At 38.9% G+C, this 288358-nt stretch overlaps 4 protein-coding genes and 1 long non-coding RNA gene across 10 annotated transcripts; 3 read left to right on the top strand and 2 right to left on the bottom strand.

Annotated features, from left to right (window-relative positions):
- The first annotated feature begins 8266 nt into the window (after nucleotides 1-8266).
- On the top strand, nucleotides 8267-48211 carry ZBTB41 (zinc finger and BTB domain containing 41). Its single transcript, XM_004578798.4, has 11 exons — nucleotides 8267-8360; nucleotides 8996-10234; nucleotides 19079-19286; nucleotides 20107-20176; nucleotides 22736-22883; nucleotides 24570-24699; nucleotides 29278-29373; nucleotides 31140-31246; nucleotides 33438-33543; nucleotides 37878-37966; nucleotides 42047-48211. The coding sequence occupies exons 2-11, from the start codon at nucleotides 9112-9114 to the stop codon at nucleotides 42700-42702; spliced, it is 2733 nt and encodes a 910-aa protein (XP_004578855.2). The 5' UTR covers nucleotides 8267-8360; nucleotides 8996-9111; the 3' UTR covers nucleotides 42703-48211.
- Nucleotides 48212-51605: 3394 nt separating this feature from the next.
- LOC131481220 (uncharacterized) lies at nucleotides 51606-52563 on the bottom strand. Its single transcript, XR_009246133.1, has 2 exons — nucleotides 52534-52563; nucleotides 51606-51862 (listed from the first exon to the last, which is right to left on the bottom strand). It is a non-coding gene; the product is annotated as an uncharacterized LOC131481220 (long non-coding RNA).
- Nucleotides 52564-52567: 4 nt separating this feature from the next.
- Nucleotides 52568-96991, top strand: ASPM (assembly factor for spindle microtubules). Its single transcript, XM_058668966.1, is given in 29 exon segments — nucleotides 52568-53289; nucleotides 54677-54820; nucleotides 54975-56454; nucleotides 58808-58903; nucleotides 59303-59449; nucleotides 60646-60891; nucleotides 62079-62146; nucleotides 63548-63689; nucleotides 64236-64366; nucleotides 64931-65106; nucleotides 66099-66244; nucleotides 66327-66412; nucleotides 66904-67122; nucleotides 68759-68966; nucleotides 69060-69202; nucleotides 69313-69441; nucleotides 73540-73734; nucleotides 79364-83200; nucleotides 83685-83698; nucleotides 83786-84593; nucleotides 86533-86699; nucleotides 87325-87418; nucleotides 88238-88444; nucleotides 89447-89596; nucleotides 91012-91204; nucleotides 91328-91482; nucleotides 92817-92993; nucleotides 93845-94014; nucleotides 96749-96991. Coding segments are annotated over 29 exon segments (10113 nt in total). The 5' UTR covers nucleotides 52568-53007; the 3' UTR covers nucleotides 96852-96991.
- A 16015-nt stretch (nucleotides 96992-113006) lies between these two features.
- On the top strand, nucleotides 113007-132334 carry F13B (coagulation factor XIII B chain). The gene is made up of 10 exons (XM_058669687.1): nucleotides 113007-113075; nucleotides 113887-114072; nucleotides 114819-114995; nucleotides 115344-115520; nucleotides 116847-117026; nucleotides 117556-117738; nucleotides 120171-120353; nucleotides 122940-123140; nucleotides 127866-128048; nucleotides 132123-132334. Exons 1-10 carry the CDS (start codon nucleotides 113021-113023, stop codon nucleotides 132332-132334), a joined length of 1737 nt encoding a protein of 578 aa, XP_058525670.1. The 5' UTR covers nucleotides 113007-113020.
- A 6512-nt stretch (nucleotides 132335-138846) lies between these two features.
- On the bottom strand, nucleotides 138847-284722 carry LOC101518037 (complement factor H). Of its 6 annotated transcripts, XM_058668965.1 has the most exons (23): nucleotides 284601-284722; nucleotides 271076-271261; nucleotides 270632-270737; nucleotides 268405-268481; nucleotides 266851-267039; nucleotides 256135-256305; nucleotides 252355-252528; nucleotides 241399-241593; nucleotides 240137-240313; nucleotides 232084-232266; nucleotides 230860-231036; nucleotides 229906-230082; nucleotides 229010-229192; nucleotides 228735-228914; nucleotides 227601-227771; nucleotides 225241-225249; nucleotides 220803-220982; nucleotides 220131-220340; nucleotides 215850-216023; nucleotides 215054-215230; nucleotides 212892-213068; nucleotides 205772-205954; nucleotides 204496-204856 (listed from the first exon to the last, which is right to left on the bottom strand). In XM_058668965.1, exons 1-23 carry the CDS (start codon nucleotides 284656-284658, stop codon nucleotides 204642-204644), a joined length of 3729 nt encoding a protein of 1242 aa, XP_058524948.1. In that variant the 5' UTR covers nucleotides 284659-284722; the 3' UTR covers nucleotides 204496-204641. The 6 variants fall into 6 exon arrangements, with proteins under 6 accessions (XP_012786544.2, XP_058524946.1, XP_058524945.1 ...); XM_058668960.1 differs by lacking the exons at nucleotides 225241-225249; nucleotides 227601-227771; XM_058668961.1 differs by lacking the exons at nucleotides 204496-204856; nucleotides 205772-205954; nucleotides 212892-213068; ... (3 more) ...; nucleotides 220803-220982; nucleotides 225241-225249 and having other exon boundaries at nucleotides 227514-227771.
- Between the last annotated feature and the right edge of the window lie 3636 nt (nucleotides 284723-288358).

Genomic DNA, 288358 nt, shown 5'->3' with positions numbered 1-288358 from the left:
TCTTTACAAAAGTTAATAGTCAAGAAAATCACATGTGGTATCCAAAAATAGAGAGTAAATTACCATTTATGTTGTTTATGAGTCCCCTGTTCTAATCAAATCCTAAATATATTGTGGAATAAAACCCAGACTTCTATTGGTCAAATTTCACTTATTTAAAAGTTTCATGAGTGCTGTTCCACATTCTATGCTAGTATCTGGGAAATAAACAGCTCTCTGATTTTACTAACATTCATTAAGAGAGCCATGAAAATCTTGATACATTGACAAATTGCACCCTCCAGTGGAAAAAAATTTATATATCCTTAAAAGTTGTGTGCCATAGCATTTCACCTTTGTTATACTCAAATCCTTTTGGCTTAAATGTTATTATATTTTATAACTTCAACTAATGGTTATCTATCCCTACTAGATACACATTATTCTTTCTAGGTTTCAGATTCTGTATTATAAATGGGACATTAAATATCAGAAAAGTAAAAGAGTTTCAAAGTGACAGTTTAAAGTAAAAGATAAAAATGGATCATATGGGGCCAGCACAGTGACTTATCCAGGCTTAATCCTCTGTGATGCTAGCTCCCATATGGGAGATGGTTTCTATCCCGACTGCTCCACAACTAATCTAGCTTCCTGCTTATGGCCCGAGAAAGCAGAAGAGGATGGCGCAAGTCCTTGGACCACTGCACCTATGTGAGAGACCTGGAAGAAGCTCCTGGTTCCTGGCTTCAGACAGGCTTAGCTCCAGCCTTTGCGGCCACTGGGGAGTGAGCCAGTGTATGGAAAAATCTCTGTGTCTCTCTCCTATCTGTAAATCTGCCTTTCATGTAAAAATAAAATAAAACTCAAAAAATTATTTTTCCTTTAAAACGTACTGATATATATAAGCTGAATCAGTGAGCAAAGGGAAAGCATGTATTAAAAATGAGCCATATTATTACACAAGTATTATTTTCTAAAGCAATACATCCTCAATTACAAATTTAGTATAGAAATATGTTAGATATACAACTTTGTTAAGCGCTAGAAAGAAGTGGTGGCTGCATTTATGAGAGCTCATGACTAGGTGACTAGCCTAGTCAGAAAAGTTAACAAATTTTCTATAAAGAATAGATGAGTTGACATCTCATAAAAGGATGAAAGTGCATGAGTGAGTGCTATGCACAGAGGGGATGCCACACCAAATTCTTGTGAGCAAAGAGTTGCAATAGGCGAATGCAGGCATTGTCTCTGACCAACAGAGAGAAAAGCATGTTGCGTGATTTGGAAACCACTGGGGTTTGGATGGTATAGGTTGTGTTCAGAATTTTTGTGTACATTTTAAAACTAAATGGAAATAGTGAAGATATCATATTAAGAGTGACAACTAGGAGGCTGACATTTGAAATCTTACTGCAGTACCTGCTAGCTATAACACATGTATATGGCAAGTTCTCCAAACTCTTTTTTGATTATCTGTGAAAAGGTAGTAAAATTAGATGTTTACAACAGCACTTGTGTTGGAAACGATCATGACGATGGAAGGCCACGTTATTCACATCAGGGAAATGGGGTATAGAAGTCTAGTGAGATAACCACAACAGCTAATAAATGATGAATTACCTATTTCATAGCACTTTGTGAGGATTGAAAGAATTGCTGGACCACAGAATTCGATAAATAATGGCTAACATTAGCTGTATTGGACGTTCTGGGTTCAAATGAAATTGTGTATCAGAGTTAAAGCAGTATTTATTGATTGAATAACTGATTGATTTTTAAAAGAAAGTAGATTAAGGAGCTGAGGGGAAAGAGCTCCTATCTCTTATTCACTCCCCAAAGACCTATAATGGCTGGAGCTGGACCAGTCCAAAGCTGGAAGCCAGAGACTCAGTCCAGGTCTCCCACATGAGTGGCAGACACCAACTATTAGAGTCACTGCACACTGCCTCCCAGTGTGTGTAATGGCAGGAGTAGAGCCAAGACTTGAACTCCAAAAAGGAATGTGGGCATACTCATCTGCTTGTCAGCCAGTGGGTCAAATATTCGCCTGTCAGTCAGATATTTTATGAAACACGAATTCAAGTTTAAGTTTTAATCGATTGTAACTTTCTTTTGGCCAGGTTCATCATATTACCTTTCTATACTTAAACAGAACATGAGTCTTTTCAGTGGCCATAACAAATCACTAAGTCCTTTTATTTCAGTCTGGTGTCTGTATTAACTTATTACCAACACAGGCTCTACTCTCTGCTTACTGTTTATTCCACAATGACCCTGTTTTCCTAAGGTCTAACTTTCTGTTAAAGGTCTTTTTCACCAAATGCACTCTTTAATTTCTTGCTTAGGTATATAATAGCGACACTTCTGCAGTAGCTCAAGTGGTTATTTCCTACCACGTACTCCACCTCCTTGGTCTCCCACATCTCTTTCTATTTATTACACCTTCACATTAACATAAAAATTATCAGTTCCTTTAAGGTCTAGGTATCTGTCTATGCTTCTTGTCCATGCTGTCCATAGACCTTTATCATCCACATCCTAGAGATGTCTACATTCACACAATTAGCCCAAATGGCATGGTTGTCTTTTAGGGCTGTGGTTCCGACTTCACCAACTGTCATATTCACTCCACTTGAAATGAACATTGGCATAAAAAAGCATGTGGGCCAAATCCAGCCTAGGCACAGTTTTATTTGGCTTATGAAACTTTTTTAAGATTTTATTGTGAAAGTCAGATATACAGACAGGAGGAGAGACAGAAAGATCTCCCAAGGGGCCCGGTGTGATAGCCTAGTGGCTAAATTCTCACCTTGCATTCGTTGGGATTCCACATGGGTGTGCATTTGTGTCCACTTCCCATCCAGCTCCCTGCTTGTGCCCTGGGAAAGCAATAGAGCATAGCCCAAAGCCTTGGGATCCTGCACCCATGTGGGAGACCCAGAAGAAGCTCCTCACTCCTGGCTTCAGATCAATTTAGCTCTGGCTGTTGCAGCCACTTGAGTAGTGCCCTGCAGACCAAAGATCTTTCTGTCTGCTTCTCTCTTTAAATGTGCCTTTCCAATAAAAAAATATATTTATTTTGAAAAGTGTTTGCTCTAATTGGCCTTGGATCACAATAAATCCAAACTCATCCATGAGAAACTCTAGGACCAGGGTATTTTCTATCCTACTAAAACAAATGAGTTCCAGGTATCAACATGTGTCATTCTTATGTCCCTGATGCACAAATCACTATCTTAAGCTTTTTTTGTACAACTCAGCTATCTTTTCATATAAGTATTATATAAGCACTAATCTGTTGCTGCAGTTTCCCACAGCAGATACTTCTATTGAGATCAGATTGATATATCTTAAAATTCACCTTTCAATGTGTACAATTCAGTATATTTCAATGTTTGCACAGTTGTATAACCATTACTAAATCATCATCCCTAAGAAACATGTACCTAGCTGCTATCATATTTTCTCTGCCCCTACCAACTATTACTCTATTTTCCATGATTTATTTATATAAACAGAATTATACAGTTTGCTATCTTTTATTTTACTTATATTTTTAAGTTTCATTTATACTGTATCATGTATCAGTACTTTAATGACTGACTACCCAATTTGTGCATCTACCACGTTTTCTATAACCGTTAATCAGCTGACATTTGAGTTATTTCAAATTTAAGCTATTGTGATGATGCTGCTATGACTATTCATGTACAAGCTTTGTGTAAACTTGTGTTTTCACATCTCTCATACGTAAGAGGAATTTTCAAATTTCTCATATGTAAGAGGAATTGGTAAAAAGCTCTTTGACTTATTATCTTATTGAATGTGTTGATATTTGTGCTTATGCACAAAAAATGATCATCCATGATTTTCCTGTGTTAGTATCTCTGTTAGGTTTATTTTCAAGATCACATTTTTTAAAGCCATATGGGAGATATTATCATCTTTAATAACTTGTGGAATAGCTTTTTGTAAGATTATTGATTTTTTTCTTCCTTATACATTTTAGGAGGATTTACATGTAAAGCCATCTGGATCTGACATTTTTCCAGGAGAGTTTTTAATTGTAGGTTCATTTTTTACAACATATATATATATATAATAGCCAATTATCTTTTATGTCTCTATTTGGGTTAATTTGAGAAAATCTTAATTTTTTGAAGAGTCTGTCAAATTGAAAACATTTGTCACTATCTTGGCAAGACTTTCTTTGAAAAATATTACTTTATTATCTTCTTGATGTTTATAGCTTCCATAAGAAGATCTTATTTCTGATTTGCAATGGTAATTTTTTTCCTGGTTAGTATTGTAAGGTATTTCAACCATGAACCAGTTGAGAAAAATCTTATTAATTACACAGATTTGTTAATATACGTGCTTAGTGACTAACTTTCAAAGAACTGAAAGGGAAAAAACAACTAAAATAAAATAAAGGGCCTCTGAGGGTTGAAACCCCAGACTTTGCTAGAGGACAACACTCAAAACACTCAGCTCATATTCATTTTCTGAACTTGGAGGAGAAGTCTGTTGGGTGGTGATTCAGATCTCTCAAAAATGGTGCAAAATGGAACTGCAGCTTCTGAGGGCGTAAGAATAGTACTGCAAAAATCGGAGACTGTGTAAATTGTGTTTAATTGAAGTTACTAGCAAAAAAAAAGTCTCTGCCAGGATGAAACAGTAAGGCTGAGACAATAGGAACAGAAAGCAAACAGGAAGGAACTTGCCTGCTGTTTTCCTTCTCCTTTCTTTCCATCTCCTCTATTGCTCTCGAGTGGCAGAATGTAACAGCCTGACCACAAAGATGAGTTCCAGCCGCAGCATCACATGGTGGGGTCAGGAAGGGTAGGCTGGAAGTTGATTGAAAAGAGTATAATGAATGGCATTTTAGAAGAGGATTTCTATGGGTTTATCAGTTTCATAATTTTATCTTTTTATAAGCACCTTTGACATTGTTGAATAGCTGGTCTCTAATTTTACTGATACCTATGCTTTATCATTTCAATTTTTCCATACTTCTTAGGTTTACCCCCCAGTGATCTCTTGAATGGATGCTTAGTTATTTTTGGCTTTCCTTCATTTCCATTACATATATTTCAAGTTAAAATTTTCCTTTAAACTTGGCTTTTTTTCCCTCTTGATAAACTTATATGAAAATCTTCATTCAGTTCAGAATATTTTCTTTATAGATTTATCTATAAGCTATTTACCTATGGGTTACCTTAGTATAAATATATTTCCAAACAAGCTAGAGTCCTTGATTTATGTCTTTGTCATTAATATGTGTATACAATAATGAGTATAAATATGTTTTATAACATTGTATATGTACACATTTTTATAAACATGGATATATACATATAATACATTATATTGTAGGCTATGGATTGGAATGTGGTTAGGAACCCAATTACCTGAGTCATCAGCACTGCCTCCTAGGTTCTGTATGGAACTCAAAGTCAGGTGCTCTGGTTTGTGAACCAGGTACCCTAAATATGAGGCTAACTATCCCTACATTTGCAGGTAAATCTTTTTTATGTACGTCCTGCATGATCTGTTTCTTTTTCTCTTCTGTCAAGTCGTTTGAATTAGTTTTTCAGTATTCTATTTCTCTCCTGCAGTAACAATTTATGAAACATTTTTCTACATGGTTATGTAACAAGTATTCCTAAATTACAGAAGTTGATTAAGTTAGCACTTTCCACACAGGAAACCTGACTCCATCTGATATTTCTTGCTTTCATGTTTTGTTAGCTGCATATGCATTGTTGTTTCCACCACAAATGCCAGAATCATCATTTCGTGCTTCTCAATTCTTGTAGATCATGGCATTCTAATTCCTAACACACAGCCTTCATAGTTCTCCCATGGTTTCAAAACAGAAGTTCTTGCTCAGAAACATTTTGTCCTAGCTGTTCTCAGCAGGAGATTGGCTTGAATCACTTAATACACCACTACTGACATTGGAACTCCTCCATGCAAAATTTTAAAAATTTATATGGTTGATTTAACAATTTTCCCCTTATTTGCTTCTGAATTCTGATTCACAGGGACACCCTATTTTACCGTTACTGAAAATTTGTGTCTTACTATGGTAGTTTTACAGCTTAATGTTTATATTAAAGTCTTTTTATCCATTTGGAATTTATATATTGAGATTTCAAACACTTGAAATTTCCTGTTGTATAGAAAACTCGTTACTTTCTATTTTTAATTTTTGTTTCATTGTTTTTATCTCTGTTATGTTGGCTTTATTTAGACCTGTTTTACAATATTCTGCATACACATAAGATTTATGATTTGATGTTATGATATATGCATGTCCTGGTGCAACCATAATCACAATTCGAACAACAAAAAATCTTGTGTCATTTTGTAATAATCTAGAATCCCTCATCACTTCTACCTCCAGCTATCACCAAACAACAAATTTGTCATTATCACTTGCAGTTTTGTAACCTGTAGAAAAATGTCTTCCAATTTGTGGCTTGCCTAATTTCATTAAGCTGGAAGCCTTCTTTAAAGCTACGAAGGCTCTGCTCAGTGTATAAATTCATGTCTTAACAATGAAGGCAATTAGTTTATATCCTTTTGTGTCCTTCCTCCATATTAGGTTTCTGCCTTGTGATGACATAGGCAGAAAAAGGACATAGAAAGCCAAGCCTTGACCTTGGGCTTCCAGGTTCTAGAACTCTGAAACATGTTTCTTTGGTTATAAATCACCTAGTCTGTGGTATTTTGTTATAGTAGACCAGATTTTTTCTGTCTGTGTTAATTTTTGTGACTATAGCAAAAATACCTCAAAATACAAAAGGATTATTTGGTTCACACAGAGATTCATTCCAAGATGAGGCAACCCCAATGACTTGGGAACTGAATAGTACCAGGGAAGGATCACCTAGTGAGTCACCCAGCAGACTGTCTGGATTCAGTTTAACTTCAACAATGCTCCCCAAAGAACTATTTTCCACCCTCTGTGACCCAATGACTCCTAAACACTCTACATCCACCTTCTGAACACTAATTGGATTATATTTCCACCCTGTTACAGTTACTTTGGGGTTTAAATTTCTACAGTTCAGTCAAGTCATGTTCAAATGACAGCAAGAGTGTATTTCTTCTTGTTCTATTATTTCTTATTTCACTATTTCATCATTTGCTCTTAATTTTTTTTCTATATCTTTGAATTTATTTCCAATATAATCGCAGTCTTTCTGTATTTAACAAATAACTTAGACTTGTAAACACACATCAACGTTCATTTTGAAACGATCCTTTTATCTTCTTGTTTGTGCTTTTTCAATTTCTTAAAATACAGTATTTTTTTCATTTTCGATAATCCCAATATGTGCAGACTTTGTGTATCCAAATACCAAAGATATTGTTTGAACCTCTACTCTTCTCAGTGTAGCTAGTTTGGGCTGGATGAGGCACATGAGAGATAGGAACTTGGCACCAAATCTCATTGTCATGACAAATTTGTACAATTTCCAATTCCCAGGAAATTCGGAGATGGTCAAGTTTCACCCATTTCTCCCTGCCGCTGTAGGAGAATACCGCTCCCTAGTCCTGGCCCACAGAGGAGAGCCCTTCCAGATGCTCAGCACCGCCTGAGGTGGGGTCTCCAATCAGGCCCCCGGTCCTATCTGGGCACAGCTTCTTTTTCCTCGGGTCTGTGAAGTCTACACGGTGTGGCCCTCGGACCTCAAGGGGCTGTGAGAAACGCCGTCGGGGTTTTCTGTTCATTTAGTTTAGGTGTCCTCTTCAATGCTAATGTACTTCTTCTGTTTTCTGCATTCACAAAAAACTAAAGAACAAAAACCATCTGGGGAGCAAATGCGCTTAAACCTGACTACATAGGGGGAAACAAGGAGGCCTATCTCAGCTCGTTGGTCGGGAGGCGGTCTTGACTACAAACTCCACGCTTCTGAGGAGGAAATCCCTGCACGCTGCCGCGCCCCAGTTTCCTCCCAGGCTCCCGAGTCTACCGCCCCTCCTTCAGACTCCCCCGCCCCGAAGCGCGGCCTCACCGGCGCGGTCACCGCCAGCCAGCCAGCCGCCCTGAAAACCCGGAGTAACGGACTGCGCCACAAGCGGCATCTCCACAGGACCAAGGAACCTGCGACGGCGCATGCGGCTGGGGCTGGCGGGGGTCGGGGTGTGGCGCAGGCGCACTGGCGGGCGCAGGGCCGCGCGCCGGGGCCGCTGGCGGCTGGGAGGCTGCGCGCGCGGCTGACGTGTGCGGCGGCTGAGGAGGCGGTGGGGCTCCGGGAGGGGAGGGGGCGAGGCGGGGGGCTGAACCCGGAAGTGGGGAGGCGCTCGAGTGAGCGCGCCCGGAGTGGAGCTCGGCGGCCGGCAGCCAGCGGGGGAGCCCTGTGTTCCCGGTAATGGACTTGCGGGGCTTTTGCCCACGGGTGACTGGGTGGGGTGGGTAGCGGGTTGGCTGCACCCAGGGCGTCCTCTGCCTGGCCGGGGCCTGGGAAGGCTCGTGGGCTGCCCACGGTCGTCCGTCAGGTTGACCCCGCGTGTCTTGCTCTGCGCCCCTCCTGGGGCCGTCTCCCGCGAGGCGGTGTGGACTCGGGGGGCTGGGGGGGAACCCCCTGTCCCTCCGGAGCTGTGCCTTGCTTGCCTGGGAAAGCCCTGCTCTTGGAGACTCGGTTTCGCGCGCCGCCACGGCCTTATTGTCGCCATCCCCGCGCCCCTCAACCCCGGCTGCAGCCCCCCTGAGCCTGCACGACCCACGACCGGGGAAGCTCTGCCTTGTCAGCCCGATCTTGTTCCCTCTCTCCGTCTGTCAGGCCTGGAAGGCGTGCCGGGACTTTCTTTAAGATTATTCTTTTGTTGGCTGTCTTTTTGTGACCTGGCCCTCCTTGTTCTTCCACCCCCCACTCACCAGGCGTGAGTGTGAGCTGTGATTTGATCGCCATGTACTTGTCACTTGGAGGCTCCGAATGCCGCCGACCTGCTTAGGGTTGCCTGGCCTCGGGTCTCTTACTTGGCTCTTGGACTCTTTTTGCAGACCATGAAACGCTCGGGCACGCCCCTCCAGAAGCTGTTATCCAAGACAATCTAGCGTTCACTTACAAATCCCTAAGACTCGTATGAAGTTTCTTGTTCTGGAACCGCAGTAGTGCAATGAAGAAGAGGAGAAAGGTTACTTCAGATCTTGACGAGAAGATCCACCTAGGCTATCATAAAGATTCTTCAGAAGGAAATGTTGCAGTGGGCTGCCAGCCAGTGAGCTACACGCATTCTCCAGAAAGACCAACTCCTGACGCTTTGCACTGCTACCAGGAGCTGCCTCCCTCCCCAGATCAGAGAAAGCTGCTGAGTTCCTTGCAGTATAATAAGAATTTGCTGAAGTATTTGAATGATGACAGGCAGAAGCAGCCCTCTTTCTGTGATTTGCTCATCATAGTGGAAGGGAAAGAATTCAGTGCACACAAAGTAGTGGTCGCTGTTGGCAGTAGCTATTTTCATGCCTGTTTGAGCAAAAATCCAAGCACTGATGTTGTCACCCTGGATCACGTAACACATTCAGTTTTTCAGCATTTGCTTGAATTCCTTTATACATCAGAATTTTTTGTGTACAAGTATGAAATACCTCTTGTTTTAGAGGCTGCAAAATTTTTGGACATTATAGATGCAGTGAAGCTACTGAATAATGAAAATGTTGCTGCTTTCCAGTCAGAGCTAACTGAGAAGTCATCACCTGAAGAAACACTAAATGAATTAACTGGACGACTGTCCAATAATCATCAGTGCAAATTCTGCAGTAGACACTTTTGTTATAAAAAGTCCTTAGAGAATCATTTGACTAAAACACATAGGTCTCTGTTATTAGGGAAAAAACATGGGTTAAAAATGCTGGAGAGAAGTTATTCCACAAGAAGATCAAAAAGAAGTCGAAAGTGCCCCGTGAAGTTTGATGACACCAGTGATGGTGAACAAGAAAGTGGGGATGGGTCAGACAATCTGAATCAGGAAACTTTTGATACAGAGAAGTCAGACAGAAATGATTCCGAGGACCCTGGAAGTGAATATAATGTTGAGGAGGATGAGCTAGAGGAGGAAATGTCCGATGAATACTCCGACATTGAGGACCAGAGTGAAAAAGAACATCAGGAGGCGGAAGAGGAACCCGAGGCTGGTGATTCTGGGGGAAATATTCGTGAGAGGTTAACGCCAGTCATCATTCAGAACAGTAACAAAAAAATACTGCAGTGTCCTAAATGTGATAAAACGTTTGACCGAATAGGTAAGAAAGAAAAAGAGCTTATTTTCTGTCAGTAATTTTGCTTTCCATGGATATTTTAAAGGTGATAATTAAAAACTAAACTCTGAGAGTAACTTTTGAAAGGAATGCTTAAGTATACTTTGGTTTTTAATACAAAGTTTATCCTGTTGTTTGAAATTTGCTGTGACTCAGTAACTCATTCTAAATATGTATGTTAATTTTTTTCTTTCTTGTGTTCTAAGAGTAGGTGACAGATCTTTTGTTCATGTGAGACACTCCAGAGTATCAATTATTATCATATAGAGCTTTGACTTATATGCCAATTAAATTTTGATGATAAGTGCTACATCTTTGAGTTATAAGACTGAATTAAATTGTAGTGTATTTAACTATTTGTATGCTGTTTCCCCTTGCTCAGGGTAATATGTGAGTTACAAAAGCTTGTGTCATAGCTTTTCTAGTATTTGATACAGTTTATAATTGGGTTGTTTTAGACTAGATTTATAGATAATTAAAAATTAAATTGAACTAAGCATAATCTAGTCCTGCAGTTCTAGTCTTTAGAAAGTGACCTAATTGCTAGTACCAATTACTAATTATCGTGAACAAATAAATTTTACCCTATCAGTTAAAAGTAGGTAGGAATGTGATTTGTAAGCTGAAGCTTTGTGTCCATGTATGTATAAGTTCAAGATGTCTAGTATTGCTAGTAAAATAGCTTTTGGAAATATCTTTGTGAACCATATTAAGGTGAACTGAACTGCAACAATTATGCTTTATCATATAATTTAAGTTATGAAAGTGAGAAATATGTTCTGCCACGTAACAATGATGAAAAGTACATAATGAATTTGACTTTGTAAAATTATTTATATACTTCACTATATCTCCATAGGTCTTGCAATATTGAGTTATTTATATCATAAATGGACATTTGTCTTATGTATTAATCATTTGCTGTCTAATTATGCTCGGTGCACATGGGTATACCAATGTTAGCTTTTTTTAAATAATGTCTTGAATATTTTTCTCTGAAAATATTTTTGATAATCCCATTTAATAGTTATTTTTTGTGAAGCTGTTTTGTTGTAAAGCTGTATAGAGTGGATGAAATAACTGGTTGAGTAACTGAGTCACTTAAAGCGTATGTAGGAGGAATATTCAACAAGTTCATGGGAAGTTCATGTAAAAAACTATGTATGGATCTCAAAACTTTTTTGCATCAAAATTATCTTTTAATTCTATATTTCCACAAACCAGGCTCTGTAAATTCTGCGGTAGAGTTACAAAAAAACATGATGAGGGTGTTTATAGAAGAGAGGAAAGAGTAACTTTTATGTGTTGAGGTGAGAGCATTTAATCTTTCCAATAGATTCAACATCTTAGACTTTGTTCCTAGTATATACTTCCTGTGTTCTCTTAATTGACCTAGTTTGATTTAGAGATAAGCAGGAATCAGTTAATAGATGACATTGTAGGTTCAGCACATAGATCTCAAACTGTCTTGTTGAATATGAAGAATGTGTGATGTTTCATGAAAGAGGAGTTTAACTTTGGGAAAACTATATAATTCTCAGCCTGTATTAACGCTGCCAAATTCTCTAGTCAAAAACAAAACAAAGCAAAACAAAACTACATTTTTCTTCACTCGGCATTTCCTTAAATCATTTCACCACAGGATACTAAATATCTCAGAAAACTAGAATTTTGTCCACACAATTTGGGGAGACACACCTTGAAATTAGGAGCTGATTACTAAAAGGAAGGCATTGTATGTACAGAGTTTTACCAAGTTCCATACAGATAATTGAGGGACTTAGCAGGCCACATTATGGATTTATTTTCAGCCCATCTTGGCAAATCTGTTTACATATGTTTTTTTTTTTTTAATCCCCTACACCTCATGTCACCCCCTTGCTTAGCCACTTTAGGACTGCTTAGTTTTCAATAATACTTTCTCATCTCATTACATGGACATGTCTGTGTGTCTATCCAGAATGTCCCTCTAGTTTTCCTTAGTACTGTTCTTAAGCCCATTGCATTATCATCTCTCTATATCTGTCCATGAGGATAAGCTTTAGTGATGTCAGACTTCTAGGATTTTTGAATCCAGTTCTTGGCTTAGTTGCTGAACCTATCTATATGTGCTTTTGAGTGTCATACGTAAAGTTAGATAATAAAGTAGTACTTCATTGTAAGGGAGAAAGATAATATATAAATGGCATAATTCTCTTAAAGGCCATGTAGAACAGAACCTGTGAGCTCTAAATGTCCTCTGTCCATCTCTTCTCATATCTCACACATTGCAGCCACTAGATAATTTGGTTATTTATTGGTCTTGGTAGAATGAAGCTAATACATCTTACTCTTGTGTAGTATTTTTTAATATCTCTTGGATACTGATCTTTTCAATATGAGAAGTTTTCGACAATTGCTTGTTTCTTTGGACCAGGATAGAAGGTTGGTGTGTGAGAGAGTGTACTTGGGAGCCTAGAAGTGGGCTTCTGAGAGGCGGAAAACTCCCAGGCCTGCCGGAGCCTTTAGCTCCACAATGTAAAATCTGTTGATTTGATTTCTACTAACCTGATCCTTTGGATTTTTTTTTTTTTTTTTACCTTTTTTGTATATTTCATACTTTAGTGAGATATCTGGTTTTACTACATTTTTTCTTAGGCTACCAGCTGTCCTTTTCACAGAGAATTCTCATGCAAATAAGAGGTCTTTGATCTTTCTCCCTATACTAGAAGCCTAATGGTTAGAAAGGCAAAATAGTGACATGACAGATGGGGTGAGAGAAAATTTGGATAACGCCTTTTTTATTGTTCCTACAGAGAACTAAAATTCTTCCTTGGGTTAAATTCATACTCTTTTTTAGAGGTAGAAAATGTTTCATACAGTTTTTTGCATGTGACTCACTAGTACATCCTGGTAGATCCCACCTGTCCTTTTTTCATAAGTAGTTATGATAATTATTGAAGGCCGAGTATTTTATTCATGTTCTCTTTAGGGTATGTTGTATAATCAGATTCCCAAAAGATTCCAAATAGAATTAAGATTTAGCAATATCAGATTTATAATAAACGCATTCATTGATGTTTCTCTTTGCACACAGAATTCAACGGTGATAATTTTGCTTGGTCCATATAATAAATTCTGAGGCGGGAGGTCTTTTTCTTCTTCTTTTTTTAATAATTTTTTTTTACAAATTAGGGAGAGTGGGAGAGATTTTCCATTCACTAGTTGAGTCCTCAAATGGCCACAATTAACAGACCTAAGCCAGGCTGAAACCAGGAGTCAGGAAGGGACTCAAGTCCCTAGGAACTAGGATGTCATCACCTGCCTTCCCAGGCACAATTAGGGGGGAATTGTGAATCCAGCTGCTTGCTGATGTACCTGGGAAAGAGGAGGCGGATGGTCCTAGACCTTGGGCCCTTTTGTCCATGTGAGAGACCAAGAAAAAACTCTTAGTTCCTGTCTTCAACCTTGCCCAACCCCAACTGTTGTGCCTGTTTGGGAAGTGAACTAGCAAATAGAAGATCTCTCTCTGTGTGCTTCACTGTGTAATTCTGCCTTTCAAATAAACAAAATAATCCTTTTTTAAAAAAAGCAGCAGCAGGGCCAGGCATGGTAGCCTCGTAGCTAAAGTCCTCACCTTGCATGTACTAGGATCTCATATGGGCACCAGTTCTAATCCTGACACACTGCTTCTCATCCAGCTTCCTACTTGTGGCCTGGGAAAGCAGTTGAAGATGACCCAAACCTTGGGACCCTGCACCCACATGGGAGACCCAGAAGAAGCTCCTAGCCCCTGGCTTCAGATCAGCATAGCTTTGGCAATTGAGGCCCCTTGGGGAGTGAATCAGTAGTTGGAAGATCATCCTCTCTGTCTCTCCTCCTCTTTGTATATCTGCCTTTTCAATAAAAATAAATAAATCTTAAAAAAAAAAAAAAAGCAGCAGAGCAGCCAGAGATTGGAACTCTGGTAGGGCACGCCACTGTTGAAGGCGATGGCTTAGTCGGCCGTGTGACAGCATGAGCCCCACAATGTCAGATTTGTTCACATGAAAGTATCTAGTTTGTGACTCTCGAGACACAGTTTGAGTTGGGATTCAGTTCAGAAAGAAGCTTGGATGAAGTGTCTTAATACTCTGTGCTACCTGTTGACAATTAGAAATTGAAACTTTGATAATTTTGAAATGAATATTTTGATTTATTCATTATTATTGAATACTCTAACCAATAACAGTGCAGAAATAGATATAGATGTTTAATTTTTTTGCTGGTTGGTAGACACACACACACACACACACACACACACACTCCCATCACAGGCTACTAATTGATTTAAACATGGAGTTAATTTGGATCTTAATCGTTTTGTTCTTACCAACCCCTAAAACGTCTGCCTGGTCTTTTGAGTTAAGAATTCCCTTTAAAATTGCGTCTTCTGTTATGCAGTAATTATTATCCATGCAAGTAACAGAGCCTATAATACATATTTGCATACAATATGAATTTAAAACTTAGTAAAAATTTATTTTGCCTTAGAGATTCTTGGTCTAAAAAGATTTTCAAAAATTTGGCGCTAGTTTTGGCTTTTTAGCTTTCATTTTTTTAAGATTTATTTTTATTTATTTTTGTTGGAAAGTCAAATACACATAGAGGGGGAGAGACAGAGAGGAAGATCTTCCGTCCAATGATTCACTCCCCAAGTGACAACAACGGCCAGTGCTGCGCTGATCCAAAGGCAGGAGCCAGGAACCTTCTTCAGGTCTCTCACGCGGGTGCAGGGTCCCAAGACTATGGGCCATCCTTGACTGCTTTCCCAGGCCACAAGCAGGGAGCTGGATGGGAAGTGGGGATGCCGGGATTAGAACAGGCACCCATGTGGGATTCTGGCGCATTCATGGCAAGGACTTTAGCTGCTAGGCTACGCCGTCGGGCTTGGCTTTTTAAATTTCTACTTTCTTTTTCTTGTTTAAATCAATAAGTCTGTTGGTTTGTAGGAAAACAAAAGTTTGAGTGTCAGAATGGTTGTGGTTTTTAATTTAACTACTATGTCAGTAACAATTTTGATTTGCAAACAAATACGTGAACTTCCTGACTTAAACACAGGGAAAATGCTAACAATTATTAATGTAACATGTTTGTATAAGATGTATTTACATAGAAGAAAAAATATTGTTGAACATTGTTCTTATATTTAAATATTTTTGTTAAGTTCCTGTTCCTGTTCATTTAGGAATAAAAATGAAGAGATTTAACATTGTGGGATCTTGGTGCATGCAAGGCAAGCTTTAGCTGCTAGGTTACCGCACCGGGCCCTATCTTTCATTCTTAAGATCCTTCATTCTTAAGATCTTTCTCTCTGTCTCTCCTCCTCTCTGTATATCTGACTTTGCAATAAAAATAAATAAATCTTTTTAAAAAAGAAATTATACATAACATGCACAGTTAATCTCCAATTAAGAACGGTCATGTTTCAGAAATTGCTGTTATTTAAAAATCCAATTGAATACTGTTAATGTTCACATGTTGTTTTTTTTTTTTTACTGTGTTTGCATTATTTGCAGGCTTTAAGCAATGATCAAGGGATTTTTTTTTTTTTTTAATTTCATGCAGTGACTTCTGTCTTTGCAGTGTTAGCTGGGATGCCTGGTACTGAACAGGGAAGTGGTGTTGGTGGGGTTGTGTATGTAGAACATTAATGGGGAAGCACACCCAAGTGGTGCAGGGAGAGAACTGTGGGACCAGTAGTGGCAAAGAGACAAAGTGAAATTCTTGGAGAGCTGACGCCTTAGTTTGACTTGTTACAAGGGCCATTCATAAGTCAGGTGAATCCAGGTGTATGTTTTTATGTGTGTGTACTTTATTTCCTTTTTCTTTGCAAAGCAGAAAGAGAGAGGAAGGCAAAGACGGAGAGCGGCACGTCATCCATCTCCTGTTTCCTGAATGCCTGCAGCAGCCAGGGAAAAGCCAGAGCCTGAAACAGTCAGGTCCCCCACGTGGGTAGCAGGGGCTCAGATACAGGGGCCATCGCCTGCGCCCCCCAGAGTGTAGGTTGGTAGGAAGCAGAAGGTGCTTGGGATAAGCTGGGGTGGGACTGATTCCCAGGTGCTGTGATAGGGGTGTGGGCATTTCCAGCAGCGTGTTCATTGCTGTACTAAATACCCACTCCTCCAGATTCATATTTGCCTGTGTGTCTGTACTGGGACTAGTAATACAAATGAAAATAATAACGACTAGTATTTGTCACTGCTAATTATATATTGATATGTTTTAAGTTTTTGCACATGAGTTTGTTTTTCAGAGCTACATAAAATGTTACTTAGATAGTTTACAAACATCTCCTGGGCGGTCTCCGTCCATGTAAAAATTGGCCTGAACTGTTACGTTTTTGGCCTATACTTAAATACCTAATTGACATTTTTATCAGACTTTTTCTTTGCTCATGGTTGATATTCTTCCATTTTTTTTTAGTTTTATTTAGTTTTTAATATTGTTTACATAGTTGAGAGGGATACAGGCCCACAGGGATCTCCTGTTTGGGTGGGGAGGGTGGAGGTTTGGAGGAAGGTGGGTGGAACACATCTTTCAGTTCTTTTTATTCTGGTCTGCTTGGGGGGCAGTGGGCGGGAAGCGGGTGGGTAGAAAAAGAAGGCCACTCCTTACCGGCAGACTACATCAGCACCTGGGGACGGAGAGCAGTCACTTGGGGATGCCTTAAAAAGCCCGATGTAGGGAAGGATGTTCCAAGGCCAGTAGACCTTGGACGTATTTCCTCAACCCTGGTGCAATAAAGCTGATAATTTCTCACAGCCGTCTTCTCTTTATCTAGGGAGAGTATCTTCATTTTCTTTCCTCAGTTCACAGAATAAGTACCGTGTTAATTTTTAAGTAACATAGCAGTAATTAAATTTAGTCATATATAGATATAACTAGTAAATCAGTGGCCATATATTGGTAGACAGTTGTGTTTATCACTTTTCCTTAGTGACCTTGGAATACTTTGAACTTTTCTTCCTAATTTTGATGCTAGAAGATTTATCTTCTTATTAAGTACCTAACTGAAATGATATACTCTGTGAGGGTTTTTTTTTTTTTAATTTTTTAGTTTAGTTTTGTTTTTTTAACTTTTTGTTTGAAAGGTCGGTTTAAAAAAGAGAGGAGACAGCTTGGAGGTCTTTAGTCCACTGGTTCACTCCCCAGATGGCCACAGCGACTAGAGCTGAGCTGAGCTGAAACTGAGAGCCAGGAGTTTCTTCCTAGCTTCCTCCGTGAGTACAGGAAGCCAAGGCCTTAGGCCATCTTCCACTGTTTTTCCAGGCCATAAGCAGAGAGTTGGATCAGAAGTGGAGCAGCCAGGGTAGGAACCGGTGCCCGTATGGGATGTCAGTGCTTGTCGGTGGAAGATTAACCTGATATACCACTGCACTGGCTCTAAATCTGAGCTTTTAATAGAAAACTGATCTTCATATTAGTAGTGTTTTTTCCTCATTTTTCTTAAGTTTCACATGAAGTTATTGCAGTTCCTGAATAAAGTTTACATGCCCAACATTGTCGCAAGTAGTTTGTGAATTAGTTTCTTCTTGCAAGTCTGCAAGGTAAATATTGTGTTCCCATTCATACTATAGTTTATTTATCCAAGGTCGTAGAGCCTGCTATTGAAAACTCAGGATTCTGGGCTGGTGCTGTGGAGTAACAGGTACAGCTGCGACCTGCAATACTGGAGTACCATATAGGTGCTAGCTCAAGTCCCCAGTGCCCCACTTCCATCCAGCCCTTTGTTAATGTCCCTGCAACGAAGCTCCTAACTCCTGGCCTTGGACAAGCCCAACTCCTGCTGTTGTAGCCATCTGAGGAATGAACAAAACACAACAACAAAAACAAAATCAGAATTTATAGCTAAGTGTGTTTATCCAGGATATGTGCTGTGTGTGATACCCTTTTGTTTCTGGGATGCGGAAATTTATATTCAACATAATGATGTAAATATTTTTATCCAAAATAGAAATGCAAACGAAAATTAAAATGTGTTCTTAGACTTTTTTTTTAATGGTAACACTTTTCTTTAAGGAATCTGTATTACAATTTCTTGAGTCTTACTTTTGGAAATACCTGCAACATTTGTATAGGACTGTTTCTACTGTAATCAGGTCCTACCTGGGATATGACTCTGGATATCATATCCATTAATCCTGTGCATCTTTTCTTGCTTTCTTGGATACTATTTATGTTATTTCCTAATTATAATTAATAATTAATAATAGAAGAAATAAAATAAAAGTTATTTACTTCTTCACTTTAAGTTGGAAAAGTCTTACATGAATGGGTTATAGTGAGATATAGGTTTTATGCGATATTCTAGATTTGTAGTACCCTTACCAGTTGAATTTCTCTGAGTTGAAAATATGTATTATAACATGCATAGGCAAATTAAAAAAATTTTTAATGACATTTTAAAAGAACTCTAAAATCTGAAATTTTCTTTCAGTTTGTGGGTGAATAAATTGAATTAAATGATAAATATGAAATAAAATATGAAAATAAGTCTTAAGTTTGAGTAGTCCTTTTGCTGAAGATTAATTTTACTTTAAACACATACATTTTAAAGTTTTAGGTTTAGAGAATTTGCCAGTTTTCAGAAAATTTCTGAGAAATCCCAGTTTGTTTTTTGAACAAGTATGCTTTGAGCAATAAACATAAAACAGTAAGTCTTTGAAAGTTAGCTGTTACAAATTCAGGTGTACTTTTTTCTAGGTTTGTGTATGTGTATTTTCTAAATTGTGAGATTTTGTTCTGTCAGTTTTTACTCACCATATTGCAAATGCTCAGAATTTAATTTTGCTTTCTCTCCTTCTGTAGGCAAATATGAAAGCCACACTCGTGTTCACACAGGGGAGAAGCCCTTTGAGTGTGATATTTGTCACCAGCGCTATTCAACAAAGTCTAACCTAACTGTTCACAGAAAGAAGCACAGTAATGAAACAGACTTTCATAAGAAGGAACACAAGTGCCCTTATTGTAACAAACTTCATGCAAGCAAGAAGACTTTAGCCAAGCATGTTAAGAGGCAAGTATTATCTTGCTTCCATAATGAAGTGTGTTGCACTTTCTATTTTAAATAACACAGTTAGCTGAAAACATCTGTGCGGTGCTTCTATCCAACCCTCCACTTGCTTAATATTTTGTAGAGACTACAGATTAAGAATGTTAAGTATTAGTTTGACTTTTTATTTATGTATGTAGAGCTTTTTTTGACATTGAGCAAGAAAATAAAAGTTTAAGATACAGGAGATTTTTTAAACGTTCATGGAAAATTCATGTTAAAAGAAAACTGTATGGATTTCAAGGGTTTTTTTTTTTTGCACCAGAATAAACTTGCCTTTCAATTCCTTATTTCCAGAGACACTTGGAGGCACTCTTAGGAAATTTTTGTTACCCAGTTTCCTGTGTTGAGTTTGGCAAGTGTATATTGTGAATATGTGTTTTGAGAAATCTTGGAAATTTTTCTTATTTATCCTTTTTATATATGTAAATATCTGTGAAAGAAAATATAATATTGCATATCTTATTCTAAAAAATTAGTGGTACATAAATTCTAAAAAATGTATTAAAGTCTGGGCTAAAAAATAATGAAGTAAATTACCTAGTATATTATCTGTCAATAGCTAGATTCTTGACTACATTGAAAGTATGACTAAAATTACAGTATAAATACAATAAATGTATTTAGGCGATAATGGTATCCATAGTCCTATGGAACTCATGTGCACCTATCATTTTAAGATAAGAACTGGTATCTGATTCTTATGACAACTGTTGACAGATTCATGTGGAAATCTGACTTATTAATAGTTATTTCTAATCAGTGTTTTTTTTTCCTTTGATAGATTTCATCCTGAAAATGCACAAGAATTTATTTCCATTAAGAAGACAAAGAGTGAAAGTTGGAAATGTGATGTAAGAGCTCTTAATTTGTGTTATAAGACCAAAGTAAATATAAGGTTGCCTTTTGGTAATTAACAAGTAAGATAATTGGAGTCTGTAGTAAAAGTTTAGCTCATTGCGCTGTTTACATGTTTTTTGTTTAAAATAAAGGCAGAGAGCAGGATCTTTCATCCTCTGCTTCACTCCTCAAATGTCCACAGCAGCTGATGCTGGACCAAGCCCAAGCCTGAATCCTGGAACTCAGTCTGAGTTTCTCCGATGGGTGACAGGGACCAAAGTGTTTGAGCCATCACCTGCTGCTTCCTGAGGTGCACCCTCTGTGGAAGCTGGAATCAAGGAGTGGAGCAGGGACATGAACCCAGCCACTCTAGCATGGTGTGTGGGCCTGCCACACAGTGTCATCACCGCCAGACACCATCCTATCAGTTGAGCTTTGAATAGGATAGTTTTTCGTGGAAATCCTAGTTCTTTTATTGAAATCACCATACCACAGGTTTATGGTTGTATCAACATATCAGGTTTTGGTTGCATTATGACAAATCATTTCAGAATTTAGTAGCTTTAAACAATGTTTTTATTCATCTCACCCTTTTTTTCTGGTCAGGAATCCAAATTTCAGCCAGGGCTTTGTTAGGTGGTTGTTTTGTTGTAGAGAGTGTAGTTTGAAGTCGTTTAGTTATTCTCTGCGGGTAAATGATCTCTTCTGGTTTGGTGCAGCTTCTCAGTGGCTGGCCCCTTGATGTTAGCTGATGACTAGACTCTTAGCAGGCCTGCCCCACTGTGAGGTTTCTTGAGTTTCCTTCTAGCATAGCAGATAGCTTCTGAGGGTGAGTGTGTCTTGCCAGAAGCCTATGCAAAGACTTTAAGGCTTTTTATCGCCCAGCCCGGAAGAGCCAGATCATAAGTCATTAGAAACAAAGCCAAATAAAGGAAGAAGAATTAGCTTTTATTTTTCATTGGGAGAAATAGCAAAGAATCTGTTGATATTCTTGCTCTATCATATCCTTAAACTATTTTTTTAATATTTAGTGAATATTGTTTAATTGTGGCACCAGCTGTTACTTGTCTTTATTGCAAAGTTTCAGTTAAGGCAGCAAAATTCTCACCATTGAAACTTCTTTGCAAGTTAATTATTAATTACCTTAATCCACATAAGAGGAAATCAAGATTCTAAAGTTTCACTATCTTGGTTATGAATGAAGATCATGGTGTCTGCCTAATGGACACAGTCCAACACCACTTCTTGCTAAAAGCTTTGAGCAAGGTTGACATAGAAGGAATATTTTATAATACAATCAAAGCAATATACAAAACACCCAATGCCAAAATTATATTAAATAGGGAAAGACTAGAAGCTTTCCGGCAAAGATCTGGACCTAGACACAGATATTCACTTTCATCACTGCTATTCAATATAGTATTTGAAGTCCCTGCTACAGCTATTAGGGAAGAAGAACAAATTAAAGGAATTCAAATTAAAATCAGATTTTTTTAAAAAATGTGTTTCTTCTTAGTATTTCAACAGGTAAATTTTGTAGTGATTTTTTATTGTTTCCTTATTCATATTCCTAAGAAAATATATAGTAGCAGTGATAAGACCCTCTATTCAAACATGTATTTGAAAGCCGTCATTTGGCACAGTATTTTAAGGCTGTGCTTGTGGGAGCACTTGGATATGAGACCTAGTTCTGCTTCTCATTCCAGCTTCTGCCGGCGCCTGCCCTAGGAGGCAGCAGGTAGTGAGTGAATCAAGTCCTTGCATATCTCTCACCCATGTGTGAGAGCTGGATTGGATTTTTGGCTCTTGGTTTCAGCCTGGCGCAGCCCCAGCTGTTGCAGATGGACGAATCTTTTTAAAAGTCTTTTTGTCTTAGCTTCTCTGTCTTTGGGGTAAACAATTTCTTTAAAAATATATATACACATATAGACATAAAACATGGATATTAGAATTATGGTGGAAAGAAGTATTCGGTTGGTCTGTTTGTAATGTTGTGGTTGGATTTGTAGTACAGCAGATTTAGCCTTTGCCGTTGATGCTGGCATTCTCTCTTAATTCTGGGCCAAGTCCTGGATGCTCCAGTTCTGATCCAGCTCCCTGCTAATGATGCCTCTGAGAAAGTGGCAGAATGTCACTCTAATGTTTGGTTCCATGACACCCATATGGGAGATGCGAATGGAATTGCAAACTCCTGGCTTCAGTCCTCTGTACTCCCTACCCGTGTTTCAGTCTGGAGAGTGAGGGAAGGTCTCTCTTTTTTCTTTCTCCCTCTGTAACTCCACTTTTTAAAAGGAGAAATAAATCTTAAGAAAAAAAGAAATAAAAGGTGTTGAAAATCGGTTACCTTTAATATTAATTTAAAATAATTCCTTAATGTACTTCCTTGAGGAATTACTTTCTTGCCCAACTAGAAGTTCATTATACTTTGGTTTTCTGTTTGATTACATTTCTTTTTGCTTGAATATATCTATATATATCTATATATATATATCTATATATATATATTTTAATGAGCTTTTTAATTTTAATGTTTAATCCGGGTTCTCTTGTATATTATATAAATTTTCATTTAGATTTGTAAGAAGTCTTTTACTAGAAGACCACACTTGGAGGAACATATGATCCTGCATTCCCAAGATAAACCTTTTAAGTGTACCTATTGTGAAGAACATTTCAAATCACGTTTTGCACGCCTGAAGCATCAAGAAAAGTTCCATCTGGGTAAGCAGACTCCTTTTTCTTAAAGTAGTCGTAGGAATTATTGATTATGACATCATGCTGGAAGAGCCTGCTACTGTTAGCACTCTATTAAAAGTTATCATTTTTAAAAAATAGTTTTGGTTCACAGAAAAATTGAGAAAGCACAGATAATTTGCTGCCTGTGTTCATGCATAGTACCTGTTACCAGCATCTAGCAGAGTTGTACGCTTTTTATAGTTGACCAACCTAGACCAACACATCTACGACACCCAAAGTCTCTAGTTTATATTGAGGTTCACTTGTGGTGTGTTATGTTCAATGTACAGTGTATGTTGTATGTTCTTTGGGTTTGGAAAAAAATATGTAATGACAGATCTTCATAATTGTACTGTCAAGCAGATTTCACCACCCTAAACAGTCTCTAGACTTCCCTGTTCATCCCCGTCTTTCGCTCCTACCACCAGCCTCAGGGGACTCGAAATCATTTTTACTCACTTCTTGGATTTATCCTTTCCAGAATCTCAGATGATTGTAATCATTAAGTATTTTTCAGATTGGCTCATTTTACATTGTCATATATGTTTAAGGTTCCTCTGTGTCTTTTCATGTCTTCAGAGCTCATTTATTTTAGTGGTAAATAATATTGGGTTGTCTGCATATATTAGCATTTGATTATACTTAAAATACTGCTGGACTGGAGTTAAGAATGAATACTTGTTGAATGAGTTAAATTGGTAAAAGATTCACATCTTATGGGAGAAGAAATCTTAAGACATTTTAAATAAGAAAATATTGAAGGTGCTTATTTGGAGGGCCTCTGGTTTCTGCTGTGCAGAATATGTTGCAGTTTCCCCTGTTGTGGCAAGTGGTTTTACCTAAGGATTACTGTGTTTCTGAATTCCAGTGCTCACATTTGATTGTCTTTTCTTTGTGCTATTGGGATTAATACTTCATGTCTTTGTACAGTTTATTCTTCCAAATTCAGAAACACTTTCTTCCAAATAGGCAGATTCCTGGAACTGCATGTGCTGTGTTTCTCACTCATCAATACCTCTCCCTTGTGACTTGCTAGTCAGTTAAACTCTGTCTTCAGTGGCTTGTTAAAACCATGGTCCAATTTGAATACTGCTAATGTCAGTTTTAGGATGAGACACATGGACTTCATTTTCTAATATTAAACAAAGATGCAATGGTATATTTGATCTACTCAGCATCACTAAACATTTATTATAATTAGCAATAGCAAAATATTGCCAAACAGTAGCTCAATATCCTCTTCTCAGATATTTACTATATAGTTATTTTTATTTTGTTTTAATCTGATTTCAAACTAGAAATTGGCCTTTTAATTAACTCGCATGTATGCTAAGTGCTGAGTAAGTTGATAAAGTGATGTTATATACGCACCATGCAGTTTTATTTAACTAAGCTACAAATACTTATACTTTTTATTAATTTACTAAGATATTAATTTAACTTACTCAAAATTTCTTGTATCCATCAGATGCCAGGCCTTACACTTGTCTCTAAAGATTCAGCAAATATTATAGTTCACTTTCTAGGATTCAAGAGTTTGGTAGGGAAGAGAAAACTGGAAACAAATTATACCTATGAACAAATAGTAGTAGGCATAACTCTGTGATACACCTAAAAATTTAATTTAGCATCTGTGTGTAAAATTTAACAGCACACTATTTTTTGTCTTAGGTCCTTTTCCATGTGATATATGTGGTCGCCAGTTTAATGACACTGGAAATTTGAAACGCCATATAGAATGTACTCATGGTGGAAAAAGAAAATGGACTTGCTTTATTTGTGGAAAATCAGTAAGAGAAAGGTAAAGGCCCTTTTGCATTATACAGAAATCATTAACAAATACAGGTCATAAGGATTAAAGTAATGCAAGATCTAAGATACCTGAATTGATCTTTAGTTTAAAATATAAAGAAAATGGATTTATATAAAATATTATAAAAATATAATATGGAATATAGGTAACATGTGGCAATTTGATTTTTCTGACATTCAACTAAAAATACCTGATAAGTTTTCTGTTTGTTTTTGAAGAGATGTTCTTCCTTTTTCCTTTTTTAAATTTTTTTTATAAGTTAATGACAGACAGATCTTCTATCCATTGGTTCAATACTTCACAAAATCCAGAAAATGGATGCATTTTGGAATAGTACCTTCAGAATTAACAGTATTAGATATATCTGGTTACTGGGGTGATGGAGAGACAGAACAGAAAGCATTAGAATAAAAGTCTGGAAAAGTTCCATCTTTGGATGGCCTTCCACTGCCCACATATGTCCTTGCTGCCGTGTGCCTGCCCTTCTCCCAGGGAGGGATTGCTGGACTGTTACATGGTTGGACGCATAGTGAGTGCTGACTGCAGTGAATCTAGGCCTTATCACTGCCATTGCTTTGGCTGTTAGATTTTTCTTTGCAGCTTACAGATTAGAAGATCTATTCCCTAGCAGGTGACACACCCAGATCACCTACAGCAAAGCACAGTCTGTCATCAAGACCCAGCTGTGTCCTTTGACCTTCCTGTCCACATGTTTCAGCCTAGGACCCTTAGAACTCAGAGAGGCAACAATTATGATAGGGGGAAAGCAAGAAGAAAACAAAGAGAGGTAAGTGATCACTATTTTTTCCCAGCTAATGATACATAATTCATCAAGCAAGGATTGGCTGCTGTATGAGAAAATCATTCAAATAAAAAAATAAGTATGAATTGCAGACATGTAGGAGTGATGACTAGAAATCATTAACAGTTGAAGGGCAGAAGTAGAGCAAAAAGGTGCGGGTTTGTAAAGATCAGAAAATTGGAGTACAAGACACATGAAACATCTGTATATCGGGCGTTTCAGAAAGGAAGGGCAGAGAAAGTGATGGGGAAGATGAGTACAGTAGTTGAGGACTTCCACAACTGAAATGAAGATTCACGTGCTGTCACATCACGTCAGTACAAATCAGCGCACTGGGTCAAGGAAGCAAACGTACTTCTAGGCAGACAGAAAAGTCGCATACCTCATGGAGAACCATCTGGATCTTCTCAGCAGTATTAGAAGTGAGATTAAATAGTGGTACTCTCAAAACGGAAAGAAAATAATCTCCAATGCAGAATTCTGTTCTCAATTTAACACAATCAGATCTGAGCATAATAATGCCATTTTCAAAAAGATTTATTTATTTGAAAGGCAGAGTTGCACATAGACACAGATCTTTTATCTGTTGGTTCACTCCCGCAACTGAGTTTCCTATAGAGGTGGTGGGCTGCCTTCCATGCTTTCCTAAGTGCAGTAGCAGGGGGCTGGATAGTAAGTGGAACATGCGGGGCCATGGCATGGCATTTATCAGATGGCAGCTTAATCCTCTGTACTCTGTAAGGCCCTGAAGCCAACAACATAAAAATGTGCTTGGCCAAATGAGAGAGAAACCATAGATGGGCTACAGGAAAGAGCGAGTTCATAGGAAGATGGTGAGTGAAGATCCCAAAATGTCAGAAGTGGAGTAAGTAGTCTGCTCTGGTAGTAAGCAGTGTGACTGTGTGTGCGCCAGCAGCACTCCACAGGGACTGCATCTTCTGGTGTGAAGCCCTCTGCCTGTTTGGTGTGTGTGTGTGTGTGTGTGTGTGTGTGTGTGTGCTGGGAGATTCCTGCTGTTGATACTCTGATTGATATAACTGAGGATGTTCGTTGCATTTTGTGAACATGTTCTTTCTTGAGCATTCTCTGATAAGTAAGTAACTTAGCAGCAAAGTATGACTGTATTTCTGCCAGACTTTCATTACCCAGTGTGTTTATCTCTGTCATGTGCTCCAACTGGGAGAACTCAATGGTTTGTAGCATTAATCATGACTTTACCCACTGACATGCCAGGAAAGTCTCTTGTTAACTCTTAGGAAGCTGCAGCTAGACCTTGACCCAGAGACCGTGTTTGTATTCTCTTCTAAGCTCTTAAACAGTGGTGATATGCTTAGTTTTATGCTTGCTTCTCAAAAGCATATGAACTTTGTACCTACATATAATATATAATACACGTGCGTGTGTGTGTGTGTGTGTGTGCACAGATGGAAATGCTGAACATGAACGAGTCCTTTTGAGAAGGGGTGAGAAGGACAAGATCAGAGAGGAGCCTGTGGAGGCAGTTTTAGCTGCGGTGATGCTCTCATCCTTAACCTATATTTAAATGATTAACACTATCATTTAAACAGGATGTATTTGTCAACTTTACACATTCCACTATATAAAACATTCATGATTAAAAATTATAAATGCTGTTTTCATAAAATAACATGGCTATGATGATAGGAGACTGCAAAATTTATATGAAAATGTATTTGCAGTTTGGTAAAATTGTATATGCATTATTATGTTAATATTTCCCCTGTCTTTGACAACAAAAAGCAAACAAATCAAAAAGCAAATAGAGATAACGTTCTGAATATTTACTGTAAAAGGGATCCAGAAGTATTTTTCCCAAGACTGAGTTGCCCCCCCACAAACTGCCACCTATTCCTGGTTGGTGGGCGTGTGGAAGATATGGAGGAGCGCCATCTACTGGCAAAGCTCTTGAGTGTAGGAGAAAAATAAACACCGAGTGGTAATAATGATAGCCAAAATTGGCTCTTAGGTTTTGTTTCCTTTTTCCACGAAATTACTTTTTCCATCTTACCTAAAGTTTGGATAATGAGGGAAAATTTGGATTTTGAAACTATAAGAACTGCTGCTGGTGTTGTGCTTGGAACAATTGTGTTCATGCAATAACCCTTCTAGGGTCACTGGGGCTAGAGGACGTAGAATACACCCTTTTTATAGGTTGCTTTTTTCATACCTTTTAAAAAAAAAGATTTGTGTATATTTATTTGGAATGAGAGTGATAAAGAGAAATCTTCCATCTGTTGGTTCACTCCCCTGGGGCCAGACTGAAGCCAGGAGCCACATTTTCTGTAGGTCTCCCACATGCATGGCAGGTACCCAAGGCAGGGACTTGAACAGTCATTTTGATTTGGGATCCAAGAGTTGCAGACGATGGCTGAACCACCTATACCACAATGCTGGCCCCAGATTAATTTTCCATATCAGCATCTGAAAGTTAAATATGCTGGTAACATTTTCTTTGCCTTGAAACACTTATTATTACTATTATTATTTTTATTATTATTATTAATTCATTTGAGAGCAAAAGGGGCAGAAAAGGATGCCATCCACCAATTGGATCCCCAGTGCTTTCAAGGGCTGTTGCTGGGCCATGTGGAAGCTGGGGACTGGGTGCTCAGGCCGGTTCTCTGCTGTGGGTGACGGGAACCATGAAGCCATTACTGCTGTTTCCCAGGTGGCACATTGGCCAGAATTATGAACCAGAGCGAGACACTATGCTATGTGACCCAGGAACCTACATCTCTAGACCCAATTCCTACTCCATCTTAAAACATTTGTTTCTAACGTATTCTGCACGTATTTGGAAAGAATTGTATTGATAAACTTGACTGCCTAATATTGACCTTGCCCTAATTCAGTAATAGGAGTTGAACATTTTAAAGTTATACTTCTTAAAATTTTGCTTAAACTGGATAATTAGATATCTGAGCAAACCATTGGTGAAAGAGGTTAAAGTTATCTTTGTTTTTGTAAGGAAATAGACCAAGCATTTTTGACACTGGTGAGAATAGCAAGTGTTGGGACTGGTGCAGTGGCACAGCAGGCTGATCTGCCCGAGGCACTGGCATCCCATGTGGGTATTTGTCCATGTCCTGGCTGCTCCACTTCCCATCCAGCTTCCTGCTTACGGCCTGGGAAAACAGTGGAGGATGGCTCAAGTCCTTGGGCCCATGCACCCACATGACCTAGAAGAAGCTCCTGACTTCGTATGGGCTCAGCTCCAGGGTGGTGAACCAGCTGATGGAAGGCCTCTTGTTCTGAATCTTCTTTCTCTGTAAAATCTGCCTTAAAAGCATTTTAAGAGAAAGATAATTGTAATATGTGTTAGCTTGAACTCCTTTCTAGTAAACTTCTTGAAAATTTGTTTAATCTGTACATTGACATTTTACTTACTTGTTTATTAATTCATTTGATATTTTTTGAAAGGCAGAGTTACAGAGAGAGGCAGAGACAGAAAGAGATCTCCACCCTCTGGCTGACTCCCTAGATGGCCACAACATCTGGGGATTGCTGAGGCCGAGCCAAGAGTAGGAGCTTTTTCTGGGGTTTAGGGATCCAGGCATTTGGGTCAAACTCTGCAGCTTCTCCAGGAGCAGGATGGCAAGTGGAGCTGTGGGGTCTTGAATAGTCTCCAATATGGAATGCTGACATCAGAAATGGTGGCTTTACCGGCAATGCCACGTTGACCCCTATCCATTGACATTTGTAAGAATCTTTTTAAGTGTATGGTATTTTGTTTTTGAACACAGAACTACTTTGAAAGAACATTTAAGAATCCACAGTGGAGAAAAACCTCATCTTTGTAGTATTTGTGGACAGAGTTTTCGCCATGGAAGTTCATACAGGTGCGTAAAGTCATTTCTTCCCCTAAACTGGATAAAATTATATCTCCATGTTAGTTCCAGATTATCATTTCTCTAATTTAGTATGTAGAATTAAACTTTAACATGCACAAAATTATTATTGAATAGACTTTTTCTTTCACAACAGTTTTTATTACCTTCCTTCTATGATATGGAGCGTTATTACGTATTTTCTTATTGCCAGGCCTACTAAAGTCTTCACTGTTAGCATTGTTTGTTTATTACTTTTCTTTGAAAGCACATTAAAACACACTGATTCCAAACTTACTGTATTTCTCCACTTTTTAGTAAATCACGCCTTACAGTGAGAATGTGTCAGTAGTCACAATTCTGCTGTCCTTAGTTTTAGAAAGTCTTCAGTACAATGAGTGTTTTTATAACTTATTTTGTTATTTTTCTGGATGGATTCCTGACTTTATTTGCAGGTTGTGAAAATTTTTTTCTAAGTAAATCATATGTAATTTCTTAATATCAAGTAAGTATGCAGTTTTAATTTTTCTTAGTCTCTTAATCCTACTATTTATACTTTCATTTATTATTTACCTCTGCTTAGGGAGTTAGTCTAGCTATTTACTGGGTTTTGTTACAGGTGAATCAATAGTTTTTAAAAACTTGAGTGGGAAAGCTTCTGCTTTCAATAGGAGCTAGATAGAGGATTGTGAAGGCAAAAAAAATTCAACTTAATGAGTTTTATCATCTGTCCTTGGGTGTCTGTAAAATGAGCACTTTTAAAATTGTTACTTCCTTATTTGAAAGACAGAATTGACAGAAAGGGAAAGACTGAGAAAGAGGTATATCTTCTATCTGCTAGTTCATTTCCCAGATGCTTAAAACAGCTAGGGTTAGGAACTTCCTCCAGGTGTCCCCATGGGTTGTTTGACAGAAAATAATTGGGTCACCGTTGGCTGCTTTTGCAGGGACATTAGCAGAAAGCTGAATCAGCAGAGCGGCCGAGACTTGGATAACCACCTTCAGTATGGGTGTCACAAGAGGGCAGGGCCTAACCCTGTGTACCACAGTGCTAGTCTGAAAATGAACCACATTTGACCAGTGTGAAGAAAAGTGGTGAAATGATGTTCTCATAAAGTTGAGTTATTAAGACAGTATGTTTTCAACTACACATATATAGTATTACTTCATTTACTTCAGGAACTTCAGTTACTTCATTTGTTTCATTTCTTTCTGTTGTCTTCCTGCTTTTGATATCTCTGAAACCTGGCTGGTCTCATGGAAGGCCCCTGCAGACTCTTGGTAGAATCAGTGAAGCAGATACAGGATCTAACAAGTCTAGAAAAATGCCACCCACAAGTGGTGTGAGCAGGAGCAAATGTTGGATTTTTTTTAAATGTTCTTATTTGTTTGGTAGAGATTGACAGTGATCTCTCATTTGCTGTTTCGTTCCCTAAATGTTCATGTTCTGGGCTGAGTTAGGTGAAACCCATGAGCCAGGGATGAAGGCTAGGTCTTCCATGTGAGTGGGCAGTCACCTGCTGCCTTTGGGTACCTGTTGTCAGGGAGCTGAGGAAGGGGAGCTGGAACTCCAGCTCGAGCACTACTACAAGATGTGGGCATCCCAAGCCACTACAAGTGCTGTCTTGTGAAATACATTTTTGAAACAAACAAGTATGAACCAGGAGTTAGGTCTTGAAAAACTGGGAAGGACTATGAAAATCAGAAAAAAATGTGAGAATAGTAATAAAGGTGTTTCTGTATTACCCATTTTAATCATCATATTTTTTCTGTTATAGACTTCACTTACGAGTACATCATGATGATAAAAGATACGAGTGTGATGAATGTGGTAAAACCTTTATTCGTCATGACCACCTTACGAAGCACAAAAAAATACATTCAGGTAAGCTGTATTTTGTCACTCTATTTCTAAAACCCCTTATAAAAAAGTATGTGATAAGTTCATACTATGACATCATGTTTTGACTGTAATTTTAATAATTTGGTATATGTTTTACTACTTTGTAAATGCTGGTTCAAAAATGTCTGGAAAAAAATGTGTGAAGAGAGTTTATGGCCTGTTCATTGTAATCCATTGTTTACCCTTTGTGTCTATAAAGTCGAAATGAAAGTGTGTGAAAGAATTTACGGCTTGTTCATTGTAATCCATTGTTTGCCTTTTGTGACTATAAAGCTGAAATAATTCTTTTTCATTTTAGCTAGTACGTAAATATGTGCTATGTACTGGCGCTTCCACAAAAGGAGAATACATGATAATATTTGTCATTTATATAGATTTGAGAAAAATGTGACAAAACTAATTAAAAAGGGAATTGTTGGGCTCGGCATGCTTCCATATAGGCTCCAGTTCTAAATCCTGGAGGCCCCGCTTCCCATCCAGCTCCCTGCTTGTGGCCTGGGAAAGCTGTCAAGGCTAGCCCAAAGCCTTGACACCCTGCACCTGCAGGGGAGACCTGGAATTGCTCCTGGCTGTTGGATCAGCGCAGCTCCAGCCGTTGCAGTCACTTGGGGAGTGAATCATCGAATGGAGGGTCTTCCTCTCTGTCTCTCCCCCTCCCTCCCTCTCTCTCTCTCTCTCTCTCTGTATATATATATATGTATAAATATATATGTGTATATATATATAAATATATATGTGTTATATATATAAATATATATGTATGTATATATATTTGACTTTGCAATAAAAATAAATAAATCTTTACAAAAAAAGGAATTGTTATCATAATTGGGTGTTAAAATTACCATTATGTTAAATTTTGAAACTGCCTGGAAGAGCTCCTGGCTGTTGGATCAGCGCAGCTCCAGCCGTTGCAGTCACTTGGGGAGTGAATCACAAATGGAGGGTCTTCCTTTCTGTTTCTCCTCCTCCTTCCCTTTCTCTCTCTCTCTCTATATATATGTATATATGTATGTATAAAAATATATATATATATATTTGACTTTGCAATAAAAATAAATAAATCTTTACAAAAAAGGAATTATCATAATTGGGTGTTAAAATTACTATTATGTTGAATTTTGAAACTGCCTTTGAAAAGAGTACATGATTATCTTAATCAATTCAGATCTTTGTATTTATAATACATATGCTTTGGGGGTTTCTTTCATATTCTTGTTGTCCATAAAGTGCTAAGGGAGTAAATGTGTAAGTGTAATAGGAAAGAACCATATCTAGGAAGAGTACAACAGGTGAAGGTTACTAGTGCTGTGTACCCTTAAAAGTCTCAGCAAGTCAGGCTGCATTTTTATCACCACTGAAAATGTTGATGAAGCGCTGATGACTTTCTTCATAGGAATGAATCATGTTTTCATTTACATATGAATTCCAAATTCTGCATCTAGAGGTCACTGGCTCCCGTTACATCCATATTGAGACCAGGTTTTTAAAGACCAAGAGCTTCTAAGTGAATGTAAGAATAGGGCTTAGGAATTGGACTCAGAGAATTTTCCACTATATTTGTGTTTTAACCCATTGCAAATGTTAAAAATCCCCACAGATGAAAGTCTTTTAAAACTAAAGTACTAAGATCTGAAAATCAGAAGGTATTTGTTATAAACAGTAACATGGCCTCATTTCTATTTAATATATGTTCACATTTGAAATGTTTGCTATCCAGACATATATGTTTGTGTGTGTGTATGTGTATATACCAATTGATACACACACATGTTGTTTTTCTTAGTAATATAAAAACATTTTGTATTTGTACATACTTAGGAATATTTATACTTAGAAATACTTAAACACATATATTTAGGAATGTAAGATATTTAATATAAGAATATTTTTAAAATTCTGACTTTTGAAGTTATTTACCTAGTTCTGTTACATTGAAGGGTGAGTTCTGAAATGTATAGCAAAAGGCTGCTTGTTTCTTCTCCACTTAGAAAGAGGAGTCAGCATGAGTTAAGCATGTGTGTGTAATGAAGTACGTTTGGGTAAGGAATGTGAAGGAAACTGTGAAATAAGGATGAGGTCACTTTAATGGTACATTTCACAAGTGGTTGTATTTTTTTTTTGCCAGTTGATATGCATATTTTAATAAAGATATGTGAATGTTTATTTTAAGGTGAAAAGGCTCATCAGTGTGAAGAATGTGGGAAATGTTTTGGTCGTAGGGATCATCTCACTGTTCATTACAAAAGTGTGCACCTGGGAGAAAAAGTGTGGCAAAAGTAAGTGAAAAGTCTAAACTTTGGCTAATTACAGGATTGGATGAGTTTGTTTTCGGCCATGCATAGTTTTTCCATGTCAGTTATTTGTTTTTGAAAGTACAGATTCACTGAGTTGTGCAGCTTTTCCAGTAGCTTGTCTGCAACTGAAACCGCCAGTTTTGTTCAGCTGGTGATCGGTTAACCAATGCTTTCCATAGCATCGTTGCTCCTTTGTAGACTTAAAAGAATTACATAAAGAATATTTTCTCCAGTTGTTTTTGCTTACTTCAAAGTCTACAGTTTGGTAGATCTTGAAGTCAATGACTAAGTTAAAATCTTGAAATTCTTTGGGATGTTATGTATCTTGTTTGCTGTTGCTCTATGTGAGCTAAGTAGCTGCCAATATACTATGCGTAAGAAGATAGCGACTACAAAATGTCAAGATTTATTTTATTTGAAAGGCAGAGTGATAGGGAGAGACAGAGACAAAGAGCTTGCAACTTATCTCCCCAAATGACTGTGAAGATGGGAGTTGAGCCAGGAACTAGGAACTCCAGTCTAATCCTCCATGTGGGTGGCACAATTTTGTGCTGCTCATTTTCTTGGAGCTGTATCAGAAGTAGAGCAACCAGTACTTAAATTGGTGCTGTGCCACCAAGCCAGCTCCCCATTGAATTCTTAATTCAGTATATGCTAGAAGTGTTGCTGAGTGCTAGGATGTGAAGACATTCATGAGAATGTTTAGAAAAACATGGGACGTTGCAAGAATGGATGGCAAAAAGACTTAAAAACTCACTTGCTGAAGGGGTTCTTTAACGTTCTATTTCCATTAACAATTATTCAAAAACAAAAAAAGCAAGGAGCTTTTTGATATAAACTGCATAATATAAAAACATACAAATTGTGTCAACTACATAACTCATATTAGAAATCAAAACTGAAGATTTTCAAGTATTCATTTAAAATGCCCGTATGTGTTAGCATAAGTAACATTTTATAAAAAAAATACACAACAACGTAGAAGAGCAGGATTATTTCGCATTTTTTATAAATGTCTTCAGTGTCTTAAGGCAGCTGGATTGTCATACCCTTTGCTATATGTGGTACTTTGGGTAAAGTTAATAAAGAAGATCTAGCCTCACACAGATATGTACTTGGAAACAAGAGGAGCATTGTAATGGCCTTCTAAGGTAATTGTGTATATTATTGTTATCCCATTAAAGTGAAGAAGTGGTTGTTCTATAAAGGTGGCTGCATAGTAGTTTGAAACAAGATCAGTGATTTATGGATCTGTTCCATTCAATTCATGGACTTTTTGAATGTATTTTGAATCTTGTATTTTGTATTTATTTGTATCTTGAATGGACTTTTTGGCTGTACATATTTTTTTCCACGTCGTGTATTTATTCTTGAAAGTACAGGTTCATCAAGTTAGGCAGTTTTTCCAAATGTTAGCATATTTCATGGTATGGTATCCACATATCACATTTGTTATATGGCCTCCTCTCTCTGAAAGGAGTATTGGGAAGCTGTCAAGATCACAATGACAGATTTCATGTTTTCCAGAATCTTTAATTAGCTTGAAAGCCGAAAGTTTATCATTTTTAGAAAGTGTTGTCAGTTGTTTACTTTGAAGGGACTGCTCACTTCATTAGATTTTTGAAGAATTGCTTTTTTTTTGATATAGCCGTCCTAGAATTGCTTCATTTCATCTCAAAAATATTAAAAAGACTGAGATCGGAAAGGTTAACATTCTCAGATTAATAATTGTGTTCGTTCATCACGTGTTTTTCTTTCTGTGAATACATGGAAAAGAAAGCAATGCCTCTTTAGTATATTGGGACATCTCCCTCCTAAGTGCTAAGACAACAGCACTTTTATTCACCATTTCTTTGCATCATAGTAGCTTCTAGGGTTTTTTGTTTTTTATTTTTTGTTTTTTTGAAAGATGTATTTGAAAGAATTAAAGAGAGTGAGATTTTCCATGTGCTGCTTCACTTCCCAGATGGCCATATGGCCGGGTCTGGGTCAAGCAAAAGCCAGGACCACGAGGTGCCTTGGGGTTTCTCATGGGTGGCAGGAATCCAAACACCTGGGCCATCCTCTGCTGCTTTTCCCAGGCCATTAGCAAGGAGCGGATCCAGCATTAGAGCACTAGGACACAAGTTAGGACCCATGTGGGATTCTGGCATTGCACGAGGCAGCTTTATCCATTAGGTCACAGTCCCGGCCCCAGGTACTATGTTGTTTCATGAAAGGCCAATAATGCCAGTTACGTTTACTTTCTATCCTCAGCTGTAAAAACCTGAGTGTCCACAGGTATTTCCATGCATTCCATGATGGCTCCTAGTTGGTTATCACATACTCTGTTTTTAGGGACATGTGGTGACCATTTGTATCTCTGTTTATATTGACTACAAAGTTTACTAGAATGAGACAACCAACTCTACCGGTTAGTTAAGGCAAGCAATTGTAAGATTCTTACGATGCCTCCAACTTGCCAAAACCAAATCACTATGAATGTCTGCTTCATCAACTAGAAGTTCTAGGAGACAGGGCTTTGCTTGCTGTCTTGTAAATATTAGTTGAGATGAGTTAAAAACTGTGAATACTATTTGAAACTATGTAAGTATACTTAATTGTATTGTATTTAGTTTTGGAAATAATTTGCTCAACATTCCAGTAAAACTTAGTGAATATGTTAAAACCAATCTTAAGGAATATTAAATAGCTTTTTAATGTAATTTACCATGTGTTTATTAGATTTGAATTGTTTCCCAATTGAAATAATAGCTTTAATAATAATTGTCACTTAAATACTAGAAGTTTGTTGTGGGTGTCGTGGCTCGGCGTGTTAGGCCACCACTTTGTATCTGAAGAGATGTCTGTTCTGCTGATGTCCCAGGGATGCAGCAGGTGACAGCAGAAGAAACCGGGTCCCTGACTTCCACATGCGAGAGCTGAGTGCAGTTCCTTGTTCCTGGCTTCCATCTGGCCTAGCCCCAGTTTTTCTGGCCTTTGGGGAATGAACCAAAGGCTGGAACATCTCTCTCTTTTTTCTCTTCATTGCACTAGGCCTCTCAAATAAGTAATTGAGGAAACTTCTGACAGCTATATAACTATTGAAATGTTCACTATTAAATTTTAATGTTTAAAATTGTTAGAGACTTTTCAGGATATACACTAGGTGCTGATTTCTAAGGTAAATTTAGGATGCTTTATAGCATTATTTATGTCTCTCTGCCATTCTCCATACCTGACAATGTCAGGATACGCTTAAAAAGCAGAATGATGGACTTACAACTGTTTTCTGAAGGACCATATTATTGTAATAAAAATAGAGGAAATCCCAGAGACTTTGGAACTGTATCATAAAATAAACTAATTTTAAAAAGACTAAAAGTTAGTATTTCATTATTTTTATTTAGATGTAAAGTTTATTTTTAAGTTCAAATTCATGATGTTTAATTGCAAGGAAGTCAACCTGTGAGAGCACTGTCACTTTTTTCATTAATGCAGATGTTATAATTGTTGCACTTCTTTTTAAATCAGTCTCACCATTTTTTTCTTACTCTTCTTAGTCTGCAATTTTTTTTTTTTGAAGATTTATTCACTATTTTTGTTAGAAAGATCTACAGAGAGGAAGAGAGAGAGAGAGGAAGATCTTCCATGTACTGGTTCACTCCCCCAGGGGCCACAACAACCAGAGCTGAGCCAATTCAAAATCAGGAGCTTCTTTGGGTCTCCCCTGTGGGTGGAGGGTCCCCAGCCTTTGGGCTGTCCTCCACTGCTTTCCCAGGCCACAAGCAGGGAGCTGGATGGGAAGTAGAATAGCCAAGACACGAACTGTTACCTATATGGGATCCTGGCACAGGGAAGGCGAGGATTTTAGACACTAGGCTATCATGTGGGGCCCTAGTCTGTGATTCTTAAGTCACATAATCAATCATCACTAAAGTTAGGATATAGAGTGGTTCTAGCTCCAAAAATTTCTACCATTTCTTTCTGTAAGCAGCTTTTCCTTCCTGCTTTAGTCCCCTTTTCAGTTTCCTTTGAGATATTTCCAATATTTTGTTGTTTATTTGATTACCTAAGAAAATTCGATGAGTTAAAGCAATTGAAAATTCTAGCTCATTTTTAAAAGTTTTATACTCATTAAAAAAAAGAAAGAAAAGCCAGAAACAAACTAAATGCCTAAAAATAATTTCCATGTGCCAGTGGAATCATGTGCTTTTTTGCCTTCTCTACTTTATTAATACAAAGATTTTTTTAATATACTTGTAAGTAAAGAAGTTTTAACTTATTTTCACTGTTATTAAGATTATACTGAAAAACACACCTTTTTATTTTCTTAGATATAAGGCAACGTTCCATCAATGTGATGTTTGTAAGAAAATTTTTAAAGGCAAGTCAAGCCTAGAAATGCATTTTCGAACACATTCAGGTAAAACATAATCAGTAGTTGTATGCATTTTTATATAGTTATTCAGACGTATAAGTGTACCTATTTAACTTTGTTGTTATAAGTTAAAATGTTTTCTGTGTTAAAGTATGTATTATATTGAAGCTCATATCATAAGTAAACAATGTTTTTGTCTTCTAATATGTAAACCTTAACATTTTTAATTTTTTTATACTTTGATAAAATCTTTTTGCATAGTGTGTTTACTCAACTTGTAGCTGTATCTTCCCCTTTTCTGGTTGTTTTATGGTTCTTACTGCAATTCTCTTTTAAAAAATAATGAAAATTTGACTGGATTGTTTTGTTTACCATGTGACCATTGTGCTATTTCCTATTACAAGGCTAGGCATCATTTCATGGATAGTTATAGTGACTACTGTGCTCCGGCTGATTTTTACTAATTATCACTTTCTAAATGTTTCTCTACTCTGCTTCAAAAAGTTTATTAGGTTCTTTCTTGTAGATTGTCATAACCTCCTTTGCCTTCTTGCATTAACAGTTTTTAAAATAAACAGCTTAATGGAACTCATGGTTTATAAGAGATGGTAAACTTATAAAAAATAAGTTTGTAACCATTGATGAATTAAGAATTTGCCAAATATAGGTAGTAAGTAAGTTGGGTAATGTATATGTGGAATTTGTCATCCAGGAAGTGGTGAAGAATTCTGAACTATGTTTATAACAGTGTACCCTCCGTGGCCACCTGAGTAACTTCATTTTCCTGATCCTTTCTCTTGAGTCAGAATGTCTCTGTGCACTGCTCAATTCTCACTTTTTGGAATCTTCTGAGCCATATTCCAAACAGACTTCTCTCCCTTTAGCATATCTTTTTCATCAGGAGACACAATCTAATGGATGTTTGAATTTGGCCTCTGTCAGTTCTGTTGATTCAAATGAAGAGTAGCTGTTTAAGGAGAGTAGCCTAGAGCTGCAGATAGTACTGACATGTGTATTGAAGGAATGGATTTCTCATGCTTTCCTGTGACTTTCTTTTAATCTCTTCATTGTTTTAAACCCCGTAGTTAGAGAAATTATTGGAAAATGATTTTTTACCTACAAATGACTTATTCTTATCAATGTGTGCTTTGCTTGTGTGAAGCACAAAGTGATGATTGTTCCTGTCCTTTGTAGTTGTCTAATTGAAATAGAGTGCATTAGTTAAAACAATATAAACAAAACCATAAATGTAGCTTTGGACTTTTATCTTACCTGATTTTTAAAATTTTTATTAGGGTGAATTCTTGGTAGGTTATTTTTAATTAACACATACTATCTAAAGATTTTATTTAATATTTTTACTAAATAGCACCCAAAGATCTTAATACACATGTACGACACCTAAAGGTCTTCATATTTTTGTTGAAGTGTAGCGCCTAAAGGTCTGAATCATAATAAGTAACCTGGTAAGTGTTTAGAAACTTAAAATCTTTAAAAATCAGGTCAATGAATGTTTATAAATGAGTCCATCAGTTTTATAGCCATTACTTAGATCAAGATGAAGAACTCTAGATGCAGCATCGACAGCTTTTCCCCATTAGCAACCTGCTTGGAAGTGAGAAGGACTACTTTTTGGGTTGTAGCACAAAAAATTTGTTTTTCCCCTTTGAGCCTCGTATAAATGGAGTCAGACATTTTTGTCTGACTTTCACTCAGTACTGTGATTTTTTTTGTTTGTTTTCATTATCATGAATATACACACTGTACCCACTGTCTTTTGATGTACACTGGATTTATATTTACTTGGTTCTGTCATGACAAAGTTGCCAGAAACAGTCTTGTCCATGTTGTTTCATGCAAGTGTGCGTTCATTTCTCTTGAGTACATGCATTACCCTGGGATCCCCAGCTCATACTAGCCAGTTTTTCATCATAACTGTCTGTTTACACTGGCATCTAATTATGCGGACATCAAGTTGCTCTACATTTTGACCGGTATTGTCGTTGTGTGTTTTTTCAGTCCCAGAGGGGTAGCACTGTCCGAAACAGCTCTACTAGGGATCCTTTGATGAATCCTGGTGTTGAACACCTTTCCATTTTGTTGGCCACTGGGAGATCTACTTTAAATTTCTGTTCATTTCCTCAAATGGAATTATCTGCCTTTTTCTAATTGATAAAGTTCTTTCTGTGTCCTGGATATGAAGATATATTTGTATCTTCCACTTGATGATTTGCCTTTTTATCCTAGTAGTGGTATCTTTCATTGAACTAAGATTCTGAATTTTAAAGAAGTTAATTTTGTTGTTGTTTTTCTTGTATGTCCTCTTTGAGAAACTTCTTTAGCTCTGGGTAACAAAGATTCTTTTTGCTTAGGTTTATGGTGATAGTTATTTCACTTTGATACTTAGATCTGTAAATCCTCTGTATTTTTGTGTCATTGTGTGTGAGTGGGGAGAATTTTATTTCTGTATGGGAGTGTCCAGTTGCTCAGCATTATTTACTGGACTCCATTTTAATCATTGTATTTGCTGGGCAAATTTGTTTTAAATTAAGTGATAATGTATGTGTGATTGATGTCTGAGCTTGATTTTGTTGGGTTGTGTTATACTAATGCCCTTGCACCAATACCTACTCCATTTTAATTACCGTGGTTTTATAATACACCTTGATATATAGTAGCATAAGTACTCCCCCCATATTCTTTATTATCATTCATTTTACATAAATTTGAATATAGATGATTAATTTTCACATACAGAAATATCTACTAGGTGTTGGAGTTTTATTGAATTTATGCCTAATTTTCTTTTTTGTATCTTTATAATATTCAGTCATCCACTTCATGGCCACTGAATGTACCTGTAATAGTTTGTCTTTTTCAAATTTTCCTCAATGATATATTCTGGTTTTTAGTGTACCCACCTTATACATCTATCATAAAATTTGTAACTAGAAATGTGATACTTAGGTATAAACTTTAAACTCTATTTTTAAAGATATTTATTTTTGTTGGGAAGGCAGACTTACGGAGAGAGAGGGAGAGGGAAAGATCTTCCATTCTCTGGTTCACTCCCCAAGTGGCCGCAATGGCCAGAGCTGAGCCAATCTGAAGCCAGGAGCCAGAAGCTTATTCCAGGTCTCCCACACGGGTGCAGGATACCAAGGCTTTGAGCCATCTACTATTGCTTTGCCAGACCACAGGCAGGTAGCTGGATGGAAAGTGCAGCAGCTGGCACGGAAACAGTGCCCATATGGATTCATGTGCTTGAAGGGGGAGAATTAGCCAGTTGACTCATTGCACTGGGCCCTAAACTCTATGTGTTTATTTATTATATGTAAAAATGTAGTTGCCATATGCTTTTTATGCTGACCTTGCTAAATTCTTTAGTTTTTGTAGTTTAGATGTTTTGATTTTTGTAAGCACAGGATGGGTTGTCTGAAAATGTGTCTAACTTTTCCTTTTTAAATCCTTTTAATTAGCATGCACATACACACACAGTCTTTTAGTTTTTACTTGTTTATGTGGAAGGCAGAAGGAAATAATATCCTCCATGTACTGGTTCACTCTCCGAATGCAGGCAAGGCTGAGCTGGATGGAAGCAAAGCCGAGAACTCTGCCTGGATCTCCCGTGTGGCAGCGGGGAACGAGGCTGAGTTATCACCTGTGGTGTTTTCTATTAAGATAAATTAAAAGCAGATTCAGTCCCACGGCACTCTGATCAGAATGCAGATGTCCTCGCCTCATAGGCTGGAGGAAATAAAGCCTTTTTATTTCACAGATTTTTTTTTTTTACATTGGGATAAAATTGATGACAATAATAATAGTTTGGGTTTTCCAAGCACTCACACGTGCTGGGTATAGTCAGCTTTGTCTTATTTAGTCTGTTCACTAGCTCTGACACAGGTACTATTACTACAATACAGATCAGCAAACAAGACTTGCCGTTGTCAAGCCGGCTCAAGGTTTGCCTGGTAAAAATCTATGTTTACTTTTTCTGTCTCCATTTTGTGATTGTATACTTTGTTATTGCTATTACTAAGTTCTTACATGTATTCAAGTGAAAAGAATGCTACTTAAAATCGTGTTATCAGGTGAGTAAATTTAATTTCATTTTTGTTTATACAGGTGAAAAACCATACAAGTGTCAAATTTGCAATCAGTCTTTTAGAATAAAGAAAACTTTAACCAAGCATCTGGTTATTCATTCTGATGCCCGACCATTCAACTGCCAGCACTGTAATGCAACATTTAAGCGCAAAGACAAACTGAAGTATCACATTGACCATGTTCATGGGATAAAGTCTCCTGATGACCCCCTTAGTACTTCTGAAGAAAAACTTGTATCCTTACCAGTGGAGTACTCATCTGATGATAAACTCTTTGAAGCAGAAACAAAACAATATATGGACCAGCCAAAAAGCTATCCATCCGAAGCCAAGACTATGTTACAGAATGTGTCTGCTGAAGTTTGTGTCCCAGTAACGTTGGTTCCAGTTCAGATGCCTGACGCACCCAGTGATCTGGTGCGACATACTACTACTCTGCCTCCATCTTCCCATGAGATCCTGCCGCCACCCCCACAATCAACTGATTATCCTCGAGCAGCTGATTTGGCCTTTTTGGAAAAGTATACCCTCACTCCTCAACCTGCAAATATAGTTCATCCAGTCCGACCTGAGCAAATGCTAGATCCTAGAGAACAGTCTTATCTTGGAACATTACTGGGTCTTGATAATACTACTGCTGTTCAAAATATTTCTACTAATGAACATCATTCATGAGTTAATCTAAACATTCCACAGACTTTGGATGGCTCTGTGCTAATGTAGCCAAGAGCTGATGTTTTATCAGTTAGTGGGCTGCTGTTTTTTTCATTTTCTTTGGTTTCCCAAGTCCTCGGAACAATTTCAAATCACGAAAACTATGTGTATTTGTTTACTGAACATATGAATATTTGGACATTTTCTGGTATAATATTTGAGGCATTTTTTGTGATTTTTTAAAAGATGATTTAGTGCTAATTTTTAATAGGTTCTCAAACTTTTTCACAGTTACTAGCTGCTGGCATTTTTTTTTTTTAATAATCGCTGGAAGGTTTTATTAGTCTCATTCCTGTTTTCTCCCTTTCGCAGATTCTAACAGCTTGAAGACCTTTAAGAAGGAAAGTAAGAACATGTGAATAATTGCAGCTGTTCTTTATCCTAAGTTAAGATTCATTATCAATCCATGCAGATGTTTAAAACAGAAATTAGGAACTTGAATTTATAAGAAAATCTTGGATATTTCTATGTTGTTTCCATTTCAATTTGTCCTTAATTTCAGGTTATCTTTATCTTTTGGACTTTTGACCAACTCACAACGAGGAAACTAAGATTAACTTATTAATATAGTTGAAATAATTATCCAGATAATTGATTTTTACCTATACTTCAATCATTATGAGTAAGAAATACAACCTTAGGTCTAGAAGTTGAATTTTGCAAGTTGAAAATGTTCTGAGAGAAATATGACAGTTTTAACTAGATGTTTTAGTAGTTCACCTTTTGTATTTTGCTATTTATTTTAGAAACATTAACAATATAGTACAGCATAAGTCTTCATCTCACTAAAGAGGGGGTGTACATTACAATTAATGACAGTTAATTGAATACACTACTTTTGATTTAATTTTCTTTGACAGAAACTGAGGAACACAATCTTGTTATCTTATGTCTAATTCTTAGAAGTGCCAAACAGTTTGTAAAATTTGTGTCTACTGTAGCTCAGTGTCACTTGAAAATGGAATCACTACTCACATCCTGATTTGCATGCAGTTCAAGTTTTTATATTTACTTTCACACTAATTATCCTTGATTTTTATTTTTGTGTCAGACAAAAGTTGAGGACTTATGAGAGGAAATAGCAATTACAATAAAACCTTACTGATTAAAACGAATTGAGGAAAAAGTCAAAATTATAACTTGCCTGTAAAGACATGCACTTTCCATATTTTTGATTCAATTTAAATTTAAACCAGGAAAATATTTCCTGGTAGAACTGCTTGAGCATTAGGTTAGACAGGGTTGATTTGTTATTAGCATGTCAGTTGTATGTGAACTACTGGGAAATAGTAGGTTTAAACATTTTCTGTTTCATTTGTGTTTACACTCCCAATTGCTTTAAGCACTTTTGTGTGTGTGTGTTTGTGTGTCAACTGTAAAAAGTCTGGCCTGGTCCTTGTGGGGAAAAACAAAATAATGAACTTTTAGTGAATAAAATTTAACCAGTTAGTACTAGTAAGTAAAGGGGGTGGGAGGGGCCTGTTTGCTGAAGCACTTAAGAAATGAAGGTACTTGACAGGAACATTTGCCATAGTAGTGATAAAACAGAAGAAAAAACAGATGTTTGAGAACAGAGGCACTTAACCAAAGTGGCTGATACAAATGAAAAAACAACCTGAGTTTTGCCTTATTTATCAAGGTTTGCTTGTAATTATATTAGGACCAGTAGACTCAATTACTGTATTTCTTTTTAAAACATTCTTACTCTTGGTGGAAATGTTATATCTGAGGTACTTATGTGGTTGAGTTTTACTATATGAGGTACTGTTGCTGTGTTAGGCTTTCAGATTGACCTAAAAATGCCTATCTTTATGATTTTTGTCATGAAGACTGGCAACTTCACTAAAAATCATACTATAATAAAAACAAATCTTACTTAAAAATATACCTGCCTTACATATACCTAATGTAGAACATTTGGACTCATAAAAAGGCAAATGGTATACATATAGATGTGTGTAAATCGTATATATATATTACGATATATATATATTTGGTGGCAGAAAAAAGAAAATGCTACATTTTCACATTGAAAAGAATACTTTGCTTTTTGAAGTATTTACGGTAGAATTCTTTCAATAATGATGTCCTAATACTTTAAATATATGATTTAATAATAGAATTGGTTTACACAGAACTGTTCTGGAATACATCTCTTATATGAAGTGAAATATTGTATAATTGTACTTAGCTATTACTGTAGATAACTGAAACTTGAATAGTGATTTACTGTTTTATAAAATGCTTTCACATATGTTATCTCATTTGAACCTCATAACCAGCTCTGAAATAGATAGGACATGCTGTATTCCTATGTTAGAGAAGAGTAATCAGGTTAAGATCAAAGAATTCGTGTTACTGCATTCATATGGTCAAGAAGTAGCAGAGCTGCTAGTAGCAAAAGGAGAAGCAAGCATTGATGAATGCTGCCTCGGTGCCTGGCACTATACGGTCTCTCTGACTTAGTCTGAACCCAGTCTCGGGGGCTGGTTGTGTGATTCTTACAAAGAAATGGTCTTAACAAACAACAGGACAACAAATTTACCTGCTGCCTCTAATTTCCAGAAATATAAGAAAATCCTTAAATTCTGACAACCTCATGCGTGGATTTGGGCAAACTGAATGTATATAACATTTTCAAGTTGGCACAAAAAATATATATATAAAATAGGCCTCTTTTAAGATGACCGTTCTGTAACTCTAAAATCTGCTTATTTTGTAAATATACATACAATTTAGAATCTGGCAACTAAGGGTAGCCTCATTCAGAATTTATTTTATGAGTATAATTTATTATTTTAAATTAATTTTAGCAGATAGCAGTTAGCACTTAATCTGTACATTGAATAATCTGTCATGTGCAGAAATTCGCTGACCTAATCGGTTTTGAACATAAATGCACCAAAGATTTTTAGTGGGTATTATATAGTTTTAAAAAAAATTTAATTCTTCATTGTGTGAATAAATATTTGTCCAAAGAAGCACATTTGAAGTCCTGGAAAATGGATTTTTAAAAAGTAGTTAGTTTGAATATTGAGATAAAATATTAAGTGTTTGTGTCAATATGTATAAAAGTAAAGACAGAAGAAAATACTCTGGGAATAGTCATACTGACAAACTGGTGACAAGTAATAATACTGTTTTCCACAGCTTAATTAATTAATTGAATGTTGTTTTTAGTGAACACTATCAAATGCTAAATAATAAGCTTATTTTTTACACTACACTATCTAAATAATTTTGGCCTTAAATTTTTTTAAGTCAAGTTGAGATTATTTTTCTAAGAGACCCCACCTGCTTTTTTTTGCAGCCTAAAATACTATCTGAGGTTGGGTTTGTCCCTCATTGCCAGCAAGATTTAACCAACACCTGTAAAGGCAGCGGTCTTTGCATACTTTTAATTTAAATACTTGTTGCTGGAAGAAGAGGAATAGCAAAAGATTTTAAATTGGTGCTTTATTAAGAGACTGCCTTTAAAGGGAAAGTAGATCGTGAAATACGTACACTAATACATTTTTTAAAATCAACTTTAAAGTGTCAGAACATCTTTCTAGAGTGAATATAAACAATTAGTTAAGGGCTAATAAAGTACTTAACTGTATAATTGCAAACACACAGTTGAACTGTTATGTTTATAAGTGCAAGTTTCTTCCCACCATATCATTATAAAACATCATTGATGTAAAGTCAGATCTGGAACATTAGATCTTTGACAGTGTCCTTTTATACCCATTATTTTCTGTGTTGAATACTTTGTGCCTTTTCTCTGTGTTGTGGTTACTTAAAATTGATCCTGCTGGCTAGATTGTATTGGTTAATAAATGGTGTGTTGTTTTTGGTTTGCTTTTTTTTTTTATTATCATTATTATTTTTATGAATCTTTCATTTGGTTGCCTGCTGGCTGGGCAACATTTTTTTCCCCTTAGATTGCTTTAAGCTTATATAGGAAACTTGGCACTAAGTACAAGGTGGACGTTTGTGTGTTTATGATTTTTGTATCTTTTTTTTTTTTTTAATTCTCTACTGTGGCCTTTATCATTACTTTGAAGTCACTCCTGGGCCTGTCTCCAGATGCTTATTAGAGGAATCTGACAAAATTGATAGCTCATTTTCTCTCTCTCTCTCTTTCTCTCTCTTTCCTAAATAACTAGTTATCATACAACTCTGCACTGATAAAACTTCTTATTTCTGTTTGCCTAAAACTGAACAAAAGTTTATAGTTTGAAATGAGTTTTTCTTTGGAGTGGCAACATCCCAAGTAACATATAGCTTGAGTTGATGAACTCAGGAAGACATGAGACTTAAACATCCTACTTTGAACATTTTAAAATTTGGTGCCAAATTTGAGATGACTGAAATGAGAGGAACTTTAATGAGGAACAAGTAGCATTTCTAATCTTGATAAATGTTACTTGCTGTTAGAGAAAGTAATAGATAACATGAGAATAATTTTCTAAGCCATTGTTTAAAACAAAACAATTTTTCCTTCCATCTTACCTTTCTCCTTCCTTTACATACTTCTAGTCTAGTGGTTTGGGGGTGGGTGGGTCCTGCCTAACAACATTTTTACTTCAGATGTATTTTCCCCAATTATATCAGCATGTTTTCTGCCTTTTCTCTTTGGAAATAGCATTAATACGATAGAGGTAGTAGGATTAGGTTACGTGGAAGATGGGAAAAAGCAAGTTTTTGTAGAGAGAGTGTGCCTGTTTTGCTTATTTATGTTTCAGCTTGCTGAGTGTGTTGGTCTTCAGTCTTTGACCCTTGAAAAATCCCAAAAGTAATATTTAGTCTGCAGTCATTTAAAGAAGAATTAAAGATCTTATTCACAGCATAGAGGTTATACAACAATGAAAGTAAACCCCTTTGTTCAACTTCTCAGACAAAAATAATTCAATCATTACATCTAAAATATTTCTTGATGAAGAGCATGTATACACCTCATTGTTTGTTGTGCCTCTGCTAGGTATTCCTGCTTTCATTAGAGTTAGACAGTATACTATAGTGTCATTATGAAATATTTATTCCTTACAACAATCAAGTTCTTATCCATCCTTCTTGCTAAAACTGTGTGACAGTTGATGAATGTGGCTGCCAAAAGATGACACAACACTGGGATTTTAGCTGCTCCGTATCATGGGAGATACTTTGATGAAGGGGATTTATGTTGTACATTAAAGTAGAAGTGTTTTTAAACTTGCTTTTCGTCTCAATAATTTTTGTCTTTTAATTAAGGATACTTTTAAATTCAATGACAAGGAGAAGTCTAAAATGTCAAAATTCATTGTTAACTGAGTGTAAAATACCTTGTGAGTTTTATAAATACCTTGGCTGTCTCATGTTTTTAAGTACAAATGTCTATAGAAAAATTGAGTTCTTTGTGACAAATAGGAAGTGTCTTGTATATTGAACTAGTCCTTTGTATTATTTTGATATTTAAAATAAATATAAAGTTCTTTGTTCCCGATAAGCACATCTAGGTTTTATTGAATTATATTTCTTAGCATGGAAACACTGTACTTTGTATGCCTCCAGAAAATGGATCATGAACATGTGAAAAAGAGAATCATTGGGCACATGTAAACGTTTTTTTATTTTTTATAAGCTACACATAACTTTGTGACATTTTTATACTTAATGTAAAATGTTAAACTACTTAATGATTTTTAGTTGCTAATATAAACTCATATGTTAGTGATAACTATTTGGTTTGAAATAGTCATGCTATTTTTTTTTAAAGAAGTCTGAAATACAGCAAAATCCCACTAATGAAGTGAGATGAACGATTAGGCTAGCCACTCTTCTGTCTAACTTACACAGTCCCACTGCTCCAGCCTTGGTTGCTGTCATCACCATCTCATGCCACATCAGCGTTTAGTAGGTTTTCTCTGTCAAGGAAGTTTCTCCATGTTGGAAGAGCAGCACAGTCCACAGGTAGCAAAATGGGTCTTCTGATATGGCAAGTGTTTTATGGTCCTTTAGATCTGAGGTCATCAAAATTCTTTGTAAAGAAAAAAAATAACATTAGGCCACATGATTTCTGTCATGACTATTCTGCCATTATAGTGGAAAAGCCATCCCAGATGACATGCAATGAGTGGGCATGACTGTGCTTCAATAAGACTTTGCAAAAATCAGTGAGATGGAGTTGGGTTGCAGGTCATAGTTGCTTGCTTCTGGATTACATAGTAGTTGATATGATAGTCAGTTTGGAACAAATAGCCATCACACTAGGCCTGGACATTCAGTCTCTACCACGCCAATAGCAAAACTAGAATCCGCTTTTCAAAAGGCATGGCCTTTTTCCTAAACCTGGAATCCTGTGCTGTGATTCCTCTCTGTAACTTGCCAGAGCTTCTACCCCATATCTCTATCATGCTTCTACCCCATATCTCTGTCATGCACAGTGGAGTCTTTCCAGCCACATGGCATAAGAAGCAAGGTGGCACACACTGCAACCTGGATCTGCCTCAGGTTTACCTGCTCCAGGTCTGACTTGAAAATGTGGATCTTAGTTTACCAGGTGAACAGATTGGTGACACATGCCTTAAAGCATTCACTGCATCAAAACAAGGCACAGCAAGTTGTGCTTTTAGAACAGATGTCATGGCATATCAGACCATTAGAACCCTAAACATTTTGTGATGTGGCAGAAATCTGAACTTTGTTATAATGCTATGATCTGGTCCCTAAAATTATGCGGGAAGTTTAGACACCAAAATGTTAGATTAGCAGGAGTAAGAAAATGAAATCTTAATTCAGTTACAGTGAAGCCTCTGGGAAATGCTAAGATGAAAAGATGGAATCACTGTTCCAACATCAAATCTTCATAATCTCTGAACTGGAGAGGTGGGGGATGGGATACTGCACTTGGCCTTTCCACCCTAATATCCCTCAGTCTTTTGCTCTGGGAACCGGTCTGAGAATATGCTCAGTGAGTATTCTTGTTTTGCATCTGGAATTGGATGGATCCAGAAGACACTGAGAAACTGATTCGGTCATCCTAGATGCCATCTGTTACTTTGTCTCTGAAATAGTCCCTCATGACTGGTGGTTTGCAGTGGTATTTTGGATTGCTTCCGTGCAGCAGAAAGGCAGAAACTGTTCTCTAATAACCTGCAGAAGTATTGTTATTTCCCTCCCTCAATCTAGTCACATTAGTCAATGGCTGTGCTTCCCTCTGTGGGAAGCTTAGTGAAGACTTGGGGTATGTACTTACATTCATGTAGCAGGGTCCTTTCTCACAACACAAGGCTTTAGGATACACTGGGAACCAGGTAAAAGACTTCAGTTAGGTTTCTCTACAGATGTAGTTATCCTTGTGCCTTTATGTCAAGCAACATGATAGTAAATTGCTCACCTTATTTCTGTGGTCCTTGATCAATTAATTATTGCCACAGCTCCCTGCCTTGAATTACTGTTCAGTCTTGGGCTTGTTCCTTGGGGATTCCATCATTTAAGTGGGGATCAGAGAAACTATTTTCATTGTAACATTTTCTGTCATCATTGTGGCCTATAAAAAGTCGCCATGAGTCCTTTTAGGGATGACTGAGTCATCATAGTTCCTGCATTTCTTTACCCTATGGGCAAAGACTTGGGGTGGTATAGTTAGATATTTATGCATGTTAATGGGTGAGTAGTTGAATAGAAGGCAGATAGGGATGTTCTCCGATGTTCCCACCTTCTGGAGCCGTTAGATATCTAACTCCACAGGGTGCCAAGTAGATCCTGGCATTTTCATTTAACAGATGCTAAAACACTATTGAGTGCAACTTTGAATTAGTGGATACAGGAGACTTTCAAAGCCATATCCCCACTCCATACTTGAGCCAAGGTATTAGATAGGTAGAAAACTAAAGGTTCCTTATGACTAGTCCCCTTGGTCTTTCATCAGTACAATCTGTAGAATTCCATGTAAAGACACAAAACTCAGGGCCACTGCTGTATCCAACAGGGTTACAAAGGCAACACAAAATAAGCAAAATTTAAATACCTATTTGCAAAGATGTAGTCATAATGTTAGAACACCATAAAAAAATTATGGGCCTGACGTGGTGGCTTAGTGGCTAAAATCCTCGCCTTGAGCATGCCAGAATCCTATGTGGGTGCTGGTTTTAATCCTGGCATCCCTGCTTCCCATCCAGCTTCCTGCTTGTGGCCTGGGAAAGTAGTCGAGGACGGCCCAATGCATTGGGATCCTGCACCTGCATGGGAGACCTAGAGGAGGTTGCTGGCTCCTGGCTTCAAACCAGCACAGCCATTGCGGTCACTTGGGGAGTGAATCAAGGGAGAGAAGATATTCCTGTTTCTCCTTTCTGTATATCTGGCTTTGCAATAATAGTAAAAAAAAATATATGTATATAACATTGAGACTAGTCACAACAGAGTATTTTCACCCCACATTAAAGGGAAGAATCTTTGTGGAGAGGGTACCTTTACACGGTTTTGAATGTGGAGACAATCAACCAGCAACCCAAGATAGGGGTGAGAGAGTCAGCAAAATCTTACTTCCCTCTTGTGAAATTTAACAGAAGACATAAAGGAAGAAAACCTGTTTGCAGCTGGTCCACAACAAAGAGATGGCTGAGAAAGGGTGGAATGTGGAGATGGAGGAATAAAACATCTCCAATACTGGTCATTCTGCTTTTTTTAATGTATGTTAGTAGCAGCATTGCTTTATTTTATTAAGAATGAGCCAACAGAAAAAAGTTGTGTTGAATACTGTTACCTAGAGAAGGTTTATTTGCAATGATAATTTGATGAGCAATATCTGCTTTAAAATATGAAATGTATGTGAAAATAAAAATTCATATTGAATTTTGCTGAAACCAAAAGTAGGTAGTAGTGCCCTCATAGTACTGACGGGTTAAAAAATTTTTTCTTTGTGTAAGTATTGTTAAAGTAATAAAGTGTAACTCCAGGCTGTAGTTCCACATGTCATCTTCATTTGTTTTTCCACGGAGACCTTTTGCTCTTAAGTTGTGTTGTCATACATTCTGTCTGTGTCTGTCTATTTATCTGAAGATTCCTGTTACCTTCAGAAGCCGATTCAGAAAAAGCACCTGGCCACATGTCCTGACTTTGTGTCTTCCAAATTAACAGTGGGCCCTGAATTCCTTGTCTGTAAAATTTTTAAAATGTATTTAAAAAATAAATTTAATTGATCGGGATGGTACTCTGCCAGCTCTACCTTCAGACCAGAGATGCTCTCCCCAAGAAACTGTTGAATCTATCTGGACAATAAGATGCTGGACTCTTTGCTTGGTATATGTATGCAAAGAAAGAATTTTGACTGAATTTGAACTGTAATACTGCAACAAGGTGGAGGGATCCACCATGGGGGGAGGGCACGGGGAGGGGTTGGAGGAATCCCAGAGCCTATGAAACTGTGCCACACAATGCAATGTAATTAATAAAATAATTAAATAAATAAAACAAAAAAAAACTTCTAATGAAAGCTCATGCATGTATGAAAAAGGCTTTAAATTAGTCCTGGTGTAGTCATAGGCAAGCTACAATCATTATTCTCAGATCCTGCAATTACATTAGAAACCAGAAGTGACTTATCACTTCTAGGAAATGTTTTCATTTATGACTTACTGGGAATCAAAGGGTTTCATTTAGCTAACTAGGCTCGTTCCCGGCATCCTGAGGTAAGAAACGACACACACTTGTACCGAGACGCTGTCATGGGGCGTTACTAAAATAAATGCCTCGCACGAATCACAGATTTAGCTTTCGATGCGTTTCTAACACTGGGCTCGGGAAGCTGTGGAAATAAATGTGACTCACTCTGGGCGGATTGGACTCCATGCCAAGAGCCCAAACGATCACTGCTTCCACTTTGGAAACGCTGGTGATTTTCCTCCTTTTCAACACGGCAGGTCTACAAAACCTGAGGACAAACTTCGGTTCTAGAACGAGGATTTCAGGACCCCTCAGGACCTCAGCCGCAGCGCCGGCCGAGATCACCGACAGCGCCCGCAGCGCGCCGGTATCATTTAAATGAGGCGCGGTCGCCTGATTGGCCAGGGCCCTGTGTCGTGATTGGTTCCGAGGCGCCGGGGGCGGTGCCCGGAGGCACCCATTGGCGGAGGCGGTAAGTTTAAACAAGGCGAGAGGCCATACTTGCTTTGCGGCTCTGTTGCGCTGCTCAGCGTCTCCGGGTTGCACTGTCCGCTGTTGGGAAAGGAAAGGAGAAGGATTCACGCTCTCGGCCTGCACAGCCGCCGCTGAGGGGAGGCCGCCGGCGGGGCTCGGGCTGCTATGGCGGCCCGGCGTGTGGGGCGAGGCTGCTGGGAGGTGAGCCCCGGCGAGCGCAGGCCGCTGACCGGGCAGGACGAGGAGGCGGCTTCCCCGCCGCTGCTGTCCCTCAGCCACTTCTGCAGGTCGCCCTTCCTGTGCTTCGGTGACGTGCGTGTGGGGTCGTCGTGCACGCGGCCTCTGGCGCTGGACAACCCCAACGCGGAGGAGGCCGAGGTGAAGGTGTCGCACCTGCCGGCCGCCGAGCTGGGCTTCAGCGTGTCGCCGAGCCACTTCGTGCTGCAGGTGAGGCGGCGTGGGGTGTGGGAAGGAACACGGGAAGGCCTGGGCGGGTTCTGGGGGACCCCGCACGGGAAGGCCTGGGCGGGTTCTGGGGGTCCCTCTCTGAAGCTGGGGGTGGGTACCGACTGGGGCGGCTACAAGCCCTCTAGACTTCAGCCCGCTGCAAAATACTCCTGCGGTCCTAGGTTTTTTCCCTAGAAATTTTTAAACACATTATTTTTTCGGTTTAGTGATTGATTAGAACTACTTTTGGATGACTTCTAGTGAGCTTCCTGTCAGTCTAATGTGCATTTCAGTCTCACGGGGTTGCTATGCCTTTTGTTGAAATAGTGATGCTTTGCAACAGACTCTCTTCAGTATACATACATGGTGTGTATGTGTGCTTTCAGCATTGTCTTAGCTGCTAGTATAATTTCAATGTTTTCCTTTAGTGTTCCCAGTATTCTTTCAGGAAACTCCCCCTTGGCTTTGACAGCCTTGTTGTGGCCGAAGGAGTGTGCTCCTGAAGCAGTTCGGGAGGGATTTGTTTGGCAGCAGGGGTTACTGTCAGCTGCCACTCCCGTCTGCCCGACTCACTGCTGCCACCCTTTCCTTCCTAAATCCACATCATACTTTTACTTACTCCTGTTTGTTATTATATGCGACTGAAGTTTTCTTGGGGTTTTGAATGAATTCTGTTTTACGGACTGTACTGGTGTGTTTGAGAGCAGCTGCGTGTTGGTGTTACGGTGTCTTGCCTTTTTGCTCCAGAGGAGCGGTGGAGTGTGTGAGGGCAGGGTGTTGCACTTGGTCCACCTGCCAGGCCGCGGGTTTCCATGTTAAGGCTTCCTGGGTTCTAAGGACTTCAGCAAATCTTCATTCTGGATGTGTGTAATCATAGCGACTGCCTCAGAGGGATATAAGCACTAAATGAGTTTTAAAACATTCTGGTTTGCATAGAACCTAACAATTGATAAATTATCATACATATAGTGTATGACGATGTGGATTTTTAAAAATAGTTGATCTGTTTTGTATTTCTTTTGGAATAAAAACTTCATAATGCAGGATTGTTCTATAATGAGATAGAACTACTATGCATCCCAATGAAATAGAACAATCGTAATGATTTTGAGACTGTTCCATGGTTTTCATACAATTGCTACAATTGAAACAATTGAAATTCTATTACTTTATCCCATGATGAACATTACAATTACTAATGACTTTTTTGTTGTGATGGAATGAGCACAAAAGGTTGGAAAAAGATATTTGACTTACTAGATTTTGTTAGGGTGTAGAGTATTATTGACTAATAATTTTTAATCCTTTTTCTAAGTATGTAGCATGTTTTCATTGTTATGCAATTAGCATAGTCAGAATCATTGAAACTCTATTCTTTCACATATAGCCTAAAGAAAAAATTGTGATTTCTGTTAACTGGACACCATTGAAAGAAGGCCGAGTCAGAGAGATTGTGACGTTTCTTGTAAACGATATTGTGAAACACCAAGCAATATTACTAGGAAATGCAGAAGAGAAGAAAAAGAAGAAGGTAATGTTTTAATCATTGTGTGATTTACTCTAAGGAAATGTTTAATGTGTAAAATTATGTTGATGACAGACTTGAAGTTATAAACAGTTTTGATTTTTACAAATAATACTCAAAAGCTGTCAACTTAATGGGTATATTTTGTTTATTTTTGCAGAGGAGTGTCTGGAATACTATTAGTAAGAAGAAAATTTCAGCCTCTTCTCGTAGTTACCGAAGAATTTCAAATACTCAAAATGTTAATAGAACATTCAGTGTTTCCCAAAACATTGATAGGGTTAGGAGCCCATTGCAGGCTTGTGAGAACTGGACTGTCAGTGACACCTGTTCCAGAACTGAAAACAATTCATTAACCCTTGAAGAAAATGAAATCCCCCTGTCCCCCATCAGCCCTGCTTTTAAGGAATGCCATGATGTAACTTGCGTGCCACTCTCTGTGCGTCGATCTACCGCCTACTCATCTCTTCCTGCGTCTGAAAACATTCAACTTTTGAATGTAGAAGATGCTAACATTTCAGACTTTAGTTTTAGTGAGAAAGTGATAACTGAAACCTGTTTTAATGCCATAAATATTAATAGCCAGAGTGAGAACTGTGAACTACTTCTTACCCCAAACCATTCTTCAGCTTTGAACATCACACAAAACCATGGACATTTTCTAAGTCCAGATTCCTTTGTAAATAATAATCTTGCAGCTAATAATGGAAAACTAGAAGTAGAAACACATCTTTCGTCAGATGGCTTTATGAGAGGTGATTCAAAACCTGTGCATTGGGAGTCAAAAACTGTGCATGAAATTTATCAAACAATTTTAAGCCCAGATTCCTTCATAAATGGTAATTATGGAATAAATCAGGAAGTAGAATCTGAGTCAGTTCATCCCATCTTATCCCCAAATCAATTCCTAAAAGATAATATAGCATGTGTATGTGTATCGCAGCAAACCTGTAAAGTGTCCTTGTCCAGTGAAAAGCCTCTCGTCCCAGAGTCTCCTGGAAAGTGCGGGAAAAGTGAAGCTTTGCCATGTACTCCCGCATGTCAGGGACTAAAATCTCCCAAAGCTGTTTCGGAAGAATTCAAAGTTATGGAAATGAAGTCAAAACACTACACTGTCAGAAAACAAAGTCATCCCACATTTCCTACAGTTCCAGATGTTTCCAGTTTCAGCCATAATAAAGAACCTAAAAGACGCCCAATACTTTCTGCCACCGTTACAAAAACGAGGCCCACCCGTGGCAGAGAAAACCAAACAGTGCTGATCAAACCAAAGGTGAAAAGAAGCCTCAACAGTGCAGTTAATGGAAAAGTAATTGATAATCAAAAAGACAAAGCAGTTTTGCATTCTTTTCTTCCAATTATAGATCCAATAATAAGTAAATCAAAGGGGGATAAAAGTGAAATAATTCCCTCTTCAACACCATCTTCAATTAGTCGTAAAAGAAAGAGTGAGGAAATCGTGGAAGGTGGAAGTGTGACTGTTGCTGTTATAGAACATACAGAAGTGCGAGAAAGCAAAAGAATCCATTTTTCTCCCTTGGAATCCAAAACATCAACTGTAAAGAAAACGAAAAGCACAGTAACACCTATTTCTAAATATATCAGTAACAGAGAGAAGTTAAGCCTGAAAAAGAAAACTGGTGAGTCTTGTTTTGTTCCTGTAAAAGATGTATTTTTTTTGTATCTTTTGGCTTAATTAATCATTAGTTTCACGTTATAAGTGCTGTTAAAAGGTGTTATTGCAAACAATTGTACCAACTTACTTAGTGGAAGATGGGACAAGTGTGGTGGGGGCTTAACTCTGATATTGTAACGATAAAAGCAAATTGTGCATGTTCATAGATTATCATGAAATGCTTCATAGCTGTATACATTGGATGAGATTTAGGGTGCTTTCCTCCTCAAAAATTTATCATTTCTTCATGGTGAACACATCCAAAATACTTTGCTTTGACTTTTTGTTTAAAAAAAGTGAAATATGAGAGTACTTCCAAAAGTTCATGGAATACTGTAACTAAGTGATAAGTTTATTTTGGTACAAAACATGTTGCAGTCCTTGTGTGGTTTTCCATACTATAAATTTTCCATGACCTTTCCATATGTTATAATTTTTTTTAAAGATTTATTTTATTTTTATTGGAAAAGCAGATATGCAGAGAGGAGAGACAGAGAGAAAGATCTTCCATCCAATGATGATTCACTCCCCAGATGACCGCAACGGCTGGTGCTATGCCGATCTGAAGCCAGGAGCCAGGAACTTCTTCCAGATCTCTCACGCGGGTGCAGGGTCCCAAGGCTTTGGGCCATCCTTGACTGTCCTCCCAGGCCACAAGCAGGGAGCTGGATGGGAAGTGGGGCTGCCAGGATTAGAACCGGAGCCCAAATGGGATCTCAGAACGTTCAAGGCAAGGACTTTAGCCACTAAGCCACGCCACCCGTTCCTCCATATGTTATTTTTAGCTGTTGTCACACTTTTGTGACACAGGAGCTTAAGTCAGAGTCTGTTAAATGTTTTCTAACACCCATCTCCTAATTTCCCCATATTTTGGTAATACAGTCTACCTCTCTGATACTAGTTTTTTTAGATTCCTTGTATTAGAGATTATATAGTACTTATCATTCTGTGCCTTGCTTATTTCACATAATAATATTTTTTAGTTTTTCCCATGTTGTTGCAGATAACAGGATTCCATCCTTTTTATGGCTGAACAGTATTCCATTATGTATTTGTGGCACATTTTGCAAATCTAGCTGTCAGTGTGGGGCACTTGGATTATTTCCTTTTTTTTTTTTTTTGTTAGAATTGTGAATAGTGCTAGAATTAACATGGGAGAAGAGATGTCTCTTTAATAGCCTGGAATCTTTTCCTGTAAAACCAGCAATGAGGTTATTAGATGGCATGACCAGTCTGTTTTTGAAGAACCTCCATGCTGTCCTCCGCATTGCTTGTACTAATTTACATTCCTTCTGACTGTGCAGAGGTTTTGTTTTCTCCATCACCTTGCCAGTGTTGATTATCTTTTGTCTTTTTGATAATAGCCAGCCTTGTGTATTTATTGGAATTACAGGTTTTTGGCATCTTGTAAGTCATGGGAAGTTTTTGACATCTGAACAGACACAGTAAAGTCGCTTGTCAAACTCGGTGCACCCAGAGTAAAAGCCTTAGTGACTGACATAAAAGTGTTCAAATAGTAGCTCTCCTATTATTTTTAGCATTCTCGAACTTTCAGCCTGTTCTTGTATGTCATTTCTCACATGTGTTTTGCTCCATCTTTATCATAGTTCTGTAAGCAAGACATATTCCTTATGTCTAATTTCAGTTTCATGAGCTAACATGTGAAAATACTGAATATACTTCAAAAAGTTTGTGACAAACTGCAGTTAAGTTTGTTTTAGTTCATGAAGAGAGAGCTCCTGCCTGCTGATTACTACGAAATGCCCAGCATGGTTAGGAGGGCAAAGCCTGCAGCCGAGAACTCGATTCAAGTCTCCTGTGGAGAACAGTTGTTTGAGCCATCACCAAAGTCTTGTAGATTTTGTGTGGCAGGGAGCTGGAATTAGGAGTTGGGAGTCAGATCCTGGCGTTCTGTGTGCAATGTGGGCATCCTAAGCCATATCTTAATCACCAGGCCAAGCATTCACCTGGATGCAAAGCATTTGTGAAGTCCAAGCATAGATTTTTTTTTTCATAATATACACCTTCTGTGAACTTTCTGAACATGTCTAGTGTGAGAGTTGCGACTGAGGAAGACTTTCCAACTCTTACCTTCTTCCATACTAGCCTGAAAACTTCTTAAGGACTAAGATCATATCAGTTCTGCTTATTCTTAGCACTTAGCACAAAATCCTAGTTTATGGTCTGTGAACCTCCAACTGTTAGTTTTATAATGCCTGGATCACAGAAGTGATTAAGTGTTTGCTGGGTGAATGTGATTGTGAAAAAACCATTTGTCCAGTTTTAATACTACTGGTTATGTTTCTGATTTATTTCAGATTCAGTATTCAGAACTCCTAAAGCAAAAAGAAGAACAAAACCTGTTGTTGCTGTGGCACAATCTAATTTGACTTTCCTAAGGCCACTAAAAACAGGCAAGTGTTTGTTAATTTAAGCTCTTCAAAAAAGTGACATTCAATGAATTATTAGTTGCAATACAAATGGAAATGAATTAATATTTTTGTTGGATAAAGGCTTGAACAACTGTGTATTTGAATTATATTTGAGATGTTCTAATAGACTTGGATGAAATGGATTCAGGATCTCTTAGGATTTTTAAATAGCCAATAAGTGTTGCTTTATTTTTTCCCCTTTGCTTTGCCTTAATTATGCTTTATAATGAAAATGCTTACAATTCTTTCCAGCAAGAGGTGGAAAGACAAAGATTATTTACTATTTTATAGATGGCTTTGCTAATAAAATTTGCCTTTTGCTGTGTGTGGTATAATAGCTTAAAGGGAATTCCTCATGCAACAACCTAATTGTTTTCTCAGATATCCCTAGACACCCATTGCCATTTGCTGCAAAAAACATGTTTTATGATGAGCGTTGGAAAGAAAAGCAGGAGCAGGGCTTCACTTGGTGGCTAAATTTCATACTGACTCCTGACGACTTCACTGTAAGAACAAATGTGTCTGAAGGTAAGAATTAAAAAAAGATTTAAATTTAGTTACTGCTTACTTCCTGTTCTCTCACCTCAAGCAACACAGAAAGTTCCATGTAGCTCGACTGTGTTGTTCATACTCTCTTATCAAGTACTTTGAAGAGAGTTATGGGATTAAACTGAATCTGAAAACAAATTCATGTTGGGGATTGTTAGAACATGTCTGTGTTTATCCGGAAAAAGGGAAGACTTGAGAGTGGGATAAAATGAAGACATGGAACCCTTCAGATATTTGTAGGATTTTCTTCTGAAAATGATGGAAATTAACTTATGTACAGCCTTTAGATGGAAGTTCCAGGGGTCATTGTCAGCAGAAGGGAACACCCTTGAAAACACTTCAGTTGTCAACCATTCCACATAGTGTGTTTTAAAGTAATGAATGCCCCACTTGTAGTATTTAAATGGAAAACAGTTTGTGTATCTGAGAAGAATCTATAGGATTTCTACATAGATAAAATGTCTTTGAATTAGATAATCTCTAAGATCACTTATTTTTCCCTCTAGGAAAAAACTCAAATGTTGAATTTTCAAGAGAAAATAAATATGCTTTACAAAAATTATGTGACATTTTAAATTTTAATTGGTATTTAAAAATCACATTCCTAAGAAGCTTGACTTTTTAGGAATTTATAAAGAGGATGGAAATAGAGAAGCCAATTCAGAGGCTAATTAGATTGGGTTAGCAACCATGGTGTTTGAACTTGGAATGGCGGATACGACAGGAAGAGGTTAGATTGCAGTTAATATTTTATAGATAGAACTGACAATTACTGGAATTTAAGCAATATTATAATTTTTTCTTTAAGATTCATTTATTTTTCTTGGGAATTCAAGTGTACAGAGAGAATAGATACAGAGAGAAAGATCTTCCATCTGCTGATTCACTCCCCAAGTGGCTGCAACAGCCAGGACTAAGCCAGTCTGAACCAGGAGTCAGGAGCTTCCTCTGGATCTCCCAAGTGGGTACAGGGTCCCAAGGCTTTGGGCCATCCTCCATTGATTTCCCAGACCACAAGAAGGGCGCTGGATGGGAAGCAGGGTGTCTGGACATGACCTGCACCCATAGGGGAATTTAGTGGATGTAAGGCGAGGATTTTAGTCACTAGGCTATCCCACTGGGCTCTGTAGAGATAGTTTTTAACCAGAAACATTTTTCTTTTTTTTTCCCCCTAGTGAATGCTGCTACTCTTCTTTTAGGAGTGGAGAATCAACATAAAATAAGTGTGCCGAGAGCACCTACAAAAGATGAGGTGTCTCTGAGAGCTTACACTGCCCGATGCAGGTTGAACAGGCTGCGACGTGCAGCATGCCGTTTATTTACTTCTGACAAAATGGTTAAAGGAATTAAAAAGCTTGAAACTGAAATTGAAGCTAGGCGATTACTTGTTCGGAAAGACAGACACCTCTGGAAAGATGTGGGTAAGAAGACTGCAGAAATCTCTAGAACTTTTTTAACAACTCCCCCAGCTTTACTTAGGAATAATTGACAAAATTGTGTGTGCTTAAGTTGTACAACATGGTATTCATATGCGTGGACATTATGAAAATGACAGTGACAGCTACAGCTTGGTTTTATACTTGACATTGCCTAGTTACCTGTTTGGTGTGTATGTGTGGTAAGACGATTTAAGATACACTCTTAAATATGATATAGTATTAGTTTTAATCAGTCTCTTCAGAATTTATTCAAGACATAACTTAAAACTTGTACTCTTTCACCAGTATCTCCTGCATTTACCAACACCTGAGCTCCATGACAACCACTTCTGAGCTGCATTTTTTTTACATTTGCCATAGCAGATCATATAGTATTTGTCTTTCTGTGTGGGCTTATTTCACTCACATAATGTCTTCTAAATTCATTCAAGCTATCACAAATGGCACTCTTCTTCTTTTTAAAGGATGTGTATTGGTATAAGCGCATATGTAATTATTTTATTCATTTATCCTTTGCTGGACACTTAGACTGATATGAATAATGGTCCAGTGAACATGAAAGTTTCTACCGCTCTGTGCATGTACCTCTTCTGGATACAGATTTTATTTCCTTTGGGTGTATACTCAAAAATGTGTTTCTTTTGTTACTTGAAAATCAGAGTTACAGAAAGAGTGGGAGAAAGAGAGATTTCACATCTGTTGGTTGGCTCTCCAGATGTCACAGTGGCCGGAGTTAAGTCAGGCGAAGCCAGCAGCCAGAAACTTCATCCAAGTCTCCCATGTGGGTGATGGGTGCACACATGTGGGCTGTGTTCTGCTGCTTGGTTGAGGCCATTTGCAGGGAGTGGGTCGGAAGCCAAACAGCTGTCACAAACTAGTGCCCATATGGATGCCACTGTTGCCAGTGGTACACCGCTCCACCTGCTGCACCACATTGTGGGACCCAAAACTTACGTTTGTTTTACTGCTAAAGATGCATGCTTTAGCTTTACTGCCTAAAATCTTACATACTTAAATATTATCATATATCTTGTAGAGGTATATTTCATTTAAATTCAGTTATTTCATGTAAGCACTTGTCCCCCACTGATACCCTTTTTATGAAGGTTTATTTATTGTCTGTATTTGATTAGCTACCTGAGCTTACTTGGTTTTGACATTTGTTTCAGGAGAACGCCAGAAAGTCCTGAATTGGCTGTTGTCATATAATCCTTTGTGGCTTCGAATTGGCCTAGAGGTAAGCATGTTTGCAGTTTTGAAAGCAGTGTGTATTACATATTTTTTTTTATCAATTAGATGGCTTTATTTTGAAAGTTACAAAGGCATTTTCTTAGCTTGGTTTACTTTTCAATACAATGTAAGATCTGTTAGTAAGTACTCCTAAGTTAGACTATGCCATTGTGTCTTGCCATTATATGTTGTGATATCATTAAGAGTAATTTATCTATAACTGCTTAAATGTGATGAATATGTGCTATAGGTAATGACAGCTACACAAAATTTATTTTTGAACATGAAATGAAAAAACTAGGTTATTTTAAATATAATTTCTAACTTAAATGTCATTAGTACCCAGTGAGGTATGTATTATTGCCACTTTACTGACAAATAGCCAGTTAGGTGTTGAGTGAGTTGCCAAATATCAGTATTCAGTGAAGATTTACAATCTACCTCAATATTGCACTTCAATTAATGGTCAAATCTTTGCAGACTTAAGAAAGCTTCAAAGACTTAACAAAACTTATATAGATAAATTTCTCTATTTTGGCAAGTGTTAATACTTCTTCATGCTTTTATCTCCATATTTTATCAGTATAACATAGGGTTAAGGATATAGGCTATGTTTTTTAGTCTTTTTGAATAATAAGCATGTGGAGGTTAAACTAATGTCATATTTAAGTCATTTAGCCACAAAGACATCTGAACTTCCCAAATTTTGCAGAAGCTTGTCCATTTGTTAAGCATTCTACTTAAGGGGACAGTTATAATGAGATTTGAACAACATGCTTGTGTTTTTCTTTGATTTACAGGAAAAATCTTAAATGTAAATATTATTTGCCAAATGATTAAGAATTGATCTTAGTCCTGCATTGTATCTTTTTTCACTGTGAAGTATTACGCATATTAAAATGTGCATAAACGAGTCATAGAGCAATAACTTAGTGACTAAATCCTCACTTTGCATGTGCTGGGATCCCATATGGGCAATGGTCATGTCCCAGCTGTTCCACTTCCCATCCAGCGCCCTGCTTGTGGTCTGGGAAAGCAATAGAGGACGACCCAAAGCCTTGGGAACCTGCGCCTGCATGGGAGACCCAGAAGAAGCTCCTGGCTGCTGGCTTCAGATCGTCTTAGGTCTGGCTGTTGCAGCCAATTGGGGAGTGAACCAGTGGATGCAAGATCTTTCTGTATCTATTCTATCTGTATATTTGCCTTTCCAATAAAAATAAATAAATCTTTTTTAAAAAGTGCACAAACCACTAATGTGCAATTTAAAGATGTTATTTAGTGTTTAACCATTTCAGTTCTTGTCATTTCTTTAGGAAATCGTGCCCTTCTCCAGTTTCATCCTTTGCATCCCTTTGCTTCTTGAAGATAGTATAAAGCTTCATTGGGCTTTAACTGTTTTTCTTTTCAGACAATTTATGGAGAGCTCATCTCACTGCAAGACAACAGTGATGTCACAGGGTTGGCTATGTTTATTCTTAAACGCTTGCTTTGGAATCCTGATATCGCAGCTGAATATCGCCATCCCACTGTTCCCCATCTCTACAGAGATGGTAGGTGTTGCCGCACCGTCTCCCAGCTGTGTAACTGGCTTGACTCTGTGCTGTTCTCGGGGAAACCAGTGTAAATAGGTTGCTGCTTGCACTACCTTCCCTTCCTCCACCCCACCACTGCCCATCATTTTCTGTATCATTGTTTATAATCATTCTATCTGTCCGCTATCTCTGCCCACATCCTCCCTCAGACACTGTGCCAGTCCACTGGAGGTGGTCTTGTTATAACTTGTGGCTGTAGATCTAGTATCTAGGATGGTGCCTATCTATAGTAGGTGTTCAGTAAACCTTTTTTGAGTGAGATCAATCAAATCTCTTGCTGTTTCTGTGCCTATTTGCTTGTTCATGAATTGGATATATAGAATAATATCTGGTCCTTCATTATTATGACTAAGTGGGATCATAAATGTAAAACAGTAAGAATGACACAAACTGCCTTATTTTTGCTTGCTGCTCGTTTTACTTACATATTATTATTAGCATATTTTTAAGTGAACTTGCCTGCTATGCGTTAACTTACAATGCTTTTCTTGTAATTTATTTCAGATCACGAAGAAGCTTTGTCCAAGTTTACACTGAAGAAGTTGCTATTGTTGGTCTGTTTCCTTGATTATGCAAAACTTTCCAGACTTATTGATCATGACCCCTGTCTCTTCTGCAAAGATGCTGAATTCAAGGTATAGTTTTCATTTGTGCTTCATATCATTTTCCTGTTGAAGACTCATTTGCTCTGACATGTTCTCTCTTTAGGAAAAAAGTCATTTTTAAAAGAAGAGTGCTGTGGAGTAAAACAATACCAGCTAGTGACTCTTCACCCAGCTTGACAGTGTCATTGCTTGGACTGCTTGTTTCAATGCCAGTACTCCTTCCTTTCATAAGGCAGCAAGTTACATATTAATTGGCTCACCCTTCCATGGCAGATAATGTTTGAACCTCAGTTGAAGCTGAGCTCCAAATTTTGGGACATGGGTTTTACAAGAGCATCGATGGATTTTTTTCGGGGGGGTGATCATTTTTGGCGGGAGTGATCTTTCACTACACATTATTTACTATTTTTAAAATGGCTTGAAATTAGAAGTAAATTATATTTGTGTTATTACCATATGGTATTAATCTGGCAATCTTTTTGTAAAACTTTAATTTGATTTCTTTGTGTATAGCAGAATGACTTAGAAGATTTTTTTTTTAATCATAAAAAATGATATGCTGAAATATAATACCTAACATGTATGTCTTTATAGGCTAGTAAAGAAATTCTTCTGGCATTTTCAAGAGATTTCCTAAGTGGAGAAGGTGATCTTTCTCGCCACCTTAGCTTATTGGGATTACCTGTTAGTCATGTTCAGACACCATTTGATGAATTTGATTTTGCTGTGACAAATCTTGCCGTAGACTTGCAATGTGGAGTGCGCCTTGTGTAAGTATCAGAATGATTTTGCTTAGCAGAATAATCTAAAATTTTCTAGAAAATACTTTTTACCCCTGTTGACATATGACTAAAGTCCGGTAAAAATAGTAGAAATTCCCAACCTCAGAATAGAAGTTGGGAAGAGAATTAAACTGAGGTGTCAAGTGTTGAAATAGCACCCCTGTGTTGGTAGTGGCTTCAGTATTGTTTGAAACTATAGCATTAGCCTTACTTTATACATGAGGAACATAATTTGAATCCTTAGGTAGAATGACTTGCCCAAGTTTATGCAGTGTAATTTGTACATTAACTCATGATATTTTCTTCAACTTATGTAATGCTTCCTTAGTTATACACTGGAATTCCTAAGATTGGGCAAGGAAGAATGATGGGTTCCCGGTTTGTGCTTTTTTTTTCTTAAATATTTATTTATTTTTATTACAAAATCAGATACGCAGAGAGAAGGAGAGACAGAGAGGAAGATCTTCTGTCTGATGATTCACTCCCCAAGTGACTGCAATGGCCAGTGCTGTGCCGATCCAAAGCCGGGAACCAGGAACCTTTTCTGGGTCTCCCATGCGGGTGCAGGGTCCCAAAGCATTGGGCCGTCCTCTCCTGCTTTCCCAGGCCACAAGCAGGGAGCTGGATGTGAAGTGGAGCTGCCGGGACTAGAACCTGGCTCCCATATGGGATCCCAGCGCGTTCAAGGCAAGGACTTTAGCCGCTAGGCCATGCCACCAGGCTCCCGGTTTGTGCTTTGAAGGAATGGCCTTCGGCTTGCTGTGGTTGCCTCTTTAAGATATTGGACTTGAAGAAATCTGTCTTGTTTCTGGGGCACTCCCTACTGTGTCTTATGTCCTTCTAAAGGAAGCAGTTTTATTAGTCAAAGAAAAGGGTTTCTTTAATAGTAAGGTACAGTTTTTCACTGTGAAGTTAAGTTAAGCCTCAGATTTACCAGTTATTTTTACGTAACAGTTTCATTTAAATATCCTTACTCGTAGGCGAACCATGGAACTTCTCACAAAAAACTGGGATCTTTCAAAAAAACTCAGAATTCCAGCAATCAGTCGTCTTCAAAAGATACACAATGTTGACATTGCTCTTCAAGTTCTTAAATCACAAGGAATTCAGCTAAGTGATGAACATGGTAAAGACACATGAAAATGATCTCTTCACTTAGCATTTATGTGCATAGAAATTATGCTAATTAACTAACTTTTCCTTTGTAGGAAATACGATACAATCCAAGGATATTGTGGATAGGCACAGAGAAAAAACTCTTGCCTTGCTTTGGAAAGTAGCGTTTGCCTTTCAGGTACTGTATATCTAGTACATTTTGTAGTTTTTAGCAATTTTGAGTATTGACATACAAAAGCAATTCGAATCAAATAAAGACTACTAGGGTTTATTCTCTCCCTGAAGGTGAGATAATTCCCAGGCACAGGTACAAGTTTAAGCTTTACTGTCCACTGACAAAGTTGGTGTTAGATCTTTCTCACAGAGAAGAAACTGAAGTTGAAGCTTATGTCATTGATTAGAAGTAATGTGAGGATTGGAGCCGAGGCTTGCATTGCTCTACATCCCATGTTTTAAGTATTGAGCATTCTAGTGCTTCTATGGGTTATGTTTGTCTTTTGAAAAAAATGAGTTTTTCATGGTAAAACTTATGTTCTATATATTTCCCTAGATTTTTTAAACTTTCTTACTAGATTAATTTCACTCTTCAATACTTTCTCTAAGTAGAAAACAGAAATTTGTTTCTGTGTGTTAAAAATACATTTTTATCTTTTTTTGTGTGTATTTCAGGTGGATATTTCTCTAAATTCAGATCAATTGAAGGATGAAATTAACTTTCTAAAACAAACACATTGTATAAAGAACACAATGTCTGCTCTATCATGCCATTCTGATGCTTATATAAACAAAAAAGACAAAAGGAAAAGTGATTCTGTTGGGCAATATAGTGAAAACGTTAGATTATTGATGGATTGGGTGAATGCTGTTTGTGCCTTTTATAATAAAAAGGTAAATTTCTTTGTGTTTATTTTAATCTAATGTCTTTTTTAAGTGGAGTAACAGAGCTAAAGAAACACCAGGGCACTTCGCCCAGTTTGATACAGGAAGCTGCTCTCTGCCTTTGTGTTTCAGCAGTTCCACTTTTTTTTTTTTTAAAGATTTTATTTATTTTATTACAAAGTCAGATATACTGAGAAGAGGAGAGACAGAGAGGAAGATCTTCCGTCTGATAATTCACTCCCCAAGTGAGCCGCAATGGGCTGGTGCGCGCCGATCCGATGCCGGGAACCAGGAATCTCTTCCAGGTCTCCCACACGGGTGCAGGGTCCCAAAGCTTTGGGCCGTCCTCTACTGCTTTCCCAGGCCACAAGCAGGGAGCTGGATGGGAAGTGGAGCTGCCGGGATTAGAACCGGCGCCCATATGGGATCCCGGGGCTTTGAAGGCGAGGACTTTCGCCGCTAGGCCACGCCGCCAGGCCCCAGCAATTCCACTTAAAACCAGTGTCCTTTTCAAGGTCTACTTACTCTCCTGTGTTTTTGTGTTCTTTTTTGTTCATTTTCCAGTTTAAAATGTCCCTCAAGTGTATTACTATAGCACTGTCTAATGTCCTAAGATTGTGATACCTAAAATAAGGTTATATATTGATTGACTGATGAAAATGTTTTGACCAGCACCTCCCTACAGCCTAATCCTATACTGTGTTGATGAGTTTGATATTCATTATTTCCCTGATCACAAATAATAAGAGTCAGCCATATTTGCTGTGATTTCTGAAGACTGCTGTAGGAATTACTACAAACTGAATGGCTTAAAATAAAAACGTGTTGGGGCCTATTATCTAGTGTTTATTTCTAGTGGGTTCTATAGTGTGTTAGGCTAACTGCAGTATATATCACTTTGTTATATATTTCATAATATCCTGAAGGGTTAGTAGGTTTCCAGTGCATAAAAATAATAAGTGTTTGAGGAGGTGAGATTGTTAATTTACTGATTTGGTCATCCCACATTATGTGAGTGTACTGAGTTTTTTTTATTATGTTTCCTAAATATCTACAAATACTATGTCAAACAAAATAATGAAAATGTTTTGTGTCACTAGTCCAGGAATGGAAGTCGGAAACCAAAGTGTTAGCCAAGTCATGTTCTTACTAAATACTTGCGGGAGGGGAGGAGGGAACTCCATTTCCTATGTCTTTTTCTGAAACTGGCATTTTCAGCAATCCTTGGCATTCTTCACCTTGCAGGCGTGCTTCTTTAGTCTGCCTTTGTCATCACATGCAGTTGTTTCTGTATTCTGCTTCTCTTGTCACTCACAAGTCATAGTTGAGTGTACTTTATACCCATGTGACTTCATGTAATTGATTATAGCTTTAATGGCTCAAATTCACGTTATAAAGTTCTAGGCAACACATGATGTTTTGAGGGATACTCTTCAATGCACAGTAATTAGTAGCCTGACAGCATAAGTTTATAATTATCAACATAATCATGTCTGGTTTTTGGAGTGATCAGTGTAATTGAGAATTTGGTTGTAACTATATTATTATGGTAATCTTAGCTATTAAAAGGAAATAAAGGACTACAAAATTGCTAAATGTCTTGCTACCTAAATGCAGTCATTATTTTTCTGGCATTTCCACTCAGGTGGAGAATTTCACAGTGGCTTTCTCAGATGGCCGTGTCCTGTGCTACCTGATCCACCACTACCACCCTTGCTATGTGCCTTTTGACGCCATCTGTCAACACACAACCCAGACCGTGGAATGCACACGCACCGGCTCAGTGGCGTTAAACTCATCATCTGAATCTGATGACAGTGCTCTGGATGTGTCCCCCAAGACCCTGGATCATGGTTAGTGCCTTCACGTGTAACCTTCCCAGTTCTTTGCCATGCCAGATATTTGGTTTGAGGAGTCTAATATCTGTTTTTCCACCTGCATACTAGAAAATGCTTCGGAACTATTCAAAGAGCTCCTGGAAAATGAGAAGAAAAATTTCCATTTAGTTAAGTCTGCAGTTCAAGACCTTGGTGGAATACCTGCCATGATTCATCATTCAGATATGTCAAATACAATTCCAGATGAGAAGGTAAGTCATCTGAGAGTCTTAATATTTTTGATAACAAGAGTTTCAGGAGATAGCAAGATGTATATATTCTCTGTTGAAATATGGTTGACATGTTTTGTATTTTCTCTTAGGTGGTCATTACTTATTTGTCATTTCTGTGTGCAAGACTTTTAGATCTTCGTAAAGAAATAAGAGCTGCTCGTCTTATACAGGCAACCTGGAGAAAATATAAACTAAAAGCAGATCTAAAACGCTATCAGGTACTCCTTGTAAATGATAATATTACAGTGTGAATCGTTCCTTATAAGATTTTAGTTAATTGACTTCTCATATGACTTTTAAATATTATTGCTGTGTGAAGTTATTATTGTTTTTTAGGTTTTTTGAAGTTATTGCTGTTTCGCTTAAAAAATGTATTTATTTGAAAATCAGAGTTAGAGAGATCTTTTAAGTAAACTGCTGGTTTACTTCACACCTGGCTGCAGTGCATGGCGCTTAGCCAGCCCAATGCCAGGAGCCTGGAATTCCATCTGGGTCTCCCACGTGGGTGGCAGGAACCCAAACACTTGAGCCTTCTTCTATTGGGAGTTAAATCAAACGTGGAGCTGCCAAAACTCGAGTCTGGACTCCCAAGGGATGCCAGCGTCTCGCACCAGCTTAGTGCATTGTGCCACAGACCTGGCCCTGTTGCATGAAGTTATTGAAGTACATTTAATAATTGTGTATTACATATTTTGAGTTGAGGAGATAGGGTTATTTCTCCCTAATTGCTGGGAAACCTTTGATTTTATTTGTCTTCCAGCCTCTTTTAATTCTTTCACTTGGTCTGCTGCAGTGAAAGATGTGTGGCTTAACCAGGTTTCTTAATTTGTGAAGCCCAAGTGAGGGAGTTTTGCTTTGACTCTTTCTCTACCTGTTGAAATCTAATCAGCCTTCAGGAAACTCTGCTCCCTGAGGCTTGTCCTCAGAGTGTTGCGGAGTATCAAGTGTCCTGTAATTAGCAAGCCCAATTCTGTTTGCCACGAAACTGTTTCTTGGAAGATACTTATTGTTGGAAGCTTCTAGGAGAATTGATTTAGAAAAAAGATTTATTCATTTGAGAGGCAAAGTTAGGAAGAGTAAAGAGGAGATAGGGATCATCCACCTACTGGCTCCCTCTCCAAACTGTCAGCAACATCCAGTGTGGGACATAACTAGATTCAGGAGCCAAGAACTTCTTCTGGGACTCCCATGAGCATACAAGTGCCCGAGGGCTTGGGCCGTCTTCCTCTGCTTCCCAGGCACGTTAGCAGGGACCAACATCTCTTGGGATGCTGCTACTACACTCGGTGACTTGACCCCCTGCACCTTCCTGTCAACCCCAGATGTTTCAAAGTTTTCAGGAAAAGATCTTTCTTAGACCGTTCTCAGACTTAACTCTTTTTTTTTTTTTTTTTTTTTTTTTGCAGCACTGAATGAGAATAGTAAGAAGTAGGTATTAGACTATATGTAGCCATGGATTATTAACCATAGAAGTTCCATAGGTTTTTACTACTCAGATCCTTTTTTCTTTGTTTATTTTCTTGATACAAATAGTGCAGAATTTCTCACTTTTCTTTGTAAAGGGCTAAATGAAAAACAATTTCTGTAGCTGTGTTTAAACTTCATTGACCCGATCTGACCCCTGCCTTTCTTCTGGGTTGGCCCTCTGCCACCCCATCACCTCTGCACCTCCACCCCTGCCTCACCTACGCGCATTTTTTATTTGGAACACTGAACAGTAGACTGCTACGTGTCCTGGTAGGATATTACAAGCCACTAAACTATTAGCATTATCTGGAGATAGCTACTTTTCAGGTTTTATGTTTTGCTTGATTATCATTTTTATAATTTACATAAACTCTGCATTGAGTGGCTCAAGCATTTTATAATGACAAGGAAGCACTAGCAAGTAGCCAGAAGTAACTGATGAATTCTCAAAGAAAGACTCCTGCCCATCCACTTGACAGTTCTTCTGTCAACAACTCGGCATAAACTGTAAAACCAAGTAGATCTTCATATTTGGCCTGTGTATGAAGGAAGAAGCCACTGCAAGGAGGTGATGTGGGGATTGCTCCTCATTGGAGAATTTGCACAAAGTCCTTAAGGGAAGTGTTTCTTGTGTGCTGAGCTCATCCTACCTTGTCATATCCCATTCCTTACATTTGGCAATGACTTTTCCAAGGTAGAGAACCAGTTTTGTCCTGGGGCCTGTGGGGAAGCTGTTTGTCTTCACCACACTTCCCAAGACTGGCCACAGACAGCTCCAGCCACCTGGCCTTCTGCATGACCTTGGTACAGAGCCTGCTTTTCTCCCAACTGATGGATGAAAATCTATACGCCTCTTTCATTATGACACTTGATTTCTACCACAGGCCCGTTTTCCAGCTAGATTATGGAAATGTTCCACATTCATGGGCGGGGGCGGGAGGGGGGTGCTAGGGTCAGAGTGAGTCCCTTTTGTTTCTTCTGCCTGTTACCATTCCTGCTCTGTCTTTGCACTCTTGTGTTATTTAGTAATCAGAGGCTACTCTCCTAACCTTATAACCCCTCAGTAATATGCCGTTTGCCCAGGTATAACCTAAGAAAGCTTGCTTTCTAATACTTAGTTAACATGCCACTTGAGACAACCCCATTCTATGATGTACCAAGATTTCATGTCTTGGTACCACTTCTGATTTCAATTTCCTGTCTGCCCATGCTGGGAAACAGCAGGTTTTGGCTTCAGTTTTTGGGTCCCTGCCACCCACTGGGAAACCTAGATTAATTTCTGGACTCTAGATTTAGTCTAACCCAATCCTGGCTGTTTTGGGTATTTGGGAAGTAGACTAGCAAATGGAATAGATTGCTTCTCTCTCTTTCTCTTTGCCTCCTGTATATTATGAAAATCAATAGATACACATTTTAAAATAGTTTTGTGACACTTTATTTTGCTTTCATCAGAAATATCCCTGGCACATATCACTTTCTACCTCAATGCCATATACTTCTAAACTGCAGTGTTCGGTGTTTTAAAGCATTGTTATTTTTTGTTTGTTTGTTTGTTTGTTTGTTTAGGTAATAAGGCTTTATTTTGACTTGACTTTCTGCAGATCTAAAGGCCATTGCTTTCTCAGGAGCTCTGGCAGTGGTGTTAAAAGGCTTGGTCAACTTGATATACATAATTCTTACTGTACTGCCCAGTTTTACAAGTGTCAGGTCTTTTACCTTTAGAGGCATGATCCAATACAAGGCACTTACCATTTCTTACTTCATGTTTTAATCACATTGATTCTCATTTTTATGTTAAAATAACAATTTGACAGCATGTGCACACAGGTGCCATCTACTGCTTGCTTTTATTACTGAGGCTCTGTAGCTCATTGTGTATGACTTGCTATCCCAGACAGCAGTCTGTAAGTTGATTTCCACCGGAGGAAACAACTCAACTTCCAGTTTGTAATCTAGTTAAAGTGAATAGCTAAATGTAGCCTTGGAAAATGTAGCAACATGATTAATGTCATGGTCTGGTCTGCCAGTCTAGACTGCCTGCTTGAAATCTCAGCTTTGTTTGGAGAAGAAAAATCGCATGACTTCTCTGCTTCAGTTTCCTGAGAGAGAATAATGTCCGCTCATTTGTTTTCAGAGTTATCGTGAGTTTTAAGTGCATCATTCAGAAAATATTTAGAATGGTACTGGACATAGGAGATACTGTTATTCATGGTAGATAGTTGTTAGAAGTAATAGAAACAAGTAAGGCATGTGAAGGGTACTGGCCTCCAGTATTCCCTGGGCAGCCATCTGCTCTTTGACCACATGGTGTTGAGCATGTGAGAGCCCAGTCTCAGAATCTGAACTGCATCCAGGTCGCTAGAGTCTCAGTGGATTAACACCAACCACAGCAGCTGCTACACTCAAGAAAGAACTGTGTTCCCTCCCACTTTTTGTATTGTTCAAATTGTAACAGTAATATTATACTTATACTGTAAAACGTTTTTTCAGACTCCTGTTTATTGCAAGTTAATCATTGATTCACTGGACCGGAATCTGAAGACATACCTTCTTATATTATATTGCCTCTATCTCCATTACTGAGGCTCTATGATAGATAATACTTTTCCATGATTTTTATCTTAGACCATTTCTTGGGACTCTTTTGTCCAGCCTGAAAACACACCTACAAATCTTTCACCAGGCTCATTTAATGTTCTCCATTTATCTGTTTTTCAAAGAGGAACATAAGAAGCCTGACAGATATTTTAATTCTAGGATTAATTTGGTTAATAATGGATGATTATCTAAACATAGTTTTTAAGATCTTTAATTGTTTAATTCACATTGCTAATGTTTTTCTTCTTAAGGAAAGAGACAAAGCTGCAAGAATTATTCAGTGCGCTATAATCAGTTTTCTAGCAAAACGACGATTGAAAAAAAAGGTTAATGCAGCACTGGTAATTCAAAAATACTGGCGGAGACTGATTGCACAGCGAAAATTATTAACACTGAAGAAAGAAAAACTGGAAAAGGTTCAAAATAATTCAGCATCTGTTATTCAGGTATAGCATCCTTGACTGATGGTGAACTTAAAAAAATTTCATTGTATTTTTTGATGTGGAAGGTAAAATGCAATGAAGTTTTCCATAATTATATTTTACGATTTTTTAGTACAGTCAATGCTTGGTATTTGAATGGGTCTGGTTCCTGGATCCCAGTAGATACCAAAATGTGAGTGCTCATTCCCAGCATGTAGTTTATATTTGGCCTAACTGCTGTTTTTAGAATACAGCCACATCCATTTGTTTATGTGTTTTTGAGCTGTGTTGGCAAAGTTGAGTCTTTGTAACAGAACTGGCTCACAAAGCTGAAAGTACTTGTTCGTGGTATTGTACAGGAAAAATTTACTTACGCACAATCCAAGTGAATGTTCTGTGTGTACTTAAAAAGAGTGTGTTCTGTTGTTGTGTACAGTGGTCCATAAATGTTGATAGCTACACTTGTTTGATAACGGTCCGTTCTTGTATATCCTTACTTGTTTTTTTCCACTCATGCTTTTACTAAGCCACAGGTAACAGCGGCTTAGTAACCTGTGCACATGTCTTCCTCGATTCAGATCTTTCAGTTTTTGCCGTATGTGTTTTGAAGGTCTTTCGTTGGGTAAATACTTATTTGAGATTTTTTTAGTCTTTTTGGTGAGTTGAGTCTCTTTTTCATTATGTAATATTCTTTATGCCTCCCCATACTCTCTGGCAACCAGTGCTCTAACTGTTTCTCCACTTTCTTTTCTAGAATATCAAATTAGTTTGACCCCTTTGATTTGTCGCTTAGTAAATTGCCACTCTAAGATGACATGTTTCTTTTTCTGGCTTGATAATTTATCAGCAAATAATATTGCTTGGTATGAGTATATCAGAACTTTTTATCCTTTCAGTTATTAAAGGATATTTAAATTCCCCTGGTTTTTTTTTGACAGTTATAAACAAAGCTTGTATAAACATTTGAGTATAGGATTTTGCATAAAATTGTTTTCAACTATCTGGGGGAGTGTATGATTATTAGATTATAAAGTAAGACTGTTAGCTTTGTGAGTAAATCCAAACTGTCTTCCAAATGATTGCAGCATTTTACATTCTCTCAAGAAATGGATGAGTTTCTGCTACTCTGTATCTTTGTTAGCATTTGGTGTTACTAGTACCTTTGTTTTAGCTATTCTGAAAGGTAGGTGGTAGTATCTTGTCTTTATATCAGTTTGCAAATCCCAAGTGATGTTGAGCAGCTTTTCACATGCTTAAGGCATCTATTAAAAATTTTTTCTGCCAATTTTTAAATTAGGTTGTATGATTTCTTATTGTTGATTTTTGTTAAAGATTTATTTATTTTTATTGGAAAGTCAGATATACAGAGAGGAGGAGAGACAGAAAGGAAGATCCTCCGTCCGATAGTTCATTCCCCAAAAGTGACTGCAACGGCTGAAGCTGAGCCAATCCGAAGCCAGGAGCCAGGAGTTCCTCCAGGTCTCCCATGCAGGTGCAGGTTCCCAAGGCTTTGGGCCATCCTCGACTGCTCTCCCCCGAGGGCCACAAGCAGGGAGCTGGGTGGGAAGCAAGGCCTCCGGAACTAGAACCGGTGACCATATGGGATCCTGTGAATGCAAGGTAAGGACTTTAACCACTATGCCATCGAGCCCCTTATTGTTGATTTTTAAGGCTCTTTATCTATTTAGGTTTAAAAACGTTCTCAAATGTTTGTTTTAAAAATATTTTCTATTAGTCTGTAGCTTTGTTTTCACTCTTTTTTTTTTAAGATTTATTTATTTTTATTACAAAGTCAGATATACAGAGAGGAGAGACAGAGAGGAAGATCTTCTGTCTGATGTTTCACTCCCCAAGTGACTGCAACGGCCAGTGCTGCACCGATCCGAAGCCAGGATCCAGGAACCTCTTCCGGGTCTCCCACGTGGGTGCTGGGTCCCAAGGCTTTGGACCATCCTCGACTGCTTTCCCAGGCCACAAGCAGGGAGCTGGATGTGAAGTGGAGCTGCCGGGATTAGAACCGGCGCCCATATGGGATCCCGGGGCTTTGAAGGCGAGGACTTTCGCCGCTAGGCCACGCCGCCGGGCCCTGTTTTCATTCTTTTAAGAGAATCTTGTGTGCTGATTATTTTTTTTATGAGTAGAACACTTGATATTTTGTCTGAAGTGTTGTTGCCAAATTAAAGGTATTTAGATTTTGTGCTGTCATGTTTTAAGCTGTTTAGTTTTGTAGTTTTATTTTAGTTAATTATTGTAAATGATATACAGTAAAAGCTTACATCCACTTTATTTTTTTGCATGTGGATGTGACTTGTTTAAATCCTATTTGTGAAAAATAACTTGCTTTTCAATTCAATATCCTTAGCATTTTTGTCAAAGATAGTTAATTCTATGGTCTCCTTCTGACATATTTATTCTTTTTTCCAATACCACAGTCATGATTATGGTGGTTTTATATTAGATCTTGACAATAGGTAATACTTGTCTGCCAATTTTGTTTTTTTTCAATTTTGTGTTGACTGTTCTTGAATTTTTTATCTTTCTATATAGTGCTAGAATCATATTTCTAGGTAAGGTTTTGACTGGAGTTATAGTGAATAAAATGGGAAGAACTGAAGCCTTAACAATATTGAGTCTTTCTGTTCAGGATAGTATCTGTTTAGATCTTTTGAAACTGTGCTCTTTTGAAATTTTATTCATAAGACTCAAACCTACTTTTTCAGATAAATGTGCGATTTTTTTTTATTCTAATATAAGTGCTATAGCCTATAAATTTGTTTAGCTTGCTTTTATTTGTGTTTTTAAAATTTTCTTGATAATCTCTAAGTAAATATAGTTTATTTTTTTATTAGTCTATGCGTTTTATTTTACTGCATTTATGAAGTTAATTAGGAATGGTGACAGGTACTTCCTTGTTTTTTTCTAGGTCTTCAGAGGAAAGAATGTAATTTCTCTACATGCAATTTGATGTTAACTATAAGTTTTTGAAATTGAGGAAGTTCTTCTCTATTCATAGTTTGGGATTTTTCTTTCCCGTGATTTTACTGTATCTTGTTCATCCTGATTAATTTATTGCTCTTCAAATTAATTGGCTTGACTATCAACTGTACACTGTTTTCATTCCACTGAGTTTTTTGTTTTAGTCATAGGATTTTTTTAGTTCTATTATTCTCATTGATTCTCATTTACGTCTTTGGTGTCTGATCATGAGACTGTTTAAATTAAAAAGGAGAATGTTAATAATCATATAATTGACTTTTTGAGTTGGGGCCAGAAGTTCTCATGTGCCTTCTATGGTTGTCAGTTCCTTATGTGTTTCACTAAGTGGTGATTCTCAGGCCTAGATCCTGGTATAGCTCCTTCAAATTCTAGGGAAGAAAAATGAAAAAGTAAAGATAGCAGCAATCTAAGTACTATTTTTGCTTCCATGTGCCTTTTCTTTTAAGTATTTGTTACACTTATTTGGAAGGGTGAATACCAGAGAGAGGGATTGAGAGAGGTCTTCATTCTACTGATCCATTCTGAAATGTCCGCAGTAGCCATGTCAGGATCAGGCAAAGCTTAACCAGTAACTCCATCCAGATCTCCTACATGGTTTTCTACTGCTGGCTTCTCAGGTGTATTAGCAGTAAACTGGATCTGAAGCAAAATGTAGCTGGGTCTTGAACTGGCACAGCAATATTTGATGAAGGTATCATAAGCAGCTTAACTTGCTTTACCACAATGCTGAACCGAAGCTTTTGTTGTTGTTGTTGTTATTATTATTATTAAACGCAGCTTAATAGTGCCTTATGCAAAGAGAGAGAACCTATTTTCTTTTTTCAGATTTGTTTGTTTTCATTGGAAAGGCAGATTTACAGAGAGAAGGAGAGACAGAAGGAAATATCTTCCATCTACTGGTTCACTCCCAAAGTGGCCACAACAGCCAGAGCTAAGCCAATCTGAAACCAGAAGCCAGGAACTGCTTCCATTTCTCCGATGCTGGTGCAGTGTCCCAAGGCTTTGGGCCATCTGCCACTGCAGTCCCAAGGCTTTGGACCATCCTCTACTGCCCCCCCAGGCCATGAACAGGGAGCTAGTTGGGAAATCGAGCAGCAGAAATGTGAACCAGTGCCCATATGGTATCCCAGCCCTAGAGAATGGAAGATTAACTAGTTGAGCTATTGTGACAGGCCTGAGAACTTATTTTTTGTTTTCCAGGTCATTTTGTAGTAATAACCTTGACTATAATTTGATATGTGTTTTAATTACATGTCTGCATGGTAAGAGAAATAATATGGAATATGTTTCTTGTTAGGCTGAAGAGTAAGAACAATATTTTAGGTAACAACGAAGGAGGTGCTAAAGCAGGTGACTAGCAGGAAATAAATATTTTCTATAACTTCTGCATTCTTGGCTGATGTGCTGGGGCCAAGCATAGCTGATACGCTGAACAGTGCGATAGGAGTGTGAGGTGTCCGGGCCTTCTGTTCTTCACAAATACATGAGGAAAGAGAAAATAACCTAGGGAACCACTCCTTTCCCCCTGGAATCTTAGGAGCATTTGAATTATTTTGGACAAATAAACCTCTAGAAGAAATCATCTAGATCTTGCTTACCTGTAGCCTGGAATCATCTGTATCCTAGCAATACAAATATAGCTGAGTGTTTACCATAGCCCTTTGTATTTAGCTGTTATACTGTTGGATTGACCTAGACGTTACATTACCAGCATGATTTTTCAAGGAATAGAATCTTTGTCACTTTTCAAGTCTTTGTAGAATTCTACATTTTTTTAAACTATGTATCTGTAGTTTCTACATTTTTAGAAATAACTAAAGGTATTCTTAGGCAAATAGTTCCCTGAAAGTGGTCTGGCTCATTTCTTTATCCTGCTTCTGTAGTCGTTCCTTGAATACGTCATAAGATTGTTTCCAGTACCTCAGCAGATGCTGATCTGTACATGTTGAAGTTTTTTAAATAAAATTTACAAAATGAATTTTGTGGATGCGCATATTTCTGTGCACTTTAAAATTGTCTCTAGGTGGTATGTTACACCTGAAATTACAATGTAAGAGATACATAAGTGGTTACCATATTGTTATTGACTACAGCGAAATGACTGGGAGAAGACATCTGTCCATGTTGTTCAGTACAGAAGCAATTTGCTTCTCTAGTATTTTCAGCTTTCCATTGTTTGGATGCATGAAACCAGGAGATGGAGCTACAGCTATGCTTATATTATTGAGCTTGTTATGTCATGGTATAGAATCCCTCACCCAAGTAATTTCCAATCATTTTAAGTAAAGCAACCCTAAATTAAAGGGAACATAACATATAAGATGCAGAGAAAACTTGCAGAATCATTGAAGATGAATATGTAATTGAATATATTGTGATAGTTTTGTTTAACTCTTTGGCTTCTATAATAGTATAAGTTGGTTTATATTCTTGATTCTGGAATACAGATACAGTGTAAGTATAATGAGGAATAGGATGTATTCTTGAATTACCTACTAATCCACAAATGAAAGAAATAATTAGTTCAAATACATTTGTTTTCCAACTTAATGTTTTTGTTTATAAGTGGTATATTACAAGAATTAGTGTTTTCAGAAGTGTTAAGTAAATGAAGTTATGTCTATTTTACTTTGTGTCCTTTCTTAATCTTTTTCAGGGGTATTGGAGAAGATATTCCACTAGGAAAAGATTTCTGAAATTGAAATATTATTCAGTCATCCTGCAATCCAGGATAAGAATGCTAATTGCTGTTACATGTTATAAGCGATATCTTTGGGCGATAGTTACAATCCAAAGGCATTGGCGTTCTTATTTAAGAAGAAAACAAGATCAACAGAGATATGAGATGTTAAAATCATCAGCCCTTATAATTCAGTCTGTGTTCAGAAGATGGAGGCAACGTAGAATGAAGTTAAAAACGAGAGCTGTACTTATTCTGCAAAGAGCTTTTAGAGAGTGGCATTGCAGGAAACAAGCCAAAGAAAAGTCTGCTGTTGTCATACAATCATGGTATAGAATGCACAAAGAATTACGAAGATATCTTTATATTAGGTCCTGTATTGTTATCATTCAGAGAAGATTTCGGTGTTTTCAAGCTCAAAAGTTGTCTAAAAGAAGAAAAGAATCTATACTGACCATCCAGAAGTACTATAGAGCCTATCAGAAAGGAAAGACTGAGCGCAGCAGGTATTTGCAGAAAAGGGCTGCCGCCATTCGCCTGCAAGCTGCCTTCAGGGGGATGAGGGCTCGTAATCTCTGCAGACGCATTAGGGCTGCCTGTGTTTTGCAGTCCTATTGGAGAATGAGGCAAAACAGATTACAATTTTTAAGCTTTAAGAAGTCTGTTGTCAGATTGCAGGCACACATAAGAAAGCATCAACAGTTACAGAAATACAAAAAGATGAAGAAAGCAGCCCTTGTCATTCAGACTTATTTGCGGGCTTATGTTACAGCCAGGAAAGTTCTAGCATCCTATCAGAAAACACGTTCTGCTGTCATCGTTCTGCAGTCTGCATGCAGAATGATGCAAGCCAGGAAGACGTTTGTTCACATCCGCACGTCTGTTGTTAAAATCCAGTCATATTATCGTGCTTATATTTCCAGAAAGAAATTTCTGAAACTGAAATATACTACATTAAAATTGCAGTCAGTTGTCAAGATGAAGCGAGCACGTAAACAATATTTACACTTAAGAGCAGCTACAGTGTTTATTCAGCAGTGGTACCGTGCCCAAAAGATGGCTGCACAAGAGAGAGAAGAATATATACAGATGCGGGCATCCTGCATCAAACTGCAGGCTTTTGTTAGAGGCTACCTAGTCCAAAAGCAGATAAGGTTGCAAAGAAAAGCTGCTATTTCACTGCAGTCTTACTTCAGAATGAGAAAGAAGCGGCAAGATTTCCTGAAAATTTATAAAGCAACTGTTGTCATTCAGAATTACTATCGTGCGTACAGAGCACAAGTCAATCAGAGAAAGAATTACCTGCAAGTCAAAAGAGCAGCTACTTACTTGCAGGCTGCTTACAGAGGTTACAGAGTACGGCAGCTGCTGAAACAACAATTTTTAGCTGCTGTTAAAATCCAAACTGCTTTTAGAGGCTACAGTCAAAGGGTGAAGTACCAGACTGTGCTTCTGTCTGCTGTGAAGATTCAGAGATGGTATAGGGCATGTAAGACTGTTCGTGATGTAAGGACACGTTTTTTAAACACAAGGGCAGCTGTGATTTGTCTCCAATCTGCCTATCGTGGCTGGGAAGTTCGAAAGCAGGTCAGGAGGGAGCACAAAGCTGCAATGGTAATTCAGTCTGTTTTTAGAATGAAGAAAGCCCAGAAACAGTTTAGGTTAATGAAATCAGCCGCCTTTGTCATCCAGCAACATCTGAGAGCATGGATTGCAGGAAAGAAGCAGCGTGTGTGGTATATTGAACTGCGTCATGCGGTAGAAGTGCTTCAGTCTGCATGGAGAGGAAGAACAGTGAGAAGACAGATTCAGAGGCAACATGAGTGTGCTGGCCTCATACAGTCATACTATAAAATGCATCTGCAGCGCAAGAAGTGGAAAACTATGAAGAAAGCTGCTCTTCAGATTCAGATGTATTACAGAGCTTACAGTGTTGGCACAGGACAGCGTCATTTATATTTGAAGACAAAAGCAGCTGTATTAATCTTACAATCAGCTTACCGTGGTATGAAAGTGAGGAAAAGAATAAAGGATTGCAACAGAGCAGCAGTTGCTATACAGACTAAGTATAGAGCCTACAAGGCAAAAAAGATATATGCCACTTATAGAGAATCAGCTATTATAATTCAGAGATGGTATCGAAATATTAAAATTGCAAACTGTCAACATAGGGAATACCTTAATTTGAAGAAGACAGTAATTAAAACCCAAGCTATTTATAGAGGTGTTAGAGTAAGACAACATGTTAAACGAATGCACATGGCAGCCACTTGTATTAAAGCCATGTTTAAAATGCATCAGTTGACAGTAAGATACCGTAGACTGAGAAGAGCAGCTGTTGTAATTCAAGTAAGATACAGAGCATATTATCAAGGTAAAATTCAACGTAAAAAATACCTGACAATGTTGAAAGCTGTCACTGTTCTTCAGGCAAGTTTTAGAGGAGCTAGAGTTAGGCAGACTGTAAGAAAGATGCAGATGGCAGCAACACTTATTCAGTCATACTATAGAAGATACAGACAGCAAAAATATTTTAATAAGTTGAAAAAAGTAACAAAAACTGTTCAGCAAAGATACCGTGCAGTGAAGGAAAGAAATACACAGTTTCAAAGATTCAACAAATTGAGAAAATCTGTAATATGCATTCAGGCTGCTTTTAGGGGCATGAAAACCAGAAGACATTTAAAAGTTATGCATTTAAGTGCAACCGTTATTCAGAGGAGATTTAGGACTCTAATCATGAGAAAAAGATTCCTATCTCTCAAAAAAACTGTTGTTTGGATTCAGAGAAAATACCGTGCAAAACTTTGTGCAAAGCATCACTTACAATTCCTTCAGCTGCAACAGGCAGCTATTCAAATCCAGTCTGGGTACAGAGGATGGGTGGTACGGAGGCAGATCCAGGAGCGGCACAGGGCTGCTGCTTCCATCCAGGCTGCTTTCAGAATGCACAGGGCTTGCGTCGAGTACCGGGCCCTGAGACAGGCCTCCCTGGTGATCCAACGACAGTACCACGCCAACAGAGCTGCAAAACTACAGAGGCAGCGTTTCCTCAAACAGAGACGTTCTGCCATGGTCCTTCAGGCTGCATTTAGGGGTATGAAAACAAGAAGACATTTGAAAAGCATGCACTCCTCGGCAACCCTCATTCAAAGCAGGTTTAGGTCTTTCATGATGAGGAGAAGATTCATTTCTCTCAGAAAAGCTACTATTTTTGTTCAACAGAAATATCGAGCCACCATTTCTGCCAAGCAAAAATTGTACGAATTTTTGGAGTTACGCAAAGCGGCCATTATATTACAGTCATCTTATCGAAGACTCCAAAAGAAGAGGTTACAAGAAAGGAACAGGGCTGCAATTGTCATTCAGGCCCTGTTCAGGATGCACAGAACATACGTTGCATTTCAGACTTGGAAACATGCCTCAATTCTGATTCAGCGGCGTTACCGAGCATACAGAGTGGCGAAACTGGAGAGAGACAATTTTGTCAGGCGATGGGATTCTGCCGTGGTCATTCAGGCTGCGTACAAAGGAATGAAAGCCAGAGAGTATTTACGGAAAAAACACAGAGCTGCTGTCCTCATACAAAGCACATATAGAATGTATAGGCAACATTGTTTGTACCAAAAACTTCTGTGGGCTACAAAAGTAATACAACAAAAATACAGGGCGAATAAAAAGAAACAAGAAGCTCTTCTACATAACACACCGAAGGAAGCAGCAGTGATTTGTGCTCAGGCAAGTTGTCAAGGCATGAGTGTAAGGCAGCATGTTCAGAGACAGCATCAGGGTGCTGTTATTAAGAAGCATTTTGTTTATTTTTAAAGATTCTATTTATTTGAAAGAGTTGGGGAAGCAGGATCTTCCAGATACTCACAAGGGCCACAGCTGGACCAGTCCCTCACCCTGGAGACAGGAGCTTCTTTCAGGTCTCTCCTATGTGGGTGATTGGGACCCCAAAACTTGGGCCATTTTCTACTTCTCTTTCCTAGCCATTAGCAGGGAGCTTGATCTGAACTGAAGCAGCCAGGATATGAATGGGCGCCCATGTGAGATGCTAGCATGGCAGGAGGCAGCTTTACTTGTTATATTACAACACTGGCCCCACAGAAGCATTTTAAAGGTTTTTTTTTTTTTTTTTTTTTAAGATTTAATTATTTTATTAGAAAGGCAAATTTATAGAGAAGAGAAGAGGAAAAGATCTTCCGTTCATTAGTTCATTCTCCAAATGGCCCCAATGGCCAGAGATGAGCCATCCAAAGCCAGGAACTTCTTTAGGTCTCCCATGCAGGTGCAGGATCCCAAGGCTTTGTGCCGTCCTCTACTGAGTCATTAGCAGGGAGCTAGATGGGAAGTGGGGCAGCAAGGACATGAACCAGCACCCATATGGGATTAAAGTCTTTAAAGGAGATGTTTTCTCCACTGTAAAGCAACGGGACATAGAGCATGAACTGCAGGGCAAGCCCATGTGGTTGTTTTCGTATAACCTTTCTTACAGAGGGATATCCAGTGTGTGCATTTGGCTGCCGTAGTGTTGAAAATGTATGGGCCCACAATTGGTTATTAAACAGAACTGTGGTGATTGTTATGCAGAATTATAGATCATGTCGAAAGAAAAAGTGGCTCAAGCTGTCTCTGGCAGCATGAAATTTAGACAAGAATTGAAGCCGTATCTGAGCAAAACACGGTAGCCATTATTAACCAGTCTGTCCTGCTAAAGCAGAAAAAAACTCGATCTGAAGTTGCACAAAGTTGTGACGCTCCAGTTCACATGTGGTGTTAAGCTTTCCTACCTGCTTGTTCATAGGAGGAAGAGAATCGTTCTCACAGGAAAGATGCAGTGACTATTCAGAAAACTTTTCATGAAATGGTCACCAGAAAACTGGAAATGCAGAAATGTGCGGCCCTACGAATTCAGTCCTTCCTTCAGATGGCTGTGTATCGCAGAAGATTTCTTTGCCAGAAAAGAGCTGCCATCACGCTACAGCAGTACTTCAGGGTGTGGCAAATGAGAAGACAATTTTTAATGTACCGAAAAGCAGCAGTGGTATTACAAAATCACCACAGAGCCCTTCTGTCTGCAAAACATCAAAGACATGTTTATCTGCAGACCAGAAGCAGTGTTATCATTATTCAAGCTAGAATTAAAGGATTTATACAGAAAAGGAAATTTCAGAGAATTAAAAATAGCACCAGAAAAATTCAGGTATTTACATGTTTAAATGCAAAATTTTGTCCTTTTGTTACCAGTATTTGAATTTATAAAACAAGCTAAAGCAGGTCATAAAGAATTGTAGTATAAGTAACCATCTTGTTTCTCTCCAATATAGTTTTGCTTATGTTGTTGGGAGATTTTTTTAAAGTGTGAGACAGGCCAGAACACTGAGTAGATTTTGGCCCTGGACACACTACGCTTGGTATAATTCACTTAATGTTAATCTTAGCACATCTGTAAGAATTGTTCTCTCATTAGTCAACTTACATTTTAAAAGTTAAAAATTTAAGCTAAAGTGAAATGTTATTTGGCATTATGTAACTCAAATCATAGTGTTTTACTCAATTAGATCTAGCTGCATTGACTAAATATATTGTTTAGTACTTTTGACTTCTGAAATGCTTTTGTGTAAATTCCAAACGTAAACCTTGGCTGAGTTCCAGGCTCCTGGCTTCAGTGTGGACCAGCCTTATCTGTTTCAGCATTTGGGATATGAACCAGTGGATAAAAAACATCATTCTGTCTTGTTTCTTCTTTCTGCTTTCCTCTTTGTCCTCCTGCTTTGTTCCTCTTTCATTACTCTTGTTCTTTACTGCTTTTTTCCATGTTCCTCCTTAGAAATTTAGAAAGGTTAAATAACTTGCCGATTTTGCACAAAAGCAGGTCCAAGAATTGAGTCCAAGTACTTCAGTCATTTCTGTACTAAGTTGAAGAATGAATTGGGAACCACCAAGTAAATTGCATGGACAGAATATTCCAGTTGCAACAGATAACATAGGGAATTCCATAGCCTAAAGAGAGCAGTAGAAAGTGACATTGAACTACATTAGCAATGGAGACCGTAAGATTTTTACTGACTTCATAAGAAACGGGGAAAAAAAAATCAGTATTTTTTCTAGAGGAAGTTCCAGAGGAGTTTAAGCAAGAGCAGGTCAGAATCCCATTTTTATTTTTAAAATATGGTTCTCGCAGGAATGTGGAAGATAGATGAAAGATTAAATGCAGAAACTGGATTGGAAATTGTTAACAGGAGCTGAAGTGAAGCATGGTCATGGCTGTGTAAGAGATTGTAAGGATTAGTGTTCAAAGTTAGAATTTGTTTTGTTACATGAAACTTTCCGTGTGTGGCTTATGTAAGTCGACAGTTAATTTTCACTGCCAGAGGTTAACAGATGCTGACAGGTTTGTGGGATGATGACTTCAAGTTGTAGTGCGTGAAGCCCGATGCACTGATCAGATGTCTCACTTGAGATGTCACACTTGAGATGTCACTCATTCTGTTTGGAGTTCAGTGGTTCATTTTGGTGTTCAGAAAAGTGGGTTTGTGCATTATAGGCATCTGTTGATAATTCTGGTGTAGGAATAATAGCATTACCTAGTAACGATTTATAGAATAGATGCAAGAAGAGTTCCTGGGGTATGAACCCTGGAGAAAATAAAAATTTATATACATTGAGAGGATAAGGTAACACATGGTATTAAGAGACAAAGAAGAAAACTACAAGATTTCAGAAGAAACCAAGGCTTGAGGGAGGAAGGGGAGAGGGCTCAAATTCTAAGTACACCAAATTCAGATTCCTCTTCTTCCTGTAGAAGTAGAATAAGCCACTGTCCTTCTTTTCTTTCTATTCTTCCTTGTGGTTTGAGGTGAGAACTGTATCTGGCTGCCCACACAGCGTACATGTCTTGCAACTGTTAAGTATTGCCTAAGTTAGGTGGGGTTGGATAGTAATGGGCATTGTATTGTTCAGTGGGGTAAGCCTCATGATTCTCAGAAGACCTACTGTGTATGAGAGTATATGATATGACTGTTTCTGAAGCTGCTTATTTTTAGTGTTATGCTTACATTAATTATATTTAATACTGATTTTTCCAGTTTCTAAGAAGTAGGCAGCTCATTGCATACTTGTTATATTTATGCTTTTGATAGGCTGCATGGAGGATGTACAAGACTAACAAATATTTATGTGAAGTAAGAGCTGCTTGCAAGATTCAAACCTGGTATAGGTGTTGCAGAGCACGCAAAGAATATCTAGCTGTGTTAAAAGCTGTCAAAATCATTCAAGGTTACTTCTATACCAAACTGGAGAGAGCACGGTAATATACTGCAGCCCTGTAGGAGAATGGGCATGTGGGGTGTGTGTGCATGCGTGCACGTGTGTGTGCTAAGGAGAATGGGTATGTGGGGGTGTGTGTGTATGCATGCACGTGTGTGTGCTAAGGAGAATGGGTATGTGGGGGTGTGTGTGTATGCGTGCACGTGTGTGTAACTATGTCCTGTATAAAAACGTTGTTGGACTGACTTTGTGACGCAATGGTTTAGCTGCAGCTTGGGATGCCAGCTTCCCCTCTCAGAGTCCCAGTTTGAGTTTGGGTTACTCTACTTCTGACTCAGTGTCCTGCTACTGTATCCCAAGAGTCAGCAAATGATGGTTTAGTTACTTGGGTCTTGGCACCCATGTTGGAGATTCAGATAAATTTTCAAATCATGTCTTTAGCTTGGCCCAGCCCAGGCCTTTGTAGGAATCTGGGGAGTAAATCAGCAAATGGAAGGTATTCTCTCTTCTTTTCTCCCTGCCTTCCATTTATTTCTCCCTCTACTGTTTCTTTTTCTTTGTCTCTGTTTTCTCTGCCTTTCAAATTATTAAAAATAAAAAATAAAAACATTTAAGGAATGTTCATTGATTTTCCTTTATTTAAAATTCACAATAACTGCTTTTAGGTTTTTGAATATGAAGACATCAGCAGTTATCATTCAGAGGAAATGGAGAGCTAGACTTTCTGCAAGAATAGCGCGTGAGAACTTGATGGTAAAAGTAGGTATAAAATATTGTCATTTTCAAAGCACTATTTTAGGAAACAAAGCAAAAAATGTTTCTGAGATTTAACTGCATTTATCTATATTTACATACATACATACATATTGCAGTTGATTAAAAATTGTTTCATGCAAATAAACCTATTTGTTAGTATTGTAATATGTATCTAAATAAAGTTTGAAATGAAGTTTGAAATGGTTTAAGTGAAAGTAAACAATTTAGACAGTCATAATATATATAACATGTTTCAATATCAAAATATTAAAATAGCTACAATCCATAAGATGTTTTATTAAATAAAAGTTTCGTTATGAATTTCATTGTTGATGATTATCCAGTGTGGTTATTTATTATTATTTCATATCCTTTTTGTATATATTAAATTTTGGTTGTTAACATATTATAGGATGGAGAAGTATAGCATGTAAGAATGGAGTTGTGTAAACTTGCCCTCCTAGCTGGTTATAATGTCCAATATGTTATTCTTACTGTAACTAGTATTTTTGTTAAATATGTTTGTTTTGTAATAATCTTGGCTCCTTTCCCCACTACAGTAAGAGCAGTCAAGGGGATAAGAGGATAAGAGGCCCTGGTGTCTGTTTACCCTATTTTGTTCCTTCTTTTGTATAAGACCTCTGTGGGCTTATAAATAATGCTTCATTGCCTTTCATATATGTGAAAAATAGGACATTTTTAAACTGAATGTTTTGAAAACCATGATTGCACCATCCCATTTTACACTCAGAAATTCAAGAACCTCTAACGCTTTGAAACTTACTATTTCTGTTTATTAATGAAACTTCTAATTTTTTCTAGAGACATCAAGCTGCTTGTGTGATACAAGCACATTTTAGAGGACATAAAGAAAGACAGGCCTATCTTCACCAGAAACCTGCTTTGATCATAAAAGGAGGTTTACAAGCCAGGGAGGCTGAAAAGTGTGAAAAGACAAAATATATTGAGTTGGAAAAGTCGGCAGTTATTCTCCAAGCACTGGCGCGCGGTTGGTTAGTAAGAAAAAGAGTACGTATTTTTTTTTCTTTTTTCCATTTTTTTTGTTAAGTAGCATATCTCCATGTTATGAAATATAAGTATTTGATGTGAAATGTTAAGAAGTTTTGAATTTTTAGAGAATTGCAGAGTGAATAAGTTTTCAGCTGTTAAGTTTGTTCAGCTAACAGGAATATAGTTTTGATAGACTTTTGTTTTATGCTCATATCCTTTCTTAGAAAGGATCACTTCCAAGCATGAAAAGCACAGTTTCCTTTCTAATAACTCAGATAACTGACAGACTGTGAGAAAAGGGAGCCAGAGGTAAAGGAGAGCAATTATTATTCCACCACCATAAAACATCTCTGACGTGTATCTCTGATTCTGTGGCAGCTTCTACAGCTTTAATACAGAAAATAGCATTTCAGAGTGCTTAGGAGACTTGGAATCTTGCTGGTATATAAGCACAAAGTAGTAAGATTTGAAGTTAAAAAGGAGAACTTATTTGTGTTTTGTTCATTAAGTATAAATTTAATGTTACAGATCTCAGATTATTGCAGAAAACTTACAGTATATAAGTCTTATGCTCATTTGTGCTGGACTAATACTGGAGAAAGAATTCATTTTATTTTGTCTGATGTAATAACACCATCTAATACTTCTGCATGTAACCTATTATGTGTTTCATATTCATGCCATTCTCATTGCAAGCACATTGCGAAGCTTTAACTAGTGTTACAGAGTACATATTGAACACTTCGGTTCAATTGAATGCTATTATTTAGTCATGTGCCCAAAATGTAATTTTGCTTTCTATGCCATAAGTTATGCTATTAGAAATAGGATTAGTAGAAATAATAACCACTTTGAATTATAGTGTTGCTATAATAATTAAAAGTTTATTTTAACTAGTTGACAAAATTTGAATTCAATTTGTAAAAAAAATAAATCCTAGTTAGTTATTTTAGGCAGACATCAGATTCTTGCTAATTAATGTGGCACTTCCTTCTCTCCCCTTGCCCTCCAACCTTTTAGATTTTAGAACAGAGAACCACAAGGCGACTGCTACGCTTCACAGCGGCTTCGTATTATCACCTGGCTGCAATTAGGATCCAGCGAGCTTACAGAGCCCACCTGTCTGTGAAGATTGCTAACAAGCAGGTTAATGCAGCCATCTGTATTCAGGTTAGCAATAAAACTCCATGCATGATACAACTTTGCTGTTAGAAACTTTGATACACAATAAGTACCCAAATGCCATATATGAAGACCATATGTTTAGGCTTCCAGTGTTTAGTTATTAGGATGATTTGAGAATTAGAAATTGGCTGATGTTTTATGGCACAGAAACCAAGCGGAATTATTCTGCTGTGTAGTCGTTTTATGCACAGTTCTGCTATAAGAATCTTCCTTTACATCCCTAATCAGGTGAAGGCGTCAGAACACTTTTGATTTTTGGCACTCTAATGAATGGAAAATAGTGTCATTTTCATTTTAAATTACTTACATTTTTAGCTAGCATCTTATGTTTTGATGTATTTGGGATTTTATGTTGTATTTTAAATGTGTTTTTGTTGTACTTTGTTTTTCTGTTGGATGCTCTTATATTAAAGTATGCTTTATATGTTCTGGAGGAGGATCTTATTTGATACACACACATATACATACACACACAGTTTCGAGTGACACGTATTGCAGAATGAAGTATACAGCTTAATGGAATTAATACAGATTTTGAAATGAGAACTGTTTTGCACAGTTAAATATGTTTGCATTCATACACAATACATACCCAACATGAACTGGAAGGGCTCGCACTGAGTAGAGCAGGGAAGTAATGCTACTGGCATGGGAGGGAAGATGCTCCAGGGACCAGCATTGTGGTGCAGAGGACTAAAACCCTGCCTGCGACTCCAGCATACCATATCATTGCCGGTTCAGGTCCCAGCTGCTCCACTTGCAATCCAGCTTTCTATTAATGTGCCTGGGAGAGTAACAAAAGTTGGCCCAAGTGTTAGGATCCCTGCTCCCAGATGAAACTCCAAGTCCCTGACCTTGGCTTGACCCAACTGTGGCTGTTCTGACTATTTAGGAGTGAATAGGCAATAAAAGATTGTGTCCCTCCTCTGTCTGTAACTCTGCCTTTCAAGTAAATAAATCTTGAAAAAAAGAAAAGAAGCTATACTTTTAAAAAAATTGATGTGTGTAAGTGTCCTGAAATAAAAATGAAACCAGTCTTTGAATGCTTTAAAGAGATGGTCTCAAACAAGATTACAACAAGAGATTTGTTCAGAAAAATGATAGCGTTTCAAAAAATGAACATGCATCCAACAGTGTCTGAGCCAGCAAAATAGGTCAGCATCAATAATGCAGGGAGCAGTGCGCCATTTTTTTCCTTCGCTGAAAGCAGGAGAAAATTGAAAGTGGGATCACTAAAATTCAGGGAAGTGAAAATTAAGTGATGCTTAGTTCAAAACCCAAATTGTTTTAGTTGAAATGATACCATATATAAATATGTCAAAACGTTTACATGTGGAAACAGATGAAGACATAAGTTTAAAACCTTGGGTGTATTACTAAAGTTACTGTTTCTCTTTAAGGCTTTATGGAGAGGCTATTCTTGGAGGAAGAAAAATGATTGTACGAAAATTAAGGCTATACGGCTGAGTCTACAGGCTGTTAATAGAGAGATTAAAGAAAATAACAAACTCTACAACAGAACTGCACTTGCACTTCATTACCTTTCAACTTACAAGCATCTTTCTGCCATTCTCGAGGCTTTGAAGCACCTAGGTTAGTTTGTTTTACATCTTGGAAAAATTAGGAATGCTTATAGACTGCTGTCATAGTACAGTATTTGATAAAACTTCATTTTGTGGTTCTGGATTTCTCCAGTGTTTTTTCTTTTTCTTTCAGAGGTGGTTACTAGACTGTCTCCTCTTTGTTGTGAAAACATGGCCCAAAGTGAAGCAATTCCTAAAATTTTTGTTTTGATCCGAAGTTGTAATCGTAGTGTCCCTTGTATGGAAGTCATCAGATATGCTGTACAAGTTTTGCTTAACGTAGCTAAGGTAATTTTCCATTTTAATAATTAAATATTCATTTGTCAAGAAACTTAGACCTACAAATTAAGTTTGTGGCTCTCTTATCACTAGAACTTGGATCTAAGTTAAAATGCATTTATGTGGGGCTAGAGTGGAGTGGTGATGTTTGTCTGTTAACAGCCATAGATAGAAACTAATTTTTGCATGATTTTTCCTGTTTTCTAATGTGAATAATAGTTATGACTAACACTGAGTATGTACTACATGCTGGGAGTTTTTATGCATTGTTTAACAGTTATCCTCTGAGATAGTACTCCCATTTTATGGAGATGAAATAAGGGTATTTCTAGTCATTAATGTCCTCTTCTGAAAACCTATGCGTTTTAGGTAATGGAGCTGCATCTAGATCCATTTCTGTCTTGAACTGCTGTTATCTGCTGCACTATCCCAAAACAGTAACACCTCAGGGAGCTCATGTCTGTCTGTGATTACTGTAGTTTAGATACCTTGCAATGTTCTGTGTATCAGAATGTATGACTTTTCGCTTTGGTAGTTGATATTTATACCAAACTATTTTTGCCAGTGAAGTTGTTAATATGAAAGTTTTCTCTTCCCTACCCAGTTCCTTAGAACACTACCACAACCTAGAGCAGTTTGCCTGGTATTTTCATATTGACAGGTCAGGGTTAAAAGCACCAGTTCTCAGGTCTAGGTTTTGAATGTCGTTTTAGGTTGTTTGCCTCTAGATTTCACTCTCCCCAGCTATAAAATGGATAGAGTGGCAGGACCCTTCTCCAACTGTTATTTTAATGATTAAGAAGATTAATATACAAAAGTACTTGATATATAAACATGCCATGTAATTGTCAGCTAACTAGTGTTTTGTTATTTTTATATTGCTATCATTTTTGTAACCACACAATTGCTTATGACTATTGACACAATTAGATGAGTGAAGTAACATAAGTATGTACTAGACTTGTTAATGGCACATTTTTAGTTAATTTTCATGCAAGCTCGTTTTCTGCTCAATAAGCATATAATGGGACATTTAAGTAGGTATTGCTGTAACTCATAATGTTACCCTGTGATTAACTATGAGGATAAGTTCTTGTATTTCTGAAAGGTTCTTATTGGATCTGATTGATTTTGTGTGGGGCTTCTATGGGAAGGAAAGGGGTTACAATGTGAATAGACATATAAGCTAGATCCAGCAAGGACAGTGATAACAAAAATTGTTTCATGGACATCTTTGTGCTGACTGAAGGTGCTCCAACATTTTCTAAACTTTGCGTTTGATTGGGCTGTTTCTAAAGGTGTATGTCCATTGTAATTTTTATTCTCACTCATTCTCTTTCAAGTATGAGAAAACTACTTCAGCAGTTTATAATGTGGAAAACTGTATAGATACACTATTGGAGCTTTTGCAGATGTACCGAGAAAAACCTGGCGACAAAGTTGCAGATAAGGGTGGAAGCATTTTCACAAAAACTTGTTGCTTGTTGGCAGTTTTATTGAAGACAACAGATCGAGCCTCTGTAAGGATTAATGGATTAATCTTTCTCTCTCTCTCTCTTTTTTTTTTTTTTTTGAGGTTGTTTTTCTAGGTTCTTAAGACTATGAGTTTTCCTTTTATTTTTTATTGTTTCGCATGATGCAGTTTTGTAGATTTAGGGGCTCATTCCTCTTCCTGCCCTCTCTCCCTTCCCATTTTCCCCTCCTGCCATTTTTCCCCGTGTTGAGTAAATTATCACAGCAGGGTATAAAATTAGATATGTATAAATTCCTGTCTTCCTGTTGTAAACATATATATATTTTAAGTTTTTCTAGGGTGAGATCTTTGAGTTATTCTCTGTAACTGTTACAATTAGCATTGGGGTTGTATAGATTTTAAGCTAGCAAATGACATTTTCCAGTTTAGGTTTTACTGTGATCACTCCAGCTACTGACTGAAGAATGAATTTTGGCAAACAATGCAGATACTGGAAGGAGGCATTAGAAGGAAGGCAAGTGTAGATAAGGTGTGCTCTAAGAAAAAGGTTGTACTTGACCTAGGGTTGTATCATTGAGAGATAAGTAGATAACTTTGAAGCTTTGGCAAGGTAAAATTTACAAGACTTGATAACTGGATGTGTTAGACATACTGACTGTAATATTTCAGTAAGAGTTAAGTGTACAGATTCTGAATATTTGACTTTATTACAGTTGCCTTATACTTTAATCATTTTGAAATCGGTCTACCTCTTGAACTTAGAGATTTTGTCCTTTATGTTTAAAAGATAAAAAGCTTACTGCATAGTGTTTTTTGTGATGGTTGTGTTGCTGTAGAAGAGACAAAAAACCTAATTTTTACTAGTTTTTTTTAATAAATACACCTTTTCTTTTTTAGGATGTGCGAAGTAGGTCCAAGGTGGTTGACCGTATTTATAGTCTCTACAAACTTACAGATCATAAACATAAAATGGATTCTAAGAGAATACTTTACAAACAAAAGAAGAACCTTTCTTCAGGCATTCCCTTTATTCCAGAAACACCTGTAAGGACTAAAATAGTGTCAAGGTATGAAGTTAGGCAAATTCCTTGGTTTTGTGTCATTCATTCATTCATTCATTGTCAGCAGTATGTTGTTCTTAGCAAGAAGCAAAATATAAGTTAGACTAGTGTCCTTGGTGAATTTAAAGAGGCAGTTTCAAATAAGTAAAGAGATAATAAAACTATAACTTTAAGCATTTAGTGGTTATTCAGAAAATTCTTTTCCTTAATTAGTTAAGAACTAAAGCAAAGATGCTTGTTATATGATGTTATAATCACCTATTGCCCCCACATGAAAGGCAAACTACAATTTAGAAGGTGCTTGTGCAAAATATCAACCTTAAGTCCTCTTATAATCACCCTAATTTTTGAAGTTTCATTTTATAGAGAAGGGTTTTCTTAGTGCATGTATACATATACATATATATGTGTTTGTGTGTGTGTGTGTATTTATTTATTTATCTATTTATTTATTTATTTATTAAGGTAGAGTTCGAGAGAAAGGGAGAAAGGAAGAGAGAGAGATCTTTCGTCCTCTGGTTCACACTCCTAAGTGGCTGCAACAGCCGAATCTGCCCCTAATCTTCATTTGGCCTTCTCCTCTCTCTTCATCCTTTGCGTCCCTCATGAGGACACATTGTTGTTGAGTTTAGGTCCCCCTCACATGATTCACAATGATCTTGTCACAGGATCCTTTACTTCAATATATCTGCAAAAGCTCTTTCCAAATAAGGCAACATCCATAATAGGTTCTGTGGATTACATGATGGATATTTCTTTTGTGTGTGGTACCATGCAACCTACTACAAGACCTATGGAATGTATAGATTTAGCTAGTTTAAGACATTGGTTACATGAAGAGTTTATAGAAGAGTCAGTGCTTGCTTACCTGGTTAAACATACAGATTCTCTATCAGCATGAAGCATAAAAAAGTAAAAATGGTGTGGAGCTGTGTGCACTACAAGGGACTGAGGATTTGTCGTGTGGATCATGGAATCTATGATTCCAGAGGCTGAGATTGAATAAGCAGAAAAATGAGTAAGATCAAGATTTGACTGCTACTAAGATAACATGAGTAATATGTAATTCCTGCTCAAGAGTGACTGGGAAATTGTTTCACGTTTATAATATTAAAACTCAATCCTGGAGGATAAAAAGTAAAGTAGTTATTGAAAAAAGACTAAAATATATTGGAGAGAGATAATGGATATGACTTGACAGACGAGTGCCCGCGTACAAATTCCGTCACTTCCCTTTGTTGATAAATGTTCATAAGTTTAGAGTCAGCATAAGAACTTTTACTGTAATTTAACTTTTCTCCTTACTGTTACATATTTTTTGAAGACAACTTTAATTTGAGGTATAATTTGCATACAATATCCTGCTAATTTTGGGGGGGGGGAAATGTGTTAAATTCTGCTTATGACAATTGTGTTACCTTTTCCTTGTATAGAGTCCTAGTAAAGATTCTTAAATAATATAAAATACAATGACATGTTTTAAAATTATAACTAACATGTGAATGGGTAACTACTTTGTTTCTTTTGATAGGGACTCAGTTTGCTAGTACATTTTATAAATATGCAGTTCAGTCAGTTTTGACAAATATATACAATTGAGAAACCGCTAGGGCTTTGACTAAAATATGTCTATAGTATCAAAGTTCCTTTGTGACTACCTTTTTACAGTCACTTCTGTTCTTTTAATTCCTAGATTCTGGCAAGTACTGAATTGGTCTCTGCATCTTTAGTTTTGACATTTCTAGCACCAAGAAATCATGTAATGAATGGAGTCTAGCTGTATATCTTTTTTGTTTGTTTTGTTTTGTTTTTTGTGAAGCCTTCCATGTTAATGTATGAATTAGAATTTCATTCCTTTTGGTCACAAGTACGTTGAATGGTTATACTGCATTTTGTCCATTCACTAATAAATAGATATCTTGTAATACCAGATGGAAATGCTGTAATATTCGATTTATGTGACAAGGTATGTGAGCTCCCCTCTGAAAGAGATTTTTTCAGTGAAATATATGAGACCATACATAACTCACAGCAGAGAGTGTGGAGGGCACGTCTGGGAAAAAGAAAAGTTATAAAATAGCTTGGAGAGGAAGGGAAGCAGTTACAAAGTGTCCATTTCAGATTTGAAATTATTGACAAATTTGTTAGCAATTTTCAACTATATAAGTATTTTGAATCCATTTGGAATCTAGAATTTTCCTTTGAATTTTATAGGGCAGAGAGATAATAGAGGTAATGATACTTATAAAGGGGAGTATATTGAGGCATTTAAATAAAGATTCAGCAAAATTCTGAAGGATGGTAGGTACATGTCGAGGTCAAATGAATTAGAGATCTCAATGTGATGGAAAGATTGATTTGCTAATTACGTTAAACCAGATGATATACATGAGTCAGAAATGCTGAGATTTCAATGACAGTGTATTTCTGATGATGACAGGACTAGTATATGCCTAAATATCTAACAATCACTGAGTGGACAGAGTCTACCAAGAAGCAGGTGTACAAACACTAAGACACCGGGTTCTGTTCCATACGCCAAAGGCAAAGGTGGAGATAAGTAGAAGCAGCATCAGGGAAGCCAGTGTCAGGAAGGATGGAGAGGAGTAGTGTGGAACTCAGACTGGGCCACTGCGTGACACCTTCTACCTCTCTGACAGAGCTGTAAGGAACACCAGAAAGAAAACTGAAGGCATCTCTTTTATGAAAACTTTATTAATACTGTGTTTTTTCTTAACAGACTTAAACCAAATTGGGTTTTGAGAAGAGATAACATGGAAGAAATCACAAATCCCCTACAAGCTATTCAAATGGTGATGGATACACTTGGCATTCCTTATTAATAAATGTAAAGAGTTTCAGCATATACAGTGTACAGAAATATTAACTAATCATGAATATGTAGTGTTTTTTGCCTTTTTTGTTTAAAACTTAAAATTTGACATTGTATTAATGTTAAAATTTGCATGTATGTATAACAAAAAACTGAACTGTTACGGTCCTCGTTGTTTCTTTTATTATTTAATGCATATAATAAACTGGTCTAAGATGATTATCAGACTTTATTATTCATGCCTATTAAAATATTAGACAGTTTAAATATAATCATGTTCTGAAAGGGGAAAAATAGCTTACTGCCAGTGTTTCATAGACAGTGTTTTTCCCAAAAAGAAATAGCAGAACTTGAAGATTCTGTCGACTGGATAGAGTAAGCCCACACGAATACCTGTGGGCACAGCTCATTTGTTTCCTTGACTAGCTAGTATATCCTAAAGCAAAGAAGCCCCAGTGAGAAAGTTAAGAAAAATTCCATCTGCAACCACATATTCTAATAATCATCAGCTTTGAACTGATTGGGTTATGATTTGAATTAAAAAGAGCATGCTATTGCTTATAATAGAAACATGCTTATGTACCTACCACAGACCTGGAGATGATTCAGTGTTAAAATGTTAGCATGTGGATTTCTTAGGCCGCAGGAAGTCTAATTTCTGATTGCCATTTGAAATGTGATCCAGTTCAAAAGTCTGTTCATATTTGCATGGCATGGAAGTTTTAATTATTTTGAAAAACGTGGTAGTGGCTAGGAAAGATGAGGCTCTTTACTTAGTATATATTAGAGCAGTTTAAGGATTATGCCCGATTGGATTGCAGTTTCTTTATGATTAGGTCACGATAGACATAAATATACCAGTTTGTTTAAGAAGTATATAGAATTAACTTGCTTTTTTAAAATTCATTGCAGTAAAATTTTTAAAAATTCATACTAAATGTTTTTCAAATATTTTTTGCTTTTTCTCCCATTGCTTTATTTTTCTCCATTTAACAGTCTCAATGCAATTTCACTTTGACATTCTATTAGGATATAACTGATCAGCATACAAAATGCTATTGCTACAAATTTCTCTAAGCTAGCTATAACCAGTTAGTAGCACAAGACACATAGATAAATATGCAAGATGACTTTCAGCTTTTAAGATAACTCTTATTGTATCACAGGCTGTAAAACTTGAATGGACCTTCACCCTCCCCAACTAGATTGTACTAATTGTTCCTAACACAGGCAGTAACATCAGTCATCCATGGCCACTCCCAGACAGCGCTGTTCCGTTTGTCAAGGAGTGATAGGGCCAGTCCTGCTGTGAGAACAGGACTGCACACAGCCCTGTCTGAAAATCTGGAAGTTGTGTGATGCATTCTGGAATTACTATGGGGAAATACACTCTCAAATTCAATGCCAGGGACATTATGTTTGGGACGTGGGTATCAATCTTGTGTACAAGAGTGCAGTTCCAGTCCTGGGACAACCAGGTAAGGCAAGCTAAAATGTGAGGTCTGAAAGATATAAAGTGTGATTTGCTCAGCATCATTACATGATTGTGTTACATTTGCGTTTTTGCTCCCCAGTCCTAGATGATTTTCTCGTAGTCTCCTTGGCTGAACACATTCATTTAATCAGCTTCAGCATGCTTGTCAAATATTTTTTCCTACATTTTTAAAAAAACATACCAATTTTTACTAAGATTGCTATTCTGAAAATCTTAAGAAATAGATTCATTTATTTGTTCACTTGCTATTTGGAGAATAAACTAGGAGATGGAAGGTGTCTCTGTGTCTTCAACTATGTAACTACCTTTTAATAAATCTTACAAAAGCAAAATGCAAAGTACAGACTAGGTAAAAATCTATACAAATCTCACATTTAGTCAATAACCGTCCAAAATACTGACTCTCAAAACAAAGAATTAAAATTAAAAAGCCTCAGTTTAAAAAGCAGCTAAGACCTGTCCTGGTATAGTAGTTTTGTTTTTAGTGTCCCTGTTTTTTTTTTTTTTTTTAAGATTTATTTTATTTTATTGGAAAAGCAGATATACAGAGAGAAGGAAAGAGAGGAAGACATTCCGTTCAATGGTTCAATCCCCAAGCAGCCACAACAGCTGAGCCAATCCAAAGACAGAAGCCAGGAGCTTCTTCCAGGTCTCCCACACAGGTGCAGGGTCCCAAAGCTTTGGGCCGTCCTCAACTGCTTTCCCAGGCCACAAGCAGGGAGCTGGATATGAAGTGGGGCCGCCGGATTTAGAACGGGTGCCCATATGGGATCCTGGGGCGTTCAAGGCGAGGACTGTTGCACCGGGCCTTATTGTCCCTGTTTTTTATGACATTTAACTTGTGATTTTTGCCACTAAAGTAATTTTTTGAAATATTTATTTATTTATTTATTTATTTATTTATTTATTTATTTATATTTCCCCTGCCCCTCCTCAGATTCCTTCCCTCCCACCAAATTCCCCTATATTATTACTATAACAGAGTTTATCATAAACATCACATGTTCATCGTTGTGGGCATGGACAGTGGCAGAGCGTCCAGCCTCCCATTGTCAAGATGCAGCTAATAGTTTCATTAGTAGTCCATCTTTGATCTGGAAGTAGAGATGCACACTGCACTGTATTCTCACATCTGGACTTGATAGTCTCCATTACACAGTCACCACACATCCCAGTTAAATGAAAAACCACAATACAAAATCAACAGCAGGAAGAAGAATGGAAATTTGCAACACAGAAAATCTCAAGAGGTCATGGTAGTTCAACAGTCCTGAATTGCTGGCGAGCCCGCCACTCCAATCACAATGAGATCTCTCCCCAATGCACTGGCTGCTATAGTCCACCTTAGTGTCTCCGTCTGCCCAGATCTTCACTGCCAACACTTGGCTGTGGTAGCTGATCAATTTGTTCTATCATCCGTCCTCCGCCATGGTACCAGGTGTCCTCTGGAGGCTCCAAAGTACTGCCATATCCTCCACGTACATTTGGATATGCTGTCCACTGCTCTGTCTGCGCCACTGAGGAGGCCCAGTCTGACACATCCACTCCCACAGTCAGCCCATGGAATCTGTGATTCTCTCCATGATCAAGGTTCTGTGTCCAGCGGTTCAGATGGTAGGGAATCCCCAAGAAACCTCATCTGAGGCCATCCCAGGTCTGATTCTTGTGTATGTTTGCCAATACAGGGTCTGGCACAGTCTGCTACCCAAATCAGCCTCCACACACACTGGTAGTTGCAATTGCTGGGTCAGTTCTGTCTTCAGCCCCATGTTTTACAAAACCTGATGGTGTTGGAGTCCAACCCAATCCTGCCCACCACATACTCGGCCTTCACGAAAACCAGTGGCAGCTGCAGTCTAGTCAGAGCGACCTACAAAAACCCCCACCAGGCCCGCCCCTGCCCTGGTTCCTGTGCTTGCCAGTATGTACAGCTGACTGGTCCCGTCTGTCCCACATCCCATTCAGCTCTCATACAAGTTGATGTGTATTGAAGTCCAGCTCATCCCAACTAGCCCCACTATCCTATCCTCACTGGTGCCAACGGGTGCCTCCATCTGTCTAAGCCATGCCTGTGCAAGACAGAATTTGACCCCTGTGCCAGCATCTGCCAGGTGATGCTGCGGCAAAGTCCAATCAAACCACACCGGCACTGGCTTATGCATGTATCATAAGGTACAGTCAGCCCAGCCTGGCTTTTTCCTGATCCAGCTCACATGTAGGCCATCAGATGTGGCCCTGCCTGGTCTGATCTGTCCCCATCCCAGCTCAAGAGCAAGAGTTTTGAACCAGCAGGGGGACCTTCGCAGCCCTCTCACTGGGGCCATCCCCACCACCCCCTGTGTTTCACATCTGCTGGTTGGGTGCTGTGACCCACTCTGGCACAGCCCCCTCACCTCAGCATATGTCGGTGGGTGCTATAGGCTGGCCAGGTCTACCCCCAATTCCAGCTCACGGTGGTGGGGACTACAGCCTAGTCCTGCCCTGCCAGCCCCCATTCCTGGCCCTCTTGTGGACTGGCTGGTATTGTGCTCTGATCTGGCCTGACCCACACTCCATTCTGGCACTTGGATTTACCAGTTGGTGATATGGACTGACCCGGTCTGGCCTGCCCAGACCTGCACCAAATGTATGCCAGTGGGTAACATGTTGTGGCCTGGTCTGGGCTGCCACCTCCTGTCCTAGCAGGAACAATGGCCTTTCCTCACTGGCCCTCACTCATTCCAGTTTTTGTTGTTTGGCACAACAGTCCAGCCAAGCCTGGTCCACATCCACACACAGCTCATAGATTGCTCAGTGGGAGCAGAGACCTGGCCTACCCCTCCTATACCCACCCTGGTTCTCACAAGCACCAGTGGGTGCTGGATTCTAGCCCAGTCTGGTGCATCCCATATCCAGCCCACACACATGCTGAGAGATTCTGCAGCCAAACCACAGCCCCACCCTGGCCCTTGTGCTCTCCAGTGGGGATCACAACCTGGTCAGGATGTCCCCTCTGCTTCCCAGCCATGCCTGCTCCCCTCCACAGATTTTATGCGTGCCAGTGGTTGCTCTGACCCGGCCTGGCATAGCACCCATCTGTCTTAGCTTTTGCCTTTTGATGCTGTAGCCTGGCCTGACCCAGTCATCCCCCAGTCCCAACTCTTGCTGGTGGGTGCTGCAACCTGGCCCTGCTCAGTCTGCTCTCATCCCTGGCTCATGTCAAGTAGTAGATGTGATACCCTAGCCTAGCATGACCTGCACTCCAGCCTTGTTTCTGCACTCACCGGTGGGCTAAGATTTGTTCAGACCTGCCCAGTGTGCCCCCTTCCAAAACCAACCCACATACTTGCCAATGGGTGGGGCTAACTTGCCCATCCTGCCTGAACCCTAGGTCCAGAACACGTGCTCACCAGTGGGAGCTATGTCCCAGTAGGGAAGTTTCCCAGTTTCCCCACTCAGCCCACTCCCACACCCAGATCTCATACGCTCTAGCAGGTGCTCAGCCCTTGCCAGGCATAGCCTGACCTTCCACCTTGAACTTTGTATGAGCTGGTGGATGTTGCGGGCCAGCCTGCTCTACACCCTATTTTAGGATGCACATGCAGGTACTGCAGCTTGGACCTGCCCAGCCCATTCTTAGTCTCAGTACCTGTGAGTGTTGGCAGGTTCCTTATTCACTCCTGCTTCAGCCAGTCAGCTCTTGAGCTAACCATCTGGACTTGTATTTCCACAGAGTTGGGCCCACTTCTCCCCCACAGAATCTACCCCAGGCCTGCATCTCCCACGTGCTGGTTAGTGTCATGGCCCTGCCTAATGTGGTCTGTCCCCTGTTCCAACACTCAATCAGGTACTTGGATGTAGGTCTGCTGCACAGGCCCCCCAGAAATAGCTTTTGTGTGGTATGGAGTGTTGTGGTCAGTGATGCTCTGCACTAACAAGCCCATCTCAGGACTCTCATGTGGGCTGATGAATCAGTCTGACCCATACAGATCTTCTAATCTCTCCCCTCCATACTACCAGGTCTCAGTCCCTTTTAACTGTCTTCACTAATAGACATACATATGTAGTATGTGGAGTCTTCACAGCTAATTCTTTTTAGCAATTTCTGTCTGACTTTGCTTGTTTGTTTACTGTTAATGTAGTATCGATTAAGAATGAACTCTGGAACTACTCAGCCCTGACTTACAATTTCATCATCCAGACTGACTTTAAACAAACAGCTGTTCTGTATCTAGAATTTTTCATCTCTAAAATAAAAGAATTGCAGCCACCCAAAGCATGTCACAGATATATTGCAGAAGATAAGTAAGCCAGGCTTGCTGGTCCCTACAAAAACTACTCTTAAAAATGACTCTAATTGCGGGTTGGGCACGCGGAGCAGAAATATGGTTCATCAGCCAATCTTGGCTGATGATCAGAAGCAGCCCACCCACTCGCAGCTGCTTTTTAAGCAGCAGGCGCTATCTATATTCTGCGGCAAGCCAGTGTGCCCATCGGATGCGGGCTTTGTCCGCTGGCAGCCTGCCTATCAGATCTGATGACTTGGGGGTGACAAAATATTGCCTAGGAACATCCATGGATATGGACACCATATGTGCAACTGAGGAATGAATCCTGAGGGACACCTAACAGGGCCACTGTACTGGCTGGTAAGTGAGGGGACTGAAATATATTTTTGGAACAAACATGTAGAAAATCTAAAAATGGACCCAAAAATATACTGAAATTTGTCACATGATAAAGGTAGAAATTCAAACACTTAACAAAAAAAGATGCATTATTTGATAAATATTTGGAGCAGATAAACTATTCGGAGAGAAAAAGACTAGATAATTATCTAATATCACAGAAACATTCATCAACTAGAAATAAAACCAGAAAACTTATCAAAATTAACTTTTAAAAAAATTTTTTTTAAATAAAGCAAACATTTATTAAACTATAATAAAAACATTCCATCAAATTACAAAACCTGAGTAAGAAAAACAAACGGCACATGCTTAACTGTAGTTGACATTCAAATAAAATTTGCATTCCCAAAATATTATACAGTAATTAGAAAATACCAGCCAAAGTAATATTAGGATACTTTTATGTGCGGTCTCAACAAATTTGAACAGAAGCAAATTTTAACAAAGGTAAATTTTACAGTGAAACATAGCAGTAGATTAAGGATCTTAACATGTTTATTTTACTGCTATTTGACACTATGATACAAAAATAAGAGGATTTACTTGACATTTTTAATAAATATCTCATGGGCTGTTGAGTGCCTTACTGGTGAAAAGATTTAACTGGCTAATCTCATCAATCCATTTTGTACATTTAGTAAGCATCAACTCTGCCCTACATAACTCTTACTGCAATTCACAGCACACAAATGGTTATCATATTAAATACATAATCAACTCGGACTTCTCAACAATGAGGAAATTAGTAAACCATCAAATGGACTGCTTACCATACACTTTCCTCATAACTAAATAACACAAAAAAAATCAAAATAATATTTGTCATCACTGTAAACTATTGCCCGCAACTGACGGAAACTGCCAATTTGCCATATTCATGTTCACAACATGCTAAATATACTCTGCTGTTACTTCATCCATGAAATGCCTACATACCTAGAACAGAGAATTTTCACCATCTCTTGCCGTGGGACCTGACTTGCAGCAATCTATATTTAGATCAGAAGTAATTATAAAGAAGTACAATAATTTTAACAGTACTGTGTTTCCTTTTAGTTAAGCATGTGTTGCCTACTCAGTGACACATTACTTAATTAAGGTGTTACAATTTGTCTTTGACGTTGTTGCTGCTGTTATTCATGCTGTGATTGATGTGTTAAATTTGCATTAATCAGTCATTTTCCTTGTAAAATGCTATGATTTATAGTTAGCTGAAAGAGCTGTGCATTTAGTTTAATCAGTATGTATAAAAGTGCATATGCAGTGTTAGAGATGGGAATTATTGAAAAGATGGTTGATGTTACTGTCAAAATTAACTTTTAAGCATGGTTTTGTCATGATAACACAAACATCATACGGCTTAAGGTAAAGAATTAATTTACTTACATGAAAGTTTCGAAAAGATGTATAGTACACCCCAAAATGACCTAAGATTTGAAATCAGAGCAATTCCACTTTTCCTTGATTTATAGAGGGTAAGTTCTTATGATAAAGCCAACAGTTCTATAGAAGACTGAGAAGAACTCAAGTAACTCCTACAAAGAGACATGACATCAATTGACATGCAGAACAGCATTGCAGTACTGACCTTGTAGGCGTGTTGATAATAACACAGTATTAGGGACAATTTCCCAGCAATAGCTGCATTTTAAATAAGACGCGTATATACTAGAAGGCATTCAAAAACAAGAGAAATCAACTCATACACTGCTATCGGTCAGTACTCAATATGTACAGGTTTCCAGGCCACAAGCAGAGAGCTGGACGGGAAGTGGGGTTGACAGGGTTTGAACTGGCAGTCATATGGGATCCTGGTGCATACAAGGTGAGGAACTTAGGCGCTGGGCTATGTGTTGGGCCCGATACTTGCAATTTTTAAAGAGCTATTTATCTTTACTTGAAAGGTAGATTTTACAGAGAGAGGATGGATAAAAAGGGAAGGTTTTTTTTACCTGCTGATTCACTTGCCAAATGGCTGCAATCGCTACAGCTGAGGCAATCCAAAGCCAGAAGCCAGGAGTTTCTTCTGGGTCTCCCACATAGGTGCAGGGTCCCAAGATTTTGGGCCGTTCTCCAGCCTTCCCAGGCCATAAACAGAGAGCTGCATCAGAAATGAACAAGTCGGGACATGAACCAGCTCCCAAATGGGATGCTGGTGCCACAGGGCAGAGAATAAGCCTGCTGGGCTACTGCACCAGATCCAAACACTTTCAAATTTTTCAAAGATTTATTTATTTTTATTAGAAAAGCAGATTTACAGAGAGAAGGAAAGACAGAGAATGATCTTTTATCTGCTGGCTCAGTCTCACTCTCCAAATGGCCACCATGGAGACGGGAGCTTCTTCCAGGTGGCCCATGTGGGTGCAAGAACCCAAGGCTTTGGGCCATCCTCTGCTGCCTTCCCAGGGCCTAAGCGAGGGGCTGGATGGATAGTGGAGCCACCAGAAGATCAACTGGTGCAAATATGGGATTGTGGTGCTGGCAAGGCTGAGGGTTAGTCAATCATACCTTTGTACCAAGTCCAGATACTTGCAACTTTTAATGCTTAGAAATACAGATTTTTTTTTCTTTTGATGCCTCAATCTATAACTTCAGTTTTCAAAAGAGATTTTTTGAACTCTGGATCTCAGTCTTACTAGTTTAATGATTTTAGGCAAAACACCTCACACTCAGGGTACTCTGGGAAGTAAGTGATGAAAAGGAAAAATTGTTGCTTGCATAGCACAGATGAATCCCAAAACATTGTTTTGAGTCACAGATGCTGCTATGGTCTGAATGTGATTTCCCAACATTCTCACTGTAAGATGCAGCAAGAGGTAGGGCTTTTAGGAAGCAACGTAGCAGTGAGCCCCCAAGGAGAGGTCAGTGCCTTAGAAGGCTTGCACATCCCTTCTACCATGTGAGGACACAGGGAAGACACCAACTACGAACCGAAAAGTAGGCTCTTGCCAAACACCCAGTCTGTGGGTACCTTGATCATGAATTTCCCAGCCTCCAAAACCAAGAGGAAGAAATTTCTGTCTGTAAATTGCCCAGAGTGAAATGTTTTATTGGAGCAGTCCGAACAGTGTGAGAATTGGTATTGAGGAGTGGGGAGCGGCTCTACTGAAGACCTAACAGTGGCTCTGGAACCGTTTAATGAGCAGCAGCTAATGTGTGGAGATGCCGATCTACACAGTGTGGTGCAGTGAGCACAGCCTTCACAGTGGCTCTGATGGCAGCTCAGAGGACGAGGAGGCGGCGAGGCCCAGTTTCTGATGGCAAAGAGGCAGCAAGCGGAATACTGAACGGGATATGGGCAGTAAAGTGTGTTCTGCTGAAGTTTCAAATGGAAATGGAGAGGATTTTACTGCAGGGAAGGAAGCCATGGGTATAAAGGAGCAAGGCACATGGCTGAACTGTGCTCATGTCTTAGCATTTTGTGAAAGATGGAACATATGAACAGTCAAATAGGATATTTAGAGGAAGAAATGCCTGAGCAAAGGGCTGCGGGTGTGCCTTGGCTGCTCACAGTAAAGCATTAAGGGAGAAATGGTCCAGTTAGAATGTGCGATCAAATGTGTTCTCAGCTCTGCCATACTGTAAAGAATGAAAAAGCGTTAGAAAGAGAATACTAAAGGTGTGACCAAACGAAGGGTTAATAAGATACAAATTAAAAGAAGGACATATATGTTATTCATCAAAACAGTATGTTCCGAGTGTGTTGCCAATGGTGCTCAAAGGTCCTGACCACCTCCACCTGGATTTAAAAACATGCCTCAGAGAGTTGCAAATCCCAGCAGAGATCTTCCCCAGGAGCAGGGCCACTCTCAGGAGCCCTCGCTAGGGAGATGCCCAGCAGAACCATGGGACATAGCTGCTCCAGAGACTTCAGTCAGCAGAGCCTCCCGTGGGCAGCTGTTAGATCCCAGCAAAACCAAGGGAAAGGGGGTTGCCTGGAACTCACCAAATGTGTGCAAAATGGAACATCTACTGAAAGGTTATTTCCAAACCTGAAGATGTGCCATTTTCCCTGTTGGGTGTGGGATATTCAGTTGGAATCAGCTTTGTTTTACTGTTTTTCTGTTGAAATAAGAGTACCTGTTCTATGCCTATCCTGTAATTCTGCTTTGGAGGCATAAAACATACCCACATGCGTAATACACACATGTTGTATGTTTATATGTGTATGTGTTATATTTTGATGAATAGGTTGCAAAATTACATTAAGTGGCTGCTTGGGACCCCCATGATTGTATTGGAGTGCTATGTTTGCAGATCATTTCTGCCTCTGGTCCAGCTTCTTAGTAATGCACATTCCAGAAAAGCAGCAAAAATAGCCTAAATGTGGAGGTTGCTACCAGACCCTCTTGCAGATGAAGCTCCCTGTGGGAGACAGATGAAGCTCTGGGTTCCTGGCTTCAGCCTGGCCCAACCCTGGCTGTTGTGCAGATTTAGAGTGAATCAGAAAATGGGCTGTCTCTCTCTCCATCGTCTTTCAAAGTCAAAACATGTCATTAATTTAAATGTTTTGAAGTTACAAAACTGAAATTACAAAGCTCCCACCTTGACTTATTAGAATGTAAAATCTGTGAAGGTAATAGTTTTAATTCATTTTCCCCTGCTTTCCACCCCAAGACTATGACAAGGCCTCGTATGTGGTAGACATTCAACACACTTCTCACGAACGAAGGGTGATGCAGTACAGTGGTGGTCTCATTATCTGCTACAGAGCTCAAACCCTCTAAATGCTCTACGCTACCATTTTTAATAATATCTTCTGTCATTATCTGAGACAAGTAAGATCACTTAATCTTTCTAAGGAGCATAAACCAGACAGCACACATTGTAACATTGGGCATTGTTTCATGTTCCTAAGTTCATCTCTGCACTTGATCAATACAAGCAAATATCAGTGGAACCAGCGAACTTTACTCTGAGAGCACACAGCTGGGAATTAATGTTGAAACACACCCGCCCTTCCACACAGTTCTTGGTAGTATTTATGCTGCTGTGATTGCCAGCCTTCTGTTTATTATGTTCTTACTGGACTTGGGTATGAAAAGTAATGACAGCTAAGGTGCTTGTGTTATTCTCATGTTCTTTGAAAACATTTTCAGTGTACGGTAAGACTTGGTAGCAGGACTTACATAGATGTTGTAAATTATTAACTTTCCCTTCGAGAGAAGTGATGTGTACTTATTGATGATTACCTAGTGTTCCCGAATTGTCCAACTCCATCTGAAGCACACCACTGAAGATGAGCCTGAGAGAGTTGCCTTTTATTATCATATTAATAATCTCAGGAGAACTCTATGCACAAGAAGGTAAAGTCTTAATATTCTCTATTTTCTAAAAATATAAATGGGAATTCTAGCATTCATATAGCTTGAGCCTTGATATATTAGTTCATCTTGATATATAAATTTTATGAGATAGTTTTTGTAAATATAACCTGTCCTAGTATTTTCTTAAGAGTTTTTTATTTACTTTGAAAGAGTTGCACAGATCTTCCACTCCCTGGCTCACTCCCCGCATGGCTGTACAGGCTCGGGTTGCGCCAGGCCAAAGCCAGTACCCGACACTTTCATCCAGTCTCCCAGGCTGGGGCGGGAGCCTGAGGACTGAGGCCTTTACCCTGGATCTGGATTACAGGCAGAGCAGCCAGACTCCAACTAGAGCCCGTAGGCGATGCCACTGTTGCAGGTGGTGGCTTCATCTCTTATTCCACAACACTGGCCCTTGTCAGAGCATTTAGATAGACTTGCTTGGGAAAATCTTCCTGGGAAAATTTAATAAGCTGTTTTCTTCATAGCATAATTTAGTAGAACAAAACAAGACCAAAATCCTTTATAGCCGTCCATAGGTTTGAGGCCACAGGAAAACACAAGCCATGTTAAAGTGCGTTCCAGCTAGTCACAAGGCATTCTGAAAGTTACTTGTTAGCCTGAATTCTACCTCCATTTTAGAATCCATGCCTTACACCATGTTCACACTTTTAAAAACCCGTTCACATTGTAGAACTTACTATGGGAAGTTTGAAAACAAACAAACAAACCATAAACCATCAGCAAGATTTTCAAGTCATGACACATTGTTTTTTTATCCCAATGACTTAATGCATTTAAAGTCATGAAACTGAGATTGTTAGGAAGACTATGTGATTGTTTTACAAACAAGGACACTTGGAAGAGTAAACAGGATTCTATTATGTTTGGACAACAGCCATAAATCAGATCTGTCCGGGCAGGTTGTCACCTGGACGCTCCCTAAGTAGCAGAAATATTTATGGCAGACTGCCTAGTGTGTAAGGTTAGTGTGAGAGTGAAGGGGCGGCAGTGAGTACATGCAGGTGGTCTGGGAACCATTGCCCTGTTGTTAGGCTGCAGGGTTAGGAATCCAAACAAGTGGGCCTGGTGCAATAGCCCAATGGCTAAATCCTCACCTTGAATCCACCGGGATCCCATTTGGGTATCAGTTCATGTCCTGACTGTTCCACTTCCTGTACAGCTCCCTACCTGTGGCCTGGGAACTCAATGGAGGATGGCCCGGGGCCTTGGGACCCTGCACCCATGTGGGAGTCCCAGACAGGGCCTCTGGATCCTGTATTTGGATCAGATCAGCTCCAGCTGTTGCAACCACTTGAGGAGTGAACCAGTGATTGGAAGATCTTTCTCTCTGTATCTGCTTCTCTCATATCTGCCTTTCAAAAGAGAAAAAAGAAAAAAAAAAGGGACTCTAAAGAAGTAGCAAAGCACCAGCAAGAGTGACGGCGACTGGACAAAGTACGAAAGCCCAGCAGTAAGCCTTTTCTGAAATAAGCCCCTTAGGGATTGTAGAATAAAACATATCCAATAAGTTATAATTGTATCTTTGTTGAATAGAATACTATAATCCTTCTAACAAAACACGGGTGTACAATTAAAATTATTAAAGTGAAATATATAGAATTAGTCTAATTTGGTACATTTAATTATATAATAGAAATATTTTACATGGGATACTTTTATTAAGGAAAATTCTAATTGACGTGTCTGTAATCTATTCCAGGAAGATAGTGCAATACTTGCTCAGTTTTCCAGTTATTGTATTTCTGTAACTTATTTCACACAAACAAAATAATGTGCTGGAAAACAGACCATGCTGTCATGTTCCTCAGTTTCCCTTGTTCCCGCGAGAACATCAGGATGAAGAAGTGAGTTCAGTGTCCGTCAAGGCCGAGGAGAGGTCTCACTTCTGTCTGGCTCAGTTTTCTCTCTCTTGGCTTGCATCTCCCACTGAAGCCACGCTGCTTTTACATATTTTTACATACATGAATACTTTCGTGAAACGTGTCTTAACATTGTTTGCTGTATGTATTTAATACTTGCATATGTGGGAAGTCACTGTAGAGCTTATTTCTTGTTTTCTTTACCTTGAACCACTGATTAAAAGTGGTTTGCTGAAGTTACGCCGTTGCTTTTAACTGCCACACAGATTCTCATATTGTTTACTCTCTGCTCCTCTGACGGTGAGCGCGGAGTCACTCGGATTCCCACCTAACCGTAAATAACTGTGAGGTGAAGGCTGCTTGTCTCCCTCTGAGAACTTCTTCAGCCTGACGCTTCGTAGGCGCGATGGACGGACAGGGCCTCTGTGAGACTCCTCTGAGCACGTGGTCACTGGTCATTTCGAAGATTGTTGCTTCCAAAAGAAGCTGCCAGCTGTGGATTTCCTGGTCTCATCAACACTCCGTATTCGCTACCTGCCTACTGTTGACATGCTGTTGTCCAGAAAGTTCCTTCCCAGTTTTATTTACTGGCAATTCCCCGACCCCCAAGAAAAGCTGTCTGCTTCTTCATTTACTTTTCTAGTGCTCAGGGTTCTGTGATTTTCTGATTTTCATCTGCTCAGTCTTCCCTTGCGTTTTATGCCTTTGACAGCCGTTTGTGAAAGTTCTTGGTAAACTGTAAATTTAGCTATTATGCAATAATATCTATGAAATCTGTTCATTTTTATTAGTAAAATATTATCAATAAATAAAATTTAAGTTTTCACCTGTTTTAGACACTACAAATTCCTTCTTCTAAAGTTTTATGTTTTAATTATTATATTTTTATATATATTTTGTTTACAGTGACTTTCATAAGATGAAACCATTCATTCTGGTATAATTAGGTTCATCAAATTTTGCCAAAAAAGACTTTTTCCTTGAATTACACAATGTACTGGTTCCCTTAGAAATGGATACCATAATGTTATAAAGAAGGGATTTTTAAATTTTATATTTCAGTATGTTAGATCTTTGGCCAAAACCATGTGTTTTCCGCACTTATTGTGCTATTTTTAAATCAAGTATTGTATTTTCATGCTTTTTCTATTGTTTCTTTCTTATTATCATTTACTAATAATTTATATCCCTGATGTCTCCCCTTAGATATTCAAACACACAGAATTGAAGCCCTTACCTGACTGCTCCATCAGCTTTGCTCTCTCATACTGATTCCCGTTTACTGACTTTCCTTTATCATCACATTTCTCATTCTTTTTTTTCTCACGTCTTCATGTTCTCTGAGACTCCTAGCTACAAGGAACGTGGCTTCCCCTGTGATGCCCCAGCACAGTTTCTGTAACTACAGCCTAGGAGCTTCCACTATTAGTGTCACCTCTCAGGGCAGCAACCGTGTCCTGAGGGCAACCTCAGCAGGTGCTTTTCCTTGTCAAGTCCTGTGTTGGTTGTGTACTCAGGGACCTCTCTCGTATTTGGTTTTAAAATCTTCCTCTCTAAGATGCGAAAGGTCGTGTGAACTCATCACATCCATCCCCGCTTCCCTAAGCCTTAGGCTGGCACTCCTATTTATGTTCCAGGGTGGCAGTGGGGTAGGCAGTGACCAACCATGGCAGGGATGCCAGACTGATTCCATTGGCTCCAGCGCTTCTGCTACCCTGGACTATGTATTCTTCCCTGTGTTTTCCTGGGGGTTGCTAAAGGGTTTCTCTTGTTTACGCATTTTTATGATTTTAAGATACCCAATGTAAAAGTAGCTATTTGAAATAAACATTTTATTTGGATTACAATATACAGAAAACTGAAAAACCATAAGATAAACTTTTGTAAATTTTTATAGCATTTTATAGACAAATTAGGAAGCAGAACATTATTAATACTATAGAAACCTCCTTGGTGACCACTAAACCCCAGATAGAATGTTAAAATGTATTTCTAACATGTTGGATCAAAAAACATATTATTAAAACTGCCTTCAAGCATGCTTTTCTGCTTTTGTAAGTGTGACTACCAGAAATGTTGAAATGCCATAGGTGGCTTGTATGATAAACCTATAGGAAACGTTGCTGAGATTGGAGCCTGCCTAGCTGATGATGCCTAGCAGGGTGTGGCACTACCAGCAGATTCGTTATGAAAGGCAATGCCTGCGTTGTCATAAAAGCACCTTCAGACTTTAGGTAACCGAAAAATCAGTACAATTTGGAATATCTGCAGACATTTGATTTTAAAAAATGTGTGATCACTTGATCACAGATTCCCTGGGTTTAGATGTTTTTCCATGTTCATCTGGAATTTCCTCGTTTCAGAGAAATTCTGTGATTTTCCTAGCGTGGAAAATGGAAGAATCGCCCAGTATTACTATACTTTTAAAAGTTTTTACTTTCCAATGAGCATTGACAAAAAACTGGCGTTTTTCTGCTTGGCTGGTTACACGACTGAAGCCGGAAAGCAAGAAGCACAGACCAAGTGCACGGCGCAAGGCTGGGTCCCGGAGCCCCGGTGCTTTCGTGAGTCGGGGTTGGGCTGCACCTGTCGGAGGAAAAACTTTCAGCGACACATGGGAAGTGGTGAAATCTTTCGGTAGACCAGAACAGAATTCCTGGCAATATTCTGAAATCCCACAGCGTTTTCACATGAAAATGTTATTTGCATTTTTTATTTTTAATAATGCCCTGAGAAGAGGACAGGAGTAAGAAGTTATTATTGATCACATTGCTAGTGACACGGAGGCAAGGGAGTGGTCTTTTCAGCAAGGAAGGACTTACTCCATGGATAATTATGCCCTGCGGGGCTGGACAAGGTTTGACGCTGGTCCCAACATCGGTAGGACTATTAGAATCGTGTTTTACGCTTCTCAACACTCCCCTCTCTGCCTCACAACCTCTCTCATGTATTGCCTGAGCGTTGGGGGTATCTAAATTTTCAATTCAGTTTGGTGAGCAGGGAATCTGGTGAGTTAACTCCATTCTTCCATGTCAAGTTATACTTTGGTTAAAGAATCAGTTGTCTGTCACTGCCTTAGATGACATCTGGACCTTAAAATGCAAACAGTTTTAAACAGCTCTGTTTTCCGTTCCTGAGTCAGTTTTATTACAAAGGGTGTTTGAGTGTGGGAGTTACTATGGTTGACATGTCTTGTTAACACACCTGTTGTCTGTTCTATGACTTACAGACAGGATGTAACGTTCAGCATGGTATTATCAGGATTAACGTCGATGATAGATTTGCTCTAACAAATAAGTCCCATTCACTGCTAGAGCGTAGAAATAAATTAAGCACTCACATTTATTAACTAGTTTAGTTTGTAAGAAAGAGCATTGAAATAGGAGCCACATAAGATCTGCAGCTAACACAGGAGTCTTTCAATCGGGTCAACCTTAAGTGAATTCTGTTCCACCACTCAGAGATGATACACCATTCCAATTCTAAGTTTCTGATCCATAAAAACGATATAATATTCCTTCAGTGAAATAACCTTTATATGATGCTCTGACAAACCGCAGACACTACACATGTGTGAATTAATATCAACCTTTCTCCTTCAAATTTTAACTAATACAATATTTTTGCCTTAATTTTGGATCATGGGAGATAAGCCTAATATGATCAGGTTAAGAGATATTTCTTTCCACAGAAAAATGCACAAAGCCTGAACTGAGAAATGGTTACATCTCCGAGGCCAAACTTGTGTACAAAGTGAAAGAGAGGATGCGTTATGGGTGTGCTTCAGGATACAAAACCACTGGAGGGGAAGACCAAGAGGTGGTTCAGTGTCTCGCTAATGGCTGGTCTTCTCAGCCAGCCTGCAGGGAGCTGCAAGGTGTGTATGGAGAAGTCATTTCCTAAACCACAGAGAAGAGCTGGCGAGGTCTGTCTTTTAATTTGTTGATATTTTTAAAAAAGATTTTAGATTTTGTTGGAAAGGCAGATTTACAGAGAGGATACACGAAGATCTTCCATTGCTGGTTTAGTCTCCAAGTGGCCACAATGCCCAGAGCTGTGCCAATCCAAAGCCAAGAGCCTGGAGCTTCTTCTGGGTCTCCCATGCGGGTGCAGGGTCCCAAACCTCCGGGCTGTCCTTGACTGCTTTCCTAGGCCATAGGCAGGGAGCTGGAAGGGAAGCGGGGCTGCCAGGATATGAACCAGCACTCATATGGGATCCCGGCACATGCAAGACAAGGACCCCAGCCACTAGGCATTTTGATATAACTTATTTTCATTGTCCTTGCAAATATGAGAAGTTAATTTTATATTTTGCCAGATGCTAAATTTTTCCTTAATCCAAGTGTTCTCAACTCCTACTCCAGCAGGCACTACTTCACGGTAATTGAGAAGAATCTAAATGGAACAAAATCAAAGGGCTTTATTCTTCTGTATATACACATATACATGTGTATGTATATGTGTATATATACATATAAAATATATGTATAGTTTTCTTTATTACAGAATAATTTAACTCTTGCAATTATTTCTTTTTATAAACTGATGCCAAATATGCTCGAAGATGATCTAGAACTCAAAGATACTTCTTCGTAAATAACTAGCTTTAGTTTTTTTATTTAGATACTTGTTTGGCTCCCGAACTGTATAATGGAAATTATTCCAAATTGCAGAAAACATTTAAAGTGCAGGAAAAAGTGCAGTATGAATGTTCTCCTGGCTACTACACAGCAGGAGGAAAGAAGACAGAAGAAGTAGAATGTCACTCCCACGGATGGTCGCTCACACCAAAATGTCACAGTAGGTTCCCTTGTCACATAAAATCTACTTTTTCACTCTGAAAAATTCCTATTGGACTTAAAAGTGTTTCTATGTTATGTGAATCATGTTCTGTGTTCTGTGTTTATTTTTGTTTATGAATTTAATTATGCTCATAGTAGGCTCTGAATATTGAAAGTTCTCAAATAGAAACAACTTTTAGCTCAATTTAAGCCTAATGTTATTAAATAAAAAATATATATAATGAATTCTTAAGTTTTAATTAGTTAAAGTAAATTATGGCAAGCTTTGAAATTTTTATTCCAGAAATGATATGGAGAAGTAAAACTAAATACTTCTTTGTATATTTATTCATTCTCTCATTTTTAGAATTAAGTTGTTCTCCTTTAAGATTAATAGAAAATGGTTATTTCCATCCTGTCAAGCAAACCTATGAAGAAGGAGATGTTGTTCAATTTTTCTGTCATGAGAATTATCACCTAAGTGGATCTGATTTAATTCAGTGTTACAATTTTGGTTGGTACCCAGAATCTCCTGTATGTGAAGGTAAATGTTTTTGTTTTTCCGCTCATCTCAGTAAAAATTCCACGTCCCTATTAGCTTTAATTACTAGGAGCTCTAAAAAAAATGCCTCTGGTGTTATCTAACTCTTCTCTGTGCATTATTTTAAGAATAGATGTCATCTTTCAAAATCAGCATTATTTTCAGCAGTCTTGAATATGTTTCAAATGAAGAAATCTGAAGTTTTCTATTAATTTTCCAAATGGGTGTGTCTTTTAAATACAGTATTTTAAGATATCAGTTACAAAGTTGAATCTCTTCTTACAATAGAGGACTTTCCTATGAACTTGCCAATGGCTCTAAACCAGCAGCTTCCTGAAGATACTTTCTTAATTGACAGCGAATTTCCAGATGTGAAATTTCCAAGTCCCAAATGATGGGACAGAGAGCAGGAAAAGTAGACGATATCACCCAGAAGTGAAAATGGGGTTATTTAAGACAGGCCACCCAAATATGTGCCAGCTGAGGCCCCCTGCCGCTGGAGGTGTCTGAGTAGGTGGTGGGATAGCAGGTTGGAAGACACCAATTGAGTCACTACAGTGTTTTATGAACAAGTACCTAATGCAGCAGAGGCGATACATGAAGAAACAAGGGTATAAAGCCATCAATGATTTAAACGTCATTAGCAAAGTGACTAAACAAGAAAATAGCATTCATTGTTTTAGAATAATGAAGTGTAGTTGACTAAGAGAGACAGATCCACCAACAACAACTAGTATACAGAATTTCCTTACAAGTTTTGGTGTTTTTACATTGTAGGCCCACTTAATAAGTTGCATGTGAAGAGCTTCCTGCTTTATCATTCTGGTCGTGCAGAACATGGTCGCCACCGACTTGGCAGCAATTACTGTTTCCCCATTTCTGCATCCAACAATGTTGCCATCCAAATGTCACCTGGGAGAGCCGATCTCATCAGAAGCTTGGCTGAATAACACTCTTCTTCAAAACCCCAGGGTTATTAGCAGGGTTCAATTCTGTGCAGGCTGCTGAACTGAGCCCGTTTGCTGCCTGCAGTCCCTCACCCCTTGCCCCAGGGCTTTCTGCACAGGGCGTCTCTCTGTGTGACAGGGAGAGAGTCACTCAGCATGCAGGGCCTCTCAGCCTTAGGTCCATAACCACACATGTGCTGTTACATTCACCATCTCCCCTGCTTTACTTTGTTGCCTAGAACCCAGTCAGTGAACGTGGAGTTTAGGATGGAAGGGGACCTTGTACGTCCTTGCTATGGTGCTTGGCTCAGTTTGCATTCTCATGATGTCTGTGCTATCTCTTGCAACTATGTGAAGAATTGTGTGGATATTTTTCCATAAGGAAGAAGAAGTCGATGCCCTCCTCCACCTATGCCTCTAAACTCCAAAACTCAAACATATTCAACAGCCTATCGTCACGGAGCAACAATTCAGATACAATGTGAGCTAAATTTTGAGATACAGGGGCCAGGAGAAATGCATTGTGAAAGTGGAAAGTGGACAGAACCTCCCAAATGCATTGGTTTGTAACACTTAAACAAACTTTCCCTGATATGAAATCGAGATAGGATGTGCAGAATCTTCATGGAGGGGCTGCTACTGTGGCATAGTGGATTAAACTCCTACTTGCAATGCCGAATGCTATGTGAGCCCTGGTTACAGTCCAGGATGCCTCACTTCTGATCCAACTCCATATATTGTGTCTTGCAAAGAATCAGATGACCCATGTGGGAGACACAGATGGAATACCAGGCTCCTGGCTTCACTTTGGCCCAGTTCTTGCTGAGATGGCCATTTTGAATGACACAGAGGATGCGATATCTCTGTCCCTCTCTCTATGTTGCTGTCTGCTTGTCAAATACAAGTAATATATAAATAAATCTTTTTTTAAAAGTTCATAGAAAAACTGGCCTTTACATATATTTTTGATGCAAACAATGAGACACACTCTCCTTTTTCATAATATGTATTTTCATAGTTGGTTTGTTCTGTGAATTTTCAAAGATCCTTTAGGATATAGCTGAATGGTCTTCTTAACTTGTACCTTTCAGAAGCAAAGAGGGTAGCCTGTGCCCAGCCACCTGTCATTGAGAATGGTGCAGCGAACATGCACTCTGGGACTTATTATAGTGGGGATACAGTGACGTACAAATGTGATAGTGGCTACCACCTCCGTGGAACCAGTGCAATAACTTGTAACCGTGGAAAATGGACAGCGCTCCCTGAGTGCACTGGTATGTTTCCACAGGAAACTTCTGGGGCTAAGCCTACAGGGTAAAGCTTTCCTTTCTGGGTCTTTAAAATCCTCATATGCATAGCAGGGCAGTACTGCTTAGAAATCTAAAATACCTTGCGATTATGGTGTGTGTGTGTGTGTGTGTGTGTGTGTGTGTGTGTGTGTGTGTGTGTGTTAAATTCTATCCATAGGCTGTAAGCCAATGGACAGATTCAGAAACAAAAAACCGTTAGTAATTTGAAAGGTAGACTCTGTTATCTGACCCATGTGATGCTATGACTTAGAGACTCAGCATGGCAGTGCCTGATCAATGATGTGCTTCAGGAGGGAGGTGAGTACCTCGACGGAGTGACTCACCTGAGCAGCAGGACCTGGTCCCTCTTGCTCTGTGTTTCTGTCCTGCTCTCTTCCTGACTTTAACGGAGTTCAGCTTGGTCCCCTGTCACTCAGATGGGAGATGTGGATGAAGCTCTTGGCTTCAGTCTGGCTCAATGCTTGTTGTTTTGGCCTTCTGGGATGTTAACAGGCAGGTGCAACATTCTCTCTCTCCCTCTGTAACTGTGACTTCCAAATAAATAAATAAACCCTTGAAAACAGAGATAATAAAGGAAAGATTGTACAGAGTTGGGGGAGGGAAACACCAAGAACAGCAGATATTCCATTCACTCTAGGATTAAGATCCTAGATAAGGAGAAAAAGAAAAAAGTGAAAGCGGGTATTCCCAAGGTCAGGTGCAAAATGGACAACAATCTTCAGATTAATTAGCACAATTTTCCTTTCTAGACAGTCTACGAATATATGTCAGAATTTTTCCATAGTCGAGAATAGGAAACAAATATCAAGTGTGTATATATATATATATAACAAAACAAAAACAAGTATATATATATGTACTTGTCCTTAAGAAAGGCATTTGCTGATTTTTTCTTCAGTAAATGTTTTGCTTTAATTAATTAATTTTTATTGGAAAGTCAGATTTATAGACAAAAGGAGAGGCAGTGAGAAAGATCTTGCATCCACTGGCTCACTTCCCAAGTAATTTCAATGCTTAGAGCTGAGCTGCTCCAAAGCCTGGAGCCAGGAGCTTCTTCCTGGTCTCCCATGTGGGTGCAGGGTCCCAAGGCTTTGGGCCATCCTCTAGTGCTTTCCCAGGCCACAAGCAGGGAGCTGGAAGGAAAGTAGAGCAGCCTGGACACTAATCAGTACCCATTTGGAATCCTTGTAGATACAAGGCTAGGATTTAGCCACTAGGTTACTGTGCCGGGCCCTGATCAGTAATTCTTTAAAATATATAACACTTCTCTTGTTTATACTTAATTTAGAAATCAGTTGTCCTAATGTATATAGTATAAATAGTTAGGTTCCATAGTCTGAGTAACTATATTCCATATTTATGTTGCTGTGAGTTCACACTAACTTTAAAATAATCTCCTTCCCAGCAGGTGCTCCTCTTTGCATGATTCTGATTTCTAAAGGTTTTGAATGATGCAGCCATGCACTGAAGTTTGAGCTACGTGTGTGGATTTATAAATAGTTTCCAAAACGTTCAAGTGTATTGTGGCATGCGAAAAGGTTGAGAGAGTGTGTGTGTGTCTGTGAGGTTGAGTGTGCGTGTGTGTGTCTGTGAGATTGAATGTGTGTGTGTGTGTCTGTGAGGTTGAGTGTGTGTGTGTGTGTGTGTCTGTGAGGTTGAGAGAGTGTGTGTGTGTGTGTCTGTGAGGTTGAGTGTGTGTGTGTGTGTGTGTCTGTGAGGTTGAGTGTGCGTGTGTGTGTCTGTGAGGTTGAGTGTGTGTGTGTGTCTCTGTGAGGTTGAGAGTGTGTGTGTGTGTGTGTGTGTGTGTGTGTCTGTGGACTTTTGTTTTTGTTTTGTTTTTCACATGTTCTTTCATCTTCTTTCCTCTGCTTTGGCCTTGCAAATTTCAGTCTGTAGACCCTGAAATGAAATCATTTTATAATGCCCAACTTAGTTAAAGTTGCAAATTGGATTCAGAAAGGGATGTGGCATTTTGCTTTCTAGTTCAGTTACGTTACTGGGAGCTCAAAGTTACCTTAGCATGGGGTAGCTGTTTTAACCTCAAGTTGGAGTGATACTGGATAGTATTTCAGATTTTTTTAAGAATTTAGTATGAGAAATAAATATCCTGGAATAAGTAGCGAATATTTTAAACAGAAGCAAATAGCCATTTCCTTTCTGATGATCACAGAAGAAAAAAAAAATACATGAAAACAACTGACTAAATTTATCTGGGCCTGCATTGACTAAAAGTAATATTGTTACCTGTCTGGTGAAAAATGAAGTGAGGCAGATGTATAACATAGGAATGTGCCCAGTTTTGTAGTTAATTTGACATTAAAATTATGAAATTTTAAGGAAAATTCATTTCAAAAGAAAATCAAAGTAAATTAACATGAAAAAATCTTATTTTCTAGCAAATATTGAACATTGTAAGCCCCCACCCAATATAACCAATGGGGCTGTTGTTGACGGGTTGCTGACAAGTTATGCAACAGGATCTTCAGTGGAGTATAGATGCAATGAATATTACTTACTAAGGGGACCAAAAATATCTCGTTGTGAGCAAGGAAGATGGTCGCCTCCACCCGTTTGCTTGGGTAAGAAAGAAAACACATTGAGTTTCTTTAACTATTATATATACATTTTTATGTTATCTTCTTTTTAATGATTCATAGTATGGCTATGATGATTTGATATAAATCTTTTTCCCCAAAGTGTTATCTCATCTTGTTTGTTTTAAAAGAGTAATCTCTAATGTCTTAGTGTATAGTGCAATGGTAGCTCTTACCTTATTTTTTTTTTTTTTGGTAAAATACACCTAACATAAAATTTGCTGTTTTAACCACAAGTACACTGTTCAGTGGGATTAGCCATATTCAGAGTGTTATGACCGGTTCCTTTTTGTCTTCCTCCTACTTGAATCATTCCCCCTGCTCCAACCCAGTGCCTCCAATGCACAGTCCCCAGAATGTGCCTTGAGAAAGAACTGTCCACCTAGTCTTCCCTTTGTGGGAACACAATGCTAACTTTCCTGACCACCATGGTCTCCCCGGAATGAACATGTTGGCTGCATCTTGTTGACTATTCTAAATATACTTTGTATCAAGGCATAGTGTAATGATATTTCATGCTCTGAATGCAAAATTGAGGCAATTATCTAAGTATCTATGTCGTGATAATTTATAGAAAACACTATTCACCTCTCACCACATGCTTGCACATTATCTTTATTTTTTTTATTTTTCTCCCAAGAATTACAGATAAAAGTAAATGCAACTTCTTACTACAATTGTATTGTGACATTTCTAAGCAGACAATAACACGCTATACTTCTTGTGTTAAAACAGTCATTTAAACAACAAAAAAATGCTTTTTAAAGCTACAAATCAAGTCTCTGTAATCTGCCAAAAGCTAGTAAGTAAAAAGAAGCAACTAGGAAGAAACATAACATAATATCCTGGTTGACTGAAGACATTGTCACTGTTCACAGCAAAGATGATGAAAGACATTTCTTTATACACCTGCACCCGAAAGACACCAATACTATTACTACTACCAAAATGATGTCAGATTACATAGAGTTTATGAACCTTTGTGCTTTCTCACTTAAAACATGGCATTAGCAGGGTCTGATATACTCTTAAAATATATTTTAATAGCTGCATAGCATTCCAAAATTCAGATATATAATAATCAGTTTGATCACTTTATTAATGATTGTGCATTGTTTCCTGTTTCCATATTGTCATGCAAATTACCATTTCAGACGCCAGGAACCTCTCCCTGCTGCCCACACTTCCTATTCTCACCATGTTGCAGTCACTCTCCTCACCTGTGGTTCTGCAAGCATCTCAGGACCTTTGTACTGTTTGCCTGCTCTGATCTGGCCTTTTCATTAGAAGGTAGCAAAGCCCATGCCTCAACTCCAAGTTTTGTGTCAACATTTTTTAAGCCTATACTATACACCTCATTTAACAGTGCCACCTCCCTCCCCAAGTCCTGTGTATAGCTCCTGCTACCATTACTTTTTTTTAAAAAAAAAAAAAAATCTAATAATCTTATGCAATAGGTAAAAATAGGTGTAAACTGTAGAAAACAAATGTCTATTGCATTTATAATTTATTATATTTCTTCTTCCTGTATGTAAGGTAAGCTCCATGGAGACATGGGTCTTTGTTTTATGCTTGACATATGAGGGGTCTCCAAAACGTTTGTGGAAATGGCAGTAAAGTGTAAGATTATTTTGGTGTCCTGAAAGTTTTGAAATCCATACGTAGGCAGCATTTTCAAGAAGTTCATGGAAGACGTGTATTAGGGAAAAACTATGCATGGATTTGTAAAGATTTGCATTCATTAGTTTGCAATTGGAAATCATTATGGTTAGTGAAATTAGTCAGTGGCAAGAAGACAAATACCGTGTGTTCCCTGGTCTGTGGGAATTTATACACAGTACAAAAAATATAATTTCTGCAAGTGAGAGTTTTATTTCGAGATTTGATTACTGTTTACGGCCTTTGTCTATACTCTTGAAAAATGGAGGGTCTTTTTTTTTCTACTTGCTATGTGCTGAAATATTTATCTCAGTGTTTAGTCTGTGATTGCAAGTGAAATTAAAGTATGCCACCGGAAATTTTTTTTAAAAAAGAAGGAAGGAAGGAAATGGGTGGGTGAGGAATGCAAGCAGGAGGGAAGCGGAGTGGGGAGCAGCATGGTGCGCCGAGTCTGCATTTTGAAATACATGAAATTTGTTCACTATCTATAAATGAAATAGCTTATAAAGATCAATAAAGTTATCCCTAATTCCATCTCTCCACATATGCTTTGAAGTGCCCTATTTAGTGAATGGCAAGTTTCCAACAAATATTTATATAATAAATATACTTTGCATCTCAAGGTTTTTATTTTGTAGAAAAGAAATCATGATTAAGCCAATTGCTCACTCATCCTAAACAATACTTACAATGCTTCAGATGAAGAGGTTTTAATTTTACGACACAATGAAGATTATAAAAATGCATAAAGTCATTTGATAATAATGTAGCATGTAATTATATACAAATGTGGTATTTTAATCGTAAACATCAAATATAAAATATTGCTATTGATGCCATCCTAATTTTCAAAGCAAAACACTTTCATATTTATCAGAGAGTTGAGAATTTATAAGTCATTTTGCTTTGCAGAACCTTGTATTGTTAACATGGATGACATGAAGAGAAATCATATACAGATGAAGTGGGAGTATGGAGGGAAGATCCTGCATGGGGATTTAATAGACTTCATGTGTGAACCAGGATATGACTTGTCACCGTCAAGCCCACGGTCAGAATTGTCTGTGCAGTGCAACAGAGGAGAAGTGAAATACCCCTTGTGCATTAGCAAAGGTAAAACAAAAGTGCTTTCTGAAAAGTTCTTCCTTGATCGTACTCTGCCCCTGGGTTGTAAGTTTGTCCTGAGGACCTGAAGACATTCTCCAATATCATCATCTCTATTCTCTAAGCTTGGAGCAATCCAATTCAAATCGCTAGTATTTCACCTCCCTGGCCTTTAGCAGAAGCTGGGTTGGAAGTGGAGCAGCTGGGACTCGATCTGGTACTCCCATGGGAGGCTGATGTTGCAAGTGGTGGCTTAATCAACCATTGCATAATGCTTCGCCCCCTGAAGCATTTCATTTAATAATAAGACAAGGAGGAGATATTGAATGTAGAGAGCATGGTTTCAAACGACCCAAGTTGGGAGGAGGGAAAGGATGGTGTAGCTGAGACCGCAGAGGGAGAGGGGACAGGTTTCAGCAGAGCAGAGTAGGAACAGGAGAATCGCTGGAAAAAGTGCCCAAACCCCCTGGTGTTGGTGGGACTAAGGCAGGTCCCATGCAGGTGAGGGAAAGCCATATAAAACCCTCAAGTCTGTAATCTGCAGCCTGAGTAGGTGAAGGTGGCCCCATCAAGGACAAACAGGGACTCGGCCAAAACCTGAGTTGACACGGGGAGAATCCCAACGGGAGACTTGAGGTGAAGACTCTCCTGCATACAGCCCACCGAGCGGGGCAGAAAGACACTTAGGACAGGACACCGGTGAAAGAAAACCAGCCGGAGTAGAAAACAATGGGCAGGGTCCCGACAACCCCTACCAGAGAAGGGGACGCCTCTGGGGAAGGGTAACCCGAGGCACACGGGGCGAGGTCTGAACCCACCTGCACCCAAAGGCTCTGAAGGCTGAGCCTCACAGAGAGACACCAGAATCACCTAAAACAGAGTCGCGAAGTCCCTCAAGGGAAGAGCAGCACAGGCACAGGTGCCAGGGAGCAGCGCGGAGGCCGCAGGGGAGCCCAGGCCCAGGAGTGGCACGCACTCCAACCGCGGCTTGCTCCTTGGGGGCAAGGGAAGGCACAGCATCACCAGAGCTGGAGGTGCGCTGCTGATTGTGCACTGTACAACAGCAGCTGGGACACTCTTGGGCTGGGTGCCCATCCAGCCACCGGAGGACACGGAGGCACTGAGCAGCAATGGCACTTGCGTGCAGTGGAGCAGCTGGAACGCACTCACCCTAACAGTCCTGCAGTCAGAGGTCCTTGCAAGATTCGGTTGCTGGCTTGCTGGACCCGCATGGGCCCATGAGCGCCATCTGCTGCCTGAAAGCGGCAGGTCAGAAAACCTCCCCCTCCAAGCAGGGACACAGTGAGCCTCCTTGTCAATCACCAGACTTTCAGACTACAGACAGGTGGATCAGAAAGTGCCAGGAAACCATCAGAGGTAGAAGACACGCAATTTGACAGCCATAATAAGCCTACAGATCTGAAAGATCATGGGGGAAAAGTAGAAAAATAGGGAGCACCTCAGATGAGGGGCCAGGGCTTCCCTCAAAAATGAACAAAAGGTCACTTCAGTCCTAGAGCTGCAAGACGAAAATACGGAGGAGCTTCCAGTCAGGGAATAAAAAAAAAAAAAATTCATCATGAAACTTTCCAGAGACAATTAAAAACTTTGGGAAGAACTTAAGGAATTCAAGAATAACAGCATCACAGACATAACACAGGTTCAAACTGAAATACTGGGGTTAAAGAATGCAATAGAAAGCTTAAACAACAGACTTAATGCTGCAGAAGAAAGAATATCAGAAGTGAAAGATAACCAAGTGGAGAGCACACAACTAATCTGGAAAAAAATCTGGAAAAAGCAAAAAAATCTATCCAAGAAATGAATGATGACATAAAAAACCAAATGTTAGAATCATGGGAATTCCTAAAGGAGTAGAAAGAGAGACAGGATTTCAGGAGGTATCAAGGAAATTATAAAAGAGTACTTCCCAAATAATGGGAACATAAAGGAAAGCCAAATACAGGAAGGACAGAGAAAAATCAAACAGATTAGATCCAGAAGACCCTCAACCAGACACACTGTGGTCAAGCTTCCCTCAACTGAACCTAAAGAAACAATATTAAACCAAGCACACAAAAGAAGAGCAGATAACATTCAGAGGAAAACCAATCAGAATTACTATTGACTTCTCAGAAGTGATCCTTACAGCAAAAAGAGAATGGAGTAGCATTTTCCAGATCCTGAAATAGAAAAACTATCAACTTAGGATAATATATACAGCAAAGCTCTAATAATCTACATTGTTGGGAGACACCTCAGTGGCAGCATGATGGGCTTGTAAAAATTCACGAAAGAACCCATTCTAAGCCTGGAAAGGAGTACAGTGGGGAGGGGAGGAAACTTAGGGAAGGGAGACCCCAGTGTATATACTGGCAAGCATAGGAATCAGGGCAGGAGGGCGTGGTTGCCTGTACTGGATTTGACTGCAGCACCCAACCAGCACACGTGAGATCCAGGAATGGAGGGGCAGAGCTGGCAAGGGGATTAAGGGGCTGGTCCCCTCACCGGACAGCTACTCCCACTGGAGAGCGTGGGCTGGGATAGAGACAGACTAGACTATGCAAGGCTACAACACCTGTGTGCTGCATGTGGACTAGATCAGGGAAAAGCCAGGCTGGGCTGATTATTCCTGCGGGTGCAAGCATAAATTAGAGTGGGTGAGGGATGGTTGGGCTTAGCCACAGCATCAGCTGGCACTGGGGACTAATTCTGTCAAGTCAAATCACAGAACCACCTAAAGAGTGCATAAACCTGGAGTGAGAGAGTGGGTTCCCCCTTCTTGGGTCACTAGTCCCGCGGGAGGGCATGAAAACTAGGACAGGGGCTGGGGTGGCTAGACAGAGAGGCACTCAACAACATCCATGAGGGCTGGATGGTTGAGTTGGTTAGATGGAACTAAGCTTTAATACCCATTGACAAGTACAAGAGCCAAATGGGATGGGGGACAGACTGGTCTACTGCTACACATACTGGCAAACCAGGGTAGGGGGCGGGCCTGGTGGGGGTTATTGTGGGTTGCCCCGACTAGGCTGCAGTTCCTACTGGTTGATGTAAGGGCCGAGTATGTGCTGAGCAGAACCAGACTGGACTGCAACACCCATTGGTTCCAGTACAACTCGGGACTGAAAATAGAACCAACCCAGCAATTGAAACCACCAGCTGATCGGGGTGATGGACTGTGCCGGGCCCTGTGCTTGCTAGAACATACAAGAATCTAGTCTGGGAATACCTCAAAGTTTCTTTGGAGATCCCCCCAATCGAACTGCTGGACTCAAAATTCTAACCAAGAAAAGACAGAAGACAGAACAGGTCAATCATTCATCTCAGCTATATGTTGGCAGCGAAATATGGGGCAAACGGAGACTTTATGATGGACCATATCAATCAGTGGATGATTTCATCAAGCGAAACTGGCAGCGATTCATAACTGGAGAACTATTAAAACCACTTGAGCAAATATCTCAGAGCATGCCCCACACCCGGGACTTGGGGTGGGCGGGAAACCGAGTGAGGCTTCTCCCTCAATATTCCCCTTTACCTCGGATACATGATGGAAACAATATGGACATAATAGTATTATAATTAACTATGTAACCATTGTCAACAACAATACAATAAAATAAATTAAAAAAAAAAAAAGGAATCAGGGCAGGGACTGGGCCTGGTGGGGGTTATTTGGGGCTGCTCTGACTAGGCTACCAGTCCCATTTGGTGAACATGAGGGCCGAGTGTGTGGTGGGCAGGGATTGGCTGGGCCACAGCATCCATTGGTTTATGTAAGAAATGGGATTGGAAATAGAACTGACCCAGCAATTATAACTGCCAGTGTGTGTTTAGGCTGACATGCATGAAGGACTGAGCTGGAACCTAACCTGGCAATCACATATAAGAGTCAGATCTGGGATCGCCTCAGGTGAAGTTTCTGTGGGGATCCTCCTGGTTGAACTGCTGGACTCAGAACTGCAATAATGAGGAGAATCATAGAACTTGTGATTATCTGACATGGAGTGCATGTATCAGAACTAGGTCTCCTAAGTGGCTAAGATGCAGACATGGATGGCGTGCCCAAATGCACATGGAGGATATGGTAGTCCATTGGGACTTACAGAGGACATCAGGTATCATAGCATAGGAAGAACAGAACATATTGCTCAACTATCCCAGCTAAGTGTTGACAGAAAATACCTAGGCAGATAGAGATTCTGCAGTAGACTGTGTCACCACAAGGATCTTGGAAGGATTTTCTTATCCTTGGATCAGTGAGATGACAGCATTTCAGAACTATCGAAATCACTTGAGTGGAGCCCTTGGTGCACATCCCACATTTGGGACCCTGGGATGGCATCAGACACTGGGGTGGCAGGGAGGCTGGGTGCACCTTCTCCCCTAATTTCACTTCTTCCCCCACATACAGAAGGAATAGAGGGAAAATTTGGAAACAATGGTCTCACCTTGATCAACTATGTAAACATCATCAAAACTAAAAAATAAAATTTAAAAAAGTATGCTTTCATTTTTGCCTTAATAAATAGGAAAAATGAAATAATGATTGTTGATATTTTAACATATGATAAATGGGATTTAATGTATTAATATTTTACAAATTGGCAGTTTCCGAAATAAAATATTTAAAAATATTTGAGAACTATCTTAAAATGTCTTTGCATAAAATATGTAAGGTTATAATGGCTCTAGGTACTCACTGAGTATGTGAAAAATTATGTTTTGCAGAGTCTTCCGGAATGTGTGCATCCCCTCCACTTATTAAACATGGAGTCATTATTAGTTCAATAGTAGGCACCTACGAAAATGGCTCCTCAATAGAATACAAATGTTTTGATAACTATTTTCTACAAGGGTCTAGGGAGGCCTACTGTGTAGAGGGAAAATGGACTACGCCACCCATGTGTTTAGGTAAGTTCTGCCAGATACAACGCCAAGAGGTGAAACTACATACTTTTTAAAAAAATATTCTGTGATTTTTGAATTGATGCAACAGCAATATAATGCTTATCCTCTATTCGTGTTGTTTCATTAGTGTGTGTTTAATTGTCAGCTCTCTTTATCCATTCCAGATCATAAATGAGTGGGATTCAGTTTGGTTTAACTAATATTGAACACAATGTATGTGTCATGTACCGTTTTGACAGAAGGCTAAATGATGGATGAACTGCAATGGGATGGGTGATCATATTAACAGTTTTCACTGAGTGTGAGTGGTTCCATAATAGGAAACATGTGTATCGTAGGGAAACAAGAACAGAAACAGAAGCCTCCATATTGTAAAGATGACACAAGTCAATGCTTTATTAGCAAGGCAAAATCATAATAGTAACAGCACTTACCGTGGCTGAAGAGGCATAAAATAATATATCTGCAAATAATAAGTAGGCACTTCTTTGCTTCAAATTCTGACTTCTATTAATTTTCACTTATTTCACTGACTAGGATTTTAGTGTTATGTTGACTACAAGAGGTAGTGAGTGTGTTTGATTTCCAAAGTTGTAAGCAGAATATTGAATAATTCATGTTTAAATGTGGCATTATACATATTTTAAAAACAAGTTAAAGATATATAGAAACTTTTTAGTTTGTAAAAAGTACTTCTTTTTAAAAATCTTCATTGATTGCTTTATTTTAGTAATGAAGCAATCCTATGGTTATTGTTTCTGCTATTTGCTTTTAAGTAGTGAACTATGTTGCTTGTAACTGGATATTATAGTATGTATTCTCTGTGGAAATCTCCCAAAGTTGCAATAAAGCATACCTATTACATAATGTCGGGTTTTAGTCATTATTTTTATCTTGCCATAAGAGTGACGCATTTATTTTCATGGGTGGGAATGCTGTTGCTGTTCTCCTTTCAGATTTATTATCAATTTGTCATTGTCAATTATCAGAAAATGAATATGGACACATTCTCTTCCAACCCCTTCTTTTTTGGCTGTCTGGAATTTGTGCAAATGTGATGCTATTTCTTATCAACTGTTAAAATTTGCCAAAGACATCATCTGAGTCTTAAGTTTTCTGTGTGGAAAGATTTTAATGATAGCTCCAATTTGATTAATAGGCACGAGGTATCTGTTCTCTGTCAGATTGAAGATGGAGTGGTATTTTGGAATTTGTTACATGTGAACTGTCAACCTAATTAACATATAGCACTTCATTCTTTTAAAAGTGTTTTTTAGTGATGCATCTTTTGTTATCACTGCATGTAGCTCTTTCCTGTCTTTTGTTATCACTGCAGTGGACATGTAGCTCTTTCCTGCTGTGTCTTGCCATGGAGGTCCATATGTTTTTCATGATTTCCAGCAGCATGTATATTTTTCCATCCTTAAATGTTGCTATTTCAGTAGTTCATCCCCATATTTTGTTTTTTTCCTCTTTGACTTCCTCCATTTTTTATTAATCTTGTTCTATCCTATTTTAAAAAATTGTTTTTGAAGATTCAATTGTTTTAAAGGGATTATAAAAAGACAGGGAGAGGGAAGGGATAAGGAAAAGAAAGAGATAAAAAAGGGGGGACTCAATCATCAATTTTCCATCTTTTGGTTCAGTCACCAGTGGCTACAATAGCCAGTGCCGGGCCAGACCAAAGACAAGAGCCAGGAGCCTCATCTAAGTCTCCTACAGGGGACCCAAAGCCTGAGGCACTGTCTGCTGCTTTTTCCCAGGCCATTAGCAGGGAGCTGAATTAGAAGTGGAGCAGCTGGGACAAAAACTGATGCCTATATGGGATACTACAAAAGCAGGCATCAGCTTTAACCGCTGCGTCACAACACTGACTCCTCTATTAAAATGAATACCTGGATTACTAACTTTAACCATTTATATTTTTTCCTAATATTTTCTAACATTTCAGCTTGCAAATTTCCTTTGGAACGCAACTTTATTCCATGTAGTCTTATATTTTGAATTTTTATGATTTTGCAGTTTAAATTTTTTAAAGGTTTATTTTTTCATTTGAAAGGCAGATTTACACAGAGAAGGATACACACAGAGAGAATTAGAGAGATATCTTCCATTCTCTGGTTCACTCTGCAGTGGCCAGAGCTGTCAATCCAAAGCCAGGAGCCAAGAGCTTCTTCCATGTCTCCCACATGGGTGCAAAGGTCCAAGGACTTGAGCTGTCCTATGATGCTTTTCCAGGCCATAAGCAGTAAGCTGGATCACAAGGGGGGCAGTCAGGACTAGAACTGGTGCCTGTATGGGATAGCAGCCTTGGCAGGCAGATTACCCTATTGATCACTGGACTGGCCCCAGGTAATTAAATTTATTGCTGCCCATTTTGATCTTTTTCTTTATGTTCTGAGTCATTTAGAAGTTTCTTTTCTCAAAGTATAAACATTTGAGAAATGTTCTTTCTTTTGGTTATTGATTTCTAGTTTAATTACTTTGAATGATATTTATTCTTTGAAATTCATTGATACATGATTTATAATAAATGAATATTTCCCTTAGGTAAGTATTCTTTTGTAGCTCAAGAAAGGTTAACATTGTGAATGAGTCCACTGTTGTTTCATATATTTTCTTTTGCTGTTAGTTTTATTTTCTTAAAGACAGAGGGACAAGAGAGAGATTCCTCCATCCAATGGTTCACTCCCCAGGAGCCTGCATCAGCTGGAACTAGACCGGGCTGAAGCCAGGCTCCCAGAACTCAGTTTAGGTTGCCAGCCTGGGAGCCAGCACTGCAGCCCTCCAGTGTGCTCTTCAGCAGGTGCCAGAATTGGAAGCCAAGTCAGCTTAACAACGAGCTTGTCCCATGTGGGTGTCTCACACAGCGTTTTACTGCTGTTGTCGGAAACTCGCTTTGTTTTGCTGTTCATCCACACCTGCACTTCATTTCACTGTCAGTAACAGACATCTGTGCCAAAATCTCACTTGCCAATTTAAAGCAGTTCTCAATTTGTTCTGTCAGTTTTTGCTTTTGTAATTGATACAATTTTATTTGGCAATTTTATTAGCTATGCCTGTTCGCTTTTGGTTTCCATTTCCCTGATTCATCTTTTTCCTATCCTTCACTGTCAGTGTGTATGTATCTTTGTGAAGCGAGTTTCTGGTAGGCAGCCTATAATGAGATTTTTTCTGTGTTTTTTATTCTTTTCATCCAACCTAAGTCTTTTGGTTCCTAAATTTGATATATTTACAGTCAAGGTTAGTATTGCTAGATAAGAACTAAGAGCTGTCATTTTGTTGATTGAATAATTGCTCTAACTACTGTTAGTAAATGTGGTGGTGGCTTGATGGGCTACTCCACAATACCAGCCCCTACAGTCTAACTTTTTCACGCATCTATGTAGAGAAAACCAATAAAATTAGGCAAGCTGCCTTTGACTGTCCTTACCTCTTTCATTTTGTTACATGGTGCAGTACTGTGAAACACCATAATCCTGTGTACTACAGAACACTAGATATTTTACCTTTCTCTGGTTGTTTTGGAACCTATTGTTCATCCTCTTTTTAATCCTACTCCCTTCCTTGTTCACAAACTGCAGTGATCAGTCTAATTCAAATCTAGCATTTAATTGGAAATTTTAAAGTGAGAACTTGTTAATTCCCTTGGAAAGCACCAGGTAATACATGTGGGTCAGGCTTGATAATATAGCATGTTTACACATCTCTGTAAGCCAATGTCTGTTAAACAGTCAGGGTTTGTGTCAGGAGAAATATGTTTGAATTTTCTAAGAAGATACAGAAGAATCATCCAAGGATGTTAGAAACTGCAAGTGCTGCCCCAAACACATTATTATTTGCTGTTTTTGGAAGACCAGTGGCATGAAGCTAAAGAACTGGCAGGACAAGCCCCTGCCGTGGAGGAAAGTGGTGCACTGTGTCCTGTGTGGATCCTATTTTCTGACTCAAATGTTGCTTCCAGCTAATTTGCCATTCTAACGCCTTAGGATTTTAGGGTCTTCATTAGTAGATAACAAAATAAGTTCTGTTATTACCAAGATATATCAGGAAAGTCTCCTTTTTTTTTTTTTTCAGAGCCTTGTACATTATCATTTGTTGAAATGGAAAGGAATAATTTACTCCTGAGATGGAATTTTGACAACAGACCATTTATTTTCCATGGCGAGTATGTGGAGTTTCTTTGTACCAGGGACACTTACATAGAGGAGTCATCTGTCCTCGGGTCCAGGCTCAGAGTGCAGTGTGTCAGAGGGCAGTTAAACTACCCGAGATGCATTGCAAGGTGAAGGTAAGAAGAGGCTTCCATTTACAGCTGCTTCTTTTGATCAGATTTGTATTCAAGAGATTCATTACATTGTAAATTTCAGAAATGTCATGTTGTAGAGCTCCAAGTTTATCACCGTTGGAAAGAAAACAGTCGTATTTTCTTAAACCCAGTGAACTCCTAGAAGGATTTATTTCATAAGCCTTCTGAGTTGTCTGAAGTCAAAGCATTGTTTGCCATTTGATACGTGCGACAACCTGGGGTTGAATACATAAGTCAACTTCAATGTGTTCTGTCTGAATGTGTAAAAGCTAGTCTGTATGCTCTTGGAGAGAAGAGGTTAGCTTTTCTCTCACTTTTCATTGTAAGTTCTAGTGTAACAAAGGTTAGTACATGTAGTTGTACAAACATGTCTAATGAGATGTGTTAGTAACAATGTTTAAAGTTATGGCAACAATTTTCAGACCACATTTATATGTAAGAACTTGGAATTGTTTCTCTGTTTACCCATTAGACAATTTGCAAACTACACTTTCTGCTCCTTGATGAATGAGAAATAAAGAAAAATGTTAAAAGAATACAATAAAATGTTGTAAATAATTTCATGTAGTCAAAATTTTAAATCTTCTGAAGATGTAATATAAAATTGAAATTCACGGGCCTGGCATGGTAGCCTAGTGGCTGGAGTCCTTGTCTTGCATCCACTGGGATAGCATGTGGGCGCCGGTTCTAATCCCAGCAGCTCCACTTCCCATCCAGCTCCCTGCTTGTGGCCTAAAAACGCACTGGAGGTCAGCCCAAAGCCTTGGGACCCTGCACCTGTGTGGGAGAGCGGGGCTTGGGGGGCTGCTTTCTCCTGGCTTTGGATCGACTCGGCTCCACCCATTGTGGTTACTTGGAAAGTGGGCTGGCTGTTGGTGAATCATTCTCTGTCTCTCCTTCTCTCTGTAAATCTGACTTTCCAATAAAAAAATCTTTAAAAAAATGAAATTCATTTTTGTTCAATTAAGGACATGTATTTAAAGGGCTGAGGGAATAAAAGAACTACATATCTGAGTATGAACTCTTAGATACCCTGAACATTCAAAAGAAACATTCACTAAATACAAAATGTGGGGAAAAAGTTTTATTTTTTAAAAAATCAGAGCAAAAAATTCCATATAATGTAATTAATGACATTGAGTTTTAAGAGGGAACTAGTGGTATGATTTTCCAAGCATGATTATCTTATCTTATCAGTGCCTAATCAAAACTATTAATATGAAATATTGAAGACATGTGACTAGAATTACTGCTTATTTTAAGAAAATCTCTCTCTCTCTCTCTCTCTCTCTCTCCCCTCCCCCCAAGATCTCAGTCTTATCAAGAATCATTAAGGACACAAAAATGATCAGAAGAAACAGCAATACTATTTCAACACATCATGAATCCCTTCTATATTAAGAATGATTGTCTTCACTTTTTTGACTTTGAGTACTTTCACTATAGCAGTCATCTTGATTTGTTTTTATATGACTTCCAAACCATTTATAAGAAAATTAAAATTCAGTTAACCTATTTACTTACCATCAAGTAAGTTTTTCTGTGGTCAGGTATGTTAAAATTATTATTTTACGAGAGAGGGTGGGGACCCAAAGTCCGAAGCAGGCAAGAACCAGAGAAAGCTCCTCTCCCTAGTCCCGAAGGCAATTTACTGTTCTTCTGTTTCTGTGGACCGCTCGGTGCTCCTGGTTGCCGTTCCGATGACCTTGGATCCTGCAAGGCAGGATTTGGGCTTCTTCCAGCCCATGTGGTAGATCCAGACGGGGGGTGGGGTGGGTGACCTCAGAGGTCTTGGTCTCCGAAGGCACTCCATTTCCCCGTGGTCTCCTTGGCAGTTGGGATGTAGTCCTCGGTGCTCGTACTGATAGTCCTTGGTGAGGATCTGGGACTCCTCAGGGTTAGGATACAAGCCTCCTCCTGTCCCGCTGCTCCAGTCTGGGGTTTCCACCCCCCAACCAATGCATATGACCACCTGTTAAGAGGTTGTTAGGATTGCTCCTGATTCCCCCTATATGCCTTTGTAGTTTTGCTATTGTCTAGTGCTGATTCCGACTTTGGGTCCCCATCCTCTCTCATAATGACCATCAGGATCGCTCCAGAAACCCCTCAAAACAAACAAACAAACAAACAAACAAACAAAAAACTAGAATAGATAGTCAGAGAACAACAAGGAAAGCTTAGAAACAGACAGGAAACGGTCAGTGGGGATGCACTTATAACTCACTGGGTGGGACACAAAGATTAGTTACTCCTCACTGGGGTATTGAAGATTTCTCTGCACACCCCTCCTAAAACTGTTCACTTAAACTGTTGACATATGTCTTGTTATAGAGTTAGACTACCCGAAAAACAGCCAGGTTCAGCAAAATCATGCTCCAACGCTATGAACTGCTAAATACTAAAATTAAAATAGACATGAGATAGCTGAATAGTAATCTATAGCCATTTTAAGGTCTGTAGAACCCGGTTGTATATAAACTAATAATTGAAATGTCAATGCAGAAGTCACAGGATGTGGTTCAGAACTTGCATTCTTTTTTTTTCTCTTTTAACAATTGGTCACTCAATACCATGTCAACTAATTCCATAACGTTATAAATTGTTGCTGATGTTGTGTTGGGGCTTTTAACTGATCGGGATGATACTCTGCCGGCTCTGCCTTCAGACCAGAGATGGTCTCCCCAAGAAACTGTTGAACTTATCTGGACGATAAGATGCTGGACTTTATGCTTGGTAGATGCTTGCAATGAAAGAATCTCAACTGAACTTGAACTGTGGTTGTGCAACAAGGTGGAGGAATCCACCATGGGGGGGGAAGGGTGGGGGTGAAACCCAGTGCCTATAAAACTGTGTCACATAATGCAATGTACTCAATAAAAAATAAAAAAATATTATTTTAAAATGATTTATTATGTTTCTTAAATATAAGGCCAGTCCTTTCACATTGTAAAGCAGTTCAAGCAATACAAATGTTATAAGTTAATGAATAAGATTTTCCGATTTCCCTAATACCCCCAGACCTACTTACTCAGTGTAGTTAGCTTCTCAGGGAATATTTTTGGTCTTCTGAGATGTAAAAAACAATTAAGGTATTTATTTATATACACACATGTCTATGTATGGAATACAGTGTTACATATCACAGCATAATACAAATATTTTAAATTTATATTTTCAACTAGAATGCAAGAGACCTATCACCATTTCAATACAAATGGAACAGTTTTATTTTTTGTAATACTTGTGTACCATTTCATCAGCTGGAGGACACACAGTTTATTATATTATTCTTAGTTATTTTATCTTTCTCTTTTCCTTCCTTTTCACCTTCCTTCCCACTTTTCTTTATATATTATAGGCGGAAGTTAAATAGTAAATTTAAGGTTGAGAAAGAATACAAGAATTCACATTTAACTAGTTAAGTTCTACATTTTCAATTCTGTAAATATTTCAATGATATATTTATTTTAAAGATACTTACAGTGTTATATTAATTGCTCAATATAAGTCTTTATAGATGTCTTACACATAGAGTGACAGGCCCTAGTGTATTAAAAAAACAAATATATGTACCAAGGTAAATCTCAAAATTGAATTAAAGTAGATGACAGACAAGAGTGAAGAAACTAAAAGGAAGAAAGAAGTTGTGAGCTAATTGTTTGTAATATGGACAAGCAGACATTTCTCAAAGCATGTGGAGATAGGATATTTTGAAAAGACACCAACAGGGGTTAGCATTTGGCTTAGCAGAGGAATAATGACTAAGAAATACGGTTTTCAATTTTTTTGATCTTTCTATACCACTTCAAGAGGAAAGGGCAGAGGGGCTGTCTCAAATTCTGGAATTGTTTCTCTGGAAATTTCTCTCAACTCTTCTTACAAATTTTGGTTCTATAATTTGTAAATGTCTGTTGTATGTTGCTGCCCTCCCACATTATTTGCAAATATTTTAAAAAATATTTTTAGATTTTCTCAACTGAAGTGTTAAGTAAGAACAGTTGAACCCATTCCTATAACTTCAAAAAATGTTGACTGGGACATGATAAGTTGCCATGATGACTGTAACTTCATTTGGTTTGCTTTAATGAAAGCAAGATAAATTTGTACACCTGGATACATATAAGTTAACAAAGCAAATGCGATAAAGTGTTAACAATTGAGAAATTGACATGTTTCAACAATTGTTAAATAGAAATATTCAGTCAAACATTTTGTTCACATGTTTAATTATTAAAAATATAGCTGCTGATGCAATGCAGGATGAGTGTTTGATGAGATGAGACTCTGCCATCTTGTTTTTAAAAACTCAACAAGAATGTATCATGGAAATGGTCCTGCTCAGGTGTAACGGCAAACAGCTTTTATTTTATATGTAGGCCAAAGGTAAAAACATGGTTATGCAACTCAAACTTCCATCATTTTTCAGGCTCAATCTTAGCTCAGAAGTGTTTTGCCTGTACTTTTTCACTAAGAAACCTCTAGTGTATTACAATATGAAATTCACCATATCACCTATGAGAGTTTCTTAACAAGAAAACATTTACAGTCTAATTCAGTCTAATGATTAAACAAATATGAGGTTGGTTTGACCTTCAGCTTTGTTCCCTTTCCCCACATGGTTTCCTATGAAGTGGAAGGGTCTAATGGAAATGGGTGATGTTATTGATTCCTCTGCTTGCCTGGGAAACTGTTTCTTCCAACTAAGCAGCTATAGTCCATGGCCTCTTAGGGTTCTTAGAAGAGGAAAAGCCAGGCTGATACCTCTGTGGACAACTAAAACCACTCTTAGACCCTCCTTGTTTCTCTGCATTCCAAAACCTTGCTAACTGTCATTTTTATCAGAGTGAACTCTGAGGAGGTGTGCCTTCTGGACAAAATCTTAGAATGTTTTAAGACAATTTCTCTCTCCTGCTTTGTCTCTGATTTTTTTTTTGTGAGGGGGGAAACTTTACTCCTTTTTAAAATTTCACTCAGTGCTAAGACATGGATCTATGAAACAAATATCAAAGCCTCCAAGCAGTCTCTTTGAAGCCTCTTTGGACTCAGGGAATGAAACTCCTAGACCCACCTTCCATAGAAAGGCTGCTGCAGAGACAGAGAACCTGATCACAATTTATAAAGAAATGTTTTCTAGAATTCCCAAATGTATCCCTTTGTTTTTCCCAATTTAACTTGTACCTAAGAGGGAAGCAGTGAGCTGAGAATAATAAATCTTATTAACAAGGTTTGAATTGTTGATCAAACATGTGTCTCAAACAACTTGGGAAAGTTGAAAGACATTCTCAGAAACTGAGAGGGAAAAATCCAAATTTAACATACTGTTACATCTTGTACTCTGAATAAAACATATTTATGCATTTTTCATTCTTCTGAAACTTGTAGGTGAAATTCTTCTTTAGAATTTCTCTTTCAGAACCGGGAAGGGCAAATGAAGCTGTTACTTTCCCCTTTCTTAGACAGGAGATCTGCTGCTTCAACAGATAGCAGATGTGAGTCACAGTTCTTCATTTTTTTTTTTATTAAACCCAATATAAATTTATTCTAAATTCTCTATAAGCCTTGATCTTTAAGTATCATTTGAATTTTAAATTTCTAAAATGTTTATCTCCTGATTCTTCAGTGTTGGACAATTTTTTTGATAATGGCTTTATAGGGATTGAACTCACCCATTTGAAGTGTTTGGTCTTTTTTAGTGTCATCACAAAATTGTACAATGACCTCTACAAGCAATGTTGACCTTACATTTCTTTGTTTGCTTGCTTACTTATTTCAGAAAGAGAGAAAAGGTCCTAAAAAGACGGAAAGCTGCTGTTTTGATGAATCACTCATTCAAAACTCTCAAAAACCATGCCTGGGCCAGGCCAAAGCCAGGAGCCAAGAATTCACACCAAGTCTCCTTGGCGAGCGACAGGGACCCAACTCTTCAGCCCTCATGTGTTCCTTGCCAGAGTGTGCATTAGATAGAAAACTGGAATCCGCAACAAACTCAGAGCTGGAGCTCAAGCACTCCAAGTGAGATGCACACATCCCAAGCAGCATCTTTGCCACAGACCTGACCCTAATTATGACTTCTGTTTATTGTCATTATCTTTTTATGAGAATAGAAACACCACACTATGATTTACTTAACTTCCGAAGTACTCTACTCTTTGTAGAAGATTGTTTTTTAATTGTTTGAGGAATAGTCAATATTTGGGGGCTAAGCTTATACACATACTTAATGACTACCTGTAATGATCATGAAAAGCAACATTTTTGCCTGCACATCAAGTTTTTTTGTGTGTGAAATAAAATCGATTCAGGAAGTTTTAGTTATGTTAAAACCTTTAGACAGAAAGAAGAGGTTAGGAAAGCAGTTATCTCCATATATCCTGCTGAACAAGAAAGCCCATCTTGTGATTTGCCTGGGTAGTCTCTTCAGGTAAACGAGGCGCTGATCTCTTGGCTTGTAAATTTCTGAACTTCCAAAAATTTAGAGTCCTAAACAAAAATGAGCTGACACTTGAAAGAATAAAAACTGTGACTATATAATTACCTATGTAAGGGATACTGCAAGCACACATTTATGATTATGGTTAAGAACGTTTTCAGGGCGGTTGTAGTTGTCTCATTCACATTTGGGATATTCAAATTTCCCTTCGTGACAGACGGCCCGAAAGGCTGATGTGTGCCGTGCTGCTTTGTATGAATCTTTACACATAAATTCAACAATGTCACCTGTTTTTGCATAAAGTTTTCTGCTGTCTCTCCACTTCAACTGAATGTTATTTTTGTTCATATTTTCTTCTGATATTATACATGCATCTGAAAGAAAAGAGTAGTGAAATAAAAATAAATAAATGCCTCCCATTTATAGAGTAGTGAAATTGCATTTAAGGATATTTAGGAATGATTGGCATAATGAAAGAATATTGACAACCACTATGTTCAGAGTTACACCAAGTCCTGTTCTCAGCTTGACGCATATGTTGTCTGCAAGCATTCTGCATTGCTTTTGCGGGCTGCACAAGAAGTGTGGGAGGCTCTGAGAGGTTTCGTCCAGCTCACAGGCACACAGATAGAACTTAGAGCCCAAGGACAGAGCGCAGCAGTGTGACAACAGAGCCTGGGCTCTTACTTGTTGGACATTACTCGCCTAAAAGCCACACAGAAAATAGCGATACAGTCAAACATCTTCAAGGTCTATGTTGTTCAATCTCTGATCCTAACCCTGGATTTTTCTTTATTAATATCACAATATGTATGGTTTCAACACTGCATATCTTCTAACATCTTCCTCAACATTGCAGTCATTTCACTTGTTGCTGTCCATGAAATGCACCGTATAGGGAAAGACTGGGAAAGACTTGTACTGAAGATGACACATCCAGAACCGGCCTCCCTCTGAACATTTCACAAGCACATTCTTGAAGACAGCTGTCAGCAGTGGCACTGAAACTTCAACCAGCTTTAGGCTTGTTTGCCTGGATCTCCCTTTTTGTGTTGCAATTCATCCACGGATCTTAACTATTGGGAACTTTGATTTTTGTACTAAACAATGTAGTCTTCCATCAGTGATTCCCTCATTCTTTTTTTTTAATCAAGCATTAAGCATTCTCATCATGAATTCACATATATATGCATATTTTAAAGATTCATTTATTTTTTACGGAGTCAGATATACAGAGAGGAGGAGAGACAGAGAGAAAGATCTTCCCTCTGATGATTCACTCCCAGGTGAGCGCAACAGCCAGTGCTGTGCCAACCCGGAGCCAGGAGCCAGGAAATTCTTTCAGGTCTCCCACACAGGTGCAGGGTCCCAAGGCTTTGGGCCATCCTCAACTGCCTTCCCAGGCCGCAAGCAGGGAGCCAGATGGGAAGTGGAACTGCCGGGATTAGAACCAGCGCCCATATGGATCCCAGCACGTTCAAGGCGAGGACTTTAGCTGCTAGGCCACCGAACTGAGCCCTTCCCTAATTCTTTATTACACTAACATTTGTTTAAGAACTTTGAAAGATGGAGACGCATTCTGCTTGTAACACATTCACCATGTTCTTTTCTACCATAATCTCTGATAACAGGAATTATTCAAATGATGCTTTAGGACCTGGATTGATCCATGCCCAGAGATCCTAAGATATGTTGGGAAGCACAAAGGACTTCAAAAAGTTTATAGAAAACAGAATCAAGTTATTTCTCAGTGCCATATTTTTTTGGAAACACATGTGTAAAGATCTTCAAAAGTTCACAAAAAGCTCATGTTAAAGACAAATTACATGTAAATTTCATTTTTATGGTACCAAAATAAACTTGTCTTTTAATTCCATTTTTACTTTTAAGGCACTCATTTTCTGCATAATAATGACAAACTGTCAAGGTGGAATGATTTTCTCTTTAACCTTAGTCATGAGAGGTCCATGCACAGGACTTAGGTCCATGGGATTCTGTCTGAGTACTAGCCCCATCAAGCGTGGAATTTGAATGGGATACTGAGGCTTTCTGTGGCTCTGTTACTTCATCTGCGATGCAAACTAAGGCTGTTAAGAAATTCTGTTGTAATTAAAAAAAAAATTTCCAACATTGCGAAGTACAGATTTTCAAACATTTTCCTTGTTTAGTAACATTTGTCAGAAAAGACTTCAGTGGAATGAAATTTTACTGAGGATATCATCCTATGGAATTAGTTCATGGACATTGTACCACAAATACTCTATCTTAGACTACAGAAGAATATGAAGCACTCACCCAGGCATTTTGGTGGTTCTGACCACCGTCCATTTCTACATGTTACATATCCGTGGCCTTTGAGTTCATAAAAGGCTTGGCAACTATACCCCACTCTTGATCCTGGTGGGTATTTTAATAGTGGGAATGAAGTGATATCGCCATTGTCAATAGGTGGAGGGGGCCCACAACTTTGTGTAGCGTCTGGGAAAGAATATTTATTTGTTGAGGATGAAGTCAACACATCAAGCATCATATAACTTATCTTCTGTATCTTATATGGTATCTGAGAACACAAATAGATTCATCTTTTAACTAGTCTAACACTTTGCTATATGAATTATCCCCATTTTTCGGTAGTATCAATTTTCATCTCTATGTGGAATCACTCACCAACCTGAAAACATGACTAAACAGTCAAAACTCAGAAAGGTAAAAATTCTCTTTAGCCACACTCACTTTCCAGCCACTGCTCACTTCTCTATTCCCTTTAGAGTAAACATACGTACTTTCTCTATTCCCTGATCTACAATTCTCCACTGTTTTTTGAAATACAATAGATTTCACATATTTCATATACACAGTTTTAAGCCCAAAATACCTCCCAGCTTCCTTGGCTCCCTCCCTTCTTCCTTCATTTTTATTTTTCCTCTTAATTTTTACAATGATGTACTTTCAAATTAATTTAAAGTCACAGTCTTACTCTCCAACTACACAAACAATTGTGCAAATAAAAAACCCCTGCTCTGAGATAATAACCCCGAATATAAATGTTTAAACTCTCCATCAAAAGATGCACATTGATTGATTGGATTAAAACATGACTCGTCCAATGGCTGCCTACAAGCAACAGTTCTCAGCAACAAAGAAACACACAACAAAGAAACATTCACACAGAATGTAAAAGGAATGAAAAGATATTCCATGCCAAAGGAAAAGAAAAATGAACAGGTGTTAACCATTCTAATATCAAGTGAAATAGGCTTTAACAAAAAATATTTTAAAGGAGATGAGGGCTGGCATTAAATAAAGGATTAATTAAAAAGAAGCCACTATAGTAAATGTATATGCACCCAATACCAGGGCAGCTAGCCTTTTAAAGCAATTGTTAAGGAGTTAAAGGAAAACATAGACTCCAACACAATAATGAGGGGGAAATTTCAATACTGCACTTTCATCAATGGACACATCAACCAGAAAAAAAAATAAGGAAAGAGAAATGAAACTAAACAATAGAACCAAGCTACTCTATTGACCAAATAGGGCTCATTGATGTCCATAGGATGTTTTGTTCCAAAGCTGCAGAAGAGACATTCTTTTCCTCGGTATAGGGAATTTTCTCTAGGATAGACAATACGTTATGCCATAAACCTGTCTCAATAAAAAAAAAAACCTCAAATCACATGATGTGCTGCTTCTGGCCACAATAGAATGAAGCTGGAAATCAACAACTCGAGAAACTCTGCAAAATAAGCACAGTTTCATGGAACATGACCAACAAGCTCCTGAATGAACATAGAATGATCATAGAAAAAAATCAAAAGGGAAATTAAAAAAAATTCCTAGAAATCAATGAAAATGACAATGCAGCACATTACATCACATACAGCAAAAGCAGTGTTAAGAGGAAAGTTTATAGTAATTGGTGCCTACATCCAAAAGCTGGTAAGATATTAAATAAATAATCTAACTGCACAGCTCAAGGACTCAGAAAGAAAGAATGAAATAAACTTCAGTGAGTGGGAAGAAAGAAATAATAAAAACCAGAAGAAATACACAAATTGGAATACAAAATGATACGAAAGATCAGTGAGATGAAAAGCTGACTTTTTGAAAAAAGAAGTAAAATTGAAAAAACATTGACTCTACTAATAAAAAATGGAGGGCAGCGAGAAGATACAAATCAGTGAAATCAGGTGAAAAATGAGGTGATACACAGATACCACAGAATTTAAAAGAATCATGAAAATATTACAGTTTTATGCTACTACTCTAGAAATGTGTAAGAAATGAGTAGATCGCTGGACACAACAACTTATCAATACTGATGCGCAAAGACATGGAAAATCTAAATAGCACAAAAACCAGGATGGAGATTAAGTAAACAAAATCACAGGATCCTAAAAGCCCAGGATCAGATAGCTCTACCAAACCTTTAAAGAGTAACTAGTCCACATTGTTTCTTAACACACTTAATTATGCATTAACTGTCTTAAGAAATAACCCTAGGAAAAGTCACCAGTGACTTCCAGGTAGTTGAATCCAAAGTTCAATAATCAGATGTCTTGCCCATTTCTAAGCAATATTTCATGTGTCTGACAACTTGTTGAATGATACTTTGAGATATATCCTTTTGAAACAATACCTTGGAGATTCCAGGGACCTTCAATTTTCCTCCCATAATTCTATCTGACTCCCCTTCATCACCCAGCTTTCTAACAACGAAGATCTCCAATGCTGAGTTCCTTTGACCTAATCTTTTAAAATGAAATTTAGAGTAAATTACTGACCAATACATTGTGGTAATGATTGCCATTGTCCATTTTTACACACAAGTTCCTTTACTTCTTGAAGTTGAAAATTCTCTTTACAAAGAATAGCTACTTTTTCTCCATCTTGATAATTCACTGTGGTTGTCATATTCTGAGCATGAGGTATCTGGGGTGGAGGGGGGCAGAGATGCTTGTTCTTTTCTACAAAACAAAAATTTTATTTAATTAATGAAGGTTAACAAAAAATGGCTCAACAGCATGATGTTTCAAAATTATGGACTATCCAACAGCATTTCTCTCTCATTAAAAATAAGCAAAATTCTACAGGTTCTCATTTGGTTTTATACATTGTTTCTATTGCTTCTTTGTATAACTTACGAAATAACCAAATTATTTCTTCTATCTAATCGGTATGAGTCAAACTGGTAGTGCACAAGTGAGCCAAACAAGCCAGAACTCAGGTTTTCAAATGACAGCAGCAGAAAAGACAACAGTGAAAGCACCAACCCAGATTTTCCTTAGTGACTTAAACCTAGCACTGAATAAAGGATTCAGGCACTGCCATTTGCTTCTCAGCTTGGGACTGTGGACTATGGGCATAGAACGCCTCTCTTGCTTGAGGAATTAGCTTATTTTTGATTGCTTGGATGTTATTTTCAGTGATTCTTAGAGGAGATGGTATTGTCATTTGAACCACATTCCAACACTGATTAAATAAGGTCAAGGGAAGCATCTTGTGTGAAATGAAAATATCAAGAAACAGTGCTTTTTCAGCAATCCAAACGGCTCCTGCTCTTTCCCTTTTCCTTGTGTCTTCATTTATCCTTACAATAATGCTCAAGTTATTCCCCCCACATTTCTGTTTTCATCTGTGTCTTAAATGTTTACTTAGGCCTGTTGATAGTTCTTGATTAGAGTCAACCTGATTAGACAGGTCAGCTTCTCTCTCTCTCTCTCTCTCTCTCTCTCTCTCTCTCTATATATATATATATATATATAAATACATATATATGTATATGTATATATAAACACATATATATATGTATATATATATATTTATATGTTTAATAGGATAGATTAGTTGTAAGTAAAATATTGTATTTCATTCAAATCACTTGCTGTCTCCCCAGTCTTGCATTAGTAAGTATCAGGAGTGGGAATGGGAGACAGGACTGAACCCAAACAGTTTGATATGGAACACAGACTTGTTGAATGGTATCTTAACCACTAAGTCAAATGTACATTCCAAGCCAGATATTGTAAAGGTTGGTATTTATTTAGAAACAGTGCTGGGACCAGGCTTTATTTTTTTCAAAAGAATTTTTTTTAAAATACCCTGAAAAATTACATAATTTTAAAATGTAGTATTTTCAGTTGAAGACACAATAGGGTTGGCAAAAGTTTCTGCAAATCTTACCTGTGCAACTTGGCTTGGGATTCCAGTTCCCATTTACACAGACTGTTCGCATGTAGCTGTGTGATCCAATGCATCTATAACTTATTGTGGCATTATGATTAAATTCACTCATATGTGGTCTGAAGAATATTCCTGAACCAAGGCTTGATCGTGAACACTTCTTGAGTTGATCAGTGGCTATAAAAGGAATATATTTGTAAATAACAAGACTATTTAAAGGAAACTAAGCAATTATGTATAAATATATTGAATATTAATAGGATAACAAGCCGAATCAAGATGGCAGAATCGGGTAAGGACACATTTTAACAGACGAGAAACATTAGCCAGTGTGAACCAGGGAGGGCACTTTCCAGGAAATAGGAGAGGAAACAGCAATACATGGGTACCTGGAGACTGACACAGGAAAGCAGCGGACACAATGGTGTGGTGTTGCAGTGACAGATACCCCAGCGGCATTCAGTGAGCAGTGATCTGAACTGCACCAGCAACAAGGTGGGACAGGGCATTAACCAGAAACTCAGGAGGTGAACCCAGACAAAGAACTGTCTGTCCTGCTGGTCTGTTTGATTTGACCAGGAGCAGAGAGAGAGCAACCAGTCCCAGATGGGTGGTTTGGAAACAGGGTGGATTTCACAGCCCAATCTGCCCCCTAGAGCCGGATCAAGCACCATTTTGTGTAGGGAGGCAAAAGTTAGGGACCGGATTGTGCATGCACTGAGCTAGGAGTGAACTCATTTCTGCCTCAGTGAACTGCAGCAATGTGGCATCCTAAAGGTTCCACCCAAGATAGGACTGGGTAGCCCTCAGACCTGACTGCCAGCAGATCAAGAAATCTAGTAACGGCACATCAGGCACCATTTTGTACACTATAGCAATAGCTTTAGGACTGCAGGGAAAACAAGAACTGCACATGTGCTAATCTAGGAGTGAACTCAGTGAGCTCAGGGCATTGCACTGGTCCCGCAGGAAAAATAATACTGACTTTGGCATCATATGAGTCAAAATAGGTCCATGTGGCCCTCAAATCTAATGACCAAGAGGTTCTGACAAGATCAGCACCACCAACAATTTAGCTATATAGGATACCTGATGTCTTTCTAATCCTGGGACCTGCTCCAACCAGAAGTGGGTCAAAGGTTGTACAGACAACTGTGCAGCCTCGGCACAGTATCACAGCAGGTGGAGACTGATGATCCAGGAGCTGGAGCTATGGAGATTATGGTAGAAATCTAACATAAGAATTCAGACCTGGAACTCCCTGGAGGGAGTGACACAAGTTACTGCAAACAGAGTCATGTAGCAACAGCAATAAGTAAAATTGAACTTTAGACCTGTGGGTGACATAGCTTAGAAACCTGCCCCCAGGAAAAGAATCTGCTAACCAGAAGTACAATGACCAAGAGCAAAAGAAGAGACAGAGGCACAATGAATATTACTGAAGACTCCCCTACAAAGGACCAAAAACCTTTGCCAACCTCAGAGTTAACTGAGTAAGACATTGAGAAAATGGAGGGTTCAGAATTCAAAGCACTCGTTTTAAAGCTTCTTATTAATGATGAGAAGCCCGTAACAGAAGTTCAAGCAATTTAAAAATATGTCACACAGGAAATGAATCAAATGAAAGTTAATGTATCAGAAATTAAGTATATAGTGGAGCAAATTAAAATTACAGTGGAGAAGCTCCAAAATAGAATGAATGAAGCAAAAGAAAGAATCTCAGAATTGAAAGATATTTCCTGTCACCAAATGGAAACAAGCAAAAAGCTAGAAGCAGAGCTGATTCAAGCAAACAAAACAAAACAAAAAAACAGTATTCAAGAATTGAAAGACACTATTAAAAAGCCAAATGTTAGAGTTATGGGAGTCCCCAAAGGTGCAGAAAGAGAAGCTAGGTTTTAAAATGTATTGAATGAGATAATAAAGGGAAATTTCTCTAATCTAGAGAAAGAGTTGGGAAATAACATCCAGGAGGGGCACAGAACTCCCAGCAGGGTTGACCAAAAATGATCTTTACCATGAGACATAATCAAGCTGTCTTCAATGGAACATAAGCAAAAGATCTTCAAATATGCACGTGAAAAAAATCAGCTGACATATAAAGGAATTCAAATTAAATTCACAGCTGACCTCTCAGATGAAACTGTACAGGCCAGTAGAGAATAGAGTGACATATTTCAGATTTTAAAAGCAAAAATTTGGGGTCCAGGATAATGTACCCAGCATAGCTTTCCTTTGCCTTTGAAAATGAAATAAAATTCTTCCACAGTAAAGAAAAGTTAAAAGAATATACCTCTTGCAAACCTGTCCTACAAAGGACATTGAAAGATGTTCTCTTGAAAGTAGAGGAATAGCACTAACCAAAACCAAAAAACCAACGGCAAATGTGAAGAACTTCTAGGTAAAATAACAACAAAAGACTAAATCAACAAACAACCCATTCCTAAAATGAGAGGACCAAATTACCACCCATTCATATTAAACCTGAATGTAAATGGCTTAACGCATCAATCAAATGTCATAGATTAGTAGACTTTATTAAAAAAAAAAACATCTATTTGTTGCCTACAGGAGACATATCTCACCAATAAAGATCAACAGAAACTATATCTCATGGAATTTTTGTTTTAGTTTCATCTCTTCAAAATACTTTCTCATTATATTCTTCAATAACTCATAGATTATGCAGTAGCATCATTTTTTCAAGAATATTCTTGATTTTCTTTTTCATTTCTTCAGTGACACATTAGTCATTCAGTAGCATGTTATTTAACTTCATGGCATTGTTAATTTCTTTTTTCTTCCTCTTGTTGATTTTTTTATTGTGGCTTTTCCTTAAAGGGGATTTACAGTAACTGTGTAATGGAGACTATCATATCCAGATGTGAATATACAATGCAAATTCATCTCTACTTCCAGACCAAAGATGGACTCCCAATGAAACTGCTAACTATATCTTGATGATAAGATGCTGGACTCCGCCATTGTCCATGCCCTCAATAATGGACCAATGATTGTTTATGAAGAACTATACTATAGTAATAACATTGGGGAGCTCAGTGGTGTGGGAGGGAAGCGAACTTGGAGAGAAGGTAAAGGAAATCCCAAGGCCTATGGAACTATATCTTAAAATAATAATTATAGAAGCAAAGAAAATAAATAAAATATGGTATGCAAAAAAACCCACCCAAATACCAGGATAACAAATGTTTTGCTGCTTTAGGTAACATGACAAAGAACTATTCTTAATCTTACTGTATGAAACAGATTGTTGTTGAGAAGAATTCAACAAGAAATATAAACAATGAAAATATACTGCACCCAATCTTTGAATGACAGAAAATTGTATTATAATGCTTTGGGAGAAAGAGGTGCAAGATGGATTTCTCCACTCCAGGGAAGTTTTGGCTCAGCCAGATTTCTGGAGGTTTTCAAACTGTACACAGTTATTATTGTTTCCTCTAAGTCATATTTTTAAAAAAAAGCTTCAAGAATTTATATAAAAAAGGAGGTCATTCAATAATCAGCCTGTGGGAGTGGTAATATTAGTAAATTACATAAATCTAGACATGCTTTTATGTGGACATTCAGAGCTTAGCAGAAACCCTGAAGTCAGAGTACATTCCAGGGAGAGAGCATCGACCATGTCAGATCACTGGGCTCCTAACAGGTGTTTCTCTTGGTCCTTGTTTGCACAGTTTTCATTGTTACATTTATTTTTTCCAATGAATGCTAGCTGTGCATCCTTTTTTCTGGCATGTTGGAGGATGAGGTAATGCAATATGGGTTGTGCTCTGCTACTTCTGTGTGCTTTCTGCAATAATTGTGACTTCAAACTTGTCCTGTATGGTGCTCACGCACAAAAATTAATGATCACTAAACTAGCCTAATATACTGCCTATAACAGAGCTGGTCTCCTGGTAGTAAAGACCTCACATTAGGCCGTCACAGATGAGCAGTGACCAGGTGTCTGCCAGGCCTACAGGATTCAACTGCTGCCATCTCTCTCCAGAAGTGAATAGGCCCGTTGAAACCTCGGGCTAGGTCCTGGAGCAAGAGGCTGGCTCTAGACTCTGCTTTAGATTCTGGGAGGAGAGCAGCAGCAGTCTCCTTATCTTTGCAGCTGAAAATGAGAAGCTTCAATACACTGGGTTTGTGAGACAAAGGAAAAAAGAAGCCAACATCTGAGGAGGTCATTATAAATACATCATAGCTGGAAGCCTTAGTATTAATAGAATGCAATGTAACAGCGCAGCACACAGGCTGATGGACAAACGGAAAAAAGTCCAAACCAGATTTCCCCTGCGGCTGGGGGGAGAACACAGAAAAGCCAACGAAACCGTCTTGAGTTGTAACTAGGGAATTGTGAGGATGAGATTTGCAGGAGTGATACCTAGTTCCTTGGTCTGGGTCCCTCTTTTTCACTTTACAGAACACTATGAATTCAGACTACATGTCTACGGTTTGGATTGTGTTTTCTAGGTTAATCTATGGCATAAGCGAGATTAAAACTGTAATTGTTAAAAATTAACATCCAAATTCAATACTAGAGCTAATACAAGAATTCAACAAGGTTAGTGATAACAAAATCAATACACACAATTAAGTTATATCCTTTTCTATACAAAGTATAACAATTCAAACATATGAATTAATGAAAGGTCCCAAGCAAAAAAGAAATCAGTAAGAATTTCATAAGGAATAAAAACAATTCATAAAACCATATGGAAAAGTTCAATATAGGACCTGAGTGAATGAAATAATATTGGCATTCCTGGGGGGAAGAATTAAAACTGGTAAGATTTTCTTGATAAGATTATAACTCTAACTAGTTATTAATTTTGTACAAGCCTAACCAGAAATGTAAACAATCAAATATAAAGTTAGAATGCATTCTCACCAACACACTCTGGAAGTTCTGTCCACATTCCACTTAGGCAGGAAACGCTGTGGTTTCCAATCATTGTATGTGTGCTTCTGCAGCTCAGCTCCACTGTAGCTCCATGTGGATAGGGAGGGGCAGAGGGCTGGGCATAACCATGCTCAAGTTTGGGTAAAGAGCTACATGTTTGCAGTGGGCCTAGGGAAATGTCAAAGTTATATTTATCCTTAAAACATTCAAAATCCATTTATGCATGTATTTATTTATCAGTGTAAAATAAAACTAAATGTCTGTTTCAGCATTAATATCTATTTACCTACACAAGTGGGCAAAGTAGTCCATTCTCCATCCATACATTGTATTTTGTTAGGCCCTTTCACTGCAAAATGGGAATTGCATTCATATTGCACCACTTCACCATGTCCATATTCTTCTTTCCTTGGGTCCTTCACTTTACCATTGGGGAGTTGGGGAGGTGGACCACATGGTTGTACTTGCTCTGTAATAAAGAAACTATTAATAATGCCTAATTTGCCTTTTAATTATATATCCAGAAAAAGGTGGAGTCACTAATTGAGTTGACTAAGTTTAATTTATGCCATTTTCATTTTGCAGATCTGCTTTTCAGTGTTGATAATTATAGACTATTGATTTTTCCAAATATTGATTTTTGTTCTGAATAATTTTGAACAAATTGAAGAACATGTAATAACCTCTAATTTACTGGACATCCATTTATCAAAATAGTACACTTTGTCCTATTTGCTCTATTTATTTTTTGTAAAACAATGTAAAATAACTGACATAGATTATATTTCTGAATCCTTCAGAAGCTGATCTAGCAAATAAGGACATTTTCCTTACATATACAAAATATGTAATATTGAGTTTTGCCAAATCAAGCATAACTTCTTAGTGTAATTTTTCTATTTTCTTTCTATATTGAAATATCTCATTGTCCTGTCCCCCATATTTTTATTTTATTTATTACAATCAGGATTTTAATTTGTGCTACTTGAGATTTTAAAGTAGGACAATGGTCTTACTATAATTTAAAAGTAAGTATCTCTCAAATATGCAATATTATTATACGTAAAAAGTATAGTAATCATTTTTATTAATTAACATGCACAAACACCTAAATTAATTGTATCAGATATTTTTTATAATGTCACCTAAACTCAGCAGCAAAGCATTATTTCCTTTTATTGAATAATTCTTTCTATCACAGTGCATTTGATGATTTGCTTATTAATTTCTTAATTTCATAAAATATAAGGACATCTATAAAATTTTAACTTTTAATGAACTAGACAACAAAAAAGCCTTCTCAACCTCAATGACATATTTCTTATTTTTTATTTTATTTTATTTTACTTTGAGAGACTGTGAGACAGAAAGCGAAGAATGAAAACAGTGCTCCCATCAACAATTTATTCCTTGAATATTGGCAACCATTGGGAATGGGCTCTGCTGAACCAGGAGATGGGAACTCCATCTGGGTCTTCCATGTGTGGCACCCAAATAAATAAGTCAGCACCTGCTACATTAGCAGGAAGAGGAACTGGAGCTTAAACCAGGGTGTACTGATGTGGGTTGTGGCTTTTTAAGGATTGAATCAAGTAGCCAACTCATCAGCTACTATATTTCAAGCTATAAAATCGCAAGAGATATTTCCAAACACAGAGCCAGAAGTAATACTTGATTAGCAGAACTTAAATGATTAGCCAACTCAATTACTATAGACCAACATCCCTCCTCCTTCTCAAATACCACCTTTGTTATTTTTTTCTACTTTGTTAGATTCTAGATGCAATGATAGCTTTAATAAAGTAGGAAGATGTTAAAATAAAAATGAATTCTTGCTTCTAAAAGAAATATTGACCTTTGCATGTTGGAAAATTAGGTGACCACCCAAATTGGTAGCACTGGACTGAATCTGGTCCAACTCTTGCAAATTTTTGTCTGCAGGAAAATTTCAACACATCTCCAACTTTGTATTTTTCTTGTTTTGGATGGGCATCTAAATATGCTTCTAAAAATGGAAGAGGACATTCTATTTCTAAAAACAAAATTAAAAACATTAACATATGCATGAAATTTTATTGCAAAAAGTTAACATATACTAGACTAAAAGATGTAAATAAATGTATATTCAGAGAAGCATAAAGCATATTATTATCTTCAAATATATATAAGTTAATTTTTATATCCAACAAATAAATACAAAACCTTCTAGGCAAGTTAAGAAATTGAGAAACAAGGTAGCATTTTATATGGCAATCTCTTCAGGATTATACCAAAACAGTCCTGAGAAATTACTTAAGAACAATAGTTAATTTATGTAGGTAGCATGTTTTAATTTTGCATAATGAGAAGTATAATAACTAATAAATTAGAATATAAAGAATTTTCAAATTCAAATTCTCAGAAAGTCATACTTTCATGTAGCACAAGTGTTAAATGCAATGTATTTCTACACTTTTCATTAAAATTACAATCATATTCAAAAAGCAGACTATTTGTAACACCCCAAAAGATATATCCAACAAATTTTAAATTGGAGGGAAAGTTAATAATGAAGTAATTACTAACTTAACAAATGAGTACCTAATAATCAAAGACTTTTAAAACACAATGCTGAATTCTCATTAGCATGTTCACAAAAACTGTTATCTCCTGGTTTAACTATAGATTTGTATGAGAATCTATGTGTGTTTTTCCTATTTAATCATGTTTTGTGGTTGGTTTATAAAGTTATACGTTAAAATATATAATTGATATTTTAGACAAAGCAAATATGGTAAATTCATGAAACATACATCACAAATAAGTCATTTCTGTTTAATGATCTTAAATGTTATTTAAATTGGCTTATGTTGCGTGTTGTTACTGACAATTTAATGGTTTGAGAACATACTCCTGCAATGTGACTTAGTTTCTCTAAAACTTATATTCCTGTATCCCTGTAGCATATTCCAATGCTTTGCATGTCCTTTCTTTATATTAGTGTTAGCCCTTTTCTTATCTAATTGCAAAAAAGCATTGAAAGTAATTGATCTTAATTTATATAAAGTTTTCCAGTTGCCTTATAGTACATTGTTTTGTTAACAAAATAATACTTCCTCCAAGTGTTTCTGTCCTAATCTCTGAAATTTGCATGCTATTGTGCATAAATAAGTCTACTTTGCAGATACAGCTAGAATCTGAGATGGAAAATTTATTCTGAATTACCTGGGTGTTAAATCCAATGCAGCCAGTAAGAGGGAGGCAGCAGTGTATCCATAGTAGGAAACGTGACATTGAAAGCCGAGGTAGAAGTGATTTGCGGAAAGGCCCACAAGAGCCAAGAAATGCAAATGGATTTTAGAAACTATAAAACATCTGGGGACTGTTTCTCCCCTTAACCTAACAGATGGAACAGAACTCCTATTTTAACACTATTAACTTCCAGAACCATAAGATACCATGTTTGTTCTGTGGATTGGCTGAACGTGGTGTATCCTTGCCAAAATCAAGGTTGAGGCTTACTCTGCTAATATAAAGCTATTAAGTTGGTGAGACTTTAAGGGAGAAAATCAGGTCCTGGGACACAGCTTCTGCAGGAGGGAGTGGGAGAGGTATCAGGGGACTTGCAGCAATCAAGAGTAGATTGTTTTAAAGGGATTTCTGCCTGCTCAGCGCCTCTACTGCTTCCTGACTTGCCAGGTGACTTTTTTGTTTTTTTCAGTCTCCTGCCATGTGGTCTAATCTGCCCTGAGGCCATCATCAGAAATCAATGCTGATGCCACCTTCTTGAGTCTCAAACTATGAGCCAAAATAAACTATTTCTCGTATCAAGTACCTAGCGACATACAATTCATTAAGACATATTTTTAAAGAAAAATTATATTTGTTGGAATTTATAACAGCATTTGAAAAATGAATTCATAAGGACTGAAATGTGTGGTCACATTTACATCAAAGTATGTTTTGGTATAACTTGAAAGTTCTGTGTGCAAATTTCAAATCCAAGACATGGACAATAAGTGCTAGGAGCTGATGGGTATAGGAGACAGGAAGAAAGTCAAGGAGTGAAATACGTTTTTGAGGGAGGTATAACCTTCCACGTTTTTGCTAACGTTCACCCAGTTTTGGTGGAACTGACAGTACAAATTTAATAAACCTTAAGAATTCCTTTCATTTTAGCCACAGATCTGATGGGGGTGGCATATAAATGACCTTATTTTGAGTAAACAATGTACTTTGCATATATATATATGATTATAATAATCATGCCTTCAAGTCATCTGGAGACACCTCAAATTGGAGTATTATTATTATTATTATGCAAACACCTTTCTAAAGAACCCAGAAAAAGTGCATGAAGAAACACACACTTCTATCTTCTGGATGAAAAGTCCTTACCGTAGCACATGGGCAAATGGGACCAGCCATCCTCACCACAAACTGTGAAGCCTGTAGTGTGCCCATCTCGGCTCTGGTGGCCATCGTTGCACTCATACTCCAGCTGCTCACTGAGCATAAACCGTGTGCTGATATTCCTCACTCTGGCATTCACCAATACTGGCATATCACAAGACTCTAAGGCACATTGGAAATCAGGATTTTATCTTAAACATCACCTCAAGAACACAACAAGCACAAGATTCTTTCATAAGTTTTATTAAAGTTTTAATAAGTCATTGTATGCTAACAAATATAAATAAAATATCTTTTAAAAAGTTATTGCTAAAAACATAATAAAAATGTATATAACTCAATTTTACAGAAAAGCGGATGTGTACCTGAGGTGGCAGAGGCACACGCATGCTCATTTGAGTGGGTACTGGAATTATAAATTCAAATAAATTAAGAAGCAACTACAAAGCATCCTGGATAAGTTTATATTTTGTTTATTATTATATCTATCATTTCTAGCATGGTATACACACACAAGTACACTTAATAATGAAGTAAATATCAAATCTATGATGGACTGATTGATTTGTAGATAACCCTTAATAGAAAGTTTTTTTTTTTTTTATTGCAAAGTCAGATATACAGAGAGGAGGAGAGACAGAGAGAAAGATCTTTCATCTGATGATTCACTCCCCAGGTGGCCAAAGCAGTGGAGCTGAGCCAATACAAATATAGGAGCCTGGGGCCTCTTCCAGGTGTCTCACGGGGGCTGTCCTTGACTGCTTTCCCAGGCCGCAATCAGGGAGCTGGATGGGAAGCAGGGCTGCAGGGATTAGAACTGGCGTCCATATGGGATCCTGGTGCATGCAAAGTGAGGCCTTTAGCCACTAGGCTACCATGCTGGGCCTGATAGGGAGGTTCTTTAGTGGCTAGATAATGTTTAACATTTAGTCAGCCAGTCAAGCTCCCTGAGTTCCAACCTGTAGTCCATCGGTACCACTCCATCGGATGAGAGGTTGGTAGCCCGCTATTCATGCAGTGACTCTGTACACAGGGAAGGAACCCCGAAGTTAGGACAATTGTAGTTTTCCGTCTTGCTGATTTGCATACCCTGTGAGCCATCTGGAGGTGAGACAGGAAGCCCCTGTGACTGCAAAAGACTGAAGCAATTCTTGCCCGTGCATGTCATCTGGCGTAGATTCCCCCATGGATGGGTGAGTGGCATTACCTGCACTCATACTTGCTCTACAGCCCCCTGTCCACCAGGAGTTTCTTGACCCTCTCCCTTCACAGGCGTGGTCTCTGGAAGACATTCTGCTAAGAGGATTTCCCCTCCCTGCAGCTTTTCCAGTACCCACCCAAATGAGCATGCGTGTGCCTCTGCCTCCTCAGGCACACATCTGCTTTTCTGTATGACTCTTGAATTCCAGAAATGTGGTACCTTTACTTCTACACAAGTCAATAAAAGGGGAGAAAAAAGCAGTAGAAAAAAACGGTGCGTTTTCCAGGTCCTCAAATACAATTTAGTGGATTTATTGATAATTGAATCTGTTTATGATATAATTGCTAATTAACAAATATAAGAAGATTGAAATTGTTACTAGTTACACAAATACATATAGTAACTCAAAGAATGTTTATTCTCTGGTGGTGCATTTTATGATAGATAATTCATAAATTTGGCAGAAATGAAGAATATATTCCTGGCTATTTAATTCCACAAACTGGATAGTATGAGAAAATAGTGTATACTTTTTTACTAAGAGCCACTAGAAGACTACAAATGGAAAGAAAAGATGAGAAATTGGAGTGGTTTTTTTAACTTTCTGCCTGCAACACTGAGAGAAGTTTATGAAATAAGTTTGGTATAGGAATAATTACATACCTTATTGATCTATTTTCTTTGAAAATGAACGTTATTTTATGTGATTATTATGTAGGTCTAAAAGATGGGAACATAAGAGTTGGAGGAATATTTGATGTTACAATATTTAGAAAAATGCAACATAAAATATAAAATTACTTACTAATACAGACAGGTTGCATAGACCACCCATCTTGCAAACACGTAACTGTCCCAGATGTCTTTCCATCTGCTGTTGTATATCCTGGTTTACACTTAAATGGCGTTTCTTTATTTAAAGGATAAGTGTGTTCAGATTCCGTTAAAAACCCATTGTCAATTGTAATGTCTGATTTTGAACAGTTTTCTGAGAGAAAGCAAAAATAAGAGAAAAATGAATTCATTAAAAATTTTCACTGTAAGTCAATGAATATGACAAAAAATAAGATGGAAAATAGCAGATATCCTATACCTTGGAATCATTCTTGCATCCACAGTTTAGAACACTGAAGAGAAAACCTGGCAAGCGTTTGAACTGGTATGTAATAAGCTCTCGAGTTCCCAGGTCGGTGCCTGGCTCCAGCCCCTGACCCAGCTTTCCGCTAATGCAGGGGAGACTCCAGTGATTAGGGTCCTGCCACCTGCATGGGGGGACTGGACTGAGTCCTTGGCTCTCATCTTCTAAGCATTGTGAGCATTTAGGGAGTGAACCGGCAGAGGGGCAGCCACTCTTCCTCTATTTGTCTGTGTTTGTCTTTCTGCTTTGCAAATAAATACTTGTTATTGAAAAATTAATAGTTAACACTAAGCTTTTAGGAGAGAATATTCTAAAAAACTATGTAAAACATAGTCAATGTCACATAAAATAAAACAAACAGAACATGAAAATCAAGGGCAAAGAATTCTTGCTAACGGAGTTTGGCACAAGCAATTTGACTCAATAATCCAATATTTCCTATGGAAGAATATGGATAAGGGATTTGTAGTAGACTGCACCCCTTTATTCACTTTTCACATTGATTCATGTATCTTAGGTAACAGAGAACACTCTTAAATTGAGGGTCTCAAAGTAGATCCTGTGTCAAACCAGAAATGCACTGAATTCACAACTGGACATCCAAACAGGAAGTTTACCAAGTAGGAGACAACTGGCTCCAGAGGTTTGGTTATGTAAAGGAACAGTACATGACGATAGAGAAACAAAATCTATGTGTGGTTCCTCTGAGTGCAGCAGTTTTTATTCAAGTAGATAGTCCTTTTTTCCATTGTTCAATATAGTAGGAGGAATCTAATAATTAGCAATAGTATTATTTCTATTGTGATTGTCCCTGGAAGTCTGAAGAATAGCCCCTATAAATATCTATATTTTGATTTCAAGAAACCATGGAAATTATTATGTAAGGTGAAAGAACTTTACAAATATGATCAAGCTAATTAAACAAAAACTATAGATATGAACTTTATTGTTTGCGCAAATATAGACATTAAAAACTGATCACCTAGAATCTTAATGAACTGGAATGCATAGTGATGGCAATTCTGATAAATCTTGTATGCAATTCCTGGTCATCTTCTGTGAAAATAATCACCACCCCTACGAGAACCTGAGGGGACAATACTCACTGAGGGACCTGCATTCGGGAGCAGCAGACCAGCCTCCTTCTGTGCACACAATGCTATTCCCACCATTTTGAAGTCCATAGCCTTCATCACAGACAATTTGCACGGTGTCGCCTTGCAGGTGTATTTTTCTTGAAGACTCAGAATGACCATTTTCCACAAAGGGAAGGAAACACAGTCCTGAGGAATAACAAATGATTGAGGACAAGATAAAACTGGTAAAAAAAAAAAAATAGAAGGTAAGGGTGAATTCCACAATACTTTAGAAAGAATAGGAAGCCTGGAAAATAAAATAAAATATGAAAACACAAGTTCAAAAGAAAGTAAATAATGCAATAAGAATAAAATGCCTCCTCATAGGTGCATATGCATTTATGTATGTATGTATGTATTTATTTATTTACTGATACAGTTCTATAGGCTCTAAATTTTCCCCTCTCTCCCTCCTCAGATCCTCTCCTCTTACTGATTTCCCCTATATTTTTACAATAATATAGTCATAAGTTTGTCTTTCTGCCATTTAAGTGTATCCTAACATTGTAGGTATAAACAATGGCCATGAGTCCAGCAAATTTTGACACTTTTTAATATTTAGAGAATATCAAGATAACATACCAAAGTTGGCATGGTTTTCTTTTTTCATTTTATTTTGATACAAGGTCGTTCAAAAAGAAGGGCTGTATTTCCTGTCTTCACTGGCTCCTCTGGTCTTTGTCCTGGTGCTAACCAAGATCCCTCCCTCTCTCCTCCAGGCATGACAACGCTGTAATGACCACAATGTGTACTCACGGAGGCACCTTGGTGTTGGTGACCATCCTTTCTCAGTGCATGTTATCTGAGTCCAAAAAGACTTCAAAGGAGACACAAAGTTGTATTCGCAGGAGTAATAGAAAACTTTCCCTATCGGAACTGGCAAAAATGCCTGATACTTCTTTTGATCATGGAGAATGCCATGCTTTATTTCTGGAAAACTGCAAAGTCCCACTGTGAAAAATAAAACACAACTGAAGCATTAAATGCTGGTCGATTAGGAAGTCATTAAAGCACATTTTAATAATCTTATTGATGGCACTTCTTTCACTTAATTAATAAATTTTGGCATACTAATTAATCAGGAACAAGGAAAGAACTCTATTTCAGATACAAGGGTGTTTGGGGAAGCCAGTGTCAGTGAAAATGAATCCCACATTCTGGAATCATGTGAAAGACTAATTGTGTTAAAGTGTTAAGAGACCTTAAGGAAGGAAATCTCACACAGCAAGTTCAGAACTGAGTGAGGAGGAGGAGTAGCAGACGTCATTGATCTGTGGACTGTGTCAGTGGGATGGAGCCTGTGCTTGCTTCTCATCCCACTTCCTTGACGTGCAGGTGTTTACACCAGCAATCTGTCTCCTCATTGTTTCCTTGGTAAAAATACTGAATAGATGGTTTCATTTTTGATTTACTAATATTTTTACTTGCACTGATTACAAAGTTAATATAATGCCAATGGTAATAATGTATAATAGGAAGAATCATGAAGAATCACCTCATGGAGTAAAATCATACCTGAACCACTCCATACTTTTAGGAGACCTTGGGGAAAAGATCCTTTACCTGATCACACTGACCCACCATAACTCTGTCAGGTATCCTTTGCACCTCCACCCATATCACAGCACTTATTTTTCACGTATCTAAAGCCACATAGTTCTTGCTCGCCAGAATAATTTTTCTGCCATCATCTAACAACGTTCAATCCATTGTTCATAACTTGCTCTGTAGCATCCATCAAGCAATTACTGAGAACGTAGGCTCTGAATGTTAATTCCTTTTGCTCAACTGTCTATTGCTAAGCCAGAGGATAATTTCCCTTGATTCTAAATTCTAATAGAATCTAGTGAACATATTTCTTATGAGAAGTGTACACATGTATACACACATTGGTATTCACATGGACACAAAAATCTACACAGGCATGTGTACAAAGACATCTGCATACACACAGATAGACAGCATTGCAACTCATCTGTAGACTCATGTTTCCCTTTCCTCATACGAAGTTATGAGATGCAGTGAGGCATGGTTGGGATTTTCATTTTGTCTCCTAGCTTCTAGGCTACCGTGTAAAGCTTACCATATTACTATTTATATACTGAAAGCATGTAGATTTTTCTGTTTCTGCAAAAGTGTTACTATTTAGTGCACTGGGCTGTTTGGATAATAACACAGTACACGCCAGCAGGAAATGTGCAATGTCATTTAATGCTGGGACAATTTTTGGACAACGTTTTGCTGAAGCTTCTCCAGGAGATTGGACTTGAACTTTAATATCATTTTTCTGGGTTAAGTGTTGTCAAAGTTCTATTATTTCTTATTAACCTGTCTCTGCTATTTCCATATTTGCAAATAACCTTTTAGTAGCTCTCTAAGCAATGTCTAAATGACTTCATAAATACTAGAAGCAAAATACTAAAAGATAAAATAATAAATATTCCTAGGTTTCAGTGAGAGCTTGTGAAGATGTAGCCCTAACTGCAGGCTTGGTGAGAATACTCAAGATTTTTAACTGGACTAACACATCTTTGGATGGAAATTTTGCCAAAGTTGATAACTGTTCTCCTCTAATAACAACTCATTGTTATTACGCAGCATAGTAGTATGTTGAATGGAGTATCACGTGCAATGTTGGCATAAACTGTGGATGCTGGTTCAACTTCTAGCTTTTCCTCTATCAATATACATTCCTAGTAATGCTCTGGGAGAGGCAGTTGAAAATAACACAGGTGTTTGTGCTCTGGCTACCCGCATGGGAGACCCTGATAAAAATTCCTGTCTATTGACTACAGCCTGTTTCTGCCATCTAGGGAGTGAACCAGTGGATGGAAGATCTGTCTCTCTCTGTCTTTCCCTCTCCCTCTCTGTGGCTCTGCCTTTGAAATAACAAAAAAATCTTTAAAAGACAACTGCAAGTGAACATATAATGAGCTTCAGGTTCACAGAGATAATGTTTCGCAATTTTTGGTAAGGAAAGATGTTGAAAGGAAAGCATTTTTATTTTCCTGATTATAATTTAGGTATTTTTCTTTAAGGGATATCCACATAAAATTTAAGCCATATAAAATGGCTATCACCTAAAGAGTAAAAAATAATGCAATAAGTATTCCTGAAATCAAAGCAAGCATCATGATTGAAAATCCTTTTGCACACATAATTTAATTTTGTGCCCTAGATCTTGGTAGGAGTTTTGTCTGTAATTCCTTCAGTGTGACGGCTTCCTTTTCAGTATGGAATATGTTATGACAGCTTTTCAAATTGGAAGTAAAGTTTGTTGAAGAAGTAATAGAAGCTTTCTTTCACTTTCACCATTCCTTGAAGAACTCAAAAGAAAAAAGCAGTGCACTGACCACTGATTTGCAAAGATAATGTTTTTTTTTTTAAATCAATTTAATTTTATTGGAAAAGCAGACTTACAGAAAGAAGGAGAGATAGAAGGAGCTCCATCTGTGGGCAGCAACAACTTAGCTAAGCTGATTCAAAGCCATTACCAGAAGCTTCTTATGTGTCTGCCATGTGGGTCTAGGGTCTCAGAGATTTGAACCATCCTCTATTACTTTCCCAGGCCACAAGCAGGAAACTGGATGGGAAGTGGAGCAACTATGACACAAATTGGCAACCATATGGGATTCTAATGCTTGAAGGGGGAACATTAGCTAGCTGAGCAATTGTGTGGGACCCTGTGCTTTTTATTAAAAAGGTGTTTCTTTTTCTTGAATGATACTTAAATTTAAATGGCACATCTCTCATTATAATGATACTTAAAAATCTCAGATTTACAAAGCTTTGAAAATAAAATCTTGCAAATATTTTGTACGTCTAGATATTTGGGATATTCGGAGACATTCCAAGGGTACTCACAATTGTACTCCTGCTTTGTCTTACTACTTTCACCTTCATTATATGCAGACTTTCATATTTGAATTCCTCTCCAAATCCTATTTTGGGTGGCTTTTCATATTTTTCATTTTGCTTTCTTTTCCCATAAATGTACTTTGGAAACATTTTCCTATAATATAGTTGTGTTATCATCCAATAGTCAAAACATTCTTGGCTATTCATATTCATGCACACAAGCCAACACACACAAAAGCACACACGTCAAAATACATTTGAAAAAAGAACCTGAGAAGTCAGAGTTGCTTTTCAACTTACCTTGTCCAACGACAGCAGGAACACCTAGGAGGAGTATGACATTGACTAAGACGAACATGTTGGAAAATCCTGTCATATGAAGCTTAAACGCTCCTGCAGCAGTGGGCTGCTGTTGCCGGGAATGCTATTTTCAGTAGCAATTTGGAACCTAGCTTTGAATTTCAGTGTCCTACCGGGAAACTGGTTAGGTGAAGTAATTTTGGTAAATATCAAAGTTCACAGAGTGTCACGGGAAATAACGTAATAGTGTCTAACCAATGCCTTTACAGGAGTACCTTGAATACATTCTGGTATCTGCTTGACCAAATGATAGCTGTTCAATTTCCACATTGTGGTCAGTGTCCCTGCATTTGGAGTACTCAAGGCTGGACTCCTTGGAGCTGTGGAGAGAGATCAGTTTGCCTTCTCCCTGACCAGGAGGTAAGCACTTTGCAAAAGATCCCAGGTACAGGCATAAATCCTTCTTATACTTCAATAGCATCAATGTTCTACTAATCAATTCTTCAAAAAAGATTCACTAAGGGTTAGATTCTGTCTTTACAGTTTACACAACTTGGAGATAGTTTAAAATTATATTAAAACTGATTGGCCAAAATACTTCCTGGAATTTGGGGACAAATTGGATTTCAAAATCAATTTATTCACATGAGACTTCAAGATTGGTAATGTGAAGAAAATTGCTATCTTTTCTCCCTCCAAAATGAAGTAATATAAATTGAGTATCTTCTTATAAAAGTCATTTGTAGTCTCTTGAAGTTGGCTAGAGAGCATACTGTTGAGGAGCAGTCCTTCTAGCAGGTCTCTGTAAGTCTTTTTGATGGAGAGTGGTAGTTCTCATCAACCACAACCTGCCATTCCAGTTCCTTGGCTCAGAAGTCATGCCCCAAGCAAAGAGGCAGGACACATGGACTGACACCTCTGTGGCTGAGAGCAATGTGTGTTTGTTTGTTTGGAGTTTGAAAGGCCATTCCTTATGACGAGATTAGAGTGGGAAGCATGTTAGTGAAGACTAGTATCTTGAAGTCCTACTGGTTGTGCAGACACCAAAGAGGCTGGCCAGTAAGAATTTCAATAGGGAATTTGGGAGTAGGAGACAGCAAGAAAAGGCCCTTTTGAGATGACACCGACTAACTGGGATCCAGAAGCTGATGGACATGCAGCAGGCTGTGTTCAGGTAGACAACCAGGGATCCTGTGAGCTGCTGGTCCCTTTGGTGATTGTGAGACAGGCTTGTCAGTCTTAGTTGGAAGGCATTTCTCCAGTCACTCACAGGCAATGGTGAAAGGTAAGAGGAATCATTCTCATTGGCTCAAGTCCTGGTCAATGATGGGCTGACTTCTAAGCTATGATGACTGAGAAAGCACTCCTAGGAAATTCAGCTACAAAATGCACACAACAAACAGAAACTGAGCGATGGAAACTCAGATCTCATGTCTTTTGAAGAGAGAACCTACAGAATTAGTCCAGGTAGGTCACCAAACAAGAAAACAATGCTGTGCAGCGTCAGGAGTCCTTGATTGGGAGGATTCATAAGTTAGCATTGCTGCAATGTGTAATATAAGATCTTCAGCATTTTTTATTCAAAAGGAAATTGTGTTTTAATATGGATGTTATAAAATATGGAAAGAAGTAAGAAAGATATTCCACACAGTAGACAATAAATAGTTATTAATAGACATTAAAAATTGTCTTTGAAATGAGGCAGATTTGGTAATAAAAACACAAAGGTGTCAAAGCTGTGTAAATATGTTAGAGCATGGAAAAATACATGAATAATTATAACTTTATGAGGTCATAAAAGTTGCTGATGTAGAATTAACCATTCATCATTTTGTGTGTGTTTGTATGTATATATTTCAAAACATGTTGCATATGATAAATACACAGAGTCTTACCTTTCTAAAACTAAGATTCAAGGGACTGTCACAACAATGGTTAAGGTATATAATTCAGTAAAATGATGAGTAGTCTAAGCAAGGAAAATTTGGAAGTTCCATATATATAAAAACCTATGGAACTTCCAAATTTTCCTATAAGTTTATTATATAAATTTATTGTCTATATAATTATATAGATAATTTATTATATAAATTTATATATATATATACACATATATATACGTTTTCCTGTAGGAAGTAAGATTTAAATTGTGTTCAAAGGAGAAATCAAGCTGCAGGCAAGCATGAAGCATTGAGAGAGAACATGCTGGATTAGACTTGTAATGTAGAAATCTATGTTTTAAAAAATACTCCGTATGCACAGGGGACATTCAAGAACAACAAGGTGAAGATTTCCCATGCATGGGGCAGTAAATTCAAGCAAGCATGTGTGAAATATAAGTTTGACAAATAGAGCAAGTGTTTAACCAGCTGTATATGTGCCCAAGTCCAACGGTGGAGTACCAGGGTTCAATTCCCAGCTCTGGTTCTTGACTCCAGCTTTCCATTTCTTCAGATTATGAGAGGCAACAGTGTTGACTTGAATAATCGGATTCCTGTAAGTCATGGTGAGACCTTGATTGAGTTCCTGCATCCCAACTTCGCCCTGGCACAGTCTCAATAATTGCTGGCATTTGAGGAAGAGACCAAACGAAGAAAATTTTATTTCTGTGTTTCTCCCTCTGTCTCTTTTCAAAGAGCAAAGTAAAAATATTACAAGAGAAAAGAACTGTTAGTAGACATCCATTTTGTGTTCCACCATGTGTGTTTTTCAGAAGTTTATTAAAAGCATTTTTCTGGTTCACAGTGTCCTACCTAGACCCATTATTCCAAACTCTCCCAGAAAGTCATATTAGACATTGACTAGCAGAGGAAAATGCAGCTTCTTGGATACATTCATTTTGTATAGTCTTACATTCTTCTATTGACATAAATTGCACATCAGCATATTTGTGAAAATTCTATTTATTATTAACTTCCATTAATTAGATTGGTTTAAATCAGTTTTATAAACTTATTCTCCCATATTTTAATATACTACAGTTAATTTTTGATATGCATTTGTATAATGATCTATTGATTAGGGATAAACCTGAATTATTTTAAAGTGAAAGTTCTACTATGATTTTAGAAATTATTGATTAATCCTCAGTTTCCCTTGTTGGGCATACCAAGAACTTTCATAAGCATTTTATGGTTCTGTTATTTCTATGTATTAACTATTAGAAGCTTAATAATTCATCGAGCTAACTTTGATATTGGTCTTGCTCCTGGATTTTTTAGTAGGAAGAATATCTCCATTGATAATAGAGGTGAAGTATTTTTTACTTTCCTATAGAATAAGAACACTTTTGAGCTATTGAGAACAAATCAACGCATAAAATATTTAAATTTAAATAAAGAATGAAGCACTGTAGATATTCATACATCCAGCTTACTGAAAAGGCATGTGAATCCTCCAATTGTTAATCAGTATAATCCATTTATGTGATCTTGGAACTGTAAGATTTTCAGGCTCTCTTTCACCCTAAGATACAACACACAAAAACAGCCCAAAGCCCTGCATGGTGTAGGTTAAAGTAAGTGTTGACATTCTTAGTGATAATTTTAGACTTGCTTAATTTCTCTGATAATTTTTATCAGTTTTTTTTTGCTTGAAACAGACTAAAACTTTCTTGCTTGATCAAGACACAATTACAATTTGTATACTTATTTGTTAAATCAATGATATTGTTTGGTAATATCTTCCTTGATTGATACTCAAAAGTATACTTTGTGTTTTCTTTTGATGTCACAGCTTTTCATTTTTAACTTCAATCTGCCTTAATATTCATATAGATATATGAATGACTTATATAGTCTATAGGTATATAGAGTGAATTTCTTATAGCCAGCAAATACTAAAATCATTAAAATCCATTTAAAGCAAACATTTTATATAGCAGTTCAAATGTTGGTTGTTGGCTACAACCCACATTGGAATTACTGGGGTAAATACCAGCTCTATTTCTCATTTCAGTTTCTTGGCTTTAATAATTGGGTCTCTGCCACCCACATGGAAGAAATAGACTCGAGTTCCTGTATCCTGGTTTGCGATGACCTAGTCCTGGATGTTCTGGGCATTTAAGAGTGTGAACCAACAGATGGCAGAGTTCTCTCTGTAGATTATTTTCTCTCTCTGATAATTCTCTCTGCCTTTCACAGTAAAATACATAAAATATGGCAAAATTAAACTTTTAAATTTGTGTGGTTTAGTCAGTGTATATCAAATATTAACATTTTGTGTAATAATTGGTATGTTTTTAGCACACTTGTTGAAATGATGTAAAATTAAAGAAACTGATATTTTTCATTTTCATTGTTACTCATATGGCTCTGAGCTTCCTAGAGTTCTGTTCCATTTTCTTCCACTGCTAAAAATCTTTACCTTCCACTTGCTCACATTTGAAAGATCCTTCCTTCAGAAATTCATTCAATGAGGTGCAACCAATATTTATTGAGAACTTATCTAAGCAGGTCTTACAACGGTTATGAAAAAAGAGGCAATCATCTTTATTAGTACTTTCCTACAAGCCACTTACCCCTCTTGCATACTTCAGCTACAACTCCTGTGAATCAAATCCCTTTTCTGATGTTGTGAAGTTACACTCATCTTTTACTGCTTTATTTATCTCATACAGTGTATAATAAAATATCCTGTACAGAAATAAATAGCAGTGGATATATAAATGGTGTATTTAGATGCATATCTCAAGCAAGTAGTTCTATGTGGATCAGAGCTATGCATACTTTGACATATTTGAAGGCCTTCTATATAATAGTACACCTTGCTTTAACAGAAATCTTTGAAAGTGGTGAGCATCTCCACGATGCACACATGCACATGCACACACACACATATACACATGTACACACACACAATACACAAACACACGCATCAGCCTAAAGGTTTCATCCCATAACGAAGGAGCTGTAAGTGAGCGTTGTACTCTCCTTCCTTTGCCAGCTTCTGCACTGCAGCTTGCAGTGAATGAACTCTCCAGGAAACGTCATGCTATTGAATACACAGAGATGTTCCTAACTACACAAAAGTGTTCTTGCGCTAAATGGGTTACTTTTTCCTATGATGCTTCAACCCAGGTCTGACCCAAGCATGAGAGCATTACTCTCAAATTTGCTTGTAGAAGGAGCTCGTTGAAGGAGATTATTTTTCATCCAAACAATTAGGACAGAATTTGTCACAGTTCCACATTTCATTTTCCGGTTTCCCTGGTCCCTTTCCTCTGCTATTGCATTTATTTTAACAAATCCCTTAAAGGCCACACTAACTGACAGCAAGATCCTTGGAGATCGGGAGGAGTGACAGAGGACAACTGCCCAGCTGGCAGCAAGTGCACTGATGAGGGACCCTGATGACAGCACCCTCCCTCCGGGGAAGCTGCTCCCCGGTGCTCCTCACTGAGACATTTAGGACTCTAATGCAAGTTTCTCATGCAGACACTGTTGAAGCTAGTGAATGAAATTGCCCCCAGCAGACTTCAACACACAAAAAGCCCAGCAGGTAGTAAAGCATCAAGATGAATTGCATTGTAAAAAGAACATGGCACAGTGATATATATATATATATATATATATATATATATATATATATATATATATATATAAAATTTGTAAATCATGTGTAATGGAATCTCTTATAACATAGTACAGGTTTATTTACATCAAGTTGTAAGTAAATGCATTTGATTTTAAAAGGGGCATGATATTTAAAGGTATTAAATGATAAGTTATAAAGATAAAAACAGAAGGAGAAAAACTGTACAAACAAGATCTTAAAGATCTGACACAAATATCACTAGAATTAATAAAATAAATTTCATTTTTGTTTAAAGAGTCTACCAGTCAAATGCTACATTTTGATGTACAATTCTATAGTAGACAGACTTGAACTTAGCGAAGGTTATTTTGAAAACACACTGTTATGAAGTACACAAACGAAGAAGCAGTGTCATAGCATAGTGTTAGCGCCAAAATCGTATCTATGTTTTCATTCAAAAATTTATCTGTAAATGAAAGACATATTAACTGAAGTAGACTCCCATCCATTGGTTATTAAGGATATATTCTATTTCTTGCTTAAATTCATATTGGATTATAAAGTTCAAGTGGCAACAGAGACTTGCTTGTTACACAATTCAGATATTTGTGTCTGGGGCTAACAGAAGAACTACTGAATGAAAAGGAAAAAATCCAAGAGAAAATGATTTACTAAGAAACAATCAAAAGGCCCAGTGGGTTGTCTCAACTGGCCAATTCTCCCTGTCCAAACACCAGGATTTCATGTGGGCACTGTTCATGTCCTGGCTGCAACACTTCTCATCCAGCTCCCTGCTTGTGGCCTGAGAAAGTAGTAACGGATGACCCAGGGCCCTAGAATTGGAGACTCAGAGGAGGCTCTGGCTCCTGGCTTCAGATTGGTTCAGGTCTGGCTTTGGCAGCCCCTTGGGCAGTGAATCAGCAGATGAATGATCTTTCTCTATGGCTCCTCTTCTCTGTGTAAATCTATGAAAATAAAATTTTAAAAGAAAAGGTACAATGAACTACGTGTCTTAGTACTGAAATCTGCACCAGCTGTAAAATCGGAGGAAAATAACAGCAAACGAAGAATTAAATACTAAAAGTCACTGGACTTGTGCTGGAGACGAGCTCCAGCTGTGTTCAGAGCTCATGAAGGCTCTGTGGAAATGGTGAGAAGGAAGACATGGACCATTATGACTTGATGCTTATCAGGGACAGCTCAAAAACCTGCCTTCTTTATTTATACAGAAATCATCACAAGCCTTTGCACAAATATCCAGTTGTTTCATTTTTACGTCATGGTTAAAAGAATAATTACAAAGATAATTCTAAAAATTTTTATAATCACTTTACTTCAAAGAAAACCTTCTCAGCAAGCCATTGCTTATCCAGACCTGCAGTCATCTGGCTGAGGCAGGAATCCCATGATTGGCAGCACAAGTGGTTACATAGTGACAGGTGGTTTACTTATATCCAAAAATCAATATTCATTAGAGTTAAACTAATATTACTTTCAAAATCAAGAATGAAAAAATTTTTAAAAAGCTTATAAATGAATGAAATTTATAAAGACATATGTCATAGATGCCTATTAAATCCTTTCTGCTTTATTTTTTATTATTTTATTTCTATAATCTTTACACAGTTGATTAGGGCACAAAGGGTCAAGAGATACAGGAAGGTGGGTAAGGCCAATGTTTCCACATTCACTCTCTCTCTCTTTTTCCTGTTCTGTTACTGAGGTGAGGGGGAAGATAAAGGGGGAAGCCCCACCTAACCTCCCACCCATCCCAGGGTCCCTGACATGATGCATGTTCTGAGGGCCCTGCTCAACTGGTTTTGATAGTTCAACAGTTCTGAACTGCTGCCAATTTCGCCATTACAAGTACAATTAAATCTCTTCAGAAACCACCTTAGAGTCTCTGTTTGCCCAGATTTTCACTGCCAGTCATACACTAACTACCATCACCTTCTCCTAGTGTTGATTCAATTGTTATTATTCTTTTGTTAAAGCATAGTGAGAAAGATCAGGACTGCCTTCAAAAGAAACTTCTTTTTCTCTTTTTAGATGGTTTTCTTTCTTTAAATGTAAGTGCCAATGTAAGGCACAAGTTTTAAGCCATTTTCCTCTAGGAACTCACGACATTTATCTCCCTTTTAAAAGATGCCTCATATACTTTCTGCTTTACATGGTGGGAAGCTAAAATGACTGCATCACTCCATGAATTGCAGCAGGCAGAGGCTGTGTGGTAAATAAACTCTTTGTACCTCCAAAACTGCCATTTGTTTCTAAGATATTATCAAACCATTTCCTAGGGAGAACATTACACATTTTAGGGTAAATTCCAGGACAAAGGTGGGCACATAATAAAGACATTTAGGGACAATACAGGCTCACTTGTACTATTATGTGCTTTTAGCTGTGTCTCATTGTCTTCAGTTACTAAAGACCCTTTTGCCATAACATGCTTGATAAATTTAGTATCCGGTATTACACCAGTTATAGAAATCATTTCACATTTGCAGAAGAACAACACCCTCAAGAGAATTCCAAGAAGTATCAGAGTTCGAGTGTTCATGAAAGGGGTGAGGCAGCAATGAGGTGATTAGAGACATTTCACCAGACCAGCTGGAAACTCCTCTCAGCCTTGTCAACAGGGGGCCCATCTTCCTTACACCTTTGCACTATTTGCCAGAACTACATGGCTCCCTGCAGGCTTGAAAATGGGTTAATATATGCTGTTGAAGAAATGTTAAAAGAGGATCAAAACATGTACTGTTCAATCACCTATGGAGACAAATAATAGTCCCAACAAGAAGGAAAGAAACTTTGGAACAGAAAAAATCATTTTGCGTCTATGGAAATATCTGAATCTTCATCCTTAAGTCTATTGTGGTATATAACACTTGATTAATATACTTCCTCAGAAATAAATCACTTTTGATCATGATGTATGATTCTTTCATTGTGACATTGTTCGATTTGCTAGTATTTTGTTGAATTCCTTTTTATTTAAGTTTTTTTTATTTATGTGCAAGGCAGAATTATAGAGAAGTGGGAGGAGGACTAAAGAGAGAGATCTTTCCTCCCCTGGTTCACTAATTAAATGGCAGCTAAAGCTGGAGTGGGGCTGATTCTAACGGGAGAAAAAACTTCTGGGATTCCTAAGTGGGTTGAGGGGCCCAATCTTTAGGGTTATCTTCTGCAGGAAGTGGGATTGGAAACAGAGCCAAACAGAGTCCAAGTGGGGTGCTGGTGCCACAGGCAGTGTCTTTACTCACTATGCCACAGTACTAGCTTTTGAGGTCTTTGTGGTTTTGCACATAGATTCCCTATGTATATGGAACAACAATTTCTTTTGTTGCATCTACTCAGCCACTAAAACAGAATGTTACATTCACCTGTGACAGTCAAAGCAGTTGTATTACACTGATAGGTAAGGCAACCAACTGTAAAGCAACCGACTAATTGACCAGGGCCAACATCCCTTAGCAATGTATGGCCCCGAACAGCATATTCACAGGGTTTTTATAGGGACCCTTTGCAATGGTTTGTTGTGGCTGGACAGCCTGAGCACATCTCCTCTCCTCTCTGGTACTTAAGATAACCAGACTTAAGCCTTGGAGCCACCTGTGGAAAATAAAACAGGCTCAGGTTTTGATTCCTGGGAAGTAAGAATTATCTGTGCTGAAGGTCATGTAGGCGACTCGGCCTACAAGCTTACAGTCTAAAAGTTTCATAGCTAAGCAAATAAAGCAGAAGACATGAAAGCAAAAAGTATTGCAGTTAGCAATTAGCAATGTTTCTCCATTTTGTTTTCAACTCTACACTTTTCCTGCAGTTTCCCGCTGTGCTTTTTGGTTTTTGATAAAATACATCTGCAATTATTCTTTGCTAATCATTTTGTGGACAATGTGGGATGATTTGATGTTCCCTATGTTTGGTGGAATTCTGCAATGACATCCTCCAGTTCTTGCACTGATTCTTAGTTAAGGGAATTAAACAGGTCCTGTCTTCAAACTCTCTAAAGCACAAGCAATTTTCATCTATTTTCCTCCTTTCCTGAAAATGCTTTTAAACATTAGATATTAAATTAGGACACAAAGTCTTTCATGTGTGTTATAACTTACTAGATCTTTGTCACTTTTCTGTTAGTTATGAGAGTCATGTGCTCATTGTAATTTTAGGTGTGATTTATTTTATCCTGCTAGATTGACGACTTACAGAAGTAGATTTATCCCATAGTACTTCATACATTCATGTGCTGACAGATAAGTAGTCAGAAGGAATGATTATTTTTCATTAGTAACATGAGACCATTGAGTTTTTCAGTTTTTTGTGTTACAATTTTGAAGATGAAGACAATATATTTTCTATTTCTGTGTCAAAGAGTCCCATACGTCCTCAGAAGCTACATAGAAAGATTTGAGGGTTTTGGTGAGTAATGACATCTTGTTTCACACTACAGATACTGTAGAAAAGGACACTAAACATTTTCCAACACCAAGTTTAATTTGTTTATTGGCGAGGCAGACTGACAGACATGGAGTTCTCATCCACAGCTCAGTGCCCAGATGTTCACAATGGTAACAGCTGGGGTGGACATGGAAATCAATCCAGGTCTCTCACGTCAGTCACAGGAGTCCAACCAGCTGAACCATCTTCTGCTGCCCCCCAGTGAGGCATTAGCAGGAAGCTGGAATCAGGAGTGGATCCCAGGTTCTCTGACATGGAACGCAGGTGTCCAACCCATGAGGCCTTCACCACTAGGCGACATTCGTGCTCCTGGTTCAGCTCAGGGTAATGCTGTGCTTTCAGCAAGTGTGATGTTCAGCATGGGGAAGCCCACACCCTGCATCATAGCATTCCCAACTCTGTGTTTTCAACTCAGCTTCTAACTAATGTACAACAGAGGCAGCACCTGACAGACCAAGAATTTGGGCTCCTGACACACATGTGGGAGACAGGATCGAATTCTTGGCTCTTAATTTCTACCCGGCTCAGCCCTTGCTTTGGCAAATCCTCAGGGAATGAAAAGTGGCATTAGACTGTAAATCTGCAATTACACATTAAGATCAAGGTAAATTCTTAATTAAGAGTAAAAGTCGGTTAAACAAAAGCTTAAAAAATAAAATTGAGGATTAGATTACAAGAAATTCTGAGTAAAGTTGAATATTTTACTTATAATAACATCTTGGAGTTTTTTTCACACCAGGGGTATTCCAATTGGCCATCAGAGCATGTTACTTGAAAGGATTGAGAAGTGGTGGGAAGATAGCCCTGTATACATTTAAATTCAACAATATCTCCTGTTTCAGCATAAACCTTTCGTTTTTCTCCACTCTTAAGCGTTATGTTATGTTTTTCCATGATTTCTTCTGTTATGACACATGCACCTGAAAGTAAAAAAGTGATCAGAAAATACTCTATGACACATACATATTCTCCAGTCTTACAGAATTCAAGTTGACTGTTCAGCAACATCTTAGGAAACCTTTGTTATTATCATTTACAAATAGAGTCTGCTAAACATTATATCAAATATATAAAATGAATTGCTAAAAACTGCAATTTATGAAAAACATGGTGTTAATAGATATTAACATTAAAGTTACATTTCAATGACATATTAAAAGCTCTGCATTTAAAAACTTCTAATGTACAGCACGGTGATGTTATTTAATAATAATGCATTAATTCCTTAGGATTTTATAGGAGAGGAGATGTTTAGAGACCTTAGCATGAAACCCGCTGCCAACTACACACTGTTCATGGAATGTCCATGAGGACACAACGGTAATGGTGGAAGGTGATGAATGTGTGAATATTGTTGTGGTAAAGCACTGCATTACATTACATTGAATCACCAGTGTGTATACTGCAAATACATGCCATTTTTCTGCTAAAAATTGTAAAATGAAATATAAAATTTAGAAAGTTTTCTCAGCTTCATCTCTTTACAAATAAATACTTGGTGTCAAGGACTCAGCATACTTGTTTTCATTAATCTGTAGACATTCTATTACAATCAGCAAGATTTTATGTTCATTTCATTAGTTTTCCCAGAACTCATGAGAATGTTAAAGCACTCACGTAAGCACTTGGGTGGTTTCCCCCAGTTTCCATTTATGCACGTTATTTTCTTTTCCCCCTCAAGCTTATACATGGTCTGGCACTGATACTCCACTGATGAACCTGAAGGATACACTTGTGATGAGAATGAAGTAATGTCTCCATTTTCAATTGGGGGAGGAGGCCCACAATTTCCTGTAGAATCTAAAAAAAAATTTTTTTAAGGAACTATTGAGACATCAATCAAACTACAGGTTAATTTAAAATAACCCAAAGAAAAATTCTGCTTGATAAATGATGTCAAGGAACTTGAGATTTTGTTATTAAGAAAATGTTTTATGAAAGAAGTTTCATCACATAAACTAAACTACATTTATCAGGTCTTTTTAATGGTTTATTGTATTTACTTGATAGGCAGAGTGACAGAATAGGAGAGGGGAGGGACAGAAGTGGCAGGGGGGGAAGGACAGAGGAGGGGAGAGAAGGAGGGAGGGTGAAGAGAAAAAAAGAGAGAGAACGAGAGTGGTTCTAAGGCTGGTAGAGAATTCCTTCTGGCTAGGGACTTCAAGATTCACGGACAATAGAGCAGTGTGTCCTTTGTGTTCTGTGTTGAACCCTGGGTATTGGAATGTCATGGCAGAGTGCCTGGGCTCATGTCCTGGCTCTTCTCCCACTTCTGGATTCCTGCTAATATTCAGCCTGGCAGCAGCATCTTGAGGGCTCAAACATGTAGGTCCCTACTACCCATTCAGGGGATCTGGATGGAGTGTCAGACTCCTGGATTCAGTCTGGCCTAGCCCCAACTGTGAGTTCTGAGGGGTGAGTCAGCTGATCCCTGTACCTCATATTAAACATAAAATACTAAATTTCTTTTATAAGGGCCAGGGAAACTTAACAAGTGAAGATGCAATACTGAGATGTCAGATGTTGAAACTGACAGCATTTTCAAAAACCCAATAGAACTTATAGATATGAACTCAAGAATACGACTTTAAAACAAATGATTTCCATAAATGGGCATCATAGTAGATTAAATTTTCATGGAAGAATAAATCTATGAGCTGGAGGACAAAGCAACAGAAATTATCCAATCTAAAAACCAAAACCAAACCAAAAACCAATTAAATAAATAAATGAGAACTGAACTTCAGTCACTTTCAAAGAAAATACAGGAAAAACATTAAGTAATAAAATGGAAAGAATATAGAAATGGAATCAGAGTGTAAAAGGAAATGCAAAATATGAATATTGATACTAAATACTGATACTAATAATATTAATGATGAAGACGGCGGTGCAAATTCCTGGCTTTCCAGAATTGATACTTTAAAAATTCTAGAGCTATTTCTTGGTTCTCACAAATGTGCAACAGTTATGTAAGATGTTAACTTTATGAAAACCTAAGCAGAGTGTTTTGTAGCTTTTCCACCAAAGTAAAACTATTCCCAAATTAAAACTACCAATATTGATAAGTTGAGCATAAGACATACTCTCACATAATCAGAGAATCAAGATGGCAGAATAGGGTAAGGACACATTTAAACAGATGGAACGCACTGGCCAGTGTGAAGCACAGAGGGCACATTCAAGGAAATAGGAGAGGACAGAACAACAGCAGAGGGGCACTTGGAGACTGACAGACATGGGAAAAGAGTGGACCCAACAGTGTGGTGTTGCAGTGACTGATACCCCAGCGGCTTTCAGCGAGCGGCAATCTGAACTGCACAGGCAGCTGGAACTCCACCAGCAAGAAGGTGCAAAGGGGCATTCACCGTGAGCTCAGGAGGTGAACCCAGACAAAGTATGGGTTCCTATGTATCTGTTTGATTTGACGAGGAGCAGAGACAGAGTGGCAGATCCCAGATGGGTGATGGAGGAACAAGGTAGATTTCACAGCCCAGTCTGCCCCTTAGAGCTGAATCAAGCACCATTTTGTATAGGAAGGCAAAGGCAATGGGAATGGACTGCACATGCACTGAGCCAGGAATAAAGTCATTTCTGTCTCAGTGAACTGCAACAATGTGGCATTCTACAGGTTCCATCCAAGACAGGTTCAGGTAGCCCTCAGGCCTCATGGCCAGCAGATCAAGAACTATAGTAGTTCATGTGTTATTTTGTACAGTGTAGAAAAACTGCAGGGACTGCAGGGACAACATTGAGCTGTGCATGCACTGAGCAAGGAGCAAACTCACTGAGCTCAGTGCATTGCACTGATCCCAAGGGGAAAATACTACTGACTTTGCAATTGTATGGGGCCAAAATAGGTCTGTGTGGTCCTCAAACCTAATGGCCAACAGTTTCTGGCAGAATCAACACCATCAACAACCTAGCTATTTTGGACACCTGGTGTCTGCCTAATGCTGGGACCTGCTCCAACCAGAAGTGGGAGAAAGGTTGTACAGACAATGGTGTAGCCTCAGGATGATATCCAGGAAGTGGAGAGTGGTGAGCCAGAAGCTGGGGCTACAGAGATGATGGTGGAAGTCTAACATAAGAACCCAGACCAGCAACTTCTTGGAGGGAGTGAAGCAAGTGACTGCGAACAAAGAGAAACCTGCCCCAAGGAGACGTTCTAGTAAACAGAAGTACAATGACCAAGAGAAGAGACAGAGGCACACTGAATATTACTGAAAATTCCCCTGCAAAGGAGCAAAAGCTTTGCCAACCTCAGAGTTAACTGAGGAAGACATTGAGAAAATGGAGGATTCAAAATTCAAAACACTAAAGCTTTTTATCAACAATGAAAAGCATGAAAAGTAGGTGTTCAAGTAATTTAAGAAATATGTCACACTGGAAATGAATCAAATGAAAGCTGATATATCAGAAATGAAGAATACAGTGGAGCAAACTAAAAATACAGTGGAGAGTCTCCAAAATAGAATGAAGGAGGCAGAACAAAGAATCTCAGAATTGAAAGATATTTTCTGTCACCAAGGAGAAACAAATAAAAAGCTGGAATCAGAGCTGGGTCAAGCAAAAACAACATATTCAAGTATTGAAAGACACTTTTAAAATGCCCAATATAAGAGCTATGAGAGTCACAGAAGGTACAGAAGGAGAAGCTGGGTTTAAAAATGTGTTTAATAAAATAATAAAGGAAATTTCCCTAATCTGGAGAAAGAATTGGGAAACAACATCCAGGAGGGGCACAGAACTCCCAATAGGGTTGATCAGAAGTGATCTTTACCCTGAGACATGATAATCAAGCTGTCTTCAATCGAACATAAGGAAAAGATCCTTAGATGTGCACATGAAAATATCAATTGACATATAAAGGGATAACAATTAAATTCACAGCTGACCTCTCAGAGGAACCTGTACAGGCCAGTAGAGAATGGAACAACATATTCCAGATTCTAAAACCAGAAAATTGTCGGCCCAGGATAAAGTACCCAGCATAGCTTCCTTTGTCTTTGAAAATGAAATAAAATTCTTCCACAGTAAAGAAAAGTTAAAAGAATATGCCTCTTCCAAATCTGCCCTACAAATGATACTTCAAGATGTTCTCTTGACAGAGAAAAGGAATAGCACCCACCAAAACAAAAGGCAAATGCGAAGAACAGCAGAAGATTAAATCAATTAACAACCAATTGCTAAAATGACAGGACCAAATTACCACCCATCCATATTAACCCTGAATGTAAATGGCTTAAACTCATCAACTAAACATCATAGATTAGTAGATTAGATTTTAAAAATAAATACCATCTATTTGTTGCCCACAGGAGACATATCTCACCAACAAAAATCAGTGAAAACTGTACTCATGGGGTTTTGTTTCGTTTCATTTCTCAAAAATGCTCTCCCATTATATTTTTCAGTGACTCATAGATCATACAGTAGCATCATTTTCTTCAAGACATTTCTTGATTAAATTTTTCATTTCTTCAGTGACACATTAGTCAATCAGTAGCATGTTATTTAACCTCATGATATTTTTAATCTCTTTTTTTCTTCCTATTGTTGATGTTATTTTGTGGTTTTTCATTTAAGGGGATGTACATTAACTGCATAATGGAGAGATCATATCCAGTAGCATGTTATTTAACTTCATGGCATTGTGAATTTCGATTTTCCTTCCTGTTACTGATTTTGTATCCTCAAATCATATCCATATGTAAGGATACAATGCAGTATTCATCTTTACTTCCAGCTGAAAGATGGACTCCCAATGAAACTGCTAACTGTATCTTGACAATAGAATGCTGGACTCTCTGCCAATGTCCATGTCCACAATGATGGACATATGGTTGTTTATGAAGAACTGTACTATAGTAATAATAGAGGGAAATTCAGTGTGGGTGGGGGAGGGAAATACCAAGAACTATGGAACTGTATCAGCATCATCATCATCATCATCATCATCATCATCATCATAACAATACTACCACATACTCAAGAAACTGATTGAATTTGAAATCGAGTAAACCAAGTGATATTTGTGCCAAAATGTGTCATAGTGGAAGGATTGCCTGAGCTGAGAACCAGGAGAGGGTGCATGAGGGGCCAGGTCAGGCCAAAAAGCTAGCCAGGTCACAATGGGGCAATGTGGTAGTGGATGCAAGTCATGTCAACCTGGGTTTAGTGGGCGCTGGGTTTGTGAGCCCCAGGATTGGAGGATATGGTGGGGCTTGGGTCACCAGGCCTGGGTCCTTGGGCCTGAATGCAAGGTGGGAGCTGTGTTCATGAGCCCTGATGATGGGGGATCTGGTGGGGCTCAGGTCACCAGTCTTGGGTCCAAAGGGCCTGCCTGCGAGGTGGTTTCTGTGTTTGTGAGCACTGAGGGAGGGAGATCCAGTGGGACTCGGGTCACTTGACCCAAGTCCCTTGGCCAGACTTAGCAGTGGATCTTGGGTTTGTGAGCCCTGGAGGTGGGGCTATGATGGGGCTGGGTTCACCTGGCACGGGACCTTGCGCCCATTTATGAGGGTCTCTGAGTCTTGGAGGGAGAGGCTATGGCAGGGATAGGGTTACCTGGTCCTTTGACCTGCCAGAGCAGTGGTGCTGGGTTCATGAGCCCTGGGATCAGGGAATCCAGCAGAGCTAACGCCACCTGGACCTGGTCCTTGGACCTGCCCACAGCTGAAAAAGGCATATTAGTGGATACAGACCCTGATGTACATGGAGAATATGGCAGCCCATTTGATACTGTCACAGAAGAAAGAAAACACTTAAATTGGACAACTACCCCAGCAAACGATGACTGCAAAAATCTGGGCGAATGGAGGCAGGGCTTGACTCTGGCAGCCAATGACATTGGGAGGGTTCCCTCACCCCTGGATTGGTGAAATTAAGAGCATTTCAGAACTCCAAAGCACTTGGTCAGAACCCTCAGAGAGTTGCCTCATCCTTGGATTGGTGAAATCAAGAGCATTTCAGAACTCCAAAGCACTTGGTCAGAACCCTCAGATTACGCACTATAGCAGGTCCCTGGGTTGATATCAGCTGGTGGGTCCCCATATCTGGGCACTGGGACATTTGGGAGACTGGATATGGCTTCCTGCTTTATCTCTCCCCTTCCCCCAGAGTCAAGAAAAAAAAATGGAGAATTAGGAAACAATGATTTCACCCACTTTTTCCTAACCCTCAGTTCTTCCCTCCCTGGTCAACCATGTTATCATCATCAAATAAAATAAATTTAATTAAAAACAAAAGAAAAGTGGGAATAGCTACCTAGAAGCTATGTATAACTTATCTATCATCGTGGAAGCCACAAAGCATGTTTTTTCCAGTGCTAAAAGAACTGAGCTGTCAACCCCAAGTTCTATATGCAAGAACATCATTCTCCAGAAAAAGCCAGCAAGGCATAAAGACATAAAGACATCCTCAAGCAAATGAAAGCTAAGATAATTTGTATCCAGAACACTTCCTTTAAAGAACTAAAGAAACCCTTAGAATAGAACTGAGACTACAATTGAAAGATACTACAACTGCAGGAGGGAGCAAGAAGGAGTTCAATGGGAAACAAGAGGGGTAAAGATTGAATTGTCATTTTCCTTATGGACTCATTAAATTATGTTTGGTGTTTGAAGCAAAATTATATCATGCTCTATGTTGCTCAACACATGTAATAAAAACACTAAAGTCATTTGCAGTTCACATGTGGAAGGGTTAGTGGATCTAAATGGAAGTCAGATTTCCATATTTCAACTTGCCTGTACTACAAAAACATTAATAGGGAATAAACTACCTACAAATGTAATATTTAGAGCAATAATTTAAAACTGGGGTTGAAAGATACTTCTGAAAACACTACAGACACTCAACCTTCTTTAAAATCTTTCCTCACAGTGAAGTGACAGGTAAGAGGAACAAGAAACAGAGGAAATACACACAAATAGGATGGCAGATAAGCCTCTGATGTCAGTAATTATTTTATATGTAAATAATCTCAATGTATCTGTTAAAAACACAAATGGTCAGAGATGGGTTTTTAAAGAAGACCTAACTGCATGTCAGTTGTGTAAAATCACTGTCAATGAAAACATAAGTAAATTCAAAGAAAATTATTCAGAAAATTTTAGGCAGAAAAGTATTTTTAAGTGGAAGTGGGTGACAGTATATTTATTGTGGGTTCCTTATTTCTGAAATTTTAAATATATGAGTGTCCCATGAAAATATACTTTTTGTAAATAAAGTGATTTGCTGGATAGTTTCATACTCATCTCTCTTCTTAGAACTATTTATTTAACTCATTTGAAAGACACAGAAGCAGAAAGAGAGAGACAGAGAGAGAGAGAGAGAGAGAGAGAGAGAGATTGTTAATCTTGCCTTACTCCCTGGATGGCCACAATATCCAGGGCTGGGCTGGACTTCAGCAGGCATCAGGAGCTTATCCTGTTTCTCCCAATGGGTACAGGCACAAAGCACTTTCCCTGGTGAATTGGTGGGGAGCTGGACTGGAAGCAGACCATCTAACACTCAAAAAAGTGCCCAAATGGGATGCCAGCACTGCAAGCGATAGCTCGACTTGCTAAGCCACAGATCTGACTCTAAGTCTCTTCTGTTCAACTACAAATGATATGTGGATATGCTCATGTTTGTAACATATTCTGTGATTATTCAAAACTGCCTACTCCTCATACCACGGTGGATATCTCCTAGGCATGTAGAGTGGACATAATCTGTATTTTGTGAATATACTCCCCAGGTAACAACTAAGCATTACTATATTTAAGGAAAGGAATTTTCCCAGATCCCATGTGCCTTTAAACTAATTGAAAGTTTCATGGAAAAGCATGTTATATTTCTTGATTCTATACATAAGGAAATAATTTAATTCATTTTATTTTATTCAATCGTTTTATTGATTGCACAAGAATTGCTCCACTTTATTTATATCAGCATTTTTAGTCCTACTGCTTTCTCTTGCACATTTGGAGAAATATGGTACTGTACCTTTGCATTGAGGTGCTTCTGTCCACGTTCCATTTTGACACATGACTTCTACTTCCCCAAATATTTCAAAAGGTCTATTACACTCATAACGTACTTTATGGCCAGACAGGTACCTTGCCATCTTCGGGGATATTATAATAGCATTTTCTACATTGGGTGGATTCACACAGGAAACATCTGGAAAAACAGAAAAAAAAAGGGTCTCATCTCAGTTTAGCCTTTACGTTGAATAGCCAATCATTGCATAAGCAACCATGGTTCAAGAAGTATTTAAAACAGCAGGTAATCTATTATGAAACATTGTGCTTGTGTCCATTCAAACACTGTTCAGAAATGTAAGACAATACAATTTTTGGTAGATTTTAAAGTTTACCTCATTAAATAACTTCTCCTTTTCTCCCTATAATAGTGTGAGTATCTTCCTCCCTTGGTAGTCAGTGCATATTTCTTTTTTTTTTTTTAAAGATTTATTTATTTTATTACAAAGTCAGATATACAGAGAGGAGGAGAGACAGAGAGGAAGATCTTTCGTCCCATGATTCACTCCCCAAGTGAGACGCAACGGGCTGGTGTGCACCGATCCGATGCCGGGAACCAGGAACCTCTTCTGGGTCTCCATGTGGGTGCAGTGTCCCAAGGCTTTGGGCCATCCTCGACTGCTTTCCCAGGCCACAAGCAGGGAGCTGGATGGGAAGTGGAGCTGCTGGGATTAGAACCGGCGCCCATATGGGATCCCGGGGCGTACAAGGTGAGGACTTTAGCCACTAGGCCACGCCGCCGGGCCCAGTGCATATTTCTTTATTTATGTGTTTGAACGGCAGATTGACAGTGACACACTGGGCTGAGCAAGAGGGAGAGAGGAGTGTGAAAGTGAGAGGAAGGGGGGAGAGGAAAGAGATCCTTCCGTCACCACTTTGCTATTAAGATAGCTACAAATCGGGGACTGGGCCAGGATAAAATATCTAAAAAGCTCAAAATAACATATTAGATATTCTATGAGCAAACAGAAAAAAGGAGTTTCAAGGCTCTAGTCATAAAGTAATGTCAGAAAAAGGCAAATGCTGGTTGCATTGACTTGATGAGCACACATTGTAAACACACATTGAAATGTCACTCTATAGTCCTCACATACATACATTCACTACTAATTGAAAAGTTTACACTCAGTTTTGAGGCCTGGGAAAGTCATAGAGGACCACCCAAGGTTTTGCGACCCTGGGCTCCTGTGGGAGACCCAGAAGAAGCCCTTGGCTCCTGGTTTCTGATTTGCTCAACTCTGGCTTTTGTGGCCACTTGGGGAGTGAATCAGCGAAAAGAAGATCTTCTTCTCTGTCTATCCCCCTCTCCATGTATCTCACTTTCTAATAAAGTGAATAAAAAAGCTAACTTCTAGGTATTTATCAATGAAATTTATCAAGAGAAATATTTCCGTAGGAAAAAACATATTCAGTATAAACATACTTACAATTTTGCAATAAGGTAGACAGTTTCTATTAGCAATATATATTAAAACAAAGAAAAATACAAGCCACAGAAAACAACATATAGCAATACATACAATTGAAAGAAGATTAACATTCACAATGACCAAGTTTCTTAAACATCAAAACTCTTAACCATGTAAATTTAGGAAATCAAACTTGCTTCCATAAATTAGATTAACTTCCATTGACATTGTCATCTTCAACTCAAGTAGAAAGAAATACACATTCACACTACAAAAGTATAACACTTTATAGCCATTCTTTCTGTAAATAGTAACCTGGGACATCCCTCAACCATTATCAAGAACAGCAAGAGAGCCTGGCGTGATAGCATAGTGGTTAAGGTCCTTGCCTTGCAAGCGCTGGGGTTCCATATGGTCGCTGGTTTTATTCCCGGCGGCCCTGGTTCCCATCCAGCTCCCTGCTTGAGGCCTGGGAAAGCAATCAAGGACAGCCCAAAGCCTTGGGACTCTGTACCTGCATGAGAGACCTGGAGGAGTTTTCTGGCTCCAGGCACAGCACTGGCCGTTGTGGTCACTTGGGAGTGAATCATCAATGGAAGATCTTCCTACCTGTCTCTGCTCCTCTCTGTATACCTGCCTTTGCGATAAAAATAAATGAATCTTTAAAAAAAAAAAAAAGAAGAAGAAGAAGAGCAAGGAAATGTAGACAGGCATGTGTAGTGGTACAGCCATTATGGGAGGCTGTGTGAGGCAGAATGCGCATCATGTCTCAGAAAAACTCATTCTAGTTATGTATGCTAGAGAAATAGTACTGGGAATAATACTTCAATGCATGAATGTTATTTTTGCCATTATTGTGTAGTTTTCCATTACAGATTTAAATTCCATGTTCATTTTGAGTCAACTGACTGATCATTAATGTATTTTTCATTATCTATTTTTATTGGAAAGTTAGAATTGCCGAGAGAATTAGAGAATTAGAGAATCAATTAGTCTGTTGATTCACGCCCTAAGTGGCCACAGTGGCTGCAGTTAAACCCATTCAAAGCCAGCAGCCAGGAGCTTCTTCAGGGTCTCCCACGTGGGTGCAGGGACCCAAGGTTTGGGACCATCCTCTATGGCTTTCCCAGGCCACAACCAGAGAGCTGAATAAAGCAGCCTGGACACGAACTGGTGCCCATATAAGTTTGTGCCACATGCAAGGTGAGGACTTAAGCTCTAGGGTACCATGCCATGCCAAAACGTGCATGTTTTTTGAAACTATTCATTTTATGTATTTGAAAGCCAGAGTTAGACTCTCTGAGAGAGAGTAACAGATCCAACAAGCCAGACAGTGACATAGCCAGAGAGAGATACCGAGAGAGCGAGAGAAATCTTTCCATCCCCTGGTTCATCCTCACATGGTTTTTAATGATTGAAGATGGGCCAGCCCATAGCCAGGAACCACAATTTTTTCTAGGTTTTCCGCAGGGGTAAAAGGGCCCAGGAACTCAGAATGTCTGCTGTACTTTCCCAAGCGTATTACCATGGGTTAGACTGAAAGTGAAACAGCCAAGTTCCAAACTCACATCTCGATGAAGATTATAGCATCAAGGTGATGCTACCACGCCAAGGCAAACTACTTTGCTGTAACTGCAAGCCCCTAAGCACACCTTCATGTAACATTATCCAAAGTCTTTTAATGCATTCTCAGTTAAATCCAGGGACTTGTTTTACCTAATAAGCAGACTTGCAAACCACTATTAAACACCCGAAAATCAAATCAGGAAGGTGATGAAAACATTTGACTAGCTAATAGAGATCATGTTCAGGAAATGATGAACATACTGGGGTCTTAGAACAGTTTACTTAGGGCCCTGCATGATGGCTCAATGGCTACATTCTCACCTTGTAAGTGTCTGGTTCCCACATGGGTGCCAGTTCATGTCCTGAATGCTGCACTACCTTTCTAGCTCTATATCCATTGTGCCAAATTGGAGAGTGATCCAGTGGGTGGAAGAACTGTCACTAACAGCTCCTCTCCTTAAAACTGGTTTGTCTTTCCAGTTAAAAGTAAGTCAGTCTTAAAAAGGAAAAATTTACTTACTTGCAAGAATGCATTTGGGGAGAGGGGACCAGCCATCCTCTGTACACGTAATGCTTGTCTGATCATTTGGAAGACTATATCCTGGATAGCACACAACATGCACAGATTGATGTTGCAAATATGCTCTTTCTCTAGATGGATCTTTTCCATTTTCCACATTATTGAAAGTACATTGTCCTGAGAACCACATTTTAAGATAAGAATATTAATTTTAGCAAAATCCATTTATTATATTGAAATGAGAAATCATTCCAAATGAAACAAGCATCCAAAAATAATATGTGATCAATGAAAAGCAAAATTGCTACCAAATGTTTAAGAGAAGACCAATATTCCATGTTATATCTTGTTAGCTTTTATATTACAATATGCATAACAGATATAGAAATTCTTGTAAAACCCTCTTGATATTTTTAAGAACGTTTCCAAGAAATGAAAACCTGCTAATATTTTTGTTGTAGCTTACTCATTTATTTTAATTTATCAATCAACTTACTTATTTGAAAACCTAAGAGAGTGAGAAAGAGGAGGGAGAGAGAGACAAGCAGGTTGGAGATTTATCCATGGCTCATTCTTCAAATACTTGCAACAGCTGAGAATGAGCAGAAATTAATTCAGGAGCTGGAAACCCAATTCAAATCTGCCACAGGGGTGAAATGAGCCCAGCTACTTGAGCCATTCTCTCCTGTCTCCAGAGATGCACATGAACAGGAAGCTGGAACTAAGAACAGAACCAGGACTCCAAGTGGACTCTGAATCAGGAAGCGGGTGACCCGTTGGTGTCTTCACTGTAAGACAAAGGCTCACCTTATATAGTATTATTTTATACACATAAGACTTAGTTGCAATCATGTATGTGCTCTTCTTTCTGCACTCTCTGCAATATTCACACACAGAACAGGTAAGCCATGTACTTACTGAGGCATGGCACTTCTGGTGTCCATCCATCTTTGGTGCAATAAAGGTAATCCCAGTATGAATTTGAAGGAGTCACAAAGTTGTTGTCACAGTAATAGCTATAACGCTGTCCTATGGATACTGGGAAGTACGGTTTATATCTGTCTTCATGATATAGATGACCATGATTTATTTGTGGAAAATCACAAGGTTTCACTTGCAATGAGAAACACAAAAACAGCAGATATTAGCTTTTACCTTATGGAATGATCATATCAGAGATGAATCTGTTGATCAATCTGTTATATTCTCTTATTAGCACCATTACCTACACATTGCATTAAGGTTTCTAAGACCAGCCAGGTCACAGAATTCAGATGCCTGAGACATGTGAAGAGTCTCTGTTAATGAAGCTGTAACTGTCTTCTGACTTGGGATGGCACAGCTCTCGCTCTTGTGGCAATTTGGTGAACATATCAGATCTTCACAACTCTCCTGCTCTCAACATCTCTCTCTCTCTCTCGGTAACTCTGTGTTTCAAATAAATAGATAATTGTTAACAATGGAAGAAAGTTTATGTAAATTAGTGCCTACATAAAAAATGGAGCAGGTATCAAATAAGCTGAAGCCATCTCTAGGACCTAGAAAAAAATTCAAAATTAAAGGGAAAAAATAAATAATTAAATATAAGAATAAATTTCCTCAGACAGAGAAAGAAAAAAAAGAGAATGTGAAAATGGTGCTCTCTCTTACCTTCCTGGAGCCCTGGAACCTTATCACCCCAATCAACTATGCACAAAATTAAATATTAATGAAATATATTTATATATATAATCAACTTTTCAAATTATCACAAAAAATTTAAGAATAAATTAATAGTAAAAATGAAATATACAGAAGTTAGGTGAAATGTAGGTATGTTTTTTAAAATATAACTAAAATTACAAAAACATCAATCCATGTTAGCAAAATAAAAACAAAAAGGGGGAGAAGATTAAAATTAATAAAATCGGAGATGAAAAAATATAACAATTGCTATCACAGAAACACAACTAATCCCAACTCATCCTAAACTATTCAAAATAATTGAAATGCATAGAAGTCTTGCAAATTCATTCCATCAGGTGAACGTTACCTTAATTCCAAATATAAGATACAGTAAAGATGAATGATAGAACAAAACATGAGCTATACACCAGTGTGGAAGATCACTCCTGGATTTCCACCTGCCTAGCCCATATGAGAGGCTATGGGCACATGGCGCGCTGTGCCGTTGGTTATGCAACAAGAACAATGGTCTGCACCCCAGTCTCTCTTCCCTGCTCTGCTAGGACTTCCTGGGCAAACAACTCTAGAAAGTCGAATGTTATATTCATCTGTTTTATAGCAGGTAATGAGTCGGCCTTGAGCTACCATTTCCTGTGCTTCCTTACCTTTAGCTTCATTAGAGGGGCCAGAGAAATAGACATATCTGTTAGCCAGTCACTTGCTTTTGTTGGTTGGAAGTACTGTCAGGGCTACCCTTCTGCCTGCCTACTTCTCCTTGATAAGCTTGTGACTTCTACCAAATAAAAAACACCCTTCACTACCATTCGTTTCCATTGCTTATGCTGGGAAGAGCACTGTCCCCTCATCCCTTGGTGGTTTTGGGGCCTGCTAGACAGAAGATCCTGGACACAGCAGTTTCCCTAATGAAAACAGATTTAAAGTTGCACACCAACATACCAACAAAATGAATCTAAAAAACTCAAAATCAACATTCACCCAGTTCAAGTGGGATGCTACAGAACATAAATCAATAAAAATGGCTCTGACTCTCTTTCTGGCCAGGTGCTTCCATTACTCTGGCACCACGACTCTTGGCTGACCCAGGACAGGTAATCCCCTGAGCATGGTCCCTATGTACTACTTTGATGGGGCAATGGTTATAATACTGTTGTTTCTGGTTTGTGTGCTGTCAGGAATTCCAGGAGGGGTGAGGCTTAGCAGTAGTGGAATGTGGGCAGAGAAGCCAGCGAAAGGTGAATGTCTGCAGTGTGTCCAGCTTCTTTGTGAGTGTGTCCAGGTTATTTGTGAGTGTGTCCAGGTTATTTGCTGCATGTCTTTAAGGATAAGTTATATTGTTGGGGAAGCTGTGACATAGGTCTTCAGCTTAATGGATGAACTTAAGGATAATGACCATTTGTTCCTTTTGGGATTATGATTGGTTGGATTATGATTGGTTGGGTTGACGTATGGACTTGTGATTTGCTATTGTGCTCTATTGTCACCAAGCTTGGTTAATGAAGACTCCTTAATAAACCTTAGACATGTCTGGTGTGATCTCGCTTGCACCCTGCAACAGAGTCCTCAGGAAACTAAAATTAGATCTATCACAGAAAGAACTCATCTATCCCACTCCTGGAAATGTGAAAGTGTTGCATGCACTCTCACATCTCTGGCATTTTAGTTCAGAATAGCCGAGTATGTAATCAACTTCTGCGGTGTCCCTCATCCTTTGGAAAAACAAATGCCGAATATATGTAACACAATATTTAGTTAATTATTAGTATAAAAGAAATAAAGAGAAAAAGAGAGAAAGAAAGAAAAAAGAAAGGAAGAAAAGAAAGAAAGAAATTCTGTCTTTTGTAGCAAAATGGATGCAACTTTATGCTAAATGAAGTACACCTCATGAAAATGACAGATATCACACATTTTCTTCTATTGGCGGTATGTATTCCATTAACAGTATACAGAGAATAAGAACTGCGTGACCATCAAAGCTTTTAGGAGGCAGTTATAACTATTGCTTTGCTGAATCAAACCATTTAAAGCACAAAGTGCTCCTTTTTAACACATTACAACAAAGAAATCGAGGGGAAGGATATTGTGACATTTAGGTTACTTGTAATACTTTATTCTTAATTTGCATATTTGAAGTGTGAGCCAACGTCCCAAAACCTCACTGATCTGTACACTTGTTTGCATTTATTGGCATCTGTACTCTTTGACAGTAGAAAGTTTTATTTTAAAATTAGATAAATATTGTAAGGGAACTTACAGCTGCATCTTGGAGCAGGCACCCAGCCTGCGCTAGTGCATGTTGCTCTAGTTCCTCTAGTGGAAGGATAAAAACCTTCTTCACACTCATAAGTGATTTCATCTCCAATTGTGTGTTTAATCCTTTCAGGTGAGTAGGAACCGTTTGGAATATTAGGAACATTACATGCTTCATCTGAAAACAAAAGGGGTATGTGGAGAATTTGGAACTCAATATCCTGAAAAATTAATCAACTACACAAAAATTTAAAAGCAGATGTTATATAAATTGGCACATCACAAATTGACACTTAAAGGTGTACATTGTCATATTCGCCCTATATTATCACTCAGAATTTCCTTCAACATGTTTGTCATCACATGTATCTGTGCCTCCTGCTCTCCTCATCTTTCTCCAAAACCAACACACACATCATTATGTTTCCACCTGCTGTGACTCACAACATGTAATGTCAACTCTTCCTTCTGCTTCCTTCTCCGCCCTTGGTTTCTGCTGCTCTCATAGTTTACAAGTATTCAGTGCCTTTTTCTTCCAGATGGTCATCATATGTCTTATATATAAAAACATGAAATGAAAATGGATATAGTATCTTTCATTTTAGGGAGAAAGCTTCAAAAGTTATTGTGCACGCTTTATATTCTTTTTCTCATACCTCCACTAACTAAGGAAGGAAATGAAAAGATGACATCTTTCTCATCAAATTCTTGCAATTATTTAAATGAAGTCCTTGAAAATGAGCATGAATAGGAAGAAATAATTTATTAAGGTATCAAGATATTGCAATATATTTTCTTAGAATAAGTCAGTACAGTGTATGGACAACTTTCTGAAAAAGAACAGAGAGATCTTGGTGCAACTGGTTGACTCTGTGATTGTGAAGCAAAAGCAGGTGTGACAAAGGTCTAACATCCCTAAGTAAATTGGCATGACCAAGGCCTGATTCTGTGAGTCTACACTGCTTACTAAAGGAAGAGAACTGGATTTGACCTGTGAGCTGCAATCTGCCATGCTTTGGACTCATCCGCAATCTCTTCCTGTAAACATCTTTCTTACTCCTTTTTATCACCCTGATATCTCTCAATAATGGACCAATTTTCAATATTCCTTTTCAAATACTATACATGCCACATTTGTAGAAATGTAACATAATCATCCATGTTAGGATCATATTGTAATTTAGATGAAAAATGTATGGGGGACATTTGGCATTCGTGGAATCCATTCAGATGTCTGTATCTGACTTCCTTGTCCATTTTTCAAAGCAAGCACTGATCGTACTCAGCTTTTTGTTCCTACCATCACGTTGAGCCCTTCTTGTTAAGGGTCTTGTTAAAAATCCTTGTGAAGAGTTCAATGTATGTATCTTACTGTTATGTTTCTTTTTTATTTTTCTTTTCAGTTGTCATCAGATACTAGATTCCTGAGAAGCAAAAAGTGTGTTAAGGAGAAGTTAAGGTACTGGTGTTTTTACATACAGGTAAAGCCCTGCCTTCAGCACCGGCATGCAATATTGGTGCCTGTTTGAGTCCGGGCTGCTCTGTTTGTGATCCAGCTCCCTACCAGTGCACCTGGGAGAAGAGTGGAGGATGTTCCAAGTGCTTGAGCTCCTTGCACTCTCAGGTGTGAGATGTGGGGGAAGTTCCCGGCTTCCTGCCCGGGTCCAGCCCAGCTCTGGCTGGTGTAGCAAGTTGGTGAGTAAAGTAGAGAAAGATCTTTCTCTCTCTCTGTGTGTCTCTCTCTCTGTCTCTCTCTCTCTGTGTCTCTCTCTCTTTCTGTCTCTGTCTCTCTCTCTCTGACTCTGATGTTCAAATACATAGATAAATATTAATTAAGAGGGGAAAGATGGCTGAAGAGGGTATGCAAGTGTAGCTGAGCATGCAGAGAGAACTCGCAGACAAAATTGGGTTGAATCAAGAGCTGAAGAAAAGTCCCTGGACTGGGTGAACGAAGCTCCCTGGAGACCAACTGAGGAAAACAAGAGAAACACAAGGAGAAATTATTGAAATATCTAAAGTTACAGCCAGCCACCCAAGAAGAAGGTGAACACAGGATAGCAACAGAAAGGCATCTCAACAGACAGATAAAATCCTAGTGAATTTTGAATCGGTATTCAGCGAACAGGAGCAGGCAGACTCCTGGTGGGACCAGGAGCCTTCTGCATGAGACAGTGGCAGGTGAAAAGCCACAGGACAAAACACCGCTGAAGGGAGCCACTAGTATGAAGCCCACAGACCCCCAATTGATGAAGCCTCAGGTCGGGGTGGCCAAGGCGTTGTGGAATGAACCATTAGAGAGAGAGAGCAAGTGTGGAGTGATCCAGGCTGAGGGACCAACTCACAAATCATAGGGCACCCTACAGCTGGAGGTGTGCCCTAGATCCCCAGATACCAGAACCACCCACAAGGGAGATTCTGGATCCCTGTGGGGATGAGTCTGGATTGACAGCAGCTGCACAAATTACAGTGTGAGCCACAGTGAAATCCCAGGGAGCTCAAAACAATGTGCATAATTTTATTATTCATTTCATTTATATATAAAATGTGAATAAATGGACATAAGAGCATAAATCTAATAAAACATTTTGACAGGTTGTCATTTTAATCCTTAGCAATGCTTACTTTTGAAAAAAGGCCTCACTGAGCATGAGAGTCTAGCTTTAAGATTCTCCCTGTGTATATGGCTAGAATTTCTATTTTTATAAATACTTTATTTTGTTTAATTTTATTTTAATATATCAATTGGTGTGAGGAGTGATTCGAACATCCCGTCTTGGACCCTGTGCTCTTTCCTGCTTCCGCTTCCCCACAGCTTGCAAAATTCACACAGTTCTGCTTATCCACCAACCAGATGTAACCTGGGGCCTTACCTGAGCATCCACTCCCCCGTCTCTCACAGCCCCTTGTCCAGTCTGTCCCACCTTCTTCTGGCTCAGGTAACCTCAGTCTCCAGTCCTTGGGGCACACACAGCTCACACAGTCCCCCCCTTCTCCTTGCCAGTCTCTTTTCCCTCCTTCCCCTGGCTCTCCCTGTCCCCTCCATCCTCCCTTTTCCCTTACTGGCACCCTTGTGCTGCCAGCCCCCATCCTGCCTCCATGGCAGAAGATATGTCCCTTCCTGTTCAGGCCCCTCCACCCATGCTCCAGTTCCTAGCCTATTGCGATAAAGGACCTCCTAATACCTCATCATGTCTGGGATTTTGGCTAGTGGTGAACTAATCGTGAGAAGAGGACTAGGCTGCTTGAATTAGCTGCGTGTAACAACATGAAGAACTGTAAGAACTTTAAATGCATTTGAAAAACTAACAATTGGATTATGTAATAGTAGTTTGGCCAACATGTTTTACAATTACAAATGTCTGTGTTTACAATTGTGTTACAGTGTGGCTTAAAGTAAACAAGTTAGAATAGTTATCATGTGATGTTAGAATCTGGTTGGACATTATTAATCATGATTGTCTTAGATCTCTAAAACTAAAACTTAGGAAATCATCAATTAAGACTCCAGTAGAGATGATATTATTTTAAATTTCAATCAAAAGACACCAAATAAAGATTGCAGCAACAACCATAAAGAAAGCATCATAACTTGATTGAACAAGATGCCTGATATCGCAACACACCCTTCTTGAAAAAAAAACAAAAGTCCAGGTCGGTGCTATAGTTTAGCTGGTTAAGCCACCACCTCTGGTGCATGCAACCAGTATGGGTGCCAGTTGGAGACTGGGCTGCTCTACTTCTAATCTCTGCTATCATACCTGAATACAGTAGTTGAAGATGTCAAAAGTGACCAGGAACCAGAAGTTTCTTTCTGGTCTCCCATGAAGGTACAGGCTCCCAAGGCTTTGTGCCATCCTCTACTGCTTTCCCAGGCCACAAGTAGGGAGCTGGACAGAAGTGGTACAGCTTGGACACAAATCACCAAGTACTTGGGATGCAAGGAATGCTTGAAGGGGAGCATTAGCAATCTGAGTCATTGTGCTGGGTATTGTGTTATTTCATTTACAAGGTTTTTGTTGGTGTTGAGTGACACCTAAATCTTTATGTTACATCTGACATTATAATGGTACTTAAAATAACAAATATACAAATTTTGAAAATGAAATCTTTTGCAAATATCTTATATGTGTCTAGATGTTTTGAGATGATAATTTTCTCCGATCGGAGACATTTCAGGGCTAGTCAAAATTGCACTATGTCCTTGCCTTAACAATTTGACCTTCATTAAATGTATATTTTCATAATTTAATTCCTCTCCAAATCACATATGGTGGGTGTCTCACAGTTTTTTGCACTTTTTCATTTTGTTTTATTCCTAGTAAATGTACATTGGAAGCATTATCATAGAGCTGAGTTATATTATGAGCCTACATTCAGACATTCTCATCTAGTTATTTACAAACACACACACACACACACACACACCATTGATGCACACCCCATAAATACATTTAAAAATGCAGCTGCTTTCAACTCACCTTGTCCAATGACAGCAGGAACACCTAAGATGAGTATGACATTGATTAAGGAGAACATGTTGGAAAATCCTGTCATATGAAACTTAAATTTTCCTGCATCAGTTGGTTGGTGTTGTTTGGAATTCTACTTTCATTAGCAGTTTGGAACCAAGATTTGAATTTCAGTGTCCTACCGGGAAACTGGTTAGATGAAGTAATTTTGGTAAATATCAAAGTTCACAGAGTTTATGGAAAATAACAAGAGATTGTCCAAGCAATGCCTTTTCATGAATACCCTGAATACATTCTTGATATTTGCTTGATCAAATGATAGCTGTTCGATTTCCACATTGTGGTCAGTGTCCCCGCATTTTGAGTACACAAGGCTGGATCCCTTTGATCTGGGGAGAGATCCATGACCTTCTCCTTCACATGGAAGCCAGAGATTTGAAAAAGGTCCCAGGAGCAGATACCAGTCCTCATTATATATCAATAGCATCAATGTTGTACTATGAATTCCTTTTAAAAAGATTCACTAAGGGTTAGATTCTGCCTTTACAGTTTTCACATTTTGTAGCTAGTTTAAAAACCAGTTAAAAATTAATTTTGGCCAAATATACTTTCTGGAATTTTGGAACAAATTGGATTTCAAAATCAGTTTGCTCAAGTGATACTTTAATAATGGCAATGTGAAGGAATTGCTATCTATCTTTTCATCCTCCAAAACGGAGTAATAGTAACTGGATATATTCTCTTTCTTTAACCTAATTAATTTATTTATTTTGACAGTCTTTACATAATTAGGGTAAAGAGGTTCGAGTGCTACAGGAAGATGGGTAAGACAATTAGTTCCATATTGATTCCTTAATTATCTGATGTAAAAAGGGGTTTTAAGGGAGAATCCCCACCCAGTCTCCCACCCTCCCCAGGTCCGGGATGTGGCGCATGCTCCGAGGGTCTTGCTCAAGTGGTTTTGATAGTCCAACAGTTATGGGTCACTGCCAATCTCGCCACTCCAAGCATGATGAGGTCGTTGGAGAATCCACTGATTGACACAGTCTATCATAGAGTCTCCAATTGCTCAGTTTTTCAGTGCCAACATATAGCTGAGGTGATTGATTGACTGGACTGTCCTCTGTCTTTTCATGGTTAGGGTTCTGAGTCTGGCAGCTCAATTGGGGGGATCCCCAAAGAAACTTTGTCTGAGGTGTTCCCAGACCAGATTCTTGTATGTATTAGCAAGCACAGGGCCCAGCACAGTCCATTGCCCCGATCAGCTGGTGGTTGCAGTTGCTGGGTTGGTTCTGTTTTCAGCCCCAGCTTCCACTGGAACCAATGGGTATTGCAGTCCAGCCTGGTTCTGCCCAGCACACCCTGGGCCCTCACACAAACCAGTGTGTGCTGCAGCCTAGTCAGAGCGACCCACAATAACCTCCAACATGTATACCCCGTGCCCTGGTTTGCCAGTATGTGCAGCACACTAGTCCAGTCTGTTCCACATCCCCTTCTGCTCCCATTCATGGCAATGGGTATTAAGGCCTTGTTCCATCTAACCAGCTCAACTATCCAGCCCTCACGGATGTTGTTGGGTGCCTTTCTGTCTAGCCACCCCAGCCTCTGTCCTAGTTTCCTTGCCCTCCTGTGCAATTGGTAACCCAAGAGGGAGGAGCCCACTATTTCTTTCCCAGACCACTCCCACTCCCAGATTATGCACTCTACAGGTGGTTCTGTGGTTTGACTTGACAAAATTAGACCCCAGTGCCAGCTTCTGCCAGCTGATGCTGTGACTAAGCCCAAACAACCCTCACCCACTCTAACTGTGGATTGCACCAGTAGGAATAACCAGGCCAGCCTGTCTTTTCCCTGATCTTGTCCACATGAAGCCCGTAGGTGTTGTAGCCCTGCTTAGTCTGGTCTACCCCCATCCCAGCTCAAGCTCTCCAGTGGGAGTAGCTGTCCGGTGAGGGGACCACCCCTTAATCCCCTGCTGGCTATGCCCCCTCCCTTCCTGGTTCTCACATGTGCTGTTGGGCGCTGTGGTCACATCCAGTACAGGCAACCTCACCTTGGCATTCCATATTGTGTACTGCTTTTGTCACGACCAAACCTGACTCGACCCACACTCTGTTCTGGTGCTTGAATTTGCCAGTGGATGATGTGAACTGATTCAGCCTGGTCTGCCCCCGACCCATGCCAAATGTATGCCACTGGGAAACTTTCCATGGCCTGTTCTGAGTTGTTTGCTATAATGCTTGCGCTTACCTGCCGGATCTGTGTCCTGCCAGAGGAGTTGCCCAGGCTCCTCCATCAGAACCCCTCCCAATGCCAGATTTTGCGCATACCAGTGGGTCCATGAGCCAGCCCTACTCAGTTCAACCCCTGTGCTAGCAGGAACAGTGGCTTTTCCTGACTGGCCTTCAACCCAAACTGGTTCTTGCTGTTGGATGTTTCAGCCCAGCCATGGATCGTCCATACCCATGTACAGCTCATACATGGCTCAGTATGGGTTGAGACCTAGCCTAGTCTATCCCACATCTACCCTGGTCCTCCAGAACACCAGAAGGTGTTGCAGCCTCGCCCAGCCTGGTGCGTCCAGTCCCAGTCCACACTTGTGCCAAGGGAGATTACAACTGTATCCTGATCAGAACACAGCCCCCATTCCAGCTTGTGCGCTCCTTAGTGGGAACCTCCACCCAGCTATGGTGTCCTCTTAGCTTCCCAACCCGGCCTATTCCTAGCCAGTGTTTAGCATGCCAGTGGTTGCTCTGACACAGCTTGGTTCAGCCCCTTACCTATCGCGACCCCTGCCTAAGACACTGTGGCTAGCATCCCTGGCTCAGACAGACCAGTAGGTGCAAGAACATAGCTGGGCATGTCTTGTGCTCCATCCTGGTTTCTAATTTTACTTGTGAGCTAAGGTTTGCTCAGTACTGCCCAGTGCACCCGTTCCATTGCCATTTCATGCATTGACCAGCCGTTGGAGCTACTTTGCCCAGCTTGTCCTAACCCAGGTCTGGACCACAGTGGGAGCTGTGACTCACCAGGGGAGTTTCACATGTTTCTGCACTTGATCCCCTCCCAGACCTAGTTCTCACACATGCCATTGGGTTTAGGCCAGTGCCCGGCGTAGTCTGGCCTTCCTTTTGCCTTGCATGAGCTGGTCAACGTTGCAGCCCGGCCCACCCCGCACGCTATTCAGGATTCACATACTGGTGCTGCTGCCTTGACCAGTCCAGCTGTTGTCAGTTCTTTAATCTGTGATTGATTGCAGGCTCCTTGGTCACACCTAGTTTAGTCCATCAACACTCCATCTCTTGAACTAACCCGTGGGGCTAGAATTTCCATAGGGTTTGACCAGATATATTATCTTAAAAGTCATTTGTAGTCTCTCAAAATTGGCTAGAGGGCATACTGTTGAGGAGCAGTCCTTCTAGCAGGTCTCTGTAAGTCTTCTTAATGGAGAGTGGTAGTTCTCATCAACCACAACCTGCCATTCCAGTTCCTTGACTCAGAAGTCATGCCCCAAGCAGAGAGGCAGGACACATGCCTCTCTGTGGTTGAGAGCAATGTGTGTGTGTGTGTGTGTGTGTGTGTGTGTGTGTGTGGAGTCTTTGAAAGGCCATGCCTTATGGCACTGTTGAGTAAGAGGAGATTAGAGTGGGAAGCATGTTCGGAAACACTAGTATTTCAAAGTCCTACTAGTTGGGCAAGCAGTTCCCAAGTTCCCAAGCTGGATCCCTACTAATTGGGATCCAGAAGCTGATGGCCATGCAGCAGGCTGTGTCCAGGTAGAGAAACCAGGAAACCAGGGATCCCTGGGAGCTGCTTCTCCTTCAGTAAATGTGGGACAAAAGTGTCAGTCTTCTTAGTTGAAAGGCATTTCTCCAGTCACTCATACACAATGGTGAAATATAAGAATCTCATTGGCTCAGCCTCTGGGCAATGATGGGCTGACTTCTAAGCTATGCTGACTGAGAAAGCACTGTTAGGAAATCCAACTACAAAACACACACAAGAAACAAAAACTGAGCAATGGCCTCAGATCTCATGTCCTTTGAAGAGAGAATCTACAAAATTAACCTAGGCAAATCAGAAACAAGCAAAGTTGTGCAACAATATGAAGCCCTTGATTGGGAGGACTAATAAGTCAGAATTGCTGCAATATGCAGTCTAAGATCTCCAAAATTTTCTATTCAGCAGAAAATTGTTTTTTGACATGAATATTATGAGACATAAAGAAAGAGGTGTCAATGATACTCCACACAGTAGGAAAGAGTCATAAATGGACAATAAAAATTGGTTGTGAGATGAGGCACGTTTAGGAATAAAAACATAAAGGTGTCATAGCAGTATAAATGTGATTGTGTTATGGAAAAGTACAGCACATGAGCAATTGTAACTTTGTAAAGTCACAAATATTGCTTATCTAGAATTAACCATTCATCATTTCCTGTGCAAATATGCATATATATATATAAATACATATTTCACAACATGTTGCATATGATAAATACGCACAGTCTGACCTTTCTGAAACTAAAATTCAAAGGACTGCCACAACAATGGCTAAGGTATATAATTCAAAAAAGTGATAATTGAATAGTCGAAAAAAAAGTAAATGGAATTTCCAAAAATTATAGATATTAAATAAGCTTTTCTGTGGGCAGTAAGATGTAAAACGTATTCAAAAGAGGAAACATCCTGTAGAGAAGTGTGAAGCCCTAGGAGGGCATGCTGGATTGGGCTTCCAATGTAGGAGTCTTCCCATCCAGCTCCCTGCTTGTGGCCTGGGAAAGCAGTTGAGGACGGCCCAAAGCCTTGGACCCTGCACCCACGTGGAAGACCTGGAATAGGTTTCTGGTTCCCAGCTTCAGATCAGCGCAGCACCGGCCGTTGCGCTCAACTGGGAGAGAATCATCGAATGGAAGATCTTACTCTCTGTCTCTCCTCCTCTCTGTATATCTGGCTTTGTAATAAAAACAAATAAATCTTTAAAATAAATATATACATATGCACATTAAACAACAATTAATAATAATAATCAATAATTAATAATTAATTGATTATTAAAATGATTTAATATATACATATATTAAATAATAAATATGTATACATATATATTAAATAATATATATACATATATGTGTATATATATTTGAAAATCAGAGCAAGTGATAGTTGACTTTGTATGTATGCAAACCCAACATTGGGGTATCAGGATTCAATTCCCAGCTCTGGTTCTCGATTCCACTTTCCACCTTTTCAGATCATGGGAGACAGCACTGATGAGTCAAGAAATAGAATTTCTGTCAGTCATGTGGGTGACCTCGATTCAGTTCCCACATCCCAGCTTTGCGCTGGCACAGACTCAAAAACTGGGCATTTGAGAAATAGACCAGACAAGGAAAATCCTCTTTCCCTGTTTCTCCCTCTGTCTCTTTTCAAAGAGCAAAGTAAAAATATTATAGGAGAAAAGAACTGTTAGTAGACATCCATTTTGTGTTCCACCATGTGTGTTTTTCAGAAGTTTATTAAAAGCATTTTTCTGGTTCACAGTGTCCTACCTAGACCCATTATTCCAAACTCTCCCAGAAAGTCTCATTGGATATTGGTTAGCAGAGTAATATGTTGCTTCTTGGATACATCCATTTCAGATAATCTTATATACTTGAATTGACATAAATTGCACATCAACAAATTTGTGAAATTTCTACTCATACATTATTAACTTCCATTAATTAATTAAAGTGATTTAAATCAACTTTGTAAGTTTTGTTATCCAAAATGTTAATATATCACAATTAATCAATATATATTAACTTGTACAATGATCTGTTTTTTATGGATAAGCCTGAATTATTTTAATGTGATAATTGGTATGATTTTTAAGATTTATTATTTCTCAATTTTTCAGTGTAAATGGGTATACCAAGAACCTTGATAGCATTTTGTGGCTTCTATTAGAAACTTCAGGATTCATAGAAGAACTTTGACATTTTTAACTAGAAAGAATATGTTCGTTGATAATAGATGGGAAGTATTTTTTTTTTACTTTCCTAAAGAATAAGAAATCCATTTAGAGTTACTGAGAACAACTCAACACACAAATGAAAGATTTAAATTTAAGAAAAATGAAGCACTTAAAAAACAATTTTAAAAAAAATGTGAGTTCTCCAATTTTTCATCAGATAATTCATTTATGTAATCTTGGTGCTTTATATTGTCAGGCACTCTTTCACCCTAAAATACAACACACATGGCACAGCTGGCAAAAATAGTACAACAACCTGCATGGTGTAGGTATGAGAGGGTGTTCACAATCCCAGTGATACTTTTAGATTTGCCTAATTTCTCTGATCACTTTGATCAGGTTTTGCTTGAAACAAATTAAACCTTTGTTGCTAGCTCGAGACACACATAGAATTGTTATGTCTTCCAGTGGAGTTAATGACATTATTTGGTTATGTTGACTTTTTTTGTATTGTAAAATCTATTTTGTGTGATATTAATATAGGCATTCCACATTGCCTCTGATTATTCTTTCAATGTCATAACTTTTTCACTTCTATTTACCTTAATAGTCATATAGGCATTGTTAGATTGTTGACCACCCATGAATGAAAAGCATGAGCCTGTTGTAAAAAATGTAAAAAGAGGCTTTTATTTGAGCTTCCCTCTCGGGCTCCATTCTCCACTAGCAAGCAAAGAGAGAGACAGCTGTGGAGAAAAAAGGCAGGCAGGGGAGTGTGTGAGAGTTTTATGCCCTTCCTGACACAGAAGCTGGCATAGGTTGGGAATGTGTATCTGTCTGTCATTGGCTGGTTAGCCCAGTGATGTGCCTGACTCCTACAGCCCTTTCTGGTTCTGGGCTCAGGTTTGAGTGATTGACCTGCTTTGAGTAAGCCCAATCTACTTCCTCTATCTGCGGCAGCTGTCAGGTATATGAGTGAAATGTATAGTCACATAAGTATAGAGAGTGAATTTCTTATAGTTAGCTGATACTTAAATCATTAAAAATTCATTTACAGCAAACATTTGAAAGAGCAGTTCAGGTATTGGTTTCTAGATTGCATCCTACATGGGAGTAGTTAAGTTCAAATTCCAGCTCTATTTCTCATTTCAGTACTGAATTTTAATAATTGAATCTGTGTCATCCAAATGGAAGAAACAGACGGAGTTCCTGAACCCTGGCTTTGGAAGGACTTAGTCCTTTATGTTCTAGGCATTTGAACCTTGTAAAGCAGCGGATGGGAGAGTTCTCTCTGTGGATCATTTGCTCTATGATAACTCTCTTTGCTTTTCAAAATAAAAGGCATGAAAAATGGAAAAACAAATTTTGAAATTTCTATGATTTAGTCTCTGTATACAGAACATTGATATTTCACGTAATAATTGATATGCTTTCTATCACACTTTGTTGAAATAATGTAAAATTCAAGAAAATTGATTCTTTTAATTTTAATTTAGTCACATGGCTCTGAACTTACAAGAGTTTTGTTCCATTTTTTTCCACTGCTAAAAACTCTTTACCTTCCACTTCCTCACATTTTGAAAGCTCCTTCTTTCAGAAACTTATTAGTGATTTACAGCCAATATTTATTGAGACCATATTCAGCAGGCCTTAAAAAGTTCATGAAAAGGGCCCAGTTTGGTAGCCGTGTGGCTAATGTCCTCACCTTGTACATGCCAGGATCCCATATTGCCACCTGTTCATGTCCCGGCAGCACAGCTTCCCATCCAGCTCCGTGATTGGGGCATGGTTCCAGAGACCAGCTCTGGATAACTCGAGAGCTTGCAAAGGATGCATGGATCAAAGAGAAGACAGAGGAGAGACGTCATGGACCACTATGGCATGATGCTCATAATGGCCAACTCAGAAAAGTTGCCTTCTTTATTTATACACAAATTATCACAAGCTTTTGCACAACATCCAATTCTTTCATTTTTATTTCATTATAAAAAATGGCTACAAGAAAAATCCTAAAAATATTATTATTATTTTACTTCAGAGAGAATATTTTCAGTAAGCTATTGCTCATTCAATCCTTCAGTCACCCAGCTGAAGTCAGGAACTCCACATTTGCAGTACATGTGGTTACACAGTGAGAGGTGGTTTACTTATATCCAAAATCAGTTTCACTAAACCTGAACTAGTATTACTTAAAATCTCAAGAATACAAGATTAAAAGGAAATCCTATGAGAGAAACTTCTAAAGGTATATATCATAGATTCATCACTAAATCATAGTCAATCATATACTAATTACCATCACTTTGATCTAGAAAGATACAATTGTTTTTTGTTGTTGTTGTTTGTTTGTTTGTTTATTGGTTTTTGTTAAATGGAAGTGTTAAGGATCAGGACAACTCAGCCTTTCTACAAACAGAGGGTCTTTTTTAAAATATATATATATATTTTTTTGTTAATTACATTGCATTATGTGACACAGTTTCATAGGCTCTAGGATTCCCCCAACACCTCCCTCTACCCTCCCCCCCATGGTGGATTCCTCCAAGTTGTTGCTGTATTACATTTCAAATTCAGTTAAGATTCTTTCATTGCAAGCATATACCAAGCTTAGAGTCCAGAATCTCATTGTCCAGGTAAACACCTCAATGGCGGCATGATGGACTTCTAAGGCTAACTGGAAGACACCTATTGAAAGACTGGAGAGGAGCAATAAGGGGGGGGGGGAGTGGTAACAGGGAGGCAAAACCCCAATTCCTATTAAACAGTGTCATAAAATGAAGATAATTTTTAAAAAAATAGAAAATAAAATTCAGCAAAAATGCAGATCATCTTTATTAGTGGTTTGCTACAAACTATAAACCTCTTGCATACTTCAGATACAATTTCTGTGTATTAATGTCCCTTTTCTGATGTTCTGAATATACAGTCATCTTTTACTGCTTTGTTTATCTCATAGTGTATAATATGTAATATATGCTTTGCAGAAAAAAGTAACAGAAATAACAGAATAACAGAAATAAATAATTTGATATATGAATTATCTATCATAGATACACATTTTCAAACAAGTAGTAATATGTGGATCAAAACTGCACATACTTTAATATGTTTGAAGGCCTTTTGTATAATAGTACACCTTAATTTAATAGAAATCTTTGAAAGCATTGAGCAGCTCCATGATGCACACACACATACACACATCAGCCTAAAGGTTTCATCCCATAGCAAAAGAGCTGTAAGTGAGGGTTGTACTCTCCTTCCTTTGCCAGTTTCTACACTACAGCTTGCAGTGAATGAATTCTCCAGTGAACATCATGCTACTCAATGCACAGAAATATTCCTAAGTGTTTTTGCACTAACTGGGTTGCTTTTTCCTGTGACACTTCCACACTGGTGCGACCCAAGCTTGAGCATATTAATCTGAAATCTGCTTGTAGAAGGAGTTCATTGAAGGAAATTATTTTTTATCCAATTAGGAAAGAATTTGTTCCAGCTCCACTTTTCACTTTCCTATTTCTGTATTCCCTTTCACTTGTGTCTTTTTCAATATGTCCCTGTGATTCATTAATAGATCATTCATATGAGACGTTTGGATTGTTTGTAAGCACCCGAGGCTGTAAATGTCCCTCTCAACGCTTTTTCCTACATCTAATAGGCCTGATATTCATTATTTAATGAATATAATTTAATCAATATATGTATTCAATAAATGATATGATTATTGTCATTTCTTGAGCAACAAATCTGTCATGCAGTAGCAAAAATTACTAAAAAAAGTTATAATTTTTTATCACTTCAGGGATGCGTTCATCACTCTGTAGCATGTTGATGTAATTTTTCTTTTTCTTGCTCTTGTGGGTTATTTTCTGGCTCTGTTTTTAAGGAGATATATAAAAGAAGGGGAGAGAGATTGATGTGTCTAGATGTGGAGACATAGTGCAGCATGCATCTTGCACCCACACCAAAGATGGACTCCCAGTGAAACTGCTGAATATATCCTGACAGGAGGATGCTGGACTTTCTGTCAATGTCTACAATGTCAGGAAACACTTTCTGTCAAGGTCTACAATGCCAGGAAACACTTCAATAAGAGAAGCATGGACTTATGACTGTGCATGGAAGACCATCATTGTAATAGTACAGAGGAAATCAGAAGGATGAGAGAGAAATCATGGAGGGGGATGGGAAAACCCAGAGTCTATTGAACTGTATCATCATAATAATAATGATAATAATAATAGCAACAAATCTTAAGAAGCAGCAATGTCACAGTGTAGCTTTATCTGTAAATGAAAACATAAACTGAAATTGACTTTCATTCTGGTGGTAATTAAGAATGTATTCTACTTGATTGCATGCATATTGGATTATAGAGCTCAAGTGGAAATAAGATATTTATTTGTTGGACAATCAGATACTTGTGTGTGAGGCTAACAGAAGAACTATTGAATGAAAAGAAAAAAATCCAAGAGAAAATGATAAACTAAGACACAATCAAAGGGCCCAGCGGGCTGCCTCAATTGGCTAGTTCTCCCTGTTCAACACTAGGACCCTGTATGGGCATTGGTTCATGTCCTGGCTGCAACACTTCCCATCGAGCTCCCTGAATGTGGCATGGAAAGAAGTAGAGGCTGGCCCAGAGCCTTGGGACTCTACCAGAACTGAGACCAAAATGAGGACCTTTATGACTCCTGCCTTCAGATCAGCTCAGCCCCCGAGTGTAGAGGCATCTTGGGGAGTGAACCAGCAGATGGATGTTCTTTCTCTCTGGCTCTCTGGCTCTATGTAAATCTGTCTTTTCAATTAAAACAAACAAATCTTTCAAACAAAAATAAAAAATCAAATATGTGTGTTAGAACTGAGAAATACACCATCTGTAAGAATGGAAGGAAAATAACAACAGCATGAAGAATTCAATGCCAATAATCAATGGACTTGAAAATGGTTTAATATAAAGCATTGAAAATGAATGTTAAAAGACGATCAAAGTATGTAATATTCAATCACCTATGGAAACAAATTTCGTGACCCAAACAAGAAGGAAAGAAACTTTTAAGCAGAAAATCATTTTTGAAACATTTAATTTGAAAAGTTTTATTTGTTTATTGGTGAGTCAGACTGATAGACATGGAGTTCTCAACCACAGCTCAGTGCCCAGATGTTCACAATGGCAACAGCTGGGGTGGACATGGAAATCAATCCAGGTCTCTCACGTGAGTCACAGGAATCCAACCACCTGAATCATCTTCTGCTGCCCCCCAGTGAGGCATTAGCAGGAAGCTGGACTCAGGAGTGGATCCCAGGTTCTCTGACATGGAACGCAGGTGTCCAACCCATGAGGCCTTCTCCACTAGGCGACATTCCTGCTCCTGGTTCAGCTCAGAGTAATGCTGTGCTTTCAGCAAGTGTGATGTTCAGCATGGGGAGGCCCACACCCTGTATCATAGCATTCCCAACTCTGTGTTTTCAACTCAGCTTCTAACTAATGTACAACAGAGGCAGCACCTGACCGGCCAAGCATTTGGGCTGCTGACCCACATGTGGGAGACAGGATCGAATTCTTGGCTCTTAATTTCTACCCGGCTCAGCTCTGGCTTTGGCAAATCCTCAGGGAATGAACAAGAGATGGAGGCACTCTTTCTCTCTCTGTGTCGCCATTTGCCTATGTCACTCTGCCGCTCTAATATTAAATAAAACTTGAAAAAAAAAAGAAACCGTGGTACGAGGTTATAAGATATAAATCTGTAAGATCAATGCAAATTCTTAATGAAGAGTAAGGGTAGGCTAAACAAAAACTTTTAAAAATGAGAATTGGATTAAAAGAAATTCTGAGTAAAGTTGAATAAATTCATTATGTTAATATCTTCTTGGAGTTTTTTCACAACGAGGGTATTGCAATTGGCCATCCCTGCACGTTACTCGAAACGATTCAGGAATGGTGGCTGGATTATAGCCTCTTAAACATTTAAATTCAACAGTGTCTCCTGATTCAGAATAAAGCTTTTTGTTTGATATCCACCTCAACATTATGTTATGTTCTCTCATGCTGTCTTCTGAGATAACACATGCATCTGAAAGTAGAAAAATAAATATAAAAATTATATAGCACATAAATATTTTCAAACTCTTTGCAGAGTACAAGCTGAATATAAAACAGTATCTTAGGAAGCCTTTGTTATAATTATTTACAAATAGAGTCTGTTAAATGCTATAGCAAATAAATAAATCTCTAAAAATTGCAAGAAATGTTAAAACATGGTGTTTCATAAGAGATATAATATTAACGTCAAAGATTCATATCAATGATATATATTAAGAGCTCTACATCTTAAAACTTATTAGAGCTGACTTTGATAAAGGTGTTTGTTGCTCAAAGAGTACAAATTAAGACGAACACAATGTCATTAGCTAACACACAACATGGTGATGTTAGTTAGTAATAATGCATTGATTCCTTGGAATTTGATGGGAGAGGACATGTTGAGACCTAGCACTAATCCCGCTGCCCACCACACGCTGCTCATGGACTGTCCATGAGGTCACAATGGTAATGGTGGGTGGTGATGAATGTGTGAATCGGATTTTTGTGAAGCACTGCATTACATTACGTCAAATCATCAGTCTGTATACTGCAAATACATGCCACTTTTATTTAACTGCTTCATATTTCTAAATAAATATAAATATTAGAAAGTTTTCCACTGTAGCAAAATGGGGAAAATCGTCGGGGGTGGGAGTTGAGGTGAAATCCCAGTCTATACAAACTTGTACCACATGATTAAAAATTCCAAAATATAAATACCAATATATATACATATATACATTGGAAAGTTTTCTAAGCTTCATCTCTTTACAAATGAATACTTAGTGTCAAGGACTCAGCATAACTGTTTTCATTAATCTGTAGACATTCTATTATAATCAGCAAGATTTTATGTTCATTTCTCCAATTTTCCCTGAACTCATGAGAATGTTAAAGCACTCACGTAAGCATTTAGGTGGTTTTCCCCAGTTCCCATTTCTGCACGTTATTTTCTTTTCCCCCTCAAGCTTATACATGTCCTGGCATTGATACTCCACTGATGAACCTGAAGGATACACTTGTGATGAGAGTGAAGTAGTGTCTCCATTTTCAATTGGGGGAGGAGGCCCACATTTTCCTGTAGAATCTATAAAATAAATAGATTATAAAATATATAGATATAAATATATAGATTATAAAATATATAGCTATATATATCTATAGAACTTGAACTGGACAAGTGGGATGCTGGACTCTGTATGGTGTAAACTTTTAATTAGGGAATCTCAACGGAACTTGAGCTGTGGTTATGCATCAAGGTGAAGGAATTCATGATGGGGGAAGGGTTTGGGGTGAAGGGGGGGGAATCCCAGTACCTATGAAATTGTGTCATGTAATGCAATGTAATTAATGAATAAATGAATATTTAAAAAAATATATATAGATTAAGACATCAAGTCAAACTACTGGTTATTTTAAAATAAAGCAAAGAAAATGCAGCACGATATATGATGTCAAGAATCTTGGAATTTTGTGATGAAGAAAATGTTTTACAAATGATTTCATCACATACACTAAGTTACACTTATCGGCTGATTTTTATGGTTTATTTACTTGATAGGCAGGATAACAGGAGAGGGAGGAGGAAAGGATGGGGGAAAGTAGAGAAGTAGGGAGAGTCTAGGAGAGATACAGGGAGAAAGAGAGAGAGAGGGAGAAAGAACAAGAGTTACAGGTAGAGTGTCTGGTAGAAAATTCCATCTGGCTAGAGACTTCAGGACTCAGGGGCAACACAGCAGTGTGCCCTTTGTGATCTGTATTGAACCTTGGGTACTGGGATGTCGTGGCAGAATGTCTGGGTTCATGTCCTGGCTCCGTTCCCAATTCTTGGTTCCTGCTAATATTTAGCCTGGAATCAGCAGCTTGAGGGCTCAAACAGGTGCGTCCTGCTACCCATTCAGGAGATCTGGATGGAGTGTCAGACAGCTGGCGTGGAAGTGTTAGTGCTTCTAAATGGAAATCAAGTTTCCATATTTCTATTTACATGTACTACATAAATGTTAATATGGTAGTTACCTATAAGTGTAATATCTAGAACAATAAATAAAATGGGGTTGTTGAGGAGGCAGGCAGTCAAAGCTTCAAACACATCCAGAGCTTCAGCAAAAAACACGTAGGAAAGTGAGTTCACCGGGAGCTTGGGAGGTGAACAAAGGCAGAGAACTGTTCATCCTCCTGATTTTTTTGACCAGACCATGAGCATAGACAGAGCAGTAAATTCCAAGTGGTTGTATAAGAACAGGGTGGATCTCATAGCCAAGGTCCCCACTAGTGTCACATCAGGCACCGTTTTGTGTATCAGGGCTAAGATTGTGAATCTCAGCAATGGCTGAGAGCAGGTTTATTATTGGCTCAGCATACTGCACTTATTCTGCTGGGAAAGCAGTGCCAATTTTAAATCCTGCAGGTTCCACACATAGTGGGTCTGTGTGGCCCCCAGATCTAACAGCCAGGAAGCATGAGAACTCTACAATTGTGACATCAGGCTCCATTTTGTGTAATGGGGCACAGGTTGAATGATATAAGGAACAACAGTAAACTTTATATGTGCTAAAACAGGGGCAGTTTGGTTGCATTTTCATGGGACCAAAGGCTGTGGTTAACAGCGAGCTGTGCTCAGTGCATTGTAATGCTTCCCCAGGTGTTCCCCATCATTCTACAGGTTCCACCCAAAATAGGTCTGCGTGGCTCCCAGCCTAATGGCCAGCAGGTGTCTGCAAGATCAGCATGACTTACAACCCAGTTATTTAGGACAGCTGGTGTCTCCCTAACCCTGGCCACTGCTTGAAACAGAGGGAGGAGAAAGGCTGTATAGACAATAGTGTCGCCACACTACAGGAGGGATCACAGGATGTAGAAAGTGGTGATCCTGAGGCTGAGGCAATGCAGGGAGTCTGTGGTAGAAGCATAGCACAAGAGCCCAGCACTGAAACCTGATAGAGGAAGTGGCACAAGCAACTACAAAGAACTGTGTACCAAACCAAAACAATAAAACTGACCTGTACACCTGTGGGTAACAGAGCTTACAAACCAGCCCTAAGCAGAAAAACCTGCTCACCAGAATTGCAATGATCAAGAGCAAAAGGAGAGACAAAGCACAATGAATATAACTGAAGAATCTTCAGCAAAGCAGCGAAAGCCTTTGCCAACTTCAGAGTTAACTGATGGATACATCAAGGAAATGTTACAGAATTCAGAACATTTGTTATAAAGCTTCTTATCAACAATGAGAAGCAAATACAGGAATTTAAGGGCTATGTCACACAGGAAATAGCAATGCTAAAAAAAATCAAGCAGATTTAATGGAAACGAAGTTTGTAAGGGATCAAATTAAAAATTCAGGGGAAAGTCTCAGTAACAGAATGAAGGAGGCAGAAGAAAGAATCTCAAAAATTGATAGACACTATTAAAAGGCCAAATATAAGAGTGTCAGGAGTTCCCAAAAAGTGTAGAAAGAGAAGCTGGGTTTTAAAATGTAATTCATGAAATAATACAAAAAAATTCCTTAATCTGCGGAAAGTATCAGTAAACAGAATACGGGCGGGGCACAGAACTCCAAACAGGGCTGATCAAAAGGGGTCAAGCTCTCATCAGTTGAACATAAGGAGAAGATTTTAAATATGCACATGAAAAAAAAATCAGGTGACATATAGAGGAAACTCAATCAGACTCACACCTGAACTGACAAGAAACTGTGCAGGCAAAGAAGAGAATGCGCAGGGCCAGGTCTCCCAAGGGTTAACTCCACACCTTAGCATGATTTTCAAGGGGTAACAGGATGCACAATCTTGGCCTGATGCATTTAGTTCCTGGCTTAACCGCAAGTTCCTGCTAACCTGATTCCCGTTGATCAAGATGTCCCTGGGGGTCTTAGCAGCTGCTTGAACATTGGAAAAATACTGGGAGGAACCAGAGAGTATAAAAGGCAGGCTAGACTTCAATAAAGCGGCATACTCTTTGCACGAATCGCCCAGTGTGTGTTGTCTTCTTTGTAACCCTAGTCCTTCCGCTCGGCTTGGGATACGCGGCGATGCGGGCGTTGGAGAGAAGTGGGCCCAACCCTATGAAATACAAGTCCCGCTGGTTAGCTCAAGAGCTGGCGTGGTGAAGGCTAAAGTAGGAATGAATATGGAACCTGCCAACACTCACAGGTACTGAGACTAAGAATGGGCTGGGCAGGTCCAAGTTGCAGCACCTGCATGTGCATCCTAAAGCAGGGAGTAGGGCAGGCTGGCCCGCATAATTCACCAGCTCACACAAAGGCCAATATGGAGGGGCAGGATATGCCAGGCTAGGGTCTAGCACCTGCTGGGGCATGTGAGATCTGGGTCTGGGAGTGGGCTGAGTGGGGAAACTAGGAGACTCCCCTACTGGACCATAGCTCCCACTGGTGAACACGTGTTCCAGACATAGAGGTTAGGAAAGCTGGAAAACGTAGCCCCACCTGTTGGCAACTGTGTGGGTTGGATTTGGAAGCGGGAAGACCAGACAGGGCCAAGCAGAACTTAGCCTACTGGCGAGTGCAGAAACCAGACTGGAGTGCAAGTGATGCAGGGCTAGGGTATCACACCTGCTGGTTCACATGAGCTGGGGATGGGAGTAGACTGAGCAGGGCCAGATTGCAGCACCCTCCAGAAAGAGTAGGGACTGAGAGCTGGCTAGGTCAAGGCAGGATCAGCATCCATAGGCAAAGGCTAAGACGAATGGGGGCTATGCCAGGCCAGGTCAGAGCAAACACTGTAATGTGTGAAATCTGTGGAGAGGAGCAAGCTTGGCTGGGGAGGCAAAGGGGATGCCCTGGCCAGGCTGTGATCCCCACTGGTGAACGCAAGAGTCAAGGAGGGCTGCGGTCTGGTCCGAATATAGCGCAGAATGCTTCAGCATGTGGTGGGCTGGGTATGGGATGTGCCAGACTGGGGTAGAATCCAGCACCCACTGGTGCTCGTGAGAACCAGGGTGGGTATAGGATGGGCTAGATCAGGTCTCTGCCACCGCTGAGCAATGTGTGAGCTGTGTCTGGATGCAGACCAGGCTTGTCTGGACTGTTGTGCCCAACAAACACTGGAATGGGTGAGGGCCAGGGAGGAAAGACCAGGGTTCCTGCTAGGACAGGAAGTGGAATAACTAGGGCTGGCCCATGGACACACCCGTGTGCATAAGATCTGGCATTGGGAATGATCCTGATGGAGGAGCCTGGGGAATTCCTTTGCTGGGACACATTCCCTGCAGGTGAGTGCAAGAACCAAGATGGGGAGCAGCCCAGACCAGGCCAAAATATAGTACCCACTGGCATACATTTGGTGTAAGTAGGGTGTAGGCCAGACTGGGTCAGTCCATATCACCCACTGGCGAATCCGAGTGCCAGAATGGGGTGAGGGTCAGACCGAGTGAGGGCAAACAACCATCCAGTCCACATGAGGGCCAGGACTGGGTGATGGTAGGGCTGCTAGGCTGTAGTCCTCACCAGTGTGAGTTGGAATTGGGTTTGGCCCTGGTCTTGGCAGGCTACAGCTCCCACTGGCATGTGGTGAGGTGAGGGGCTGTGCCAGCCTGGACTGCAGCACCCAGCTAACACATGTGAAACACTGGGGGTAGTGGGGATGACCCCAGTGAGGGGGCTACAAGAGCCCTCCTGCCGGGCCAATAGTCCCATTCAAGTCCATGAGAGCTGGAATGGAGGTCGACCAGGTCGGGCAGGGCCACATCTGATGGCATGCATGTGAGCTGCATCAGGGAAAAGCCAGGCTGGGCTGACTGTACCTTCTGCTACATGCATAAGCCAGCGTAGGTGTGGATTCATTGGGCTTTGCCGCAGATGCTGGCACAAGGGCCAAATTCCCTAATCATGGCTTAGACAGATGGTGGCACCCGTTGGCACCAGTGTGGATAGGATAGTGGGGCTGGTTGGGATGAACTGGGCTCCAATACACATCAACATGTATGAGAGCTGAATGGGATGTAGGACAGACACGATCAGTCTGCTGTACATACTGGCAAGCACAGAAACCAGGACAGGGGCGGGCCTGGTGGAGGTTTTTGTGGGTTGCTCCTACTAGACTGCAGCTGCCACTGGTTTTCGTGAAGGCCGAGTATGTGGTGGGCATGATCAGGCTGGGCTCCAATACCAACTGGGTTGCGTGAAACATGGGGTGGGAGACAGAATTGACCCAGCAATTGCAACTACCAGTGTGTGCGGAAGCTGATTTGGGTAACAGTCTGTGCTGGACCCTGTATTGGCAAACACACACAAGAATCAGGTCTGGGATGGCCTCAGATGAGGTTTCTTGGGTGATTCCCTACCAACTGAACTGCTGGACTCAGAACCCTGACCATGGAGAGAATTGCAGATTCCATGGGCTGACTGTGGGAGTGGATGTGTCAGAGATGGGCCTCCTCAGTGGCTCAGACATAGCCTGCCTTACAAAATGTATTTGTTTGGCTCATAGCTCACACAGTAGCATCGTTTTCTCCAAGAAGAATTTGTTTTCTTTTTTTTCTTTATAGCATGCTGGTTATTCAGTAGCATGTCACTTTTTCAATGTTGATGTGAATCTTCTGTTTTATCTTTATCCTGTTGTTGATTTTATTTCATGGCTTCTTATTTTAGATAATGTATAGGAAATACGTAATATAGATTATCATATCCAGATGTGAAGATACAATGTGTTATTCCTCTCTGCTACCAAATCAAAGATGGACTTTCACTGAAACTGTTGGATATATCTTGACAACAGGATACTGAACTCTATGCCAGTGTCTGTACCAGCAATGTCAGGATACATTTAAATAGCAGAATAATAGAACGATGACTACTTATGAAGGACTATACTATTGAAATAATATGGGGCGAAATAAGTTGGGAGGAGTCAATCTCAAATCCAGAGCCTATGGAATTGGTCCATTAAATTAAATATAAAATAGAGGGGGAAATGGAGCTGAAAGATACTCCTAAGAACATTAAACACTCAAAAATCTTTAAAATCTTTACCCAGGGTGAAATTAAGTCAAAGGTTAGAGGACTAACAAACCAAGAGGAAATACTAAGAAATAGGATGTCAGGGAAGCCCACAGATGTCAAAGGTCAGATAGGCATTTTTAAGAAAGTTATTTTAAAGATAACCCAACTGCTTGTCAGCTACATAGAAATCATTACAAATGACACCACAGGTAGATTCAAGAAAGCATCTCAGAAAATTTCAGGCAGAAAATTATTTTAAATGGAAGTGGATAGCAATATGTCCATTGTGGGTTTCTCCTATTTCATAAACTTTAAATGTTTGAGTGTCCCATGAAAATATCTTTTTTCTAAGTAAAGTAATTGTTTGGATAGGATCATAGTCACTTCTCTTTTCTTAAAAAAATATTTTACTCAATTGAAAGACACAAAGAGAGAGAGATTTCCAGTCTTTTGGATCACTCCCTTAAATGCCACAATCCCCAAGACAGGAATGGCTTAACCCAGCAGTCAGGAGTATCTTCAGGGACTCCCATAAGAGCGCAGGAATACAAACACTTTTTCAGGGGATTTGGCAGCGAACTGGATTGGAAGCAGATCATCTAAAACAAAACGGTGCCCAAATGGGATGCCGCCATTACAGGTGATAGCTTTATCTGCTTTGCCACAGAGCTGACTCCAGGTCCCCTATCTAAAATCTACAATCGACATATTGAAACTGCTCATATTCACATCACATTCTGAGATTATTCACAAGTATCTACTCCTCATATCACGGTGGATATCTCCTAGACCTGTAGAATGGACATAATCTGTATTTTGTGAATATACTCCCCAGGTAACAACTAAGCATTACTACATTTAAGGAAAGGTATTTTCACAGATCCCACGTGCTTTTAAATTAATTGAAAGTTTCACGGAAAAGCATGTTATATTTCCTGATTTTATTCATAAGAAAAGAATTCCTAACACTATCATTTATTGATTGCACAAGAATTGCTCTACTTTATATCAGCATTTTTAGTCCTACTGCTTTCTCTTACACATTTGGAGAAATATGGTACTGTACCTTTGCACTGAGGTGCTTCTGTCCACGTTCCATTTTGACACATGACTTCTACTTCCCCAAATATTTCAAAAGGTCTATTACACTCATAACGTACTTTATGGCCAGACAGGTACCTTGCCATCTTCGGGGATATTATAATAGCATTTTCTACATTTGGTGGATTCACACATGAAACATCTGAATAAAGAAAAAAATAAAGAATCTAAATATTCACATTGAGTTGCCAATCATTGGATAAGCAACCATGTTTCAAAGAATACTTAAAATCAGTAGGTAGCCTGTTATGAAACATTGTGTTTGTGTCAGTACATTCGTACATTATGTTTAGAAATGTAAGACAAAGCAATTTTTGGTAGAATTTAAACTTTTACCTCATTAAATGTCTTCTCCTTTCCTCCTTCTAATAGTGGTAAGAATCTTACTCCCTTGGAATTCAGTGTCTATTTCTTTCTTTTATTTTTGGTACACAATTATTTATGTGTTTGAAAGCAAGATTGACAGTGACACACAAGAGATGAGCTAGGGGGAGAAGGACTGTGGAAGCAAAAGGGAGAAGGAGAGGAGGAAGAGATCCATCTGTTACTGATTTCCTGTTCAGATACCTACAAATTACTAGCTGGGCCAGGATAAAATAGCTAAACAGCTCAAAATAACATATTAGATATTTTATGAGCAAACAAAGAAAATGATCTCTAAAGTTCCAGTCATAAATTAATGTCAGAAAAAGGAAAATGCTGATTGCATTGACTTTGTCAGCATACATTGTAAACATACATTGAAATGCCACGCTGTAGTCAACAATACATATGTTCACCACTAATTCAAAAATTTTATACTCATTTATACACTATATAAGCCTTTTTGATCCAGATCTTTTCCTGAAAAAGGCAGTGAAAGATGGCCCAAGTAGTTGTGCCCCTGCCACGCACATGGAGGAACTGGAAGAAACTCCTTTTCCTGGCTCCAGCCTGAAACAACCTCAGTATTTCTGATCACCTGAAAAGTTAATGTGAAAATGGAAGATATCTCTGTCTGTCTCCACATCTCTTTCTGTAATGCTGACTTTCAAATTAATAAATAAATCTTTTTAAAAGATTCTGTATTGCCTTTATTATGATGATGTACCCAGGTAAGAAAATTCTGCTTCTAAGACTTATCAGAACACTCACAGATTACCAGGCAAAACAATGTATAACATATTATTCATTTCATTCAAATATAAAACATAAATAAACAGACATATTAGCAGAATTCACATGAAATTCTTTGAGATGCTGACATTATAATTCTTAGCATTGCTTACTTTTGAACAAAAGCTTCACTGAGCATGAAAGTCTATTTTTAAGACTATCACTTTCTATAATGCTTGAATTTCTATTTATACATTTTTTTGTTTTATTTTAAACCATCAACAGGAATTTTCTAGTAGTGAGAGAATGGCCCAATTTGTTTTACAGTTACAATTGTCTGATTTTACAATTGTATTAAGGTGCGGTTTTAAAATTTAAAAAGTGGATTATAGTTATTATGTGGTATTAGGATTTGGTTAGACGTTATCATATTAAGATTTATTTTTAATCTTTAAACCTAAACACTTAGGAAATCAGCCAAAAATTAAGACCCCAGCTTGAAAGCAACTTAATTTAAATATCAGTCAAAAGACATCAAATTAAGATTTCAAAAACCCCAAAATAGTCTGCAAGTATAAAGCTAACTCTATTAACTTGCCAATGTTTAAGAATACTACAAAGAGTGTGCTACTCATCAGAAACCTTCAGATGTTTACACAGCTATAACAGGACATAGCAATGCCTTCCCCCCTGAAGTTTGCAGAGACGCCCCTGGAGGATGTGATCAACAGTTTCAGGAGCTCATCATTCAATTTTTTCACTAAATAGGTCTACAAGGATCTCATAGACTTTGATTTATACTTTCAGCAATTTGCTAAACAATGTTGATGCTCTGATACACACTTTGAGAGTCACAGGGCTGTGAGGAGAATCACTGCGTACTCAATATGTCCTTATATTTTTAGGCTTACACCTACTTGCTCCTATTCTAACAAATTAATGTGTACCCTTTTTCATGATGCTAGATTCCATTTTATTCCTTATTGCCTAAGACACTTGAGTAAATTCATTACCAAAAAAATATGCAAGTACCTTGGCACGTTGGTGCTCCTATCCACCTGCTGTTAACACATGTCACAACACTGGATCCAGTCATTCTGTAATTTTCTGGGCATGTGTACGTCACTTGTTCTCCTGATTTATATGTGTGCTTTTTCCTTCCATGGGGTATGGCAACATCAAAGACGGGTAAATTTAGACAATCTGTTACTGAAAGGAACAGAAAAACTAGTTCAGGAAATGATAATATACAGTAATTATATTCTAAAACATCTGTTACCTGTGTATGAAACTAATCAATAGTACATAAAACTTGTATGAAACATGATGTTACAGGCTCTGATCTAATTGTATTAGATTGCTCCATATTTAATAAAAAGATAAAATGGGGGCAGTATTGATGTCTGATGAGACACTGGTAGCTGTACCTGAGAGCAGCTTGCATCCAGATTCCTATTTTTCTTACTTTAAAGAAATTTGGAAATATGTTTTTATAGGGAGGTAGTTTATGCATTGAAAGCAGAATGAATAATGATGGAATCTATGAGTTGTGGTGAGCTGTGCTTCGGGAACAGAGAGGAAAAGTGAGAGGATGTGTGTTTCTGGAAGTTGAAATCTCACACAAGATGAGGCAGAACTGAAATCATTTGGCTCATAACACCAAACCTTTTCCTTGTCATTAGGACTATGATTCTTTGCTAGAATTCAAAACCTTCAATAGATAGATACCCTATAAAGCTCTAGAATTACAATTGATTTGTCTCTCAAATATTTTTTACTTCCCAAGAAGGGTATTTTTAATACATGTAATAGATCAAATATACTATACTTATGCAATCTGGGGGTGGTGACCATTTTCTTCCTAAACATGTTATAGATTCGGGTCCATCAATTCCAAAACCTTCATCACATCTGTATGCAATTTCTCTTCCATACTGGTAACTGGCTGATGTAGCAACGGCAGCACCATTAGAAATCTCGGGTGGAGGGCCACAAGGAAGTCCTACAATCAAAATAATGCAGGAATTAATTCATGTTAAATGCACTCAGGATTTTAGTTGCACGCACTGGCTTTTCAGTGGTTGTATTTAAACAGATACAGAAGCATAGCAGTGACTATTACATCAACACGAAAGGCTGCAAATACTTCCTAAAGCCACTGCTGTTGTGTGTGGCTGTCTGTCAAATGTCACAGCCTGAGAAAGTACTCAAACAATAAAATATATCAGCACCCTTAAGAACTAACCAATGCTTCAGCAGCAAATTGAGTGATTATAAATCTAATAAAAGTATTGTACACTGTATGATAACAGATGGAATACTGTCTGAAGATCATAATAATCATTATATTTAGAAGCAAGGCAAGCACTGTAATTTGTATAAATAGGATGTTTGATCTCACAACACACCTGTTTTTACTATACAAACAAGTGAGGATATAGTCAGGGCCAGTGCTATAGAGTAGCTAGTTAAGCCATCACCACCACCACCAACCGGTGCCTACAACCCATTTGGGTGCCAGTTTGAGACTGTGCTGGTCCACTTCCAATCCATGCTGATATACCTGGGAAAAGTAGCTGAAGACTCCCCAAGTACCTGGGCTGTTGCACCCATTTGGGAGACCAGATGATGGTCCTGGCTTTTGGCTTCTGGCTGGCCCAGCCCCATTTGTAAGGGCTATTTGGAGAGTGAACCATTGGGTGAAAAAATTCTTTCTTTCTTTGCCTCTCCCCCTCTTTTTGTGTACAACTTTGTGCGTCTAACAAAAAAGAATCTTCAAAATGAATAACCAAAATGTCAGAATAATGAGCAAATGTATAATGAGCCAATAAAATCAAATGTCAATTGATTTATTCAGGAAGTATTTTCATGACTAATATAAACATGATTGTGTATGTGTAAGAATTTGATTCTTCGTTCGGGCATTGGGTCTGGGGGCAAGTGCCTCTCCTCACAGTGTGGCGGCTGTGGGGGGTGCCCCTGCAGGGTCAGACCCAATGCTGGGGGCTCACGCCAAAGACACTGCCACAAGGCAGTGAATGAGTCCTCGGCCTCCTCCAGGACCCAAGAGAGCTCTTCCCTCAGGGTAAGTGCACCATGAGGGAACTTGGGAACTGGGTTAAAATTCCTAGCTCCGCCCAGCTGCTAATATCTGGCGGCTGGGTGAATTTGGGAGGGGTTCGGGCCTTGGGATTCGGGGGCAAGTGCCGCTCCTCACAGTGTGGCGACTGTGGGGGGTGCCCCTGCCGGGTCGGACCCAATGCTGGGGGCTCACGCCAAAGACACTGCCGCAAGGCAGTGAACGAGTCCTCGGCCTCCCCCAGGGCGGCCAGTGCACCATGTGGTGCCAGGCTCTGCCTGCTGGCTGCCTGGCCAGGGAGCTCTGGGATATTGGTTACCTGAATCGCTGCTTAGGTAGCTCCAGGTTGATCCCACTGTGCTTCTGGGATCTCAGTCAATCCTAACCATTCCCAATGGCGGTAACTCTTCCTTTGTAGAAATTGGTAACGGAACAAGAATGTATTGGGCAGGACTGAGCAAACCTTAGCCTAAGCAAAACTAGAAACCAGCATGGAGCACAGGGCATACCGAGCCTTGCTCTTGTAACTACTGGTCTACTTGAGTCAAGGACAATAAGCCACACTGTCTAAGGCAGAGGCCAGGACAAGTGAGGGACTGAGACAAGCTGAGTCAGAGCAACCACTGGCAGGCGCATGATCTACGGCTAGGAACAGGCCCAGTTGGGGAGGTAAGGGGACACCTTAACTGGGTTGAGGTTCCCACCAAGGGGCACGTGTGCTGGAATGGGGCTGCATTCTATCTAGGAATAAGTTGCAATCCCCCGAGGCGCTAGTGTGAGCTGGGATTGGATGCAACAGGCCAGGCCAGACCCCAACATCATCTGGTGTCCTGGAGAACCAGGGTGGATGTGGGACTGACTAGGCTGGGTCTCAACACCCTACTGAGCCATGTGTGAGCTGTATGTGGGTATGGATGAGCCATAGCTGGGCTGAAACATCCAACCACAAGAACCAGAATGGGGTGAAAGCCAGCCAGGAAAAGCCACTGTTCCTGCTAGGACATGAGGTGAACTGAATAGGGCTGGCTCAAGGACCCCCTGGTATGCGCAAAATCTGCCATTGGGAGAGGTTCTGATGGAGGAGCCTGGGCAACTCCTCTGGCAGGACACAGATCCGGCAGGTAAGCGCAAGAAGCATGATAGGAAACAGCCCAGAATAGGCCATGGAAAGTTTCCCACTGGCATACATCTGGCATAAGTCAGGGGCAGACCGGGCTGAGTTGGTTCATGTCATACACTGGTAAATCCGAACACCAGAACAGAGTGTGGGTCGAGCCAGGTTTGGTCGTGACAAAACCGTGGTTGCCTGTACTGGATTTGACTGCAGCACCCAACCAGCACACGTGAGAACCAGTAAGGGAGGGGCAGAGCTGGCAGGGAGATTAAAGGGCTGGTCCCCTCGCCAGACAGCTACTCCCACTGGAGAGCTTGAGCTGGGATGAGGACAGACTAGACTAAGCAAGGTTGCAACACCTGTGCGCTGCACGTGGACTAGATCAGGGAAAAGCCAGGCTAGGCTGATTATTCCTGCTGGTGCAAACACAAATTAGAGTAGGTGAGGGATGTTTGGGCTTAGCCACAGCATCAACTGGCAGAAGCTGGCACTGGGGACTAATTCTGTCAAGTTAAACCACAGAACCACCGGAAGAGTGCATAAACTGGGATTGAGAGAGACCTGGGAGGGAAATAGTGGGTTCCCCCCTCTTGGGTCACTACTCCAGCGGGAGGGCATGAAAACTAGAACGGGGACTGAGGTGGCTAGACAGAGAGGCACTCAACAACATCCGTGAGGGCTGGAGAGTTGAGTTGGTTAGATGGAACTAAGCTTTAATACCTACTGACAAGTACAAGAGCCAAATGGGATGTGGGACAGACTGGACTAGTCTGCTACACATACTGGCAAACCAGGGTAGGGGGCAGGCCTGGTGGGGGTTATTGTGGGTCACCCCGACTAGGCTGCAGCTCCCACTGGTCTGTGTGACGGCCAAGTATGTGCTGGGCAGAACCAGGCTGAACTGCAACACCCATTGGTTCCAGTGCAAGTCAGGACTGAAAACAGAACCAACCCAGCAATTGAAACCACCAGCTGATCATGGTGATGGACTGTGCTGGGCCCTGTGCTTGCTAGAACATAAAAGAATCTGGTCTGGAAATACCTCAAAGTTTCTTTGGAGATCTCCCCAATCGAACTGCTGGACTCAGAACCCTAGCCAAGAAAAGACAGAGGACAGAGCAAGTCAATCAACCACCTCAGCTATATGTTGTCAGCAAAATACTGGGCAAATGAAGACTCTGATGGACTGTGTCAATCAGTGGACGACCTCATCGAGTGAAACTGGCAGCGATTCATAACTGGAGAACTATTAAAACCATTTGAGCAAGGATCTCAGAGCATGCCCCACACCTGGGATTTGGGGAGGGTGGGAAACTGGGTGGGGCTTCTCCGTCAATATTCCCCTTTACCTCAGATATATGATGGAAACAATATGGAAATAATACTATTACCCACTTCCCTATACCCCCTGAACCTTTTTTTTTTTTTACCGTAATTAACTATGTAAAGATTGTCAACAAAAATACAATTAAAAAATTTTTTAAAAAGTCAGAAAAAAAGAGAGTTTGATTCTTCAACATCATGAGTTTGATAAGATGTGTAAATATATTTAAAAGCTTATTATATTTTTATTGGAAAAGTAGATTTACAGAGAGAAGGATAGACAGTGAAATATATCCACAGGTTTACTCCCCAAGTGGCCACAATGGCTGGAGCTGAGCCAATCCAAACATGGCAGCCAGGAGCTTCTTCCAGTTTTCTACATGGGTGCAGGGTCACAAGGCTTTGGACTGTCCTCTACTGCATTCCCAGGGCATGAACAGGGAGCTAGCTGGAAAGTGGGGCAGCTGGGGCACAAACTGGCATGCATACAGGTTACTGGCACATGAAATGCAAGGATTAGCCACTAGGCTTAATAAGAGATATTTTTAGTGAATTATACTAAAAAAGAACTGGGGGTTTCACATGGCTCTTACCCACACACTGAGGTGGAGAGCTCCATCTCCCCATGTGACATGTTATTCCATCATCTCTTGATATCCTGAAGCCATCTTCACAAACATAATTTAATTTGGAGCCATGTGGGTACACTCTCGGAACAACTAAATCAATGCTTTCTCCTGAAGACACAGATGATGTAATGTTTCCATGTTCTATTTCAGGTGGTTGAAAACATGGGTTTTTTTCTGTTGAAGAAGAAAAACCAAAGGTAAACACAAATAGGATGTTTAATATTTAAAATGAAAAACAACCACAAAAACTATAGAGATTTTAAAACAATTATAATTGAAACAAGTATTCAAAATCTAAAATTGAAACTTGCAAGGATACATGCTTTCATTTCTTTCTGGTATCCACTTATGTTATTTAGTAATCCCAACTCTGTTTATCAATGTCCAACTCATTATGAGGAGTAAGATATACTTTTGTAAAATTTTACATAGTATTTATACTATATCCCAAAGTTTTGTCCTAATTTTTCTCACCTGAATAAAAGAATGGTAATTAATTTATGCTCCTTCAAACATAGCTGACAGTTTCAGGATAAAAATCACAGAGGAAAGGTTTTCTGCATTTTCACCACACTAAGCCCTGGGAGACTGTCCATCTCTGGGAGGAATCAATGAAACCAGTGACAAAGTACTGACCAACACAACGCGGTACTGATTGCCATCTTCCCTCCTGGCACACTATCTCCTCTGATCCCTGAATTACATAATTTTCTTGGCAGAGAACATATATTTTTTCTCCATGCTGATAATTCACTGTGGTGTTCATATCTTGAGAGTTGGGAATCTGAGGTGGTGGTGGGCATGACTGTGCTTGTTCTAAAAAATTTAAAAGTACACTGTGTGAGTAAAATCATAATAAAATAGTAAAAGCATAATCAATAATAAATGTCAATTTCAATAGCTAGGATAACATATTACCTTATAATGCTGTGTTCCATTTATATATGCTATAGCTTTTTAGCTTGCATGGAAATTTTGCATTACCTGTTTTCGTGGTCTCTGTTGTAGTTTCTACCATTTCTTTCCTGCTTGACAAATCTTGAGTGATTTATATAAAATTATTTTAATTATGTAAAACTTCTAGAATGTTTTATCTGCATTACATTTTCTTAATAAAAAGTAGAATATATATATATATGTGTATATATATATATATATATATCAAGAAACTTTTAGAAATGTCAAAGATTAAATTTTGGGAATGGATGGAAACCCTCACAAGGTAATCCACAGTAAAGGGTGCTCACTCCAAGGAGGACTGAATTTCCTTACCAAAATTTATCAAAACTTGGAGGGTTTATGAAACTATTAGCAAGAGAGAATATTATACTTACATAATCTTCATTAAAAACTGCAACTACATTAAAAAGTAAAATTCATGTTGTAAACTACATGAAAATACAACCTTAAAATTAAACAATTAGCATTATAAAGAATATGAGTAATATTAGAAACAACTGTATATAGCATACAGATGTCATCTTTCTTTAAAATGAAGTTTCCATACACTGGCACAAACATAAAAAAATCCGAATAACCTACAACCATGAAAGAAACTGAGCTCATTATCAAGGAAGTTTTCCAAAATGTAAGCCATAGGATTAAAAGATTTCACAGGTTAAATGACACAGTAATACCAACATTACACCTACACTTTCAGAAAACTGAGGCAAGGTACATACCTTTCAAGACTGTATCACTAAAATGTAATATACCCAAAAACACAGATCTTCAAAAATAGAGTCACAAATCCAGTACATTCAGATGCAGTGAAGATAATATATAATATCCAACAGGAGTTAATCGCAGGGATTAAATTAGAATCATACACACCATTAACAACATTAGAATTAAAAAGTTGTGGCGGTTCGGGCATGTGAGCGGAATTCTGCTTTGTTGCCCAACCATGGCTGATGGAGGAGAAGAAACAGTCCACACTCCAATCCCTGCAGGCTACCTTTCAAGCAGTGGGCAACACTTTAATTCTGCGGGAGACCAGCATGCCAATCTGGCAAGGGCTTTGCCCACTGGCTGCTCACTGATGAGCTCTGGGGATTTGGCGGTGATGAAATATTGCATACAGACATCCATGGATACAGAAACCATATGTGTAAATGAGTAATGAATCCTGAGGGACATTTAACAACAGGGCCACTGTACTGCTGGTAAGTGAGGGGACTGAGACCTGGTAGTATGGAGGGGAGAGACTGGAAGATCTATTTGGGTCAGACTGATTCACCAGACTGTATGAGAGTCCTGAGATGGGCTTGTTAGCACAGAGCATACCGATGACCATATGCCATAGCATACAAAAACTATGGCTTGAGCCTGTCTAGCAGACCTAGACCCAAGTACTTGATTGAGTGTTGGAACAGGGAACAGGCCACTTTAGGCACGACCATAACACTAACCAGCACGCGAGAGAACCAGGTCCAGCGGTAGATTCTGTGGGGGAGAAGTGGGCCCAACCCTATGAAATACAAGTCCCGCTGGTTAGCTCAAGAGCTGGCGTGGTGAAGGCTAAAGTAGGAATGAATATGGAACCTGCCAACACTCACAGGTACTGAGACTAAGAATGGGCTGGGCAGGTCCAAGTTGCAGCACCTGCATTTTGCATCTCAAAACAGGGTGTAGGGCGGGTTGGCCCGCATAATTCATCAGTTCATACAGAGGCCAATATGGAGGGGCAGGATATGCCAGGCTAGGGTCTAGCACCTGCTGGGGCATGTGAGATCTGGGTCTGGGAGTGGGCTGAGTGGGGAAACTAGGAGACTCCCCTACTGGACCATAGCTCCCACTGGTGAACACGTGTTCCAGACATAGAGGTTAGGAAAGCTGGAAAACATAGCCCCACCTGTCGGCAACTGCGTGGGTTGGATTTGGAAGCGGGAAGACCAGACAGGGCCAAGCAGATCTTAGCCTACTGGCGAGTGCAAAACCAGGCTGGAGTGCAAGTGATGCAGGGCTAGGGTATCACACCTGCTGGTTCACATGAGCTGGGGATGGGAGTAGACTGAGCAGGGCCAGATTGCAGCACCCTCCAGAAAGAGTAGGGACTGAGAGCTGGCTAGGTCAAGGCAGGATCAGCATCCATAGGCAAAGGCTAAGACGAATGGGGGCTATGCCAGGCCAGGTCAGAGCAAACACTGTAATGTGTGAAATCTGTGGAGAGGAGCAAGCTTGGCTGGGAGGCAAAGGGGATGCCCTGGCCAGGCTGTGATCCCCACTGGTGAACGCAAGAGTCAAGGAGGGCTGCGGTCTGGTCCGAATATAGCGCAGAATGCTTCAGCATGTGGTGGGCTGGGTATGGGATGTGCCAGACTCGGGTAGAATCCAGCACCCACTGGTGCTCGTGAGAACCAGGGTGGGTATAGGATGGGCTAGATCAGGTCTCTGCCACCGCTGAGCAATGTGTGAGCTGTGTCTGGATGCAGACCAGGCTTGTCTGGACTGTTGTGCCCAACAAACACTGGAATGGGTGAGGGCCAGGGAGGAAAGACCAGGGTTCCTGCTAGGACAGGAAGTGGAATAACTAGGGCTGGCCCATGGACACACCCGTGTGCATAAGATCTGGCATTGGGAATGATCCTGATGGAGGAGCCTGGGGAATTCCTTTGCTGGGACACATTCCCTGCAGGTGAGTGCAAGAACCAAGATGGGGAGCAGCCCAGACCAGGCCAAAATATAGTACCCACTGGCATACATTTGGTGTAAGTAGGGTGTAGGCCAGACTGGGTCAGTCCATATCACCCACTGGCGAATCCGAGTGCCAGAATGGAGTGAGGGTCAGACCGAGTGAGGGCAAACAACCATCCAGTCCACATGAGGGCCAGGACTGGGTGATGGTAGGGCTGCTAGGCTGTAGTCCTCACCAGTGTGAGTTGGAATTGGGTTTGGCCCTGGTCTTGGCAGGCTACAGCTCCCACTGGCATGTGGTGAGGTGAGGGGCTGTGCCAGCCTGGACTGCAGCACCCAGCTAACACATGTGAAACACTGGGGGTAGTGGGGATGACCCCAGTGAGGGGGCTACAAGAGCCCTCCTGCCGGGCCAATAGTCCCATTCAAGTCCATGAGAGCTGGAATGGAGGCAGACCAGGTCGGGCAGGGCCACATCTGATGGCATGCATGTGAGCTGCATCAGGGAAAAGCCAGGCTGGGCTGACTGTACCTTCTGCTACATGCATAAGCCAGCGTAGGTGTGGATTCATTGGGCTTTGCCGCAGCATCACCTGGCAGATGCTGGCACAAGGGCCAAATTCCCTAATCATGGCTTAGACAGATGGTGGCACCCGTTGGCACCAGTGTGGATAGGATAGTGGGGCTGGTTGGGATGAACTGGGCTCCAATACACATCAACATGTATGAGAGCTGAATGGGATGTAGGACAGACACGATCAGTCTGCTGTACATACTGGCAAGCACAGAAACCAGGACAGGGGCGGGCCTGGTGGAGGTTTTTGTGGGTTGCTCCTACTAGACTGCAGCTGCCACTGGTTTTCGTGAAGGCCGAGTATGTGGTGGGCATGATCAGGCTGGGCTCCGATACCAACTGGGTTGCGTGAAACATGGGGTGGGAGACAGAATTGACCCAGCAATTGCAACTACCAGTGTGTGCGGAAGCTGATTTGGGTAACAGTCTGTGCTGGACCCTGTATTGGCAAACACACACAAGAATCAGGTCTGGGATGGCCTCAGATGAGGTTTCTTGGGTGATTCCCTACCAACTGAACTGCTGGACTCAGAACCCTGACCATGGAGAGAACTGCAGATTCCATGGGCTGACTGTGGGAGTGGAAGTGTCAGAGTTGGCCCTCTCAATGTCTCAGATGGAGCAGAGGACAGCATATGCAAATGTATGTGGAGTACTGGCAGTACGTTGGAGCCTCCAGAGGACACCTGTTCCCATGGCAGAGAACAGAGGACAGAACAAATTGATTAACTACCCACGCCAATTGTTGGCAGTGAAGATCTGGGCAGACGGAGATTTTATGTGGAGTATAGCAGCCAGTGGCTTATGGAGAGATGTTATCGTGATTGTAGTGATGGGTTTACCACCAACTCAGGACTGTTGAACTATGAGAACCTCTTGAGAAACTCATGGCATTGTCAATTTCTAGTTTTTTCCCTGCTTATGATTTTGTATTGTGGCTTGTCATTTAGGGGACATGTGGTGACTGTGTAATGGAGACTATCATGTCCAGATGTGAGGATGTAGTGTTGTGTGCATCTCTACTTCGAGATCAAAGATGGACTACTAATGAAACTATTAGCTGTATATTGATATTATAGGAGGTTGGACTCTGCCATTGTCCATGTCCGCAGTGATGATCTTACGACTGTTGATGAAGAGCTATGCTATAGTAAAAACATTGTGCAATTCGGTTGTGGGAGCAGATTGGGGAGTGGACAGCGTACAAAAAAAACCCACCTAATTAGAGGAAGGAAGGAAGCTAGGAAGGGAGGGAGGGAGGGAGGGAGGGAGGGAGAGAGAGCGAGAGAGAGAAAGAAAGAAAGAAAGGAAGAAAAATGAAAGAATGAAAATGAAGAAGCTGCATTGTGATAGCAATAGATGCAGACATATACCTGACAACTGGAAACAGTCGTTGATCATGAAGCGCCTCAACTAAGCTAAGAACATGAGGTTTCTCTCAACCTGCTGAAGCCCACCACCAATACATCTGACATTATCCTGGTAAAATATTCAATAGAGATTCTAGAATTAAACACCTACAGAACCAAGTGATTTTTTTTCAGACTCTTATTCACACATACTGAATTAAGCAGTGGCTATATAGAGAGAGACAGAGAACAAGAACATGAACCTCTAATTACCATGATTCTGAAACTTAGTATAAGATAGATATTATCATTTAAACCTAAATGATAAAACTAAAAATGTTCAAGAAGAAAACGTAAGAGAATACGTCAAGTTCACTGCAAATAATTACTATTTGGTCACAGGAACAACGGCCAGGAGCTCTGAGCGGTCCGTAGACACAGAACAGTAAACTTTCTTCGGGACTAGCGAGAGGCGCTTTCTCTGGTCCTTACTTAGTTCCAACTTTAGATCCCCACCCTGTCTTTCAATGACCATCAGGGAAGCTCCGGAGCTCCCTCCCAAAAACTAACAAACAAACAAACAAAATTAGAATAGACAGAGAACAAGGAAAGCTTAGAACCAGACAGGAAACAGTCAGCGTGGATTCACATATACCTTACTAGGTAGGACACAGAGATTAGATATTCCTCACTGGGGAATGGAAGGTTTCTCTGCACACCCCTCCTAAAACAATTCTACACCTCAACTGTTGACATATGCCTTGCTAGAGTTATCAGTCAGTTTAGACTGTCCTGAAATCTGCCAAGTTCAGTAGAAGTATGCTTCAACACTACAGACTGCTAAATACTAAAATGAGGATAGACATGAGACAGCTGCATAGTACCCTATAGCCACTTTAAGGTGTATAGCAGCTGGTTGTATATAAACTAAAACTGAAATGTCAATGAAGTAGTCACAGGATGCGGTTAAGAACTTGCATCTTGTAACATGTTGCTTACTCAATACCATGACAATTAATTCCATAATGTTGTAAATTGTTGTTGATGTTATGTTGGGGCTTTTCATTGATCAGGATGATATTGTGCCAGCTCTACTTTCAGATGATCTCCCCAAGAAACCGTTGAATGTATCTGGACAATAAGATGCTGGACTCTTTGCTTGGTATATGCTTGCAATGAAATAATCTCAACTGAATTTGATCTGTAATACTGCAACAAGGTGGAGGAATCCACCATGTGGGGAGGGTATGGGGAGGGGTTGAGGGAATCCCAGAGCCTATGAAACTGCGTCACATAATGCAATGTAACTAATTAAAAATGGACTATAAGTGTGTTGAAACCATGCACAATAGTTAGCTTTGCATTGGTGATTGGCTTTTGTATATTAAGTATTTGCATAAATTTATGAAAACATCAATGCTAATGAGGAAATGTATCCCACAATTGCAAAAATGCATTTGAGAGAACGAGAAACAGAGTAAATCCTGTGCTAATTAAACGAGACTGTAAATTTCAGATCTAACTCACAATTTTTTAGGTAACAGCATTAATAGGTAAGTACATACAATATCTGCAATCATAAACAAACAGATAAATAGTTTTAGCTCTGGTGTAACTGGGATAAGGAAATACAATAGAGTCAACAATCCTCTTGCGGTCTGAGCATACAAACTGCCCAGATATGAAAGTTTTGAAGTTCTCTTTGTCTCTTACACTAAAAGGAACTGATGTACCCAATGCAATTAGGACTTAGAAACAGTGTTCTTTATTTCAGAATAACCTTCCAGTTTAAAAATGACTTAATATATCACTCTTACAAGTCAGAAACAAATGGAATGAACTTAACAAATATTTTTTTGAGGTACTTGCCTGTACAGTTTAATTTAGGTTTCCATTTTCCATTTATGCAAGTTGAGTGTTTATATTCTGATTTTTTATCACATTTGTAACTTACGGTGATGTTATGATTAAATTCCTTCTTACTTGATAAAGTTGTCTCACTTGCAATTGAGTTTGGTACTTTACACTTCTTAAGTTGATGTGTTGCTATAAAGGGAAAATATTTCCATTAATCATTAAATAAACTATAATCTAACATAACATGCCATTAATGTATAATAAAATTATGAGTGGTTTCTACAAGACTTCACTGATCCTGTTATTTCTGGTCAGAGAAGAAGATGGGGAAATAGAGAAAACCCTAGAATATAGGAGTTTGGATATTTGCACCATAAAGAAACAATAAAATTTTGTAATGTCTAGATGCTTTGAAACATCATACGATACTCCATACATCTGTATGTTTATTATGTCTGTTAAAATGTTTTAACTAGAAGTAAAAACCAAGCTGACTCAGTTGAAGAATAAAGTCCATCCATGAGATGTGTTTGCTGGCCCAGGACCCTGTTATTCTGGCTCCTGAGTTATGGTAATGACTAAGAATGCCTAGAGCGCCCCGTACAGCTCCCGGACTTCTGTTGTCTGCATTTGAAACAGCCTGAGATGTCATCCTTGTCGAAGCTCTGAGAGGGGAGAATCCTAAACAGAGGAGCAAATTAATATTTTGCTGACTTTATTTCTTGGCATTCAAGGACTTCAAAGAGTGCTGTGTGTTAACATGACAGATATTCATGTAAAATGCAAGATTTTCAAGGTAAAATATACTAACTAGTAAACACTACACTAATACTTTTGTATGTTAAAATACATACAATTTTCATTATAATTGAAAGTAAAACAGCTTCATACTTGTAAGATAAACAATATTAATCTCAGGTGCAAATATATTCACAAAATTCTATAGCTACTTTTGATTTCCCTCCTTAGTCACATATTAAACTACAATCAACAAAAATGTTCATTAGTTCTAAGAGTGGATATTTTAGAATATCACTCAATATCAAAAATAGGATTGCAAATACTATTTTGCAATAAAACACAAACAAAATTAAACAATTAATGATTTCTCTGCTTATGGTTAATACATCTACATTCATTAAACAGCCTCACCAACACACTGAGGAAGCTGAGTCCATGTGCCATTAAGGCATGTAACCGATCTCCTTCCAACCAATGTAAATGCCTCCATGCAGGTGAACACCAGTGAATCTCCATGGCGGTAGGGAGGGACAGAAGGCTGGACGTAGCCATGCTCAACTTCAGGGGCAGCTCCACACGTGCTCTCTTCCTCTGTAGAAATTTCATGCAAATATATTGATAGGTTTGCATGTATATATGAAAACAAAAGCTGTTCAAATTCAAATATTAAGATGGGTGTAGTTTACCAATACATGTTGGTAAGGTTGTCCACTTTCCATCAACACATGCGATTTTATTAGGCCCCTTCAAAAGAAATCCAGAATTGCAGACATATTCTAGCACCTCATTGTGCTCATATTCTTCCTTCATTGTTTCTTTTAGTTGTCCATTGGGGAGCCTTGGGGGTGAACTACATGATTGCACTTGGACTGCAGCGGAAACATGATAAATATTTGTTAAATTGCCTTTGTATAATCTAAAAATGCAATAAGATGCAGTTTTCTTCTTCCTTTTATTGCTGACATTTATTTCATTATATCATTCTTAATCATTGTAAGAGTGTTGTTTATATTAGATTCATATTCCCCATTTTATTGCTTACAATGAATTACAATGAATTTTAAATGTGTTCAACTATCTACATATTTTAAAGATGCATGTAGATATATTAAATTGTGCTTGTATAAATTATATTAATTTTCATATCATGTTATAACATTTTGAATAAAGCTGTGAGGTTAAGGCAAAATTTGATCTACATGTTTACACTTTCATTTATGACACGTGCAACAGAATTAACTGTATAGAAGCCATGAAATGTGGGATAAGACACATTCCTCAGAAAATGACCAATATTAGTACTGGTGTAGTACACAAAAGAGAAATTAACAAAGGAATCTTTGCAATCTCAGTTACTACTATGCATTTGTAAACACTTCCAACATAATTTCAAGAAACTGTTGGAAACTATCTTCTTAAGCAAGAAACCAGAGGTATCTGCCACCCAACATTTGTCCTTCACAGGTACAGCAATGAGTTATTGTATCAGCTTTTACACATAGTGGAAGCTCACAGAAATTATGACAGATAAATCAGGATATTCAAAATATGACTCTTATTTCAACAATTGTGAAATAATTACCTTTACATGTTGGAACATCAGGGGACCATCCAAAACGGTAGCACTGTATGGAATCTGGTCCCACTCTGGTAAATCCTGATCTGCAGGAGAATTTTAGCACATTTCCAACCTTGAATTTTTCATTCTTGGGATCACCAATTAAATTGTTTTCTATTTGTGGAACTTTGCACTCTCTTTCTAAAAACAAACCAACCAACCAAAAACAGTATCAATTTAATGACAAGCTATAAGTCATCTTTGCTAAGTTTTAAACGTGTCATATAAAACCATTCTGTCATGGTTTACTTGGGTTATCAGGTCAATTCTCTTTCTTTAAAAATTGTTACAGGTGAGGTTTCATCCACCATCCACATTTGGATGGGATTCTGAGAAATAACGTATCTCTAGTAAGAAACACTTCACATGAGCTCATTTTCCCCTTTTCCTAAATCTGGACAATAGAGAATTTAGTGTCAAATGTAAAAGAGATTTCTGAAATTATACACACAACCTTTCATGGACAAAAAATGAAGAACTACCCTGAGGAACTGAAGAAATTGACACTCAAGGTTTAAGATATAAAGAAGAAATTCAGAAATAAATTACCTGAGGAAGTTGAAACAGATTGCATTAGTAACTGATGCTCATTGTCAAAGCTTTTGAATGTTTACACTTAGTAAAACAAACACAGTTCTACTCACATCACAAACTTGTGATTGATATAGTTCATAAGACACCTTAATTTAGGTGGCATTTTAATGGTACATTACTGCTTTTTTGACTTCAAAGTACCTTCTCCTCCCAGCTTACCTTACAACAAAAGGACACATTTTGATGTAACCCTAGTTCCTCAAAAAGACAACCAACAAACAAAAAACCCCACTAGAGCATTCACTCCTTAAAAAAATAGCAAACATACAAATTTATTTTTGATCTGAAACAAACAAGAAAAATTACTGAAAACTCAGTACTCACCATAGCATATGGGCAAATCAACCCAACCATTGTCACCACATTCTATAATGCCTTTGGTATGTCCATGTTCATTTTCATAGCCATTCTGGCACTCATACTCCAACGTGGCACCAATCTTATACCAAACAGCATTGTTTTTGGCTCTGGAATTCTCAAATACTGGCACATCACAAGATTCTGATGCAGAATAATATATAAGATTTTATCTTTAATGTAATTTAGTAGATCATCCAATAAACATTTCTCATAACAAAAGGCTTTATCAGATTATCAAAGACAAGTGTGATAATGCTGATAATAATATAAGTCATTACAAATGTTTTAAAAATGAGACAAATAGAGTAGAATGTTATGTGTTAAGATGCAGTCAGTTGTTATAACATAGAGAAAACAGAAAAACATCAATTGAATAAATTATTGATGCATCTTATATACACAATTCTTCCATAAAAGGAAAATTTCCACACTGATTACTGATCATAAGTTATTACAGACCTCATAACAATCAGAGAAATCAGAAACAAAAGTTAGACCAGTGAGCAAAGCTTGTTATACTTCCCATTTCATTAATAACATAATATAACATCACTTCAAAAATATCCTGCCAGGTTTGATAATGAATAAATTTAAGTGAATTAGACCATCTTAAAAAATCTTCACACATTTGGATAATGTGATGAGAAATGTTTCAACACAAAAAGTGACACTATTGTGAAATATTTCTTCCCCACTAGTACCTAGAGATTTATGATGATTTGCTAAGCAATTTTTATTCAGAAATGCATCTACCTTTTAGTGTAAAACATAAATGATAAATGTCATCAATTTATGGGGTTCTATACCTGCACATACAAATTTAATATTATTTTCATGTCTAGACGGCAAAGACTTTTATACAAAAAGTATGTCTCCTGAAAACAGGCTACTTAACATTCACAAAGATCTTAGATTAGAAAATAAGCATGTTTAGACCAGAAATGCGGAAGCTCTTAACTTGTTTTTAAATCAAGGATGATTTATAGTGAGAGGGAAAAATCTTAAATAAGATATCAATATTCTGCAGTGTTAATTAAACTTAAAAGGAAAATATATAGATATACACATTTATTTCAAAGGTTTAATATTCTAAAAAATATGGAAATCACATAAATCCCTTTAAAACCTAGTAAAACTAAAGTAACCTACATCAAAAGGGTAATGAACACTAACACACACATTACTTACTGATGCAAGTGGGTTGATGGGACCATCCACTCTGCAGACAGGTAATCGATCCGGATGTTTTACCGTCTGTGGTTACATATCCTGGATTGCACCTATATTCTGCTCTTCTGTTTAAGGCGCATGTCAAATCAGATTCAGAAAAAAAGCCATTCTTCACTTCTACATCTGATTTTGAACATGTTTCTAAATGTGAAGAATGAGGAAAAGATAATAATGTGTTTGGTTGCACTTATATAAAGACTTTATTAGCATGAAAAGATTCATAAAACAGGGAATCATTACAAATAGAATCCTGGACTAAGCATGATTATTCAAGTTCTTGTGCTGAAAAAATAAGGTGTAAGTTTCCAAACATAGTTGTTTAAGATCTTTCAAAACTTTTTTTAGCAACAAAACAAGATTTAAAATTTATAATCCTTTCCAAGAAATTATTCAAAAGCGAATGGGTCAGGAATCTGCCAATCCAATTGACATAACTTTGTCTCTAAGAATTTGAAATGCAATCATAATTGATTGCTTAAACCATATGAGTTGATGGAGTTCAAAGAAGACAGCAATTAGTAACATTCATTTTTATCATTAGGCTACTGTGATGATTCTTCAAAGTATTTTTCTTGTTTTATTTATTGAAACCATTAGCAGATCTGTCAGTTATCAGCCCTCCCCCAAGAATTCATTTTCAATGATATACAGATTAAAGGAAATAAGAAAAAATATTAAAATAGTTTTATTTAAACCATATTTAAATATCTTAAATGAAATTGGACGAGGAGCAGTTGACACGAACCGGTGCCCATTGAAATGTGGGTGGATGCAGGTACTTGCAGGTAGAGATTTAGCCTAATGAGCCACTGCACTGGTACTACTCATTTCCTATTTAATAAGAGGCCAACAATAATTTAATGGAGAGTGAGCAGATTTTTCAACAAATGATATTAGAGCATCCAATGCTGTGGCATAGCAAGTGAAGCTGCAGCTCCCTTTGGCGATACATTTAAGTTCTTAGAGCTCCCTTTCCAATCCAACTCCCTGCCAATGTGCCTGGGAAAGAAGCAAAAGATGGCCAAAATGCTTGGTCCACTGCACCGATGTGGGAGACAGAAATGATGCTCCTGTCTCCTGGCTTCAGATTGATCATTTGGGAAGTGAATCAATGAACGGAAGATCAATTCTCTTTCTCTCTCTTCCTCTCTCTGTAATTCTGCCATTTAAAGAAGTCAACCTTTAAACAAACAAATAATGTTACAACAGCTATCCAAATGCCAAGGAAGGCTGCACACATTTCTCATACTTCATAAAACATTAGCTGAAAGTTGGTCATGAACCTACAGGGGAAATATACACTAAAGAAGAGAGTATGATCTTGGTTCAGCAAAAGCATTTTAGAGAATACAAAAACCATGCTTCACAATGAAAATATTCAATTCATTGAATGCCATCAAAACTACCCTTTAAATGCTTTCTAAAAATCTTTTCTTTCTTATTCAAGATTATTTTTATTTTTTTATTGGAAAGGCAGATCTGCAGAGCAGAGACAGAGGAAAAGATCTTTCACCTGCTCATTAATTTTCCAAGTGGGCGCAATGTCAAGAGTTGAGCTGATCCAAAGTCAGGAGACAGAAGTTTCTGCTAGATCTCCCAATGCATGAAGGGTTCACAGGGTTTGGGCCATCCTCCACTGCTTTCCCAGGCCACAAGCAGGGAGTTGGACGGGAAATGGAGCAGCCTGGACATGAACCAGGCACTCATATGGGATTCCACCACATGTAAGGCGATGATTTAGCAAGGCCCCAAGATCCTTTTCTTGCAACCTTGTTTAACTTATTTCATTATATAAATTGAATAAATTCTATGAATCTCACAGTATAGATTTAAGAGCACAGCGACACCTCCTACCCCACCCTTCCTCCTATCTACCCATGTTCCTCCTTCCTTATGTCTTTTTTTTTTCCTTATGTCTTTTTTCATACTAAGTTTGGTTTGGTTTTTGTTGTTTTCCTTGCGATTCATTGATAAACCATTTACCTAATGCCTTTCTGATTTTTTCTTATGGGCACTAAATGATATGAATTTCCCTTTCAACAAAACTTTTGCCAGTCTTAGATATTTAGTCAAAAGAAGGGACTTTACATTCATATAAAAACCTGTTGGTAAATTTTTTAAAAGATTATTTTTATTGCAAAGTCAGATATACAGAGGGGAGGAGGGACAGAGAGGAGGATCTTCTATCCGATGATTCACTCCCCAAGTGACTGCAATGGCTGGTGCTGCACTGATCTGAAGCCAGGATCCAGGAACTTCTTCCAGGTCTCCCATATGGGTACAGGTCCCAAGGCTTTGAGCCATCTTCGAGTGCTTTCACAAGCACAGGCAGGGAGCTGGATGGGAAGTGGGGCCGCAGAGATTGGAACCGGCGTCCATATGGCATCCCAGCGTGTTCAAGGCGAGGACTTTAGCTGCCAGGCCACCATGCTGGGCCCTTTCTGTAAATATTTTTGGCAGCATGATTCACAATTGCCCCAAAGTAAGACACACCAGAATTCATTCAGTCACAGCATGGATTGATAAGACTGTCATGCACAGCTAGGAAATAGTATTCTGCAATAAAATAAACTGAAGGATTGATCCACTCAGCCAGTTTGAATTGTGCTCATTCAACATATTCCATTTTATAGACTTTCAAGTATGAATCCCCTTGGGAAAAGCAACACGACATGTATCAAGAGCAGATCAGTGATTTCCAGGGGCCGGGGTAGAACACAGTTCATCTACACAGCCAGTTGTGTGAGATGAGCATTGTGCTACAAGACTCTTCTCCCCAAATATGAGATGGTGAAAAAATTCAACAAAAAAGACTGAGGTTAATGTTAAACTCTTGAAAACTGAAAAGGGAGGGCCTTCAGCACAGGGGTAAAAAATGCAATTAACAGTTCAAATGTCACAGTTAAAGAAAATTGTTATGCTGTAATACGTTCAATTGCTACTCTCTTTCCAATGACTATTTCAAAGGAGAGCACAGCCTTTTTGCAATTATTCTGCACACATTCCAATACATTTAAGTTTCTCCACTGATTGTCACATTGTGGCAATGAGAAATTTAGATTTGAGTTACCTGAACAGAACTTTGTTTCACTGAATATACACATACATATGTACATACAAAACATATAATATAATATGATGATATGATATGATATAATATAATATAATATAATATAATATAATATAATATAATATAATATAATATAATCAACCTAAATGAAATACAGGGACTGCAAGAACAACAGAATTCTTACTAACTAAACCCAAAAGGAATAGAAACATTCCTCAAAACATTAACTAAGGAAGAAAATGAAGATGAGATAGGAAGAAAGCAAGAAAGGAAAAGTGGAAGGAAGAGTGAAAGAAACAAAAAGATAGTGGACTATCAGCTCCCAAATCCAGCTGAGAGATATGAAACTCACAAGACTGGATGACTATTAAAAGAGCACAGGTCTTTCCTCTCCAGACTATGATCAGCTGCCTAAACACACAGTTTCTCCTCTGATGACTTTTCCTATCATGATGCCGCCTGTCAGGGTGTGTCACATCCAAGAGAGCCTCACCAGAGACTAAACATATGAGGTTGCCTGAACTCAGACATTCACCTTCCATAATGGTGAGCCAAGTAAATCTACTTTCTTTATAAAATACTCAGTGTCATATTTTGTGGTAGCCATGGAAAATGGACCAAATGCATAGAATCCATTTTATTGCAAATATAGTGCAACAAAGGGCTGAGAAATATCACATCCTATAAATTAAATCAAACATGAACTAAAATGCTAAGGGGTGATCAAAATTGGATGGGCAAATTAGATGTTTACTTGGCAATATGGGCAGAGTGTTGGCAATAAAATAATAGAATGGTCTGCATAGCTGACTATGCATTAAAACTCAGAATCCAAAGAAGGGAAGAATCAGTGCATATCATCAATCTCTGAAATAATTAGAAGACACAGAACAGGCATTGGCATAACACCAGAATTTAAATAAATACCATGACTTAATTTTTTTTAGTTCTGTATGTTCCCACCAGCATGACTAGGAGTAGACCCCCAACTCCCTACAATCACTTTCAGTTGACTCATCCCTGTCCTGCCTTGACTCTTGGCCACACTACACTTTTAAGAGTGTAGCCATTATCTCACACCCTCCCCACTAGCTTAAGCAATCACCCTTAGTCCAAACCCTATTAAAACACACCACTATCTGGAGGGATCAGCCACTAGCCCAAGCTCTTTCAGTTATCTTAAAATCTCAGCCTTGGCCTAAATCTTCTGAAGCCCTCTCCATTGCATTATGCTCTACGATGCTCTAGTTTGTGCCAGATGGTACTCTCCCCCCATGTGTGCCCAGGTGGCTCTCTCTATGAGCTCACTGGAATTGAGTCTCTCTCGGATTTGTCTAAGAATAAACCTGTTTTACCAATGAGTCTGCTTTTTGTCTCATCTCTGACTTGCTCTCCTGTCTTTATATTTGGTGCTCTGTAGAATGCAGGGTGTGAAATATCCATCCCCCAAACCCACTCATTGTGACCCCGGGAAACTCATACTGTCGGTAAGCAGTCATTGGGAAACCTTCTCTCAGGAGGTTCTATTACCCTGCCATTTGTTAAAAGCTCTAATTCCCTTTTGGGTAAGTACCAAGGGTCTCCCTTCTCGTAAATTCTGTTCCTGTATATGGCAGTTAGAACCATGAAGTGAACACTGAGTGCCCAACCCTTATCTACAAGGAAATCCCATAGCCTTGTTGCTCCTGTCTAGCTGAATTTCCAACCAGATTCTACTCACTCCTTCCCAGCTGCTTACCCCCTGCCACCAGTACCTGTGCAGTGTCAGGCACTGACAGAACCACACCCCTCTGTGAGGTGATGGCTGCTGAACGTATCATCCATGCCCAACTGTTTCCTTCTGACTTGACTCAAACTCAAAAATACCTGAAATCTTACACCATGGTTCCCATCCAATAACCAAGGAATTCTAACAGCTTACGTACTCCTATGATCTCAACTACCAGGATATTATGCTCTTATTTCCTCTTCCCTGACACCTAAACAGGTTTGGATCTAGGCTGCTACCATGGTTTTTGTTGACCCCCTTCAACCTGACCACATGTATACTGTTGGGTACTATAGCCTGGCATGCTTTGAACTGCCTTGGTTCTTGCGCTCTCCTGCAGGAAGTGTCCTGATAAAGGTATTTCCTAAGCTCCTCCATCAGATCTCCTCCCAGAGACAGATCTTACACGCACATGTGAGTCCTTTTCCCTGGGCTGACTTAGTTTGTCTCCTATCCTGGCAGGAACATCCTTGCTCAACTGGCCCACACTCATTCTGGTTCTCACTGTTGGTTTTTTCAGCCTAGACATACCTAGTCCATGCCAGTTCTTAACACCCACTGCAGATCTGAGAACCAGGAAGGGCCAGGTTGGGCTGCAGCACCAGCCAGTTCACAATAGGCACCAGACTTGGGGCTGGCTGGACTGTGTTGGGTGGCAGCACCTGCCAATGCAAATTGGAACTGGAAGCAGACCAAGCAAGGCCAGGCTACAGCACCTGCCAGCATATGCCGAGGTGAGATGGGCAATGCCAGACTGGGTCGCATCACCCAGCAGGACACATGTGACACAGAGTAGGGGTGCAAGTCCAGTAAGGGGAGATGAAAGGACTCACCTAGACCACTGCTCCTGTTGGTAAGCAAGAGAGCTTGGACTGGGGGCTGACCAGGCAGGGCAGGGTTACAACACCTGTTGGCCTACAAGTGAACTGGGTTGGGGGAGAGCCAGGCTGGCTAATTGTCTGTATCCACTGATGCATTCATGAGCCAGAGTGAGGGCAGGCTGCTTAGGCTTTGCTGCAGCATCAGCTGGCAAGTGCTGGCTCTAGGGGCAAGAAATGTTGAGCTAGATTGCAGAACCATCTCGAGAGTATGAGATCCAGGGTAGGGAGTAGGTCCTGTACAAAAACTCTGGGTGCTTCTCTGATGGGCTGTAGCTCCCACTGATGAGCATGAGAACCAGGACCAGTGGTGGGTCTGGCTAGACAGGCAATGGCTCCCACTAGCATGAGTGAGGACTAGAGGGTGGAGTTGGTTGGGTTGAGTTAGGCTTCAACGTCCACTGATGTATATGAGACCTGAATGGGATGTGGTACAGACTGGACCAGTCAACTGCACATGCTGGCAGGCACAGAAACCAGGGCTGGGGGCTGGCCCATTGGGAATCACTCTGACTAAGTTGCAGCTCCCGATGGTGTCCGTGGGGTCAATTGTGTGCTAGGCAGGGTTGGGCAGAGCTGTATCACCCATTGGTTTATGTAAGAGACAGGCTGAAGATAGATCTGACCTAGCAATTGCAACTGACAGTGTGTGGGTAGGCTGATGTGGGTGACAGAATGAGCTGGACCCAGTACTTGTGGGAGCACACAGGAATCAGGTTTGGGGTCATCTCAGATGAGATTTCTTTGAGAGTCCCCCCAACTAAACCACTGGACTCAACTCCAACCATGGAGAGAGTGCCAGGACCTGTGATCCAAGAATGGAGTGCACGTGTCTGAATGATGCCACCTCAGTTACTGAAGATGGTACGCTGGACAGCATACCCAGATGCACATGGAGGATATGGCAGTCATTGGAGCCTGTGGAGGACATCTGGTACCATAGCAGAAGAAGGAGGGAGGGGAGAACAAATTGGTCAACTACCCCAGAGAAGCATAACAGCAAATTTCTGGACAAGTGGAGACTCTGGGGTAGACTGTGTCAGCCAATGAACCTTGGAAGGATTTCCTCATTCTTGGATCTGCAAGATCAACAGCTTATCAGAGCTACTGAAACCACTTGAGCAGAACTCTTAGTACATGCCCCACATCAGGTACCCTGGGATGACATTGGGTGACTGTTCCCCATCCCTGGTACTATGGCAGTTGGGAGACTGGGTGTGGCTTCTCCTCTTGTCTTCCCCTCCCCAAGATACAGAAGAAGAGAAGGAAAGTGTGGAAATAGTGGTCTCACTCACTCTAATGAACTGTGTAAATTTCATCTAAAACTACTAAAATTAAAAGTAAGTAATAATAATGACAAACCTCCTTTTTCCTGTGCAACTCTTTTCTCCAGAGTGTTTTGTTGACTATACTTTTGATGGCCTTTTTGTTTGATTGGGTCTGTCCACTCAACCTGAGCTCAAATATTCTAAATGTATTCCCATGCTTTTCTCCTGGTCAATGCTGTTTCTCATTCTAGTCCGGTCCACCTACAGGACTTGCTCACAACATTTTACTTAGAGCACACAGTCGATCTTATCTGCTCACTTTTAAATACCATAAACACTAATCTTATTATGAAAGCTGGCTGTGCCTCTTCTTATCTTTTTCCACCTGTACCAATGCCATGGCCCTCCAATTCACAATCCAGGTCAGTAAAAGTCAGGGCACCATCACCCTGGGAAACACCCTTCCTGAGCTTTGCAATGTAATTACCAAGTTCATCAACCCTCTGACCATGATAAACTTAAAGCACAATATTCCAATCTGCATGTGTGAATGTGACTGAATTTTAAAATTGATCATCCTGGGCCTGCTGCGGTGGCCTAGCAGCAGAGGCCTTCACTTGAACACACCGGGATCCCATATGGATGCTGGTTCCAACCTCGGCAGGCCCGCTTCCCATCCAGCTCCCTACCTGTGGCATAGAAAACAGTCGGGGACTGCCCAAAGCCTTGGGACCCTGCACTCACGTGGAAGACCCTGAAGAGATCCTGGCTTCTGGCACTTTTCTACAACAGAAGGCGCTAATGTACACCTTCTATGTAACAGGTAAGTGTTGTATCCAAAGCCTTCTAATGCGTTGTCAAATTGTCTACATAATGATGTGCTGGTTCTGTCTGATAAGCTGATTTGTGTAACTAATACACACCTGAGAAACAAATCAAGAAGATGATACAAACATTGGGCAACCGTTAATGGAGAAGATGATCAGGAAATGATGAACACACAGGGTTCTCAGGACAGTGTACTTACTGACACGTAGGCATTTGGGGGGAGGGGACCAGCCATCCTCTGTGCACGTAATGTTGGTCTGCCCATTTGGAAGACTATATCCTCGATGACACTCAATATTTACAGATTGATTCTGCCAATATGTTCTTTCTCTAGTTGGAACTTTTCCATTTTCCACAAAATATAAAGTGCATTTTCCTGAGAATCATAAAAAAAAAATTAAGAATACCAATTTGGTGAAGATCATAAGTAAAAATCAACTTTATAATATTGAAATCAGAAAGCATTTAATTCAATATGTGATACTCGAAACTAGAAGTACTGCCAAATGTTTAATAAAAAGTCAATATTCTGTGTTATATATCATTGTGTTCATAATTATATTATGCATAAAAGATATAGAAATTCTTGCACAAAAATATGTCATTGTTTTAAGAGATTAATTTTTTCCATTGGAAAGTCAGATTTACAGAATGAAGGACAACCAGAAAGATCCTCCATCTGCTGGTTCACTCCCCATGTGGCCACAAAAGCTAGAGCTGAGCTGATCCCAAACCAGGAGCCAAGAGCTTCTTCCCGGTCTCCCACATGGGTGCAGGGTTCTAAAGCCCTAGGCCATCCCCTACTGCTCTCCCAGGCCACAGGCAGGAAGCTGGATTGGAAGTGGAGCAGGTGAACACGAACCAGCAACAATATGGGATTCCAGCACATGAAAGGCATGGACCCTAGCCACTAGGCTATTGATCTAGGCCCATTGGTAATGTTTTTATGAAAAGGTTCTAATCATAGAGAAAAACTATTAAGAATGTTTTGTTGTGGAAATCTTCCTTTATATTATTTTTTATATTCATTAGTCGCTTTAATTGGGAACATAACAGAGAAAGAGAGAGGAGGGAGAGAGAGACAAGCAGGTTGGAGATTTATCCATGGCTCATTCCTCAAATATCTGCAAAAGCTGAGAATGAGCAGGAATGAATTCAGGAGCTGGAAACCCAATTCAAATCTGCCACAGGGGTGAAATGGGCCCAGTTATTTGAGCCATTCTCCCCTGTCTCCAGAGATGCACATGAACAGGAAGCTGGAACTAAGAACAGAACCAGGACTCCAAGTGGACTCTGAATCAGGAAGCGGGTGACCCACTGGTGTTTTCACCGTAAGACAAAGGCTCACCTTATTTAGTATTATTTTACACACATAAGACTTAGTTGCAATCATGTATGTACTCTTCTTTCTGCACTCTCTGCAGTATTCACACACACAGAACAGGTAAGCCATGTACTTACTGAGGCATGGCACTTCTGGTATCCATCCATCTTTGGTGCAATAAAGGTAATCCCAGTATGAATTTGAAGGAGTCGCAAAGTTGTTGTCACAGTAATAGCTATAACGCTGTCCTATGGATACTGGGAAGTATGGTTTATAACTGGCTTCATGATATAGATGACCATGATTTATTTGTGGAAAATCACAAGGTTTCACTTGCAATGAGAAACACAAAAACAGCAGATATTAGCTTCTAATTTATAAAACAATCATCAGAGATGAATCTGTTGATCAATCTGTTATATTCTCTTGCTAGCACCATTACATACACATTGCATTAAGGTTTCTAAGACCAGCCAGGTCACAGAATTCAGATGCCTGAGACATGTGAAGAGTCTCTGTTAGTGAACGTGTAACTGTGTCTTATTGATCACAAGACAGGGAAACTAGCAAGAATTTTTCAGAACAAATCGGTACAAACACAATACCAGTGCCTTGAGCACATATGAGGTCTTCCTCGTTATTATTAAGAGTCTGGTTAAGACTCCTTGTAAAGTGAGGAAGATTCAGATCTCAGATATATATTTCTACCATTTTTTTTGTTTTGTTTTCAGTTGTCATCAGAAATCAGGGCCCTGTCTGTTCTCAGAGAAAATCAATGTACCGAGATAGTATTTTATTTGGTTTTATTTTAAGTGTTCTATTTTTCAACTTATTTCAGACAATGTAACAAAACAGAGGAACACACAAAATTTTTCCCATTACTGTAACACACAACATCTCAAAACTTATGGGACAGAGAAAAAGAATGTTATAAAGGAGGTTCAGGCACTGGTGTTGTTACATACAGGAAAGCCTCTGCCTTCAGAACTGGCATCCTGCATTGGTGCAGGTTTCAGTCCTGGCTGCTCTGTTTCTGATCTAGCTCCCTGCTAGTGCACCTGGGAGAAGGGTGGAGGATAGTCCAAGTGCATGAACCTTGCACACTCAATTGGGAGATGTGGAGGAATCTTTCAGCCTCTGACTTGGGTCTGGCCCAGCTCTGGCTGTTGTGGCGATTTGTTGAGCATATCAGATCTTGCCAACCCTCTTATTTTCTCTCTCTCTCTCTCTCTCTCTCTCTCTCTCTCTCTCTCTCTCTCTATCTCTCTATCTCTCATGTGTGTAACTCTGCCTTTCAAATAAATAGCAGAAGGTTGATTAAAGGAAGAAGGTTTAATGAAATTAGTGCCTAGATAAAAATGGAACAGGTATAAAATAATCTTACAAGAAAGCTCAAGGACCTAGAGAAAAAAGAGAAAAAAACATAATTCAAAATTAAGAGGAGGAAATAAATTATGAAAAAAAGTTAAGAGTGAAATTCCCCAAATATAGAAAGGAAAAAAAGAGAAAAGAGAATACGGAACTCACTTTCCTGGAGCCCATGAGCCTTATCACCCTAATCAACTAAGCACAAAAATAAAAATAATTAATGGAATATACATATATTACATTAATTATATAAACAACATTTAAAAATCATCACAAAAATAAAATACTTAAATAATATAGCATGTAAAGAATAATATAAAAACATATAATATATACAATATATTATATATGAACAACTTGTCAAATTAACACAAAAAACACTTAAAAATAAATCAAAGGGAAAAATGAAGTATTATACAAAAGATAGGTGAAATGAAGATTTTTAAATAAAATCACAAAAACATTCATTCATGTTACCAAAATAAAAACAAAACAAGGGGAAAAATTAAAATTAATAAAATCACAGATGAAAAATATAAGAATTGATATCACAGAAATACACCTAATCCCAACTCATCCTAAACTATTCAAAATAATTGAAAAGGAGAGAAGTCTTGCAAGCTCATTCCATCAGGTGAACATTACCTTAATCACCCTTGGATTTCCACCTGCCTAGCCCATGTGGGAGGCTATGGGCACATGGCATCCTGTGCCCTTGGGCATGCAACAAGAGCAATGCTCTGCACCCCAGTCTCTCTTCCGTGCTCTGCTAGGACTTGAGGGTAAACAACTCTAGGAAGTCAAGAGAGAACCAAGATGGCAGAAGACAGTAAAGACTCATTTAAAAGGACAGAAAAACAGTCAGGATGAAGCAGAGAGGACATATTTCAGGAAACAGGAAAGGGCAGAACAGCAGAGGGGTACCTGGAGACTGACAGACACAGAACAGCAGCAGATACAACAGTGTGGTGTTGCAGTGACTGATACTCCAGTGACATTCAGCTAATGATGATCTGAACTCCACCAGTAGCCGGAAATCCACCAGCAACCAGGTGGGAAGGGTCTTCAACTGGGAGCTTGGGAGGTGAACCCAGACAAAGAACTGTCCGTCCTGCTGATCCGTTTGATTTGACCAGAAGCAGAGACAGAGCAGCAGATCCCAGATGGGCAGTGGGAGAACAGGGTGAATTTCACAGCCCAGTCAGCCCCCTAGAGCCGAATTGGGTGCCATTTTGTGTAAGGAGGCAAAGGCAAGGGAAAGAACTGAGTATACACTGGGCTGGGAGTGAACTCATTTCTGCCTCAGTGAACTGCATCAACGTGTCATTCTACAGTGCCAGCCAAGACAGGTCTGGGTAGCCCTCAGATCTAATGGACAGCAGATCAAGAACTGTAGTAGTGGTATGTCAGGCGCCATTTTGCACATGGTGGCAATAGCTTTAGGACTGCAGGGGACAACAGTGAACTGTGCATGTGCTGAGCTCGCGAGAACTCACTGAGCTCAGTGGATTGCACTGTTCCCACAGGAAAATAATACTGACTGTGGCATCATATTGGTCAAAATAGGTCCGTGTGGCACCCAGACCTAAAGTCCAACAGGTTCCGACAAGATCAGCACCACCAACAACCTAATTATATAGGACACCTGGTGTCTCCCTAATCCTGGCACCTGCTCCAACCAGAAGTGGGAGAAAGGTTGCAGAGACAACAGTTCAGCCTTAGCATGGCATCACAGGAGGTGAAGAGTGGTGAGCCAGGAGATGGGGCTTTGGAGACCATGGTGGAAATCTAACATAAGAACCCAGACCTGGAACTCGCTGGAGGTTGTGGCACAATTGACTGCAAGGAAAAATTTGTGTACCAACTGCAATCAGTAAAATCACATCATAGACCTGTGGGTGACACAGCTTAGAAACCTGCCCCAAGCAGAAGACTCTGCTAACCAGAAGTACAATGACCAAGAGCAAAAGAAGAGACAAAAGCACAATGAATATTACCGAAAACTCCCCTGCAAAGGAGTAAAACCTATGCCAACCTCAGAGTTAACTGAGGAAGACATTGAAAAAATGGGGCATACAGAATTCATAAAACTCATTTTAAAGCTTCTGATCAAAAATGAGAAGCTCATGCAAGAGTTCAAAGAATTTGGTTTGGGCCTTGGGATTAGGGGGCAAGTGCCACTCCTCACAGTGTGGCAGCTGTGGGGGGTGCCCCTGCCGGGTCGGACCCAATGCTGGGGGCTCATGCCAAAGACACTGCCGCAAGGCAGTGAACGAGTCCTCGGCCTCCCCCAGGGCCAGGGAGCTCTGGGATATTGGTTGTCTGAATCGCTGCTTAGGTAGCTACTTGAGTCAAGGACGCTAAGTCACACTGTCTAAGGCAGAAGGCCAGGACAAGTGAGGGACTGAGATAAGCTGAGTCAGAGCAACCACTGGCAGGCGCATGATCTGCGGCTAGGAACAAGCCCAGTTGGGGAGGTAAGGGGACACCTTAACTGGGTTGAGGTTCCCACCAAGGGGCGCGTGTGCTGGAATGGGGCTGCATTCTATCTAGGAATAAGTTGTAGTCACCCGAGGCACTAGTGTGGGCTGGGATTGGATGCACCAGGCTAGTTCAGATCCCAACACCATCTGGTGTCATGGAGAACCAGAGGGTAGATGTGGGACTGATTAGGCTGGGTCTCACTCCCCTCTTGAGCCATGTGTGAGCTGTATGTGGGTATGGACGAGCCATGGCTGGGCTGAAACATCCAACAACAAGAACCAGAATGGGGTGAAAGCCAGCCAGGAAAAGCCACTGTTCCTGCTAGGACAAGAGGTGAACTGGCTAGGCTTGGCTCAAGGACTCCCTTGCATGCGCAAAATCTGGCATTGGGAGAGGTTCTGATGGAGGAGCCTGGGCAACTCCTCTAGCAGGACACAGTCCCTGCAGATTAGAGCAAGAAGCATGATAGGAAACAGCCCAGAATAGGCCATGGAAAGTTTCCCACTGTCACACATTCAGCATGGGTCAGGAGCAGACCAGGCTGAATCATTTCATGTCACCCACTGGCAAATCCGATCACCAGAACAGAGTGTGGGATGAGCCAGGTTTGGTCGCGACAAAACAAGTACACATTATGGAATGCCAGGGCGTGGTTGCCTGTACTGGATATGAATACAGCACCCATCCAGCACACGCAAGATCCAGGAAGGGAGGGGCAGAACTGGCTAGGGGATTAAGGGGCTGGTCCCCTCGCTGGACAGCTACTCCCACTGGAGAGCGTGGGCTGGGATAGAGACAGACCAGACTAAGCAAGGCTACATCACCTGTGCGCTGCATGTGGATTAGACCAGGGAAAAGCCAGGCTGGGCTGATTATTCCTGTGGGTGCAAGCATAAATTAGAGTGGGTGAGGGATCTATGGGTATAGCCGCATAAGCTGGCACTGGGGACTAATTCTGTCAAGTCAAATCACAGAACCACATAAAGAGTGCATAAACCGGGACAGAGAGACCTGGGAGGGAAAAAGTGGGTTCCCCCTTCTTTGGTCACTATTCCCGTGGGAGGGCATGAAAACTAGGACGGGAGCTGGGATGGCTAGATAGAGAGGCACTCAACAACACCCGTGAGGGCTGGATGGTTGAGTTGGTTAGATAGAACTAAGCTTTAACACCCATTGACAAGTACAAGAGCCAAATGGGATGGGGGACAGTCTGGTCTACTGCTACACATACTGGCAAACCAGGCTAGGGGGCAGGCCTGGTGGGGGTTATTGTGGGTCGCCCCAACTAGGCTGCAGCTCCCACTGGTTGATGTAAGGGCAGAACCAGACTGGACTGCAACACCCATTGGTTCCAGTGCAACTCAGGACCAAAAACAGAACCAACCCAGCAATTGAAACCACCAGCTGATCGGGGTGATGGACTGTGCCGGGCCCTGTGCTTGCTAGAACATACAAGAAACTAGTCTGGGAATACCTCAAAGTTTCTTTGGAGATCTCCCCAATCGAACTGCTGGACTCAGAACTCTAATCAAGAAAAGACAGAAGACAGAGCAGATCAATCATTCATCTCAGCTATATGTTGGCAGCGAAATATGGGGCAAACGGAGACTTTATAATGGACCATATCAATCAGTGGACGACCTCATCGAGCGAAACTGGCAGCGATTCATAACCGGAAAACTATTAACACCACTCGAGCACATATCTCAGAGCATGCCCCACATCCGGGACTTGGGGTGGGCGGGAAACCGGGTGGGGCTTCTAACTCAGTATCCCCCTTTACCTCAGATACATGATGGAAACAATATGGACATAATAGTATTACCCACTTCCCTATCCCCTGAACCTTTTTTTTTCCTTTTTCTTTCTTTAACTGTAATTAACTAGGTAAAGATTGTCAACAACAATACAATAAAATTGATTTAAAAAATAATTAATTAATTAATTAATTAATTAATTAAATTAGAGGTAAAAAAAGAGTTCAAAGAATTTAAGGAAGCAGTAAAGCAAATCAAGGCTGATATATCAGAAATTAAGAACACAGTAGAGCAAATTAAAAGTACAGTGGAGAGTCTCCAAAACAGATTGAAGCAAGCAGAAGAAAGAATCTCAGAATTGGAAGATATTTTCTGCCATCAATGGGAAGCAAACAAAACGCTGGAAGCAGAGCTGGATCAGGCCAAAAAAAGTATTCAAGAATTGAAAGACACTATTAACAGGCCAAATAGAAGAGTTATGGGAGTTCCAGAAGGTGCAGAAAGAGAAGCTGAGTTTGCAAATGTATTTAATGAAATAATAAAGAAAACTTCCCTAATCTAGAGAAAGAATTGGGAAACAAGATCCAGGAGGGGCACAGAACTCCCAACAGGCTTGATCAAAAGTGATCTTCACCACGACATATGATCATCAAGCTCTCTTCAATTGAACATAAGGAAAAGATCCTGAAATGTGCATGTGAAAAAAATCAATTGACATATAAAGGAATGCCAATTAAACTCACAAGAGACCTCTCACAGGAAACTCTACAGGCAAGAAGAGAATGAAATGACATATTCCAGATTCTAAAAGAAAAAAAATTATCGGCCTAGGATAACATATCCAGCAAAGCTTTCTTTTGTCTTTGAAAATGAAATAAAATTCTTCCACAGTAAAGAAAAGTTAAAAGAATTTGCCTCTTCCAAACCTGCCCTACAAATGATGCTTCAAGATGTTCTCTTCACAAAGAGGAATAACACCTACCAAAACCAAAGGCAAATGGGAAGAACATCCCAGTAAAATGACAACAGAAGACTAAACCAATGAATAACCCATTCCTAAAATGACAGGACCAAGGTACCACCTATACCTATTAACCCTGAATGTAAATGGCTTAAGCTCAAGCAAACGCCATAGATTAGTAGACTGGATTAAAAACAAAACCCAGCTGTTTATTGTCTAGAAGAGATGCACGTCACCAACAAAATCAGTGGAAACTATATTGCATGGGTTTTGTTGTTTTCTGTTAGTTTTATCTCTTCAAAACACTTTCTTCTGATTAAATCATTCAATGACTCGTAGATCATATGCTAGCATCATTTTCTTCAAGAAGGTTCTTGGTTTTCATTTCTTCAGCTACACGTTAGTCATTTAATAGTATGCTATTTAACTTCATGGTGTTGTTAATTTCTTTTTTCTCCTGGATGTTGATTTTGGGGGATGTATAGTAGCTGTGTGATGCAGACTGTCATATCTAGTAACATGTCATTTAACTTCATGGCATTGTAAATTTCTATTTTTCTTTTTATTGTTGATTTTGTATCATGACTTTTCATTTGAGGGGACGTACAGTAGCTGTGAAATGGAGACTAACATCCAGATGTGAGGATGTAGTGTAGTATGCATTTCTGCTTCCAGACAAAGATGGACTTACAATGAAACTGTTTACTATATCTTGACAATAGGAAGCTGGACTCTCTGCCATTGTCCATGCCCGCAATAATGGACATATGACTGTTGCTGGCCAGCAGCGACACTAAAACGACGAGGCATGCTCACTGCCAAAAGCGGCTTCGTTTAAATCCTTCTCCCCACTGTGCCTCTCCCCATTGGTCTAAGCTTTCCTCTCCGCTTCTTCCGCCACTCTTCCTCCCATTTTCTGCCACCCTTTTTCCCACATTTCTTCCTGTACTCTCTGCTTCATTCCCCAGTCTTTCTCCACGTCGCCCCCCAGTCTTTCTCCACGTCGCCCCCCAGTCTTTCTTCGTCATCATCTGTTCTGTCCGTCCATCCGTCTGTATCCAGCTTTTACCGGCTACTTTTATATAGTTCTCCACCAATCACTTCTCCCCGTGGGTCCACTTGGCGTTATTTGATAGGCCAGTCATTGCAGCGGGGACATGAGCCTATCCCTGTGACTTCCTGTTTACCTGCTGGTGAGACCAGCTTCGCCTCCTGGCCTTGGGCCAGCCACCATCATGCAACGGCCCATCCCAGTCCAAGGAGCGGCTTTAGCACCCTGCTCCCCACATATGACTGTATATGAAGAACTATATGTTAGTAATGACAAGAGGAACTAGGTGGGGGGAAGGGGATTGGGGAGGGGATATGGGAATATGGAACTGTATTATAAAATGAATAATGATAATAAAATGTAAAGAAAAAACCAACTCTAGGAAGTCAAATGTTACATTCATCCTGCTTTAATGAATCTGCCCTGAGCTACAATTTTCCTGTGCTTCCTGATCTTTAACATCATCGGAGGGTCCAGAGAGATGGGCATATCTGTTAGCCAGTCACAATGTTATTGTTGGCTGGAAGTACTGTCAGGTCTGCCTGCCAACTTCTATATAAACTGCTCACTACTTCTATATAAGCTTGTGACTTCTACCAAATAAAAAGACATCCTTCACCACCATTTGTCTCCAGTGCTTATGCTGAGGAAGAGCACTGTTCCCTCATCCCTTGGTGGTTTTGGGGCCTGCTGGACAGAAGACTCTGGAGACAGCAGTTTCCCTAATGAAAACAGATTTAAAATTCATAACAACATACCAGCAAATTGAATCCAAAAACTCAAAATCAGCATTCACCCAGTTCAAGTGGGATGCTACAGCACATAAATCAATAAAAAGGACATATCCCATCAACAAAACAAAAGACAAAATCATGATTATTTCAATGCAGGCAGAAAAAGCATTTCACTGCATGCAACAACCTTCCATAAAAACAAAATTACAAGAATTTCCACTAAGACCCAGAATCAGACAATGATGAAGGTTTCACCACCAGTATTTAATATATTTCCAAAACTTTTATCCAGATCCATTAGATAAGACAAAGAAACCAAGGAAATAAAATGGGAAGGAGATGTCAAACTATACCTGTATACGGATGATTTGATCAAAGGACAGGAAAAGCAAACTACTGCACAAGTAGAGACTGTTAAAACCCATAAGAGAGTCTGTTGTTTCAGGATATAAAATCAATGCACAAAAATCACCAGCATTTTTACATTTCCAATTATGAAAGAACTGCCAGAGCAATAACTTGCAAGATCAGTTTCATTTATAAGAGATACCAAAAATCTATTATTTCCTGGCACAAATTCAACCAAGGATATCTACAATGAAAATTACATGAAATTGATGAAAGAAATAGAATAGAGAGAGAGAGTGATACATTTTTCACGTTAATGGAGTTGCAAATTAATGTCATCAAAACCCCCGTATTACATGCAGCATTTTACACATTCATTGGGATTACAATTGAAATGCCGAGGACATTCTTCACAAAACCAGAAAAAGAAATCTAAAATTCATATGGAAACACAAAAGACCCTGAATGGCCAAAGCAATCTTAAATAATAAAAACAAAGTGGTGGTGTTATGACATCAGATATCTAGACATATCACAGGGCAGTCATAATCAAAATAGACAGGTAGGAGCGCAAAGTAGACATGTAGACAATGTGTTACAGCAGAAACCCCAGAAATTGATCTACACATCTACAATCCACTAGTCTTTGAGAAATGAGCTTTAATCACTCCCTGGAGAAAGAATAATCTCTCCCAAAAATGTGCTGGGAACATTGCGCTTCCACATGCAGAGGTTGGAAACCAGATCTTACACCTTGTACACAAAAATCAGCTCACAATGGATCAAAGATCTAGACCTAAAACCTGAATTCACCACATTTTTAGAGAAAAAATGGCGGAATTTCTACAAGATATTGGTCTAGGCAAAGTCGTCTTAGATAAGACACCCAAAAGTATAAACAGTACAAGCCAAAATAGAGAAGATCAATAACGTCAAGAAGCTACTGCATAAGAAATGAAACAATCGGGCCCGGCGTGGCCTAGCGGCTAAAGTCCTCGCCTTGAAAGCCCCGGGATCCCATATGGGCGCCGGTTCTAATCCCGGCAGCTCCACTTCCCATCCAGCTCCCTGCTTGTGGCCTGGGAAAGCAGTTGAGAACGGCCCAATGCATTGGGACACTGCACCCACGTGGGAGACCCGGAGGAGGTTCCTGGTTCCCGGCATCGGATCGGCGCACATCGGCCCGTTGCGGCTCACTTGGGGAGTGAATCATCGGGTGAAAGATCTTCCTCTCTGTCTCTCCTCCTCTGTGTATATCTGGCTGTAATAAAATGAATAAATCTTTAAAAAAAAAAACAAAGAAATGAAACAATCCAAAAGGCAAAGAAGCAACTGACACAATGGGGGCAAGTACTGGAAAAGCACAGCTGATAAGAGATTCATATTCAAAATGCATAAGCAGCTAATCAAATTCAACAAGAAGGAAACAAGCAATCCAGTTAAGGAATGGGCAAAGAAAATGAACAGACACTTTTCAAAGGATGAAATACACATGGCCAACAGATAAGTCAGATAATGCTCAGGATTACTAGCCATCAGGAAACTCAAATCAAAACCACAGGGAAGGATTATTTCGCCACACTTAGAGTGGCTATTTTCCCAAAAATGAAAAGGATAACAAATGCTAGTAAAGGTGTGGAGAAAAAGGGACCCTAGTACATCATTGGTAGAAAAGTAAACTGGTACAACCCTATGAAAGACAGTCTAGAGAGTCCCCAGGAACCTAGAAAAACATCCATCATAGGACTCAACGATCCCACACCCAGAAATATAAACACAAATATAAATATAAATATATGGATAGTGTTACATACACTCTCACATTTCTGGCATTTTAGTTCACAATAGCTGAGACATAGAATGTACTTGTGTGGTGTTCATCAACTTTTGGATGAAGAAATGTAGAATATATACAATGGAATATTAGTAAATTATTAGAAAAAAATAAAGAAATCCTGTCTTTTGTAGCAAAATGGATGCCGCTGGACATCATTGTGCTAAATGAAGTAAACCAGATGCAAAATGACAAATATTACACATTTTATTCTATTGGTGGTATGTATTCTACTGATAGTATACAAAGGATAAAAACTATGACCATCAAAGCTTTTACTACGTAGTTATAACTATTGCTTTGCTGAATGAAAGCATTTAAATGACAAAGTCTTCTTACTTAACACATTAAAATAAAGAAATGGAGAGGGACAAATATTGAAGTCTTTTAGGTTACTTGTAATACTTTATTCTTAATTTGGATGTTTGAAGTGTGAGCCGATGTCCAAAAACCTCACTGACCTGTACACATATTTGCATTTATTGGCAAGCATACTGTATGACATACTGTATGGAAAAAATTTTTTTAATTAGATGAAAATTATAATGTTACTTACAGCTGCATCTTGGACCAGGCACCCAGCCTGCGCTTGTGCATGTTGCTCTAGTTCCTCGAGTGGCAGGATAAAAACCTTCTTTACACTCATAAGTGATTTCATCTCCAGTTCTATGTTTAATCCTTTTAGGTGAGTAGGAGCCATTTGGAATATAAGGAACATTACACGTTACTTCTGAAAACAAAAAGAAAATGTGAAGAATGTGGAAATCAATATTCAATCAACTACATGAAAAATACAATGCAGATGTTTTTTAACTGGCACATCACAAATTGACACGTGAATGTGTACATCTTCGTATCCATCCTACATTATCACTCACAATTTCCTTCAACATGTTTGTCATCACATGCATCTGTGCCTCCTGCTCTCCTAATCTTTCTCCAAAATCAACACAGACATCATGATGTTTCCACCTGCTGTGACTCACAACATACAATGTCAACTCTTCCTTCTGCTTCCTTCTTCGCCCTTGGTTTCTGCTGCTCTCATAGTTTACAAGTATTCAGTGCCTTTTTCTTCCAGACGGTCATCATATGTCTCATATATAAACATGAAATGAAAATGGATATAGTATCTTTCATTTTAGGGAGAAAGCTTCAAAAGTTATTGTGCACGCTTTATATTCTTTTTCTCATACCTCCATCTTTCTCATGAAACTGTTATAATTATGTAAATGAAAAGTCCTTGAAAATGAATAGGAAAAAATAACTTATTAAGGAAGCAAGATACTGCGATACATTTTCTTAGAATAAGCCAGTACAGCATATGGACGATCTTTTTGTAAGAGGACAGACAGAAGGTCTCTGGTGCAACTAGTTGACTCTGTGTGAAGCAAAAGCAGGTGTGACAAAGGTCTAACATCCCTAAGTAAATTGGCATGACCAAGGTCTGATTCTGTGAGTCTACACTGCTTACTAAAGGAAGAGAACTGGATTTGACCTGTGAGCTGCAATCTGCCATGCTTTGGACTCATCCGCAATCTCTTCCTGTAAACATCTTTGTTACTCCTTTTTATCACCCTGATATCTCTCAATAATGGACCAATTTTCAATATTCCTTTTCAAATACTATACACACCACATTTGTAGAAATGTTACATAATCATCCATGTTAGGATCATATTGTAATTTAGACTAAAAATGTATGGGGGGCATTTGGTATTCATGGAATCCATTCAGATGTCTGTAGCTGACTTCCTTGTCCATTTTTCAAAGCAAGCACTGATCTTACTCAGCTATTAGTTCCTATAAAGAAACATCTAGAGCAAGCTAATTTTGCAAAGGGAAAAAGGCTCTCTGGCATTACTGTTCTGGAGCTTCAAGGTCTGGTGGATTTCTCTGGTCATGGGCTTCTTGCTGGCAGAGTTCCAAGCTGGGTGGGGCAATGGATGATCAGAGAAATGCAGGGCAATGGCTATGTGCTTGCTATTCTCATAGTATAACCAGGCTTAAATTGTGGGGAGTCATACGAATGACCTTTTCTACTGTTAATTTCTTTTCAAAGATCTCACCTCTTAGCACAATAATTAGATTTAGGTTTTCACCTTCATAATGTCCTTAATTTACAACTTTAGTTCTGAATGCATGGATGTGGGAACCAAATTCTATTCAGGTTGTCACAGTGAGCTACAGTCTCCCATCTTTTTTCAAGTCACCTAAAGTATTGCTCCTTCACTAACACATAATAAGTCTGCATTCAAACAAATCAATTGAAAACTACCAGTTGAGACATCTCTGTATTTCTCTCCCACATTCCTTCAACATTAGTTGATACATTCTGATTTAGGCCTTGCCTTCAGTGATAAGACATTCCATTCAAATTTAGACTAAATTCAAACCTTTTGTTTTCCCTCGAATCTTGGATGATTGCTTATTCCTTCTCTTTCCTATGTTGTCAATCTCTCTCTCTTAAATCCACATGAAAACTTCTGCAATTTTCAATGACTTTACTTGACCCCTTCCCAAATTCTCTCTAATGTGGTATGCTCACTTTCCCCTTAACAAGCAAAATTTCTAAAATATCTTATCACAATTACCTTCTCCACTTTCCAACCTCTTGGTTTTTTGTGTTGTTGTCGTTTGTTTGTTTTTGCTTCAACTCACTACTCTAATTTCTGTCTCCCTCGTGGTGCTGTCACCACACAAGCCACTAGTGTGCTCCAATCTCCAAATCCAGAAACTTTCTAGTCCACCTACAACTGTGGCTGGTGTGCGTTACTGTGGCTGGTATGAATTACTGTGGCTGGTGTGCGTTACTGTGGCTGGTGTGCGTTCTGGCTTCTTATATGTTGAACTGAACATTAAAACACCTCTTTAGCATTTGACCCTGTTGATCACTGACATGTCGAAGTTCATCAATCCATTATATTCTTATGTTCATTTCAAGCTTCTAGAGGCAACAAAGAGAGTTTTGAATCATACAATTTCAGAGAAAGTAAGACATATTCATCATAAATCGATAGGTAATTTCTTGAACTGTGCCAGAAAAGCAAAGAAAATTATTTATGATGCATTAGCTGAGGTGCAGAAACTACAGTATCATTATAGCTATTTTTATTATTAAGAAAACTCTGGGAAGTTAACCCAGCTTCTTGGAAATCACCTTTTCAGAAACGAGTAAACTTTGCTTTTAAGCACTACAAAGGAAACAACTTAGAAAGGGGTTAATTAGCATGAGACAATGCAACCCATATTTTTAAAACAGGCTCAAAATTACCTGTAGTTCTCACAGGATCACTAAAGCCAGAGTTATGTATGCAATTAGGAATCATGTGATTTAAAGCTCAGGGAGTTTTTAAGAATTCAACTCTTCCTCCTACCACAGTATTGCAGATCTTGTAATAGTAACCCTTTCAGAAGGTCACCACACATTCACATTGCACTTGAAGCACTACAGCAACACTCATCAAAGTCAACGAGCCTCTTTCAGAAAAGGTGATCATTAGTACATTGTTAGGTGTATCTGACTACTTATGGTAGAAGTTCTTAAATTTGTTGATTATATTCTCTCTTTTAGACCATGACAGTTTTTAATTCATTCCCTTAGAAATAAAGTCAGCTAGGTAGAACAACACAATATTTCAAATGGATTTTTTGGTTGGTGAAGAACACAATTTGAGGTCAATTAATTCACTATCTCCATCACCATCATCATTACTGATTCAGATTGTGTCTGTTAACAGAAAAAGCATGAATATCCACTTAATCCCATTGTCAATTGAGGTTTTACTCATCTGGTATTCATGTATTTCACTTTTTAAAGCTAAATCTTAGGTTTAGAGGAGCATTCTGAGAATTGGATGTAAATGGGAATTAAAAATACTTTTTATAATCTCATGTCTGTTTTACATGCATCTGTATGACAGCAAGTGAAATATTTAGTAAGTTCTTGAACTTTTCTGGCCCTGTACATGTTCTATCGTTCAAGTGAAAAGTTCAGGCCAATAGATCTAGAAGTACACTTTACGCACATAAGCTGTAGGATAAGGAGACACTGCAAAAAAAAAAAAAAAAAAAAAAAAAAAAAAAAGATCATGGTCAATGAAATTAAAATAAGATTACTTTGGAGAAAAATGTTTGAATTCATGAATACATGTTACCATGCTACATGTTTTCGTTGAAATTCATGAAGAACTCACATATAGATAGATGATATATACATAGATGCTGATTTTTATAAAATAATATGTTCTATGAAGGAAAACCTTGTTTATTTAGAAATGCTATATTTATTAACATAATTTATAATTATAGAGATGAATGACACAGAAAGCATTACCTTCACAGGAAGGTTCTGGACTCCACCCACTGCGAGTGCATACAGCTTCTCCTCGTACAGAATGTTCAAAACCTTTATTGCAGTGATACTGAATTCGTTCATTCTCCTTATAAACATTCTTCTTAGAAACAGCTTCTCCATGTGCAACTTTTGGAGGAATGCAGGAAATTTCTAAAGAGAAATAATTTAATTCCATGATGCTTATTATGAATTAAGGTTCTGTGACCTAGACATAGCTTCATGAAGATAAACATTTTATTTCCATTAGGGAAATAGTTATGTTTTGACTTTCCTGCTTAATTATTGGCTTATCTGCTATTATCACCTTTTATTTTAGACAGAAGTTAATTTTTTCATTAAAAATTCATTGAAAATTTATTAAATTTTCAATAAATTCATTAAAATTTATTTCATTTAATTTTATTTGGTTTGGCAATAAATTATTTCCTGTGAAATATACAATGACTGATTATATTCATCAGACATATAGAACAAAACTGAATATAGATGCATGTTCATATTGATAAGCATTTTCATGGAAAACCTGATAAAATAACACGTTTTCTTCACTGATAATAAAGTAATTATTGACAGAATACCTTCTCAGGGAAATACATGTAACTCATTGCCCCTGTATCTCTGAAAATAATTGATCTTAGGTTTTTGTGTTTCCAGCATTGATCCAGTTTTTCTGTTCAACAGAAAAACTGGATATTATCTTAGATAGTGCAAATATTTTCTCTGGAATTGTGGCAAGGGTACCCATTTCCCAAGCCCTATTCTCCCATCTTCTAATCAATTTGAAATCTTTCACTAAATCCCCAATCAGCCTGACTGAAGGCCATGTTCTCCAGGTGGGGTTGCAATTATCCCCTCAGCACCTTTTGCAGGAATGTCTTCAATGTGTCACTGACAATTGTGTACCTGGTGCATGTACTGGATAAGATCAGTGGCACTGCATGCCCACCAAGCCTTATCTCATGAACTTTCTTTGGCTGCCATGCTCTGGCCCTCTTCATTTGAAAAAATCTCATTCTTCTTTTACACTGATCTAATGCTGCTGCTATGCCGAGAGAATTTCTTTAACCACATGAATCTACGTTTAAGCAAGTAAACTGCCATCTAATATCCTCTCAAAAATAGAGTATGTTCTCGAAGAACCATTATGAACAGAAATAGCTAGTTTTGTTAAAAAGAGTTTTTAAAACAAAAATTCGGAGAGACTCGCAAGATGGCCGACATAGGAGGAAGACTGTGAGAGAGGTCACAGACAGAGAGGGCTAGAACGCGACAAAAGCGTAAGTGGAGCAGCATAGAACCACAGGGAGAAGAACGTGAAGTTCCCTGGACAGTGTGGAACCAAAAAAATCCACACAACTCGGAAGAGCAACCAGGGAAAAACAAAACAAAGGGCAGGGAAGACGACTTTCCGCTCCTGACCTGCTGAGTCACCTTTGAATGCAGACGCTGAAAGCCGCCGACCGACCAGCACACGCTGTGGCCGTGAGGACCGGCGGTGATCGGGACCTGCCGGCATCTGCTCACCCTGGTCACCAGGACCCGCCAGGACTCCCCCCGCTGCGGACACCAGGACCCTGAGTCACCGGGACCCGCTGGCATCCGTCCACCCTGGTCGCCAAGCCCCACCGGGACCGCCGCAGCCTCCAGGTTCCACCCGCCTACACCCACCAAGACCAGCAACAGACGCAGTAGCTGAGAGACGCATCCGCGGCGAGGGTTCCCACCAGAGGAAGAGGCAAACTGCAAGAACCTGAGGTTTGAGTGAGTTGGGTGGGGACAGTGGTGGGTTGGAGGCTTCGGGAGTTGGCCCCCCAGGGGCATGCACAGAGCCTGAACACAATTGGTGCTCGTCTCCCCGCCCCTCCCCCCCCCCGAGACTCCAGCGTCTAGAGACACTGGGAGAGTGCCTTGAAACTGCCAAAGCTGTGTCTGGGAGAAAGGCAAAAGGCACACTGAATACTCCCCCGTGCCTTTGCGGTGTGGCACTCAGCTGGGCGGTGCTATCCCACAGGAACCCAAGCACGCCTCTGGGCTGGGCAGTCCCGTGCTAGCGCTGGGGCGGTCAGTCCCCTGCAAGCGCTGGGGTGGGCGGGCCTGCGCAGGAGGCGCCTCCAGAGAGCACCTGGAACACCCCACGCCCTATAGTCCCGTGCTCCGAGCCTTGTGATCCTGCACACAGGGGGCACACACAGAGAGTGCCTTCACTCCCCCACGCCCTGTGGTAGTATACCTGTAGGGGACGAGCTGAGAGTGCGCTTTGAATCCGCTGGGCCCTGGAAGTGGCGCCCTGAGGTCCAGTGTTCTGGAGACGCACCAAAAGTGCCTTGAAAATTCCCACACCCTGCTACTCCACGCCTGCAGACTCCGATCTCTACAGGATAGTGCTTGGAGACCCCTCAGCACACTGGTGCCTAGGTCTCTCAAAAAAGAAACACTAACACAATGGGAAGAAATACCAGAAAAGGTAATGATCCAGATGAGAGTGCCAACACCCTACCAATAAAGAATCAAAAGCCAATGTCTATTTCGGAGATGCGAGATGAAGACATAGAATATCTACCAGACAAGGAATTCAAAAAAATAATGTTAAAATATGTCAGAGACAATGAGAAGAACTGGGAGGACTTCAAGGAATTCAAGAACCACATAACCTCAGAAATACAACAAATGAAAAGTAAAATCCTTGACTTAGAGCACAAAATTGAGAGCCTAACCAACAGAACAAATACAGCAGAAGAGAGGATCTCTGAAACGGAAGACACACAAAACGAACACACCCAGTTCATTAAACAGCTGGAGACAAGTCTGAACAAAGCCAATAAGACCATACAAGAAATGAAAGACAACCTCAGAAAATCGAATATTAGGATTATTGGCCTTCCTGAAGGAGCGGAAAAAGAGTCAGGAATGCAAATGGTGCTCGACGAAATTATACAGGAAAACTTCCAAAACACTTGGAACATGAACCCAGCCCAAATCCAGGACGGTCAGAGGACTCCCAGCAGATATGACCCAAAGCGATCTTCACCCAGACATATGGTGCTCAAGTTCCACTCCAGTGAAGACAAAGAAAGAATCCTGAGACAAGTACGAAGCAGAGAAAAGATCACATACCGGGGAAAACCAATCAGGATCACTGCTGACTTCTCTGAAGAGACTTTACAAGCAAGAAGAGAATGGACAAAGATCTTCCAAATCCTGAATCAGAACAACTGTCAACCAAGAATATTGTACCCAGCAAAGATCTCATTCGTATTTGAGAACGAAATCAAATACTTTCACAGCAAAGAGAAATTAGAAGAATATGCCAGCACAAAACCAGCTCTACAAAATCTCCTTAGAAATGCACTAAATCCAGAAAAAAAGGAGGTGAATCATAAGCAAAGATGGCAAACAGGAAGATCTCCCCACTAAAGTCCACACAAGGAAGGGCAATTACACAGATATCAACACCCACAAAAACAAGTATGGCAGGGCAAAATCACAACCTCTCAATTTTAACTCTTAACACAAATGGCCTGAACTCACCAATCAAAAGACATAGATTAACAGAATGGATTATCAAACAGCACCCAACTATCTGTTGCCTACAAGAGACACATCTAACCAGAAGAGATTCGAAGAAGCTGAAAGTGAAAGGTTGGAAACAGATATTTCATGCCAATGGACGAGAAAAAAAGGCTGGGGTAGCTGTCTTAATTTCAGATGATGTGGACTTCAATCTGACACACATCAAAAAGGACAGGGAAGGACATTATATATTGGTGCAGGGACTGATCCATCAGGAAGTAATTACCATTGTGAACATATATGCACCAAATTCAAACGCACCTAGCTACGTGAAGCAATTACTCACGGACTTAAGGGGAGACATAGATATGCACACAATAATAGTGGGTGATCTTAACACCCCACTAACAACAATAGACAGATCAACAAAACAAAAACTCAACAAAGAAACAACAGAGCTCATACAAACAATAGAACAACTGGACTTGGTTGACATTTATAGAATTTTTTACCCTAAGGCCACAGATTATACATTTTTTTCAGCAGTGCATGGCACCTTCTCCAGGATTGACCACATGATAGGACACAAAGCAAACCTAAATAACTTCAAAAAGATAGGAATCATACCATGTACCTCTTCAGACCACCATGGAATGAAGCTGGAAATCAGCAATTCAAAATGCCCCAGGAAATACAGAAACTCTTGGAGGCTGAACAATATGCTATTAAACGAACAATGGATCAGAGAAGAAATTAAAGATGAGATCAAAAAATTTATGGAAACCAATGAAAACTCTGACACAACATTCCAAAATTTGTGGGACACTGCCAAAGCAGTGCTACGGGGTAAACTCATCGCAATTGGAGCTCATGTCAAGGTCCAAGAGAGGCGCCAAATACAAGAACTAAACACACACCTCCAGGAATTGGAAAAACAACAGCAGAAGTGCCCCACACATAATAGGAAACAAGAAATCAAAAAAAAAAAGGGAGGAAATCAACCAGATAGAAATAAAAAAAAACATACACAAAATCAATGAATCAAAAAGCTGGTTTTTTGAGAAGATAAACAAGATAGACACCCCACTGGCCCGACTGACAAAGAAAAAACAAGAGAAGGCAAGAATTAACAGCATCAAAGATGAAAAAGGCAACATAACAACAGACACCGCATCCATTAAGGTCATAATTAGAAATTACTACAAAGCACTGTACTCCAACAAATCAGAAGATCACCAAGAACTGGAAAAGTTCTTAGACTTCTACCACCTGCCAAAACTTAGCCCAGAGGGAACAAACGACCTGAACAAACCCATAACTGAAGTAGAGATTGAATCAGTGATTAAGGACCTCCCAACAAAGAAAAGCCCAGGCCCAGATGGCTTCACTCCAGAATTCTACAAAACATTCCGAACAGAACTGACCCCAATCCTCTACAAACTCTTCAAAACAATAGAAAAAGAGGCAACCCTTCCGAACTCATTCTATGAAGCCAACATTACCTTAATCCCAAAACCAGACAGAGAACTAACAGAGAAGGAAAACTACAGACCTATCTCTTTGATGAACATTGATGCTAAGATTCTCAACAAAATCCTAGCCAACAGAATTCAAAAACACATCAGACAGATCATTCATCCAGATCAAGTAGGATTCATCCCTGGAATGCAGGGATGGTTCAACATTCGCAAACCCATAAATGTGATACACTACATCCAAAAACTGAAAAACAAGAATCACATGATAGTATCAATAGATGCAGAAAAAGCTTTCAACAAAATCCAACACCACTTCCTACTAAAAACCCTAACCAAGGTAGGCATAGATGGAAAAATCCACAACATAATTAAAGCCATATATGAAAAACCCAACGCCAGTATCATACTGAATGGAGAAAAGCTGGAACCCTTCCCACTGAGATCTGGAACAAGACAGGGATGTCCACTTTCTCCACTACTATTCAACATAGTCCTAGAGGTACTCGCTGAGGCCATAAGACAAGAAAAAGAAATCAAAGGAATCCAAATGGGAAACGAAGAAGTCAAACTCTCACTATATGCAGATGATATGATTCTTTATGTAGAAGAGCCAAGAGACTCAATACAGAGACTGCTAGAACTTGTACGAGAGTTTGGTAGAGTGGCAGGGTACAAAATTAATGAACAAAAATCAACAGCCATAGTGTATGCGAACAGCCCCAAGATGGAAAAAGACTTAACCAGCAAGATACCATTCAAAATAACAGAGAAAAGTATGAAATATCTGGGAATAAATCTAACCAAAAATGTAGGAGACTTATTCGAAGAAAACTACAAACTACTTAAAAAAGAAATTGAACAAGACCTCAAAAGATGGAGTAACATCCCATGCTCCTGGATAGGTAAAATCAATATCATTAAAATGTCTATACTGCCAAAAGCAATATATACATTCAACGCAATCCCAAACAAATTGCCCAAAACATTCTTCATGGAACTGGAAACAATGATCCAAAGGTTCATCTGGAAGCACAAAAAACCACGGATAGCTAGAACCATCCTGAAGAACAGGAAGTTAGCAGGGGAAATCACAGTTCCGGACCTCTGGACATACTATAGGGCAGTGGTTATCAAAACAGCGTGGTACTGGCACAAAGATAGAGAGGAAGATCAATGGAGCAGAATAGAAACACCAGAAGGAAACCCACACAGATACAGCCAAATAATCTTTGACAAAAGGACAAACGACAATCCAGGTAAATGGGAAGGTCTGTTCAATAAATGCTGTTGGGACAACTGGTTAATAGCCTGCAGAAACAAAAAAATAGATCCACATCTCTCACCATACACTAAGATCAGATCTAAATGGATAACAGATCTAAACCTACATCCAGAAACCTTCAAACTTTTGGAAGAAAATGTTGGAAACACACTGGAACACTTAGGGGTAGGCCCTCACTTCCTAAAAAAGACTCCAAATGCAGTAGAAATCAAGACCAAAATAAACAATTGGGACCTCATCAAACTAAGAAGCTTCTGTACAGCTAGAGAAACAATCAACAAAGTAAAAAGGCAACCCACAGAATGGGAGAAGATCTTTGCACACGACATAGGTGATAGAGGGCTGATCTCCAGAATATACAAAGAGCTACAAAACAACCAAAATGTCAAAACAAACAAGCCACTCAAGAAATGGGCACGGGAAATGGGCAAACACTTCACAAAGGAACAAACCCAAATGGCAAATAAACATATGAAAAAATGCTCAAGTTCCCTGGCAATAAGGGAAATCCAAATTAAAACATCAATGAGGTACCACCTAACGCCAGTAAGACTGGCCCACATGAATAAAAGCACCAACAACACTTGTTGGCGAGGTTGCGGGGAAAAGGGATCCCTACTCCACTGCTGGTGGGGCTGCAGGCTGGTACAGCCTCTATGGAAATCAGTATGGAGAATATTCAAACAACTCAAATTCAACATACCGTATGATCCAGCAATAGCACTCCTAGGAATATATCCAGAACACTTGTTCTATGAGAAACCAACATGCACTCCTATGCTCATAGCAGCACAATCAGTAATTGCAAAAACATGGAAGCAACCAAAATGCCCATCAACAGAGGATTGGATAAGAAAGCTATGGTTCATCTACTCCATGGAATACTACTCAGCTATTAAAAAAAACAAAATGCAGTTCTTTGTGGCCAAATGGGCCAAACTGGAAACCATAATGCTAAGGGAAATGAGCCAATCACAAAAGGTTAAATACCACATGTTTGCCTTAATTTAAGATGATATGATGTTATGTATAACATGTTATGTTTTGAATGTTATATGTTGTGTATAAACTAAATTGAAGTATAGGTGAGGTGGTCACAGAAGGTGGCTGGGAACTCGCATTTACTTTCAACATGTTGGTTACTCATTACTATGTCAATTAATTCCATAATGATGTAAATTTTTGCTGATGGTATGTTGGAGCTTTCAATTGACTGGGATAATACTCTGCTAGCTCTGTCTTCAGACCAGAGAGGGTATACCTAAGAAGACGCTGAACTTGACTGGACAATAAGATGCTGGACTCTATGTTTGGTGTATGCTTGCAATGGGGGAATCTCAACTGAACTTGAGCTGTGGTTATGCAACAAGGTGGAGGAATCCACCATGGTGGGAGGGTTTGGGGAGGGGTGGGAGAACCCAAGTATCTATGTAACTGTGTCACATAATACAATGTAATTAATGAAGTTAAATAATAAAAACAACAACAACAACAACAAAAAACAAAAATTCTATTCTAGCATCTTACATTAAGGCAGATTAGACTCTAAAAATTAAATGTAATTTGAAGATGGAGTATCATGTTTAAAAGACTGTGACAGATATTTTTGTTATACAATATTGGTAAAATGCTGTTAGTACTATTAAACAAGTTGACCATAACACTCAATTAAAAAGCCCCAATGTTCAACTGGCCATAATGCACATGTCAGAAGTATTATGATTAAGAAAATCTTGAATTGTTGCTTAGTAGAAACTTTTTTACAAGAAAAAGTGGGAGTATAGGCTAGTACAACCACTATGGAAGTCAATACGGAGAGTGTTAAGAAAAGCGAAAATTGACATGCCATATGATCCAGTTATCCCACTTCTGGGAATATATGAAAGAAAAATGAAATCTACAAGTGAGAAAGGGATCTGTCCTTTATTAACACCCAGATGCCCATTAAAGAGGAGTGTGTAAAGAAACTGTGGAATATCTACTCCATGGAGCACTACTCAGCCATTAAAAAGAATGAAATTCTACCATTTGCAATCAAATGGTCCCAACTGTTCATTACACTCGGAGAAACAGTCCATCCCAAAAGGACAAATATCATGTGTTCTCTCTGATAAACGGCAGTCTTCATGCAAAAAGCAAGCTCAATAGTCCTTTCAACACTGTTTGCTGGGGTCCATGCAATAGGTGTGGATGGCACGAAGGTGTGAAGAGAACAGCTCCCCTGCTTGGCAGGGCCTGGGGGAGCTTCCAGCTGTTTGACAGGGCCCAGCGGATTTCTCTCTGACCACCTTGACACAGTCTCACCCCTTTTTGCATGGGCACTCAAGCACCCCACTAAGAATTCTGTAATCTATTGAGGCATTGTTTGCCCCTGTGAGATGACTTTGGCAAGTAATGTGAGCTTGAGAGTTAATGTTACTGGTAATGACTTGGTGAGTGGGCTATTAACTATGCAAAGGAGTACAATTAAACCCATGCCATTTCTGGACACCTTATTGTGTGCTTACCCATTGCCCTGAAATCTGGTAAAGACATTCAGCATGCCTTCTGGGAAACGGCTTAATAAGAATCTTACAAACTAATGGAATTGATGGTAGTATGAAACTGCTTTGGCAAAAATATAGTTACTGTGACCTTAAAGGTTAGTCTGTCCTTGCAACTCTTTAGAGCATAGAAAATGTAGTTGTTTTAGCCGCTTTCATAATTTTTCAACTAGAGGAAATATAGAGCGATTTTATTAACATCGTAGAGATATACTTTTGATTATTGTTTGATTGTTTATGGGGTTGTAGAGCCTACAGTTGTAGGGGGATTTAATGTTTGAAACTTTTGTCTTAGATCTTTATGTTTTTTTCTCTTCTGATGCATTTCTCCCATTAAGTGATAGATAAGTTGTAAAAATAAAATGTTTTACTGATTAGTAGGTAACCATCTGTGCCTTAGCCTTGGAGTTCTGGCTGTCACCTAATGGCTACTTCTGAAGAATGAATAACGGTTTGCTTTAAAGAAGCTGATTATAACTTACAGAATTATCTTTAAGAGACCTGGTTGACCATGAAGTAAAAATTAATTGAACATCTGTGCATGCTGTCTTAGTTCTAAAGTTAAAGATAAAAAAATGAAACGTTTGTGCAGAGGCTGGTGATGTGTCTAAGTAAATAAAAAGGACAGCTTCTTCTTGAGCTGTAGCAAGAAGGCACCAAGTGACAGTATCTGTCTCTTTCTATATCACGGACTCCACGCATCTTCTCGAGCTCCGAACTCAGCTGGAGCTGGACTCTGGCAACAGTTTTCGCTACACCTCAGGGGGTTTTGATATTTTTTTTATTTTCATTCATTCAAAAGGTTTTTTTTTATTAATTTCCTCACTGGCTCTTAGGCCAGACAGTAGCGTTATTTGCTTCAAGAAGGTTTTAGTTTTCTTTTCATTTCTTCAGAAACACATTGGTCATTCAGTAGCATGCTATTGGACTTTATGTTGTTAATTTTCTATTTTTTTTCCTGTTGTTGATTTTGTTTTATGGATTTTCATTTAAGGGAATGGATAGTAACTGTGTAATAGATACTGCCACATCCACATGGGGAGCTACAATAAAGTGTGCATCTCTATTTTCAGATCAAAGATGGACTCCCAATGTAACAGTTAAATATATCTGGACAATAGGATGCTGGACTCTCAGCCATTGCCCAAACAGTGTCATGATACAATTAAATAGCAAAATGATGGACTTATGACTGATTGTGAAAGTTTATACTATTGCAATGACACAGGGGAAATTACTGGGGGGGGAGTAAAGACACAAGGGAGGGGAGGAAAATCCCACAGCCTATGAAATTGTATTATAAAAGATAAAATATATAATTTAATATAAAAAGACAAAGATTTATTTGATTGATTAAAGATAGAAATATTCATGCGGAATTTGTCACAAGAATATAAAATAAGTCAACTTCCTAGAAGTGTTCATTCAAAAACAGAGTGTCATCATAATGAATCAGTGGAAATTAAGTAATGAATCTTTGTCTATCAAAATGGAGACCAGAGCTACAACTTGCAGGAGATGTTCAGCATTTTATATCCACTTGTAAGGGTTAGCTACTGCACAATCATATTTAAAGCATGGATTTCAGTGTGAGATCTTAGATCTGAATTTTAACTGTTCCATGGTAATCTAGAGTATGTGATTAAACTTCTTGCAACAGTGTTTTCAATTATAAAACAAAAATTAGTGGAGTACATTTAGAGAATTGTTTTGAAAATAAAAGAGCTTAAATCAGTGATAGGGGAATAGTAAATGCTCAACAATCATTTGTTGTCTTATTATTATATGTTTTTTAGAATGGAAAATGTTTTGGACTCCATATTTTCAGAATAAAAACTAAAAATATTCAAAACAATAAAAAATAGCAAATTATATATCTTACCAACACAGTTTGGTTTTATTCCACTCCAGGCACCATTTTCTGAGCAATGAATTTGCTTATCTCCTTTTAGACTGAAGCCTGAATTACACTCAAACTGTATCACTTGTCCAAAAAAATATTCTTGATCCGGTTCTAATGCACTGATAATCCTCCCATTCTCTGGTTCTGTCACTGGTAAGCACTTGACAACTGAAAAAATAAATGCAATGTTCCAGTAGAACTGAAAAACTTTGTCATGAAAACTGTGTATGTGTAAATTCATCAATAGGATAAAACTGTGAGACATTATTTCAGTTTTCACAACCATTTAATATATTTATATGCAAGTGAAGCGTATTGCTAAGCTGGAAAATAATATATTCATCTCTGATTTGTTTCTATAGGTGTGGACAAAGAAAATTTCTACTTTGTATGCTAGTAACAGACAAATGTCTCTTAAAGAAATATGAAGCATGGAATAGCTAAATTGAAAATTTTCATCTGTGCTCCCAGAGTAACACTATTACACTCCTAAAAGAGGCAAAAGCAAATTTTATGATAATATTTACATTAAAAAGCATGCTTAACTTTCTTTCTTTGCCCACATCAGTGGGCTAAGCTAATTTGACTACTTCTTTTGATTTTGCTTTGCATTTTCTGTATTCTCCAGTCGGTATTCAAACTTAATGTTATTGCAAAAGACTTAAGTGCTTTAGAAAATGCAAATTCTGGGAAAATTTCCCTGCCCAATCACCCCAAGGATTCTAACCAATCAGGTCTGTTTTAGTTAGCCAAAACTCTGCTTTTACCATGCACCCCAGGTGATTTTAGTGAAGATATTTCCTAGAACTTCTACAACTCTTTTGTCTTATTTCCAGTTACAAAATTCTCCTTTTTAGTCAAGTACTGTGAGATCATATTTCTTCATCCTGCCATATCTTTTCTTCCTGACTTACTACTCACCATGCAACCAAGAAATACCTTTTATCTATTTCTATGATGACTAGAAATTGGATTATTGGATTAAAACTTTGCAGATGAATCTATATTTTCTCATCTTAATTATTTGTTCTATGCATCAGCAGGGGAAAAAGGCAGGATTCTCATTTTCTCCTGCATCTTTTCATTAAAATTAAGACCACAGGAAAACCTCCCTTTGTAGGAAATGGGGAGAGAGGTCAGAAGCATGTTTCCTTCAGCTGCTTCCATCGAACCCTGAATTTAGATAGATGCCTCTTCAGAAAAACTGAAAGTATCATCTTCACTCAGACAGTGGAACTTATATGGCTCATTGTTAGCATCGCAGAGCAAAGAAAAGCAAATTTTAGGTACCATATTATCTGACACTTTGAAAATCCAATCACATTTGGCTGTATTTATACTTGCTACTGAAAAACAAAAAATGTGGCAGTTAAGAGGGTTAACTAGCCACTGAATACCAAACTAGAAACCTTAAAAACAATGTGACCAAGACACGTTTAATTGCAGACTTCCATTTTAATGTCACGGACTTTTTGACAAATGCCAATTAATTTTGGCATTTTGATATATATTATAAATCAATGTGGTACCTACCTTCACAAAGGGGAATATCATTGGTCCATCCATCTACCATACATTCACGATAGTCAATGTCACCTAGCATTCTATACCTGAGAATCCAAAAAGCAAACAAACCATCACTGTTATGAGTGATGTGTGCTTAAATACAAGTGTAGGCTTAAAATCATTTTGAATGTCCAGAAAATCCATTTCAATGAAAATGAGGTTTGTGTATTTTCATTTTTCCTACTTTCTTTGTTCTTCCTTTCATTCTTCACTCTTTCCTTCTTTCTTCCCTTTGCCTATCTCACAGTTCCCAATTTTTTTCTTCTTTCTCTTTATTAAATTTATTTTCTTTCTTTGAGTGACTAACAAGTCATCTGGTACAAGGATTTGAAATCACCACAGTGATTTCACTGTATGACCAATTCATTGCTGTCTCATGCATGGTACTCTTATTTTTCCATTGAGTCCCTTTGACTACTTAATTACCTTCAATAATACAATAACCTCCAGAAGCAATGAATAAAACGAAGCAAAACTAGAATAATGGCAACAAATAACTAAACATGCATTTCCCCACATTTCTTTCCTCCATAATGCTGATATTTTGCAGACACTTCAGTCTTCCTACATAATAAAACAGTGTGATTTATTTCCACTGTTTGTCTCCATCTCTATCCTGCAGTCCTTTCCCCAAGCATGTTCAATGAATCAAGTCTGGTTATTCAAACCATCTAATACTGAGCTAACCTAATTGCTGTAATGTGTCAAGATGGCTCTTCAGATCAAATATGATCTACTTGAATATTAAATACTTGGAGCTGGATAAAATGTGCTATCATTGTCAGATGCTTCAGAACAGGGTAAAATGTCTTAATATTGCAATGGACACAAAAGGACAAAAGCATTTTCTCAGAAAAATAATGGGAAGACATTTTGATAATCACAAAGAAGTCATTTTTGGAAACAGTATTTTTCACCACCTTCTAAATAATTCTACATAGACACTTGTTTCCTTTTTTACAAGTGGGAATTACATAGCTGATTGATTTGTTCCCAATTATCAAAGGGAAGAATGAATGTATGCAGGCTTAAGAGTTGAGCACTTACCCTTTGTCTCTTACTCAAAGGAAATAAAATAATTGATAATTGTGGCAATCCTCTAGCTCTTCTATTAGGTAGAGTGTACCATCATTGAACAGAAAAGATTGCTCGTTAATCCCCAGAACACTTTCAGATACTTCTACAAAAAGCCTTCCAAGGTCCATATACATAAGGGACGTGGGGAGAGTTAGACCATGCTTTTGTAATGGCGGCTGGGAAAATGCAATGGCTTACATTTCTTCAACCCATACAGGCAAAATAACAGGAAAGTGTTCTAGAATGTCTGCTCAGAACTACTCTCTTATATGGTAAAGTTAGATTATCAAACTGAATGTCCTGTTAGGGAGTTAATACTCAACTAAACAGATACTCAGTAGAAGAGCAGTCTCTGGGTGATCCAAAAGAATACGTGAGTGGGCATTGATTACAGTTGTAGTAAGCCAACTTTAATGGTCTCCTTAGATAGATAAGCACTCCATCAACAAAATTCTCATCATGTAAGTTTGATACTCCCACAATAAAAATGAAAATAGTATAAAATAGTTTATTTTGCTGATTCAGTATAATCCAGTGACTATTTCATTAAAGAATATGTAGCTTTTTGGAAATTTAAACTGAGTAGTAAAGTTAAATTATGAAGAGGAAATAACAAAACTCAAGATGATGGTCGTAATGACCAGTAAAACAAGGCAAGAGCTAATGGCAAGTGCATAACTGTTTTTTTTTTCCCATCATGTTGTAAGTATTATGAATGCTGAGAGTGAGACAATTGAGTGACAGAAATACGAATTTTGGTGTTCTTTAATAGGTCTAGGGTTGAACCTAAAAGCAGAAAATTGATCCGGAATGAAGGAAAATTTGTAAGTGAAGAGTAAATCTAGTAGAGTCATCTAAACTTTTTTGGTTATGTATATAAAGTTAGCAGAAAGGACTGATGCACTTAATAAAAAAACTCCTTCAGTAGTTACCAAAGAAAGACTAAATTCAAAGGAACTGATAGTAATTAGGTACCTTCGATATACAAAAATATCTTCAAAAGGATTCAAGTAGTATAAATATATACACACAAAAATAAAATGACCTTAAAAATACACACAAATATGGGTCATTTTATTATCTCGACTATAAATCTCTCTTTATTTGGACTACATACCCCTCATCACATGTGTAAACAACCTTTGCTCCAAATTCAAATTCATTTCCTACTGTGAGCTGAAAGGATCCAAACGGAGTATCTCCAGGATGTCCACATGGCTTTTCTAAAATGATAAAAAGGAAAGTATATAACCTTAATATGCAAAATAAGTAACACATTTTATGTGGGAGTTGGGGCACAAGCAAATTTGACGTTACAGTAGAGGACAGCATTGAACATAAGGAAAATTAAAAATAACAGAGCTATTATTATTTAATATATATATATATGTGGGTTTTGAATTGTAGAGGATTACAATCCCTTTTTTAAAAATACTGATATATTGGTCTGTATTTAGGTGACAATAGTGACATGATTCAGCAAGTGTTGCTTTAATGTCAAACACATATATGTTCTTAATTAGAGCTTTTTGTTACTGTCATAATTGTTTGGAGTACTTACTGTGACATTTCCTTGCTGGATTAACAGACACCCATTCTCCATTCCTGCATTTCATTACAATAGCTCCAAGAGTTCTGTATCCAGGTCGGCATTTATAGACAGCCTGAGTACCCTCTGGATAGCTTTGTTCTTGCCAGGAACCAGAAAGAACTTCTATATTTTTCTTTGGTGGAGGTTCTGTACAGTCTGTAAACAATAAAACTGAAATTACCTGCTGATCATAGTCATTTAAATATAAAGTTTGTTTTTAAAAATACCCATATCAGGCTTCATCTAAAAGTTTATGAGGAAAATGAGATTAAAATGTTTATTCTGGTGCAAGAATTTTGGAGTTCACATGTAGAGTTTCCTTAATATAGATTTTCCATAAAATTTTTTGAAGACCTCTCATAGATATAAGTCCATGTAAATATTGTTCTTAATATTCCAACAACAGGGATGTTATAAAACCTCTGAAAATTGAATCTCATAATCTTGTAAGAATGTCCACTTATGTAAAATAATTTGAATAACTTGCCAGTTCATGGGGTGCATTCTATTATGCCATTCTTAATATTGTGTCATATTTCAGTATTTTTCTTTGGTTAGGAGAAATACTTACTGGACTAATTTCTAAATTCTGCTTTTATTATCTTAGTTTATTTGTTTTTCTTCAATTTTAATTTTTAGTTAGATTTAACAGACTCAATGTGATTTCTAGATGTAACTTGAAGAAATAGTGATACTCCTTTCTTCTCTCCCTGCCACACTCCTTCAGTTTCCTCCTTTCACGGCAGTTTTCTGTACATACATACAGCTTCAAAAGACATAAACAGATAGCATTTGGATAAAATAAAATCAATATTTATAATGAGAATATTAGTAAAAATATTAATCAAAATATTATGTAAAAAGTACTCAATGCAATTTACTTTAATTTAACAAAAAAAAACTAAAATAGACAATTGGCCTTCCACAACCATGAGCTGCACCATTGTGATTCAAATGGGGATCAAACACAATTTGAAAAAATTATGTGCAGACTTTTTTCTTACTATTATTCCCTAAACAATATAATGTAACATCATTTGCACAGTATTTACAGTGCATTGGGTATTATAAGTAATTTAGAGTTGATTCAGAGCACTGATATGTAGGAATATGAGCATCAGTTATATGCAACTATGACACCATTCCATGTAGGGACTCGAGGATCTGCAGATTTGGGCAATCCCAGTGGATCCTCAAATCAATTCCATTGGAGTACCAAGAGACAGATGTATTTGCATGTGCTGAATGTCAGGTAAGTCTGTGTTTGCATAAGACATACCATCTTGCAAATTCTTTCACTAAATGCAATGAAAAGATGATGAAGAATATTTAAACATTTCATTAGTTCTCTTTTGTGACCTAAGAAACCACCCCAAAACATAGTAACAACACATAAACTCCATCTCCCCTTGCTGTTTTATAGGATGGGTCTGTAGATCTTGAATGAATGGATCAGGACAGGGTCAGCCACAGTCTGGCTGCTCCAGAATTGCCTCACTCACATGTTGACCCTATCCTGGTGGGAACACATGTCAGTACCACTCATGTGATGGCTCATGATCAAGCAGGGTAGCCCAGGCTTATCCACAGACAAAAATTAACAAACCGCTCTCAAAGTGCTTTCTCTATCGAAAGGGAAGTCAGTTATCAAGTAATCAAATGTATTATATGTACTTCAGGCAGATAAATTTACTTATGAAGTAAATCCAGTTAATCCAAAAGTAAATGAAAGCATTCCAATAGGATTAGAATACAATGGAATAAAACATGCTCTGAATACAATCTGAAAAGAAACAACACATTTTGGGGGTAGCATTGTGGCACGCAGGTTAAGCAGTTGTGGTTCTGTCCATCTCCATTCGAGCACCAGTTCAATCATGGATGCTTAGCTTCAGCTCCAGCTCCCTTCTTATGTGCCTGGGAAAATGGTGGAAGACAGTTCAGGTACTTGGAATCTGTTCTTCACACAGGACATATTGATGGAATTCCAGGTTCCTGGCAACCTTTCCAATAAGTTAACCAATCATTTTTTTGAAGAAACAATGAATCAATTACTTGTGCGTGTTTGTATACGTGTATTTAAAGCAACTTAAAATGGGCAAAGAGGACTAAATGAAATAAACCCAAGTTGGAGGGTCCATCCTACAGCAATTTTTTGCATGGTTCTGTTTGCTACTCCTAGATGCAGTCTATGGGTCAGATTTTGTCCAAATGGAAAGATAATGAAGACAGGAAGAGCAAGAAAACTTAAGGAGGCTGTGCCAAGACTTATAGAATATAAAATTTGTACAGATTCAGGTAGTGCGGCTGAAGCTTGGTAACTGCTTTAGCTTAGACTGGTACTGTCACAGACGTCACAAAGTTCCAATAAACAAAAACTGGAGCTACAGAAAAGCCACTCCATAAAAACAAAAAGTCAACTAATCAGAAGAACAGAACAATTTTATGTAATACCTCTTTAATGGCTTTACAAATTTAAATGGAGAGAAACAAATCCAAAATTTAATTTTGTATACTTCTCTTGACAATTGATAGAAAGCAGAAAAAAAAATCCGTAGGCTGTAAAAGATTCAAAAACGTACATAACATATGACATAAACTTGCAGATTGTTTTACCCCAACTTTTTTTATTTTTTAAAAGATTTATTTATTTTTATTACAAAGTCAGATATACAGAGAGGAGGAGAGACAGAGAGGAAGATCTTCCGTCCACTGGTTCACTCCCCAAGTGACCGCAACGGCTGGTGCTATGCCGATCCGAAGTCAGGAACCAGGAAACTCTTCTGAGTTTCCCACAAGGGTACAGGGTCCCAGTGCTCTGGGCCATCCTCGACTGCTTTCCCAGGCCACAAGCAGGGAGCTGGAAGGGAAGTGGAGCTGCCGGGATTAGAACCAGCACCCATATGGGATCCCGGGGCGTTCAAGGTGAGGACTTTAGCCGCTAGGCCACGCCGCCAGGCTCTATACCCCAAATTTTTAATAAACATAAAAGACCTATGTAAATAGATCACACTGAGTTACACTTTAAGTCTGCACAAATTTTAAAATACTAAAATAAAACAAATACATTCTTGAATGCTACAAGAAAAAAACAAAAACAACAGAAATAGATCTACAAATTAGAAAATCTTCTATAATGAACCAATTAAGAAATCACAATAAAAGAATATATTTTGAAGTAAACAATATAAAAATTATAAAAGTATAAACTTTGGCAAACCACTTAAAAGTAATAGGATGAAAATTAAACAGATGGAAATAGCCTTAACTCAAAAGCTGGTGCCAGCACGGTGAAGGATTTCTCTGCACATCCCTCCCAACAGTGTTCTATGCCTCAATGGGTGTCACATGCCTTGCTAAAGGTATAATCCAGTTTAGACTATCCTAAAATCTGCCAAGTTCAGTAATAATTATGCTTCAACACAACAAACTGCTAAATACTAAAATGAAATTAGACATGAGACAGTTGAATAGTATCCTATAGCCAATATAAGATAGATAGAAGCCAGTTGTATACAAACTATAATTGAAATGTTAATGAAGTAGTCATAGGATATGGTTAAGAACTCACAGAGTCTAACATATCAGTCACTCAATATAATGTTAACTAACCCCATAATGTTGGAAACTGCTGTTGATGTTATGTTATAGCTTTTAATTGGTCGGAACGATATTCTGCCAGCTATTTCTTCAAAGCAGAATTGGTCTCCCCAAGAAACTGCTGAAATGAGCTGGGCAATAAGATACTGGTCTCTACGCATGGCACATGCTTGCAATGAAAGAAACAAGACTAGATTTGAACTGTAATGCTACAGTAAGGTGGAACAATTCACCATGGGGGGAGGGCACAGAGAGGGAATGGGGGAACATCAGAGCCTATGAAACATTGTTATAAAATTAAATGCAATAAATAATATATATATAATAAAAAAAGATGTATAGAACCCAGTTGTATATAAACTAAAATTGAAATGTCAATGAAGTAGTCACAGCATGTGGTTAAGAACTTGCATTTTTTTAAACATATTGGTAACTCAATACTATGTCAATTAATTCCATAATGTTATAAACTGTTGCTATGTTGGGGCTTTTAATTGATTGGGATGATACTCTGCCGACTCTACCTTCAGACCTGAGAAGGTCTCCCCAAAGCTGATGAACGTATCTGAACAGTAAGATGCTGGACTCTATGCTTGGTATATGCTTGCAATGAAAGAATCTCAACTGAACTTGAATTATGCTTATTGCAACAGGGGGAGGAATCCACCATGGGGGGAGGGTTTGGGGAGTGGTGGGGGCAATCCCAGGACCCATAAAACTGTATCACATAATGTAATGTAATAAATAAATAAATAAATAAATAAATAAATAAATACATATTTTTAAAAAAAGGAAAGTGGAGGGAAATTGTTAAAGGCCAATTGCATCGTGAAATAGCCACTTAAAAATGTTTATCGGAATTTCACAAAACAGGGAATCAAGATGGCGGAATAGGTAAGGACACGTTTAAACGGACAGAAAATTTTTAATCAGGATGAAGCAGAGAGGACATATTTCAGGAAACAGGAAAGGGCAGAACAACAGCAGAGGGGTACCTGGAGACTGACAGACACAGGAAAGCAGCGGACACAATGGTGTGGTGTTGACTGATACTCCAGTGACATTCAGATAACAGCAATCTGAAATCCACCAGTAGCCGGAAATCCACCAGCAACCAGGTGGAAAGTGTCTTCAACTGGGAGCTTGGGAGGTGAACCCAGAGAAAGACCTGTCCGTCCTGCTGGTCCGTTTGATTTGACCAGAAGCAGAGACAGAGCAGCAGATCCCAGATGGGCAGTGGGAGAACAGGGTGAATTTCACAGCCCAGTCCGCCCCCTAGGGCAGAATTGGGTGCCATTTTGCGTAAGGAGGCAAAGGCAAGGAAAAGAATTGAGTATACACTGGGCTGGGAGTGAACTCATTTCTGCCTCAGTGAACTGCATCAACGTATCATTCTACAGTGCCAGCCAAGACAGGTCTGGGTAGCCCTCAGATCTAATGGCCAGCAGATCAAGAACTGTAGTAGTGGTATGTCAGCGCCATTTTGCACATGGTGGCAATAGCTTTAGGACTGCAGGGGACAACAGTGAACTGTGCATGTGCTGAGCTCGCGAGAACTCACTGAGCTCAGTGGATTGCACTGTTCCCACAGGAAAATAATACTGACTGTGGCATCATACCGGTCAAAATAGGTCCGTGTGGCACCCAGACCTAACGTCCAACAGGGGTTCCAACAAGATCAGCACCACCAACAACCTAATTATATAGGACACCTGGTGTCTCCCTAATCCTGGGACCTACTCCAACCAGAAGTGGGAGGAAGGTTGCAGAGACAACAGTTCAGCCTTAGCATGGTATCACAGGAGGTGAAGAGTGGTGAGCCAGGAGCTGGGGCTTTGGAGACCATGGTGGAAATCTAACATAAGAACCCAGACCTGGAACTTGCTGGAAGTTGTGGCACAATTGACTGCAAGGAAAAATTTGTGTACCAACTGCAATCAGTAAAATTGCATCATAGACCTGTGGGTGACACAGCCTAGAAACCTGCCCCAAGCAGAAGACTCTGCTAACCAGAAGTACAATGACCAAAAGCAAAAGAAGAGACAAAGGCACAATGAATATTACCGAAAACTCCCCTGCAAAGGAGCAAAACCCTATGCCAACCTCAGAGTTAACTGAGGAAGACATTGAAAAAATGGGGCATACAGAATTCATAAAACTCATTTTAAAGCTTCTGATCAAAAATGAGAAACACATACAAGCGTCCAAAGAATTTAAGGAAGCAGTAAAGCAAATCAAGGCTGATATATCAGAAATTAAGAACACAGTAGAGCAAATTAAAAGTACAGTGGAGAGTCTCCAAAACAGAATGAAGCAAGCAGAAGAAAGAATCTCAGAATTGGAAGATATTTTCTGCCATCAATGGGAAGCAAACAAAACGCTGGAAGCAGAGCTGGATCAGGCCAAAAAAAGTATTCAAGAATTGAAAGACACTATTAACAGGCCAAATAGAAGAGTTATGGGAGTTTCAGAAGGTGCAGAAAGAGAAGCTGAGTTTGCAAATGTATTTAATGAAATAATAAGGGAAAATTTCCCTCATCTAGAGAAAGAATTGGGAAACAAGATCCAGGAGGGGCACAGAACTCCCAACAGGCCTGATTAAAAGTGATCTTCACCACGACATATGATCATCAAGCTCTCTTCAATTGAACATAAGGAAAAGATCCTGATGATCAGGAGCAGACCAGGCTGAATCAGTTCATGTCACCCACTGGCAAATCCGATCACCAGAACAGAGTGTGGGATGAGCCGGGTTTGGTCGCGACAAAACCAGTACATATTATGGAATGCCACGGCGTGGTTGCCTGTACTAGATATGAATGCAGCACCCAACCAGCACACGTGAGATCCAAGAAGGAAGGGAGGGGCAGAACTGGCGGGGGGGATTAAGGGGCTGGTTTCCTCGCCGGACAGCTACCCCCACTGGAGAGCGTGGGCTGGGATAGAGACAGACTAGATTATGCAAGGCTACATCACCTGTGCGCTGCATGTGGACTAGATCAGGGAAAAGCCAGGCTGGGCTGATTATTCCTGTGGGTGCAAGCATAAATTAGAGTGGGTGAGGGATGTTTGGGCATAGCTGCATAAGCTGGCACTGGGGACTAATTCTGTCAAGTCAAATCACAGAACCACATAAAGAGTGCATAAACCGGGACTGAGAGAGACCTGGGAGGGAAAAAGTGGGTTCCACCTTCCTGGGTCACTATTCCCGTGGGAGGGCATGAAAACTAGGACGGGAGCTGGGATGGCTAGATAGAGAGGCACTCAACAACACCCGTGAGGGCTGGATGGTTGAGTTGGTTAGACAGAACTAAGCTTTAATACCCATTGACAAGTGCCAGAGCCAAATGGGATGGGGGACATACTGGTCTTCTGCTACACATACTGGCAAACCAGGGTAGGGGGTGGGCCTGGTGGGGGTTATTGTGGGTCGCCCCAACTAGGCTGCAGCTCCCACTGGTTTGTGTGAGGGCTGAGTACGTGCTGGGCAGAACCAGACTGGACTGCAACACCCATTGGTTCCAGTGCAACTCGGGATTGAAAACAGAACCAACCCAGCAATTGCAACCACCAGCTGATCGGGGTGATGGACTGTGCCGGGCCCTGTGCTTGCTAGAACATACAAGAAACTAGTCTGGGAATACCTCAAAGTTTCTTTGGAGATCTCCCCAATCGAACTGCTGGACTCAGAACTCTAATCAAGAAAAGACAGAAGACAGAGCAGATCAATCATTCATCTCAGCTATATGTTGGCAGCGAAATATGGGGCAAACGGAGACTTTATAATGGACCATATCAATCAGTGGACGACCTCATCGAGTGAAACTGGCAGCGATTCATAACTGGAGAACTATTAACACCACTTGAGCACATATCTCAGAGCATGCCCCACATCCGGGACTCGGGGTGGGCGGGAAACTGGGTGGGGCTTCTCCCTCAATATCCCCCTTTACCTCAGATACAAGATGGAAACAATATGGACATAATAGTATTACCCACTTCCCTATACCCCCTGAACCTTTTTTTTTCTTTTCATTTTCTTTCTTTAACTGTAATTAACTATGTAAAGATTGTCAACAACAACACAATAAAATAGATTAAAAAAAATACAAAATAAAAAAAAAAAGGAAAACATCCTGAAATGTGCATGTGAAAAAAATCAACTGACATATAAAGGAATGCCAATTAAACTCACAGGAGATCTCTCACAGGAAACTCTACAGGCAAGAAGAGAATGGAGTGACATATTCCAGATTCTAAAAGAAAAAAAATTATCGGCCTAGGATAACATATCCAGCAAAGCTTTCTTTTGTCTTTGAAAATGAAATAAAATTCTTCCACAGTAAAGAAAAGTTAAAAGAATTTGCCTCTTTCAAACCTGCCCTACAAGTGATAACTTAAAGATGTTCTCTTGACAGAGAAGAGGAATAGCACCAAAAAAAGCCAAAGGCAAATGGGAAGAACATCCCAGTAAAATGACAACACAAGACTAAACCAATGAACAACCCATTCCTAAAATGACAGGACCAAAGTACCACCCATACATATTAAACTCTGAATGTAAATGGCTTAAGCTCAATCAAACATCATAGATTAGTAGACTGGATTACAAAACAAAACCCATCTGTTTCTAGTCTGGAGGAGACGCACTTCACCAACAAAATCAGTGGAAACTATATTGCATGGGTTTTGCTGTTTTCTGTTAGTTTTATCTCTTCAAAACACTTTCTTCTGGTTAAATCATTCAATGACTCGTAGATCATACGCTAGCATCATTTCCTTCAAGAAGGTTCTTGATTTTCATTTCTTCAGCTACACATTTAATAGCATGCTATTTAACTTCATGGTGTTGTTAATTTCTTTTTTCTCCCTGATGTTGATTTTGTTGTGTGGCTTTTCAGTTAAGGAGATGTATAGTAGCTGTGTAATGGAGACTGTCATATCTAGTAACATGTCATTTAACTTCATGGCATTGTAAATTTCTATTTTTCTTTCTATTGTTGATTTTGTATTACAACTTTTCGATTAAGGGGATGTACAGTAGCTGTGAAATGGAGACTAACATCCAGATGTGAGGATGTAGTGTGGTATGCATTTCTGCTTCCAGACAAAGATGGACTTACAATGAAGCTGTTTACTATATCTTGACAATAGGATGCTGGACTCTCTGTCGTTGTCCATGCCCGCAATGATGGACATATGACTGAGTATGAAGAACTATATTTTAATAATGATATAGAGGAACTAGGTGGGTCGGGGGAGGGAATTGGGGAGGGGATAAGGGGAATGCCAGGAGCCTATGGAAGTGTATCAACAAATAATAACAATACTACTAATAATAATACAATGTAAAATAAATAAATTGTGACCACTTTCCCTAAAAAATAAAAGTCTTTATGAAGCTCAAAAAAAGAATTTCATAAAACAAAGTTAGGAAACTGTATTTTATAAAATATATACTTGCCACAAGCTGTCAAACACACTGATTTTCCCTTGAAGATTGTGTAAAGTTTAGCACATTTGTGTCAGTGAACTATTTTTATAATTTCAGGAAACAGTTTCATCCACTAGATGGTGCTAATATCCTTTCACAAAGCTATCTACCTTTCAGCTGTCAGTGCTGCTGCACCACCACCAACAAAATGGGAACTTTCACTTTTGTCTTAAATATGTTGTTCTTCTGTTTTTACTTGATAAACCTCCATTTAATTATAAATAGAGCTTTCTGTTTTTTCAGTTTTGGGAAAAATAAATTCCTAAATTGCAAATGTAGATGTTAACACTGTGAATATTACTATTACTATTTTGATAAATTTAAATTCTTTTTTTTTTAAGATTTAATTTTTTTTTTTATTACAAAGTTAGATGTACTGAGAGGAGGAGAGATAGAGAGGAAGTGGAGCTGCCGGGATTAGAACCAGCGGCCATATGGGATCAAGGCGAGGACCTTAGCCACTAGGTCACGCTGCCGAGCCCCGATAAATTTAAATTCTTTGCACTTAATAACTTAATGCAACAAAAGAGTAACAGAAATTTTTCTATCAATTTATTTGAGTAAAATTATTCTTGTTAAGTAATGACTCTTTTAAAATTATAAGGAAATGTATCCACAAAACCCAGCAGCCTCACAGAGGCAATTTTTTTTCCCCTGGTGATTACTGTATTTGAAGACAGTGTATTTAGACTGTTTCTTAATTTTTCAAATTTAGTTACTTGCTCTTAACAACCAGACAAAAAAGACAATTTTATACCTTTTGGTGTCAGTCTGTAAACCTTTTGGTGCCAGTCTGTAAACTGTTTCTTTATATAAATATAAATAAATATATAAATATGTTCTTTATGTAAATATTCAATGTTTCCTCAGACTTCAACATTCACTTTGTATTTCTCATCTGGCTAGCTCACATTCAGCCTTCCAAACCTATCTAATATGCTGTCTTATTGTATATTATTATTATATAGTTCTCGGGCCTGGCGGTGTGGCCTAGTGGCTGAAGTCTTCGCCCTGCACGTGCCGGGATCCCATATGGGCGCCAGTTCTAATCCCGGCAGCTCCACTTCCCATCCAGCTCCCTGCTTGTGGCCTGGGAAAGCAGTCGAGGATGGCCCAGAGCACTGGGACCCTGCACCCGCGTGGGAGATTCAGAAGAGTTTCCTGGTTCCTAACTTCAGATAAGCATAGCACTAGCCGTTGCGGCTTACTTGGGGAGTGAACCAGTGGATGGAAGATCTTCCTCTCTGTCTCTCCTCCTCTCTGTATATCTGACTTTGTAATAAAAATAAATAAATCTTTTATATATATATAGTATATATATACATATATATATACATATATATATACATATATATACATATATACATATATATATACATATATATACATATATATATAGTATAGTTCTCTCTACACTTTCCTTTTTACAAACCAACTTCTCAGCCCCACCCTGCTCTGCTTTTGTACTTACCTTTGGAAACGTCTACCTTACAATGATTTCAATTTACAATACTTAAATATTTCGATTTTAGTGTAACATTGTATACTTGCAAGGCTATAGCAGCATGTGCATCCCTATGATATGCGTGAGTTAAAATAGGCTAAGCCTGCCCTGGTACAGCTGACATGGCTATGCCATTCCTGTGGGTGAGCTCTCCACCCTTCCACAGTAGTCTCTGCGGCATTCTTCCATTAAATGTGTTCTCCCTCGGAATATCTAATCTCACAAAATCACTTCATCCTACTCATCTTCCTCATCATCCATTCTATCCTAAAATTCTTGCAGGGAAGTTTTCACACTATAATAGTTCACATAAATTGTAACGGATAGAGTATATTTAATGATCCTAAAGTAGTTTATGTGTAGTGTGTTTGTCATTGACTAATTCTAGATTGGTTGAACTTACAGTAATATCTACATAGACACTATATACGAGGAGAGAAGATACTGGAGGCAACTGGGACACTAAGTCACAACTCTAAGTCAGACAATATAGACAAATATTCATGCTATTCTGAAAAGGTAGAGGATATTAGGGAGAAGAAGAAAGAATTCTTACTTATCACATTGCCATTTAGGCTGATAAACCACCATGACACATTTTCCAAATTAGATAATGATAGAAAGCATTCATCATAAAGAATATTTTCTATCGATTTACAACTATTTTTACAATATTTATAATGTATTTTTCCCTGTAGAATTAGATCAAAGTTGAAATCATTCTGTAGTTGAAGCAATGTAATATGCATCGAGATGACGTTTTTCTCTGAGTGAAATGGTATCCCTCAATGTTGGGTCTACCAGGCCTTTTGGGGTCTGAGAGGCCTCTTTGATGACCACAGCTCCAACAGCAGAAAACTCATCTCTCCTGGAGCAACAGATTGACTTTGGACAGATTTCAGCAAGGTTTTTTTTTTTGGTTTTTTTGGTTGAAAATTAGTTACAGAGAAACAGTAAGAGACATGGAGAGAGAGAGAGAGAGAAAGAGAGAGATCTTCCATTTACCAGTTTGTCCCCCAAAAAGTCCCAACACCCAAAGCCCAGCTGGGAGCCAGGAGCTTCCTCTGGGTCTCCCACGTGGGTGCAGGGTCTGTTCTTTTGCCAGGCCATAAGCAACGAGCTGGATCGGAAGTGAAGAAACCAGGACTCAAACAGGCACCCATATGGGAAACTGACATTGCAGACAAAGAACAGGTGGCTCAGCCACACACCGGCCCTTGGTCAGGGTTTTAATTTATTCACCTTAATCATTTTAGAATTTCTGACCTGTGGCTTAATTTCATATAGTACAATTATTGGGATTTAATTTTTTTTTTTAAATTCTACTTTGAAATTTGACCAAAATACATTTCAAAGAGCTCGAACTATGTAGTTTGGTTGAGGAAGTGTGGTTTTAAACTTTGTCCTGTAAATAAATATCACACAGTTCTGAGCAGTGATAGTGACTCCCTGAACCAGGACATTTACAGGAAGAAAAAAGTCATATTCTTGCACAACAAGGGATGTGAATGAGGATACTGTATTGTATCTAATAGCTCCTACTTGTTACCCAATGCAGTACAATGGAAAACAAACAAAACTGAGTTTTTGAATTCTTCCTGTGGGACATTATTCTTAAATATTGGATAGCATTTTTTGTAAGAATGCTTATTTTTTTACAAGGAAGAAACAATTTGTGAAATGCTGCACTAATATGTCTGGTTGGGTTAATTAGATACTCTTTTTACAATTTCTCAATGGGATAGTCAATGTTCAAACAAAATCCAAACTTAAAGCCAGAAGTAAAGTTTGAAGCTGTTGAAGCACTAATTTTTAACTGTCATGGTGCTGAGTGAATGAAGTTCCTGTTGGGTATGGCAGAGTGATGGAAATTGCTCAAATCACAAGCTGGTTCGATTTCAGAGATCATTTAGCACACATGGAATGATGCAGGAGTCCCATTTCCCTTAGAAGTTCGTGGAGTGTTTTTCTCGGCTAACCTTGTGATTTATGTGTACTTTTATGAATATTATGAAGCTAACCACAGCATTACTTACTCACTCAAGTTTAACTGTTAGGAAATCACAAGAAACATTATTATTTTTAATATGACAAGCACAGCTGTTGCTCAAACTGTTGCAGATACTGATAGCACATTCAAGCACATGCGCATGAAAAATCAAGTATAACTGAAACAAGTCATCTGTAATTAAATTATGTAAAGGAGTTTACAATTTAATTATCTCATATGCTTTGTAACTCCCTGTTTTAATAATATTTCAGATTCTACTTTATATTAACGTATTTAATTAAACTTGATCTTTGGTTTTTCAAAATACCCAGAAGTAAAGTAATTTAGTTGTGACAAATACCGTATATTCAACTACATTTCAATCTTCAATAACACCTTCTTTCTAAGGAGATAAGGAATTTTTGTCTACAAGACTTCCCTTAGACTTTGCAATAGCAGTTGCAAATAATGTGTTTCTTCAGAAAAACTTCCAGTTAAATCTTTCATAAAATTTGAAATGTTTTTAAATTGTTAAGAAGTATATGACTATACATAAAGCATTTTGGTGAAAACTTTAAATGTAAAAGGTGATTTACTTTGCATAATAACTGCAAAGGAAATCATGCCAGATTACAGATTTCTAAAACATTCATTAAAATGTTTCTTGATGTTTACATTAAATAGAAGTATAATGGGTAATCATATATGCTATTCATATAAGCCACTTATCTTTTTTAACAGTTTTAAGAATTATACAAATGCTAAGTTACAGGCCAGTAATTAAATCGCAATTTCTAGACAAAAATTCGATTACAATTTTTAAGAACTTCACTAGCAAATGTTTCGAATTAGTGGACAAAGTAGTTTCAAGAGCAGTAGGCAAAAAGATTTCACTTTTAAACCTTACCTTGCGCTACACAGACAGTGCATATCACAAGCCAGACCACCTTTGCTAGAAGTTTCATTTTGGGAATCTTTCAGAAGTACATTGACGAGCCCACACTGCTCCGCCTGTCCAGTTTTCCTCTGCTGAAAATGGAAAATTAGAGCTGAATGTCGTTGCTCCAAAAGGAAGTTGAAACACAGTTTGAGAAATGGGGAATTGGTGCTCCGCCCATCAGAAACTGTGCAAAGTAAACTAAAACTCAGCCAAGAGCCCAGCAGCTACAGGGTTTGAGTCTGTTTCTCACTGCACTCTCACAGAGTTAATGCTGTAATCTGCTTTATGATTCCTTCTTGTAATCCGGCTGTGTTCTTCTTTGGAACAAATTCAGGCTCTCGAAATGGGCGAAGCAGCAACAAGTGGATTCATCTGGCTTGGGTGACCCCTCTGATTACTCAAACTGTTTTCAGCTCTGCTGAGTGTAAACTACAAAAGGAAGACTAATGAAGCTCTTTTAAAAATCATTTACACAACTTCATGTTGAGCAATGTTTTCAGAATCAACACAGTCATGATAGAAATACATTTTGTTCAAAATGCCATGCTGACTGATTTTGAAGGTCTAATTTTCTGGCAGTTCATGAAAATGGTCTTCTAGAGATGTTTTATGTGTGTGTAAAGCAACTTCCTCCATGTTATTTGATGTAAATTAATTTACTAATTTTAAAGACAGGAGATTGAAATATTATTTAAAAAAAAAAATGAAGACCCCCTCGTATGTGCTCAAGACCATTGTGCTTCATCAAACCAGTGAGCATTTTCCCCAGAAAACCCCAAGTTTCCCTGTTGGTCAATATCTCTTCTCTATCCACTATACAGATTGACTGCTTTCCTGATCTATAAGAATGTGAACATTTGTCACTGTTTTTTGCACGGCATATAAATGAAAAAGAAGCTATTTACTGTTGAAACCATTGTTGTGTTTAAAATCCCTTGTGTTTGAGACATTCATGACATTGTTGTACATAGTTATGGATTGTTAAATCTAGTCCTATTACTACATTTCAAATCTTGCTTGTGCACTTTTTAATGGGCAATTGAGTAGATTCCAGTTTGAAAGTAACGCACAAATGATGTATTACATTCTGTGATGTTTCTAGCAAATCTGTCAATGCTTCTTATGAGTATATACTGAGTGGAATAGGAGTTCTAACTTAGAAATATGCTTCGGTGAGGCAGAGAACTCCAGAAAATAGCTTAATGACATCATACTAAATGACATTCCATCAGCAATGCATGAGCTACTCCTCAATGCCATCCCATAATTTTAGTCTTTATGATTTTAGCCTTTCTGGCTAAAGCATTGAGCAGTAATTTTCTGTGGTTTTGAAATGGGTTTTCCTGATGACTCAGGAAGTAGAGCAAATTTCATACAGTAATCAGTCATTTAGGTATCCTCTTGGGTAAAGTATTTAATCAAGTCTTTTGTGTGTCTGTATGTATGTAAGTTTCCATTGGTTTGTATGCCTCGTATTAATTCTTTAAATCTTCTTGCTAAAAAAAATTCTCAGAGTTACATATTGTAAATACCATTTCTCATTCCACAGGTTATCTTTCCACACATTGCTATATGTCATTTAATAAAATTTTCAAACTTTAAAATAGAGCGAACTTATTTTTCTTGTTCATGTTGGTAAATCATCTATGAAGAGGAAAGGGATGAATTTAGGCAAAATGTATAAGATTTCAGGGACATAAACATGTCTTTTATATTAAACTTGCTTTGTACATGAGCATACTAAATATGACTATGTGTTACACTGTTCTGCTTGTTTTTATTGGTTGCAATATATGATTAACAGTTTCCTACTTTATATGTAAAAACTCAATGTAGGAATTCTTTAAAGCCTTAGCTTTTGTTTATCTCGAGATGCTGTCATTTATTCCTGGAGTAATTTTAAATTATTGAAGAAAATAAAGTCAACCTAGAGTTCTACACTTAATAAAAATTTTAAGATATAAAAGGAAAACTTTTCAAGAGTATGAGTGCTGAAAGTATCAACATCAGTAACCCCACAGGGTATGTAATGAAGATATGTTGCAGTATACACTTCTACTTCCAAATAAAACAGGATTCCCAACCAAACTGTTAAATACACCTTGATATATTTAGAATGATAGATTCTCTGGTGTTCTCTTAAGCAACAATGTCATGATATATATAAACAGAAGAATGATGGACTTGTGACTGTTGCTGAAGGGCAATACTATTGTTATCATATGGGGAAGAACAGAGGCAGTAGGACTTGAGAGAGTGGAAGGGAAAGTCCCATGGGCCTGAGAAACTGTATCATGAAAATTAAAAATTAAAAAAGAAATGAATGAATGAAGGTACAAGGAAAAAGATAACACACAATATGAACGTAAGTAAAGGAATGAATAGCATTAGAAATGGAAATTGCAGTTGTGCTGCCTACCATATGTTAATAACACCCCAAACTAAAACTTTTCCTAAAATTTCTAAATCACTCTCTACATTTCACTGGTCACATCCTGAATATTCAACAGTCACATCTGAGTGGCTGCTATTACGTTAACAGCACAGATGTAGAACATTTCTGGCATCACAGAAATTCTACAAGATGGTACTAAGTGATATGGTTTCCCACAGTAGATTGCCCATTATGCTCAGAAATGTTAAGAAGACACTATTTCCATATGTGGATCTACATATATATTTAAAAGAGTGACATATGAAACATCACAAATTAATAATGAAAAGGCTATGTACATGTGATATGTAACTGATTTTCCTTTACTTTGTTACCCCCTGCCCCAAGTCACCTTCCTACCACTGATTTCCCTCAAACTATTATAATAATATAGTCCTTCATAATCGGTCATAAGCCCCTCATTCTTCTATTTAAGTGTATCCTGACACTGTGGGTATAGAAGATGGCAGAGTCCAGCATCCTATTGTCAAGATTTATTTAACAGTTTCATTCAGAGACCATCTTTGATTTGCAAGTAAAGATGCATGTTACATTGTATTTCACATCTGCATATGATAGTCTCAATTACACAGTTGCTGTACATCCCCTTAAAAAGTTACAACTCATAGATCATACAGTAGCATCACTTTCTTCAAGAGAGGTTTTATTTATTTATTTATTTTTTCTTTTCTTCAGCAACACATTGGTCATTCTGTGTGAGGAGTGAGACTGGGTTGTGGGTAGTTAGGGCATTCTGAGTCCCTGAGTCATTTTTCCCAGGTCTTTTATTGTAATGTTTAGCACATTGACTTCATCTGCATATCCACAGCAATTTTTGGGAACTTAGGAGTCAGAGAAGATATTCAGCTCTTGTAACTTGGGTTTTTTTTAGATTTATTTTTATTACAAAGTCAGATACAAAGAGAGGAGGAGAGACAGAGAAGAAGATCTTCCATCTGATGATTCACTCTCCAAGTGATCGCAACAGCTAGAGCTGAGCCAATCTGAAGCCAGGAGCCAGGAACTTCTTCCAGGTCTCCCACATGAGTACAGGGTTCCAGGCTTTGGGCTGTCTTCAACTGCTTTCCCAGGTCACAAGCAGGGAGCTGGAAGGAAAGTGGAGTCACCAGGATTAGAACTGGCGCCCATATAAGGATCCTGGTGCCTTCAAGGTAAGGACTTAAACTGCTAGGCCACTGGGCTGGGTGCTCTTGTAACTCTTGAGGTTTCATTTGCAACATTCTGAAAAAACGTATAATTTATATCGGAAATAATTTGGTATAAAATTAGG

Source organism: Ochotona princeps, chromosome 10, assembly GCF_030435755.1.
Source record: "Ochotona princeps isolate mOchPri1 chromosome 10, mOchPri1.hap1, whole genome shotgun sequence".
NCBI lineage: Eukaryota > Metazoa > Chordata > Mammalia > Lagomorpha > Ochotonidae > Ochotona > Ochotona princeps.
The sequence above is the reverse complement of the archived record's forward strand: the minus strand, read 5'-3'. Positions and strand labels throughout refer to the sequence as shown.

What these genes read in the sequence shown, in the direction of transcription:
- LOC101518037 (XM_058668965.1), bottom strand. Translation starts at nt 284,658, where the DNA reads ATGAAACTTCTAGCAAAGGTGGTCTGGCTTGTGATATGCACTGTCTGT. An exon ending in TGATTTGCCCATATGCTATG is followed by an intron (nt 230,083 to 230,859) that starts GTGAGTACTGAG and finishes GTTTGTTTTTAG; the next exon opens with AAAGAGAGTGCAAAGTTCCA. An exon ending in AGGAGCACCAACGTGCCAAG is followed by an intron (nt 213,069 to 215,053) that starts GTACTTGCATAT and finishes TTCTTTATTCAG; the next exon opens with ATGTTTCATGTGTGAATCCA.
- F13B (XM_058669687.1), top strand. Translation starts at nt 113,021, where the DNA reads ATGGATAATTATGCCCTGCGGGGCTGGACAAGGTTTGACGCTGGTCCC. An exon ending in TGACGCTGGTCCCAACATCG is followed by an intron (nt 113,076 to 113,886) that starts GTAGGACTATTA and finishes TTCTTTCCACAG; the next exon opens with AAAAATGCACAAAGCCTGAA. An exon ending in AGAACCTCCCAAATGCATTG is followed by an intron (nt 117,027 to 117,555) that starts GTTTGTAACACT and finishes TGTACCTTTCAG; the next exon opens with AAGCAAAGAGGGTAGCCTGT.
- ZBTB41 (XM_004578798.4), top strand. Translation starts at nt 9,112, where the DNA reads ATGAAGAAGAGGAGAAAGGTTACTTCAGATCTTGACGAGAAGATCCAC. An exon ending in TAAAACGTTTGACCGAATAG is followed by an intron (nt 10,235 to 19,078) that starts GTAAGAAAGAAA and finishes CTCCTTCTGTAG; the next exon opens with GCAAATATGAAAGCCACACT. An exon ending in GTGAAAGTTGGAAATGTGAT is followed by an intron (nt 20,177 to 22,735) that starts GTAAGAGCTCTT and finishes ATTTTCATTTAG; the next exon opens with ATTTGTAAGAAGTCTTTTAC.